Source organism: Nyctibius grandis, chromosome 16, assembly GCF_013368605.1.
Source record: "Nyctibius grandis isolate bNycGra1 chromosome 16, bNycGra1.pri, whole genome shotgun sequence".
NCBI lineage: Eukaryota > Metazoa > Chordata > Aves > Nyctibiiformes > Nyctibiidae > Nyctibius > Nyctibius grandis.
This window is the reverse complement of record NC_090673.1, coordinates 2,284,567-2,568,088: the sequence shown is the minus strand read 5'-3', so window position 1 is coordinate 2,568,088 and position 283,522 is coordinate 2,284,567. Positions and strand designations below refer to the sequence as shown.

At 46.2% G+C, this 283,522-nt stretch overlaps 11 protein-coding genes across 25 annotated transcripts in view; 5 read left to right on the top strand and 6 right to left on the bottom strand.

The window, feature by feature from the left end:
* Positions 1-7,659, top strand: part of UBAC1 (UBA domain containing 1) — a 22,701-nt gene extending 15,042 nt beyond the window's left edge. For both annotated transcript variants that reach the window (XM_068413697.1, XM_068413698.1), the window contains exon 10: positions 1,771-7,659. In XM_068413697.1, coding sequence (XP_068269798.1) covers positions 1,771-1,886 — 116 coding nt within the window. In that variant the 3' untranslated portion in view covers positions 1,887-7,659. The remainder of the gene's footprint in view (positions 1-1,770) is intronic.
* Positions 7,660-9,569: 1,910 nt separating this feature from the next.
* Positions 9,570-46,843, top strand: CAMSAP1 (calmodulin regulated spectrin associated protein 1). 5 transcript variants are annotated; one of them, XM_068413659.1, is made up of 18 exons: positions 9,570-9,596; positions 20,927-21,089; positions 29,679-29,941; positions 30,136-30,297; positions 31,133-31,213; positions 35,435-35,576; positions 36,536-36,675; positions 36,776-36,872; positions 37,322-37,499; positions 38,390-38,484; positions 39,281-39,365; positions 39,737-42,173; positions 43,018-43,154; positions 43,245-43,453; positions 43,540-43,642; positions 44,016-44,131; positions 44,245-44,363; positions 44,708-46,843. In XM_068413659.1, the coding sequence occupies exons 2-18, from the start codon at positions 20,927-20,929 to the stop codon at positions 45,008-45,010; spliced, it is 4,830 nt and encodes a 1,609-aa protein (XP_068269760.1). In that variant the 5' UTR covers positions 9,570-9,596; the 3' UTR covers positions 45,011-46,843. The 5 variants fall into 5 exon arrangements, with proteins under 5 accessions (XP_068269760.1, XP_068269762.1, XP_068269761.1 ...); XM_068413661.1 differs by lacking the exon at positions 9,570-9,596 and adding an exon at positions 12,142-12,356; XM_068413660.1 differs by lacking the exon at positions 9,570-9,596 and adding an exon at positions 20,014-20,108 and having other exon boundaries at positions 37,322-37,493.
* A 10,126-nt stretch (positions 46,844-56,969) lies between these two features.
* KCNT1 (potassium sodium-activated channel subfamily T member 1) lies at positions 56,970-115,939 on the bottom strand. Of its 5 annotated transcripts, none has more exons than XM_068413835.1 (31): positions 115,845-115,939; positions 78,052-78,131; positions 76,531-76,630; positions 75,919-75,975; positions 75,530-75,578; positions 74,934-74,993; positions 74,045-74,119; positions 73,644-73,727; positions 73,059-73,153; positions 72,677-72,857; positions 72,417-72,581; positions 72,047-72,183; positions 71,772-71,835; positions 71,240-71,348; positions 70,630-70,738; positions 69,726-69,875; positions 69,332-69,570; positions 67,253-67,469; positions 66,245-66,350; positions 65,993-66,165; positions 65,704-65,775; positions 65,284-65,418; positions 64,908-65,019; positions 64,585-64,686; positions 64,304-64,387; positions 63,782-63,910; positions 63,566-63,586; positions 62,780-63,083; positions 60,862-60,924; positions 57,981-58,065; positions 56,970-57,509 (listed from the first exon to the last, which is right to left on the bottom strand). In XM_068413835.1, exons 1-31 carry the CDS (start codon positions 115,937-115,939, stop codon positions 57,389-57,391), a joined length of 3,573 nt encoding a protein of 1,190 aa, XP_068269936.1. In that variant the 3' UTR covers positions 56,970-57,388. The 5 variants fall into 5 exon arrangements, with proteins under 5 accessions (XP_068269936.1, XP_068269938.1, XP_068269937.1 ...); XM_068413837.1 differs by having other exon boundaries at positions 62,780-63,077; XM_068413836.1 differs by having other exon boundaries at positions 67,253-67,463.
* A 21,431-nt stretch (positions 115,940-137,370) lies between these two features.
* On the top strand, positions 137,371-138,908 carry B3GALT9 (beta-1,3-galactosyltransferase 9). Its single transcript, XM_068414199.1, is given in 3 exon segments — positions 137,371-137,427; positions 137,429-137,560; positions 137,808-138,908. Coding segments are annotated over 3 exon segments (1,290 nt in total).
* Positions 138,909-140,040: 1,132 nt separating this feature from the next.
* On the bottom strand, positions 140,041-147,617 carry PSMD5 (proteasome 26S subunit, non-ATPase 5). The gene is made up of 9 exons (XM_068414211.1): positions 147,427-147,617; positions 146,990-147,248; positions 146,416-146,544; positions 145,543-145,652; positions 144,926-145,068; positions 144,252-144,443; positions 143,316-143,425; positions 142,527-142,667; positions 140,041-142,038 (listed from the first exon to the last, which is right to left on the bottom strand). The coding sequence occupies exons 1-9, from the start codon at positions 147,615-147,617 to the stop codon at positions 141,781-141,783; spliced, it is 1,533 nt and encodes a 510-aa protein (XP_068270312.1). The 3' UTR covers positions 140,041-141,780.
* A 1,380-nt stretch (positions 147,618-148,997) lies between these two features.
* LOC137670891 (protein CutA homolog) lies at positions 148,998-157,951 on the top strand. 2 transcript variants are annotated; one of them, XR_011049368.1, is made up of 7 exons: positions 148,998-149,110; positions 151,348-151,496; positions 154,752-154,811; positions 155,923-155,968; positions 156,325-156,374; positions 156,918-157,141; positions 157,225-157,951. XR_011049368.1 is itself a non-coding variant. In XM_068414045.1 (6 exons), exons 1-6 carry the CDS (start codon positions 149,030-149,032, stop codon positions 157,018-157,020), a joined length of 489 nt encoding a protein of 162 aa, XP_068270146.1. In that variant the 5' UTR covers positions 148,998-149,029; the 3' UTR covers positions 157,021-157,951. The 2 variants fall into 2 exon arrangements, 1 of the variants encoding a protein (XP_068270146.1); XM_068414045.1 differs by having other exon boundaries at positions 156,918-157,951.
* Positions 157,952-159,944: 1,993 nt separating this feature from the next.
* Positions 159,945-165,930, bottom strand: PHF19 (PHD finger protein 19). The gene is made up of 14 exons (XM_068414044.1): positions 165,739-165,930; positions 165,415-165,496; positions 165,218-165,313; positions 165,043-165,143; positions 164,793-164,941; positions 164,354-164,449; positions 164,057-164,125; positions 163,279-163,399; positions 162,690-162,757; positions 162,437-162,607; positions 162,247-162,334; positions 161,887-161,972; positions 161,644-161,739; positions 159,945-161,346 (listed from the first exon to the last, which is right to left on the bottom strand). The coding sequence occupies exons 1-14, from the start codon at positions 165,928-165,930 to the stop codon at positions 160,995-160,997; spliced, it is 1,767 nt and encodes a 588-aa protein (XP_068270145.1). The 3' UTR covers positions 159,945-160,994.
* A 6,860-nt stretch (positions 165,931-172,790) lies between these two features.
* On the bottom strand, positions 172,791-189,972 carry TRAF1 (TNF receptor associated factor 1). Its single transcript, XM_068414024.1, has 11 exons — positions 189,896-189,972; positions 188,171-188,392; positions 186,839-186,923; positions 183,216-183,314; positions 181,685-181,846; positions 178,800-178,871; positions 177,947-178,012; positions 176,786-177,223; positions 176,100-176,277; positions 175,606-175,754; positions 172,791-174,472 (listed from the first exon to the last, which is right to left on the bottom strand). Exons 2-11 carry the CDS (start codon positions 188,377-188,379, stop codon positions 174,257-174,259), a joined length of 1,674 nt encoding a protein of 557 aa, XP_068270125.1. The 5' UTR covers positions 188,380-188,392; positions 189,896-189,972; the 3' UTR covers positions 172,791-174,256.
* Positions 189,973-204,224: 14,252 nt separating this feature from the next.
* Positions 204,225-230,591, bottom strand: C5 (complement C5). 2 transcript variants are annotated; one of them, XM_068414256.1, is made up of 41 exons: positions 230,527-230,591; positions 229,802-229,994; positions 228,995-229,157; positions 228,438-228,508; positions 227,745-227,836; positions 225,989-226,071; positions 225,405-225,495; positions 224,980-225,085; positions 224,113-224,239; positions 223,659-223,774; positions 223,242-223,442; positions 222,434-222,637; positions 221,744-221,953; positions 221,418-221,567; positions 220,422-220,551; positions 220,056-220,121; positions 219,276-219,476; positions 218,555-218,645; positions 218,044-218,120; positions 217,256-217,395; positions 216,356-216,577; positions 215,714-215,774; positions 215,010-215,099; positions 214,530-214,742; positions 214,308-214,383; positions 213,293-213,452; positions 212,730-212,825; positions 212,286-212,457; positions 211,311-211,516; positions 210,987-211,139; positions 210,559-210,621; positions 209,647-209,735; positions 208,945-208,989; positions 208,238-208,340; positions 207,408-207,482; positions 207,207-207,312; positions 206,929-207,015; positions 206,486-206,575; positions 205,894-205,977; positions 204,963-205,101; positions 204,225-204,682 (listed from the first exon to the last, which is right to left on the bottom strand). In XM_068414256.1, exons 1-41 carry the CDS (start codon positions 230,589-230,591, stop codon positions 204,553-204,555), a joined length of 5,037 nt encoding a protein of 1,678 aa, XP_068270357.1. In that variant the 3' UTR covers positions 204,225-204,552. The 2 variants fall into 2 exon arrangements, with proteins under 2 accessions (XP_068270357.1, XP_068270356.1); XM_068414255.1 differs by having other exon boundaries at positions 208,945-208,996; positions 209,654-209,735.
* A 1,714-nt stretch (positions 230,592-232,305) lies between these two features.
* On the top strand, positions 232,306-265,228 carry CNTRL (centriolin). Of its 4 annotated transcripts, XM_068414254.1 has the most exons (45): positions 232,306-232,457; positions 233,895-234,150; positions 234,586-234,719; positions 235,231-235,361; positions 236,693-236,834; positions 237,447-237,633; positions 237,731-237,924; positions 238,785-238,841; positions 239,741-239,860; positions 240,715-240,940; positions 241,396-241,505; positions 242,225-242,410; positions 244,937-245,090; positions 246,058-246,278; positions 246,972-247,148; positions 247,668-247,802; positions 248,009-248,154; positions 248,614-248,794; positions 249,130-249,309; positions 249,613-249,792; positions 250,371-250,487; positions 250,900-251,044; positions 251,492-251,631; positions 252,117-252,303; positions 252,576-252,886; positions 253,207-253,415; positions 253,595-253,787; positions 254,163-254,293; positions 254,428-254,568; positions 254,683-254,809; positions 255,290-255,454; positions 256,217-256,376; positions 257,105-257,220; positions 257,771-257,988; positions 258,398-258,555; positions 258,804-258,877; positions 259,516-259,704; positions 260,660-260,885; positions 261,189-261,394; positions 261,726-261,866; positions 262,611-262,886; positions 262,996-263,058; positions 263,630-263,830; positions 264,146-264,232; positions 264,673-265,228. In XM_068414254.1, exons 2-44 carry the CDS (start codon positions 233,928-233,930, stop codon positions 264,221-264,223), a joined length of 7,056 nt encoding a protein of 2,351 aa, XP_068270355.1. In that variant the 5' UTR covers positions 232,306-232,457; positions 233,895-233,927; the 3' UTR covers positions 264,224-264,232; positions 264,673-265,228. The 4 variants fall into 4 exon arrangements, with proteins under 4 accessions (XP_068270355.1, XP_068270353.1, XP_068270352.1 ...); XM_068414252.1 differs by lacking the exon at positions 238,785-238,841 and having other exon boundaries at positions 264,725-265,228; XM_068414251.1 differs by lacking the exon at positions 238,785-238,841.
* A 905-nt stretch (positions 265,229-266,133) lies between these two features.
* RAB14 (RAB14, member RAS oncogene family) lies at positions 266,134-282,157 on the bottom strand. The gene is made up of 8 exons (XM_068414080.1): positions 281,948-282,157; positions 274,288-274,346; positions 272,915-272,968; positions 271,599-271,776; positions 270,392-270,458; positions 269,427-269,514; positions 269,076-269,106; positions 266,134-268,194 (listed from the first exon to the last, which is right to left on the bottom strand). The coding sequence occupies exons 2-8, from the start codon at positions 274,337-274,339 to the stop codon at positions 268,017-268,019; spliced, it is 648 nt and encodes a 215-aa protein (XP_068270181.1). The 5' UTR covers positions 274,340-274,346; positions 281,948-282,157; the 3' UTR covers positions 266,134-268,016.
* Between the last annotated feature and the right edge of the window lie 1,365 nt (positions 282,158-283,522).

Genomic DNA, 283,522 nt, shown 5'->3' with positions numbered 1-283,522 from the left:
ATACTACTTTAAATGTAATTAGGAGAGTTTGCAAGCCTTTAAATAATTCAAGAGCAGAACCTTCCCACTCTGATTTCTGAACAAATGGTCTCTTCATTTCCAACGAGGGTTCCACACTGCAGCTCAGAATATAAATAGAAAATGAAATGCCATTATATGCGCTTGTAAAGCTTGGATGAGCATCGGGGAAGGTATTCCTAATGATACATCTGCAAATTGCCTGTGTCACAGATTTTAATAATGAATATTTGCATTTAATTCGATGTTTGCAGAATGTTGATAAATCTTTAGTTTTAAGCTTTTGAGTCTGTGTAAAAGAATATAGTTAAAGTGGTGAAAGGTGAGATCTCTGCTTTATCCTGGGCTTTTCTGTAGGCACGCTGCCTGACCTTGAGCAAGGTATTAATGATGAGCCTTTCAGAGGTGCTGGGTACTTACAGCTCCCACTAATGTCAGTTGGAGCTTTGTACACTAACACTCCTGGGAAAATTAAGACACTGACCTTGGAGCTGGTCTGCCAGACTCTTACAGCACTGACATTTTGGTGACTTTTGAATAGGTCAGATGTGCAACTGCTTTTTTTGTCCTGTTCCTAATGACTGCTCCAAATGTCCAGTAGTCCAGCTCAGTGTCTGTCATAAGGCTGATAAATTATTGCCTGGACCATTCTTCTGCCAAATTTTCAGCGTGGCTCTTGCATTAACTGTCCAGTTCCCTCAACATAAGTAGAATGAAATTAGCATGTTTAAAAAGCAAACAAAACAACAAAGCTTATTGTAAAGACAGCTGTGTATAGGAAGCAAAAACTGCTCTTAAACATTTGGATTGCTGTCACTGTTCAGAAAGGGAGGTAATCGTTCTGCACAGACAGCGTTTCCCTCTCTGCCTGTGTCTGGGCAGGTGGAACTGGCTGCCTCCCTGACACCCTCTACTCTCCAGACACCAGGAAGGAGGAAGCACACGCTGCTCAGAGGGAAGACACTACTTCCCTTCTGGCTCCAGGGGCCTCTATGAAATGAGAGAGCTCTGAGATTTGGGGGCTCAAAGGGCCACACTTTTGCTGGCTCTGCTGCTCATTCCTGGGTAGCCTTTGGCATACCTGCTTCTTGTTTTGCTGGCTTAGTTTTCTCTTTAGAGCTGTTATGAGAGAGTAGCCATAGGACAACCAAAGTGCAGCAGAGGAAAGCAAAGGTAGCAGAGGCAAGGAGGTGACAGTGCTTTCTATGAACTGTCTTGGTTAAGGGAGGAAAAAGATACTGGTGCAAGAATTAGCCACTAAGAAATCTAGGCTGGGATGTGGAAAATCTTTGGTCAGAAGAGGGGGGTTGCAGAAGAGTCTTCCCATAGGAGTATTGGCAGCAAATGACCCGGTTCTATGGTGGGCATCCATAAATGGATGAATTGCATAGCATGTTCCCTGCTACTGCATGGAAATATTTGCTAAAGCTTTAGCTCTTCAAACCCATGTCCTTGAGGGTTTGTAAGATGGACTATAATCCAGGCTGAGTATTTAATCAGCCTCTGCCTGCAGTGAATTTAACACCGAGGAATGGGGAAAGCACAGCAGCCTGTCGCATCCCAGTCTGTGGAGACTTCAGAGTGCAAACAGTAAATGTGTGATGTGTATTCCCCAGCAGTTTTGGGTGGTGCTTGCCCACTCCTTTTGAGTTGTAGCTATTTCTAACTGTCCTTTTGTTGAAGCATCCCAAACGTGGAAGCCTTTGCTAACTAAAGGACTAACTGAGTGTTACAATGTCCATCTCTTGGCAGCCTTCGAGGATATGCTTGAAAACCCCTTGAACAGCACTCAGTGGATGAATGATCCAGAAACTGGGCCTGTCATGCTACAGATCTCTCGAATCTTCCAGACGCTGAATCGCACGTAGAGGGGAATGCCAGCCCACTGTGCCACTTCCTACTGTCCCTCGCTTCACCTCCTCCTCAACGGGAGGGGGTATGGGTTGTTTGGGGAGGGGGGTGGATGGAAGGAGGGGGGGAGATCCTGTCTGGGTGGGTCTCTCGCATGAGAGCTTATGTAGTTATGGCCAACTGAAGTTAATTGCCTTGTGGATTTAGTGTTAGTGGAAGAGGTTTGAAGACTTGTTTATGTTTTCAGGTATTAGGTTTAAAATAAAGTATATAAAAAATAGGAAAAGGTTTTGTGAAAACAATTAAGAATATGATTGATGGAAAGAAATACGATCATGCTTGTTAAAAAGGCCTGTGACAGTAGTTTTCTAGCCAGTTTTGCTAGCATCTGGCTAGTGTTTACAAAAGGTCACTGACCACTAGCATAGACTATTAATCATCTCCATACAGTATTAATTTATGGCTGTATCAAATTATAAAATGCTTTTTAAAATTGATTCTTAGGGAATGTTTTTTAAAAGTCCAAATATTGGGAGAGCAAGCACATTTCTATCCAAACTTGTTTATCTTGCATTATAATTTAAACAGAATAATTCAGAGATGGAACTCTTTTAATAAATAGCATTACTTTTTCCTATTTATTTTCTGCGTTAGTGTTGTTCCAGTCCCACAGTGGTTATATTTCTAGGAGATTCTCTGTCAGCTCCATTAAAGATGCAGTATCTTTCACGACAGAACTCGCTACACCAAGACTTGGATTCTCCAGTAGGCTGCAGCTCATCAGTCCATACTCTGCCATATCCTAGCGCAAGGAGAGACGTAGTCACCTAGTGGCTTTTTTTCTGTTCTTACATGCACGGTTTTGGAAAGGGAGACTTGTGGGTTTTGACTTTGTTTCAAACTGTTTACAAAAATGCAACTAATTTGCATGGGTTTGCCATTGGTGGTCTGTAAAGAAGCAGAACTGCTTAGGTTTTTATCTTGTTTAACGTATTTAAAAGCACGCTTGAAATTATTATCTTCTTTAAGATAGAAGTGGGTTTTCTTGACACTTATTTTTTACCTTGGAAATACCAAGACTGTCAGGCTGTGTCTTTCCTATTTCGTGTTATTTTTTTAACAGTGTCAACAAAAATGTGTTTTATTTTTGAGTTAGTGAAACATGATTGACATCTGTCATAATCCGTGCTATGTCTCATGTTTCACAGCCCTTTTTTGGAAAGGCAGGTGAGGCAAAACCTTCTGCCTTTCCAAAATGCAGAGTAACCAGATGGAGACCCTACCCTTAAATAGCACGAGGGTGTCCTGTCAGGGAGGTCCTGAATAGCTCTGCAAGTCACCTTTTTAAGTGGAGGTGGGGAGAGGGGTGGGTTGTGCGGTTGGGTTTTTTAAACAAAAATGCAACAAGATGCAACCTGAAATCCTACAACAAGTTTTGGCCTGAACTTGGCATCAAATCTCTGCTGTTACGCAGTCAAAGCACTGAAGTTGCCAATTTCACATAATTAATATAAAGGGTGGGGAAATCAGAAGAGCATGAGATTTTATCTTGACTTACTATCCCAGGTTGGTGGTTTTTTTTTTTTGTTACTTGTAATTTCATATTAAGCTTTACAGTTCATGACTGCCGAAATATTTATGTCTACATTTAGAAATTCCAAGCTTTATAGAGATGGTTCTTCTGTTCAAATTGGACAGTAAAACCATTTGCCTGGATTCTTGCGAAGAACAGATTGGCAGCACGACATTAAATTGTAACCTTGTCTTAGACTGTAAAAGCTAGGAACCTGATCCTGCAGCCCAGGGAGTTCAGTACAACTATTCAAGAGTAGTTCTGACTGCATGTGGTAGTGTTGTGAAAGGTTTTTATTATTTTGTCCATTTTTTTTTCTTACTCCCTGAAGCTTTTTGCCTGTAATAAGACCAGAAGAAATTATTACTTGAAGCTCTTAATGTTAGAGGCTCATGTCCTTCTCTACCAATCAGGATTCTTGTAAATATTCCTTTTAATGAGTGTTTTTAGAAGACAAAGCTGGGAAAAACTACCCTGTAGTGTGGTGGGGTTTTTTTGGCTTCTGAATGAATAAGGATAGGTTCAGACTTAATGAACAGATACTTTGGTAGCAGTCTTGGTCTTTGAAGTATGTGAAGGCTTGTTGAAATGCTGCTTTTTATTTCAGTAATACATGATCAGACTCTGGAGTGGCTGTAGAGCTTCCAGACAGACCAGGCAAAGATCATCTGTCAACTTTAGAGTCATCTAAAGGTTTGGCATCTGGTTTGCTGGCAGACCCTAGGTGACTAGCTGTATGGCAGGAGTGAGCAACCCATCTTGCCTCCACTGGCACTGCCAGGGCAATGTGGATGATGGACTTGAACCAGCTCCCCAACTTCTAGGGAGCTGCAGCTGGGTGCACTCCTGATGCGCAGTGTCTGACCTGCTTTGGAGGAGCAGAGGGGCTCGCTTCTAAGGGTAAAGGTTCTGCTACTTGTGTATCTCAGCATCAACCCCACAGCAACTGGATCAGAGTGTGATTCTGCTGGGACCTGCTAATGAACTGTGCATGTTCTTCAGTATCTGTTTGATCAGGGTGATAAAAGTTATCAGAGCTGCCTCCCTTGGTATGCCAGGACAGAGTCAGTGCCGCTGAACCTTTTATAAAGTGAGGGGGGAAAAGCATCAGTAAAACAAATCATGTGTATGTGATAGAAGAAGGTGAGAATGCCCAGGTTCACCAGCGTAACTGAATGTTGCAGCAGCAGTTAGAGACCTTAGGGATGAAGGAATACTGCATCTTTAAAATGCTTGAAGGCTTGAGAATATGTGGTTATTTCTGGATTTCGTTGTTCCAGAGCTCAACACTTACACAGCTGAAGCGTTGGAGATCCTGACCTGCCAATTTTTCCTACTTGGTATGGCTTTACCATAGCTCTGCTTGTCTTTCAAGAACTTAGTTTCCAGTGGCCAATAGCTGAAAGAGGCCATAATTCAGGAGGTGTGATGTTTGCAGCAAGGCATAGGAGTTGAATTAAAACAAACAAAAACTACCCTTAAGGTTAAAGGAACACTTGAGGAACTGATCAAGATAACAGTGGTGGTGTTAGGGGATGCGTTAGTAGCAGACAAGGGAGCTGTGTCCCCACCACACCTGGGTGTATTGTTACTTCATCACAGTAAATGAGGAGGGAGTTGAGGCCGCTCAAAGGCATCGATGAGCCCAGTTTTTCCAAAACCTGCAAAAAAATGAAAGATCACTGCTATTGAGTCAGAATGTGCAGGTGGGTCTCCAGGCATGAGGAGTGTGTGTAGTAGGAGCTTTGCCTGGTGATAAGCTGTCCTGTTCCGTGGCTGAAGGGTAGAGGACTGGTGGATCTGGTCTGTAAGCCAGTGAGATGTCCCTAAGTACAGGGAAATAGAAGGTTTTGGTTAAAAAACAAAGTTTTTATAAGGAAGAACTACTCCCAGGAGTAAGGATTTACAGGTTCAGGTCCCGTGCTTGCGTCTCTGGCGTTCAAGTTATAACTAGCAAAGACATGTCATAAGTGTCTCGTAACGTTGTCATGGGAGTATTTGGAAGCCTGTGAAATCAAGAAGTGAGGAAATGGGGTGGTAGGTGGCTGGTACAATATCTGTTTCTTACAGTTCTAGCTCTGCCCCATCAGCTGATAGAGACAATCTTCTGCCTTTTGATATTACATGACTCTTGAAAGCTAGCTAGCTATTTATTTAAATATGTATAACTTATAATTTTGTCATCAAAACACTGATATTTTTAATAGAAATGTGCTATGGAAGTTTGTTCTCAGGGCTTCATATTTATACTCTCTTTATAGGGGGTGCATTTAAGGGATGTATTTGGGAAAAATGCCAGCAGCCACTTTACAACTTGGACCTTGATTGTCTTGACCTGTGAGGCTGAGCTAGCGTGACTCCACTAATAAACCTCTAGTGTCTGGTCCAGTCCAAAGAATCTGCCATCCCCTCTCTCCCGGTGAGCAGTGACACGAGTCTCCCTCTCAGATCGCTGCATCACTGTGGAAATGGTCACACAAGGTTACCCAGCTGCTTCCCAGTTCGCTGGTCTTCACACCATTTCAAGGACGCTTCTGTTCTCTCCATGCAGCTGGAAAATTAACTTGCACGGTTTCCAGAGCAGTCATCAGTGCACTCCTGCTCTTCTGGGAGGGTGCAAGGTTCGCTCCTGCAAGAGCTCTGAAACCTCCAGCTGATTGTGGCTTTTTGGCTGCTCGCAGCCTGTCGCAGACGTGTCCCAGAACCTTGACCCCTATTTCTTTCCTCACTCTCCTGGAACCAAACTTGTCTTTTGGAGGTTGATCTTCATATCCAAGAAACTACTTAAATGGTTATTGAAATCCTTTCATTTGGGACTGCTGCTGTTATTTTTTTTAGGCATTGTGATTCGTGGGCTGAGGATCTTTTAATGTACTTTGAAAGTTGTTTAAATAGGCATTGCACCAAACGAATGTATGGTAACGCTGTCAGCAAGTGTTGCCTGTAGAGGAGACACGGGGGTTACCAGTGATCTCCACTTCAGTGGCAATTTTCCAGAAGTCACGTGCACAGGATAGTGAGCGTTTAATCCAAAGTAAATACCCTGTTTTTCTACTTTTAATAAATAGCAATTTTTATTAACTAGCAGAATAGCGGCGCTTGCAGCTGGGTGTTTCCATCCGATCGTGAGTCCTTGTGCTTTGAGCATAGGCAAAAAGTGTGTCCTCCTCTCTGGGCTGATGGTTTGTCTGAAGGGTTTGGGTTGGCTGTTGGCAGAGGTAGGACAGTGGGTGAGCTCGGCCGGGCTGGCGATCCCCGCGTTCATGCGGATCAGTGTATATTACATCGACGTGAATGTGCTCTCATGGTGGTGTTCTCACCTGCATCCTGACATCTAGGTCTAACAAAGGGGGTTTTAAGGACCTCCTGCCCTAGATTTGCAGATCTTTAACGCAGATCCTGTTTGCAGCATGTGAACTTCAATAACTGTAAATGCATTAAATTCTTACTGAATTTGGGTATAGTTTTATATCATGCTCTGGGGAGAGGGAAGAAATTGGATCGTGTTTTAACCTAAGCCCCACAAAACAAAGTGTCTTTGTTGCAGCAGGTGAGAGGCCTGGAGAGAGTTTTAATTTGCATATTTTTATCGTAGTTTAATGAACTGTACAAGAATGCGATTTGCTATCCAGCACTTACCACAAGGCAGCACCAGTAAAATTATATCGCAAGGTACTGACTTAACATTTTTCATTTCACCTGTGTATTAAATAATTAGGTACAGCATATGGTAATTTTTCTATGGCACTGGCGCGGGTGTGTGGCATGCACAGCTGTTTCTAGGATGTAACCTTACTTTTATGAAGCTTAACTGGGGCGGACGTCACTGAGCCTGTGGAATTCAGGGTTCATTCTGGTCGTGCTCGCGTGGGTCGCCGACCTCTCCCCGAGGGGGAGAACCAGGAGGGTTTGCTCCTGTGCAGAAGCCCTCCAGGCAAAGAGCAAGAACTGCTACTAATTCATTATCCTTTTGAGCAGTCGCTGTTGTCTGCTGAAACATATTCCTGGAAGTTAATCAAGGTCATTAGCAAAGCCAGACCTGTCCAGACTGAAACAATTGCGTACCTCTAGTGTGTGGAGAAGTCGTACCCACGAACGAGACTAGAATGAATGCTGAATCTTTAAACCTGCTCACACATACACACTGAAGACACTGACGTTATGTGTGTTGTAAATTTATAATATATCTTAAAAATAAAGTTTTTGATTTATTACAAGGTGTTCTGAAACATCATTTTCAGGAGCAGCAAAGGTTTATGAATACACATTGTTCAACGTTCAGACTGCTAGAATTGTTTCTCTGACAATAAGGTATTTCGATAGCTGGCCATCAAACCTATAACAAAATGTGCACAGAAAATCCTGGTTCAATCACTAGTTTGGCACCTGGAAGTTATTTCTCTCTTTTCCAGGAAAAGTTGTGTTGCTAAGATTCATTGCAAGGGCTACGTGAAACAAGCTTTGGTGATCTCCTGGGCTGGGCTGATGCCGTTGAAGAGGGATTTCTCCTGGTGGCTGTTGACTGATAAATTGGAAGCCTTTTCTTCCACAGCAAGGGAACCCTCATTAAGGAAAACAGCTCGAGCAAATAGCAACTGGCGGCGTGGTGGGACGCAGCAACTGGCACATGGCGAAACCAAAACGCCCTTCTCGCTCCTGGGGTGCCAGCGCTGCTGTTTGGCAACGAGCTGGGAAGCGCCTCCGAGCTTTGCCCACGTGTGCGTGGTTGCCTTGGAGGCAACTGATTAAGAGTGTAAATGCGTGAGGTTGTTTCTCTGAAGAAGAGGTGGGGTAATTTAGCATTTTCACACAATGTTCAGGGCAAGGGAGAGCACCTGGCAGCAGCCTGTTTGTTTAGCAGCTGGTGAGGAGTTCAAAGCAATTCTCATTGCATCCCGTGAAAGATGGAGGATTAGTGTGTCAGACATGGAACTGCTGGTTGTGCAGTGCTGGTTTTTGAATGTGATGGTGTTAAATTCAGGTATTCCCTTGGTGCCCATGGCCCCTAACTCAGATTGCCTTCAGTGCACAGATTAGGCTCCAGGACAGTTCAGAGGTCAAGGTCTCCAGTAGTTTAAAATTAAAACAAATAAACTTAGAGCAGCTTGTGGTGTATCATTAGATGATGGTACTTCTGAACCTGAACTGGCACAGCAGGTCTGGACAGAAATCCACACCTTAAAAATCAAGAAATGCTGCTGTCTGAGTGACAAGATGGGCTGATTGGTGCAGTGTTTTTCAGCTCTAGAGATGAGAAGCGCGCTTTCGGCACGGAGCCGTGTTGCTGGCGTTCCCCAGCAGCGATAAGGAGAGGCTGGCCGCTGCCTCGGCCCAGGAGCTGCCCCAGCCTCCACCAGAGCGACGTCCGTGCTGCAGAGGGTGGGGAAGGTGAGTACAGGTTGCACTTGGCTGTGAAAATGCAGCTTGGTGTTGGCAGGGTGAGGCATGACTAACAACACAAACGGTGTGGCAAGAGAGTCGTCCCCATCCCCTCAGCGGGTGGTTTGCCGGCGCCTCTCCCAGCCAGCCTCCAGCCATCGGGCTCTCTCCTCTTCTCCCAGGAATCAGAGGTCACCAGTTGCACTAACCCATAAAAAGGAGCAGAATATTGTACAAAACATTTGCTCTGTGCTTTATCGTGCTATTTTTTGTAATGGTGATTTTACTGTAAGAGAGGAATTAGCCAAAGGCAGCAGCAGCTCTGGAAGCTGCTGGGGATGCTTTGCTGTAGGGGAAGTGGGTTTGGGGCAGAATTAATGGAGCAAATTCTTTTGTGTCACTACTTGAAAGCCTTCACTTCAAATGGGAGACTTGCACTTAGGAACTGGGCTATCACCTGGTGGTTTGGTCCTGGAAAATGGCTTGAAAGCGAGCAGGTCTGCAGCGTACGTGTGCGAACAGCGTTGGCGCGACTGCCAGGGAGTGTGACCTGAGAAGGGACGGCAGTGCCCGAGCCAGTGTATCCAGTGTCACCAGGAATCCAGTCACTGGTGGAGCTGGGGGAGGGACATCAGTAACTCGAGATGTGCTGGACCAGACCACGCCGGACCAAAATAAACCTGGAGAGGTGACCGGCTCACTCAGACCCAAGGGTGTAAATCAGATGCCTGGCTGAGGAGCTGGTGCCCAAATAAAAGGGCTGAGTTCAGAGCCTGTAAGTGCCGGGGACTCACAGGGGCTGGTGCGCAGGGTGCTTGGCTGCACGTGGTTAACGCAGCAGCCAGGAGGGTGCAAACCCCGTGTCTGGGGTCCTGCGCAGATCCTGCACCCCAGGACGCAGCTGGGGCAACGCTTCCCTGCGGCTGCTGTAGGGGAGAGTTGCAGCTCTCACACGGGTTTCGTTAACGATGCCATCAGCAGTTGTGTAACGAGCTGGAGCAATCCCGCTCTGGGGAGCTGCTCGGGGAGCTGGTGGGGCTGGTTCCACGCCAGGGCTCTGCGTGCTCAGTGCTAGTGACGGCTTCGCGCTTCATTCTTGGTGAGAGCTGCCTGAGCGTCTCGGTGCTGCGCAGGTGTGAGCGGCTGCTGGTGCACCCTGGAAAAAAATTATTCATGGGAGACTTGTGGCACTTATGCATGATGTGGTTACTTGGCTTTTATGAGCTGGAGCTTGGGTATAAACCACATTGATGTTGCAGTGAACCTCTATTTGTCCTCTGAGGAAGGGCTGCTCCGCGGGGAATCTGTGCCCACGGGTCCTGTACCCACAGCAGCCTCCACACGCCCAGAGTGTGGTTGAATTATTTACTCCTGGACGCTGCTGTGCAGGGCAGCCCCCGGTGCCGCACTGAACCTTCTGCCTCCAGCCATGCACCCACCTCGACCCCTTCCCATTGCACGGGGACCGTGGCAGGTTTGGGATGTCTCTCTGGATTCCTTGGCACGTGGGATTAGACTTTGTGCTCTGGTCCTGCGTGGTCCCCGCAGCCGGGCAGCAGCCCAGACCCAGCTGGGGCGAGCCAGGCGCTGCGGGCTCCTGGACCCCCACACCCTGCACAGCTCCTCCGTGAAGCAAGAAAAGGAAAATAGTTCAGACCCCTCTAAACCATCCGTAAAAGGACACCAGCCGCCTCTTCCCGGGCGGTTGGCTCGGCGTTGCAGCAGCCCTCTTCCATCTGTGTTTTCCCCCACACAGGAGCTCGTTGCCAGGCTGCGTGCGATGAATCACGGGGTGCTCTCTGCATTTACCCCCATACGCCCGGCTGCCTCGCAGACCGGCGCCTTCCTCCCCTGCTCCCCCACGTGAACGCTCACCAAGGAAAGAAAAAATGTGCAATCCTCTGTGAAATCTGTGCTCTGGCCCCCAAGGGATCCTTCCCCATCCCTCCTCTCCCCTCTCCTGCCAGCGCAGGCAGAAGGCAGCAGCCCGCTCCTCCTGCCAGCCCCCTCTCCCCGCTTGCAGAAGCATCGTGCCCGGTGCAGCCGAGCCCGTGAGCGGTTTGAAGTGCCTTGTGTTTTCGTCCAGCCCTCGTGTCTGGAAGTGGGATGGTGCCTTTCCTGCCGGAGAGCCGGTGGTGCAGCACCAGCCGGGCAGCTCTGCCCACCGCCAGCTTCCCTGGTGCCATCACTTCCCGGGCCGAGCAGTCGCTCAGATTTCCACGGGTTACCGTGGGCTGTATTTATAGTTTCCTGTGCTAAAAATAAAAGCCCCAAGTGCTGAGCTCCCTGATCCCACCCTCATGTAAGGAGGGATGCCCAGAAGCCCCCAAGAGGGTGTCTGCTGGGGGGGGGTGAGCGATACCCCCGGGGCTGCTCCCATGGAGGGCTGAGAAAAGTTTATTTCTTGGAGATCGTGTAGCTGCTGCGTCACTGCCTGACCTGGCGCTGCTCGTTTCAGTGCGGAGCCTCGTGGAGGACTCTCATCCTACTAAAAATATTTCATTCTGCCTCATCGGGCTCGATCCAACGAGCCTGTGAGCGAGAGGGGACAGTGTCAGCGCTGCTGGCTGTGGCTATGTGATGGTGTGTAGCGGAGCCCTGCACAGCTACGAGCAAAGGTGCGACCAAAACACTCTGAAAATCGTCCGGACGTGGAGCATTTGCGTGTGGTGGTGCCTAAACCCCCCTGTGCCCGTGCCCAGCTAATGCTTCTCTCTCTTCTTGACTAGTTCCCAAGCAAGGCCACTTGTCAGGTCCCGTGGTGTAACCGGGAGCTGCGGGTGCCCCCCGGGCGCGGGCAGGGTCCCGTGGGGGTGATGCGCGGCGGGTGCAGCATCACCAAGGACAAGGAGCCCAACGCGTCCCCCTGAAGGTGACCTCTCCCTGTTGGTGTGCCCAGCACGAAGGTGAAGCCAGTCAAGGCAAGTGATTTCCAAACCCGTTTCCTTCCCCTGGTTGTGTTCTGCACAGAGCTGAGGCCAAGGGCAGCGCGGGGAAGCGGGGCCCCGGGGGGTCAGTGGGACCCCGGGGGGTCAGTGCTGCTCAGCCCCAGCCCTGCTGCCAGCACCGAGCACCTTCCAGAGCTGACCCACGGAGGGGCTCCGGCATCTCCTCCCCTCCCGGCTCCGGGGGTCTCCTGCACAACACCACCGGGACCCTGGCGAGACGCTGCCCTGCGGGGGCTGGATCTGGATGTTTTTCCCTGCACAAAACCTTCCAGCTTTAACCAGCAAAACTAAACTGGGAATATCTGCTCCCAGTGTCGCCCCCGGCCCCTCCAGCCCCCGGCCCCCTCCTCCGCATCTCTGATGTCACCCATAAATGAGCGTGAGTCGCTCGGCAGTTGCCGTGGTGACGCCAGCGAAGCTGGGGAGCGCAGCGCTGCCCCGCTCCCCCCAGCCCTTCCCGGGGAGCGGAGGGGACTGAGACCCCGGCGCTGAGCCCCCAGGACGTGCCATGGGCTCTCATGCCCCGGGCTGCTGCCCAGAGCCCCCTGCGACCCCTGGGGCTGCGAGGATGCTGGCGGCTGCCACTGGTAAGTCAGCGCTGTCGGGGATTTACCCGTCCGGGCGGCTTCTGCCAGGGGTCTTACGGCATCCGTGTGTCTTCCCTGGCAGGACAGGCAGCGGCACCCATACCCCAGCCCCATGGATATGGGTGTCCTTTGTAGCATTCCCTTCTCCGTGTGCTCCTGGCAGCCCCAGGGGTCTTGTCAGCCCAATTCCCAGGGCCAGTGGGGGGATCCTGGCTGCTCTCAGGCAGCTCTGAACCCCAGGGAGTGAGGGGAGCTCGGGGCAGAGCAGTGCCAGGCAGGCATCTGCCTCAGCACGCGTGGGGACCGGGGTGGTACGGCACTGCGCGGGGGGACTGGGCTGTACATCCCCACACATGTGGGTAGCATCCGTGCCTGATGGCCCGAGTCACCAGCACCATGCCCACTTCGACTGCGATGGCGGGGTTGCCCCCGTTGCAGCAGGATGGGACCCTGCCTGCCCCCCTGCCCACCCCCCTGCCTGCCCTGCCAGCCCCAGGCGTCTGCTCCGAGCTCCATCAGCCAGGGTTTGCTGCCGGTGCCTCGGAGGTGCTGGCGTGGTTTGTTTTCCTGCTCGGTGTTTTGCCATCAAGTTCTCGCTGTAAATAGGATCTGGACAAGCAGGACTGAGATGTTTCAGTTGCTCTAATTTGTACGTTGACATATTTCACTGGCTCCAGATTTAAGAGTGTTCAAGCGCAGTATGGGCAAGCTGGTGGGGACCCAAGGGGGTGAGGAAGGCAGGGTTTGTTCTGGCAGCTCTCGAGAGGCAGGGCGAGAGGGGCCGGGGCTGCCAGGTGAAGGGCTCGGCTGCGGCACGGAGCCGGCAGTGAGGTGAACCAGGAGCTGCGGCCCACTGGAATAGCGGGAGCTAAAAATACTGAAGGGGAATGAGCCGAAATGCAGTGGGAAGCCACCACCCTCCCCCCGCCAGACCCTGCTGTGGTGGAATTAGAGGAGCTTTAATTTGCTCTTAGGGCAGTTTCTGCTCTTTAGAAGCTCTCTGGATTGAAGCTTTGCACATCAAAATCACCTGGAGCGAGCTGCGGTGCTGTCCCCTCAGCCCAGGGCCGCGGGGTTTATATTTATGGAGGGGGAAGCCTTAAAATCCAGAAACAACAGCCCTTTCCTCAAAGCACCCCCTGTATCTCGAGACCGTAACACAAACCTGCCACAGGGAAAGGGAAACGCCTGGACCAGGGACCTCCCTCCCATGTCTGGGGTGGAGGAGGCGATTTTCCAGGACCCAGGAGGCAGCGTTTGCCTTTGTGCATCCCCTGGGGGACCTGGAACAAGGTGGCCCTGGTTTTGTTCCCACGCAAACACCTTCCCTCTGTGCCACGAATGTAAAACGTTTTGGCGAAATAATGATGATGTAGCACGTTTTTGGAAAAAGTTGGTTGGAGTCTGCTGTGGGGTCCCCAAGGTGACGCTCAGCAGTGGCTCAGGAGGTGGTTTTTGAGAATAACCTCTCACGGGGAGAGAGGAGGGTTACGTGTGGCTTTGCTGGAAGTCAGGTCATCGGGGCCCCAGGGCTTTGTACTGCTCTGGCCACAAACCCGACGGCGTTTATTGGGATGAAGATGCTGCGTCTGTTCAGTCTCACCTGCCTTTCAATTATTCATCGCTTTTCAATAATGTTTAAATAGTGGTAGAAATGTTGGAGATAAGTCGTTCTCTCTTTGCATTGTTCTACGTTTGTGGTAAATATAGTTTTACTTCCCAAAGTGTCCTTAGGATAAAAGTGCATTTTAAAAAGAAATCAGCTGGGTAAAGGAAATCAACAGTTCCCGTTGAAACTGATTTCTGTCTGAACGCTACCCAAATATGACTGCTAAAAAGGGTTTAATGACTATAAAGATACATGGAAATATAGAAAAAATCTCATTTGCTCATTAATTAGATCACGGCAACGCTCAAAACCCTTTCAGCACTCACCCAGCTCGTCCCTGGGGTCTCCCTGGTTGGGGCTGCTCAACCAAGGACAAGGCACAGGGAAGACAGCCGGGATCAGACCTCTTGGTATGAAAGTCTCTCTGGAAAACCTGGTGGGCTGTAAATGCTATTGACCCGTCACCCTCCTAAACATAGTCCGGGGACTTTAAAAATAAATAATCTTATAGATAAAAATATCTTACACGCTAAAACCCATCCTGTTATTAACGCAGGCACTCAAAGCCCACCGCCAGAGCTGGAATTGCTGCAGGTAACCGCGAGCCCCTGCTCCTCACAGCCGGCCAAGGAAGGTCCGGCTCCCAGCGAGGCAGCCAGGCAGGGCGAGCTGCCACCCCTCCCTCTGCCAGCTCTTCCCCCTGGCAATAACAGAGCCATTAATTACTGTTTGTACAGCACTTTGAAGATAAGTGCTGAAGAGGAGTATTATTTTAAACGCGATGGGGATCGCGAGCACCAGCGAGGGGAAGCCCCTCTCTGCACAGACCAGAGCTGCCGGGGTCCCTGCCCGGCTCATTTGCCCCCAGAGCCTGGTCCCTGGGTTTGGAGGGGCAGGAGCAGCCCCCCGGGCTGCCGGGGGAAGGCCAGGCAAGGCCCAAAGGGCAGGCGGAGGCGTGAAGCTTTACTTCCCCTGGCATCACCTGACACACACCAAAGGGGAAATAAAATAAATCTTAATAACCTGTTGCGCTCATCAGCGTGACAGCTGGGTTGCATGTTGCCTTTAAAATAATATGAATGCATGAATGAAATAGCATCCTACTATCTGTACTTAATTTGTTTTCTTTATTTACATGGAAAATATTGCTTGTTGCATGTGGTTCCCTGATGCACAAGGCCATGCCACTGCCTATTCCTCCTGAGTTACAGAACTGGATGTAAGCAATTACTGACAAGGGCATTATGCTGCAGAAACTGTTCCCGTGGTGTTGGTAATCGCACCGAAGCGACTGTTCTATTGCTAAGAGCAATATTCTGCTCTCTTCTCCTTAAAGCTGGCTACATGATGAACTGTCATAGGAAACTGGTTTGTACAAGGGAGAAAAATATATTTTGAAGCTGTCAGAGCAGCAACGGAATGAGGAGTGTGCCAGCCCCCCCTTTCACCCCCAGGCACCCCAGCTCCATTCATTCAGGCGGTATTTTAAATGTCTTTTTGACCACGTCTCTTTTTCCTTAGTGAATTTCTAGTAAGATGCAACTTTTTTTTGAACTTTGTGGTATGTGCTGGGGGATGCTAAAGCCCACCGGCACAGAGAAGAGACTTCTCCTCCTCCCAGCAGCCTGCAGCGGTGGTATCAGCGTCAGCCCCACGCAGTGACCTCCAGAAGAGCCCACGCTCTAAGTCGATCCCAGCTGGGGATATTAAGTGCTCAGCACCGGGGCAAACGAGGCCCTGCAGAACTAAGCACCGGGAAGCAGATACAGCAGTGTTCAAAATTAGTCCAGGGTTGAAAATAGAGCCGTAAGGAGAGGGCTGCAGGCAGCCTGGGCTGCGAGCGTGCGTGAGCCGCTCCTCAGTGCTCTGCCAGAGCTGCCCTCAGCACTTTTTGCATGGAAATTTTGCAAGGATAAGAGGAAAAAACCCTGTTGATTCATTTGACTCTCTCGCTGTTCCTGAGAGCACAGGCAGGAGCTGTTGAGCAAGACTGAAGGCAAAGAACCTCTTCCCAGCTAGAGCCACCCACCTTTACACGCTGCTGGAGAGAAGGGGTGGATCAGCAACGCTCCCCCAGCGATGCTGACAAGCGACACTGGCAGCAGGGAGCTCGGTCCCCAAGGATGTGTGTTACAAAGCAGCCAGAGAGAAGAGGAGCGCAGCATCACCAGACCAGACTGGGTTCTTCTTGTTCCCTCCATGGCGGTCCTGCCTGGAGCAAACCCACCTGTACAGGGTTGATGCTGTGGGACTGGCCTATGGGAAACCTTCCCTGATGGTGGGCAGAGTTTGAGGAGCTGGTGAAGGGAAAGGTGCTCTCTCCTGCTAATAACTGTTCTTTTCCTTGGGAGAGGAAGAAAGGAGGTGAAAGATGGGAAATCACCACTTTGGAAAGTCATCGTCAACTGCCACTGGAGGAAAGTAAACAAAGCAGAAATCATGCTACGCAGCGCACCAAAATTCCCAATTCATAGCCCCTTGCTCTGTTTTTCTTGCTGATTTTAGCACTAAGAGCATTATGTGAGGGGTAGAGACACCGCACGGAGTCCTCCCTCTCCATCAGTAGCTACAGGGAGATAGTGAAGCACGGGCTTTCACGCTGTCTCCGGCAGATACACGTTTTCCTTCACCTGAAGGTGCTTTTTGTGATGCTGAGGGAGAATCCCACCTCCCTGCTGGCCTTTCTAACTGGAAGGTGCCACCGACAGGTCAGCTCTCTCTTTCTCTACGTACACAGAAGGTATCTCCAACCTATAGAATCCCAGTGCACAGCACGTTTATATTTCTACAGACTATACATTATTTTACAATATAAATTAGATCTGATGTCCTTGGGATGTCACAGGACTGATATTCTTATTCTACAAGTATTCTCTCATATTGATAAGTGAAACATGGTGAAAGAAACCCAAATCCCAGGCATTCTTCCAGTACGGCAGAGAACAAGCACGTGGGTTCAGCTTTGTTACATGTAATAGGTGTCATGTTTGAATATGGTAATTTCTCCCAGGTATTACATGCTAGTAATTAATCTCAGAGTTCTGCTGGAAGACAGGTTGCGCAGTATTTGTCAGTTCACGTGTACACCCACTCTGAATGGTTAAGGAATCCAGGAGACTAATAGGAAAATTATTTCATATAGAAAAGCAACGTATTAACATTTTCCAGAAGAAACGCCTTGAAGCGTGTTTAGTAGCGCAGCACAGGAAAGAAACAAGTGGTGCGCAAATTAAAGATGAATTTGCTGCTACTGAATATGGGAGAGTCATTTATTTTCTCATGGAAAAAGCAAACACGTTTAGCAATCTGCTGGTGACCCTCCCATTTTAAATGCAGGCTTTTCATCTCCGGAACAATTTTGAGGACGCAGGTGTGGGATGGTGCCGAGTTCTTGACAAACCACTTCATCATCACTTGCTAAGTTTCCCAAAACATCAATTTCAGGTTCTGCTTGAGGACATGCAAATGCCCTAAGTAGCAGAGTTTCAGGGTATTACCATAGAGGAAGAAGCACGTCGGACTGGAAGACAGCGATACATGAACGCAGAGCTGGAGGATAGCCTGGATGAGTGAAAGGGGTAGAACAAGAGGTAATTCTAAGGCCAGGATCTAAGTGCAGCAGAAGCCTGTAAAAAGAGAGCATTCTCCTTGCCACTAGACTTCCCCCTACACTTTTTCTCCACAATGTTCTTTTTCTTGAGCCAAACTTTTCCACTTTTTTGTTCTGAGTGTTTCAGGGGTACAGGTAACACTGCGCTTGGCTTTGCCAAGTGATCCTGAGTGTTCCTAAGTGATCCTGATAACTTTAACAACTGGATCCACTCTTTACCTCTAGTAAAAATACGTCAGAGGAAAAGGCAGGTCAGTTTTCTCCCGGTTGCACCTTCGCCCTCACATACCGGTCACCTGCTCGAAGAGTCAGAGGGCCGTTCTCTTTCTGCAGTCCATTTAATGCCTGATCCGCCCCGAAAATGAAAACATTCTTCTTGAATTTAAGGGGATTTGGACTGGGCCTTAATGCTTAATCTAAAAACAAGAGCAGCTTGTTATAATGGTAACGTCACAAAACGACAGCCTGGAAAAACTGTATTGAAAACCGAACTCTTCGAACAGAGGTTATAAAACAACTAGCAAGTTGTTTGCAAAGGACATCCACTTTAATTGCATACAATCTCGCAATATGGAAGAGCGAGAGAGGCTGGAATAACCTTTGAACGCCAGATCGTATTTCCTGATGACACGAAACAGAATGCCCTCTGCTTGCACTTTGAAAAGATACAGTGAAATAAATGTTGAATCTTAAGACAGACCCAAATTAATCTTTAATGGTTTTGAAACATTTATGTAATCTACGAGTTACAAGCAGCAAAAAATAATTTATGAGAATCATAACGAAGAAAATGAGGTAGAATAAGGTCAGTCTGCTATCACTGTTGTGCAGCTAAACTTATAATCACATTTTCAGTAGCTGGATATTAAGATAATGCATCTATCCAGCACAGGCATTAAAGGCTCGAGCCTCTACTCATTTAATCATGTAGCTTCACTTTTCAGATGAGCTCCGAAACTCACTTGTCAAGCGAGTTAATCTGCAGGATCTCGCTGTGACGACAAAGGGGGTGGGCTGAGCCTGAGGCTCTCTGTCCAGCGGCAGGACCCTGGCCGCTGCACCGTGGCTGGCAGACACCAGGGTCTGATGCACCCAGCAGAACGGCCCCGAGGTGATTTTGATGGTCTAACTGCACCCAGCAAAGAACAACAATCAACACATCATACCTGTCAAACATTTCTTGCTGGTATCTATGGATCATGGCATAAACCAGGTGAAGAAATTCTCTATTTGCTCAGAAACACACCAGATGCATAAACCAGGCTTCTGCTTGAAAACCATCTTTGACGTCCTTTGATCACCAGCAGATATTAACACATCAAGTCTCGGGGGAAATGATTTGTAATAACCTGAAGAAAAGCATCGCTGATTATCAAACAAAGTTTTGTCAAGTGTGGCTGGCAGCAGAGAGGGAGGAATCATCCTTCACGTGATTAAGCAAACATCTGATTTTATTACAGTGGACTTCACTGTGTACCTAAAGGCTTCCACAGCTGGTGATTTACCATCAAAAGACAAAGTTTCTTGGGCATTTCTGGAATGGAAACTCAAACAGAAGCCCCAGCGGAGATGACAAGGGGCTGTGACAGCGCTGCGGAGAGGCACACCAGGCCGCCAGCGTGGGGACTGGAACACCGGGCTGGCGGTGGCTGAGCTCAGCCGCTCGCCGGTCACTGCGAACCCCCGATCCCGCGGCCCTGTCTGCGTGCTGGTTCCCCAAACCGGTGCGAACCCCACGGGTCTCCCGGGCTGCGGGTTCCCAGGCCCAGGACCCGCCTGGCAGAGCGGCTGTGCTGCACGGAGCGGGGAGCGGCTCACGCCACTCTCGTCGTTTACCCCTTTTAGCCAGAAAGGCTCCTTCGCCGTCACGACTCCCCCAGGGTGGGCCCCGGTGCTCGGTGGCGGCAGCCAGGGCCACGAACCACAGCACGGGGTCGCCACCGGGGGAGGCGGCTGGCCTCCCTCCCTCACAAGCGGGCCTGAGGCCTGGGGCCTCCGTGCCTCCGGCGGGCTGGGCGTGTGAGGGCTCACCTGGCCCGGCGCAGGGCCCCCGCGCCGCGGGGCTGAACCCTGCGCTGCCCGGGCCCGGGGCGGCCCGGCGGGCGGGGGAAGGAGGGCGCCGCGCGGGCCGGTCCCCGTTCCCACGGCAACGGTTGCCTAGCGAGGGCCGCGGGCGGCCGGGCCCCGCGCCTGCGCAGTGCTGCCCCCCGCCCTCAGCCGGCCCGGGCCTGGTGGCGCGCGCGGCAGCGGCCCCGCCTCCTTTCCCGCCGAGCGCGCGGTGCCCGGCCGGCCGGCAGAGCGGGGGGGGGAGAAGAGAGGGAGCGCGCGCGCGGCGGGCGCATGCGCGCGCGCGCGGCCCCGAGCGTTGGCAGCCGCGGCCCGGCGGCGGCTCCCGCCCGCCCTAGCTCCCGCCCGCACCGGCGCCGGTCCCGGCCCGCCGAGCCTTCCCCCCGCCTCTCGGCGCGCCGCCGGGGCCCCGGGCGCCGCGGCGAGCCCTCTCGCCTCGGGGATGAGGCAGCGGTAGCGCGGAAAGGTGAGGCGGCGGGGCCTGTAGGCCGCGGCGGGCGGGCGTGCGGGGGGAGCGGCGGCGGGGGCTCGGCGGCTGCCGTGCGCGGAGCAGCCTCCCGGCGCCGGGTGGGCTGCGCCCCTCTCCTTCCTCCTCCTCCTCCTCCTCCTCCTCCCTCTCCTCCTCCCGGGTGGGGGCGGGGATGCGGGCTGGGCCGCGGCGGGGAGGGGGAGCCGCCGGCCCCCTGCCCACCTCCGGCGCGGCTCCCCGCCGCCCCGCGGGGCGAGCGGTGCGGGGCGGCCCGGGGATGGGGGTGCGGGCGAGAAACCTCTGCTGCTTCTCCCGGGCGAGGCGAGGGAAGGAGCCCCAGGTGCTGCCCTGGGCTGGCTCCTGCCCCAGGCGCGGCCCCGCGGGGCGGGGGCGGTGTGGGCAGGGGCCGCGGTACCTGCGCGCATTGTTCGGTGCCGGGGGTGCGGGGGAGCGCCCCAGCCGTTCTTTATTCCCGCGGCCGGGCAGGTGACGGGGCTGCGCCTTTCTGTGGCCAACGCCAGCGCGGAGCCTTGGCCAAGGGCTCTCTGTGAGCGAATCTGCGGCTTGCAGAAAAAGGGGTGCTGGCCCTGGGCTCGGATGTCTTTTGATTGCCGAGTGGATTTTAAATCGCTAAATAAGCCCTTGTGATGGAAACCCTGAAGGATGCCGGGCCTGCGGTGCTGAGCCCGCCGTATTGTGCCTGGCACAAAGCGTGCCGGCCATCCATTCAGCCAGCTCCTCTCCTGCGCGGGTTTAAAAATGCAATGGGAGCGATTGCTCGTGTGAAAGTCCGCTGCCTTTTGTTTTTGTTTCAGATGGTGGATGTTGATGTTTGTACGGGTGGAGATAGTACCAGAAGAAAAATGGATGCCCTGACAGATAGTGCAGTTGAGATTGTCCCTTTGGAGCTCTATGATTCAGCCAGAGCAAAAATAGCTGCTAATCTACAATGGATCTGTGCTAAAGCCTACGGAATAGGTAAGATCCCTTTTATCAGGAAGTCATTGTTGGCTTTGTTCTTGCTTGGTCTGTCTCCTCTGCCATTCCAGAAGTAATTAAATTGGGCTTAAATCATCTTTGTTTTAAATATCAATAATATGATAGTCTATTCTCTTGTAATATATGTTTCCTGGTAGCTTTGACAGGAATAATGGAACTATGTGAGATGCTCTGGATCAGCACACCTAATGGTGAACGCTCACAGATGGTGCTTGTGAAGAATGCGTACCTCCAAATGTTATAATCCTCGTTTTAGCTAAGTGGGCTTACCTCCACAGAGCTGTATGTCACTGTTTGCAGGCCCCGAGTCCCGCCAGGCTGTGAAGGCTTTAGTGTGCTTCCTTGTCTAGTCGTCTCGGCCAACGGAGGCCAGGACCTTGGTACCCTTTGTATGCTCAGTTAGGACTGGTTTTTTTGTCCGATTGTGGCTTTCGTTTCAAAATGAAAATGAAAAAAAATGAAAGCAGTCCATTTATGATCAGCAACATTCTTTTATATAAAGGAAATACTGAATGAACAGGTACAGTTTGTCTGTGTTCTGTGACATTAAAGAGCAAGTTGTAGGTGACAGAGGAGTGCTGATCTCCTTTATGTTGTCATAAACCTTTGCAGTCAAACATGGAAAAATAGAGGTTCTTGGAGTATCATTTGTACAGTATTTTCCTGGTATCTATTGAAATTTGCTTGTTTGTTTTGAACTAGATCTATCTGTCTCTTCTGAATTATTGTTACTAGATACATGTTGAGTTTAAGTAGCTTCATGATGAAGAAATATGATGGAATACTTGTGTTTTTTTGTTTATCCAGAACAAAACATATAATAAAAACATGTGCAAAATCTTGTTTTGGAAAATGAGGTGGCCCTGTTAATCTAAGTCTAATTCGCCAAACTCATAATATGCTTAATGGATTAGCACTAGCTTACTTTGTGACAAGGCTGAAGAAAAGCAGTCCATTCCTGCAGTTAAATATTAATCCTTGTTGGAATATTTTTCGAAATTATTTTTCTTTTTTAATATTTCCAGCTCTGTCAGTGTTCTCATCATCTTAATGATTGTGGGGAAAACAGAAAATCATGGGTTTATAATGTTTAATGTTAGTCAAGGTATTTCATTAGAAATAACAAGAGACAAAGAAAAACCATTTATCAAATGACGTTTAAAAAATGTGGGAATTTTGGGAGGGTGTTAGTAAAACATTGATAACTTAAAAAGAACTGAACAGGCATTTCCTCATGTAAATATTTTTCAGTTGCTGGAATTGTTTGTAATGTTTCCTGGAGTTTTTTTAGTGATCAGAGATAAAATGGATATTTCAGGCATGGTGACGCACTATTTATATTATGACTTTGTTTCGAAAGAAAGCTAATCCTAAATTAGAATTGACTGGCATGGGTCCTACGCTGCAGAGAAAGCTTCATGGCCTCGTGTTTCTTGGTAGTGTCTTCTGGGGCTCCAGAACTGAGGCTTGTGTCTACATCTTGGACCAGTTAATGGGTTTGTTTATGCACTTGACAACGCGGACTTACGTTAAATAAGTATTGGGATTTCTTTTGACTAAAAGTTTCAGAAAAGAAACCCCCCTTTCCTAATGACAGTGATGTGATCTCTAGCATAGAGAAGGCTGTAGAAGCGTTTGCCAGGTTTTCTGCTTGTATTTAGGCTTGTTCAGATTATATTTTAATAGAAGTTATGTGCCATGAACAGCAGGAAAAATATTTTTCCTGGGGCTTTTGGTGTTGTGGTGTTGGTTAGCTCCAGTGAGTGAGGTGTTTTTTGTGTGTGTGTGTGTGTGTGTGTGTGTCTTCACAGGACCACGGCCTGTGGAAATCTGGTTTGATTTTTGAAATGGCTCCTGCAAGGCGTTGTCACGTAGTAATCATTGCTTCTGGAAGAGCATTGCAAAATACTTAGAAATGTATAAGCCTCTTTAATTCATAGAGAGATAGGTTTAAAAAGGTTTCCTGTGTGATTGTCATTTTGAATAATATTTGAACTTAGCCCTGGCAGATGACAAGTAATGTATTATGTTTTTGTTTTAAGATGTTGGGTGTTGTTCATTGACTCTTGGGCAGCTACCTAGCAATTGTGAATTTGTTATGTAAAGTCTCACTATGCAGATGAAAGTTTTTGGGGGCTTTTTTATTATTTTAGACTTGGTTCTGGTCAATTTGGTGAAAAAATGCTTCTTTGTTTATAATATTAAAACACTTATGTTCTGAAGTAATTCTTATCTGATAGGTTTTCCATAACTGCCTTCAGAAAAGCACTCTTTACTTAGCCTCTTGAAATGTTAGATTTGGAATTGACATCTATGAATTGGCATAATTTTGTGCCTTAATCTTTCAAATGCTGGTGTATATCCTGGATTTCATTTTCATCTAAGTAAGGCTAAGCTCATGCTTAAGTATGGGAATGGCCAAGAACAGGAATTTGAGTCTAGTGTAGACTGTCACTAAAAGTCATTCATCACTGCAGGTTTTACTTGAAACCATATTTTCTATTTGCTGTTACAGGATATTTCAATTCTCCACATCTGAGCTGGCATTTAGGTAGGGAAATTCTTCATCCTTTCTTTTTTCTTCTCAAGAACAAATTACTGAGAAGCATGCATGACAAATAATTTGGAGTTGAAGTCCCAGTTTGGGCTTTGTTTCATTTGATGATGCATTCCTCCTTTTTTCCCTTCTGGCCATGAAAAGAGAGAACTTTGGTAGCCAAACAACTGAGCACAGCTACCTCCTCTCTTCAACACAAATACTGCCAGTGAGACAACCCCTCTTCTTGCATAGGAGTTGGGCTGAATGGTTTGTTTCTGGAAGCCCGTAGCTCCTCTGGAGCCTGGTTGTCACAGATGGACTCCAGAGGGAGGTCTTAGAACTGTTTGTCCGAATTCCAGAAGACAGAGGGGAACGATGTTGTGAAGGAAAGTGTTTCTCCATTCGGTGTCATCCATCTCCCCAAATAAATCAGGGAGTGCTGTCATGGATCACCCTAAAAGTCTGTGCACAAACATCTGGCAACCTTCTATACACTTGAGAGATCATAAAGTCTGTTTAGCTGAGACAGTAGTTTGAGGGAATGGAATTTGATTAGAACAGAATTATTTTTTTTCATCAGCAAACTTTGATTAGAACCAAATGTGCACTTTAAGTAATTCTACTAGCAACGAGCAAATACAATTCGTAATGTTTCGGTGGCCAAGGAGCAAGGGTGCCACTGAGTGTGTGGAATTTTAGTTCACAGGAGGCGAGCGTGGGAGGTTTAGAGAGGCTTGGCAAGCTGTCCGTGGGAGAGATCCCTTTGTCACAGGCGGTGGAATGAACCAGATTGCCGAGCAGTGTCAGGGCCACGCGCTGCACACGGCTGAGCAGAGGGAGCTGGACCTGGTCCTTCAGCGCCACGGTCCCCTCGGGCCCTGAGCAGCAGCAGTCAGAATGAACACAACTAGTCTGTTTTCATTTGGTACAACTGGGGAAAACACACAATGACAAATCTTGATTTCTCAGCAGATACGGTTAGTACAGCATTAATTGATGTGTAGAAATTATGTTTTCCATCAGGCTATAATGTTAAAATCTAGACATGGAAGGAGCATATGGAAGTTTTTCAGTGTTGCAGCTTGCTGTGAGCAAGCTTGCTGAAGAATTCCATAATTAGTATTTTGTCTCTTCTGCTTCATCCAGGTTTGTGGCTTTATGCTTGATCAAAAGATGTGATGATGAGAGTGCGGTCCCTCTCACCAGCAGTATACAAAGTCTTTAGCTTGTTTTTTTTCTGCCCGTTGTGTGTAAATTTTCATGTGTAATATTATAGTTCACTTAAGGAGTTTATAATACAGTTCTGTAATGAGAACTGACAAAGAATATTATTATAATGCAGGTGGTCTTAGTTGCTGAGAAGGTTTAGCTTCTGCTCATGATCTGCAGCTTAGAGGACATCCATACAACACTGAATAATTCTGTGAACAGATACTGATATTAACGAAATCCGACTCAGAATTTGAATAAGCTTCGTTCTGTTTACCATGGTGCTTTGGCTCTCTTTCCATGTGAAACCAGTTCTTCGTGCTGCTGGAGGTAAAATAAGATCTGGGGTGTATCCGCTTCTCCAGTTCAGGGGATAAGTCAAATTTGTTCAGATTGCTGTATTTTTCTTTATCAAATCATGATCAGGTAATCGTCTTTGAAGAGGTTTTTGTAAGTGAGGTGGTAAAGAGATAGTCCCTGCCCTAAAGTGAGGCGAGTCTGGCAATAATTGTCTCTCTGATGGTTGTTACAAGTGAAGTTATTTTTGTAATCCCGTAAACTATGTTGTACAGAATGATTTATACTTGGAACTGACAGTTTTTTGAGAGAGTAGAACTCATTGATATGATGGAACAGACCAAAATAATTGCTTCATGAGAAATTATGGTGGTTTATTTTTTGAGTCCTTAATCTCTTACAAAAATAGCTGGTAGAGGTATCTCTCCACTAGGCTCAGTGGGGCAAGAACACTTGAGTTTATGCTGCTGAAACTTGGAAAAAATATGTTGTTACTGTGTTTTTATAAGTGTGGGAAACGGGAAAAATGAGCATTTTTGCTCTGTTACAAGCTGCATGCAACTAGGTAACATTGTATAAAATTCACATAAAATCCCTGTGTCAGAGATCCAGCCAACTGATATTGAGTGTAGCATGATAAATTCTTGACGATTCTTGGTAGAAACCTTAGGACAAACTGAATTAATAGTGTATGGCTTCTCAGATCTGATTATCAGGTTATGTGCCGTTGTTTTTAAGTTACTGTAAAAACGGGTAGTTTTTAAGCTTTATGTCTTTTGAACACCACGGTTTGTCTAAAACTGGCAACTGTAAAGCTTGCGTTGAGGTTGATGCTGACACTTTCCTGGGGTGACAACTCAGAAGGCACATTAGGAGAAACAGAAGGTGTTTGCAAGCTTTCCAAGAACATGCAATAGTAACATAAAAGTGACTTCCTTTTGGAATTAAGATGGTATTGGAGACCTTTTCATGAGCAAATAAAGGACATGTTTTAGTTGTTTTTTGTTTGCTTTGGTAGGATTTGTTAAAATGCTCGAGCAGAAGTTTTTGTAGCTGTAGCTTAAAGTTAATTGCTCAGAAGTTAATTTTTCATCTTGATTTTTTTCCAAATTCCAAAGCATAAATGTGTAAAAATATAAGATTTAATGAATTGAATTTTTCTAACATCTAAGTTCAGTTATAGGTCATGAAAGTAAGGTGTTGAAAAAGATGCTTATAGAAACTGGGACTTGGAAAGACTGGGACATTTTCTTCAAAAAGAGCATTGACACGTTCTGTAGTGAGGCAAGCAAAAAGCATGTGATGTGTTTGGAGTTTGCCCGATCCGTAAAAACAGTTTTTCCTGCCATTTATTTCTCACTTATTTGTGCCTGCCACGTGGATAGTATTATTATGTCCAGTATGGAATAAATTTGAATTAAATAGTAAAGTTAATATTACCGCTCTTGAGCTTTGATGTGGTTTTTATATCTTAAAATTTCCATGGCCTTTAGTCAGGACATCAAATTAGTTACAAAACTGTTCCTTTCTGTCACAGATAGGCAAATTTATGTAGCAGAAGTGTTGTGTACACTGATGTAAGAAACTAAAACTGGGCAAGTGTTTACAGTGAAATAAGTTGCACTTCTGGGAGGATGGATGTTTATGAATAACTTCTTATGATAGTATACAAATGATTAATCCTGGTGCTAGAAATTATTTCCGCCTGCTCCTGTGTCTTTAATCCTGGTCAATCCAAATCCATTCAGCCCTTAAGCAATGATATGGAGATCAGGAACATGAAGTTAGAGGGTTCTTCAATATAAAAGAAGAAGATTTCAGATCTCTTGATGTTCAGACTTGTGTTTTAATGATTTGTGTAAGGACCCCAGTGCAGTAGATTGTATCCCCTGTGGGTATGTTGGTGTTGAAGTGAATGCTTTTTGCTTTCTGTAGTTACAGTCTATAAAATAACCGCAGTCTGCCTTGTGGAAAAGGGACCTGAAGGAAACCCGAGGCGAGCTGCCTGTCCGCTGGCGGTGGTCTGCGTGGCTAGCTGGGCAGCTGGTGGGCTGGAGGAAGGTCGGGGCTTCTTTGTCCAGCATCACTCCCAGCGCGGTTTCAGACAGTCACCTCGGTTACCCTGCTCTGCGGTGGTCTGTGGGGCTGGTGGAGGGCAGATGTTCGTACTAAACCCCTCGTCTGAGTACTTCAGGTTTCAGACATTTTGAATTTGCATTTTTTTTCTTTAAAAAAGCCTTTAAGACTTGGAGTGGTGCTAATGCTCTTACCAGAAATGGACTTTTTCACGGGTATTTTATGAGCTAGTATTCCATTATTTCCTTTCACAAGTAATTTTAGTAAAAAGCAACACATCTTTGGTTGTTAAAGGTGTAGCTGCTCGTAATGAAGCTAAAATGTTGAATTATATGAGCTGCTTTATGTTTTGATTTTTGGATCTTGCCCCAGTCTTTTGAAATGGAAGTTCTTGTTCTCTTTCTGGAAATGGCAATGACCGTTACATGGAATTAGCTTTCAACAGCCTTTGGTTTTAGGTCAGGTTCACTAATTTTAAGAAGATGAAAAATATTTGAATTTTTATTTATTTCACTAAAAATGGACGCCCACATTAACAAATGCTACTTATGTAGTGCCAGTGGGGCTTTGTTGTGTCTCTTCCAACCATCTTCAGTATATAGTCTGTATATCACAGCATTCAATGTCACGTAAAGGAAAAATAGTGATCTTAATTTTTAAAAACTTGAAAAAGCTTTCCATTTTGAAAAACAGGGGCAGTACTGTGTAGCCTGAGTAGCTGTTAGAGCTGTTACAACAGTGGTTTATTACATATTTTTATTTAAGTGATGTGTACTTCTGGCTCGTGATTGATAACGTTCTGTCTCAGCTTCTCTTTATGAACATTAAGTGCTCTGCAGTATACAAATACTGTGTGGCTTATTTTGCAGTTCAAAGATACGCTTTGGGTAGGAGGTTTTTTTGAATGGGGAAATTTAATTATTCTGGAAATGAGCTGAATGAAAAGTAAGTATGCTGCCAAATTAGTAATTCTTTTAACTGTAAATGTACGTATTTAAAATTAACTGTTGAAGTGACTTCGGGGGAAGATCTTCAGAGCGAGTGGATAGCAAAAGATAGACTTTTATGTTTGAAAATTGTGAAATGTCAGGCTTCTACTAAGACAACACACTTGAGGCTAGAAAGTATTTTCCCTGGAGTTGAAGACTCTCATTATTACTGCTAGGCTATTATAAAGATCAATAGCTTCTAGTCTGATTACTGCGTATGAGTAGAAGTATTTATTTTGGGATATATCTATTTTTAACTTGTTTTCTGTCTTTTCAATAATCTCAAGAAACTATTGCTTACAACAGCATTTCCTTCCACTTTCAACTGTTGTAATGGGCTGACGTTTGCCTTGTGTTGTAGCGTTACAACCTTTAGCACTGGCGGTACTTCAGCTAGCAACGTATGGATTTGAAATGTCTGACACGGGTTTAGGGTGATCAGAATATTAGCTGTTGTCAGGGCCTTTCTTGCCAGCTCTGAAGCTGTGCTGATTCGTAGCAAAAGTGGAAGTCTTTATATGAGGGTTGGGAGCTGGTGGGGAAGAAGTGGTGTGTGGGGATGAAGGCTTCTCTGTTGTTAACTTTAACTTGTGTGTAAATTACTACACTCAGGATCTGTCTTTGGTTGGATAAAATCATAAGACAACTTGTGGAAGTTGTGACATTCCAAAAGAAGTTAATTTTAGACTTGGTTTAAAGTTCATGTCGAATCCAAATCCAAGTGGAATGGTTTTGCTTCATAGGCTTTGATTTTTATATAAAGGCTGAAAAGCTGCAGCAGTTTACTTCAATACTCTTGCCTCCAAAAACAGACAATCAGCTCAGTGGAGACTCAATTGTTTTGCAAACCATTTGTAAAATGCTCAAGGTTTTAGTCAGATATGTTGGTCTTTCTATGAACTCTGACAATTTAGAACCAAAAATAGGTGGCTTAGTTTTTCTTTTCAATTTGAGAATGTTTGACCGGCCCCTCTTAGTGACTGAGTGTTGCAGTTATTTAATTGCTGTGCACAAATATTTTGGGATATTGCTTGAAGTAGCTGTAAATTTTGCTTTGAAGATCTGTATACTTTGCTCATCTGATACACAAAGTGTTTTAGCCTGTGATTGAAGTAAATGATTTTTAATACAACTTTTGTCCACGTTGAAGTGCTTTCTTGAAAGGGACTCTAGTATCTTGAGAAAGCTAATGGTAACATATAGGATTTTTACTGAAGGATGTATGTGGAGGGAGCCAATTATATATGTTTTACATAATTAAAATATAAGCAGAAAGACCTATTGAAAACCATTTGCAATATGAAACTGCAGACTTAAAAAGCACAAAAAATACTGAATGTAATTTTATTGTTGTTCTTTCAGATGCTATCTTTCAATTAAAATAAAAATGTTTACTTTTGTTTCTAACTGGTGCCACTGACTGGTGCCACTTGTTGAAACTTTGCTTTGTTGTTTCAGATAATGTCCCAGAGGAGCTGAAGGACCCGTTTTACATAGATCAATATGAGCAGGAACATATTAAACCCCCCGTCATCAAGCTGCTGCTGTCCAGCGAGCTGTACTGCCGCGTCTGCAGCCTCATCCTGAAGGGGGATCAGGTGGCCACTCTGCAGGGACACCAGTCAGTGATCCAGGCTCTGTCTCGAAAAGGGATTTACGTCATGGAGAGTGATGATACACCTGTGTCTGAATCTGATCTGGGCTGTGCACCAATCAAAATGGTTAGCTTAATTAAATCCACCTAATGATCTTCCTTTTATTTAACACTATTTAGAATAGTTAATGGAATGAAGAGCTCTTCATTTCTAGGTCACTAACCTCAGGAATTTTTCATTTTAAATACAGTTAGAATATATAATATTTTTTTTTTCTTAAAGGATTTTATTTTTCAATTCTCATTGTTTTCTTCTTTTAGAGTTCTCATATGGCAATGATTGATGCTCTTATGATGGCCTATACTGTAGAAATGATCAGCATTGAAAAGGTGGTTGCTAGTGTCAAGCGTTTCTCTACATTCAGTGCCTCGAAAGAACTGCCCTATGATTTGGAGGATGCGATGGTTTTCTGGATTAACAAGGTAAAATTTACTTTGAGAAAGGCATGCCTCTTTCTTATTGTCATTTTTCAGATTTTTATAAAGGTCCTGATGAGTGTCTTCCTTCCATCTTACCTGTGCATTTCTATCATCTTTTCCACTTCAGATGAAGGGAACTGCTTTAATTACTGTGTTGTTACTTGTTACCCCAAGTCCAATGATAGTTGGGTATAATATCATCCTAGTACAGATTATTATTAATGATTTAAACAATTCCCTTATTACTGCAACATATTCTAATTTAATCTTCTTGCTTGGCTTCCCAAGGTTTCCATATGCATTGGGAAAGAATCAGACGAGCAGGGAAATGCAGTTTCGTTTTCTTAGGGATGCTATAATAAAGCTGGTAAATTTTTCAAGGTGAATTTTAAAACAAATAAGATAATTAAGAACTAAATTAGGAAAACTGTAGAAATCGAGTTTTTTATTTTCAGACAAGCTACTATGAGGGGTTTTTTTTGTGAAGCACTGTTTTGTTAAATAACAGGATAGACTTAATTCTGACTAGCTTGAATACAGTTAACAGAAATAGTGAAACTTTTCAAAGGGTAGAGGTTAACTTGCTGAAACCCTTTTGAGTAACAATACTGTCACATTCCAAAGAGAATGTCTCCTTTGCAAGCCCAGGATTCCCTTGTGATTAAGGGAGTCCTAATAAGAGAGTTGGTCCTGAAAACTGTTGTAACACTTTATTCTGTGAACTTTTTTTGTTTGTAGGATGGATTGACCATTAAGTAAGGGGAGGAAGAAGAAAACTTGACTTGTGGAAACACATTCAGATATTTTTTAATATCTTTTCTATGCTCTGCCCTTTTAGGTGAACCTTAAAATGAGAGAGATAACAGAGAAAGAGATTAAATTAAAACAGCAACTAATGGAAAGTCCAGGGCACCAAAAGGTAAAACAAATTTGTCTTCAGTTGTGATTTTGTGTATTGCTGATTAATGGATTTAAATATAAACATCTCGATATTTTCTCCGTCAGAGAAATGTGAGGCATCCAGTCCTTGAAACTCCTGAGATTTTGTGCATGCAGTTTGTTTTGTGTCTATCATTAGTGCCCTTCCTTACCTTTCAAGCTCACTGTTATCTTCTGACTTTCCATTAAGTTTCAGTTGGACTCCAATAACTTGTTTCAACTTAAAATAACTTGTATCAACTTTACGTCGGTAAATATGACTCAGCTTTCACAGCACAAAATATATATTTTGAAAGCTCTTGGGGCATATTCATTTTGCATGGGTTAATTGTCTAATGTATATTCAGAGGCTTATTCAGGTTCTATCTAGTAAGCCTACTCTTGGCATTCAAATGTTATATGTGTGTGTCTGTAGTTTTTTTCACCTTTTTCCCTTCAAATGATATCACAATGCACTAACATTGCAAAATATAGTACACTTTCATTTCTGGAGAAAGTAAAATAGCTCTTTCTCAAACATAGTGCATATCAGCTCTCTGAGCTCCCGGTTTATGATTTGATGAAGCCTTAAGAAAAACTGCCAAGTTCTTTCCTCAAATTGGCATTGCTGTGCAAAGGGGATAAAAGTGTGACATATGAACAAAGCACAATTGTTTAACTTTCATGTTAGTGGCAAAGGTTTTTAATGTGCTTTTTATGTAAAATAATATGCTTCAATGATAAGGGGCTAAAGAGCTGTTTAATTTACAAGTTGATGTATGGTCTGAAGGATCCCTTTAACTATTTGACTCTCTATTGACTTTTGTGTCTCATTTTAATATTTTAAAATCCAAATTTCTAGGCTACAACCCCTCTAAAATATGAAAGTGTTTATTGCTGAAGTGCATTTAAGTATTACTGCTTTTAACTTGCCTTGCTGATGTTCCTTTCCTATTCCTACGTTCCTTTCCTTGCTTCCTGAGCAGTCTCCCTCCAAATGGTATTGGAAATTAGTACCTGTAAGTGACCTGCTTTTACACCAGTTGTCATCCACAAAATCATGGCTTTTTAAATTTCTTCAGAGTGTTTGCTTCCATTACAATGCTTCTTAGACGGTCTTTGAAAAAAAAAAAACCAAACTGTGTAAGCTCTTGGGTCATCAGGCTTAGTTTTCATAACATCATTTTTGCATACTGTACAGCATATAGCATAATCACTTTACAGCATTTCAAAATTGTTTCCACAGTGCAGGAGTGAGGGATATGGAGTAGCAGCAAAAAAACAAGAAAATTACCAACAGTTGAAATGGTTGCATTTACTATTTTTGTTGTAAGGAGGGAATTGAGCACAGCGCTAAGGTGATATAAAAGCTGGTCGGTTTAAAGGGTTGCTTAATCTTTGAAACCATAATTAAGAAACCCAGGTATTTGCAGTAGTTCATTAAATAGTGCTCTTGCACCTGCTCTTGCACGGGTTTGTAAATCTGTCAAAACCAGAGCACCGTTATTCATTGAGATGGGGTTAGAAGATTTGACAAACCAGTTTGGACCTGTTATGACAGTTGCTGGAATTGTGTGGGGAATTAATGAGACTGAAGCTGGCTGAATGGGAGGAAAGGCAGAATTAACATTTTATATATCAGAACAAAATACTTATTTTCTTTATGGTGAAGTGTGAAAATGGAATATCACTTCCACCATATATAAAAAAATAGTAAAATTGTACTTCTAGTGTACAAGCCTGCTTCCTTTGGTTGAGTTTCCTGGTTTTATTTCAACTTGCAGGGATTTTTCTTTGTTCCTTTGCTTTCCTTAGCCTTGGTACCCTGCTCCTGCACTTGCTGGATTTGGTGTTTTTCATTTTCTCTCTGGGAAGATGAGAGCTGTTGTCTTGGTTGCAAATTCCAAAGAGCAGTGCACTTGAAAAGGCAGTCACCTGTCCCCACAATCTCTCTGCCTTTCCACAGAGAGCTCAGTCCCACTCCTCTGCCTCATGATCCTTTATTTGTTTGAACCAAATGTATGGACTGCAGTAAAAACTTTAAATATCTGAAATAAAGGAGATCGAGTGGGGACCTGCAGGCTAATAAAATCTGTGGCAGAGGCCTGTCTTCCAGCCTCATTTAATGACCTGCACCAGTACGTAATGAAGTATTGACCTAGTGCTTATCACTTACATTCTGATAGGCTTTCGAGGAAGTTGAGTAGGTTTATGTTTTGTTTAAAGAGACAACTGGGTGAGAGCAGAAGAAACTACAGGAATGGAATTGACTTGCAGGATATCATTGAGCAAGTTGGTGGTAAAGGAAGGAGTAGATAGAGGTTATCTCACTGCTAGTCCAGTACCACTTAGATTATACTGGTTTACTGACAGATTTTGCAATCTCCATAGTAGTTGTCACACTCTGTCACTTCTGTATTTCTTTTTACTTTGGTGATTTTTTTTTTTTTTAATATGGAGTTATCTCTATTTCAGTAGCACCCATTTCTGCACTTTAATGCATCCAACTGTCATTAATTGTATGCACGGGGGTGGGGAAACAAACCCCCAAACTCTTCTCAGAACATAAGAAAAAATTCAGAATTTTCAGTATAAAAGACTTGAATAGTTAAGAGAATAATAATTGAGCAAAAAATAAGGAATTACATTAAGCCCATAGAAACCCTCCTTGAGGATGAATTTGTGTTTTTTCACCAAAGCTAAAATAAAGAAGGAATTCTTATAGATTTTAGTTCTCAGTATTGACTGTAGTTGCTTTCAGTTCCATTTAAGCCTGTTGGAAGGGAAATATTTGTATCTACTTTAAATACAAGAGGAATTAAGGTTTAAAAAGAAATTTCTTTAATATGCTTAGTTTGACTAAGGGGATAGATGATGAACTGTTTAATCTAACCAGTTCACCTTAGCGTGCATACTTATTTTATCAGACTTAATGACCACATTTCCAGTGCATAATGGATGTTGCTAATGCATTTGATTTGTTTTGTGTTTGAATAATCACCGTCGTGTATCTCACTGTCTCTCTTTGTGTAAGCCTGATCTGATGCATGCCATATCGCACTGCATGCTGGAACCAGTGGAGTATGCTCGTGTGGTACAGTATGATTCCCATTCCATTACATGTTTGTGGAGTGCTCCAGGCTAATCCTAAACTGACACGTATGAGTATGTGTGTGTGTAGAGAGCTTTCCCAGGTTGTCTTGGAAAGTGAATGATGCCATTGGCAAAATCCAGCTTTCCTCTGATGATTAAATACATCCTCTGTATATCTGCATGTTAGACCAGCACATTAGTCAAGGTAGTTAGATACTAAGTGATATTACTGCACTGAAGTGTAAAAGGGATCTTCTTCCAGCACTGAAAGGTATTTCTGCTGGGCTCTGGAGTGTATTGTTCTGCTTGCCTGATCACTTTGCTGCTGAAACTTAGATACAGCCTTCTAGTCCAGCTAGCTCAGTAAATATCAACACTAAAACTTTTCTTGCAAAAATTGCAAGAAGCAATGCCAAGTTTTGTTCTGTAGTTGACTGGCTTTAGCTACTCTTCAGCTGTGCTCCAAACTGCGTGAGGGCTGGGGCGTGCTTTGCAGAAGAGTTTGATACTGATCTGTACTGAAATCGAGGAGAGTTTTGCCGTTGATTTAAGAGGCCTACCTGCTCCTCTTGCGGGCCGTTTCTGGAAAAGGCCGTGTTTTTTCTTTTGCATGACATTAGTATTGCGTCCTGGCTTGCTAGACATACGATGTTCTGAATCTCTCTGAGAGAACTTTGCTGTCTGTGGACATGATGGCAAGTCTGTGGATGTAGGTAACGTATGAGAAGTCACTAGCTCATCTGAATTATTTTTTGCTGTGTTGTGTTTTGTTTTTCCCAAGCTTTAAGTGTTTTCGTGTAGTTTTCTGTGTCTCTTTCTTTGGATCTGCTGCATTCATGCATCTGTGTGGAAGGATTTTGACTTAAATTGCTTGTAATGAGTTAAAATGTGTGAACGAAGCTAGGAATTCAGCACGGATTGCTTCCAGATATGAGAATGATTAAAAGGGAAGCGCCGTATTCTTCAGAATTGGCTTCCATTGAGAGAAAAGTATAACCTAGTAAATTGTTTTTGACTTAGAGCAGAATGCTATAAAGGATCCACTGTAAAGAGCTTTCAGTGCTTAAGAAAAATTCCCTTTTTTTTTGTTTTTGCTAGCATTATATGAACACTTGTTTTCTTTTGTTAGGTGCGTTACCGAAGAGACCATCTTTCAAGCAGGCAATTACCTTACTTTCCTTTGCTTGAAGATTTGATGAAGGATGGTAGCGATGGTGCTGCTCTTCTAGCTGTGATACACTATTATTGTCCAGAGCAAATGAAACTAGACGGTAGGTAATAAAGGTTTCTTAAAAAAAAAAAAATTCTTCAATCTTTGAAAGTTGAACTAGAAATACATTATCAAATAAAAATGCAACACATCTAATAGGAAGTGAACTACAGCAACTTAATAGTCAGGTCACATATGGAATCTGCATCTGTGTATTTAAAAAGTAATCTCTCTTTTGTTTTTTTGCTTACTATATTGAGAAGGCTCTGCTGAGCTACAAAATAATCCTTTCTTTATAGATCTAGATGATATGGCTTTCTTTGTTCAAATAACTGAGCTTGGTTTCAATAGACCATAAAAAAGGAATACATGTCCACTACTGTTAGCTGATAATTCTCATGTTCTTGTGTAGGACTTCATAATTTGACATTTTAAAATCCAGATTTTTAAATTAGTTTCTCCCAGTATTCAGCAATTGTCACTCTTCAGCATTGCAAACATGAGTTCTCTGTCCCAGAAAATGTTTTTCTTAATAAGTCAATGTCCTTGTTGCATTTAACTTCTACCAATCAACATTTTATATCGGTTTTTAAATTCTCAGATATGTTGTACGTTGCAGAGCTCCTGACTGGTTTCAGAACGAACCAGCACTGTGAATCCTAGGAGTAACCTTTTATTATTTGCAAATCAACATGTCTGGTTTTACTTGCTTTTGCATTTTGTCATTATGTGTGGTCTTTGTAGCCTGCTTACCTTTTCTGTTGCTGTGATAGACAGAATTCATATGGATTCTAAAATGAATACAAAATTGAAACTGTTTTATCTGTGTTTTTCTTCCTCCTTTTCCTATCCCTCTGGTATTTAACAGGTAGAGAAATGTCACTGGTAGCCAATAAATATTAAATGATGTTGTATAAGCAGTCTGTGAAGTTCCTGTATGTAGTGTTTCTGTTAGTTGTGGATGGAAGGTTAAGACATTGGAATAGTGTTGTAACTTACTCATCTTTCTCACTTTTCTAGATATTTGTTTGAAGGAGGTAACATCAATTGCAGACAGCCTCTATAATATTCAACTTTTGAGAGAATTCTCAAATGAATATCTAAACAAATGCTTTTACCTCACATTGGAGGACATGTTATATGCTCCTTTGGTTTTAAAGGTAAGAAACATAATGAAGGATGTATTTTTAAATGAAATGTGGGTAAATAATAAGTGTTTTGTTATTGTGAGATTTTTTTTTCCTTTTTTTTCCATTTTAGCCTAACATCATGGTATTCATCGCGGAACTCTTCTGGTGGTTTGAGAATGTCAAACCAGACTTTGTACAACCAAGAGATATTCAGGAAATAAAAGACGGTAAGTTTTTAACTCTTGGTAAGTGTTAGCATGTTATTTAAAGAATACTTGTGTTACAATGAAACTGTTGCACAACAGTGTTTCCTTTGGAGCTTTGTTTCTACCCAAACTTTCTGCTTGCTGGGGATCTTTGAAAGTGGTAAAAATGGAAGGAGAGTTAGTCCTAGATACTAGTTCTAAGTATGAGTTCTAATTGAGTAGAGTTCTAATTTTTTGAATGAGATAGGTATTTTTTTCCCTAAAACCATTAATTATTTACTTGTAACTTTCTTTCCATTGAGGTCACCATAAGATACATATTTTAAATAAAGACTAATACTTAAGGTTTCATTTTAGTGTTGTGTCCTAAAGCTTTCATTCTGATGTACTGCAATCTGAAAACTTTCTGCCCTGTTTTGTTATTTTAATGGCCAGTACAAGTTGTGTTAATGTTTTAAATATATACACAGTTAAAACAGTGTTGCAGCAGAAGAGCAGCCGTCCACCCGTTCCTATTTCCAATGCAACTAAGCGAAGTTTCATGGCTGGCCCTGCTAGTGCAAGTCCAGCAGAGCTGCCGCCCTCAGCTCAGACAGGCCCTGAAGCTTGCAACAGATACTACCTGCACCCTGAGGAGCCTGAGTACGTGTGAGTCTGTTTTCATGTTGCTTAGACTATCTTCTCTTCATGCTTCCATTTGGGTAACCTAGGAATTTCTTCACGGAAAGGGTTATCAAGCAGTGGAACAGGCTGCCCAGGGCAGTGGTGGAGTCACCATCCCTGGAGGTATTTAAAAGCCGAGTAGATGTGCTTAGGGATATTGTTTAGTGGTTGACTTGGTAGCATTAGGTTAATGGTTGGACTCATGATCTTAAAGGTCCTTTCCAGCCAAGATGATTCTGTGATTCTGTGTAAATGTACTGATTTTTCCACAAACTGAGTGAATTTGAGTCAGTCTCTAAAATATTCTCAAGTTCAAAGAAACACTTTGCACTGTTATGTTTGATCTTTGTTTGGCAAATGCCAATAACGGCCCCCCAGTAAATGTCACCATTGCATGACAGAAGAAGTTAGTCTAACTTCTAGTTTGAAAAAAATGTGAAATGTGAAAACTGTTCAAGCAGCTCATCTTTATTAGCCATGTTCTATAAATGGTGATATGAAAACAAACTTAAATAGGATCTAATGTACAAGAAGGTTAATGACAAGGTTTTTCAGCTGACCTAAGTTTGATGGCAACCAATAAGTTATTTCAGCCTTTACTTTGTCTCTAATATACTGCTTACATAGGCTACCTCTTAAATCTGTTGTGTTTAGAAACTTATTGATTTCAAGTAGTAGGTTTATTTTTGTATTGTTACATGTGAAAACCTTTTCTTGTCTTCAAGTAACTTCTTTTAACAATAAAATTAATGATACATTATTGTGTTTTAAAGATGACAGGGGTAACTATTACCAGTGTATCTTTGCAACTATATAATTTCTCTCATTATAGAAAAAAATTCTTGTAGTAATGAATTTTTGCTTTTCTGAATTAGTGGCAAAGGAGGAAGCCCTGCCTTTAGCCCTTCGCATCCACTGCTCCCTTTGAGGCAAAAGCAACAAAAATCTTTACAGGAAGAAGACAGCCCTGGTAAGTCTACAGGCAATGACCATCAACGTCAATACAGTAATGAATAAAAATATAAGTTCATATATGTGAATGATCTAAAATGGAATTAAACTGCAGTCAGCCAAGTGGTAAGCCTGTTTAGTTTGAGTAAATCATCTTTGTTTGCATTAAAAGATTTTAGAGATCTTTTAAGAAAGTTACTGGATTTTTAACTTTTTTTCCTCTCACAAATGAGCTTATTTCTCAGAATCTCAAGTGCAAGAAATTAAGACTAATAATGTCAATCCTGTGAAAAGAAAGGAAAAAGCCCCTTGTCAAATGTTCATAAGACTAGCAAAAGATTGTTATCCAGAACAACAAACTGACCCTAATACTTGACATATTTTGCCTAAATGTTTTTCTAACTACTGAAAACCTAGGTTTGATACGTACACAGAGATGCTCAGAATTTCTTTTCTTTTATCAGCTAAGGTACCAGCCAAACATTCCAACTGCTTAGGCTCTAACAACATGCAATGAGGACTTTTTAAAATTTTTTTTATTTTTTTTTTTTCTTTTGGAAGGTTGGGGGCTGACAGGAAAAACAAATTGAACAGTTTCATGTTTGGAAATCCAAAAGTCTAATGTGTAAATGTGGTCACTTTTCATTGTATTGTTTTTCAGTCTTTGACTGTCTGTCTGGGGTTAATATTTCAGCAGATCTATTTTCTGCTGCCATCTCTTGGCGAAAGAGTTTATTATGTTTGCTATTAAATAAAGTAGAAGTGATAGTTTAAAGACCATTTCTAAACCGTTAACAATTTAAAAAATATTTCAGGTCATCGACATCGTTCTAATTCTCTGACCCGTGTTGACGGGCAGCCACGAGGTTCAGTTCTTGCGTGGCCAGAGAGGAAACCCAGGTAACAGATGCACTTAGAGTATTACAGTACCATTTAATGAAAGGATGCTGTGACAATTTCATTGCAGTGATGTGGTATCACTTCCTTAGAACTGGACTGAGGATTGCTTACTTTTGTTTTCTTTTAATGTGCATTTTCAGAGATGAATGATTTTAGGGTTGCAACTGAAAATACTTTAAACACAATTGTCAGTAAGCATTGTTGAAAATTGAAGTATCTGAACTTGCTATTTAGTATTGTTGGTCACTTTTGATACAGGATACATTTTTCAAATGGAGCAAAAATTTTAGCTGTCTATATCATGGTCTTTAGTTCAACAAATTGTAACTTTTTATGCTTAAGCGTCAATAGACTGTTCTTATCTTTTCTAGGCCTCTGTCTCAGCCAACACCATTTGCTCTTCATCATTCTGCCAGTAGTGATGTGGACCCTTCATCTGGTGATAACATTAGTCTGGCTAGATCAATCAGCAAAGACAGTCTTGCTTCAAATATTGTTAATGTAACTCCAAAAAATCAGCCCCATCCTCCGTCAGTGAAAGCTAACGGGAAGAGCTTGCTGAACAATGTTGAAATTGAGGATGAAGACGAAGAGCTTATTGCAATAATCAGATCTGAAGAAAGACCAAACTGTGGTGATCTTGAATTGCAGAATGCATCAGCCAGGGTGCCCAGCGTAGCTGCAGCTGCATGGTTTCCAAAACCAAATAGCAAGACTTCAGAAAGCAAACCAGACAGTTTTTACTTGGAGCCTTTAATGCCTGCCGTTCTAAAACCAGCAAAGGAAAAACAGATAATCAATAAAGAGGATGAATGTGGGGAGGGGAAACAAAGGAGTTTTATATCAAAGAGATTAAATGAAGGACACTTGCCTTTGATCCGCAAGAAAACAAATAGCGGTCATGGTGAGCATGACCTCAATAGGACTTTTACTCCAATTTCTAGTTCTGATTTCACCCCAGTTGCAGATCCTAGTACTGCAGGTTCCATGGCACTGGTGGAGGCAAGCTTAGAAGCTTCCAGACCTTTGGCTAGTAGCAGTTTAGATCCTTCCACCCAGGAGCTATCCGCTGGAGGATTTTTTCTTCATGCTGCTAAATCTGATGATGACATAGCAAGTAAAGTCAACGTAAGTTATGTGAAAAGTCTCAATTCGCATGTTGCAGATACTACGTGGACTATGGTGAGACAGGACTCTGATTCAGATCTCTTAGACATAGAAGATGCTGAACAGGATTTGGTAGTCATAGGTGACCATCCTGTGGTGGCTAAATACATTGGCGAGGAAGAATCTGCAAAATTGCAAGAAGATATGAAAGTAAAAGAACATGAAGATAAGGATGATGCTAGTGGACGTTCCAGCCCATGTTTGAGTACAATTTCCCAAGTTAGCAGTGTGTCAATGACTAGTGGGAGTGTCCGAATGACCAGTTTTGCAGAACGAAAGCTTCAGAGACTTAATAGTTATGAAACAAAGTCCAGCACAAGTAGTTCACAAAAGACCACACCAGATGGATCAGAAAGCTGCCCAGCACCAATGACCACGTGGAAACAAAAGCGAGAACAAAGTCCCAACAGACAAAATAAAGATAACGTTAATCTTTTAGCTTCTGAATTGGTGCAGCTTCATATGCAGTTGGAAGAGAAACGAAGGGCAATAGAAGCTCAGAAGAAGAAGATGGAAGCCTTATCAGCAAGGCAGCGACTAAAATTGGGCAAGGCAGCTTTCTTACATGTTGTTAAAAAAGGGAAATCTCCTGATCTTCCACAACCTCTTAAACCAGAACATTTTGCAAAAGAATTTTCTCGGCACAATGGTGAAGACTTAGATGAAGTTTCTTTGGGTTCCAGATCTGAGGACTTTCTTGTGAAGGAGGAGGAGAGAGAAGAAATGCTTAATGATTCTCAAGAAGTAACAAAAGTAAAAATGCAAGAAAGCCTAACTTTTGCTGAGCAACATAAACCAAAAGACTCTGCTGCTATACATGATTTGGAAAAAAGTAAAATTATTTCCGTTGCCCTCCTAGAAGACAATGTTACTGAAGTGGATATAAATGAATGTGATCTTTCTATTGAAAAACTAAATGAAACAATCAGTACGCTTCAGCAGGCTATATTAAAGATTTCTCAGCAACAGGAACTACTTATGAAATCTCCAACAGTGCCATCACCAGGAACCAGAAGTAACTCTCAGGACCAAAAGGTAAAACCGTCAATTCATTTTGTTGAGCCTCTGTCTCCAACTGGAATGAACAGTCTTCGTAAACCACCTCGGTTTGGTCAAGGAAGGAGTCCTCGATCAGGAAGACCAGCTGATCTGAAAGTCGCTAAAGACAGACAACAAAACTCAGCACGTGTTAAAACCCCAACACAAACTCTAGACACCTTACCACATTTAAGACCATTCCCATCCAATAGCTTGTCAAAGACACCAACAGAAATCAGCTTGGAAAGTAGTCCTGATCTTGGAAGTGGTTCTCAAGAAAAGTGTTTCTTTGATACCTATAGACTTCACGATGAGAGCAATCAACGGGCGCTTGTTCTCTCCACCTCCAAAGATGCAAATATTATTTCTGAAATGAGCAAAGAGGTGAATAACAGCTTCAAGGAAACAGGGTTGAATTCTTCTGATGGCTCAGGAAAAGAAAATGTCCCAGTGGATGAGCCACTGAGAAGCAAGGCGAATCTCATTGAAGTAGACTTGTCTGACTTAAAAGCTCCGGATGAAGGAGAACTTGAAAACCAGGATAGCTCTACGGATGTAATTAGTGAAGGTGATCAGAAGTCTGGTGTGGGTTTTTTCTTCAAGGTAAATATATTATCTTTCTGTATTGGGTTATTGTTACACATTTGCCCGGCACTGGAACTGTTTTTGTCCATTATTCAGTCTCCTGATGGAACGCAGGGCATTTTGGTTGCAATATTAAGATTTTTTTAAAACTGCATTGGAAAAGAATTGCGTGTGGAGAAAATAATTTTGACTAATGTGTTAAATCTTGCTTCTTGTTAACTTTACTAGGAACTAGGATTAGCCTTGCTTTTCTTCTCTTTCCCCTAGGTTTTTTTTTTCTGTCTGAGATACAGACCAACATACCAACATGTTGTAAATACTTAGCACAGAATGCAACATTTAGTATCTTAATTTGTGCTTAGCAGTGATTATTGTAAATACCTCAAACATGCTGACATGACAATACCTTCTTTTTAAATTTCTCTTTCAAGAAAGTCGAGCCAGGCTGTCTCAATCTTGGTGAATTTAACTTGTGGTTTTATGTGGTGTGATTCATATTGACTGACTCAAAGGCTGTCGTTATGCTGGGGTTATTTGTGCTGGCCATCCTAGCCCACATGGTAGTTGCATTGTACTTTGCAGTTCTAGAAGGTTTTGTGATGATTAACAATACTTAAAAACAAGTCAGAGCAAGATGAGACCCTTTTTTTCTCCTCACAGACTTAAGGGAACGCTAAAACTGTCTCTTTAAATTTTTTTTTGACCAACAAAAAATTCAATACAGTTCTGATTTACGCTCATAAATTCTAAAAATACAAAGATTTCCAAAAGTAATAGCTTATGTTTTCCTAAAATCTTCCTGGAATACTCAGTAATCTTTTGATGTCCAGCTTAATGTGTTTTCTTCTATTCTTTAAAACAGGATGAACAGAAAGCAGAAGATGAGCTCGCAAAAAAACGTGCAGCATTCCTTTTGAAACAGCAGCGCAAAGCCGAGGAGGCTCGGATACGGAAACAGCAGTTGGAGGCTGAAGTTGAACAAAAAAGAGACGAAGCTCGGTAATAACCTGTGGAAAAGAATACTTCTTTTTATCTTTAAGGTGAGGAAAATTATTATATGTTGAATATAATGTTGTGGTTGCTTTTCAGTCGCAAAGCTGAGGAGGAACGAATACGGAAAGAAGAAGAGAAGGCTCGCAGAGAACTTATCAAGCAAGAATATCTAAGGAAAAAACAGCAGCAAATTTTGGAGGAGCAAGGGCTTGGAAAGCCCAAATCAAAGCCCAAAAAACCCAGGCCAAAGTCGGTCCATCGCGAAGAATCTTACAGTGATTCAGGGACAAAGTGTTCTTCCACACGTAAGAATTCTGATTTGTTTGCTCTCACTGAGTCTGTAACTCTGCTGTAACAAAACGTGTTTCACATTTTCTCTTTTATTTTGTAGCTGATAATTTGAGCAGCGCTCAGTCTGGTTCCAGTCTTTCTTTGGCCTCAGCAGCAACAACTGAACCTGAAAGCATACACTCTGGTGGCACGCCATCACAGAGGTAGAGAGATAGGCTTAATTTCGATATTTTAATTTTTTTACTATGTTATGAAATAGTGTTGGGATTCAGTGTTGTTTGCTTCAGTTCGCTGGCATAGAGGCACAACAGTAATGAGCGAATTCATCTTCTATTTTATGTGGCTGCCAACTCCGATGTTCTGTGCAAACTTGCGGTTTTGTTTTGTTTTCTCCCAAAGGAATAGTAGAATTTTGCTTTGATAATCTAGCAGGGAGAATCTGTCTGTTTTGCAGGAGGAAAGGGGACAATAGCCTGTGCCATTCAGGGCCAGCAACCAGTGAATTTATTTAAGATCGGAGGGGGAAAAAAAACCCAAATCTTGGCATATAATTTTTTTTTATCCCCCCCACCCCAGAGTTGAATCAATGGAGTCCTTACCAATACTGAGCAGAAATCCTAGCAGAAACACAGAGAGAGATTGGGAGAATGCTTCAACAGCATCTTCTATTGCTTCAGTGGCAGAATACACAGGTGACTATCTTGTTTTAGCATTTGTTATGAATAGCAGGTCATAAAAAGCTGTGGTATATTTGATGCGACACATTGTTATTTTAACAAGTAAAAATTATTTTTATCTTCCTTAGGTCCAAAATTATTTAAGGAACCCAGCAGCAAATCAAACAAACCTATTATTCACAATGCTATATCTCATTGCTGTCTGGCTGGAAAAGTGAACGAACCACATAAGAATTCGATATTAGAGGTAAACATTAAAATACATTTTATTGTGAGTGCATTAATAATTTTGTGTCTGTAATGCTCATTTCATAATCCCACTGATGCGTTGCAGTGAATGCCATTTCTAAAACGTGCCTGTGTTGAGAATCCTTTACTTCCCGTGACAGTATGGACTTGTGAAAACGTGATCCTGTGTTGAGTTCAACTCCAGTTCATAGAAGGGCTGAAGATCGTCGTTACTGATCTAGTGTTTCAAAAAGCTTTAACCACTTATTTAGCTATATGTGAAAGCTTAAAGCTTGGCATAATATGGGAATTTTCACTATGAACAATCTACGTATAATGTATGTTTGTTTATTTTTAATGCAGGAACTAGAAAAATGTGATGCCAACCACTACATCATTTTGTTCCGTGATGCTGGCTGCCAGTTCAGAGCACTTTATTGCTACTACCCTGACACTGAAGAAATCTACAAGCTGACTGGAACAGGGCCAAAGAGCATCACCAAGAAAATGATTGACAAACTTTATAAGTACAGTTCGGACAGAAAACAGTTTAACGTGATTCCAGCCAAAACCATGTCTGTCAGCGTGGATGCTCTTACTATTCACAACCACTTGTGGCAAGCCAAGCGACCTGCAGTGCCAAAGAAGACTCAGACTCGTAAATGACACTGAGATCTTGGGGAGGAGATTGCTGAATGGGGTTGCATTGAAAGAAGACGTGTTTACCGTTTTCCTCCAGTTTGGTATGAAATGTGCAGAACCATAAACATTTTTTAAGAAGCTTCTAAACAGAAAGTGTGGATGCGAGTTATTAATAATGAAGGAACATTGCCAGTGTTTTTTATGAATGATAAATCTGCTGTTACACCCAATGCTGACTACTGTGGCTTTCAACTGATGAGGGACTGTGCATGTAGCAAGATCTTTAATCAATGGGTTTCCTTTTACTTGAAGCTTTTCATCGGTACAAATTGGGAATAATTTAGTTCTGTTTCCTCTCCGCCTCATTCCCTCCTTTTTCCTGTCATTCTTAAAGTTGGCAAGCTCTGAACTTCAGTAAAAGGATTGAACAGATCTTGGGTGAAGTGTTTTGGGTTTGGTTTGGTTTTTTAAACGGTCTTTAGGGCAATCTTCCTTTCAGACTTTTTTGAGGAACTGTTTAATACATCATATTGTTGTACTGTATCTACTGCCAACGTAAGTCCAGCTCTCAGATTTCTGAAAAAAGCCCCAACTTGTGCTGCTCAGAACAGTTTACTTGCAGTATCTGTTTAGGATAAGCATTGCAAGGATTGCAAAAGCCAGTCTTTTTTTAAAAAAAAATTGTTTGCAAATTTAAAGATTTCTGGAATACAATCATGAAGAGGCATACAGGTGCTACTGGCTGGAACGTGCCTGGCTGAAACTTAAGGCAAGCTGAATGGAGCACAGTTATTACTGATATCAGTTTCAGGTAGTGACCTAAAGATTTGTTTGCTTTGATAAAGATGGATCCTGGTAGGTACAGAACATTTCCACTCTGAGCACGCTACTCCTGTATGATGGTGCACTTAATGATCACAAATTTTAATGTTTTTATTACATCATGAAATGTGATTCTACTTTCTTTGTCCTGTCTTTATTCTGAACAAGCAGCATGCTCTAAAATGAAGAGTGTGTTATGTTTTTTTTATTTTGGGTGATATATTAATATATATTGATTTGTTTTTCTCATTTAAAAGGAATTTTTAAACAGAGACATTTGCATTTGTTTCAAAAGCCCAAATAAGTCGAATGGCTTGGATTTCTTTTCATGTTGAAATATTAAATCTTGAGTTATGACCTTAAAAGTCTTTGTGTTTCAGCAGATTAAATTTTTGTCTGTGGTAACAGGGTACATTTGCAGTTCAGTTGCATTTTTTTAATACTCCCATTTCTCATTTTTGGCCCCGGCTAGACTTCCAAGTAGGTTTCTGCAGCTCTTACCGCGTTTCATCTGGTTTGACACTACTACCTGAGGGTCGTGTAGGCTTAAAACTTTGGTTTGCACATGTTTACTTTTATTTGAAGTGTTACTTGAATGTGTATCTCTTAAGTGCGAAAGGCACTACACCATCCTAGAGATGAACTGAGCTCTAAAATACAGTACAGTGTAATTATTAAACTTTGAGAATAATGGAAGCTACGAAGAGTTATGTACATAAGGGGAAAATAGGGTACGTAATAAAGTGCTGAGTAGATAGGGCGAAGAGAAGGTCTTCCATTGCGGTCTCTCCAGTTTTTTCCCCTTCCAGTACTCCTTGACTAGGCTGCTGCAACTTTGTAAATTATGTTAGATAGTTTGCTGCTTGTAAATAATTAAAGGCTTTATGGTTTCTAAAGTGCGAAGTATTAAACACCGTCATGAGTGTAACTTTTGTTACCATGCTTTTCATGCTTGTGCTTTATTTCTCACTGTTTGATATTATATACCATATTTATTTTATGAGACACTGAAATTTAATAAAAATCATTAACTGATTTCCTTTTTATTTCATGTGTACTTCTGTTGTGGTGACACTTCATCCCCTCAGAGAACTAATATGCTTTAAAGATGTGCTATTCTATGTTTCGTTGTGCTCTTAGAAAGCTTCACCTGTAAGTAGCTGTAATAACTTCACGACAAGAGCTTAGTTCTCCTGACCCTGATTGTATGTGCAAGAATTTGACTAAAAGGCTTTCAGAACAGTGGAAAGTCATTTAAGTCTCTTTAAGGATTTATTTCATCAGTCTTCAGACTCTTGAATCTGGCTAGTGGGTTTTCTTTGATCTGTGTATTCAGTTAGTGACAGAATTTCGGAAGCACCAAGAGAATTTCTTTTGTTGGGCTCTTCAGTATTAGCTTGCTTGTGATTTGTAAAGACAAGTTGCCTCTAGAATTTAGAAATGAGCTGGTTGTTTAAGCTTTGTAATGAATCCGTAGTGGTTACACAGAAGTGAAGTTTGCATTCTCAAAACTAAAGACTTTTCCAATGCAGAAATAATTTTCTGTGAGTGTACAATAGATTTTTCAAAGAAGACAGTCCTTGGTTGTAGAGATTTAAAAAATAATCAGTAATTCCAGTAATTTGTACTTTTCTGTATTTTGCTCAGGCTGAGGTATTGCTGCCCACAGAAAGGGCTGGACTAGAAGGTGGTGGCACCTTCGATGTCCTCCTGGATCTCATTGCACTAGACCAGGTCCTTATTGTTCCTGCTGCAGTGTGGCTTCATTTGCTGCTGGAAACAACAGGAGGTGACACCCATTTGGAGAGGGAGAGGAGGCCGGGAGTTCTTCTGTAGGCAGTGTGTAGTCCCAAGTCCCAGCTGATGATCATAGAGGAATAAATAATTTTTTAAGAGATTAACTTCTCTGAAAAGCTAATAGTCTTGAGTTTTAGTTATAAAAAACCCCCCGTTAATCTCAAATACCTTCACAAGGAATATGGTGTATTAATTTAGTCTGGAAAAGTAGTAGGAGAAGCTTGTTTGTAAAGAACAACATAGAATTCGTGGCTGAATGTGCAGAGGAAGGTAGGAGAACTGTAGATGTGTGTAGGCAAATGCAGACTGTTTTGTAGAGGGGAGAATAATTCATTTTCTTAAATAGGTTTTGTATAATCTGTGACCAAAAACATCAACTTAAACGTGTTCACTGCTTGGTGTCAGCCCAGGGTGAAATGTGCTTGTAGGACCATGACTGCTTATCTTTGTTAGCTTTATTTTATAGAATTCTGAATACATAGGATTTCTAACTGTGGTTTTAGTGACATCATTCTTAATGCTTCACTTCCAGTGACTGAGCATCCTTGTGTGTAGGAATAGCGAGGTGATCTGTACACTGATAACTGCCAGGGAAGAACAGTGCCAACATCTTAGTTGCTCATGTCACTTCTAAAAATCCCTGCTTACAAGATGAGGTTTTGTCCTTCCCACAGCCGCTCGAGAGTCCTGTGTGAACCCCCTTACAGCTGAAATGCGTGGAAGTTTATGGTTATTTCAGTAGTATGGTGCTGTGTTATATGGCTGGGTACTCCTGTAGGTAAATAGAAATAACGCCTAGACCTGCGGCTGAAGCTGTTTGCTTAGTTTGTTTTCCACCAGGATTAATTGGAGACAGGGTCATTCCCATAGCTGTGTCAAAGCAAGCAGCGCTGGCTTTGGCTAAAAAAATCTTCCAGCTGCTCACAAAGGTTCTTCTTGTGCTTCCTGGGGCTTTGGGCAGGAGGAGAGAGCGGGAGCTTCAGGTACAGCTGCAGTATCAGCATTTCCTACTGACTAGAAGGGAAATAAACTGTAATAGCTGTCTAAAAACAAGTGATTTTTTTTTTTTTTTCCCCACTGGATTTTCTGAAGATGTGCCTAAGCCGAACAATCTTCAAGCCTTTTGTAGTGCTCCCTGGAAAAGGACCACAGCGCTCTCGCTGCATTCGCTCTGAGCTAGAGAATTAGTTTCCCATAGAGAGTAGTATGAAAGTAGATCTGTCTTTGACCTCTCTTGATTTCTTACTAGTTTCTTACACATAATAAATACAAGAATGTACATCTTTAAAGTGCTTTTAAATGCAACTTTTTTTTCTCAAACTTTCATACGTCAGTCTGTTGTGTATTTACGCTGTTTACATTCATAATTAATGTGTCTTTGTCTCGTTTTCATCATGTTCTCTGGTAGGGTAAGAGTTCAAGCAAGAATAATCTGAGTTTTGAAAATACTGGCTTACTTTGAAAACCTCATCACAGTTCAACACCACATGCTGGGCTGCTGGAACGGTTGAGTGTGCAAGAAAAAGTCTGACTTTTCTCCCCAGTAGCCCAGAGAGGTGAGAGTGTAGAAACTGGTGGTCTCTGGAGTTTTCATTTCCTAAGGCCGATGGTTTGGGGCTGTAGTATGAAGTAAGAGAAACATGAATGAGTTCTCAGGACTTGAATTTTCCATTCCTTTTGCTTTTTTGCCCACAAGTCACAGAATCACAGAATCAACCAGGTTGGAAGAGCCCTCTGGGATCATCGAGTCCAACCGTTGCCCTGACACCACCATGGCAACTATACCATGGCACTAAGTGCCATGTCCAGGCTTTTCTTAAACCCCTCCAGAGAGGGTGACTCTACCACCTCCCTGGGCAGCCCGTTCCAATGTCTAATAACCCTTTCTAAAAAGAAATTCTTCCTAAAGTCCTCAGCACTGATCACTAGAGGCAGTGCCAGAACACTCAAACCCCCTCACTTTGTATTTTTTAAATACAGCAGTAACCAAGACGTGTCCCCGTCGCTCTGAGCTGACTGCCCTTGGAATTTGGTATCTGTCGGGCTTCCTGACAGGATCCCACCTGGGGTTTTCCTTCAGTCATGCGTTAGTATAGCCAGTTCATGGTTGTGTGGTAAGCTATGATCCATGCTATGCTTATCCAATTAAATAGCTTTCAGTTAATTAGGGTTTTACATTTAATTCGTTTCAAGCAGTTGAGTGAGATGCAGGTGGCAGATTCTGGTGTGACAGGACAGCAGTGGTGGGGACGAGTCACAGGGTAGGGTTTCACAGCGGGTTTTGTGGTTAGGGTGCCAAGCAGGAGCTGAATTCTAGGACTTCACATGAGGCTGGTTCTTCTGTGACACTCAGGACACCACTCCCAAAAGTGACATGCGAAGGTGTTTGAGAGATTGATTTTGTACCTGGTTTTACTGCTGTTACATATGCGGAACTGGAGAAATCTGTCAAGTATCTTGGGGGGGAGGTGTTTTGTGTGTGATTCTATATATAAAAACTTTTATATATAATCCTTCAGGACAGTTTGAAATTGAGATATTCATGTGGTTGACTTAAATATATTTTTTAGGTGTCTAAAATACATCTTTCAACACATTAAAGCCAAAAAAAATGCATTCTTGTCCTCACATTGATCAGATGTTCTGTTGTTTAATTATATAAATGAAGACTGAGTATTAAAAACGGGAGGAAAAAGTTTACTCCATCTTACCTCTGTAACTTTTCTTTGATGTTACTTGATATACTTAAAATTTCGGTGGATGGCGAGTCTGATCATGGCTTTAGCTTTAACACGTTGTTGCAGCAACCAAGGAACACTGATGTGATGCATCCTAAGAGATTCTCCACGGGTAATCATGAGCAGTCACAGCATAAAGGCATGTTTAGTCCGCCTCTGTCACAGGCTTCAGAAACTAAGGGAAGAAAACAGTGAATCTGGACTTGTTTTTTGACAAAAGGGTATGACGTGCATTGTTGTAGTCCTTTATCTAACACAAATTGTCAGGACAAATATACCAGAATCACAGGAGGAACTTCCACATCATGAAATGTAAGTATATTGCCCACATTGCATTTAAAACTTTGCAGTTAACTTGGGATCGCCGTGCAGACAATGGGCTGCTATTGTCATGTAGTAAGTAAAAAAGATTTAGTGGGTTTTTTAAAAATTTTGTTTGGATACACTATCAATATAAAATCATTATATAAGCAAAATATTTCCCTTATGGTTCTGAGCTTTCTGTTTGCAGGAATATTAAGGCTTGTTTTGGTTTTGAGGGTTTTGAAGATCTCAGGATTCCAGTGTGCACATGAAAAGGTATATTTTTGCTCTTCTGTTCCAAGTGGTAAGTTAAACTCTTATTTTAAACCAAACTTTTATCAAAAATGCCCTTCCTACCTACCACTTAAACTTTCTTAAATAGGAATATGTTGTTTGTTTGGTCCGTTAGGGTGACCATTAGTTATTTGTCATTAATTTGGGGATTTTTTTGTGTGTGCTTAAAAGACTTGAAGACTGTAACTACAGCGTTCTGCAGCATTAGCCTAGGTCCAAGTTCTTTGCAGCAGACTATATTAATCCATGTTAATATAACAGTATTTTAAAGACCTTTCTTATAGTTCTGGCCTATATTTAACCATTTGTTTAGTACTTATATTAGAATTGGGAAAATTTTGCTATTAAGAATAGAATGTCTTTAATAGTTTATCTTGTGACAAATTATGAGGAGATTAAATCTTGATTTATTAAAAGAAATAATCTGTCTGCATTCATGCAAACACTTCCTTGCCTCATTCCCTCGATTTCCTAGGGAGCCTGGCCTCTGTTCTTGCAGCCAAGGTTGGAGTTACCAACTGTACCATCCTCAGCAGCCAGTCACAGCCTCCCTCCAGCAAACAGCAGCAGCGTGAGAACTTGAACCTGGAGCCTTCTCTGCCGACAGAGCTCAGTCTGTACCAAAACAACTCCACCACAATTTCTGCTTCGTGGCTTTCCAAACTTGAATGGTCAGAAGATTGTTTGGTGCCTCAGGATGTCGCTCAGGAAATGAGACCCAGCGTGTTCCCCAGTGTCACTAACCTGACCGTGCTGAATCGAGCAGGCAATAAAATTAATAAGGTCACAAGTGAAAGTCTGAAACATTTATTAAAGCTAACTTTGATTTATCTGTCTGGTAATACCTACTTTATCAAGAAATGTGTTCAGTGCAACAGTGCAACTACAGTCCAAGGAACTGTCCGTGTCACCTTCAGTATTTGGGATTCTTTCTGCAAGATACTAAATAGGGCAAGTTCAGCTTTCTGAAATAAATAGGAAACACAAAGTAACTTCAGATAATGAAAATTCACGAAACGAGTTAAGCGCTGCTGTAAAATGTCCTGTATCTGAACAGTAAAGATTTGGGTATTATAGAGATTCTGACTTCATTTATAATTTCATATGTTAATGCCTTGTATCATTTTAAGTGATTTCTGATAATGTTACTGTGTATAGCACTGAGCATTAAAGATGGCAATATATTCTAGATACTGTAATAAAGATCTATATGAAGCAAGAGGACGATGTGACTGAGCTTACACAGTAAAAAGCACAGCAAAACCCCTGGTCCTTCTCTGTTGTTTTACATTGCCAGTTTCGCTGTTGCAAGTCCATAATATGAAGGCATCCAAAGAAGACTACTCTTGTAACTGTGGGTCTTCAGAGGAAGGGAATGGAATGTCCCTTCTGGATGAAGGTCAAATTAACTGAAGAGATTACCTCATTAAAGTGCTGCTTTTTTTTTCAGTTCATAAATGATCCCAAATCTTACGATTAGTTATTCTTGTCCCCCAGCCTGCAGGCAGAAAATTACCCAATGTTTGGATAGAATAAATAACAAAAGCTCATATTTCTGTAGTTGAACTGTATTAATACAGTCTGTATGGCAAAAGGATAAATTCCAGAAGCTGAAAGACTCATTATGACAGAAATATTAAATGAAAACTGAATTACCTTGAGCCTGTTCCCCGTTTACTTTGCAGGATGGATTCTTCCCATACACTTCCCATTGCAGGGCTGGGCTGTGTTAGGTATCTAAAGCATATTTAGGTATTTAAGCGATAGCTTTTTCTAGGGATACACTTTTTGGTTTCCCAGAGCTGCTGAACGCTTCCCTCCTAGAAAAGGCTCCAGCGGTAACACCTCGGAGCCCACCAGCAGTGACAGGAATGGCTCTTGGGAACACTGCTGCCTTTTCAGCTGTCCCCAGGGAGCTGCCACCCGCTTGGGCACGTCTCCTTGAAGCTTTAGTACATTTATTTCCAGTTGTGCTTTTCAAAACACATTTGTGACAGCAAGGACAGCTGGGGTGTTTTCTGCAGCTGCCTTTGTTCCCCAGCTTGCCTTCTCAGCGTAATGCTGGGGTGCACGATGAACGCTGAGCACAGGCACGGTTCTGTTGCAAAATTACAGGATGGATTTAGTTGCTTGTCTGTGCTAAATATAAATCTACTTTCAAATGACATCTTGGTACTGAAACACTGTCATAGTTTTATGATACATCCCTCTGAACTGGTTCAGAAATAACATGTTTATTATACGGGGCCGGGGCACTCTGGGGAAAGCTTCTTAAACTGATGTGTGCAGGAAGGATGATTAAATATTCAATATACAGCATTTGTTAAAATTCAAATAAGCCACTTGAAAGAGGGGTTTGAAGCATACAAAACTCCCAGAATTACCATGGTATTACACAGAAATCTTACTGAAGAAAAAGCTTATTTCTTTTCAATCTATGTCTTTCGGGGAATAGCTGTGAAAACTGAATTTACAGCAAAATAAAAAACCCTGCATGGTTTTGGTTTGGTTTTTGCTACCCAGCCACATCAATCCCATTCTTTTTTTCCTTCTAATGTATATTTTAGTGCTCTAGGTATTTCTCTTCTAAAAGTTTTCAGTGCTAGGAGCTAATTTTTCTCAACTGGGACAAAGTTTTAAATGAATTTTGGTTCATTGTGCAGCATTATTTCCTCCTCTCTTACTGCTGCTGTTGCTGTGGGAGGGGAAGCAAGATAAAAAGCAGATGCAACCAGGTGAAGAATGTACTGCTGAGAGCAGCGATGGAGTCCTCTTGGCGTGGTGACAGCAACTGAGAAACAGCATCTGGTGCCAGTGACACAAACCACAGGGAGGGCTGTTACTGGTGGGGTTGGAATTACCTTCTTTGGGTTGTAATCATTATAATTCAGCTGTACTGGAAAACTGGAAGGAATTTGTTCTCCGTGTACAGATTTGTCTTGTTTAAAGACAAAAATAGTTAAAAAGTAATTTTAACAGGGCCCTGGTTTCCTGCTGCCTTCCTTGACTTGGGTAAGTTTACAGCAAAATGATTTGATGGCTTCCAAATTTCTCACTAGAATTATCTATCTTCACTATTTAAGGTACATTGTTTGTGTCCTCCTGTAAGATTTTAAATAAATATATTATAATTTTTACAGTATTTTCTTAAAATGTCTATTTAACAATCTCCACTGTTTGCATTTGATCTCAAAGTTAAAATCATGTGTGTGTATTGTGCTCTAGAAATGGGTTCTCTTCCTGGAAATCTTGGGCTGTGGATGTGAACCACAGAGTCAGTGAAAACCTTTGAAGTGTTTAGAGGTAGAAGAAGGTGTACTGAATCCTGGCTCCACATCAGTTAAAAAAAAAAAAGTTCAATTAAATAGCCGCATAATTTAATGCATTTGTTGAATCATAGAAAATAAGGATTAAATAAATTAAATGACCTTTACATACAACGTTGGAGTTGTACTGTTACTGTAACACAACAGCACATCTAACATGGCCTTTCCCCAGTCATGCACAAAGAAAACTGAGGTTAAAAGAAGTTCTTGTGTCCCAGCATTGGAAGCGACGACTTCAAACACAGGCTCAGAACTCTGAAGCCTTCAGCACTCTAAAGCCACGTTTTGCCGTGGGTTTTAAAATTAAAATTTGCTCTCCCCAAAAAAATAAGACAGCAGGCTCTACTGTTGCTGCATGCAGCTCTTTTATTTCAATTTGTCTTTACAGAAATGTGAAGCATTTTCACACTAACGGTGCCCAAACACCCGCAGGGCCTGGCTGCGGTGCGTCCCAGCAGGCCGCTCACAAAAACAGGGCTCCGAGAGGAAAGACGGGAGGTTTGTCTGCCCTTGCTGATACAAATCCATGCACGAGCCGACCTTGAGAGATGACAGCTCTCTCGCTCAGGCGAAATAAAACTGGATTTAGTCCATATTTAGTATATGAAACCATTAGTGGACACGTAATGTGCGATGGAGCCGTTTGCTGGTAAACCTGAAAACACCGCAGCCGCCCTCGTCCCTGCCTCCCCCAGGGCCTGCCGTGTCTCGGCACTGAAACACAACTATTCCCTTTAGAAAATCCTATTTTTCTAAGTTTATTGTGGGCAGGTGGAAGCAATAGCAATTGTTTTCCTCTCCCCATGGGCAGTGCAGGACAGGGGTTGTACCAGGCCTTTTGATGCATCAACGCTTCCAGGACCATTACAAAAATAAAATACTTTTTTGTTTTTACATTAGTATTGTAACTGAGTCTAAAGAATTAGAAAAATTAAACGTTTGTTCTTAGAGTTGCATTGACCACAGGTAAGTATGTATCTACAGTATTTATTTCACCATCCCATTAGAATGTCCGCTATAAATTTACACCATAGAAAGAAGGTATGTAAAACATGGAGGGTTTATACACAGAGCCTGCTTTTTAAATACATATATTTATACATTAAACAAACAGAAGCATTGTCAAAATACAGTAATATTGAGGATTGTTTTTTAGTGGTATCACAAACCATGTATTGTCTGTACTTCTTTCAGTATGTGGGTTTCCTCTTGTGGTAATTATCGCCTTATTTAACCTGTAACAGCGCTTTGTTCCTCTCTCTTTTGAAAGCTAAATGGGGACTGGAAAAATCATCTGTCTAAAAAAAAAAAAAAATAATAAATCTAGAAAATTAAATATAGTAACCCTTGATGAGGCATTTCTGGAGATTTCTGAGCATCTCGAGGCTTTAAAGTGATGCAGACCCGACATGTGCTTTTGTACTGCAACTGCGCTCATTTTTTAGCCTGCAGGAACTTTCTTCTTTTATATTTTAAATGATATTTTTGGCACGCTAAGATACAAATGGAAATAAATAAAATATGTATCTATCTGCTTTAACCAAATAGATTAAAAAAAAAAAATTAATAATTTTTTTAAAACCCAAAACAGCATCAGAGACAGATCTGTTGGTGCCCTCCTCGAAGTGGGGCTGAAGGGCCGGGCTCGTTGCTTTTACCTGTGGTACCTCCCCGAGCCCGTGACGTCCCGTCAGCTGATGATGCCTGGTGCAGGTCACCCAGGGCCTCGTGGACACCACACCAGGAAAAAAATAACAAAAAAATTAAAAAACTACCAACCCCAAACCCCATCCAAGCACAGAAGGTCTTTGCCAACACCTTCTTGAGGTGATGCCAAGTCCATATGGGTTCCACCACCCCACCCCAGGCACCCTCCTTCCTCACACACATTTTTCTCACCTCTCTTGTAGGCAGGATGGGCAGCATGTCCCTGCGGCACAGGGCTGCCCCAGGGACGTCTCACCAACTGCTTAAAACTGCAATTTTAAACAGGTTTGGGTTGTTTTTTTTCTTGTAAACAACTTTTATTGGGGGTGTCATGGGGAATGAATGGCAAATGTGACTGGCAATAAATGGGTCAGTTGGCAGCGAGTCCAGGATGGCTGATGGGGTTTCACGGTGACATTGTGCTTTACAGGCTTGTTAAAAAAAAAAAAAATCACATTGAAGTTTTGCTATATGAATGTAAAGGTATGTAAAGTTAACAACTCGGTTATTCGCTTGGCAGTCAAATAAAACCTTTACACATCGATGCTGTAAAGTGTGCAAAAATAGACGGAAAATACATCTCGTGTTTCTGCTATTGACAGGTCTCCCTGGGTCACCGTGCAGCCCCGACATGGGCGGCCAGCGACACGGTGTCATGGCGTGGCGGGGGGGGTCACGCTGCACCGTACGGCCACGTGCCGCTGCTGGAGAGGGGGTTTGCTGCATTATGAAGCCACACGAGGACAGATGGAGCTGCTGTGGCCGTGGTGGGCACGGGGGGGCCGGGCAGAACCCACTGCCTTTAACGGTGTCCATCACCCCGTCCCATCCCATCCATCCCACGGCTGCCGGCGCATCCTTCCCTGCCTCCCGGCCAGCTCCCAGCGCTCCTCCCATCACCACCCGTCCCAGAAACCAACAGAGGATGAAAAACATGAGTTGGGTGAAAGAGCAGAAGTTTGGGTACCCCAGGGGATACCCAGCGAAGGAGGAGGGTTTTGGTGCAGTTTTGCTCATGTATTGACAAGCCCCATCAAATGCAATGGACCTGCATCATCTGGGGATTATTTTAAACACAGTCCTGCTCACACAGGGTCATTTGTTGTCCGGGTCTCAGCCATGTCCCACCAGCACCAGCAAAGACTTTCTCACTAGTTGCGGTATTTGTAGAAAAAGTTAAAAGCCGCGGGGTGCACAACCCTCCCCGCCGTTGGTCTGTCCGGCTGTCCCATCCCTCCCGTCCCTCCGGGCATCCCTTCACGGCGCAAAGCCAGGCTAGGCATCGCCTTCCCCCGGGGCGACAGGCACCCGCGGGCAGCAGCAGCCTTCCCCTTGGGCTGGCCGTCCTCTTCATCACTGCCTCTCCCTGGAGCCCACTGGCCCCCGGCAGCGGCGTGGGGCAGGGAGGGGGCTGCTCAGAGCTGGGTCTCGTCACGTGTTTCGGGGTTGCAGGGGCCCAGCTTGTTACTGCAGCTGCTCTTGCGGCTGTGGCCATCATTGGCCACGTGGGCCAGCGGGTCGGAGCGGATCAGGTACCTGCGGAGCAGAGCCTTGTTACACCACTGGGATGCCCCCCCCTCCCCCATGGCAGTGGGGAGCTGGGCAAACCCTAAAGTGGTATCTGGCCCATCTTTGGGGCTGGACATGTGGGGATGCCCCTTGGCGTGGCAGCCATTAAAATAATTAGGAGTTATCCATTAAAATAATTAGGAGTTATCTCTCCTGGTGCTGGACAGTGGCACAAGCCAAGGGAAAGGCTCCGCGCCGCTGGCCAGAGCAGCAATGAGCAAAGCCGGGGCTGGGGCCGTTTGGGCACCGCTCAGGAATGCAGGGAGGGGACTAGCAAAAACCACAGGTCGTTATGAGAACTCATGGAAAGCAACGCAATGGGGGCAGCCCACGGCATGGGGCAGGGCTAGGGGCATGGGGAGCGCTCCTGCCCGGGGGAAAGCCCAGCTGAGGGGCTCCGTGTCCCAGGGAACGCGGGCGGGCGGGGGCAGCACCTACACGATGTCGTTGAGCTCCAGCCGTGTGTCTGGGGGGGGATTGATCAGGACGTAGGACAACGTGTTCTGGTGGTCGTTCATCTCATCTGCGAGAGGAGGGGAAAGGGTTAGTGAGAGACACCCCAATGGACACCCCAATGGACACCCCGCTGGCCCTCGCTCCTGCAGCCCCGCCGCAGTGTCCCCAAGCACCTGGCTCTAAGGGTCACAGTTCATCCTCAAGGACCACAAATGGGTCCCTTCACTGGGCGAGGCCATGGGCAACAGCGTTGCCACCAGGAGAGCACCAACAGCATTGCTGCCACCTCCCTCCGTGCCTCCTCAGCCGCTCCCCCACCCTGCACAGCCCAGGGGACTGGCAGACGTAACTCTTCAAAATCCCCGCTCCCCCTCCCGAAGAAAGTACGGTGTCTTACCTTGGATCAGTGCAAAAAAGGGAAGAGGTTAGTCTTGCCACGTTAGGTACCGCACAACGACTCCAACCACCGGGGCAGGGCAGCTGAAGCCCCCCCGGGCCGCCCGAGCGCTCTGCCCAATTCTCCCCTTCGTGAATGACTTAATTTAGCGTCATCCAGCACCAGGATTTAGCTCAACGTTTGCTTCTTTCTCCAGCCCAAGGGAACCCACCTCCGTGGAGTTTCAGAGCCATCGATGCTGTTTGGGGACAGCTCTAAACTACGGTGACCTCCCAGGAGGGCTCAGGGCCACCGAGAGCTGCACCCATGGGTGCTGCGCAGGGCAAAGGGACGGCCTCGAGGCTGGGGGAGGCCCCCGCGCTTTCCGAAATAGCTGAGAACAAGATCATGGGTGAAATGAATGGGGGGTGCAAGGCTGCGGGCGGCCGGGGAGGGGGGGGGAGCGGCAACAAGTGACACCATTTACAGACAGAGTGACCGGGTGCGGATGGACAGGATGGGGGGACGGACAGACGGACATGAGGAGCAGCGTGATGAGCGCGGCGGGCCCCCAGCTCGCTGCAAGGCTTGGCACTGGGACGCCTCCCGGGTGGTCAGAAAGGCCCCTCTGAGCGGCATCAGGGCACACGAGCTGTTTGCTGATCTCGGACGGTCAGAGCTCGGTCTGGTGGGCAGCGGGGCCGGGGACCGGCCACTGGCACAGGCGGCAGGACACGCGCCAAGGCCCCCCCAAATAAATGCACCCGCAGATGCACAATAGCCCCAGGCACGGGGTGGGTGGCTAAGCCAGCCCATGGGTGAGGAGTACCACTGCTCTTCGGCCTCAGGAGGGGGATGAAACCTCCGAAGTGGGGCTTTTCTCCAGCCAGGAGATGAGCCACAGCAGCTCAAGCCACCGCAGCCGCCTGGCCTGGCACTCTGGACAGGGATGCACACAGGTCCCCCCCGGGCTGGGCTCACCGTTCACGTTCAGGGCATCCCCACGGCTGGACCACGCCGGTACCACGCACAGTGGTGCTCGCAGGGGGACACGAGACCCTTGTTTTGCTGCTCAGACACTTCCCTGGCACCGCAGCCAGCAGAGGACAGGGAGGTGCCGTGCTGGACCCCCCGACCCGTGCTGGGGTGCCCAGCCCCAGGCGCTGGCCGGTCCCTCAAGCCGCCAGAGAGCTTTGGCCGTCCCAGCGCTCAGCCTTACAGCGAGGCAGGGACAGGGGGTGGCAATGCTGGGGCACGGGTGGCACACGGACCCTGGGACGCGGCAGGAGACACGGGGTTTGCCATGACGGGGAGGCGGGGAAGGGCCGTGGCTGGCGGCAGGGTGCCCTGCTCCATGGAAGCCCCTTTTCCTGACCCCCGTGCAGCCCGGCCGGGCACTGCCAACCCCACCGGGTATATTGCCATCCCATCCCCACGGCACGGCTCGGCCCAGCACCACCCACCAGCGATGGATTTTGGGGGGAGCCCTGGCTGAGCTCCAGCTCCCGCCCCAGGCAGCCCCTGGCAGCGATGCCGCCGTGTTGGACGCTCCCCCATGGGGTCCCAGGGCTCAGCGGGCGCCTGGGGTGCAGCCACGGTGCCGGGTCCCTCTGCGGCAGGACACGGGTCCCTGCTCAGCCCCAGCTCTTCTGCGGGACAAGGAGATGCCAGCGGGGGCTGAGCTCTGCCCAGCACCCACAGGCCAGCTGGCAATATACTCGCTGGCCCAGGGCTTCCATGAGCCCCAGCTGGGGCTGCTGCTCTGATGAAGGACACACACAGTTTATAGGAAAACGCCAACTTTTCACCTTAAGCACGGGCTAGCAAAGCCTAAACCACAGCTAGGTCAGGCTACTGCTAACCTCGGGGCTGCTGCAGCAAAAAGGGGCCTTTCCAGAGCACTTTACACCCCTGCGTAAAGGTGTAAATGGGGTGATGACCCTGCAGCTCCAACGAGGTGCCCCGGGGTGTCCGCAGAATGCCCAGCCCAGCACCCCGGGTTAGAAACCAGGGGCTGTCCAGGGGCGCAAAGGGAGGCTGGCGAAGGGCTCCCCAAGGGCTGCCCTGCCCCACGCGTGGTGCAGGGACGAAGGGGCTGGTGCAGGAGCCCCAGCACCTCATGGCAGTACATGCCACGTCGTCCTCCACGACTCCCCTCCTCACATCACCGCTGGCTTTGCAGACCAAAACCCCCTTGCAGGGCGATGGAGGGAGGGTTTCTCTCAATGACAGCCCCAGGCTGCGATCTCCCTGTACAAACTCAACTAGAAAAGGGTTCCCTGAGGTTTATCTCCCTGACTCCTGCGTCTGCACCACCACCACAGGACAGTCTTTTGTTTTCCAACGTCCCCACAACAAACTGGTGCTTGAAAGGCTCAGGTATCTAAGGTGAAAACGGGCAAGGGGGTGGGTTGGGCTCAGCTGGCATGATCTTGTTGTACGCTGCACGCCGTGAGTCACGCAGGACTCCCAGGGAAAGGGAATTACCTTGCAAATATCCCAGGTTTACCCGATTCATCACATCACTGGCTGTTAAATTTGCTACATCCTCTACAGAACATACAGGGAAAGGCACAGACATAAACAGAGAGAGAGAGAGAGGTCAGCAAGCCATGGTTCGGCCAGTATCAGAGACGAGCTCCTGCGCTGCAGCAATAAAATGAGCAAAAGAAAAAGGGAAGAAGGCAGAGCAACGTGTTCTTCCAAAACGCCGGGGGTGTCCAGACGGTGACACATGGTGACAACACAGCCAGCCACAGAGCCCAGGGAGCTGCTGGTCCCCCCCTGTGCCCAACGCCCCGGTCCTGGCTGTGCCCACCCGCCCCAACGGGTCCTACACCCCTCGCTGCCTCTTCGCCCGCCGGACCCCCCTGGTTTGCTCCAGCCAAAATCTGCCGGATCGGCCGGGAGAAGGATGTGAGCTCTGACGCTAACCCAGCCAGGGGTGCCCCAGCACCCCGGGGGGCCCCTGGGGATGCTCAGCTGAGGCCATACAGATGGGGACAGGGCCTCCGTCCCCTGAGCCCTCCCTGCCACAGCTCCTGCTTTGGGGTGCGGGCTGTGCTTAGGGTGCACCCCATTTCCCACCTTCCCACGCCCAGCAGCTGCGTAACTCAGGTTGTTAGGGTGGTGAATGCCATCAGCTCTGCTCGGGGCTCTGCGACAGAGCTGCAGGGAGCTGGAGGTCCCCCCAAAACAGCACCAGAACCTTCTGGGGCTGGTAATGTAGGAAAACAGAGAGAGAGGGGGGGATACACCACTGCAAGCCCTCACCTGGCATGGGCCCCTCTGCCCTGCCACTAGCCGGGTCCCCTGCCCCCTCCCTGGGGAGTTGGCCGATGCCCCCCGCCAGCCCCTTCGCCCCCCACTCTAATCCCCCTCCTGCGCTGCATCACTTTGCATTTTCTCCTCCTCTTTCACATGCCTAAAGGGCTGCGAGGGAGAAGCCAAGATGGGAGAGGAGGAATCCTCCTTCTGCCTCCCGAAATGGGCTCCCATCCCTGCTGGGGCACGGTGCCAGCCTGCGTGTGGGCAGGGGCTGGCGCGGGGCGGATGGACGCTCTTGGAGGATGGAGCAAACAGGCAGCAGCACAGGATGGCTTAAAAGAAAGAAAAGGAAAAAAAGAAAACCAACCAAACCAACCAAGGAAGCTGTGGGCTACAGACTTTGTCGTAACCAAGGAATCACCTGGGGAGACACAGACGCCAGCACCGACGGGGGGGTGAGAAGCTTCACGAGAAACGCGGCTGCACAGAGGGACCCTGAGCGCTGCGGACGCCCCGGGGCCGGTGACACTAGTTTCACACGCGATGAAGCAAAACGCTCAGCCCTGTAGCTACCGAAATGTTTCCCGTGGAAGAGTTTTACGGAGGATTAAAGTCTATAACAAGAGGGGTTTGCGCCAGCTGATGGGGCTTCGCCTCTCCCTGCCGCACCAGAGGGGCTCTCGGGCAGAAGGGTTTGTGACTTGGGGTCAGCGTGTCCTGAACCACCGTCCCTGCAGGGCCAGAAAGCAGCGGGGCACGCGGGGCATCGCACGGCAGCGTGCAGTCCGGCTGCAGGCAAGAAGGGAGAGTTACTCTGCTGCTGTGAACTCCTGCCTGGACCCGTCCCAGGGCCTCGAAACGGGGGTAGCAGGCGAGGTGGGGGGCTCTGCGCTGCAGGACCCCAGCCTCGAACGCGCTCGTCTGCAGAAGCACAAGCAAGCCAGGGAATGAGGTGCTGCTCGGCGCGGGGCCTGGCAGCGCCTGCAGGGTTAGGCTTGGTGCAGGGTTAGGCTTGGCATAGGGATAGGCTTGGCAGGGGGACAGGCTCACCTTGGGGTTAGGCTCAGCACAGGGTTACCTGAGGAGCCCGCGAGCGGGATGCACCGCGGCAGAGAAGCGCAAACCGCACGGCACTTACCGTACCCGGTGGTGGGCAAGCCCAAGTGCTTCATACGGTTCTTGACGAGCTCGGAAAGCTCCTGCCTCTCGGAGCGGCGGTACAGGCTGAGGCGCTGCTGGTTGATCCACTCGGCCGTCTTGCCGGCGTGCTTGTTGCCCTTCCTGCTCAGCCTGCGCGCCCACTGCATGCTCTTGCGCCGCAGCAGCGGGTGCTCGGACTGGTCGCTGGAGCACGAGTTCCTGTGGTGGCTCGTCTTGATGCCCCAGTGCTCCTTGACGTCCTTCGTGTCCTCGCAGTCCTCGACGTTGATTGAGATCTGTGACTGGAAGCCCAGCAGGTCACGGGGGGGTACCAAAAAGAGCCTGTCCTATCCCTGATGGGGTGGGATCTCTCCCGGGGTGGGATCTCTACCTCCTTCCTCTGTCCCACACATCATCTCTGAGCTGCTAAAACCTCCCGTCCAGCAGCTTTGGGATAAGCGCTGTCAAGTGGGGTCTAATGGGCACCAGACACCTCTCACGTGGTTGTCTAAGGGACAGCCGTGCCCTCGTCTCCCTCTCTCCTCTCACAGCAGACGTGCTGCCACATCCCCGACACAGCAATCCCCACTGGCGAGCAGAAATTTATTAACGAAGCAGTTTAAAGCATCTCTAAGAAAGAGGCAGGTGGCGTTTAATTACACGGCACGTTTCAGCTCCCTGTAGCTGCTTCCCACCAAGCCACTTGCCCGCGGGCCAGCCTCTGGGTCGGGGGCAGCGCTGGCAGCCGGGGTGATGCCCAGTGGTGGGGTCCGGGGGCACTCACCTGTGCTCTGATGTCGTGGGGCTGCAGTGGGGGAAAAGGAAGGAAAAACACAGCGTCAGGCCAGCAAACGGGCAGCCCTGCAGTGCCACGTCCCCCCCCGCACCCCGGTGCCATGCGGCACTGCAGAGAACCCCCCCTGCCTGCCCGCAGAGACGGGCACACACACCCAGCCTACCCGCCTGGGCAACCAGGACACCGCCACCACCACGCCCCTACCTCGGAGGTAGCGAACATGTGCGACTCCGTCCTGTAAATCCCGATGGGAATCTCCGCGCTGGAGGAGCAGAGCTTCTGGAAGAGGCGGCCGTACGTCCGGATCCACAGGTCATCTTCAGTGATCTTCATCTGAGCAACAGAGGACAAACATCAAGCGCCCTGTGCTGTGCAGAGCCCGCTGAGGAGCACCTCGGGGCTGCTCCTGAGCTTCACCCAGCTCAGCCATGTCAGCCCCAAAAGCGTGATGGACTCCACAAAAAGACCAGGGGCAATTCCCGACCCCAGCCTTCAGAATGGGGACTTTGGTCCTTGGCAGTTCTTGGGCTTTTGGGCTCTTGGTAGTGCTGAGGTTCCCCACACACGATGCAGGGGAGCAATGACCTGGCATGTTCTGCCCAATGTTGTCTCCCCGACATTCCCTGGGAGAGGGGAACCCTCCACCCCCATGTGCAAGGTGACAGACCCCACCAGACCCACCATGACTTGGCCCAATGGTTTCACCCCACAGGGACTGGTACCTACCGCACAGAGGTAGCCGGAGCCAGGCGTCGTGTCGAGACCCAGCAGCAACCGCGTGATGGTGATCATGTAGTCCTTCACGAACGACTGGGGGGAGACATTTGGGCAGGAAGCCAGAGAAAAGGTTAGCTCGGTTAGTCACTGGGAGACGCAAAGGGGCGGCTGCACCTGCAGCATTGCATCACCCAGAGCCCCTTGGGGACACCCCCCAGGGTGCTCCAGCCCATGACAGCAGCCGCGGCCATGTGGGGGGCTCCCCGCAGCCCCTCGCCAAGAGCTCTCACCTGGTAGAGCAGCGTGTCCAGCATGCTGATGCTGAAGACCCTCCCGGCCGCGAAGGGCAGCCGGAACATGAAGGCCAGGTTGGAGCCGTTCTCTCGCTCTTTCTGGAAGAGGAAGGGGAGATGTCAGTGCCCGCAGGGTCTCGTTCACATCCTTGCAGGGCGCATGCACATGCGCCGGTGCCTGGTTCAGGTTTGCTGCAAGTTATCTCGGGTAGATGCACACTAACTGTGGCAGCTGCAGCATGCCGAAGAGCACAGGGCCTTGAGGAGTTCAAATGTAGTCACTCTCAGCACTGACTTCCCAAGAGAAGACCTTCACTTACCTTTTCTAGCTTGGAAAGGGCAAGAGAGTAACTGTCCTTTGCTCTGAACTGCATGAACCTCATGTTGGAGGGGTGGGTCAGCTCTGTGATAATGCTGAGGCTGGGGAAGAGCCTGCAATGGAAAGGGACCTGTTGTCCTGCAGCTCACTCAGAAGTGAGAGGACTCCCTGCATTTAAACCTGAGGAAGACCAAAACCATCCCTGTGCCTGTCTGAGGTCAGAAATAGCCAATTAGACACTGTCTCCTAGAGTAAGGCCGACTGCAGATGTGTCCCACCGCCCACAGCCACCACCCCAGCCACCAGCACCCTTCCCAGTCTTGTCTCTAGCAGAGGTAAGGGGCCATGACGGAGCCAGGGCAGCGGTCACCCCTCACCTGAACATGGTCTGGACGTTGACAATCGTCTTTGCATCCGCCATGTAGTCCTCCTCGGCGCTCATCGTGCTCTCCTTGTCCACAACCACCAGGTTGTCGGCGTAGATGATGCCACACTGCAGCAAGCTGTCCAGGCTGGGCAGTTCCCAAAGAGAAGAGCGCAGGGTCAGCCCTTGGAAACGACACAGGGAAGCAGCACGCTGCAACATGCAGCGCTAGAGCAAGCCCAGGCTGCTCCCAACCACCAGCTCTTCGCCTGCCCCCATCTACCGGGGGGGTTCGACAACCCGAGAAGCCAAGGGTGGGCTCAGCTCTACAGTACCAACCCTGGGGCTTCTCATGGGATGACCCAAAAGTCTTGGCTGGGGTAAATGCAACACATTTAGGCATCACTGTACAGCCACACGCGTAAACACCTACTTGTCGATCGTGCCCTCCATGTAGTAAACCATGGGAAAACAACAGATGGCTTCCAGAAAGTGGTGCTCGGGCCTGGAGGAAGAGCAACAGAGAGCAAGGTGGTTCAGCAAGCCCACGGGGCAAAGACAGACACAAAACCCACACAGGAGTCCCCAGGGCCAACATCAGCCGAGGTACCCAACAGCGGCACTGCCAGTCCCCCACGCTCCCATCCCCACGGCACGAGGTGCCCATGAAGCCACAGGGGAGGGCTCGGTGCGATGGCAAACATCCACAGAGAAGTACTTGCTTGTTGTCCAGCAGCAACACGATTGGGTTCAACTCTTTGCGGGACCGATAGTAGGCACGAAGGGGGACAATGAAGTTATAGAGTCCGTTCCCAGCCGTCTCCGCCGAAACGATAATCAGTTTGTTCTTGAACCCGTAGGCTTTGGCATCTTCAAAGCTGTTGTGCTTGCAGCCCTGCGCGGTGGGAGGCAGCGCAGGGACTCAGAGCGCGGCTCTCGGCCACCCCAGGCAGCCGCACGCAGCCCCATCGTACCTTGTCCAGCCTCAGGCAGCAGAAAGGGGCTTTCTCGGGTAAAAGGTGGCACAGAGTCGGGGAGCTGCCGATGTAGGGGGAGTTCGGTGGGTAGCCCTTCACGTACCTGCAGCAGAGAGAAGATCCAGCAGCGTGAAGACACGGGGAGAGCTTCCCCCACACACAACACCCAGATGCTGGGAAAAACGTTTAAAAGCAGCAGACCCGGGGCTCAAGCACATCACTGGGAAATGCTTTGCAAAACTCTCCTGCAGCAGCTGGAAATTTTCCAAAATACACATATTTAGGAACCATTTTTGCTGTGCAAAGGGTCATGAGATTACAAACAGGCAGCGTTCCCAGCACGGGTGGAGAAGGCAGCAGATAGGACCATTGAGTGCAGCTGAAGGGAGACAGGACAGTGGGCTCCAGGAGGGGAGGGCGATGCGGAGCCATATAAAGAAGCAAAAAAATCTCATGGTCCACTTTTACAGTTTGTTTTTGTGAACAGATGCTTTAAAAAAATCACCATTTGTATTTTTGATAGAAGCAGAAATTTCATTTAAAGGGCAGCTACAAGTGGACATGAATTAAAAGCCAATTAGTGTGTTTGCAGACACTCGGTAAACTCCCCACATCGCTGTGACAGCATCCAAACAGGGAACCAGTAAAGCAAGGGCTTATCTGGCCATCGTAAACTAACAGCTTTAAAGCTGGAGTAAATATTTATTTCACATTTTTTTATTTATGTGCAATGGAGAACAGGATCCTCTTCACATCGGTGAGTGAAGGGAGGCGAGAGGACCGAGGGAACAACCCTACCCATCCCCAGCAGGGGCTGGCTCAGTGCAACCTCTCTGATACCCAGAGGAATATCGTCATACCCCACGTTGCAGATGTTGGTGCACCCAGAAAAAGCCGAGAGAGGCTCAGCCTGAGCGTCCCTCAGGCACCACTGAACATCCATCATTTACAATGGTCCCCGTCTCTCTGACACAAGGGACAGCTCAAACAAAGGCAGCGACTCACTCCACAACCGCCGACCCCTCCTCGTCCGACTGCGTCATCTCGTCCTCCGACTGGTCGCTGAGCAGGTCGCAGGGCAGCAGGGCCGAGGTGTCGGCCAGCTCGAGGACGGGCGCGATGCTGGGCCGGCGGTTGCCCGAGCCGTTCTCCGCCGGCAGCGCCAGCTTGCTGCTGTTAGCGGGGCGGCACTCCGCGTTCTGCAGGTCCATGGCCACTGTACCTGGACACAGCGGGGAGGGAACAGCAAACACGCTATGAGGAGGTGAACGTCAGCAAAGCATCATGGAAAAGCATCCTGCCCCGGCGGTCCTGCACGGGGACGAGGTGGAGCACGCGGGACCGTGCATCGTGCCTGTTCAACACAACCCGTATGAAGCAAACCCGGTCATAGAATGGGAGGGGTTGGAAGGGACCTCTGGAGATCATCAAGTCCAACCCCCCTGCCAGAGCAGGGCCAATCTAGGGCAGGTTACACAGGAACGCATCCAGATGGGTCTTGAAAGTCTCCAGAGGAGACTCCACAACCTCTCTGGGGAGCCTGTTCCAGTGCTCTGTAACCCTTACAGTAAAGAAGTTTTTCCTCATGTTGAGGTTGAACTTCCTGTGCTCCAGCTTGCATCCATTGCCCCTTGTCCTATCACAGGGCACAAGCGAAAAGAGGTTGCCCCTTTCCTCTTGACACTCAGCCCTCATATTTATACACATTAATCAGATCCCCTCTCAGTCTTGTCTTCTCCAGACTAAAAAGCCCCAGGTCTCTCAACCTTTCCTCCTAAGGCAGGTGTTCCAGTCCCTTCATCATCCTCATAGCCCTCTGTTGGACTCTCTCCGGTAGATCTCTGTCCCTCTTGAACTGGGGAGCCCAGAACTGAACACAATACTCCAGGTGAGGTCTCATCAGGGTAGAGTAGAGGGGGAGGAGGACCTCCCTCGATCTGCTGGACACACTCTTCTTAATGCACCCCAGGATCCCATTGGCCTTCTTGGCCCCAAGGGCACATTGCTGTCCCATGGATAACTTGTTGTCCACCAGGACTCCAAGGTCCTTCTCCACGGAGCTGCTCTCTAGCAGATCGCCTCCTAACCTGCACTGGTGCATTTTATTACTCCTTCCCCAGTGCAGGACTCTGCGGTCACAGGCAGTGCTGGCACAGCACCCACCAGCTACCTCCACCTGGGCATCACCCCGTGGAGCATCGCCCCGGGCACAGCTCAGACTGCTCCCATGGCAGGTGCAGGCTGCTGGCCCCCAGGAGCATCCCCCTGCCTGTCCCCCCACCACGGCCACCTCCCGCTGAGGCTCTCAGCTGAGTCTTGACCAAACAGTGATTTTTAGATGCTCACGGACGCGGGGAGCTCCCCAGCAAGCACAGCCCGGGCGCTGGGCTCGCCGGGCACCGCTGCCCTGCTTGCACTCAGGCGATTTCTCTCCCTCTCGTTACTCTTTGCCAAAGGTCCCTCTGTGAACGAGCCACGGACCGAGAGCACTGACAAACGCTGCTCAGCAAAGTGCTTTGTGCCTTGCTGGGGGATAATCTATGCAAATCGCTGCTCCTGAGTACAAACGCATAAATTACTCGCCTGAAACACAATCTGCTCGTGTGGTGCAGCCTCTCCAGGCAGCCCCAAAACTCACTTTCCCCAGACACAAGCTGGAAGTAATGACTCGTGGTATTTTTTATTTGCAAAAATGCGCCGCTCGCTGCAGAGCAAACTACGCTCTTTGTCAGGCCGTGAGGCATAAACGTGATTTAGGATGCGGCCAACGACATCTATTCTCGCAGCCAAGGCTTGGGGGATTTATGCAAATACTGTTAATGATAATGGACATCACAAGCTTTAATAATTATGTCTGAGCTTGCTGAGAGCACCCAGGGTACAAGGAGAAGCGTGTTTTACTGGCGAGGTGACCAGGATGGGGAATGGAAAGGGATTTTCAGTGGCTCCCAGCAATAGCCAGGCGGGGGCATGGCAAGGAGTTTGCAAAATAAAACCAAACCTGGGGAAGGAGATGAAACCAAACCTGGGGAAGGATCCTGCCCTCCAGGGAGCCCCCCTGCCCCACCGAGCCCCCCGACTCACCCATGCTGGCGATGATGCTGTGCACAGGCAGGCGGGACGGGCCGTCGTAGGTGCCTCTCCTCGCAAAGCCCTTCTTCTTCTGCTTCTCCTCCTGCTTGAAGATGAAGGCGGAGTTCTCCTCCTTGGTGATGTTGATGTAGAAGCAGGTGTCGGATGCTGCCATGATGTGCCGTGGGCCGGGGTTCAGCAGGATGCTCTTGTTCTCCTCCCTCCGGATGCCGATCAGACAGACGCCGTACCTGTGCCGGGAGCACGGCGTGGGCATTCACAGCTGGAGAAACCCCTCTTGGGGCTTTGTCCCTGCACGAAGGACCTCGCAGCACCCTCCAGCCCCAGCCCCGCAGGGATGCAGACTGGCCGATACCCCCTGCCCATCGTTCCCCCCTGCCCTCACTTCTTGTGCGCGTGGAAGGCGGCGTAGGTGAAGCTCTTCCCCTCGTACTCCATGAAGAACTTGCTGTCGCCCATCCGGATGTGGTAGACCTCGTTGCCCGAGCAGCGCCCGTACATCCGCTGCCACTGCTCCGGGGACTCCTGGCCCTCCCTGCAACGACAGCACCAGTGTGGCGGGATGGGACCCCCCCAGTGCTGGGATGGGACCCCTCCAGTGCCAGGATGGGACCCCCCGACACCAGCCAGCTCCCGGGGCAGAGCTGCATGGCCCAAGTGCTCATAAGTGCTGAAGCTGCCATGTAGACCAGCAGCAGTGGGATTACAGCGATGCATCTCCACGAGCTGCTGGTGTTTGCTGGCTGAGGACGAGCTCATTTTCATTTTTAAGTGACTTTTTCTTTACCGAGGGTTCCCGGGGGGTGCAGAGGCAGGGTTCAGAGCCCGTGTCAGCAAACAGCTCTGAGCATGGGGCGAGAGTCACCTGGCAATGATGTGCCATAACTCTTCTGATGGCGCTTTACCCAAAATTCAGGCATTTCTGACTGGCCAAGGAGCGCAGGACCCACACCACCTCCTTACCGGGCTGGCGGAGCTCCTGCCAGCTGTGCTGTGCGTAAACCCACCAAACTGCCCGCAGGGTCCCGGTTTGCTCGGGCTGGGAACTAACCTTCCCACCAGTGGGACCACGCCAGTATAAAGAAGACATTTTTGTTCCCAGTCTCTGGAAGCTGGTGTTGGCCAGCCCAGCTGCACTGCTATGTTCCCCCTATGATATTGGCTTTTGCTCCTGGCCTGGCTGGGGGTCTCAGGTCCCACTGTGCTCCCCCAGACCCCCACCCTCTCCCCCTGGGCCCAGAGCCCCCGGTTCTGCTGTCCCTCCGTGCTTGGGCAGGGGGAGCACTCACTGCCCGCGGGAGGTGTGCACCAGCAGCGTGATGAGGGTGGAGGTGGCGGGGCAGACGCAGTTCAGCGCCAGCATGGCGTATTTGCACTCCTCTTCGCAGACGACGTGATCTGAAAGGCAGAGGGGACAGTCACAGGGGGACGGATGGGTTCCTCAGCCCCAGGGATGCCCGGGGATGCGGTAATTTTGGGGTGGTGTTGGGGGCTGGGTGCTTCCTCCTCCTCCTGCCAGTTCAGGAGGGCTTTCAGCCCATCAACAGCCCATGGGGAACACCATGCACGGGATTAATGCAGGCAGGAAAACAGGGATGCAGGCTGGAAACCAGCCAGGTGGACACCAGGCCACTGATGCTACTAGGTCCATGGGGACACACACCCAAGCACATATAGGACTGGTGTGTCCACACACAGCCCGTCCCGGGGCAGCCCGGAACCTGCTCTCCCCTATAATATCCTAAAATATCTTCCAGCAAACAGGAGGAGTCTCAGCACCAGATCACGGACTCCTCCAAGATGGAAACACCGCTGGAAACATCCGTGACAGCAGGAAAGACAGCCCAGGCCACCGAAGCGAGCAGTGCTGCCCGCCGCCGCGCGGCCCCTCCGACTCACCGGCAAACTTGACGTGAAACTTGTTTTCAGGCTTTAAGATCTGAACATAGAGAGGACAGTTCGGAGCAAAGTCTTTCACAGCCCAGGCTCTCAGGATGGTCTGGTGGTCCTAGCCGAGGAAAGAGCAAGAGCTACTTGTCTGATGGCTTATTTTCCCCAGCGCTTCTACACCCGGGATGAACTGCAAAGCACCCGGCCACCGTGGAGACGTACGGAGGCTCCAACACCCGCTGCTAACGGGTGATAACTGCCCTCCCCTGCTCCCCAAAACCCAGCACCGATGGGAAACGAACAGCAGAAGGAAGATGAGCCTGCAGGGGCTCAACCAGCAGCGTACTGCTGCGTGTTCCCGTGCCATCCCCGTGTTACTCCATGGTCACTCCCTGCCCACGGGGACCCTTGGGCAGCTTCGCCCCAGCTGCCTCCTGGCACGCTCCTGTGCTGGGCAGAGCCGAGACTCAACAATCACCCCAGTCCCTTTGGGCTGAGGAGTGAACAATCCCCAACCGTGCCACCCCCAGGCCTGGCTTACCGCCGCGGTGCGGTCCACCTCGTTCCGGCTGCTGAGAATGAAGCAGGCTTCACCGTTGTCCATCCTGCAGACAAAGAGCAGCGACCCCATGAATTGCCTGGGCCAGCAAGGGCACTGCCAGCCCCTCTCCAAATCCCAGCGAAGGCATGCAGGGATGCCCATCACCATGCATCTGGGCTGACACTACTGGAGACCCTCCTCCATGGCTCCAAGGCCTGCGGGCAGCTCAGCAGGACCCGCCTCGCCGTGGATGTGCAGCATGGCCCTCTGCTCACTTGGCTCTCATGAGGTCCTGGTCCTTCAGCGCGGAGCCCTGGAGGTAGATCACTCGCTGCGACCACAGAGGGATCTGCAGGACCCGCCGCACCTGGATATCCATCTCCGTTGGGCAAAGTATCACCACGTAGTAATCCTGGAAGAGAGACGCTCGTGTGGGTCGGCAGCTGGCGGTCCCCGCTTGTCACCTCTCCTTGACCTGCTTCCCTGTGCCGGGCTGGATGGCTTTTACCTCATTCTTTGCCACATCCCCTGTAGCTGGGCAGGGCGCTCACCACCAGCACTGAGCCGGCCGTGGCCAGCAAGGCTGCGAGCCCGGCAAGGGCAAGCGTTGACCGAGCACAACGCGCCAACACGCCTGGTCCTCACCTGCAGGCGTGGGTGGGCGTAAAACTCGTTGAGGAAGTCCATGAGGAGATCGATCTTGAGGGAACTGACACAAAGGACGACGTGTTTCTCCGTCTGGGCACGGTGACGGCTGTAGTTACCTCCTGACTTCTGCCGCTCCATCCACAGGTAGACGAGCTCCTCGAACTGCAAACGAAGGCAGAGAGCTGATGTCCCCATCGGCAGGGCTGCCCGGGTGCGGGCTCTGCATCCCTCTCCATCCTCGGCTGCGCAGGTCTAACCTGGAGCGGCAGCACGACCAGGGCGACGCAAATCATTATCACGACGAGGAGCTGTGACGGCCAGATCTTTGGTGTCACGTCTCCGTAACCCACGGTGGAAAAGGTGACGATGCAGAAATAGAAGGACTTGAAGAGGGAGAGCTTCTCACCTGCTCTTTCTAAATGCTGGATGCCACAGGTCCTGACGGGAGAAAGCACACGTGGCAGCGAGTGCTGCCCTGCCCACGACACAGGCAGGGCCCGCAGTGCCCTGGGAATGCCACCCCACCTCCCCCTCCTGTAAGCCCTGCGAGAGCCCAGCACCCCCAGTCCCCCCTGGACACGCAAAGCTGATTTCCTTGGATGAAGAAGGCGGCTTAGTGAAACGAAGAGCAACACTCACCCCGTGAAAACGAGACACAGGAGGGTGCAGATCAGAATGAGCACCTGGTTAAACATCGCAGACTGGGTCCTTTGTATGGCTCGGTGCAGGTCGTTCTGGGAAGAGAGGAGAAGACTCACCAGCTCAGGGAGGCTGAGGGTAAAGTGCTCCTCCAAGTACCAGCTTCTGGCTTGCTGGCCCCAGCAATGCCCTCGCAGATGGAGATCAGGCCAGAATTTGGCCCTTGAAAAGGGGTGTGCATTTCTGTGAGCAGGTCTGGGCTCTGCTGCCGGCAGAGACAGCTCAAGCGGGCACGTGGGAATGGCTGGAATATCTCATCCTGCTATAACACCATATCCCGGGGACAGCTGGAGGCCGTCCCTGTCAATACGCAGCCAACAGAGTCAACGTGGCTCAGACAGCGAAGGGCTCCTGCTCCGTGGCAGGTCACAGCCCAGCATCACCGGCTGGCAAAGCCTCCCCTCCCACCAGCCCCGGCACGGCTGCACGCACCGAGCACCGACAACCTGCCCGAGGGCTCCGCTCCCGGCATCCCCAGGGCAGAGGGACCAGGGCCAAAGGGGTGGGATGCGGCTGGTCACTCACGATCATGTTCTCCAGGGCGTACTTGGCCAGCCAGCAGTTCAGAAACACAGGAATGAACAAATTCCGCAAAGGAGGCCAGAATATCTACGAAAGCAAGAGTTACTCGCAGAAAAATCCATGCTCTTTATCAAAAAACGTTATAAACAGCCAATTCAAGCCCTGTTGGGGAAGATCCATCTCCAAACTAAGCACCTGCAGAGGCTGCCACCGACAGCAGGAGTAGCTGAAAAGGGAGAATGCTCCAGAGAAAGTCATTATGTTGAAAAATATTGACGAAAAAAAATTTCCTGCCAGCTTTAAATACTGCTTGGGCAGAAATCCATTTTTCTTTATTTCGCCACCACAACTACAGTACTTGTTAAACTTAAAGCTGCTTTAAAATGTCACTGGGAAACACTCACTGTGATAATAAATGGCACCGTGTTGATCATCTCAAGGATGAATGAAATGCGAAAAATCTGTTCCCAGATGTTCCCCTGAGGAATTAAAAGCAAATAATCATTAAATATGCTTTAAAATCTGCCAAATGGTAATTAGAAAGCTCCCACTCTGCCACAGACCCTGCTAGATGGGGGAAGTACGCCAGAGCAGCCAGAGATGCTCCGGTTTCCCTGTGGGACAGACGCGGTGCTGGTGGCAGCAGCACCTTCCCCAACTGCTCGGTCCTTTCCACAGCCATGACGTCCCTCTGTCCCCCACTGCTGCTGCCCAAAGCCAGGGGACAACAACGCCCTGTGCAAGGACAGGGAATGGGACGGCTAGCACTCAGCCCGGGCGGGTGACACAGGGTCCGAGCCTTTTCTGCCAACTGTCCCAGGGACCCCGAGGAGATGCCATTTGTTAAGGTCCCTTTTCTTGGCCGTTTTAAGGGGCTTTGATCCAAAGGAGCCAGCCTGTGCCTCTCCCCTCCGGCTCGGAGTAGTACCCGCTCCCTCCGGAGGCAGCAGACCTCGGCACGAGCAGGGGTCACGCCGCCCAGCTCAGCTCCAGGTCCTCAACCTCAGGAAACTCAGCGTGCGTCAATTTGGCCCCCTATAAAAGCAGCGACCCTCTGTAAACCAGGTCTGAATTTAAAGGCAGGTGGAAAAAAGAAGAGATCCCCCAGCTCTGCTCCGCCAAACGCTCATCCAGCGGCCCGAGGGGGAACGAGAAAGGAAAACAGCCGCAGCCAGCTGAGACGGCGCCGAGACAAACGTCCTCTCAGGACGCTTCAGGCTTCAGACAGCTCAAAGACAGAGCAATGAACCCACGCCAGGGGCCAGCCCCAGCCCGCCCGCCCCGGGCACCTACCTTGTAGCTGAGATAGATGAGCAGCATGGTCTCCAGAAAGCTGATCAACGCTATGCTGACCTGCAGGGACAGACAGGCAGAGGCTGCCGAGGGCTCGTCCCACACACCGCCGGTCAACCAAAACCCTTGCCGAGTTCCCCTGCCCCACCACGAGCAGCCCGGGGTACCACAGACCGTCCCGGCACCCGTCTGGGTCAGCCATGAGCATCTGCCCCGTGCCAGCAATGGGCACGCAGGCAGCACCGAGCAGGAGCCGATGGGCGCCCAACCCTCCTGTAAGCAATTCCCCAGGCAGCCGCCCAGCCTGAAACCAGCCCATTACCGGTACGGCTGCACCCCAGCTGGGGAGGAGCTGAGCCAGCCTCATGGTTTTATCTTCCTACAGCTTCTCCTCGCCTCTTGGCCCCCAGGATTTTCACTCAGGGCCACACGGCTGCTCCCAGCAGGAGCCCCAGCTCATTTTCTGCTCACCCCAGAGAGCCCGTTGCCCCTCGCTGTTGCAGGCAGAGGATGCCCAGAGACATGCTGGCAGCAGAGCTCAAACCCCAGCTCCTGCTGTGCTCCTGCACGACCATGCCCGAGGGCTGGGCACTCACCTGCACAGCCCACAGCGGCATTTTTCTATCCACCCAGAAGATGTGTGACCTGCAAAGAAAATTCAAAACGGATCTAAACTGCAGCCCAACTCACAGCACCTTTACCCGCCACCGAATGCAAACCCGAGGCCATCACTGATGCAGGATCCAGCACAGGACTCGTACTGGTGTTCCTTACTGCCCAGTTTGTTCAGGCAGCCTCTGCACTGGGAATAAGCCATTCCCAAGGGTGCAGCCAGAGGCACTTGTCAATTGCTTTGATCCTGGGATGTGGCTCCGCATCCCTCGAGCAGCCCCGTGACCAACAACTGGCCATGAGGGGCTGCCAGCACTAGCCACGTCCATCCCTGCAGAGCCAGAGCCCAGCACTGGAGCAACTCTTGACTCACCAGTTTATCTGCGTGGACTGGTTGAACGCCGTGTAATTCTGCTTTTCGCATTCCCAGCTAGAAGAGAAAGACAAAGCAGGGGAGAGCAGTCAGCGGGTGATTAATTCCCTTAGCTCTTGAAAAAAAAAACCCCACACTGTACGTGAGCTAAACAAAGCAAGGACATATTAAAAATAGGCTTATACTGAAACCCAGAGCAAAGCTGATGTATGTAATCATCTGCCACCTCGGGGATCTAAATGGCAAACCATATTTCCTTCCCAGACGCTTCAATGGGATTTAGCATAAGTGTCTTCAAGGGCGTCAGGATTCAGAAAGCACTGGCATAGTGATGCCCTGCAGTCGTGTGCCTGAGGCCACGTGTGCCCCTGACTCTTAGAGCCAGACACCGTTTGGAAATGAATGTGATGCTGAATTTTTCCACCTCCCCGTGTGCCATGCAGGGCCAGCGGATGCCCACACGCCTGTCCACGGGGTTTGAGCAGGGAGCAAAGCCCACCAGACTGGCAAGTGTGGCTAAATTACCAATTCAAAGAGCTGGAGTGGGAAAAACCACCCGTTGTGCATCCTCCCAGCAGCCACGCGTGGCTGCGCCCCGGCAGCAGCACTCACCAGCCTATGCCCTCCTCCGGGTTGTCGAGCAGGACGCGGACGATGTACAGGAGGCAGGTGAGCAGCTTCAGCGAGAAGTTGAAGAGCCGGATCCTCAGGCCTGTGGCAGAGGGGAGCATGGCGTGGGCCAGGCAGTGTGCCCTGGGCACCCCATGTGCCCTGTGCATCCCATGTGCCCTGTGCATCCCATGTGCCCTGGGCACCCCATGCATCCCATGTGCCCCATGCAACCTGTGCATCCCATGAGCCCCGGGCACCCCATGCACCCCATGTGTCTTGGGCACCCCATGTGCTTCCCATGTGCCCTGGGTACCACATGTGCCCTGTGCATCCCATGTGCCCGGGACACCCCATGCACCCTGTGCACCCCATGCACCCTGTGTATCCCATGTGTCCTGGGCACCCCATGTGCACCCATGTGCCCTGGGCACCCCATGTGCACCCCGAAACACAGCCTCTTTAGTTTCCCAGGAGCTTTGCAGGGCCCCTTGCACCGCAGGAGCCCGCTGAGCCCCAGGGGAGCTGCAGGAGCCCCAGCACAGCACACGAATGTTGCTCACGCTTTGCCCGAGGCTCTACGCGTCCTACCCAGTATCAAATACATAGGAGACTGATACAGAAATAAATAACGATGAGTCAGCTCCTTGCTGGCCCCAATAGATGTGACAGACAAACGCGGGAGCTGCTGGAGCACATCCCCCTCATCAGAGGGCATCCACTGAAAAGCAGCAGACAGGCAGGGCCAGGGCTCCGCTCGCTGTGCTGCAAACAGCTCGTGGGAGGAGGGACGGCGAGCAAAAGCTGCTGCTTCATCCGCTCTCCCTCCCCAACCAGTTCATTGGGTTATTACTCAAATTTCAAGTGAGAAATCCATCACATTTTCATTAAAAAACTTTCCCGTGGGCACCCTGTTGTGCTGCTCTCCAGCTTTTTAACAAGACGACAGGATGCAGGGAGGAAAAGAAAATGTGAATTTATATATTAACAAGCCGACTCCCTCCAGACAGCTAACGACATCTCGGAGAAAGAAAATAAAAACACCATTCGTCAAGTGGAGGCTAATCCGGCTGGCTGAAGCAGGAGGGGTAACTCACAGCCTGCCCCAGCTGTCCCCACAGCCGCTGACCTCCCTGCGGGCACGGGGAGCATCGTTGGCTCCGTGGTGGGGACATTTGCTCCCTGACCCCCCCAGGCAGCTCCTGGCACCCACTTTGCTCCCAGTCAATTCATCCCAACTGGTTCCCTTGCTGTGTTTGTCCCCAGCGAGCAAAGGTGGCAGGCAGCATCCCCTCCTCCCCGTGCAACCGCATCCCCCCAAACCACGTTGGCCAACACCCAACAGAAAGGCCAACGGGCAGCAGCAGCCCTTGGCTGGGCAGCCAGCGCGGGGGACACGTGGGGAAGCAGCCACCAGTGGATGGCAACGGCTCCTCATCCCGCAAGGACGGAGCATGGCTCTGGGTTGGGGCCGGGTTGGGTTTGTCCCAACAGGCACTTGGGCTCCACGCATGGAGCACTCACTCGATCGCTGGTTTTTGATGAAGAAGAGCTTCAGCCGCTCCTTGAAGGTGTTTTCATTCACGTAGAACTCGACCTGCACCCTGTGGGGAAAGCGCCCAGAGGAGCCCGTCAGTGGAGCGGGAGGTCAGACCCAGAGCCCCCCCCCAGAGCACTGTCCCCCCCATCCTGGCTGAGTGACCCCCCAGAGCAGCCCCTGGGCTCAGCCCTGGGGTCCCAACTGGACCAAATCCCTGGTACCACTAGCCATGAGCACCAAGACGTGGTGCACCGACAAACACCAAAGCAGCAGATGGGACCCATGGGGTCAGGTCTGTTTTGGGTTAAGGGCTTTGCTTTCATTCACATGCAACCAGCTGACACCACACTTGCAAACTTCTCCTTTCCCACACGCTTTGCAGTGCTCAAAGCCTCTCAGAAAAGCGGTGGCCTTGGAGCAGGCTCCCCCAGCAATGCTTCACTGCTCCAATCCTCTGTGGCTGCAGCAGAGCAGGAGCCAGCGAGGGTGACGTCCCGGGTACACCCATGCCCTGGCTCCGGGTAGGAGCAACGTTCAGCATCGAAGCTGTTAAAAAACAAATCTGATCTAAAAGGAGAAAATTTCCCTTTGTTGCTAAGATACCACATTCGGCCATTCCAGAAAAACCCAGGAGGTGCCAACCAACTCCGAGTGTCACTTGGCATTTGAAGCCACCGGTGGCTCGTGTCACCGGGACCAGGCGCCGTGGCAGGGAGCTGCCCGTGGGGGAACTCACAGAAACCAGCCCAGAGGAGCCGCAGGTGAAACCACAAACGCCCCGTCCACCCCTGCGACCACCATGGGCACTTCTCCATCTCCAGCTGCTCCCGTCGCATCAGTGACCCCCCGCCGCAGCCCTCCTGCGCCACGTGGGTGCCCACGACCACGCGGACGGGGCAAAGCCTCGCCGAGGCTGGAGGTGCCTCGCCACGGATGCCAGCGGGGTCTGGGATCAAGCACGCCTGGATTAAGGGTGTGAAGGCAAAACTGGTCCCTGCTCAGCTCATCTGCCACCCGCCTCTCCCGTTACCTTACAAGCGCCCGCAGCCCTTCGCAAACTCATTCACACCAGGCAGGGCCATAAATCACACTCCTGCCTGCTAAGAGCAGGCTAAAGGGATTGTTTCCTGATGCTGTAGACTCCGAGCAGGACAAAGTCTGTTCATTAGTGTTACAGCTGATGATGGAGTTAAGCGCAATGAATCAGCTGTTTCCCCTATTTCACTGTGTTCAACAAGTCTCTTAACTAAGTGCTACTATTATAACTATTTTTTTAACCACTTAGAAGAAGGTCATCAAGACCACGTTAATCAGGCATATTACCAAGCCAAGGCACAGACCAAGACTGTCACAATGACAGTCATTAAATCTACCACCCCATTTTATTTCGTCTGTGCGACCCCCATGCACGCGCGGAGCCAGCTCCAGCCGAGCATGAAGCCTGGCACACACCACCGGGACGTGATTTATTGGAAAGCAGCTGCTACTCGCTGACAACAGAGGGATAAACAAATATTTACAGAGCGTTAATGCCGAGCTGATCGGGTAGCAAATTAGGAAAAGGTTTCATGAGACCCTCAGTGCTCAGGAGTCCCTTGTCCTCCGACGCAGGCTGGTACCCACCGGCACCTGCTGGCATTTCAGAGCCAGCCTGACCGCTCGTGGGGAAACCACTTGGCATGTAAAAAGCATGGCACACCCTTGGGAGCTCCTCGGGGCTTCTCGTGGACTCCCTTATCAGGTTGAAAAGTCAGGTTTTTAATTTACAAGGCTCTTATGTACAAAAACCAAATGCACAGAGAGAAACCCATCACACCAGGCATGATAGCTGGGGTAAAACTTTACATGGGCTACCAAACTTTGCCTGCAGGGACATCTTGTCCCCATAGATGTAGCCAGAGAGGAAAGAAATCAGGAGCCTTAACTGGGAAGCAAACACAGAATCAGTAAGGTTGGCAGAGCCCTCTGGGATCATGGAGTCCAACCACTGCCCTGACACCACCATGTCAACTAGACCATGGCACTAAGTGCCATGTCCAGTCTTTTCTTAAACCCCTCCAGAGATGGTGACTCCACCACCTCCCTGGGCAGCCCCTTCCAATGGCTAATGACCCCTGCTGAGAAGAAATTCTTCCTAATGTCCAACCTGAACCTCCCCTGGTGAAGCTTGAGGCTGTGTCCTCTTGTCCTGTCGCTAGTTGCCTGGGAGAAGAGGCCGACTCCCACTTCACTACAACCTCCCTTCAGGTAGTTGTAGACTGCAATAGCAAACACACCTGAGGTGGCAGCAGCAGGGTGTCACCAAGAGCACACCTCACCCCAAATGTCCCCAGCTGACAGCAGCAGGGACCAGAGCTGAGCCTGTGTCTCCCCTGGGGCCCCGATGCTCACGGGGACCGGCCAGCCTAGGGGCAGGGAGGGCGGCCGGCGGGGCTTTGCACCGAACCTGGTGCGTGGTCACCAGCCACACCAGGCATGAGAAGGGAGCGGGGAGGTGGGTGGGTGACCACGGACCCTGCTGCGGGGACCACGAGGTGGGTGCTGGCTGCACAGACAGCGAGCAGGAGGATTGACGAGCACGATGCCTTAGGAGCAAGCAGCCATAAAGGCAGAGCTTCGTAAGCGCAGCTTTAACACGTGTTAAAATTAATCATTTCCAAAGCCAGACTTGGCAAAGAATTTATCTGTGTCAGGGCATAAATCAGCTGCCCCAGCTGCTCACAACGCTGCACACAGAAGCTAATTGCTCCTTCTCCTCATTAAAAATGCGCGGGAAATGGTAGGAACTGGCCATCAGCTCCGTCGCGAGCGCTGGGCACCCAATCCATCAGAGCCCCTGGGGATCAAGCGCTTCGAGGAGAGGGAGACCTCAGGGAGCATGATTCCTCTCCCAGACATTCGCTTCCGTACCAAAGAAACAAACAGCAATATAAATCTCTGTCGGCAGACAGATGGTTTGCTGATCTATAGCACTGCAGCCCACCGCGAGACTGTGGATATAAACGCTGACGGATAAAAGCACTGAATGATTAGAAGAGATCTAACTTTTAATGACAAAGTAGCCCCTGCATTCATCCATCATAACGGCTGCAGGAAGAAGAAACACTTGGAAAGCAACTGAAGCAGATCTTGGAGGGAGAAAAGGGTGTTTATCACTGCAAAGAGATGAAGGAATAAAGGCTCGTAGGAAGAACGTGTTCCCGTGGCAGACAACCTGCCCTCGCTGCTTTCTGGGCTGAGCCCCTGGGGCCATATGGGATCCTGGCGATGCCCCCCTGAGCCCCCGTGGGGTGACCGTCCCACGGGGCTTCTGTCTGGGGGAGGAGGGAGGGCAGAGGGAGGGCTCGGCGTGATGGGGACCAGGACAACCTCCTGTCCGACAGCCCGTGGCAGGCGCCAGCTCAGCCCAGCACCCCAGAGCCGACCCACGGCTGAGCGGGTGATGGTTTTTACCAGGCAGCAGCAACCACCAGAAAGTATCAAAGCTCCTACTCCACTTCCAGCTGAGGGAAGGAGATTATATCATCTAAAACATACCCTTTAATTTTGTTGTCAAGAAGTTAACTTCAAATAAAAAAATCAAGCTAAACTCCCGACCGCATTAACCGCCCCAAAACACACACCCCAGCAGGCTCTGCCTTCCCAGCAGCGCAGCCAAGCTGGGTCATTCAAACCACCCCCTCCCCAGTGCCATGGCCGGGCATCCCACCACCCCAGCATCCCACCACCCCAGTATCCCACCAGGCTGGGCAGCCCCGAGGGGCACAGGCAGCACATCGCTCCCCCGCCTCACCCCAGCCATGCAGATAATCATCACCGTACAAGTTTAGTTACAAGCCCTCTGCTTGGAACTATAATTACTGCTATTATGCACTTCATAATGTCTGAGCAATTTAATTTTCTTCGCTTGGTTATTTATTGTACTTCACTAATCTAAGATTAGAGGAGATGTGTTCTAAGATGACGAGCTCCTGTAAAAAGACCCAATAGTTTGTTGGGAAAAGTGCAGGATGCAAGAGCAGGATGAGCACAGCCCAGCTCACCGGCACGAAAATAGCCACTGAGGAGCCCAGCCCCAGCTCCATGCTTGTACCCTCCCCAGGAGCTGGCGATAAACACGCTCCACTTAAAGACAAAAACCCCACAACCCATCAGAACACACGGACAGCCCCTCACCAGGGCTCACCCGCAGCGCAGGCAGGGATGGGGGGACGGAGATGTACCCCCGAGCTCTGCGTCCCCCGGAGACTTACATGGGCACTTGGGCGCCGGTGGCTCCTCTCTGGTCCCTGCAGCATGTGACAGGCCCTGGGGAACAGCCTGAAAACTGAGACGGCTCCAAAATGCCCTGTCCAGCCAAGGGAGCGAGCTGCCACCCCTGCGCTGGGATGCTGCCAAAGCCTCCCCGCTGCCCTGCTGCTTCCCAGAAAAGGACTTACGTGCCCAGGGTGCTTCTGCTCTGTTTTATAAGAGAGACTTCTTGCTGTGAGAAGTGTGTCTTCAAATAAATATGGCTCTTGAAAGACAAGAAAACACCTTAGCATCTCTCTGCAGCTCCAGTCCCTGCTCTCACGCTCTGGCTGGGTGGGAAATGCCGTTCTTGTCCCAGGAAATGTCTCAAGAAACTTCCCCCATCACATAGTGGTGTCTCCATTCAGCCCCCACCAGGGCTAAACCATAACCAGCTGTTCTATCACACAAGACCCCTCCCCAGCTGAGAAAGGGAACTGGGAAAAGGAGGGAGACTCGGGGGTTGAAACAAACAGATTTAATAAAATAAGAAAACCAATATCAATGCTAACACAAAAGACACAAAGTTATACTCACCCCATAGAGTGGTGCCAAGTCCCTCCAGGGATCACAACCAGAGAGGAGAGCAGGGCAAAGAGCCCCCATCCCCCCCAGCTTCCCCATTTATGGTGACCCTGACGTTAATGTCCCAGCACACACCTGGGGCAGCCGCCCTGGGTTTAACTGCTCAAGGCCTTGATCACCAGCCCACAGCTGGGCACACACTGAAACAACATGGAACAGAAAAGTGATTCTGTAAATTTTATCCCCACAAAACCAGGACAAGCGGGATGCAAATGAGACTCTTCAGAGATTTTGGGGGGGTGAACAACAAAACCCCAGAAATCTCTGCAGTCTGGTGGCTGCCAACACCCACCTCTGCCCAAGTGAGACCCCGCTTCATCCCCCCGCTCCAGCTCAGACCCGAGGGCCATCAGGGGAAGCTGAGCAGAGGCCAAAGTCCTCCCCAAATAAACCACTGACCCAGCCTGAAGCTCAGATACCTGCTGATGGCAACCACATGAACTGCCCAGGCACACCTCCAGCCGCTGCCAGCCCTCCTGACGCCGTGTGGAGACACTCTTTCCCTTTTCCCACCGTTTTTTTGATGGTAACAGGCGTTCAGGTACAGCAAGATGACACCGAGTGAGCTTTGGTGCTGCCCACACCACCTCTGCGATCCACTCCTTTGCCACCCTCCATCTCTCCCGGGGCAGCTACGGCCCTTCCCACCAGAGCTCCTGGCTCACTGGCGCGACGAGCCGCTCCCAGCACACGGGTTTGGGATGGTAAGGGGGCACAGACATATGGCTGTGCACGTACAGAAACCCTGGGCGCCTGCCAAGGCACGGAACAGGGAACAGGCTGCCCCCGCACTCAATAAGCAGTAATTGAACAATTACTCAAAGGAGGAGGGCTGGGGGGTTCAACAAGGCTGTACGGGCTCAGCGCTTCGGCTTCGAAACCGCACGGGGCTGCACGGCTCCAGGGGAGCATCTCCTGCTGCAGCCCCGCTGTCCCCTGCAACCCGCTGTCCCCTGCATCCCTGCTGTCCCCTGCATCCCCGCTGGCCCCTGCAGCCCCACCAGCACCGTGCCAGGAGCTTCCCTCCGCGAGTATCTCACCTTCTCCAGGGGGTTAGCGATCAGCCCCTGACATCTCCTGCTGCAGCAGCTTCTGGCACGTTTTTAAACAAGAAAGCACAAAGCAACCAGAGAGGGATGGGGAGCTGGGGCATCGCCTGCCTCTCCCTGCTTTGGGGGGCAGAGCCACCCCAGCCAACACTGCCGACCCGCAGAGCGAAGGGGAGAGGGGAGACGTGTCTCAGGGCGAAGGGCTGGGACCAGGAGGGTGGGTTTCGGTGCCTGGGAGGTACCTGAGAGCACTTGGGAGACCAGCGGGTGAGTCTGCACGGTCCAAAAGGCAAAGCAGCGCAAACAGGGGAAATCTGCCCCTTTTCTACAAATCACTCTTGTCCCCCATCCCTTAGTAGGTGCAATACTGAAGCCGCTGTCCCCTTGCTCGGCAGAGCCCCAGCCGATCCCCACGGATCGTGGCACCGACCAGCCCCAGGCGCTCAGCACATCCCGCATCAACCATCGCAGCCACCCCGGCACCAAATGATCATCAGCAAAATCGAGTCCCACACCAACAGACACGCTGCACTGGGAACCACGATGCTGTGGCACACGTTGCCCCAGGACCAGCTCAAAAACTCGTTTGTTCAAGATTTCACCCATTTACCATGGGAATAGATCGGAAAAAAAAGCAGCTCCTGTTTATTATGGGGCGTGATTTTTGCCCAAGGCGAAGGACCGATATTGGCAACCACTCTGCAGCAAATTAAACACAGCGGGGTGCAGGTAATGGCATCCTGGCTCCAGCAGTAACACTGCAATTCTATTTTTTGGGGGCATGAAAAGCAAGCGCCAAGCAGCTGCTTCTGGAAAAACTCTGCCCAAGACCAAGGTTGGCTTCACCAAGGGCACAGGGGTCCCCCTGAGCCGGGACACCGGCGTTGGCCAGCCCTGACACATGCCGCAGGAAAGGCTCCATGGATCTGTAGTGATGAAAAAGAAATCTGCTGCTGGACTTCTTTTTCCTGTTTTTTTTTTTTATTATTATTATTAGGGAGGACATGGAAATGGAAACGGGATTTTTATCAATTCCCACCCAAGGTCTGGATGCAGAGAGCAGCCCCAGCCCTGGCCCCACGCTGCTCGCCGCTGGGCAGCGGCACCGCTTGCTCTTAATAAAATAATAATAATAAAAAAGAATAAAACCCAGAAAGAGAAGAAGCAACGGGATTACATGCTGTGTTTTGTTCGGCTGATGTGTTTTGCAACATTGGAGATTGACACTCATGAGTCTGCTCCTATAATTGCTTCTACTGATGAATCTGGATTGTTTAATTAGAGCCTGCGCGTGGAGCTCCTCGCTAATGGGTAATCACCCATTTGCTGCCAAGGGTATCACTTCTCCCCTGAGAAACTTTGTCTCTGAGCGCAGTTAGTCCTCCCCATGGTGGGAACCACGGCTCTTCCAGAAGGGTTTGCTGCTCCCGACCACAACTCCTTGGTGCCAAGAGCAGTAAAGGACCAACCTCGTGCTCAGCAGCTCCCTTAAAACCAGAATAATCTATCACCAACCTAAAGCCAAGGCTGACCACTGCTCTTGGCAGCAGGTATTGCCCCAAACGCTCGGCTCACAAGACACCACGCACACACACACCGCACAAGCACCCCAAATTACACGGGGGTTTTGCTCTCTGGAGAACGCAGTTGGCTTTTCCCGGTGGAAGAGTGACGGTCCCTGGGGCCGGCGGTGCCACAGCAGCCCCCGTCCCTCCCCGCAGCGCCGGCGCAGGGGCACTTACTGCGAGAAGGAGGAATCCCCGCTGAAGTCCTCGGCGTGGGGCCTACAGAGCGAGAGCATCACAGGAGGTGAGGGAAACGTCCAGCCGCCGGGCAGAGAGCAGGGCGGCAGCCGGAGCCGTGCCCGGAGCTGCGCCGCGCCGGGGACGTGACCCTGCCGAGGTCCCCAGGGTGGGGATGCTGGGGCCCGGTGATGCTCAGGTGGCTTTGCTGGTGTACTGCCCCTTTAAGAGCTCAGCTCCACAAATAAAAACAGTTTTTATGCTTTTTTTAAATTTTTTTTTTTTAATGAGTCTCACAAACTGCATCCCTGCTCTGTCTCAAATCAGTGTCACACTTTCTGCAGAGAAATTAGATTTTGAAAGATGCTGGTTGGGGTGTTCTTAGGAGGCTGGCATCTTGCTTCTCCTACACACACCTTCACAGAGCTGATTGTACAGACACCGGTGATGGCCAGAAAAGGGAAAACAAAACAAAAAATAAAAGAACAGAAAGGAACGATGTGGGTAACACGGTGGGTCATGGCAGGGGGGAAAGAAGAACATAAAGATGTATGAGAGTGGGTGGGAGGCGAAGGGACCGTGCTCGTGTACTGTACATCCCGCAGACAGACGGACAGACAGCAGCACAGGGCTAGGAAACAAAGCAACTGCACCTGCCAAGGAATAAATTCCATTCACAACGATGCTCTCTTTAAGGTACATCCATCCCCATCCCTGCGGACGGCCACGGGTCCCCATCACCGCCGGCGTTCGCTGAGCCTGCGCTGGAGCCCTTCCCTGCCCCCCAGCGCTGCCTCTGCCCGTCCCTTATTGAACAGTATCTGGGTAATTAACAATATCTGGGCAATTGAGAAATACAACAAAGCGAAGGGGGCAGCTGCAGCTCGTAAAGGTTTTTCTTCTCTTTTGCTTTGTGCTTTATGAGTCCACAGCACTCCAGCGTAATTCAAACCAAATAAAAACAATAAACTCCCATTTCAATTAAAAAGTGAGTGCAAAGGAAAGCTAATTCATCCCTCAACTACCAAGCACACAGAGCAGCCTCCCTGCCACACGGTTTAGTTTGCTACTACTCTTTTATTATCTGTGTGAAGGCTGCAAAGAGGAGCTCATCACCCCAGAGCCAAAACGCCCGCGGAGAGCACGGGCTGTGCCGACCGGAGCCGCCATCCCCAGTGACACCGACCGCGACGTCCCCCCACGTCAGACCCAGGAGACCCGTGGGAGATGCTCAACTTGGGAGAGATGCTCAACCTGGGAGAGATGCTCAACCTGGGAGAGATGCTCAACCCGGGAGAGATGCTCAACCCGGGAGAGATGCTCAACCCGGGAGAGATGCTCAACCCGGGAGAGATGCTCAACCCGGGAGAGACGCTCAGCCTGGGAGAGACGCTCAGCCTGGGAGAGACGCTCAGCCTGGGAGAGACGCTCAGCCTGGGAGAGACGCTCAGCCTGGGAGAGACGCTCAGCCTGGGAGAGATGCTCAACCCAGGAGAGATGCTGGGGGCCTTGAGGGGAGGGAGCCGGCACGGGGCTGAGAAGAGGCTCTGTCCAGACGAGCGGCTCCCACGCAGCCCCGCTTCCCACGAGCTGCTGGCTGCGTGACAAGCCTGGTCCCGAGCCCTCCACGGGGGCTGCCAGGGGGCCGCGGGACAGGAGGTGCTGGGAGCACCCTTGGGCTCCTCGGAGGCCAGGAGAGGTGGCAGAGGCTCAACTCCCGCAGGCAGCCCAGCACCCCCAGCCTGGTTTGTGCCCCTGGGGCTGCAGACCCAGCCTTGCCCATAAATAACCCAGCCACTGACCTGCCATCTTCCCCCCACCCCATCCTGCTAATTTTTAACTTGCCGGTGCAACGATCACGGAGCAGTAAGTGACTTCACACCCAACTGGTCTCTCGTGCCATCCCTCCCACACTAACAAGCCCCGGGGTGGGTGTATCAGCTACGCCATCCCTCAGAGCCACCCTGGCATTTATTAACAACAAACAACCCCGACCTTCTCCTGCAGCCCCGGGCAGGAGCCCTGCCAGCGCAGCCTCCCTCCTGCCAAACTGCATCATCCCACATCAGCAGCAGGGGCTGGTCAAGCCCCTCCACTTGCATTTGGTTTTGCACAGGAGCTTTTTATGCCTCGCAGACACGTTTATGGGAAAGAAACAGCAAATTATTTGGTTTTCTCTTAATATACTGCCAGCTGGCAACTGGGAAGACTGTACGAACAGGGGCTTGTTTCCACTGCAGCTCCCCAAGGCAGCAAAACGCTCCTGAAAACCAAACACCAACAGCACATTTCATCACAGAGCTCGGTGGGGTCCTGCAGACCCCGAAGGTCGGGTGTCACCGTGGGTCCCCGAGCACCAGGATTCCCAGGACACCTTCCCCAGCGAGGCAAGCCATGGGCTCGCCAGGTGAATAAACATCTCACCCACAGAAAGGCACCATGAATAAAAGGAGCTCCAAAGCAACAGACAGACCATACACCTCCCCAGCTGTGGCTTTGGCCACTCTGTGCCGTGGTTAAAGCACGTGCGATAAAATAGCAACAAAAAGGTGCTCTCGGCTGCCAAATGAATGAACTCCTTAATGCCAGTCACAAGGGGAGGAAGCGACCCTGAGATGCCACATGAAACACATGAAACTTCCCCTTCTTCCCACCAGGCACCGAAATTCTCATGAACAGTCTAATTGCTGAGAAAATATGGAAAATTTTATAAGAAAACTAAAAATCACTCCAATGCTCATCTGAAAAGCAGTTGTTTTCCAGAGCCCTAAAACTTTTTTAAAGTTTCATCTTGGAGAGTTTGGTCACCTGGCTCCAGTGAGCAGCCCCGCATCGGAGGGGTTGCACAGGCATCCCCCCTTGCTGCTCCTCACAAACTCCACCCCAGCCTTTGCGGACTCGTCTGCAGCATCACTCATCTGACGATTAATCCAGGTTAACTGCCAGAGGGGATTAGAGGAACGGCAGGAACCCTCTTGTGCACAGTCTCACTTGAAAGAGTAGATTTACAATATACATAAAATCACACCTTGACTTAAAGCCCCTGGAAGTTACAAAGACAGCAGCAATGAGCTGCCAACACCACGCTCGGCTTCAGGCTGCTTAATAACCACTTGCAAGGCTCAGAGGTGTTTCAAGACTGGGGGCTAAAGGGCACTAAATCTGAGAGCTCGCTGGAGGAGAGATCCGTCAGATTTAGTGCCCTTTGGCCCCTGGTCTCGAAACACCTCCAAGACAGGGGCAAGGCAGAGGAGTTAAGATGAACCAAGCAAGGTAACTGCTTAGGAAGGCTTCCCAAAGCAGTGTTCATCCTCTAAGACACAAGATGCACCATGGTTCCTACCATATTGACAGTGAGAAACTCAACCCCAAAAATAGCTTGATGTGAGAAGGACAGATGGGAGAAGACAAAAAAAGAAAGTAAAGAGGGGGAGAAGGAACGAGCAAGAGGAAGGGGACAGGGAGAGGAAGATGCACGCATCCTGCTCACACACGCGTGCGAGGGGAGGGCATGCTCAGCACCAGGGACGGGCAGCCCATGTCCCCAGCTGCGGGACGGAGCAGGGATGGCCCCAGGGAAGGGGCTCGAGCCCCCAGCACCCCTGGTCCGGAGGAGGCTCAGCAAGCTGTGCTTGCAGGCACCAGGCAAAGCCACCCCAACTGCTCTGGGCACACGCTGACAAGCGCCTGATGGCCGGAGAAATGCCACAGGCACAAACGCTCCTGCCACCGGCAGCAAAGCGTGCTGCGCAAGCGGGCAGGGTGCGGGCAGGGTGCGGGCAGGGTGCGGGCAGCTGCCTCCTCCCCACCGAGAAGCACCTCGAGGGGCTCTTGTTTAATCACAGAGGTAGTTTTTTGCTTGGCATTCCTCTGCAAAACCTACCTTGCAACTAAAATACATAAAGTTTAGGAACAAGCACGGCGCGGTGCCAAACCCGCAGCATCGCCCGCCGCAGCCAGACGAGCCTTCCTCCCCGCTGCCCGGCAGCTCCCGGCGCTGCCTGCATTTACCTTCCAGAGCATTTGGCTCTGCCAGAGGAACAGGCACTACCAGCCCTGGGCACCGGGCTCTGCCCACTGGCAAAGGCCCCACGGATGCTGAGGCTGCTCTAATGCACGTCTCTGCCTCTCTTAACGAGCTAACGAGTCTCTGCGGTCCCGCCAAGCCGTTGAGCCCCACGGAGGCAGGACTGTGCACAGGGTGTAGGTGGGCTGCGAGACGCTGCTCTGTTGCAGTCCTGCATGACCCCGAGGGCCGGGCTGGCAGCTGGTGCCCACTCAGAGGGATGGCCGTGCCCGGCATCCCGCTCTCACCACAGGCAGGAAAGCCTCCACTGGAGGAGGAGGAATGTGCCCATCCCCATGCCCTGGTGGGACCTGATGGGAATGAGGGACTTAAAATAAACAGAGCGAAAGCCCAAGTGCATGTTTCGAGTGTAGGTGCCTCGTCTGCGTGTCAGCGCCTATATAGGGCACCGAGATCTTCAGCAGTGCTGGCGTCTCACCAGCAGCCGTGGGAGGAGGGCTCAGTGCTTCCAGAGCTCAGCCTGGTCCCCTCAGATGCTGCCAGCTCGGGGATCAGCATCGCCCTGCGCCCGGGGTGCACGTGCTTTGCGCTGGAGTGTGCCTGGGGACAGGGACAGGGATTTGAGGGACGGGGACCACAAACGTGGGACCAGCCACTAAAGCACATCTGAAACCTGCAGGAGGGAGCTCGGAGATGAGCCCTGGCCAGGACACAGTGATGTGGGTCTTGTCCCCCCGCAGAGGAGTCTCCTGTTTTGACTGAGAACCCCTAAAGCTTTAAGATGCTGCAATGACTAAGAGACAGAGTAAGGAGGTAAATAAAGTAGGTGAGAATGGCTTCAGCCATCTAGAGAATTCATTTGCATCCCTGAGAACCTCCTGTAACAGCATCTTCTTCCACCATCGCCTGGTGATTTCACTCCCAACTCCCAGTGACAATTGTCGCTGCTAACTTGATAATGCTGCTTGTGTCTGGCTTTGGAGGAGACCAAGCATCTCAAACACACTATTCATCATTTCCGAAGCAATCTTCCTGCCTTTGTTGCTTGCATACGCAGCGAAAGAGAAGTGCTCACTTCATCTTCGTTGCCAACTCAGTTGTTGGGAAGCAGCACACAGAGCAGAAGGGAAGCCCAGCAGTCGGGAATCCAGACACTGCAAGCAGCAGCTCACAGGGCTCTGCCCACTGCCAGAGGAGTGTGAAAGTGTTGCCATCAACTTCTCTGCCTCTCAGCAGCATCAGTTCCTTACAAGCCTGCAGTGAAACACTTGAAATTCTGATGAAACCCAAGGAACTGGGTTATTTGCTAAAGCCCCAAAGCACCCTGCTGTGCTCTGCACACTCAGAAAGGTCCACTAACACACCGTAGCTATGCGATTTTTGGAACTGTTACCCCTGTTCCCCCCAGATCCAATGATGCCTTGCAGCATCCCTGCTTTGTGCCATGCTCCCCCCAAGAGACAAGGATGGTCAGCCCTGGGATGAAGGTTTGCCTTCCTGGTCCTGAGCAGGAACCCGCCAAGCCCCTGAGCGCAGGACAGGAGAAATCCGCCTTGGGTGTTTAATCACAGCTAGTTAGCGGTGGTTGGGATGAGTTTGTAGGAGTTCCCCAGTTGCAACTATGAGCCTTTTTCTAGCCCCAGTGCATCTGGATTGGAACACTGGCACTGCTATGAGGGGGACATCCACAGTACCTGAAACGGCACAGAGAGGAAGCAAGATCGCTCCAACGGCTTTGCCAACAGTAGCGTTCAGGACGTGCCTTCAGAGATGTAGGTACCCCCAGAACAGGTCAACCTTTGATGTCTCTTTGAAGCAATGAAAGCAAGACACAAACACCAGGACTCTGCCTACCAGACCTGGAGACTGAAGCAAGTGCCCAGCACAGCTCAGCACCGGGGGAATGACCACGCCAATGTCCCTGCCTTGCTCCCGCAACACGCACCTCCCTCCTCCGCTTCCCCAGTGGGGACCACATCTGCCAATGCTGGCTTGTTGCCATCTACCCCCAGCCCCTCAGTGAGATACACCAAGACACTGAAGCTGAGGGGTTAATTCCTTCCAATCTAAAGCCAAACAAGTGAATTCACCATGAGCAGAAGCTTTCCTACAGCGCTAATTGGCACTGGAAACCGGAGCTAGAAGCAGCACCAAATTACATCCTAGAAGATATACAGTACACAATCACAGAGGAGGCAATTTTTGCCAAGAAGGAAGACAGCATGGATGGGCTGAGAGGCTGAATAGATGGGGGAAAAAATGAAACAGAAAATGGAATGAACAGAACAAGAACTGAATTACTGACATATGCATCCTCATCATAACTAGGGGATCTGGCTGCTTCTGAAACACTGTAAATCAAGTGCCATGTAAAGCATTTTTATCCTCCTGAAAAACAGCTCATGTCTTTCTGTACCCATCAGCTGTGTGCTTGCAGAAAGAGGCTGCAGCTTTTTGTATGGCAGCTTTTATTTCTTTTTTGCAGTTGTAAGTAAATTATTCCTCAGATGAGGGATCGAGCATCTCTCCTTCCACACAAACATGGTGCTTATGTGCAGTGCATACTGTGGCGTTAGCAGTGCAAATAAGCTTCAGTCTCATACTGCACAGACAAGGCACAATGCAAGTTAACAGTGTTGTGTGGCAGCCTCCCAGTCTCAGGGCTGCCCGTGGCAGGGGGGTTGGAACTAGATGATTTTTAAGGTCCCTTCCAACGCAAACCATTCTGTGATTCTATGATTCAGACATGCTTTTGGCATATAAAAAAAGCAAGAAGCACTTATAAAAAATTTAAAGGAACTGGCTTTCTTCTGCTCCAGCTACCTATTTCATAATACAACTTTGGAGCTGGTGTGGCTCTTTAACACAGCTATCAGAAGGATTTGACCCACCACCCCTCCAGCCCGTGGAGGCACTAATCCTTTCCCTCTCATTTAAAGATAAAAGGTGCTGCCTCCCCCACCCACAAAGCCCCACGCACCACTGCAGTCCTGCAATACCTTTGTCCAACGTCGCTCCCCAAGGATGCCATCCTCCGAGCCGGTAACAAGGGGCTCACCCCATGGACATCATCTGTCGTCGCTGGTGGGACGGTTTTTACATGGGAATTGCTCTCTGAAGGGGAATTCTTCAGCTTGGCTCTCGCCATCCTGTGAGCCTCGGCTGCCTCTCTGACTTCCTCCTCTTTCCCCCCTGAACTCTCTCATACATAGCAATCCTCACCGCATTCAGTTTAGAGCTGTCGGCACATACCATCTCCTTCCTTCTTCTCTCTCCCCACTCACGGCTGCTCAGTGGAACAATCCTGCCCTGTACATTTATTTTGATAGTGAGGGGAGTCGAGACAAACTCTCTGGCCTTGCTGCTGCAATGAATTTGGTGCAAAATGACCGAGAAAAGATCCCAATGCAGAAATCTCTGAAATGGCTTTGTTTAGTAAATAATGTAACTGCCTTGGCTGCCTCCCTTAAAAAGATGATTGCATTGCTCTTATCACCACAAGCAGGGCAGGGGCTGAGGGATTATTTTTTCCCCATCACTGTTTTTCAGTAGCAACGTGAGGGGGAGGAAGCTATTTTATCTCATTCCTCTGTGTAAAGAGCAGTGTGTGGACTGCATGCCAGGGGATAGGCTCAGCGTGCTTGGCTCGCAGACACAAAGCAGCAGAGCAAGGTCCCCTCCTAAATGCACCCACATGAACCAAGCAGAGAGGAACTCGCTGCTGTTTCTCTCTGAGCTGCTGGTGGCCATGGGGCTCAATCACGGCTCACCCGTCCAGGCTAAAACAGGCCCTGGAGAGGTGCCCACTCCCTGCCCCAGAACAACCCAGCTTCCTCTCTGCAGGTGAGAACAGAAGCTGCTGCTCCTTGAACACACTTGGCATTGATTTCTCAAGATGTCAAACAGAAAAGGGAATTCACTGCAGCCAGGGGTGTCCTGAGCAGGAGCCAAACCCATGAGTCCCCCAGTGCGCAGGTGGGACTGGGAAGGGGGGTCCTGCACCCCGCCCTCTATCTGGGGATGCCACCAGTCCATAGCTGCCCCTGCTTGTGTCTGATGGCAGCCCTCAACACGGAGCATCTCCAAGGGGACCACAGCACACTGGGTCGGAGCCGCTCCCCGGGGCCCAGGGCTCAGCACCACGGACAGCGGCGGCTCCGCACCGCCCCACGGAGCGCCCCAGTGCCGCCCACCAGCACCGCCCCACGGCATGCCAACATTACCCCACTGCCTGCCAACACCACCCCATGGCATGCCAACACCACACCAAGGATGCCAACACCACCCCACTGCATATCAACACCATCCCATGACATGCCATCACCACCCCACAGCATGCCACCACCACACCAAGGATGCCAACACCACCCCACTGCATACCAAACCATCCCATGACATGCCATCACCACCCCACAGAATGCCACCACCACACCAAGAATGCCAACACTGCCCCCCTGCATACCAACACCGCCCCCCTGCATACCAATACCACCCCACAGCATGCCATCACCACCCCACAGCATGCCATCACCCCACTGCATGCCATCACCACACCAAGAATGCTCTGCTCGCTGTTCTTCCCCCTAAGATCAGTACCTAAAGGGGACTTACCCCTTGACACAAAGGCAGTCCCTGGCTGATCTGGGAAGAGAAACCAAGTCCCCGTTTCCTGTTAACCAAACCCTTGTTTCCCTACTCAGAGCATTATTTCTTAATGGGATTTCACCGTAAGATATACTTTATTCCAGCATTTTGAAATGTAAAATGGATAAAAACCCACAGCCCATTCACTAATGTGCCAGCTTTCAGCATACATTTAATTTCTCCTTTTGCCTCAAAATGGTTCATTAGCTCAATGCATTCATTTTCTAACAGAGTCATTCCTTTCTGCTTCATGGTTTGCTTGAGCCTATCTTCAACTTATTGCTCCACATCTGTTTACTGCAGGGTGCTGTTCTCAAGCCCTCTGGATTGGACTGTGCCCAGCTCAGGGCCTGATGAATCCTCCTGGGCAATGGGAGTCACTGGAACTGGGGCAATCAGGTCTCTTCTTTAGGGAGCTGTTTGCAAATTCTTCATTGTATTGTATTCCTAATTCCAGAAGAACATTAATTTCAGGATTGAGGTTTGATGTGAAAAGTGGCTTATGCTTAAATAATCATCTCAGCACTAATGCCATCAAGCAGCAGCACTGAACAGAAGAGATATTAGGGAAAGACCTGTGGAATTTTAACAGACAATGGAAACTCTCCTGGCATATTTTGCTGTATAGAATGTGACAAAAAACCACATCCAAGAACCCTTTGAGAAACTCAGTTCCCACCTGCAGGAGCCTCTATATGAAGACACCTTTTCTGTTAAGCACTTAACACAAACCAAGACACGAAAGTCAGAAGAGAGGGGAGAAATCCAACACAGGATCACAAGAAACTGCCAACAGGGCTGTGGGTTTGAATAGCCACTTCCCTTCCAAGGCAGAAAAGAAGTCGCCTGATGCTGAGGACAACCTCTCCGAGGCTGGATAATCCCACAGAGCTACTCAGACTGCTCAGAGCTGCGCTGGGTTGCTGAAGCAATTCCTTTGCTGTAGTTCTGTCAGAAAAATATTCCTCTCTCAGGCAAGATAATGTGTTCCACTCTTCACCTAACAACCTACAGCCCCGGCAGCATCTCTCCCCCCAGGCCACCTCCCAGACAGGCAGCGGCTGCTGTCGTGTCAGTAAGAGCAGCTGAAGGAGGAGGAGTAAGGCAGGAACTCGGAGCAAAGGCAGCCCAGAGCTGTCTGGGTCACCAGCAATGCAGCGAAAGGGCCCTGGTCCTCTCAGACGGGACATGGGAAGCCACAGCACTAATGAGAAAAAAGGAAAAAGAAAAGTACTTGAGTGCTGGGTTGTTGGTGGAGTATGGCGCTGGCTGTCAAAGGGTAAAGGAGCACACGGAATGGATGAAGCCATTTTCCTGTAACTCAGAAAGTGAAGGGCTGCTACTTAGGAAAAGAAAGACATTTGAGACTAATTGCAGGTCCCCTGTGCTGGTGATGCCCGTTCATGGCTGCTATATGCTTACCCAGAACTCAATGCAACAGGTAAAATGCATCCCTCAGTACATCCAGGATGCTCATTCCTGCTGGGAAACTGCATGTTCCTAGAAAGAGCCATGGCTGTGAAGGCAACCTGAGGTGCGGCTCGGTGAGCCTGCTCTGCGGGGACACAGCATCTGTGTTTCCACCCATGGCACACGAGGGTAAGCTACACACCAACCACCTTGTTTGTACAGCACATTCTCCAAGGGAATCCAGCAGTGAAAATCAACAAAACACAACCTCGGTAACATCAAAGTCCGAATAAGAATTCCTCTGGTCCAGAAACATTTACCCTGCTAACTGCATGCCAACCATCTGACCGTAAGCCAGGAAATCGATGTTTAATTTTAGTTTGAGAGCCCATTACAAAGTGCTGATTTCTCATTTCAACATCTGCATTACGCAGAGACCACTGCTGTGCTGGAGGCTGGAGAGGTGGCTGGGAACTGCTGAGCAGCAGCTGCAGTGGTAATAATATTTCTGAAAATAAGGTTTAGAAAGAAGCAGATTTTTCATTAGTCTTAATTGAATGCACAGCAACTGCACTATTAACTATTCTCCTTTTACCCAGGTAGCTTTCAGTCCCGACTGCCAAAACTCCTTGTATCCACCTATTTAACTTATTATTCATAAAGCATGACCTAGCCCATTATAACTAGCTGAGGAAACAGGAAGGGGTGGGTTTTTTCAAATTCTTCTGGCAAACCAACCTGTTACTTTGATATACAACCATCACTGTGCAGAGCTTTCTGTAAGTAAAACCGGTTTAATACCTTAAAAAAAAATCTTGAAAAGTCACCCTGAAAGGCATCGCCTATGTAAAGACACGGCCAACGACCACAGAAGGTAACTTTTGTAGGAGAGCACATCTTGCTAGAAAACGTCTGCGCTCATGACCACGTCAGCATCTCACGAGAGACTGGATCAGCCGCCGCAGAGCTGCTGCTCTACAGGAGGGGCTGCGTCCATACAAATACAGCAATACTTTGAGGGACCCTGAGCTGAAAAGTCATTAAGGCTCATTATCATCTCTCTAGCGAATCCCTGGCTCTATGGACCCTTTGGTGAGCTGCTCCAGGAAACCCACCTCACCATGGGGGCTGTCGCCCGGCTCCCGAGGAGCAGAGCCCTGCACGGCCCCTCCGGCTGCTCCTCGGCAGGTTGGTTTGTGTTTGTGCTCCCTTTGCAGGGCAGTCCTGACCTCCCTTCACTTAATAACACCGAGGAAAAGCAAGGTCTCATGCAATTTTATTACCGCCATAAACACTTCCTATATTTCAAGACCCCTACAAATGTATTAGCATGACATTAATGGCTTAATAAACTTCAGAGCACTACTAACACTTTGACAAACATTACAAACCTCTCCGGCCCAGCCACTTGCTGAAGTAACTCCTTCCTAACAAGACGGGTCCTTCTGCCCATATTTTTGACTATCGATCAGCAGGTGGAGTTGCAGTTAATGAGAGGGTTGAATCCAAAGAGTTTCAGTTCCTTTTCCAGTCAAAAATACGATACCAATACATTGATTACTTCAGATTGCAGAGATATTTTTAGAATATACAAGAGATGCTTGGGAGTCCTCTCTGGACAGCAAGGATATGTGTATTTATTAATAAAAGGGCTTAGAAAATACTGTTTATATTGATCCAGATTCAATTTAAAAACTTCTCTCCACTTTCGTTCCATTAGCCTGGAGAGGAAGGTCCCCTCTGGCACAAGGCCACCAGCGTGGGAGCAGGACCTCAGCACTCAGCTGCTGTGGAGAGCCAGCAGATCTTTCTCGGAGATGAGTTGTGCAACAAAAATGAGGGTTTAAAAGACACAGATGATCAAATCCTTCCTGAAGGGGCTGGGGGAAAACTAAGCATGGATGGTGACTCCTACCCACCGTTCACAGGGACGTGCAACCAGGTGACCTGGGGCTTCCCAGAGGCTGCTCCACAGAAGAGAGACGTGGATCCCCCCAAGAGAGACGTGGATCCCCCTGGGCTGCTCCAGCCAGGTTAGGGCCAGGCAAGTCCATCGCAGCACTTTGCAATTCGAAGTATTTTGCACCTCAGCTCCTGCAGCGCTCTGTATCTGATGGGTCACAGCTCCTGCCTTCACCTCTCCTGCGGCGCCTGCGAGCAGAGGCCCTCAGCAGCAGATTGCCAAAGATAATGGGAGGATTTCCCAGGACTTCAGGTTTCTTTGAGGTGAATCCACGTCTTGGCATCTCCACAAACAGAACCAGTAATGGGCTGTAAGCAGCAGGGCAGCGACACGAGAAAGCATCTCAATGACTCTCCCACCTGCGCAGAGACATTATTACCCACCATGTGCATTACTGTCACACCAAGGGGTCCCAGCCAAAGTGAGCCTCTATTTCACTAGGCTTGGCACAAGAACTCAGCCCTTTTCCCCTGCAAGCCTGAGGTCTAAAGAGGGCCAAGATGCAAGAGGGGGATGTAGAGCAGGACAGAGAAGGAGGAAAAAAAGCCTGGCTCTGCAGCGCCTGTTCACCAAGGTCTAGGGCACCAGCAAGCAAACGCCGTGCCCTGCCTTGCATTTATTGTCACTGGTTTCTGCTCCCTCCGCACGCTGCCTTGGCAGGGTTAATGCCTCTGCACCACAGGCACTGACGAGTTCCCTGAGAAGCCGTCAGATGGATCGACACCACTGCGAGCTCTCCTTTGTATCTGGGGCTCTTTCCCAACGTTTGTCTTTAAAAAGCAACGCCATTCATATGAAAAGTTGATTAATTCCACTCGTTATAATTATTCTCACAAATAAAATCCAGCTATTTCCCTGCCGTGAACACGGGGGATAATGGTCCTTACCCTTCTCAGTAAAGCATTTCAGTTCCAGGGGTGAGAAGCTCTGTACCAAGCGCTAAGTGTTATTATTAAACTGTCATTAAAAGCATTTCAGGAAAAGTTCACAAACGGCAGGGATTTCTGTCATCACAGCAGCTGGCTGGGACAGCAATCGGGCTGAGCAGTTACTGCCAAAACCACAACCATGCTGAGGACCTGTCTCCATCAGGAGTCTCCACTGGAGCACGTTTGCTGCAGGCAACGTCACCACCGCAGCCATGTCCACCTCTGGAAGGGCGTCACCTCCAAGGACCTCCCTGCTGCACCCTCCTGTGGGACCCTCTCCTACCATGGTGGGCTCAGGGGGGCTGCTCCATCCCCACTGTGCTTCTGGAGGGTGCTCAGCACCAAAGAAACCCAACAGGAGAGAGCCTGGAGCAGGGGAGCACCAATATTCACCCACACCATCACACAGCTGCAGAAAGCTTTGGCCAACCGATGCCACACCAGACACTTGAAGGCGCTGGAAAGATTTGCATGACACAGGCAGAAATTAACTGGCTGCGTTTTATTCCCTCGCTTCCCCTCTTTAGCCTTGGCAGCTGAATCGGGCAGCACAACTGAACGGCACCTGGCACCAGCTCCCTGCCTCGCCCAGCGCCAAATCAGCCACGTTTGGGAGGCTTCTCTCATAAACCAGAGCACTGGGAGTTTCAGGGAAGAAGGAACATTTTAGAAAACATGGAGGAGAGCATATTTAGCAGCAGTAGGAGAGCTGGAAACAGAAGGAAGCCTTTGAAGAGCTGGGCTGATGGAGAGAGAGATGGAAAAATTATGTAAAATAAGAAAATACATACAGAGCTTGCAGGCAGGCGGCAAGCCTGGAGGGGGACGGTGTGTCTGATAGGAAAAGAGCCTTTGATTTCTCTCCTCTTCCCCAAGTTCTCTGCTTTAAAATTTCAAATGTTAACGATATCAATATGTTAGTGTTTAGAAAAGGGGAGAGCATCCCCCTTACAGCCCCAGGCCTTCAGAAACCACCCAGCAATAGGCAGCGGTGCCCTGCGGCTTCCCCCTGCCCAGTGCACCCAGCAGTGCCCACGCCAGCCCCAGTCCCACGCTGCTCCGGCTGCCGGGGGGCTTGGCTGGTCCCCCCACAGCTACACCCCAGCCCCCGTGGATGGATGGTTGCAAGTCCCCTCCCGGCTGGCCCGGAGAAGGGACGGCAGGTCCCTTCGCCAAGTAACTCCCCGGAGAGCTGGCGAGAGCCATTACGCAACTGCGACGCAGGAGCCTCACGCTGAGTCCCAGAACTGTCATCGCAGCCTTTGCAAACCCATTTTTACCTCTCTAAGTGTGGCTCATCAGCGACGAACAGGAAAGCTGCAAACCTGCTATGTTAACTTGGGACTGCTTGGCGGGGAGAAGAAGAAATAGAGCAGACCCGAGCAGATGCTGAACAAATATCCCTACAAAGCCACGGCACCTCTGACAACAGCTTCCTATTTCTGTGGAGCATTTTACACGCTTACAAGCAGAGCAATGAGACCCTGAAGCTTCACAGTGACTCGTAATCTCTTCCCACTTCTCCTTAACAAAGCTGGTGACAGGTTAAAATGGCCGGAGGAAAAAGGGAAGGTACGTGTGTACCTGTCACAGCTGCTCAAGCCAGCGAGGAAATTAAAAGCCCTTGGGTAAAATCTAAATATATATCTGCAAGGGAAGCATGAAAAGTCTCCAGGCAGAGCACAGCAATCAGGCACGGCCGAGTCACTTTTCCAGGTGAGTACGTAACGGGGTCACTACCCGCTGCCCAAGATTTAATGAGACCGGTGCCGGGGTCCTCAGCAGGCAGAGCTGGCAGGGCCGGGCAGCGCCTTCCAGAGCATGAGCCAGCCTGGGCAAGCTTTGCACTATAAATGTTTATTACTCTAAGTGTTTGTGCAGTACTTTTCCCCCATAAATCTGAAAACACCTTGTAAACATCCCTCGGTGCCGCTCGCGATACCCGCAGGGGGAGCGGGGACGCAGAGGTCCCCGTGCCCATGCTGTCGCTCAGGAGGGTGTAAACCCACGTTGCGTGGTGGAGCAGCTCTGTACCTCCCCTCTAGCCTTCCCAAGGGTCCCAGCCCCCTGTGGCTCCCCTCTGAGGCCAGGACCTCCCCCTTGCTGCCCTCCTCCTGCAGGACCCGGAGAAAGGTGAGGGATGCTCTGGGCATCCTCAGCCAGCAGCTAAGGGCAGGACGGGCAGCAGCAGCACGCTCACCGCCAGCTCCTGCGGCACATCGTCCAGCAACGCTCCTCTCCGGGGACACCCCGCTCCCAGGGGCTCACCCCAGCTTTGCCCAGGGGATGTGACAGGCAGCAAGAGCTGAAAAGGCGCCTCGTGCCTCCCCGCACAGCCTCTCGCCAGACCTTCGAGCGTTCGTTTTGCCAGGAGCCGGTGACGCTCCGGATGGAGACACGCCACGGCGGTCAGTGAGCCGGGAGGCACCGGCAGCTCCCTCGCTGCTGCGAACACCTCGCAGAGCTCCCTGGCTGAGCTCGCCAGGAAGCAATTTCACAGAGACCTTCAAAATGCCAAAGCCATCCCTACTTTGCAGTTCTAAAGGACTCCGAGCCTTTTCTGTATGACATTTTCGCAGCAACTTTGTTACTAAACTATTAAAATCCTAATGAAACGCTCCATTAAACTGCAAAACTTATTAAATGGCTCTAAGAGTTTCTGCTTAAAATGTGGAGAACTTTAGTGACTAAAAACCTTCTCAAAACTTTTTTTCCCATGGTTTTGTTTTTTAAGAAGATGAATCTCCAAAGGACAAGCTTAGCCTTTGGGGCTCTCCGTCAGCTCTGCCAACTGTGTCACGGCAATAAAATTTTCTGTCCCTCTCCAGGGTCACTGGATCATGCTAGGTGCCATTTACCACACATTCCCCGTTTCTGACATCGTTCATTTCGTAATATATTATATAAGATAAAGAAAACGGCAAGTCTGTATAAAGAGAAGTTCACAGTGTGCTGCAGAAATGAGGCATGAGCTCCGCGGAGTCTATGACAGCCTCATCATGTGTGGGAAGGACTAGAACAAGGGGTTGTACCAGACCATTGATCTTCAAGTACGTTTCTTATTTTAACTTCAAAGAGAAAAAAAAAATTGCTTACCAAGCAATAGCGTGCTGCAGCTGAACGAGAGGAGTCCCTGCAGCCGGGTGATGTGCAACGTCCGAGTCCGAACTCCTGCAGCGCCCAGATGCCATCGGGGCTCTGACAAACAGGGTCTCCCTGTTTACACGCTCAGCCAAAAGCAGAGCTCAGAACCAAGACATTAAAAGGCAAAGAAAGGTTTCTGGTGTCCTACTCAGGCCATGCGAACCGCCGCCACGAACAGGGACCGTGTTCCTAAAAGCCTTAACGCAGCGGTTACGTGATGGCGAAGGGCTTTTACACCGTCGGGTAGCTACACACTGTGTGTACTCTGAAAGAAAGGAGCACAACATGCAGATGACTGCGTTAAACACCATGTCCCTGATGTAAGAGACCCCAGGGGCCTCTTCTGCACAAAAAAAGCCCTGAAATCCTCCCCCAAAGGGGATGAGCACTGCTGTACGCGTGCAAGAGCTGCGCTGCCTTCTGCTGAGCACGGCCGGTCGAGAGCAAAAGGTGAACTAAAGCCCCAGAAAAGGATTTTTAAGTCAGGTTATTACACTCCATTGGTCTTATCTGCTCATCAGCTTCTGGTTCAACTCCTATGACCAACTCATCTGTTGGCAAGGGGATATCCGCTCCAGGAGTCGCGCTGACAGCAGATGCTATTTCACGGGTGCCGGGTCTTGACCGCCTCGTATGTTTAAAGTAAAAAGCACACTTAAAAAAAGTCTTGGCCTGTTCTCATCTCTCATATAAAGACACATAAAAATAAAAGGGAATAGGCTCCAATTTTTTACAGTGTCTCCTTAAAGACTGAATGGCGAACACCGTCCTCTCCGTTTATATTCATTCTGGCCAGGCAGAAGCTTTTAGGAAGAAAAGAGTGTTTAATAAACAGACATTTATAACAAGTGTCTGATCTTGCAGCCTCATCATTTGGAAAAGAGTCCATTAAACCAAGTGAGAAACTCTCTGATCATTAAGGGTGTTTAATGGGTTCAAGATTAAATTATATCATGATTGTGTTAATATCTGCCCCAGCAGGTTCAGCTGTACTCCTTCTCTCCCTACAATCTGGTAGTGGGAAACAGGGCAGCTTAGAGGGGAAAAAGGCCTTTAAAGGTGTGATAATTGTTCCAACTCTCAAAAGTCGCTCAAGAAAAGCAGCCACAGGGGCCCAAAGCAGATCATTGCAGTGTGTACCAGCACAGGGCTTCCTTCAGCAGCACAGCCTTGCTACGCAAATGATGGCTTTGGATTTACTTAAATAAATTTTTGGGCTTAACCTGCACAGCTCTGCCAGCTGGGACTCCTCCACAAAGCCATACGAGGCATGGCCCTGGGTGCTGGAGAACAGGCTTGGGGGTCTGATAGCTGGGCTTTGCTCATTTTCATAGGTGTTGGGTGGGGTTTTTTTAACCGCACCGTTGGGAAGGCATCCATCCTTCGTACATGCGCAGTGTGTTTTGCTCACGTCTGTAAGCAGAAATACTTGTACTGCTGAACCCTGGAAGGCTGAACATTTGTTAGCCACAGAGCGCTGCATCCGGCATTAAAACGCGTTTATAAGTTCTTAGCAAGGAAGAAATATCTCCCATTAGAGGCCATAACAAGAGCTGACTAGAAATTGGTTTTCCACTCGGTTTTAGCACAATAGCTGCGGGCAATAAACCTCTCCATCAGCACTGGGCAGCTCTAAGTGCAGATACTGTGTGGGAAGAATCCAAACAAAGCGACAATATTGAGTTTTAAAAGCACTTTGGAGAAAGATGAAAAGGATCAATTGTTGAATGTCAGCCCTGGAAGAGGCTGATGAGATGTAATGGCTCTTGGTGTCACCATCTCCTCACCACGTAACACTTCCAGTGACCCGACAGATTACTAACTCCTGCAGCAGAACCTCCCAGCTGGTGGCAATCCCTGTACAACAGCTCTGAGATGGCAACTGGAGAGATCGCCACTCTGGGATGAGACTATAAAGTCTTTCTCCATATGGGAAAAACCTCGTGGTGCCGATTTACTGAGCTGGAACTGATGCCATGTGTACGGCTCTTGAGGAACTTCAGACAAGCGGGGATGAAAGGGTGTCTAGAGAAGATGAACGTCCCCTTTCTTGCTTGCACGCCGGCATGTGGGCGAGCACACTCAGGCACGTATGTGTGTGTGAGCGCCTCAGGAAGGGTATGTCCCTGTGCCAGGGAGGTGGAGCTGCTCCGGATGACTAGAAACACCAATCTCAAGTCATCCGAAGTGGGAACTGAAGTGTCAGAGGAGGCCTTCGCTCTCAGCAGCGTGGGTGTAATTGCATCAAACTGAAATGAAGCAAATCCATCTTCAAAATCCAAGCTCAGGAACAGTGACTAAATAGCTTCCTTGAGTAAATGCCTTTCTAGAGACCAGCTGTAACTTCTCACTGAGAAATACGGGCACCACCTAATACCCATTTCTCTGTCCTTGAACAAACACTGTGACTGCATTATAAATACCAAACTAAATTAGCACACTAGTGTGCATGCCAATTATTTCAATTAAACTCTCTTCTAATAACCAATTACTACCCATTTTATTAAATTAGAAATTTTTCAAATACTCCCATACTGAGCTATTAGCCCAGATGTAATTATGTGCTTCACACGTTGACACATGGACACTGGGCAAATGAGTTTCCTTCGGTCTCTGCAGCTCTCCCCACTCCCAGTCATGCAATCACATCCATAGCTGGTCTGAACAGAAAAGTTTTAGTGTTTCAGCTCTGAGAAACTGTATTTAGCACCCGTCTGCAGGAAATCTTTCTGCTTAAGCTTTTTTGCTCGCACACAAAATGGCATGCAGTAAGAAGGCCACTTTCAAATTAAATAGCTCCAGGAAATTGATTAAGGCATTCAGAAGTAACGCAGCATGGCTTGGCCAGACGCTTATCTCCTAACAGTAATAGCTACAAGACCAGCTCAGCCGAACCAGCAGAAGACTTGAGGCAATCTCTAAATCGAGAGCATTCGCTTCCCCCCGCCTGCAGCGGGGCACGAGCTGCCTGATCCCTCCGGTAAAAACAGCAATGCCACGTTGGGACCAGTGACAAAGGGCAGCGCTGGCCGAGCCCCCGCTACCCAGGCTCCATCAAAACCCGGGTTACACGAGGGCCAAGCCTCCCTCATCAGACAGGGGCATCTGCGTCTCGTCTGCCATCGCCCCTGCCTGGTCCCCGCTCAGTGCACAAGGGGAAGGAGGCGAGATCCCCCCGCAGAGCCAGGCAGGGGGAAGCTCAGAGGCTGCTTCTCGCTAAAACCCAGAGAGAAGCCAAGGGAGAAAAAAAAAAAACAACCAGGAGAGAAGGCAGGAGCAGGGATGAGCAGCGGCTGGCAGGCTTTGCCCAGGGGGACAGCGATGCCCTGCCCGCCGGTGACGACGGCTCCTGCCTTCAGCCTCTGCGTGCGCGGGAGCAGGATCCCCGAGGAGCCCTCGCTCCGTGAGCCGCAGGGGTGGGAAAACGCCTGCTTTTGGCAGAGGCCTGCCTTGCTCGTAAACACTGAGCTGGTGGGTTTTTTGCTCCTTTCTGACAGGATAACACATTTCTCAGCGATGTCACTCCTGCCCACGGGATGGCAAGGTCTCAAGCTGACATTTGCTAAACATCTTCACCACCCGCTCCCCAGAAACGCTCCTCTCTCCTAGACAGAGAAGACATTTTTCTTGACAGCTCCTGCCATCACGGAGCCAGCACGTACCCTGCCACCGAGCCACGGTGTTCGTGCCTCCTGCTCTACCTGCTGCTTGGTACCCCAGCAATGGGTGCTGACCCACAGCCAAGGCTCACAGAGGGCTGGCCAGGCCACAGCAGCAGCACGGCATTTGGAAAGTCCAATTCCTAAATAAAATCTCCTTGTATCGATCTGAAGTCAGAAACTTATTGCAGCAAAGCTCAACCAAAGCAATGGCTTTGCTAACAGTCACCATCAGTGTACCAGGAACCAGTACGAGACAGGCGGAAAGGCTTAATCACTCTACCCACAGCCCAAAAATTAATTGCTCCCTGCCTGGAGGTAGCTGCTAAATTTGCAGAGCAACACTCACCCCGGCTAAGCTGCTGTTGAAGGGGAGCACAAGGACTGCTGCCAGACAGGAGACATGGACATACCCCCTCCACACCCCCCCTTCCCCCACAGACAGCATCTCCCATGCCAACACACCACACCACACCATGCAAAGCTACAACCACAAGCTAGAAGACAGGTGACAGCGAAGAGTCCTGAAGAGAATAACAAAAATCACAATTTTGCCCTGGGTTTGGGGAGCTTTGTTGGACAGGAGCCATGTTTGTGCTGTCCTCAAGAGGGCTCTGCCACAGTACTGTGAAAAGCAGCCGCAAAAATCATCTGTGACAAAGAAACTCTTGACAACAGGAGACATGAAATCCAGCTCAGTGCCCAACTTTGCAAGCAGCAGCCGCACGCTGAGCCAAAGCAGGTTATTGCTGAACCAACACATCCAGGTACAAGACCAGCCCTTGCTCTGGTTTTCAGCTCACATCAGGCAGGACTTTAATACCTCAAACCAGTAACCCTGCAAAGGGAAGAGGGGAATGAACCTCCTGGCTTCACCGAGGCGACACCTCGCTGCACGCATGCCCTGCCTCGCCACACTTCAGGCTTTTGCCCTTAAGCAAATCACTTATCTCACCCAATTAAATCATTGCCATTTCACTAATTACATTACCTCGCTGACCCCACAAGCTACCCACCTAATGGGGTAGCTCATTAGCCAGGCTAATGGGCTCGCTCAGCGTACGCTGGCAGCCTCAGCCTTCAGCACAATTCCTCCTTCCTTCCTCCCTTCCTTCCTTCCCTCCTGCTGCGCCCACGTCCTGGCCCAGCTCTGAACCCTTAAAAGCTGTGGTCGTGGCTACTTGTACATCATGCTACGTGTACACCCACACAACTGCTGCAAAAAAGCCGTCAGGAAAAAACAATGATGGCATCGAACTGGAGAGAGCGTGAGCAAGCTGCACCCTCTGCACTGCGAGAGGGATGCCATTCAATGGGGAAAAAATCATAGAAAAGACATGGGGGAAACCACACCTGTGTACAGGTACCCTCCCACACAGCGAGTACCATCTGACCGCAGAAACTTTCCTTCCCGAAAGAAGGCTTGCAGCCAGCACGTTGGAACTGACCACAGAGCGATTGCTCTGGAGATGTCACCACCCCAACGTGATTCACCTGTCTGCAGACTTGGCTTTACAGCTTCCACTCACAAAACACGGCTTCTGGGTCCTGCTTGACTGTCAGCAAACAGCACGGCCCCAGACCATCTCTTGAAGGAAGACGATCAGAAAAGAACCAGATGGTCTATCTTCACGAAGAAGACATAAGCAAGACCATGCAATGGTAGCCCTGGTGCAAGTTCAAAGAGACAAAGCCGACTCCAAGCTCCTGGAGCTCTTCCAGAAAGCTGTGCATGGCCCTTGCAGAGCACACCTGCCCCTGCAACAAATGTCTGATGTAGCTTTAGAACAGAAAATAACTCCTTAAAACGCTTGCAAGTTGATGTAACTGTTGCAAAGCATTGCTTCACCCACGGCTACAGGCTTCCTGCTTGAAGGGACAAGTTTTATGAGTTTGAGAGATTTGAAAAGCACGCTTTTTTTTTTATTTTAATCTGCTAGTAAGGTGCTAACGTCCACAACCTATCTGTCCCACCAAGACTTAAGTCCTGTATTTCAACTCTCTCGCCATGAACTCCTTCATTATCAATCATTTATTGTCTAGAATAATCGAAGGGGTGATGCTGAAGCCTACCCAGGGAACCCACAACCCTGGAAACCTCCTCCCAGCCCTCTGGCTATGCAGGGGAGGTTTTAAGACACCCACAATGAGGCTGGAGGGACAGGACAAGAGAGCAGAGACTGCCGCCTCCCCACAGACCTTCACCCCCAAGGACCTGTGTTCTCCAGCACGTTGGACTTTGATCATCTCCCTGCAGTAAAACAGCCAACTGTGAATTTGCTCAAATGGCAACTGAATGCTCCACAAAGAAAGGAAATAAGGTCACGATGGCAGATGAAATTCAACATTAGCATTTTATACAAAGCATGACGTAGCAATGCAATCTAAACTCTGAACTCCTCGAGAGAAAAGAAAGAATGGAAGATAGAATTATTTTTATCACAGCAATGCAGCAAATGAATAGACTGATAATAAAAGAAGTCTCCAGATTCGGGGACTTGGAGGCTGGTGCTGCTTAGACTTGCACTGCCCAGCAGCCTGCACTGCCAACCCTTCGTGGGCAAGCTGCGGCCAGCACCGTTCTGTGGGCAGCTGGCAAGAGCTTTGTACAGTGCCTACATGACCCATTCACTGAGCTGTCAGTCAGGAGGAACATGAGGTATTTTCTTTGCAAATTAATACCTACATCTTTGCTACAGATCCAAGCAAGTGCCAGTGGAGCAGAGGCAAATGCAGCATGGCAAGGAAATCTGCACTAGCTGCAGGGCTTCAGCAGGCCATGTGTTCACATCTCTTTTGATAAGCAGAGCTGAAAATAGACAACAAAGAATTAATCCTCTCTATTGGTAGAACTTCTCAGAAACATAAATGTTTTTATTCAAATTTCAGACATTTTATTCCTCTCTAAACCCCTCTGCTGCATAGTCCACCACAAAATGAAGACTGAGATGCTATGCCTTCTGGGAGAATGTATGGGGGGGATTTACTAACCAATTTATTTAAGCTCTGCTTGTGATCTATTTTACCATGACCACACAGGGGTCTATGGGAGCAGCTCACGCCCAAACGGAGCCAGCATTAGGACGCTGCTGGCTGCAGAAGGCAGCGATGGCGTGGCAGGAGTGGAGCCCCTGTCTCCCCCGAGAGCTCCGATGCTCCCTACACACAGTCAGTCACTGAACAGGTTGTGCAGAGGAAAAGGAATGAGCACCACCTTCAGAACGGCACTAAATTATTTCCCTCGGGAACAAAGATGCAACTGCGATGAGATAAAGCGCTGGGAAAACACAGCAGAAGAATTTAATGCATTCTCTGCAATTACAGCTACAGCTGCCAAGTTGTTTCTCATACTGTCACTACAGCAGCGGTGACAGCTTCGGTCTCAGCCTGACCTTCCACCCTCGCCCAAGCCAACGGCAACACTCCCATTGATTTCTGCAGACACGGGGTTTTGCTGCGATGACAAATATCACCAGCTCTGTAGACACAGACCCACATTCATGATACTTCCCTGGTGCAAAAGGGGAGCACCTTTCCCTTGTCCCTTGCAGATCTGTGCCAAGATCTTACATGCAACCAAGCTGCTTCCACTGGCTCGCTTGTGGTTTCTGTTCTCTGCTCTTAACCGACAAGTTTAAGCAGCCGTCCATCCGAGCACGGGAGCTCCGAGAAGCCCAAGCAGAAAGGTGCACCAGGCCCATGCGCAGCTGGAGCGATCAGCAATGTCCCCACTGGGCTTCAATCTCACACCAAGAACACGTGGAAGGAGATTTGCCCTCGTTAACCATGGTAGGACCCAAGACTCCAACATTTTTCATGCCAGTCTGCACTCCCTTTCTTCAGTTTCACCGCAGGAAACTTTTCAGTTAGGACTTTCTGCACGTCCTGTACAACTGGTCGAGGTGAGTAAAAAAATGTTCATTTTGCCAATGTGTTTCATTTTCCTTCAGTAAGGCCAATGTCAGCCCCCCAGGAGCTCCCCTGACAGCGTGCCCACCTCGCAGAGCGCCTGGAGAGCGAGTGCTCGCTGCTGTCACTCCTCCCTGCCCTTCCCCTTTGCTCTTACACACAGCAAGAGCTGAAAACCAGCTCCTCAGCTGGCAAGTCTCTGCTGGGACTACACCCCCCCGCTCTCATCGGGGACGTGGCCCTCTGCCACCCTTGCTCATGCTTTCCCCTTCACTTGGGCACGTACTCCCAGGTAACCTGAAACACAACATGTTCCCTTTCAAGCCCAGCTTCCCAATAAAAGGAAGAGAAACCAAAGTGAAAGTAAATAAACCGAGCAAATACACCAGGGACAGATGGAAATTTGAGCCCATAGTGTTAAATTGCGCTAAATAACTGAAAATCAATGTTGTTCTTCCTTTTCATCAGGGCACAGCTGTACGTACTGCAGCACTCCAGGGACACCTCCACTCATTCCACCAGACTGCTACGGGCACTTACTTTTATTACTAGCCAGGGTCCGTTACTGACAGTAAAAGCAATATCCCTGCAAAAATAATGACATTTTTTATTATAAAATTATAGGTATAATTATAAGAGAAGTGCATTTCTTCTATTACTTTCATAACTTTTCTAATATTCCTGCTGATGTCCAGGGTTGCCTGCCTTAAGACGAATACTCAAAGGCACACCAATAGCCACAAGGAAATATCCATTTAAAAAACTCCAAACAGCACTTCAATTAAGACACGGTGTTAGCAATCATCACTGCAGCCTTTCAGAACGACTGAAAAAACAAACCACGATTAAGGATGCTATGTGGCATTAAAAGAAGCCATCTACAAACACAAGAAAACCCATACCCTGTTTATAAAGCTGTCCCAACACGCTCTTCACCCCAGTGTACCCCATCCAGAGCTGAGCTGAGGAAGGCAGTGGCGACACATGTTGATTTTGTCTGTGTTAAGGGAGAGGACCTGCTGCAGCACCCTCGCTGGAGAGGACCCAGCCACCCAGGACTGCAGGCTTCTTGTTTACTCTTCCATGCAAGGTGGTGAATGGGACTGGCAGCACATTTAAGTACGCCAACGCCCTGCCCCAGGTGCTTTTTCCAAACATCGCTCTAAGCTCTGCTAGTCTAGACCTAAGGCACCGTGCTTCAGAGCCATGCCTGGTGGCCTGGGATGCCCCTGCCCACTCATTCAGAGAGCAGGAACAAGCCCCATTGGAGGACTGCTGTGCCCACTCTCCCCCCAAGAAAGCTCTGGCAGCTTCTCCAACAACTTAGATGGCACCTGGGGACTCAATTTGGTCTTGTCCAGAGCCTTGGCTGACACAGCGGAGCTGTAGGCATCTACTTTTGAAAGAGCTACAGCAATAGGTGTCACCTACCTGACTCGCCGTGCTGCCTGGCTCAGGAGCAGGAGCCCACGCAGAGCAGCCATCGCTCCAGCCGGGAGCAGGGTTACTGCCACAGGCTGGCTGAGCGTTCAGGAGTAGATGCTTGTGTACTGTCAGGCAGAAACTTTCTGACAAAGCGTTGACTCAGGAAAACAGCCTAATCCAATTAACAAATGTTATGATTTTGCTTTGCCAGGTGGCAAGAGCAGAGCAGAAGCAATTCAATTCAAGTGGTCACACAGGCACTTCCAAGCTTCTGTTTTGGATCCCACCACCTTCACCAGTGTTATTTATTACTTGGTTTGGAGCTGGGCTGAGGCATCGCAGCTGAGACTGAGCCACCCCTTGAGAGATTCGGCACACAGGGCTGGTGGGAGACTGGGTCTTAACACTCGTATTGAGGGAATGGGTATTAGACAATAAATACCTTCATTCTGCTTTCACAAGCAAGTTATCAAACTGGGAGATGAAGAGCCTTCACCAGAGGAATTTTGTGGCACACAGGCATCTGAGTTGGATCTCCTAAACCCAGGTACAAACCTTCACAAGCACAGATGGTACAGCCTGAGCAGACACCGCAGTCCAGAAGCTAAAATATTGGCCATTACCTCACCATCATAGAAATAAATGTCTTTAACTTCTGGATACAAACTGGAATTTTCAAATTAGCATCTGCATCTCCCAAATAAAATGAGAGAAATTGCTCATTAAATCAAATGGCAATGAAGTGGGGATTCAGCCGCAGACATATTCAAGGAACCTGACAGAGGGACACAAAACTGCTCAGATCCATTAATGTAATGATGCATTTGATGAGCAAGTCACTTGGGACATGTTAGCATGAAAACTGCAAGGATAAGCTCCTACAAGCCTGATATTTCAGCACTCCAGTTTGCTTGTGCCAAGTATAATCCAACCCATGATTCAGAGCCACCACTTAGTGACAAATTCAAGAGACAAAGACCCAATGTCAGTTAACAGACAAAGAAGTTTTCAAAACCTATCTAACCTGGAAGCAGAAACTTGAAAGAATTTGCCCCAGTTGTTAAAAGTCTCTCTTCTCTTGGTTATGTAACATCCGAAAAATCTTTGATTTGAAACAGGAGATGTTAAAATTTTTATAGAGATGTTATTGAATTCTTCTGCACAAGTAGCTTTTCCAAACATCCTCATCCATCAAAATGATTCTTTGCTGATAATTAGCCTCAGAAAAATGCACTTAATCAAAGTGACATCCATTACTTCTTGCTACTGTAAATAGGACTGTGGCTTCTGACAACAACTTTCTGGAAAGTATTCAGACTATTTAAATTAGGCTTCTAATGGCATTTCTCTGAGATACAGTTTAATTTTATTTACAGGCTTTTTTTATACATGCCCCAACCCAGTTGTCAGCATTGCCCAAGAAAAGAGAATGCAGGAGATCAAAAACTGCTGTAGTCAGGACAGCAAAGATCAAAGGGATGCCACAGCTTGTGGTATAAAACAATATTTATCAGCTCAGCAGATGTGCTTTCTCAGCTGCCTTTAATCAGCAAATACCCACATCACTTCAGAACAGAAGCCTTCCTCACAGAGGCCAAACTTGCAGCACTGATGGGAGCTACATTCAGCTCCTTCTCCCTTCCAGCAGCACCCCTTGGCCTGGCTCCTACACACACAGGTACCACTGCACAGAGGATTCCCATAACTGGAGACAGACAACTGAGGCAACTTCAATGTTCCCAAAAAGAACCTTCCCTCCCCAAAGGAGAAATTACCTCCTGGTCCCCATTAGTCAGATTTATGCCCTAGGACAGCAGTTTGTATCCTCTGGAAATTTAGAGCTGAATGACAGTTAATCCTGTTTCTGTAACCTCAAGACCTGCCTTGCAAAAATGTCAAGCATGGTATTTAAACACAGTTTCACTGCTTTCAAATACAGGTAAGCCCAAAGTCTTCCAGATGCCTCGTGGTAGTGAGTTCCAAAGATGAAGGAGATGATGATGGAAGGAGCACTTCCATTTGACAACTCTAGATTTGCTTGTCAGTAGGCTTTTCTCTCGCTGTTGCACAAATCCATTTACCTCCCCCATTCCTCTTCCAGCCAGTCTTTTCCTATTTGCTTCCTGGCTGGTTTATTACCATCCTCCACACAACATTCAAAGTATTACTTTAATTCTCATGTCAATCAGTCTACCTGCCAAAGAGTAAGCCTTACTCAGTTAGACTGATTGTCTTCACCTTTCACATTCCAAAAAGAAAAGGAAAATAGGAGCAGCCTGTTTTACTTATTCCACCTCATATTCACTGATTAGTTCTTTCAATTCCGTGGGTTATCTGGACATGCTCTCTCCTCCTGCCATACCACAGCTCTCTAATTATCTACTTGTTCCAGCAAGCTCTCGTCTCCTCAAGCTCCAGCATTACCTCATTCTCTTACCTCAGGCCAGTGTTGGTGTCTCCTCAGCATCCTCTGTGGCGAGGATGGACTAAAACATCTCTAATAGAAGCAGTTCTAATTTGCCAGAAGCAGCAAAACCTGGATTCCTTTACGGCCTCCCATCCTTTCAGTCTCCTGCTGACCCCAGAAACCTCCTCACTTTCATCAGCACACTATCATTCTAGGGGAGTTTTTCAAAAGCAGATATTGAGATGCTAATGTTTTTAGCATTGCTTTTATAAATAAATGAGATATTTAGCGCTATGGGTGTTTTCCTTCAGTGTTACATCTGTAAGTCCAATGAGCTCTATTTTACCATTCACAGTTCCCATACTGTTTACTTGAGGGAATTTTCCTCAGCAGTGAGATACCACATTCCTGTCAGTGCTGTAACAAAGCTCTTCAAAGCACATCTCTGAGCTGCTTAGTATTTATACGGACAGCAAAGCCTAAAAGGCTTTCTGCTTTTCTCCTGCTAGCCTAAATCAGCTCCTTATTCAGTTGGCTTGGAACAGACTAATCTACTAGTCATAATTACTCCAGGGAGCTTGCTTCATCTGTAAGGTCCCGGTATCATTAATGACTTGGACTGAAACTGAGGCCTAATAGCAACATTTCCAAAAGCCTACGGCAGTGGCTCATCTCAACTCCCAGTGAAGCCAAGAGGACTACATGTGAATAGCAAACGTGTGCTCATAGATTTGCATTCCTAAACACACTGTGAAGTCTTCAATATTTTCTACTTGGAGAGGAAAGTCAAACAACTAAAGGTAGAAGCATATAAAGCCAGTGAAACAAAGATAACTTGAGAAATAAGGCTAATTAATTTACCAAAATAATCCAGAGTATCTCCACACTAAAATTAAAGAGAGATTCTGAATCAGAAACACTCTTATCTAGATGAAAATTAAGACTAAAGAGTAATACCAGTGACATGCAGAAAAAACACACAATCTGCAATTGTCATCTTCTGTATTTCAGATCCATCCAAATACTTAAATACAAAAATTATTAAAAGTCTAAAGGCCAAACTTATCCAAATAAGCCATATAACCATTCTGAAATCAAGACATTTTCTGCATTGGAATTTCCAATCAGCCTTCCACCTGATGCCATAAAACTATATTAATGTTTAAGTACCTGTTAAGGAAATTGGGGCTTTAATATCTTGAGGATCACAGACTCATTTTCGAGAAAGACCAATTCTTATGCAGCTATAAAAGTTAGGAACTCTTATTTAGAACATTTGTAAATCCCACATTCTCAAACCCAAATTCACTTTTTTTTTGTATGACACTTGTACACATAAAAAAAAAATGAAACTACCTTTTAATACAGATACACAAAAGCCTTGATGCAGGTATACCAAATACACAGCAGCAACACAAAGGCTAACTCACCAGCAATTGAAGGTTTTTTTTTTCAACAAGAGTTACAGCTCTCTCTGTTTACATCATGCAACTAATTGGTGGGAAAAGATGACAAACTTATTGACTCTCCATTAGCACTGTAGCTCCTTGATTTTTATGATATGAACAGAGCTGAAGGGAGGGTTGTTCTTGTTCCTCTCCATTTAACTGCTCTGCTCATGGAATTCACTTGCCACTCATTGCATTCTTCCTTTTGCTTTAGCTCACTCAACCTGGTAATAAATCCCTGCCAGGCAGCCAGGAATAGCAGGCTTGGCGCTCACCCCATAAAGGCCATTTCTCTAGACAGCCCAAGAAAGGGGGAGTTGTGCCACATCCACAGCAGCTCTTTAGAGTCACTCTGCTCCCATCAGCATTCCCCGCTGCAAAAACAGCCTCTGAGAACAGGATGGATGAGCCTTACCTCTTAAAGAAATGTATGCGCTCAGCCCAAACTCAGCATACGTCTTAGCAGGGAGTTTCACCAGCCCCTCACCTCACCAATTGTATCCCACGCATCTCCCAGACAGTGGTTTCTTTTCCTCCTTGCCACCCCTTGATGGGACTCCCAGACAGAGCAAGCTGCCCAGCATTCCCACACATCTCGATGTCTGCTGGCCCAGTATACCCACAACTCCCAGTGCTCAGCATCTACGGCATGGCCACCAGCCCTGGAACACCCACGCGTTCCTGGCTCCTACTATCCAAAGCATCCCAGTGGCCTCCATCCCCAGTATCCCCACACACATCCCAGTGCCCCCTCGTCCCGGCTTGACCACTGGTTCCTGTGAACACATCGCAACGCCCGCGGACTCCGACTACTCCCGCACCCCAACGCCCGCCAGCCGTACCCGTACCCCGCCCACCGAGGCAGCCGCGCCGTCAGCACCGCGGAGAGCTCCGCACCGGGCGCGCTTCAGCACCGCGGAGAGCTCCGTGTCCCCCCGCTCCACACACACCCCCGCGCTGCGCGAGTGTCCCACCCGGAGGGGGGGAATCCGCTTGTGTCCCATGTTTGTGTCCCCAACCCCAGGTGCGTGTCCCCATCCCCAGGGAGTGTGTGTCCCCGGGTATGTGTCCCTCTCCCTACCCCCCTCCCGGGGTCTCTGTGTCCCCGTGCCCCCCCACCCGCTGTCCCCCCGGTACGCCCCGAACCTGTCGTCGCTCTGGAAGGACTGGTCCCCCAGCAGCAGATCGCGGAAGCGGTACCGGGGCGGCAGGGGCAGCACCTCAGACTCCAGCTCCGTCATCTTCAGGGCGGCGATGTCCAGAATGACCCCGCTCTTGCGGCTCCCGCCGCCGTTCCCGCCGCCGCAGCCGCCGGGCGACGAGAGCCTGCGGGAGAGAAAGGGGCAGCGGCAATGGGGGGGAGCGCCCTGCCTTGCCCTGCCCGCCCCCGCCCCCTCCCCGGCACCTCCTCCCGGGCCGGCCCCGCGCAACCCGCACCCCGCCGGCAGCAATTACATTGCGGGGCAGGCGGCGATGCCCCCCCTGCAGAGCGCTCCCCCCGGGGGCATGGGTGGCGAGGGGCTCTGCCGGCCTCAGGCGAGGGGCCGGCGGGGTGGGCTCGGCACGGAGCGCGGTCCCCCAGAGCGCCCCGCAGCCCGCTGCGCAGGGCAGCGCTGTGCACAGGACATTTGCTCCTCAGCAGGCGGACAACAGAGAGCAAGAGGAGCCAATGGAAAAGCCCAATCGTCAGGAGGAAATAAAACCGCTCACAAGATAGATCTCCAGCTGACAACCAAACCCAGATCCACCCCCAGCCTCCCCCCGCAAGGAAAAGTATGGATGGGAGGCACACAACGCGACGGCTCCACGAGCGTGCTGGAAGCAGAAGCACAACCTCCTCTCTGGACTGCTGGCACTTAAATCATCTGAACAGCCCCAGTATTAAATGAGAAACCGCAAACACTGATGAGTCAGTCATCTGTCCAGCTGCCAAGTGTCGTGGCCGGGAGGATATATCACCCATCCCTCGGCACGCTGATGTCTCTGATCAAGGGATGGGGGGATCGTGGTGCCTGGGAGAGACCCAAGGTGATTGCTCAAAGACAGCTGTGTACGGCCAGCTACATGCAGTCTGCCCTGCCACACACAGAAGAGATGAAACTCAACCAGCTCTCAAACATTTCAGGGGGTTAAGGGCTTGTCTTTGCTCTCCTTTTTCAAACCACATTTACCAACCAGAACACGGGTACTATGCTGCTCCCCATGTCAGCGAGAGCTACTAATTATAACAGATCGGGGTTAAGCTGAAACTTCCCTTCACAAGGCAACAAAGCCATTCAATGCTGTAAAGCCAGCACACAGACACACACAGCAAGACCACAGGTCCTGATCCTTTGCATTCTGGCTTCATCAGTGAAATCTGTTTGTGCCATAACAGTAACTCCAATTTCACAGACCCTTTGTGGAAAGTGGGAAGGACAGGGAGAGCTTGGAAGAGGAGACGCGGTGCCTCTGCAGCGAGCTGATTCTTTGTCCCTCACATGTTAACTTTGGAGTGTGAAAGGCTCCTACTCCTGCCAGATGTACTTCCAAGGGTCTCACCCAAAGCCTCTCCAGCCCACTCCTACCACCTTCCCACAGCGTTGCCTCCAGTGCGTACTGCATAAGCTATATACAGGCAAAAGAGCTTCAAACAGCTGAATACTAAACTGGCAACAAGCAGACATCTAGGGTTTTTGCTGCTGGCTGCAGAGATGTGATCTGAGGCTCCCCAGACTGTCTTGTACTGTTAACAAACAACTCAAACCCCTGTAAATAAGCTCCCAGCTGACCAGGTTCCAAAGTCCTATTCAGCTGCTGTTCCCAAGTTTCTGAGAGAGCAACCAGCATGCGAAATTCCTGCTGAACACAGCCCCAGAAGATAACAGAGCTCACTCTCAGAGCTTTGGATGATTTTCACTGATGTTATTTGCCACTTAATTCTCTACCCCCAGAGCTTTTCAATTCCTTTTAGCTGCCACATGCACACTGCAGCCGAGGCTCTGCACTGCGTAACGCATCTGTGCAGGGCCTTGGGCATCAGGGAGGTTATTCTATGATAAACATTGATCCAAAACCTGGTCTTTAAGGGAAATCAAGCCAAACTACTGTCAAGGACTCCCTCTGGATCGACTGATAAAAGCACAGAAGTTAGCTGAGCATCTCGAGCTCACATTGTAAAGGAGGACCTAACATTAATCTAATCACAGAAGAGCCACAATTAAGTCTTTTCTCTTAGAGCTTAACTATGATAAATTATGCCAGGAGCATACTCTCACCAGGCCACCTCCAGCAAAGTTCTAGCCAAAGTGAGTTTCTTTATCTCTGTGAGGCCAGGACAGCATCCTGAAACTGGACTTCCAGGGAGAGAAAAAATAAATTTTAAAAATCATCCACTCTCTTATTATAAAGCACACTTTAAAGCAGGGAGCCAGGTGCCTAAGTCCAAATGTGAGCAATTATAATTGCATTTGAAGGAGACTGTCACCCACAGTAACCTCCATCGATTATTAAGGGCCTCTTTAAAGGAGCTATACACAACCATCCTCTTCAAATGTCAGACACTTGTGGTTTGGGGTTTGGGTGGAGTTTTTTTTAAACTCCGCAGGATTCTTTTCAATCCCAATTAATCCATCTCTCTTGGCCTCAGATCATGCGTCAGATTCATGAAACAAAGCAAATATTTACCCCTGTCCTTCATTAGTGGTACGAAATCGTAGTAAAGTCCAATTGTATCAGTATCTCTGGAAACACAATTTCTGCTCCATATTTGCATCTGAGTTTCTTCTCCCATCTGGAGCAGCAGCTACGTTTTGAATATATTCTCTTATTCTAGCCCATTAAATAATTCAGAATTTTAAAAATTTGGCATATTTGTTTATTCTGGATGAAGGTTCAGTAAGACAAATACTGCATGCACTATTAAAGATATCTCCATCAATTACACAGTGACTTTAAGATATGTTGCATATTGGTGTCTTAGAAACTGCACACAGACCTCCTGACATGGGCACAGAGAATTTGCAACCCTCCTCTGCACCTCATAGGGATTCTGAGCTACAGACATGCCACAGCAACCCAGCTACCTCTTCAAAGCAGTAGTGGTATAAAATAAAACACTCATGAACAAGCTTGTTTATTGCATAGCCTTCAAATACTACTGAAAAAAAATATCCTGAAGCGGTTTACAGCTAAATACAGGACTGCAGCTTTATTTTTATCTTCCCTTTCCTTCCTTCCTCCAGAACCACGTACCACTAAAAACGCACGCTGTGAACAGCATATGGAAACCTCAACACTCTTCCACTTTCTCGCTACGACACCGCCTCTCCCCCAGCTTGGCCAGCTCCCCGGCAGCGACGGGCACGCTGGGAGGGGACACCAGACTGCTCAGCCTCTTGGGAACACGGGAGCTGGGATCAAGCTGAGTGTGATCCAAACCAGATCTCCCCGCTGATCTCTCCTGCTGTTAAACTACAGATAGACACAACCACCGTCCCAGTTTAGCTCACACAGCTGCCCCTTGGAGCACGCTCTAGCAGGAGCCTCAGAGCTGCGCCAACCTTGGGTCTCTTCAATAAGCTTTGTCATGCATGGGCTGGTCGCAATCGCGTTTTTCCCTTGCTGTATTTCCACCCGGGGCACACAGGAAAGCGACGCTGCTGCCAGCACCATCCCCTGAGACTGGAAACGCAGGCAGAAAACCAGTGACAGCCCAGACATCTGCTTGTGCCAGCCAGGGCTGCGCCTGGCCACGGGGGTTCTGCAACGTGTGTGCCCTGGGGAGCTCATCAGAGGCTGTCCAGGTTCCCAGCACTCAAGTGGCAGCTTTGCCTCAGAGGAAATGCCCTCAGAGGAACCCAAGTTCCTCTACTGCTTCCTTGCATGCTACACACCACAGAAAGCACCAAGTAACCTCCTGCTTCCCACCATGAACCAATCCCACACCGCCCAGGGTCATCAACAGATCCACAACCCTACGTTCTGGTACCCACATGATGTAACTGCCCCAACCTGCCAGGCACCATCAGGAGCTCCCAGTGCCACCCACTCCATCCTTTCCCTGGTGTTAGTCCAGGAGTCTGGATGTGTAGGCAGGAAAGCAGGTACCTCGTGTCCAAGCTCAACATCCTCCACCCAGGCAAAGCCACTTTTCCTCAAGCTTCAGCACCCAGCACACACTGCAACACGGCAGCCAGCTGTTGCTGTGCCTCCCATCACCTCTGCAGGGATGGGAAGGACAACCCCTGGCTGACAGCAATGGTGGAGCGAGAGTCATGCTCAGGGTCTGGCCCTTCTCTTGGTGTCAGCAGAGACGTGGGGCTGGGGCACAAGCTGGTGTTAGAGAGGCAAAGCCAGCCTGGCCGTCACTGCGGCCAGGCTAAATCCAGCCTTTGGGGCAGCAAATGAGCCCTGGTGGGGCAGGAGCCTCCAGCTGCTCTTTGCTGGCCCAGACCCATCAGAGGGCAACGGTGTCTAGACTGCACTCAAGGGATGGGACGCTTCTCACGAGGGCTCTCGGAACCAGGCTGCCCCAGGGCAGCAAGGACCCTGCCATGTCCTCTCCTCCCTGCCACAGTGTTTCACCAGCCGTGGCTGCAGAGTCTGGCCCTGCATCCCTGCTCCATCGGTGAAGGCAAGCTCAGCAACCACCAGGCTCCAAGAGCCTCTCTGACGAACAAAGCCATACAGGAAATTCTGCCCTTTCTTTTTCTATATTTATTAAAATATATACAATCATCTTCTATTTGCTTCTCCTCCCACAGCTCTTATGGTTACCAGGTTACAGTTGTTCCCCCCTCTCTTTTTGTTTTGTTTTGTTTTTTTTTTGCTTCTGAGTGACATCCCTGTGGGGTCTCCTAATGGCCCCAGCGCGTGGGGAGACGCATGCTCGGTCTCCAGAGCCAGGCTGGAGGCAGGACCCCCCCCTTCCCACGCCAGCTCCTGGCAAGGAGAGGCAGCGAGCTGGCACGGCAGCATGACACAGCCCAGCCAGAGGAGAGGGCAAAGACCACGCAGGGAGGGAAAGCAGCAGATCTGCACACGCGTGGGCAAAGACGCGTGCAGGCCGGGTCCCATGACAGGCGTGCCTCGCACACCGCTCAGCATCGCCCTGCCCCGGACACCAACCTCAGCAGCTTCCACGGCAGGATCTCCCTGCAGGGACGTCCCCATGGAAGAGTTGGGGTGCTCATCGCAGGCACAGAGCTGCTTTCTCTGCCACCGCCTCAGCAGCGGCACGTGTTCCTTATCTCCCTGTGAGCACCAGCGAACGTCACTGTCAGTTATGTCCCAGCTTGTCGGAGCAAGAGGCTCAGATTCTTATCACACCATCCCCTCTCCCTCCCTGAAGGTCATATTGATGCCCTTCATAGAGATCAGCAGTCCTGGAACCCAGACGACATGTCCAGAGCCATGGGAAGATCTTCTACACCAAGGAATGGCCTGAACAGCCTTGAGAAGGGCCATGCTGGGGAGGAGCACACACGCAGGCCAAGTGCCAGGGTTCCTTCTCCTCAAGACACAACATTAAAAACACCTCTTCCATTCTCTAAGCACAAGTCCCATGACCAAGCGATAAGCCATTGCAATCAGAATGACTCCCAGCTTTAAAGATAATCAATAAGAAGCACAAACACTGCATGAGCAGAGCCTGCCCCTGCCACATCTACGTGGAACAACCATGTGAAAGGAGCATTTATTGCAGGCAGCCCCCCAGATCAAACCACGGGGACAGGAAGGATGAACTAATGAACTTGCAAAGTTACTCTCTGATGATGTATGAAAAAGAGCTAAAAAGACCAATGCTGAAGCTGCAGGCACTGACGCCCTGAGCTTGACACAGAAAAGGGGAAACACTGAAAGATGGGGAGGGTCTATTTCCTTTAATAAGGTCATTTTCTCTACTTCACAAACACTTCTGTGTCCTCAAACAACTGCCTTCCATTTCATTTAATGGTTTTGTCAGCTTTGGCCATGGATTTTATACCTTTTTCATTCAAAGAGCTCAAAGTGCTCCAAGGGAGGTGAGCAGGCCCACAATAACATCCAAGTCAGGATTTCCAGATACTCTGGAAAGCGAAAGCTTTCGCCCAAGTCGTGCTTTGTGGGTACAACAAATTTGCACCTCCATGGACAGTTGGACTCGCCACGTCAGGGGCTGCTGTTGCTCAAAACTTCTACAGAACTGCTGGGCCCTGTGACAAATCCATCCATCGCTTCGCTTGCCACGGGCGGAGGCAATTTAGCACCACAGGCCTCCCAGAAAAATTAGCATTTTTTTGTATTTCACGTTGAAAATGAACAGGAAGCATGAGTCAGTGCAAAGCTCCACGAGCCTTCCCCCCACTGGCAATGCTATTTTCTAGAAGATAAAAGTAGAAATTGTACCTTCCAGGGCCAGAGCCATTTTTCTTATTAGACAACCCCATATTAGCAATTCAGCCCCACGTCTCCCCGCTCCCGTCTGGCCTGATGCACACGTACACTTTGTACAACAGGGCAAAGAGCAGGGAAAGCAAAGCCCTGCCGAGAAGTCTTCTCACCCTTCTTTGATCCCCACAGCACATGGAGCACACGAGTGGCACAGGCAGCCTCCTCAAGAGCATCCTGCAGGGAGGGCCTGGGTGGTGCTGGGGTGTTGCCAGCAGAAGCAAAGGTAAACAAGTCACGCTGATGTCCCTGGTGACTGCAAAGTCCAGACAACACCGGGAGGAAGAAGGGAAGGGAAGCGCATCCTACACACCCTTGACATGGTTCCTGGCAGGTGAGGGGACCGGCTCCCTCTCCTCAAGCCAGGGCTGGGGCTGCCACACCGGCGAAGCGAGACAGTGGCACATGGACAGGATTCATCTCGTGACGTGCATCTCATCCTGCAGGGCACTGACTTGATCCCAGCGCCTTCCCAGCATCTCGGCCATGAACAGCCTCGGAAGGAGGGGCAAATCCAAAACACACTCAGTCTGCTGAGCCACGGTCACTAACCCTGCCGGGAAATTCCTGACCCAGCAGTCTCCAGGGCTATTTATGGATTACAACATTAAACTATATCTTCCTTGCAGCAGCTATATGCTGAGGAGAAGGTTTCCCAGAGTACCCAGCCCTGCCTCAGCAATGACACGACCCTTTTTTTTTCCTTATCAGGGTATTGGGTTCGCAAGGTGGCCTGGGAGCACATGCAAGTTCATTTAAAAGCAGAATCACCCCCGATGCTCAAGAAATCAAGCAACAAGGACTCACACTGCTGGAAGTAAGAAATGTTCCCTGACTGCAGGGCCCCATCAGTCCCACTGGGGAGTCCGGAGGCCGGGGACACCAGGCTCCCCCGGGAAATCACCCGGCCTTTAATGACGGGGGGCTGTTGCACACAGGGATAACACCAGGCTCATGACTCATGCCAACCAACCACAAAAAATCTTAAACCTAAACAGATTATTAAACTAAAAAGAGAGCAATTCACTTGTCACATCCTCCGGCTCTGTTCCTGGAGCCAGCAGCCAACCCTCTACTGCTACCTGCTTAAGAAGGGGAACAGAATTCCTACCAACACCACAGCAAGTCTCTAGTCACAACCATTAGGTATCGCTCATCCCAGCGCAGCTACGCTCACCGCCCAGACTTACCCCTCGGCTGCCCCGCAGGTCCCTGCTCCAGCAGCTGGCACCGCAAGGAAGGGAGAAACCCGAGTGGGTCTTGGCCAGTTATAATCTCCCATGAGGACCCTTCTTGGTCCCCACAAATCCTATCGCTCCATCAGCCTCGCTCCTGCCAGTGCACCCTTCTGCAGGCAACGGCAGCTGCCTTCCTCCAGCCTGGAGACAGGAGAGCTCACCTCCAGCTGAAGAGAGGCTTAGCAGTCCTTTGCCCTCTTGCTGTTGCCCAATCCATTTTTTTCCTGGGCTTCCCCTCCCACACGGAGCTTACCTGGGACCAGTGTCACCCTCTCCACCTTGGGAACCAGCCAAACCCCTCATCTTGGTAGATGACCGGTTGCAAGCAGGGCAACGCTATCTGTTGCCAGCTCTCATCAGGATGAGCAAGGAGATGCTCTCAAGGCAGAGCTCGTTACTCTCCAGAATCATTATTCACAGGAGTGTATCCAGTATCCCACGGCACACCATCCTGGCAGTGTCTCACTCCCCCTCACCCCAAGCTGTTATACCCTCTACCAAATTTGCCAGTGCCCAGTATTTTTCAGGCTCACATCAAAAAAAAAAAAAAACGCTGCAAGATCAGGAAAGTGCTAATTCTTGCTAATGATCTGCTGGGAAAATTCTGCCTTCTGCACAGCCCCAGACTGCTATAAGCAGCTAGGGATGAAGCATGGAGAGGAAACTTCTCGGCGCTCCAGACCCCTGCAGCACACTGCCTTCTATTGAAAACAGAAAATAATAGAGAGACGTGGGAGGAGGAAGAGTCTTTTTGTGTTCAAGGATACAAAGACTTATAGAACTAAACCCCGAGAGGCAGGCTTGTCAACCCACCTGCCAGACCAGGATGCGACGGGACGGAGCGGGGGATGTCTCCTGGATTAGAAGACAGGAGACAAACAGAAGGGGAACACTGAAGCAAACATCTTCTGCAGGGTCCCACAAGGCTCTCTGCTGTTCCAGGGATTCAGAAGTGATGGTGATGACTGCAAATTACCCAGTCAAACCTAAACCTGACTGTAAACAGTTGCGGGAGGATCTTGCAGCACTGACTGACCCAATGATAAAATGTCAGACAAAAATTAGCATCAATAAATGCCAATTAATCCAAAGGGGCAGGGGGGGATCACCTTCCTGCACAGGCACTAGAAGGTCAGCAAATTAGCACTCAGAAAAGAGCCGAAGTCACAGCAGACAATACCACAAAGCCCACAGCTGACTGTCGGTGGTGGTCAAACCCCAAAACGTTGGGAGAGGCCGTGACACTGCAGCTAAACCCACCACGGAGCCACACACAGTGCTGGCTCCCCTCCCCAGAGGTGATACGGCACAGAGAGGGGCAACAGAGAGAGCTGCAGATCTGTGCTGTAGGGACACAAAGCATTTTGTTCAAGGAGAGACTAAATAGATCAGGAGGAGCCTTTAGCCTGGAAAGAGCCGTGATGAAAGGCAGGTGAAATCAGAGCAGACGACCAGGGAGCAAAAGCACATCACAGGAGCTGCAGGAACCCGGGGAAATCCCAGGGCAGCAGGCTCAAAGGAAAAGCAGCACGTTTTCCCAAAGAGCAGCTGCACCACAGCAGTCACATCCTCTTGCGGAGGCAGAAAGAACCAGTGGGTTCAAGAGGGACCAGGCAAAGCCCAGGGGAGGCATCCACATGTCTTGCAAGCCCAACCTCTGGGTACAACTTCCAGCTCAGGATCCCGACCCGACAGGCTGCAGCAGCGCAGCCCCGGGAAGGGCTGCTCCGTACCTGCCCTCTGTCCCTGTCACCGGCCGCTGTCGAAGGGCACCAGGCCAGAGGCACCTGTGCCCAGACCCAGTGTGGCTCTTTGCCTGTTTTTATTCATAAGAAGGATGAATGAGATGTTCCACACTCCAGCACAGTTTGGCATGGGTGCAAGAGAAACGCCAACAGGCTCCAAAACAAATTGCGTGCAGCACTTGGGGACCAGGCGTGGGGGTCAGGAAGGGGCCGCGGATGGAGAATTGGGAGGATTCAAAGAGATGGTGTAAATATTTTTGCAGAGCAGAAAGAGCCTTGAGCACAGGCAATGACCTACTTTGCTGTTCTCCAGCGAAGGGCAACACAGCCGTGCCAGAATCCAGTGGTAGTTTCTAAGGAGGACATTCAGCATGTCGGGGGCCCTTCATTACATGGAATAGCAGGGGGGGCCCGAAACCCCTTCCCACTGCCCCAGGTGTGCTGGCGGGTGCTCTCCTGGGGCAGTTTTTGCAGCACGACCTGCTGACAGCCCTGTTGAGCCCCGGATTTCAGACTCCTGCCAGAGCCGCACGCTTCCCTTCCCTAAACAGCTGAGGAAAACAAGAGCAGAATTCCTTATCTCTGCTACACAAACACTCTGAAAATACAGGGGGTTTGGCCCTGTAGTTTTATAGCTCCCTATTGCAATTTCTCCTAGAACAGTGAGGCCATAATCCCCACAGGCAGCCAGAGCAACAGTTGTTGCAATCCACAAGGCTGACTTTTTGGAAGCCGATAAATGTCTAAGCTAGTAATCCTGCCTGGAGGAACCAGTTATTAATTAGCTACAGAGTCTGGTTCAGTGCGAGCTCTGCCAAAGAAGCATCTTCCCATTCATTTCCAGAAAATGGAAAACAGGAGACAGCAACAGGCTCTCAGCTGCAGGGACCATCCTTGTGCTAAACTGAGACAGCCCATCTGACACATCTGAAGTGCAGCAGAAGAAGCCATGGGAAAATCAACCCAAGCCTGGATGAGAGTGTTCACACTGAGCGAGAATCCAGTTTAATCAATGCTTTTTTCTTTTTCATTTGGTTTATTCTTTTGCATTCATATCCTTCATGGTTTCAGATCAACTTTCCCAAGCTCTCTTAGAGACCCAGCCCTGGGAACGCACCGATCACCTGGGGTTCAGCGAGGACAGCAGGCAAACACCCAGCTTTGGACTCACACGGAGGCTTTGAGCAGAGCAGCAGAAGGTGCCTACAGGTATTTTCTACCTTACTGCCACTGCTCCAAATCTTGCTGTGATTTCTAAGGCCAGAAAGTACGATCTGTCCTGGCTGCCCACTCTTGGGGGACTGAGGACAGACCCCGCCATAGCACAGCCCCTCGCAAGCCAAGCCCTCTCTAGCCAGTACGTCCAGAGCTGCCACGCCTGCGGTGCCCACAGGTCTCTCTGGCTGCTGCTCTCCAGCTGGGACCCACCTTCCCTCCACGTCCTGCTCCCAGATCCATGGCAAGGCACCCGAACCCGCCCCGCTTGGCACGGGACATCTGCTGCTTACTCCGAGTGTAAACAGCAGCGCTGAACCGAAGCAGAGCGGTGCAGTACAGCAGACAGACAGATCTCCTGGAAGAGACACTATAAAAACAGACATGAGAAAAGCCACATACGTCTAACGCAAAGACGTGATCTTCCTAAACAGCTTCTCCAGGTATCATCACTCATGCCTTCTTCCTTCACCTTTTTCTTCTTAAATAAGCCACGGCAGCGGGAGGTAGCGGATGGAAAAACCAAGTCTCCTCTCGCACGTCCCTGCTTCTCCAGCAAGCCCCCTTCCTTGTGCAGGATATTTTTACATGAGTCCTTTCATATGGCTGCTCATCCATCACTGCTTCTCCCCAGAGTGCCCTTACATGGGCAAGGCAGAGGAAGCAGAGCTGCTGGCCGGAGGAAATCCTGTATGCCCCTAAATGACAGACAAGCTCCTTGTACAAACATTGACCCAGATTTCCCATGAGGTAGGAAAGTAAAATTTAGGCTGTTTGTACCCTCTGGGTGCCAGAAATGTGTATTTGCTCTCCAAACATACTTTCAAGTGCTTTTACAGTTAACCTCTTGCTTTCCGACTAGAAGGGACTTTCAGGACCATTGTCCTCTTATAAAGAGGGCCAGGAGAAAGCACACAGACACACACACTCCTCCTCACTCAGGCAACTGAGAAGATGGAATTTCTCTTCCACAGCTTTTAAGCCATCTCTAGGTTTGCTAAGCAAGGGGATAGTTGAGGCTTCCGTTCACTTTAACGGGGCCAGCCCAGCTGAAGCCCCCTTGAACATTTAGCAGGAGGTACACTGAACGTGTTACACATCTTTGCTGCTCAGATATATTCTGGCTCTCACGTCCTTCGCACACACCTCTGGTGACAGGGCTGCTTGTCTGCCATCACACCTACAGCTACGAGTAAACGCCTGGAAGCACGGAGCGGGGACAAGCCGAGGAGCCTGCGTGGGAGTCCCGAGCCCTGGTCTCCCCTGGGGACTGTGCACCCGTCAGACACAAAGCCCACATCAGACATGGGCAGGGTGCTGCCTTCATGCCCTTTCAGCTGAGCAGAGGTAAAACCCAGGGGAGGTGAGGAAGAAACGCTTGTGCCAGGCAGAGGCTGAGTGACAGCAGGTTGTTAAATGTGGGCGATCACCCACTGAAAGGGGATGCTGCAGTCCAAGAGGAAACCAAACAGCAGATCAAGCCAGTGAGCCCCTGGGATCATCTAACGGGGGAGATGGTGCCCTTTGCTCTGCCTGCTCCTGCACATTTCTCTTCAGGCATTTTACAACAATCATTTTCTGCTTCTTCACCTGAAAAAGTACATTAAGAGATCCAGGCTGCTCCGAGCTGGAGCTGGGGGAAGCAGGCAGCTACGCATAAAGCTGCCGAGTCCTGAGGGCCCCAACCAGCTTGTTCAAAACCTCTGGAAGGGCAGCAAAGGGGCTGCACGCAGAGGCAGGCAAGGCAAGCCACGGAAAGCAACGGCATTTCAACCTCTCCAGAGCCAGAGGGGGTTAGAAACACATTGAGCTGTATAATAATAATTAGAAAACAAAGCTCTTCTATTCAGATTGAAAGAGACAGAGGGGAAGACCTTTGGACAAGGATTTTGTTGTTGTGCATTAGATGAGGATAAATGACCCCGAGCAGTACTGCATGTAAGTAAGAAGGAGCAATAACTGCTGTCTGAGCGGAGCAACATCGTTTTCCCGTAACGTTGGAGTCCGAACCCTCTGCAAGCTGCCATCTCTAGCCTGATCCCTCATCTCTCCCCCAACACAGACGCGTTCGATAACCTCCTCAAGGAGGTCATTTCTGCAAACACACCGAGTACAGCTGCAAAATGAGGAAATCGGATTTGGTGAAGGCCCTGTGGCTCCGCAGCCACCCTGGCGTGCCCAAGGCAAGAGGAGTCAGGTGGTCCTGGTTCCCGAGGCACCACGGTGCCTTGGCCGCAGAGGACATTGCTGTCCTCTCTGTCAGAAGCACAGAGGGAAATGATGAGGGACTTAATCCCAAGAACCAATATCCAAGGATTTTACCAACCACCCAGTCAGTGGCAACATACTGAAAGTTACAGTTCACTGAATACACTGTTCCTTCTTTTCCATCCAGGCTTTTAGGAATACAAGACGCTCTCCCTAACCACAGCGAGCAGATGTCAACATAAAAAAACCCAGCTGAGCAGCCCAGGGCACAAACCCAGCCAAGGTCCTTATCTGCCAAGAATGAATTGATACACACATTAATTTGCTCATTTAAGCTGACATTTGATGAGTGTGACAGTCAGAAGAGCCACGCTAGTAAATATAATCAATGATAATATAAAGGAGTTCTCAGGAAAAGCTGGGATACTTCAGCAACGAGCATTTGTCCCCTTGCAAGACATGTCTGTTGCTGCCTGGGCACAAGAGGACAGTGGCATCATGTCCCTTTGATCCCCTTTGAGCACCTCTTCATTTCTACACCGCAGCCCCTCCCTCCTACTGGACATTATAACTTCAGCATAAAACCAGCCCAAAGCTGGAGCGCGGGCTGCCACGCACCTATGGAAATGGAGCCTTTTAGCCTACGTGCATTTTAGTCCTCTGGCTTTGGGGTGGCTTCAGGGCTCAGCCAAAGCAGCTCCTCCACAGCACTGCCCGACCTGCACACCACGGAGCACATCCTCAGCCCGCGGGGCAGCATCGTCCCTTTTCCCACGAAGGACACGACCGGGAACAACTCGGGGGTCTCCGAGCACCCCCTGCCCCCAGGCACCCTCTAACCACTCCACTCCCAAGGCGATGTTGCCCAGAGGGGTGTTCGCAGGGGACCCCAGCCAGGCCTGGAAGTGTCGAGAAACTTTCTCCCAGGCTCGGGGCAGGGGAAGGGCGGTGGGAATGGGGGCAGAGGGTCCTGCCGGGCCCAGCCCGGCTCCCCCCCGAGGGGTCCCGGCAGCGGCGCGGCTTCCCCGGGCACGGGCGGCGGGGAGGGAAGGGGCTCCCCTGGGCCCTGCGCGGGGGGCTCCGCGCTCCCCCAGCCCCGCGGCTCCACCCGACGGCAGCACAGGCAGCCCCGGGGGACCCCCCACGGACCCCCCCGACACCTACGGACCGACCCCCGCCCGCAGCCCACGTCCCCCGGCGGGTACCTGTGGGCGCTGCCATCGTCGTAGAGGAAGGAGCGGTTGGTGTAGCACTCGGTGCAGCCGCCCGCCCCGCCGGCCGCCCGGCCCTCCGCCGGCTTGTAGATCCCCTGCAAGCTCCGCTCCTCGCCCGAGAAAGGCATCAGCGCAGCGGCGCGGGCGCCCGGCGAGCCGAGGCGGAGCAGAGCATGGGCGCCCCGCCGGGGGGTGCCGGCCGCGGGCACAGCCACCGCCGCCGTCCCGCTCCCGGCCGCCCATCACGGCGCGCCCCGCCGCCGCCGCAGCAGCCCGCGGGCCGGCCGGGCGCTCCGCATGCCGGCGGCGAGGCGGCCGCCGCGGGGGAGCCCGGCGGGGCGCGGGCAGCAACAGGTGCCGGGGAGTTGCGGAGCACCGGGCGGGGCGGGGCCGTGGGGGGGGTCCTGCCCTACGCGCACCGGCGGGGCGGCGCCGCAGCGGCCCCGCTGCCCTCCTCCCCGTGCCCCCCGCGGCTGCGGCGCTGCCCGCCGCGGCAGCCCATGGCGCGGAGAGGCCGGGCCGGACCCGCCGCCTCGCTGCTCCCTCCGCCGCCGCCGCCGCCCGGAGCCGCCCGGGGCCGCCCCCCGCCGCCGCTGCACCACGGCGCCCCCTGCTGCCCGCGCCGGGCACTGCCGCCGCCCCCCGCACCGGCCCCGCGCCAGGAGCCCCTCGGCCCGGCCTCTGCCCGCACCCCTCCCCCGGGGGGGGGCTTCGCGTGCTGCTTTTTTTCTTTTTTTAATTTTTTTTTATTATTATTTATTTTAATTTTCTTCTCGCCGTATCAATATTTGCGCTGAGCGCTGCTGCGCCCCGGGCTCGAGCCGAGAGCAAACAACCCCGCCGAGCCCCGGCCTGCGGGGGAGTTCCTGCGCCGTGCTGCGCGGCCGGGCCGGGGAGCGTTGATCTTCCAGGGGGGCCCCGCTGCAACAACACGGCCCCGCTGCGGGCACGGCCCCGCCCCGGGGACAGCAGCGAGGGCAGCCTGGAAACGAGCCGGCCGCCTCCAGGAACGGGTTAACGGGATGGACTCCAAGGTGCCTTCCCTCCCCTCGAAGTTCAGCCCTGAGGATGCTACACGCCAGGAGTCAGGAGGTGCCATCTGTAATGACGTGGCCAAGCCCCAAAGTGCCCCAAAGGTGCTGCCACCCAAGCTGTGTCCCCCCTCGGGGGCTGGATGCGAGCCGCTGCAAACCGAGCAGCCTCCTCGCAGGCTCCCACTGTGCACCCACGACCCACGCTGGCCCGGGGCCACGGGGAGCCTGAGCTGGCCCCATGGCAGGGGCAGCTGTGCAGCCCATGCAGCACAGAGCCCCGAGGGAGCGGTCCTGCCCCAGCGCTGGCACACTCCTCTCCTTTTTGACTTCTTTTATTTTTCAGAGAGCACGCTGTCGCACAGGCGCCGGGGAGTTCCCATGGTGCCAATCCGTGGGATCCCGGGGCTGCGCGGGGGAGCAGAGATCCCCAACGAGACCCGTTTATTACAAAGGAAACTCTCCCACAGCAACACGGTGGCCAGACGCTCCTCTGCCACCTCGGTCACCCAACGCACCAAAGCCCCAGGGGAGGGTGATGCCATCCGGGCCAGGAGCTCAGCGGTGGTTTCTCTCCGACAGCTCCAGGCAGCCCCTGCCCCCCCCGGGCTGCCCCCCGCCCTCCCCAGCCGGTGCTCCCGGGAGCCCCGGCCCTCCCTCGCGCGATGCATCGGCACATGGTGCCCGTTGGCTGCCGCAGCCTCCGGCTCCGGAGGGAAGTGCCCACTCAGACGCGCTGGGGTTTACGCTTCTCTCTAGGACCGGAGCCTTTGTTTCTCCCGCAGCATCTCTTCCTCCTCCTCTCTCTCCATATGGGCTCTCCTACACTAGGAGTCATTTGAGAGAAAAGCAATTAATACTCCCCGTGCAATCCAACCGTGTGATGCTTCCCGACCCATCATGCTTTTAAGTAGGAAAGTTATTCTTCATTCACTAATTGCCTCACATTATGGGGTGCAAAATGTTAACGTGCAGCTCTGCGGGGAGAGGGGTGGGTGGCACAGCAGCGTATTGACATGCTAGGTGACAACACGGGCGTGGAGGAGGAATTATTTAAAACCGTTATGGTGGGGGTGGGGACAGTGAGAAAAGAGAAATGAAAAATGGAAGAGCCAGAAGAAGAGAACTTCTCCATCCAAACACTGCAGCTCGAGCAGCGAGGTTGGCCCGGTCCCACCCGCCCTCCGCCCTGGCACTGCCACCGACGATGGACCGGCCACGGAGCTGTGCCTGGAAGGGTGCTGGTGCCTCTCTGGTCCCACCGCGGGGCAGGGGGGATGCCGAGGCAGAGGCTGCTGGGCACAGGGACAAGCTGTCCTGGTGATGGCACTTGGTGGGATCCCACCTGAGAACGGAGAGCCCCTGCCTGGGCACCGCTCCCAGCTCTGGCACGGATCAGCCACGCTGGACTTGCAGGAGCCCAGACGATGTATTTGGGTGCTGGGTGCCTTTGGGAAAGGTGGGCGTTCAGGGCAGGGTCCGTGTTGGAGTTCTACTCCCTCCTGGTGCCGCGCAAGATGGTTTCACACCCTCCCTGTCAGAGGACTCTGGCTGTGCCGGAGCCCGGAGGGGTCGATCCCATCCTCTCGTCCCTTCCCTGGCATGTGGAGGGAGCAGGGCACGCTGACATCACCACATCTCCCTCCCTTGGTACTTCTTTCCTGTGGCTTCCCCGCACGCCGCCTCGCTCGTTAGTCAGCCGCACCCCCTCCTCCTAACGAGGATGCGTTGTCTGACTGCAGTTCCCAGCAGGGCCCAGCCTGCCTCTTCCCACTAGATCCAGTCTGCTTTCATCTGCATTTTCTCCCCATGAAAACATTTTGCAACACAAAACACCTCTTCCTTTTCTTCATGAAAAGCGAGGCAAGCCGAGTGCTCTCCCTCCTCCCCAAGGCATTTTCTCCAGCCTTGAGGTGATTTTGGGGGCTCTCTTCACGCTCTCCCCTTTCCACCTGCTCATCTGAGCACCCACCAGAGATGCTGCCCGTCCCCTCTACTCTTCCAAGATCAACAGCAGTACAATTCACTTCCCTTTGGAAGGGCAGGGAGCGTGCAGCGCCGGGGAACGGGGCCGTGCAGGGATGCTGAGTGCCATTTGCACGGCCACGTGCTCTACGTGCACACGCAGGAGCTTCCCGTAGCAGAGCCAGGCTGGGGGAGTGGCGCGGGGGGCTTGTGTGGGGCTCCTGGGAAAGGTCTGCGACCCCCCGAGGGGTCTGGTGCGGGGCACAGAGACTCAGCTCGGCTGTCTCTGTGTCTGGGAGAGCAATAAATAAATGTGTGGGAGGCAAAGGTGGGATGAGTCAGAGGCAAGAGGGAGAGAAAGTCGTCGTCTGAGGAATCCGTTACCCAAGTCCAGCACGCCACGGTGCTCTGGAGCCAAGCGAGGATTCACATCAGAGGGTGTCCTTGTCCTGCTCGAGCTCCCTGATACCCCCCTGCCAGGAGGGCAACGGGGGACGGCCCCACTGGCATGAGCCTTGGCCACGGCTGGGGCTGCAGCCCTCTCCCCATCCCCAGGGCATCCCCAGGTCCATGCAGCTGGAGCACGGCTGGATCCATCCAGCACCGTGGGACCCGGAGAGGGTGGGCTGGGGCATTGTACAAACTCCTGTTTCCCCCCACACCCTTGGGCAGGCTTTGCACTTTTGGGTACATCACACAGACACACACACGCACCCCCAGGGCACGGAGCTCCCCAGGAGAAACGCCCCAGCATCGCTGCAGCCACGGAGTGGCCGTGGAGCCAGGCACCGCAGCGCCCGACCTGCTCCCTGCTGCACATATTGCCAAAGCACGGGCTGAATTCAATCGAAGCGGAGCTTGATTCAAGGCTCAAACGCTTCAGATGTTGGGCGTGCCAAATGAATTTCGTGTGAAATCTAGATTTGCCAGGCACAGCTCATGTTTAACTTGGCGTTTCGGGGGCTGAGCGCAGCGCTCACAGAATGCACAGAGGGTTTAAGCTCTCTTTATCAAGGAATAGAGTGGTAGTTAGTTGTCAAAGCTGTCACCAAACTCAAAAAGTAATAATCAAACATACCCATACAAAAAGATAGAGCTCTGTAACTCGAGACTGATGTATGCAAAGGAAAAATGAATGCTAGGAACGTGGCTATAAAAACATGTTTTTAACCCAGTCAGCTGAGCCGTTAAATAGGAAGAGAAGACATCCTCACCGGTGTACGGGGAGGGCTCATCTGTTTGCCTCGTGTTCCAGCACTCGGGTTTGTCGGCCTGTTTTTAAGTTTTCCACTTATGTTTAACGTCCAAAGGGATGTTAAATATCAAAACCCAACTGAAATCCACACCGTGTAACCCTTACAAAGCCTCCTCTTCCATCATCTCCCAAGCCTCATGGAGAACTTAAGGTGAAGAATTGCCTGCAAGAGCTGAATCACATCTTTAAGCAAAAACATTGCTATTAGGTGACTAAGGCCAGAACAATTGTCTCCCTTTATTTATTACAATTGATGTTGCCATTAAAATCCAGACGAGTCCCTTCCCAGCACTGTTGGGTCTGCGTGTGCTGGTGAAACGCTGCGAAAGCAGGTTGTAAATAGCAGGGACCCTTTGGGCAGGGTCCAAAACACCGGGAGGTGCTTTGTGCTCCCAGGAGCATCCAGGCTGGGGGCCTGGCACACAGATGCCCAGGGCAGGCAGAGCTCAGGATTTTATATTTGAGCAAGTTTATATTGGAAAAACCAATTTTAACTGGTTTTCCCCAATAAACCCCATCTGCCCGCCCTCGCCCACGCCGTCGCCCGAGAACAGAGCATCATCCAAAGCCTCCGCATCTTCATGAAGTGGAGCTGAGCAGAAACAAGCCGGGCTCTGCTCCCCCCCTTCCAAATGTTCATGGTGTTGGGAGGGAAGCCAGGAGACTTTAAAAGATGTTTTAAGAAGCTGTGGGTACGGCTGCTCCCCTGCAGCGCCAGCCCTGGGCTCGTCCTGCTCACCAGCATCTCCCCCTGCCCTGGGGCATCTCTGCGTTTATCTTTGGGTACCACAGCAGTTCAGGGCCCTGTCCTCTCTGAAAAGTCACACCCAAACCCCAAACACCCTTCAGTCTAAACACTCACTGTTCATATGGTAGGTCAAGTTGTCTACAGAATTATTGGTACATCGCTGCTCCTGCTACGAGGTTTGCTTGGATGCAAAATTAAAGGAAAACATTAAAACTTCTTACAGAAAATAAATTATAGCCCCGTGGCTCAGGAGAACCCCCTTTCCTGGTTGTGTCCCTAATTTACACCCACAAGAATTTTCAGGGTCTAAGTGAAGCTGTAGGAACAGCACTCCCTTCCCCAGACTGACCTGACTTCAGCCACTCCGAGGATCCTGAATTCACTCTTCTTCTGGAAACTCTTGGATCCCACTGGGAGTGAGGTTTTCCCTGAACGTGTTTGACTTTACCCCTCTGAAAAGCGAGATGAGGTCATACACAAGCTGCTGTGAGCTGCCTGGGTTTCTAACAGCGATGGAGGGATCACCCCCAGGCAAACTCCCTGGAGCCGAGGGGGTTGGGGACACTCCAGATCAGTTATCTTACCCCTCAGCCGTCATTTCATGTCTATTCCTGCTGCCACCACAACGCAGTGCTGAAGAAATGACTCCAGAAGTGCTACGAGCACCACGCTGTGCGTAACTGCGACGGGGACGATACACATGTGGGTTTTATTATTATTCTAAAACGCCACAATTGGGAAAGCCAATATTTTTAATGGAAGTGGTTTCAAACGCTAGTATTTATTTGCTTATTAAATGGTTGAGCTGGAGACAGAGCATCTTCAAAGCAGGAATTTTTTTCCCAGAATGGGTATCTGGGGCTATAGTGCTGTATTATTGTACACAAAAAAAAAATATTTCCTCATTAGCTTTTTATTTCAGAGAACACATTTAACTGCCACTTCCCATGCTGACAGCTTGCCAAGCTTCAAAGCACAATGCCTGCAAGGATTACAATGATGGTGGGGCTGGTCCAGACGAAGCTGCAGCCCAGCTGACGCGCAAGCTCCGTGAAAGGAGTTTTTCCAGTTTTTGGAGAGCCTAAAGCCGAGCTCCACTCCGGGACGTGCACGCTGTGCATGTTTGGGCTGTCTTTCGGGGGACCATGATGCACTTCCAAGCTGTGACCACAGTTTAGGACCCAGTTTCTTCTGTAATTCGAGCCACTTCCTACAGCGATGCAGATTTCCCAACACGTGCAGGAAAGATGTCCCCACACCACCGCAGAGCAGGGGCAGGCACTGGGAGAGATGAGGGGCCCAGTCAGAGCTGGGGGATTAACCCTTGGTCATCTCCAGCCAGAATCCAACACTCCTCTCCCTGGGACATTCAGCTGACACAGGGTCCCCAAAGGATGCTTGAGGGAGGACTGAAATGGTCAGAGCATCACACTCCGAGCCCTCGCAAGGCACATGGCTAAGGGAAATCACAGCAATGCCGCATCCTCCTCGCACCCTTTCACCCAAGGATGCAGTAACAGAAATAGACTCTTACCTACAAAAAAAAACACTTTTAAAAAAAATATCACAGTCTTTCTGCTCTCACACAGAGGCTGGGGTTCCCACACTTGTGCTGATGAAGGCTCACCCCTCCTGCCACAATTTGCCCAAACAGCATCGGTGCTGCCATCCACCCCCCCTCCCCGGGGGCTGCTGGGGACCCACAAGCCCCTCTCCCGCCTCAGTGCTCCGCAGGCCCCGTGGCTTGCAGACCTGCTGCCAGTCCCAACTCTCACCCCTGCTGACAGCTCCATCCTGTTTGTGGTGTCTTTGGCACTTCCCCCTCCAGCACTTCCAGTCCCCCGCGGCTCCCCAGCCCAGTGAGCTCCAGCGCAGCCCACGGCTGAGCCAATATTAACATGTGGAAGCTCCAGCACAGCCGAGGCCACCGCAGCCTGTCCAGGGGTGAATCACCACAGCTCTGCACCAGGACATGCACCCACCACAAAAACATAAATCCTTATAGTCATTTAAAACCACAGAATGACGTTGTTGTGTGGACAGAAAGCAAAGGACCATCCAACACAGCTCGTTAGGGTTCACAACCCCACTTCGGTAAATGGATGCTGGAGGGGCAAGAGGTGGGGCCCACTGAAAACATGCCTGGTACCAAATGATGCTCTGGGCTTCCTCAGCTCCAGGAGCAACCAGAAGAGCCAAGCGAGGCGCCTTGCCTGGAGCAGGGTCACAGCTCCCACCCCAGCACAGGGAAAGCCTCTTTGTACCCCTCTCCCTGCTCAGTCTGCTCCCCGTGTGCCAGAGACTGCCTGGCCCAGCAGTGCCCACAGCCTTAGGGTGCCCTCCATGTCCGTGGGGACCCCACACAAGGCAAAGCCACAAGTTCACCCACCAAACCTCCATCTCAGGAGATGCAGAGTGCTCAGCACAGAGGTCAGCTGCCCTGGACAGGGGAACCAACACTAAAATTGCACAGCCCTAAAAAAAACAAACCAGCAGCCCTATCACAGCTTCACAAGGGTGTGAGGGGACCCCTTCCACCACGTCAGCCCTCGCAGTTGCTTGATTTCATTATTTCTGAGAGACCCAGTCCCAAGTGTCAGAAATGACTAAAGGGAAAGGCTGGAGTTTTGCTGGCTTTGTTTTATGCAGCTGTAACACGATCGTCCCCTGGGATCGTCTTTCCTCGCCGCAGGCAGGTGGGGTGGAAGCCATCGTCTCCGGGTATCGGGCAGTAACTCAATCCCACAGCCCCAGATCCAGCCTCTGCCGGGGAGAAACTGCGCCCGCCGTGAACGCAGACCCTGCTGTGGGGAGAACTCCCACCACCATGCAGGTAAGCATGGATGCACAGAAGGAAGCCTTCTAAACTACAGCATGGCCATGTCCTTCTCAGGTTGGGATCTCGCTGTGCCACAAGTAGGGTTGCTCAGGTTTCCAGGAGGAAAAGAGCCTTACACTAACAACACAAAGATCACAGTCTAAAAGTCATGATTGTTTTGCATGAATATATTATAAAATGAAGGAAAGCCTTTCTGTTCTAGTAGCAGGAGAATTCAGTGTCTATGTTGTCTCTTCCCCAGCTGACACTCTGCAGGCTCCGAACTCACCAGTGGTGCTTCATTCTCTTTAACATCTTGCTTTTCCACATCCTGCTTTTTGGAGCAGATTTACTCGAGGAATACTTCCTGCGGTCATTGCCTCTTTCTTACACCGACGCGAAGACTCTCGAAATCAGGGAGAGGGCCAGGAAGTTAGATATGGATCCTCTGAAGGCCAATCTCTCTTACACTGTCAGCAGTGCAGCAACATGCTCCCATCAAGAGATATTTTTGCTCGTTCTTGTCTGCAGTAGCCCAGAAAACAGGACAAGGCGCAACGTGATCAGACAGACATGGGGCAACGTGACAGACGCCAGAGGTTATGCTGTCCTTACTCTGTTTGCATTAGGAAAGCCAGCTTCAGTAACCACCCAGCTAGAGATCAATGAGGAGTCTCAAAAGCACAGAGACATTATTGAAGGCAGTTTCATCGATTCTCCCGAGACACAGACACACAAGATGTTGATGAGCGTGGAGTGGACCGTGACTTTCTGTCCCCATGCAAGGTATATTCTTAAAACAGATGAAGACCTGTTTGTTGGTATTCCAAGTCTGGCTGCATACTTGCTTAGCTTAACACAGCTAGAAGACATCTACATCGGGAGGGTCGTTCACCAAGGAGTGCCCAACAGAGACCCCGAAAGCCCTGGCTTTGTTCCCTTCCATCAATACTCAGAGGAGCTTTACCCAGATTACTGCCATGGCAGCGCTTTCGTCATGTCCCAGGACGTTGCCCGCAAGGTGTACGTGGCCGCCGAGGAGGTGCCAGTTTCGGTGCCCCCCGATGTCTTTGTTGGAATCTGTGCTAAAAAAGCTGGCATCACTCCCATTCACAGCTCTCGATTTTCTGGGGGAAAGCACATAAGCTACAATCGATGCTGCTATAAATTCATTTTCACCTCTTCCAACATGAAAAAGGACGAGCTGTTTAAAGACTGGAAGGAAACAAGCGATGGGAAGGATTGCTCACTACTGGAAACTTACTACGGTCTGGTGTCCTGCAAGGTTTTGACCTATATTGATAAGTTCAAACAGTTTAACTTAGATAGAATTAAAAATGAGGTTCTTCATTTCACAGATTAACTTCTGTCAAGTTTGAATTTCCTTTTACCAGCTGTTTTATCCTGTTAACATTCAGTACCAGCGATCTCCTCTCAGCGTTGTCTCTCTTCCCTTCAACAGCAAATGAATTCCAATGCCAGTGGTACAGGAGCAATAGAACTGGCTGTACTCCAGCTACGTAAGTACCTACAAGTGCATGCATACAAGTAAAAAAGAGTGTTCCAAGAAACTGTATCCTGTGTTTTCCAGATTTCTGAAGTCCCCTACCTTATGCCAAAACTCCTTCTGCATGTTTTACCCGAGCGAGGCATCACCTACTTCCAAAGTATTTTGTAACAAAGGGGAATCTTTCTGTCCACAAAAGGGAGCTACTTCCCAGCAGCCTGTTTTACAGCACCAGTGACACTACGGAACAGCTTGGAGTGGGAACAGACACCAAACCATCATGGGGATCGCTTAGGTAAACAGCACGGGGAGATTCGAGGCAAGAAATCCAACTTACCTGGCAAAGAATCTTGGTTTCTGTCCCTCATGGCATCAGAGAAACACTGACAGCAGCAGTGCTGGAGAACAGCATCAGCGGCGAACTCAGAACAAACTCACCAGCGTGCTGGGAACACCAACCTTATTCAAAGTGTGACAATTCCCCAACTTAGGAACCAGGCACAGAGCACAACCCACCTGTGCCTGCATCCTCCAGATTAACTCCCCTGTATCAGCTCTTCCAGCAGCAGAAGGACTAGCTGGACAGGTTGGTTCTACAACTGTGACAGGCACACGTGTGCTTGGGGACACACATGTGATAGGAATAATACCTTAAATTTTTCCATTGTGTATAAGATAGAGCAGCAGCAGCATGTAAACCATATAGCAATATACAGGGTAGGGAACTACATGTGAATAATAAGGGGTAAGGGTCTGATCAACTAATTGGAATGTTGAGCTCAAAGCTCAACAAAATAAAGCATATGTGCATAGATAAAAAGTCCCTTGTTTGGCATCTCTGTGTATTCTAAAATATTGTATTTGGCAAATGTACCATGCAAAGCAGATGCTAAAGACTCAGCACACATAGTGGCCTTCAAAAGCAACAGCTGAAAACACACATGGAAGAGACTCATGAATTGCAGAGAAGGTTTATATATTGATTTCTTTTACTGAGATTTTAGTATACGGCGCAGAGCTAACAGTGCACAAAGCCATCTAAAATAACAAAGCTGAACTGTCCCATACGAGTGCAAACCAAGGACTTCTATCCTCTTTTCATTTCCTTTTTAGTGCTTTTGTGTTTTTTTCTGGGTGCAGGATTCATGAAGCTTCTGCACTCTCTGTTCACAAACGAGACGCTGTGTACTGCATTTCTCACTAGCAGATGTTTATTATGCACATCTAGGATGAAAGCAGCAGCAGTACAATGTTGGATGACAACTTTTATACATATTAGATCATCAGCAACACGGCAGATCACCTGCATTCAGATAGCTTATTAAACATTAAGGGATCTTCCCCAGCTACCCTGCTCCTCTGAGCCCACTTTGACTCCTTGCCAGCAAGTTTTGGCAGGCAATACCATCACCTCTGCTGCAGCTCAAAGCTACTACAAGCACAAAAAGAGTTACATGACTAGATCATTCTGCTTCACTTGGCAGAGTGGGGACACAGGGTGAGTACTTTCCTTAGAGGTATGCTTGACCTGACACACTACTAAAATAAGCCCAAAAGTAGTAATTTCATGTTTTATTATGCTTGCCCCAGCTACTCCCCAGATTTTTTTCTTATGTCCTCAACAAAAATAATGTAAACCTTTTGTATAAAATACATTGTGGTCTCTGTTTATGGACAAAGACACACCCCACGTCACTAGAGTCACTAGAGTGTCCAGCCAGTCTTGCTTCTCATCTGCAGGTAGCTGACCAATCTTCAAAAGATGATTACAGCTTTGTAAGGTACTATATTTCCATACTCCTAACTCAGTCCATGCCCTTAAACGTGAAAGCTTTATGGCAACTAAAATCATACATTTGTTCAAATAACAAAATTTAAAAAAATTATCTCTGTTAAAAAATAGTGTAAACAATTTAAGATTTGGTTCTGAAAGAGACTTGTAGTGCTATAGCTCGTGCTCCTTTTGAGCAAGTAACCGAGCTGCCACACAAAGCTGCAGTCAACAAGGGAGACAAAGCACCCAATTTGGTTTTATACACTACACCATGCATGTTTTTAAGAGGGCTAAAATTTTTTTCTCATCCTCAGCATAAACTGTAAACAATATTTAGGATTATTTATTCAAGCAAGACTTACATCCAGCAAGTTGAAAATAGAATAGAATCCAGTTTGTACTTCCTCATGTGGACAGAATGTCACTGGCTTACTTATCAACAGGGTTTCTGACAGAACATGACTGGCTAAAAGAGTGTGTTCCATGTGAGTGCCAACTTCAGCAGATATAAAAAAATTTAAAAAGAGAGAAACTATGGCAGCATTTGAGGTTACAAACCTCAAGGCGTTTTGGTGTTTGTTTTTGTTTTGTTTTGTTTTTTAATTAAACTGTGATCTACTGAGAAAACACAACAGGAACTCCAAACCCAAGAACAGTTTAACTAAACACTGATTAATTTCTGCAGAGTCAAACACAGTCAGCAGCTGACAGAGTGCTCACCTTGGTTACTTGTCTCATGACAGTACACAGAGAACTTCTGCCACGGGGAATTAATGCTGTGCCCTATAGGTTTTGATTTGCTCTCATGACTCTCATTTCAAATAGAGTCAAAGTGCTTCACATTCCTGTGAGACAATTCAAAGAGACTCCAGTGTGGGGAGCCTTTACACTTACATCTTAACACCTGTTTCAGTAACGTGGTTTGCAAGAAGGGGAACCAAGACATCAATGACATTATTCAGCTCCTTCCACGGCTGTAGTAGAAACTGCCTTAACATAATAAGGGCCTTCACGCAAGTAAGCCCTAAGCCTCAGGTAATACTGATTCCCAAAGATTTCTGCAATTGTTTTAGAGTTTACAAGGGCCTTAACCAGTTTGTATTTGGCGTCCTTCGAAGCTTTGTCAGGCTCCACAGATCTGTCTACAATGTACTCCACAAACCCTGGACTGTCAAGCATCAACTTCTGGGCCCACGGTTGGTTTGCAATAGCCTAAACACAAAGACAAAAGAGGAGGGAGGGGGAAACACCACATTTTAAAAACCCCAGGAACCGTTACACAGTACGCTGTTACACAAATAGCCAAGGAACAGGAAAAAAAGAAATGGGATACTCATTCTACACAGTAAACAACCACCACTCAAATCAAGCAGCAGGGTTTAACACTGGGAAATAAGCACAGCTCAGTGCTTATCCTTCAAGTTTTAAGTGAATTATCACAGAAGTGCCTCTGATATCGAAGAGGCACCCTATAGCATAGCTGTTGCCTTTTTTTTTTCCAATTTATAAGAAAACAAGCATTATAGACATGACATTGCTGCATTATTTAAATGGTGAATGCAAGTGGGGCACAATGAAAAAGGCCTTATTTCTGACCACTTCAGGGTTTCAACAAGAAGTTTGTGACATTCACTTAAAAATATTGAGACTGAATGGCAATACAGTTCACTACCTGACCTTTAAAAACAAAAAGCACTTACCGTAAATACCCGCAAAGCCCCACAGTGGAGATCAGGGAATGGCTGAGTACTGATGCTCCTGAAGAGTTCCAAGGGCTGGCTAGACAAGGCTGTGAACCACGATTCAGTCATTCTTAAAAGGTCTTCTGTCTGCTGCTCTGGCTACACGCATCATGTACAAGAATGAAAGAGTCTGATTAGCATTATGAAAAGCTTTCAAATTTGAGTATATGTTCAATAGTTAAGGAAGTTATTTAAAACAAACCACCAGCAGATTAAACTGAAATAGTTTAAATTTTCAACTTATTTTCATGCATGAAGAACTGGCCATCTGTATTTCATTTAGCTTGAAGGACAGATTTAAATAAATTGATTTTGATACATAAGTGCTGTCCTGCAAGGCAAATGGAAATAGCTTTCTCGCTCATTTAGAGCTACACGATTAAAACCAGATCACTGGACCTAAAGCACACACACAGGGATTAGAGCAGTTTGCCACTATCCCTTTAAAGCACAAAAACACTAAACTGTTTACCCTCATTCCCTTGCCAATGCTGCCTTGACTTCATGTTTTATAAACAAATTTCAGAACACCGGCTTTTTACAAATAAACAAGCTTTAAGCAAACAAATAAATCAGGGAATTTCAAAACAGTAAAATTAATGACTCAGAATACTAGAAAGCTACCACTTCTGCCTAAACCAGATGCTTCAAGAGGTCTTCACACAGTTAGTCAGATGCACAATAATTTAATTCTTGTAGATTTAAAAAAAAAAAAAAGAATACAAACAAACCAAACCACAAACTTACAGGCAAGTAAAGAAGAGATGCAATTGCATCCAAGCATCGAAGGCGTAACTCCGTGGGGGCATTCTTTGCCTGGTGCCCTATTCTGTTCAACAGATTTTGAAATCTATTTCCTTTGAAAAGAAAAACAAAGTGCTTTTAATTAATTCAGATAGACCTCTACAAGAGTACAGAGTTACCTGTCAGTCACATTATACTACATTAACCTGTAGAACTAGTGGTGTACATTAAACCTGAGAAAGGCAACTTCTTGATTTACTCTAAAAAAAGCAGTGTAAGATTCTCTTTGCTTCATATGGATCTAAGACAGACAAATCCAAAACTTTTATGTTAATTCTCCAGACTACCCAAACGTTTCAAAAAAGGAAGTTATGTGTCACAGATAATTGAGTTGTCTTGGGAAGTGTGGAGCCTAGTACATCTTCAATCCCATTCTACAATGCTCCAATAGCTATCTGCTAATATGGATTTTCACTTAAAAAGCAAAGTTCAGACTAGCAGCAAGAAGTCCAGCACCTACTTTGAATCCTTTGACCAGTTTTATATTAAGAGAAACAATGCAGTCTTTACAGAAAGCATCATTACGTGATAGTTCATGTTTTTTTGATCCTGGTGAGAAGGTCATGATATCAGTAGAAACAGGGGAATCTAAAATAACATAACTACTGACGATTCATATTGTGCAGCTCACTAGAAAAGTATCATTTTAATCATGCTTGCCATACCAGAATTCTAGCTGCTGGGCACTTCACACTGCCATGCTTGGCAAGACAGTTAAAAACCACTTTATTTGCTATAGCACAGCTATTCAGACACCCTTGATTATTAAATAAATAAATACATTTGTCAATTTCTTTCTCTATTACACCAAACCAATTCACTCTTGTATATTATGACATACTGATAAAGTTTTATTAAAGAAAAAATAATGACACTAACTAGTTTTCTGTAAAACCTGTTTGCCTTCCACATTTGATCCCAGGATTCCCAGCGTGTCCACAGCCACTCCAATCATGGTCGGATCGTGACTTTCTGCCATTTCAAAGACTTTTTCCATAAAGACAGGGTATCGTTCACAGATCTGCTGTGGACTGTCTACAACAGCCAGATTCCCAAAAAATTTAACAAATCCTGAGAGAACAGACAAAAAAAAAGCATTCAGAGTGGAGGAATAATAACTTTAGCAATGCCAAAATTAAACATACCTTCACGTAAGATTGTTTCACTGCCAAACTAGTGTTATGAAACCTGAATACTGTTTGTGAAAGGCATCAGAATAAGGACAGAACTACGGAATAAGCCAGTATTTTGGAAGTTACTTCATTCATGATGCAACAGCTGTCTTGAATTCATAAAGAGAAAGGCTGCAACAACACAAACTTCAAATATGTAGTACACTCTTTCCAGATCTCACCTGTGCTACCACTGCTAATGAGTAATATGATTCATGTGTTAGACTGTGCTTCAGTGTTTTTTGTATACATCCAACATACCTGTTCTAATATTCAAAAATTCATATGAGCTGTCAAAACAGAGGCTTAATAGTCATCTCAATTTAACTCACTAACAAAAGCAAGCAGTAAACACTGGGAACAAGAAATGCATGGTGCAACCTGGCAAATAGAAGCCTGAGAAAGGATCAGACTCTGCACCAACGATGATGTTCGAAATTTTGTCAATAATTCCTTGTTGAGCAAGATACTGACGTCCATGTGGAGTATGGGCCAGCGAGGTCACCATCTCTATACAGGTAGCTCTGTAACAGACAAACAGTTATTTTGGCCTATTTCAGATGGGGGTTTGAAATACTCAGTGATTAAGAAAAAAAAAAACAACAGGTTTTCTACCTTTAAGACAAAATTCAAACAAACAAACAACTACAATAACAAAAAAACCCCCACCAAACTACCCCAACTGTCAAACACTCCTCCAAGCTCACTCAGCTATCTTACTTTAGGGGTTTAGTTGGAAAGAATTCTAAAGTGTTTATATGGCAGCCCAGCATTACAATTACCACAGCATACCAGGGAAAATTCATCCTGGTTCTCAAATTTAAGTATAGAGTATTTTATACTCAAGGCTGTTTAAGAAGAGGCAGATAAAAGTATTTTCCTGAAAAGGCTTTCATGAGAAACACACACAGATGTGTTTAGAGGGTGTTATTTTAAGACTGAACATCAGAGTTTTAACAATGGGGGAAATCTCATTGGCAAACTCACTACCAACATACCTGACCAGCACGTCATCTCCAGTCAGCTCTCCAATTAACTCTGATATTAATCCACTGTTTGCACAGTAATTTAGTGAATCTGCTGACACCGAAGAAATCTCAACAATTAACTAAATAAAAGCACAGGGAAAAAAAAAAAAGGATGGTTTATAAAAACATTATAATGATAACAACTCACAGTAATGGCCAAATATGTTATAATGCTGACTAACCCCATATATATTAAATATAGAATTTCATGACGTTTTCATAATTAACCTAAATGTTTGCTTGAAACAAGTTCATAAGGAGTTCCAAGTATACAGCACGTGCATTTGATTTCTAATCACAGTCATCTTTTCTTCAGAGGATCATCATTTTTATCCCCATTAAGCTCTAGAATGGCTAAACTGTATTATTTTTCCTTTGCCATATATATCCAGACTAACACACTTTGCCTCTCTCTCGGTCTCTTCCCCCCTGCAGAAGTTTCAATAGCACATCACATCCAAATGTTGAGAGACTACAGCAGCTATTAATTATTATTATTGCTTTAAGAGAAGCAAATGTTTTATTATATCTTTAGTAACTGTGTAGCCCTTCCAATGCCCCAAGCACCACAAGTTAGAAAATAAAAGATGTAAACAGCACTTCACACTTTTGTACTATGAACTGAGAAAGAGAAGCTATGACATGATTTGAGGGCCAACACTGCTCTACTCTTCCTACTCCTTTCTCGTCTTGTCAAAATGTAGACATGGAGAAAAGTTTGTAAAGCAGTAATGAATACTAATTTAAAAGCAAGCCATAAAATCCAGGTTGTAATTCAGAACTCCAGTCCAAGAGAACTGGAGTATCATGCCATTCAAATGCTAACACTGATCACACCCCTACCTCATATACTCTGTATCGAACAACACCACTTGTGGCCATGACATTTTTCAAGTCACTCAACAAACTGCTCACGAATAAAGCCTCTAAGCCATCTTGTGTCTGTGCTATTCTTGAGAGAGATTTGATTGCCTGGAAGCAAAAACAGGAGCTTAGTATTAAGCAAACAAACAAAACCACAGAGAGAATAAAACCCACAATGATCAGAATTAGTTTCAGTGTTCTTTACTAACATATTAAATCAAGTTATACATATAAAATTTTAATTGTGATTTACTTTTCTTTGACGGGAGCTAGTTATAGTTACTGTGATCCAAGTCTCTGGCATCAAATTCAGATCTATGAGTTCATTTTGACATCAATAGCTACTGGAAGATAACAGTTGGAGTTAAATTTTTTATCACAGGTAAGTAATTTCTGGGCTCAAGGCACCTACATGCTTATAACATCTTTCAAGCAACATAAGCTCTCTTTTCTTCAAAGAGCAGAGGCTGTCATCTCAGACACAGGAGAAAAGGTGTTCTGTGCAGTGTCTACATCGGTTTGTAGAGCAAGAAAAAGGGAAAGCAGCGCTTACCTCTTTAGCCACTGCTATTTTCTCTCCACCAATGCAATTTATTATTTGCTGTAGTAGCTCAGGACTATTGAGAATTTCTGTAATAGCATCTGAGTTGTCAACAATCCTCCCAACCTGAGATATGGTGAGGATTTTCACGGAGTCATCAGGATGGAAAAGCCCTTTCTGAAGCTCTTCTCTGAAGTTCTGGATCACATAGAGCGGGTCCAGGGCCTGCAGGAGCCTCTCCAGGATGGAAACACACGCAGACACCTGCTCCCTGGGCGGGACAGAGACAAAGCCAAGCCCTTCAGGAGGGGGGCGCCGCCGGATGCTCCCAGAGCCTCAGCTGTGCCAGCCCCCGCCCTGAAGGAGCTCAGGGAAGGGGACGGGGTAGCAGCAGGAGCCACCATGCCCCGGGGGAAAGGGAGAGGGGAGGCGGCTGGGCCGCCGCTTACCGGTCATTGACGCTGAGGAGGGCGAAGAGCCCTCCCAGGTGGTCGTCGCTGAGGCGGGCGCGGAGGGCCGCGGGCGGCACGGCCTGCACCGCGAGCCGCAGGGCCCGCAGCTCCTCCAGCGGCGCCTCCCGCCGGGCCGCCCGCTCCAGCAGCTCCACCACCGCCTCCACGTCCACCTCCGCCTCCGCCATCTTGGCGCCGCCGCAAAGCATCGCGGGAGCGCGCCGCCCTTAGCAACCGCCGCGCCGTCGCCAGGGGCCCCTTTCGCGTCCGCCACGCCGTCAACAAAATGGCGGTCGCGCCCCGCCCCCTCTTGTCTCCTCCCCCCCTCGCGCTCTGATTGGACAGGCGCGCGAGGGGGGCGGTGCTAGAGAGGGGTGGGGCCGGCGCGGGGCGTGGCCCCGGCTGAGGCGGGACGGGCGGGTGCGGGGGGGCGGCAGGCCCGGCGGGACGGAGGTGGCCTGTGTGTGACATGGGGCCGTGGCTGTCCAGCCTGGAGAGCCTGAGGTGGCAGAGCAGCACCCCGGGGGGGGGGTTCCGCTGTCTGGGAGGGGGCTGCAGTGCCGGGACCCCCGTGCTGCCTCTCGTCCCTGCTCGTGGCAATGGGGACAGCTCGGCCACTTCACGGTGGGCTGCGCCACGAGAGAACACGGGGTTTGCTTCACGCCAGCAGAATAAAACGTCATTTTTTCAGCCCATGGACAACAGGGGAGACGACTGCGTGTAGCTAACATGGCTGTCACCGTACTGCGGAGCGCGGGGGTGTTTCACGCCTCCCCGAGGCCTCCGAGCAGGCAGCACGTCTTCGTACAGAGGTGCAGCCATCAGGCTCTTGCCCAAACCCAGGCGTGCTGTGCTCCGTGGGCTGGCAATGAACGTGTGTTCCTCATAGCTTACGAGAACTGACAGTAATGTAATAAAGTGACAGCGTGAGACAGGCTGGAGCTCTGCTCCTCTGCACTGGGTTGCTTACAGCAGCGTTTGAGGCCCAAACACCACAACAGGACTTACCGGCTTTCTAGTAGTTTCTATGCAAAGAGCACAGAGCCCCAACAATATTACATCTGAGAAAATAACTGCTTTATAGATGGGAAAATTAAAGCAAAAGTGCCAAATGGTATCAGCAAGTGCCTCAGAGCACCACCTGTCCTCCCAGTGCATCCCAGTGCTGACGCTGGAAGGAGAGGTTTTTCCAGCAGCTGTTGGTGCAGACAGTTTTGGTGACCACACCGATGCTGCTGGCAGCGTGTGTTTGCCCTCACTCATGGCCTTGACCCTGCTTCTGGGGGTGCCATGTCCCAGCATCTATCCACCCCGGCTCGGCTCGGAGCTGCCTGCAGGCAGGCGGGCTGGCTGCTCGGGCTCAGCGTGGCAGGGTCTGTGGGGAGGCAGGAGCGCGGCGGGGACGCCGTGGGCCCATGGGGCCATGCCCAAGCCCCGCAGTGGGGCAGGCAGGCGGGTACCAGCCCGCAGGCAGCCGGGGAGGACGAGGAGGAGGAGGAGTTAGTGCTGGCTGCGGGCAGCCTTCCCGGGCAGCCTGCCCAGCTCAGGGCAGAGCAGGTGGAGGGCTGGAGGGGACGCAGCCTCTCGCCCAGCCGGGGCCATGGAGTGGCTGAGCCAGCGCTGCCCAGGGCTGCCCGCTGCCCAGGGCTGCCCGCGCCCGGGCCGTGGCACCTTGCTGCTGGTAAGTGGGAGCCCTGCGGCGCTGCCAGGGCTGGGGGGACGCGGGTGACCCACTGGGGAGAGTGGCGGGTGCGAACCCAGGCAGCCGTGGAAATGCCTCTGTCCATACCTTTATAAGGGAACCTCTGCATTAAAAGGGACAAAAAAGCTCATGCAGGAGGAATGTATTCTCAGCCCCTGCAGAGAGCAAAGCAGATTTCTTACGAGGTTTTTTTTCCACTTGCGCTGAGGAAGCTCACAGCATACTCAAGATTGCCACAAGTTGTGTTTGGGGTTGGTTTGGTGGGGGTTTTTTTGTACAGAACTCATCAAAACTAAGCAAAAAGTCCTAACATGGTAATTTTAAACCCTAAAGCTGTTTTTAGTTCACCAAAGCCAAAATAAATCTTGCAGAAATCTTAGTCTCTCTAAACTCATCTATCATTTTGCTGGTCAGTGCTTTTTGGTGAAACACTTAAAATCTCACAGCAGGTTTGTCGGTTTTGTTTACTTCAACATTTTGGCAATCATGAGTTTATTCTGTTTATCAGATAGGAATGCTGAAGTTTCACTCCTTCACTTTTGCACCATCCTTTGGCAAATACGATTATTCTGAAAAAAAAAAAAAAAAGAAAAAGGGGAGCTTTTATCTTTATTTTCAGGAAAAAAAAAAAAGGAAAAAACCCCCAAAACTAAGAGGGTGGTCACTGCTGTACTAATATTCAGTCACGAATGTTCAAGGGGATTTCCTCATCACATGCATATATATCTTCTAAGAAGATTAATGATCACCATGCTGAACAGGTCAGATTTTTTTTTCTTCCTGAGCAGGGAGCATGATTACATTCTAATCTGGAAAAAATAGATACACCAGCATAGCTCTGTTTGGCTTGTAACTCTCTGAGTAGCTTCTGGGATTTGTTGCATAATATTTGTTAAATGGCTTAGTGGAAAGAAGAGCACAAAAGAAGCTCTAAAAATTATTATGAGAAACCTTGTGATAACAAAGAGTATTTCCTCAAATGGATTGGAAAAGAGGAGACAACCAATATAGCACATCAGCCATCTTCCAAACGGAAAAGAGCTCCCGGGTTTGTGGTGACAAGTGAGATTTTTTTAAATTTGATCTTTAAAAAAAAAAAAACGAACCCCTCTGACATTGGCCCTGTAATGGGAGGTTTTTCAGAGAACAAAGGAGGGTGGAAATAAGGGAGAAAAAGGAATATATTCTTGGTCTTATAAGGATTGTTTTATCACTGTAGTTGAATAAGGGCCAGATGCTGTTTATTTCAAAAACAAGACAAAAGACAAAGGGCAGAGCAGCTGTGCAGAGGCAGCGAATGCTGCGCCCTGGGTACGGGCACCATCCTTCAGCTATTACTCAGCACAGGAAATTAACCTGGCTATTCCAGCAACGTCCCTGCTGAGATAATTCTATATTGTTAAGTGATGGTGTTTATGGCACGTGAGTACCCAGAGCAGCTCAGGGGCTGGCCAGGAACAGCATCTCACGTACAGCAAAACCAACTTGTTGCCACTGCGCTGCCAGGCCCTGGAGAGCACGTTGCTGTTTTCTGCAGCCCAGTCGGACAGAGACAGCCCTACAGACCTGGGCTGTGTCCATTAGGATTTCTGTGCCCAAAAGGATCCAATTTCAGTGTCCTATTAGTATCACATAATTAAGATTAAATGAAAGTAAAACCTCCATTTAAGTCTTATCCCCCCTTGCCTGCTATGCGAGTCTGTATCATAGCCTGGGTGGGCTGCAAAGCATCTGTCAGCAGAAAACAGTCATCGTCCCAGGCTGGCAGGGCAGGATGAAAGCTCTCCAGGTCCCAGCATTGACTATATCACCCCAGGCTTCCCGTGGCTCCAGTCCCGCATCAGGCTCCAGCCTAAATCTCTTTCGCATGGCCAGATCCCTACCCCTACCCAAAATACTGCTCCCCTCCTTTCCACGTCCCCGGGGAAGCAGAAGGTCCCGTGCCCACCGTTTCCCAGAGGGGTGGACATGCATCACCCTGGGCACAAAGCCAAAGGATGGCGGCAGGATGTGTCCTCAGCAGGAAAGAAGTACTAGATTGGCCCCATTGGAGAGGAATGAATCTCCCCATGAGCATGTTTTCACTTAAATTGCAACTGGTGTTACCGGGATGTTGAAAGAAAGGAGACTGGAGGCTTCCCTTGAGCCACAGATGCTTAGTTCCACACAATGCAGTATGTCACCTAACATCATCGCTCGTGTATTTTTAATTTCAGGTGGTGACTCTGTCTTTGCTGATGTACCCGGTGCTGAGGAGTCTCGCTCTCCAGCTGCACTCTGCCGTCACCGGGAGCTACGTCCCTGGGACCCACTCCATTGCCTTCATCAACTGTCTCAACGAGCAGATTGCCAAGGATATTGCAAGGTACAGAGACACTTCCCCTGCTTGAATTGTTCAAAGCAGCCTCCTGTGGAAGAAAGCTCCTGTCCCTCGGAGGAGCTGTACTTCTCTGCACTTTGCACTTCTGCCACCACCGTGCTCCTTTTCTCTTACACTCTTTTTCTCTGTACCACATACCCACCTACCAAGAGCTGTGCTTTCTAAAAGAGAGCTGACCATTGCCTCTGAAGTCAGTGCCACAGTAACATCAAACCAATTCTCAGTTTATTCCACTGCTTTTCCTTTTCAAGACCCTTTTTAAAGCCATGGCCCTAAATTTCTGGGTCCTCAAGTTCCCAGCCCCATGTTCTCTGATCTGCCACAGTCTTTCTTCTCTAGAACAACACAGATAACAAATTCCAGGCGAGGTGTTTATGAGAGGGACAAAGCACAGTACACTGCCATGAAAATAAATAGGAGACTGAAGTGGTCCACAGCAAACCCAGAACAGGCCCTTGTGAGGTACCACCTGGAAGGCTGCACTCTGCTCACCAGCCAAACTTCAGGGAAGGAGGGCTTTACCTTTAATTTTCCCCCCCTCTCTTTTAATGTATGAGATACTTTGCATGATATTTTGCATGCAGAGGTTTCTTTCACATACCCGTCAGTCCCTGACTCAATAGATGGTTTGTTCAAAGTACTGAAGCTGTGTTGACTAAGGAAATGTTTATGATGGACCATTAAGTTTCCTGCAACACCTCTTGTGCCGTTTTCACTGCTGCTTGCCAAAAACTCTCCATCTTCTGTAAACTGTTCCCAAACAGTCCTTCAGGAACCGACCGGCTACTGAAAGGGATTTTGTGTCACCTTAAATACTGCAACTGTATTAAGAAATTCGAATAGAATAATATCTGCACCGCTTGATGTCTTCTGAAAAAAGGGGTAACTGTGCATGGCTGGTGAAAAGAGCCCTCAGTTCCTGAACATGCTTCATCTTAACAGCTCTGCAAATGTTTTCCACTCTTTGTTCCTTATCTTGCAGGGAAGGGAGAGGAAATAAATCACTCCCCATTGCTGAGATGTGTGTACTTTGGTTGCATTTTTACTGGTGGAGTAATTATTCCTTTGCTATGGAATTTGGATGAATGAGACATGGTTGTAAAGCACAACACAGGGCTTCTACACTTATTTTCCCACCCAGCATTTTCCTGGTGCTGTCCTGTTTATTCTTCCTTTACATTGCTCAGTGGTCAAACTGAAATTTTCTACTGTTTTTAAGGAAGAGGAGTTGAGTGTTTGTGAAAGCAGATTAGCTGCAGGCAGAATTCAGCATCTGGCTTGTTCATTGCATCAGTTCTAACCCAGTTTATCTGAATTACTATTAACCTAAAATCCTCAAGAGAAATCCTGAGTCCACACTGGAGATCTAGTCTCTCCCCTGCGCCTGCTGTGAGAAGTTGACCCCTTTGGGCTGGATGGTGTGGCCATTGCACCTCCCATAACTTAGCTAACACCCGAGCAGCCTGTCAGCCTCCAGTTCTGCCTTAGATTTGCACGTATCATTTTCTTTGCTTTTCTGCTTATTAATTTTTCATCTGTCTCAATGCAGATCCTATTGTGAGGCAGGGACAAAGAAACACACATTAAGCACCCAACCCAAAGATATCATGTATTATGCAGATGTTTTTCCACAGATCACGTTCACCTCTTATGTTTCCCACTCCCATGGTGGCTGCTCGTTTCTGCTCAGCTTGCTAGCACAAAGTTCAGCATCTCAGTTCAGATCACAGCGTAGTGGGACAGAGCAGAAGCAATTAGAAGGTACTCACCCAAATCAAAACGTTCCTGCGCTGAAGTGACTTGGAAGTTGCAGGCAGCAAAAACAAAATGATTTGTGCCATGTGTTCGACATGATAAACGCAGCAGGGGTATCTCTGCTCATGCTGCTGCAGTTTGTTGGTCCACAGATTAACTCAAGATGCTTTACAAGCATTAAATGCCTAGAACTGGCTACACGTGGTGAGAGCAAACAAGCCAGAGCCTCCTCGGATGGCTGTCCTCTCAGGCAGCAGCTCCTCCAAGCCATCGGCAGCAACAAGTCCATCTCAGTCGCCTTGCTGTGTTTAAACACTGCACCCATGAGTTACCTGGGCCCAGGAGCTGGTTCTCCAGTGCACTGCTGGAGTGGCAAGACGCTGTAGGATCATCAGGAAGGGCTGCTCCTGATTCCTCCCTGCCCTGCAGCAGCCCCACGAGGGCACCTTTGCCTCACGCTCGTAGTTGCAAGGTATAAACGTCTACAGCCAGACAGAGAATTTAACAGAAGTTAATCAGAATGGTTTTAATACTTTAGCTCACTAAGGGTTAATTTTTACAGGTTGTTGTATCTAACAACTGCCTTCTCTGCAGTTCAAGGTCATCTAGAGGTTAAATGTTTGCATAGTCAAAGCACTTGGGTGCAAAGTAATGCCCGGTGAGGCCAGTGTTAAAGAAAACTGAAGGTGAAGGCACTAGTGCAGCGCCTTTCGCAGAGCTGCCTGTGAGAGGGACGCAGCTGCCACCCCTGTGAGAAGGGCCCAGACATTGCTGTGGTCAGAAAACACATCATTTGACCTCTCTCTCTTCTAAAAATCCACCCTGAGATTGCTTCGGTGCTCTTTAATCACTCAGATATCACTTCTGCTGGCAGACCCAAGCAGCTCTGCAATAACAAATCAGCCCACAACTAAAGGAGGCAGCCAGAGGGAAGGAATTTATTTGGGCTTCAGATTTCTAGGACGTTTTGGGTAGAAAAACCTCGATGTTGTTAATTTAACAAGATCCACATTTAGTCTGCTGTGCGAGGAAGAGGCACAGTTTGACAGCATAAATACATGACTGGGAGACAAACCCCCTGGCATCCATCCCAGCCCCGCTTCTCGCAGCCCCGCAGCTCAGCCCCTGCCCTGGTGTCCCCACAGCGAGGTGGGCACAGGGCTGACGCCGGGCAGGGTCTTTGCACCGTGTGAGGCACAGGTCCCGCGTGCTGCTCCGAGCCAGGAGCACCACCAAGGTGGGGGGGACAGTGGGGACGGTCCCAGGGCCGTGCCAGAAGGACCTGAGCTGAAGCAGCTCCAGCTGGAGGTCACCTTTGCCTCTGCTTTCCCTGAGTAATAATTAACCCCAACTCCCCCTGCTCCAATGTCAAAGCTGGTGCTGGCGGTCAGGGGCAGCACAAGGGAATGTCCCCGTGGCTGGGGGTGAGCACTGAGCCGCAGCGAGCTGGGGACAGGCACTAACTCCCCGTCCTGTCTCACCCAGGGCCATCATGGATAAGAAGCTGGCTGCCTACGTGACCATCCTGCCGAAGAGCTTGGCCTTGTAAGTTGGGCTGAATATTGCCCAGCGGAGCAGGCGAGCCCGGGCTCCCAGGGGGGGAAGGAGGAGATGGACACCCCACAGCCCCAGGGAGAGGAGGCAGCTTCCAGAAGGCTGCTGGGTCTGTTTGTTGTTGCTAGAGCTGATCCTCACCCGTGCAAAGTGCACTGAGCTTATTAAGGAGGGCAGATGCTCCGACTGCCGGTGGGGACCACTTATTTATTGGTTACTGAGCTACACGGAGACCTAGCAAAGAACACAGTGATTTATGGTCTTGAGGACATAGTGCCATTTTTTAGAGGATCTAAAAAGAAGCTAAGATAGGGACCAGAAAAGGCCTGTGCAATATAAAGCAGCGCTTTCAGCAAGGAAGAACAGTGTCTTTGACCTTGAGATACACAAGAGGGGCTCCTCACAGGGCTCCTCACAGGGCACCCCCCAGGCTCTCTGAGGCTGCTGAGATATGGCAAACCCACTAACCCCTGTCTTCCCCCTACGTTTGGTTCCCTACGAGCCCCAAGGGCCAGAGCAGAGTTGCTCACGCACAGCCCTGCCTGCTCCAGCTGGTTCCTCCTCCGTGCCCCCGCTCAGGAGACCCCACGACGCCTCCGGATGCCTCCTCGCGCAGGAACCCGGCGCGCAGATGAGATCACGATGGCCTCCTGTCAACATAAATGTTTTGAAAGGTCATATCTGACTCAGGAGAAGTACATCTCCTCTCCTGCAGGGAAAGAGAGGAAAAAAGCATGACGTTGCCTCCAGCTGCAGCCACGCCACCATCCCTGCAGGCACCATCCCCTGACTGCTGCTTGGAGCGGGGCCACCACCACACAGTCCCCCGTGGCCACCCCAGTCCCACTTCCTTTGCCCTGCTGTCCCCCCTGGGCAGCTCTCTTGAGGCTAGCACAGCCAAAGAGGCTCTGGTCTGTAAATCCAGGGTGCTCAGTCATGTGCACAGCAGACTTTGGGGGCCAGTGATGCTTCCTGAGCACCACTTTGTAAAGGAACGGCCAGGTGTGGAAAGCACCGAGCAGGGAAACTAAACCACCCAGGGGAATCAGCGTGGCTGCACCCAGAACTGTATTTGCTGATGCTTCTTTTCTTTTAAATCTAGGTATTTCTGGAAAGGGGAACTGGAAGAATCCACTGAAATACTGCTGGTAAGTGACAATTCCTCATGTCACAAAAATCCCCGTCCCAGACAGCCCCAGCCAAAAGGGGCCGCAGGGTGGTCTGGGGAGGGTGGCACCAACCTGCGTGAGATTTGGGACAGTACCCAGGGACCCCGAGCACCCACCTGCAGGCATGGCAGTGGTGGCTGGGGGTGGCAGTGCCCCTCATCCTGCCACCACGTGGGACATCTCCAAGCAAAGAGCCCGGGAAGGGCTCCTATCGCACTGCTGGGCGCCAGCCGTGCTGGATGGGTGCGGTGGCACTGTGCATGCAGGATTGCTCCCTCCCCTTTACTTCTCCCCTGGTTTTTGCTTTGTTTTGTTTTGTTTTTTTCTCTCCACAGTTAGTGAAAACAAGGACATCCAAAATAGACGAACTGTCCGACTACGTCAGGTGAGGCTCTGGCTCTGCGGGAGCACTCGGTTCCCTATCCAAGGTACGCTGCATGCTCAGGCTTTGGGAGTCAGGTTCCTTCAGCCCATTCCCACCCAGGGAGGGTTTAAGTGCTCCTGCTGTACCTTGTGAGCCAGAAAAAAACAGAGATGGCATCAGCAAAAAAAAAAAAGGCTGGCAGGTATATCAACTGTTGGGCTTCAACCAGCCCCTCCGTACTGGGTACAAGGAGGGATTCTCCCTCTCCCAACACAGGTTATTCCCTGGCTGCCTCCTGGCAGGATTTCCTGCGTTTCCCAAGCAGCGAGTGGTGAGCACAGCCAGCGTTGGGCCGGGGCCCCTGGCAGTCAGCTGCTGGCTGTGGTAAACCCCAAACTCAAAGCAAAATTCTCACGTGGCCAAAAGAAGATGCGGGTACTTTGAAGTCAGCGGAGAGCGTGGGGCAGGGCTGGGGCGCACCCCTGGGAGCGGGGCCCTCGGCTTCCTGCGCCTGCGAGCGGGGCGGTTGGTGACACTGTTCCTCTGCGCCTGTTTCCACTTTAGATCCATCCATCCCTTCGAAATTCCTGAAATCATCAGCCTGCCTATTGACCAAGGAAACCCTCTCTACCTCAAATGGATAGAGGAAAGCGTCCCACGGGACTGACTGAAAAGCACAGAAAGCACCTCGCTTGCGGGGAGACCAGGGGAGACGTGCTGAGCCACGCTGGCCTCCCTGCGCAGGCAGGAGCTACGCACACGCAGGGAGGCAGCTTCTATCTTCACAGGTTTGCTATGACACAGAAGCTCGGGATTGGGAATTTCATTTGCACTCCAACCACCCCCTCCTCAGCCTGACCCTGTGCTCCAGGGAGCACCGAGCAGCCCGGAGGTGGTGGAGGCTGAAGCGGGGAAGGGCTACATGCACCAAGGGCTGTTGCAGCATTGCAGCTGAGGACGCGCAGAGATGCTCGTGTCAGGACACTGCAGCACTTGGGGGCTGTCTCAGGCCCCCAGCAGCAAGTGCCAGCTGGTAGCCATGGCCTGGCAGCCCCCGGCAGCCCTCCCGTGTGTCCCCACAGCCAGCGCCTGAAACCCCGCCTGGCCCCCCTGCTCCCCGCAGCATCCTGCCCCGCTCTGCCTCCTGCTTCCCCAGCCCGGAGGCAGCAGGATGTGGCCGGGCACCCCGCGATGCGCCTGCTCACACCCTCTGCGCCTGCTCACACCCTCTGCGCCTGCTCACACCCTCTCCTGCTGTCACGCAACGTACGAAATCCAAGGGAACAGCAAACTGGAGCAGACACTGCAAGCATTTACCAGAGGCCGCTGCACCGATGCTGCCCTACCCACCGAGCTGGGGAGAGCCGGGCTGAGCTGGGCAACAGCCACGGCCAGTTCAGGGAAATCGTGTGCCAGGAGGACCAGGGCATCGCCCGGCCGCGGGGCCGCACAGCCCCAGCCCTGCGTCCCCTCCCCACGCCTGACCGGTGGCTTTCTACCCGCGCCACGTTTAACCTCGTAAAAAGATGCTCATGTTAATAGTATAATAGGACATAACTTATGGAATAATATTATTTATGTGACTGGGAAGGGAATAAAGAGGAGTGTTTCTTACCTGGGCAGGCTCCCGTGTTGTGGCAGTTTGCGGGCGCAGCGAGCAGGGCAGGAGGAAGGGCTCGTGGTGGGTTTGCAGCGGCTCTCTCCAGCCTGACGCTGAGTGATGCTCCGCTGGCTCCCACTGGCTCGTCTCGTGCTCGTGGATAGGTGGTACAGGGCGTTTTGCAGGTACTGAGCTGTGCCTGTGAGCTTGTGTGGCCCCATCAGCCATCAGAGTTAACGTGGGGAAGGCTCGCAGGCACAGGAGAGAGAAGATGAGGGAAAATAGTCTGAGCTCTGAGAGCAGGAAACTTTTCAGTGCTAAATCCCAAGAAACAGGGACCCAAAGCTCAGCTCTGTTTAGCCCTGTCAGGGGTACGTTGCACCACGTGCAAGTTTTAGGCTAAGATTAAGCAGATGGGGCGATTTGGGACCTCACCCATCAGGAGGACTGCGAGTGAGGGCAGCCCCTCTTGGCAAAACCCATCACTGCAAGGGGTGTCCCTGTCCCCCGCTGTCCCCACACCCCACTGGGCTGCGCCCACGCTCACCCCTTCGCATCCTTCTGCCACTCTCATGCTCCACAGCAGCATCTCTCCAGGCGAGGGCACACCTCACCCTGGCACAGGGCACGAGCCGGCGGCACCAGCTGTGTCATGGTGGGCACTGGGCACCTGCCCAGGAGCACACACTGACCCCCTGCGCCCAGACTCGATAATCCTGATACTACAAAGAACCAGTGATGTTAGAAAAAAAAGACTTTTTAATTGTACATCAGACATATTAATTACAACTTGGGTATAACAAGAGTTGCTCATTACAAGCAGCAACCAGAACTCATAGATCTTCAGAAGGTGCACGGAGTCGTTATAACATCTATCACAGCTAACGCAAAATATACTCTGCAACAAAAATATTTTTGAAGGCTCCACATTCAGTTCTCTGCAAGAGGCCAGGAGGAGAGGAGATGGAGAAGAGAGGGAGAGGAGGGCACCCGGGGCCACGCGTCGTGGGTGCTCCCGCGAGTGCAACATCCGTTGGTGCATCCCGCAGGAATAACCCCGGTTTGGGGTTAATAACCCCAGGCAGCAACTCGGACAGCAACAAGGGCTTCGTAGGCACTCGTGAAAGACTTTAGGCAATGCTTTGGTGACAAGGTGGGACGGGGAGTGACCCAGCTGGCTGCAGGAGCACCCATCCCTGCCAGGATGCTGGGACCCAGCAGCACATCTCCCAGGGTCCCTCCGGAGACGCTCCCCTCCGGGTGAGCCCAGATGCAGACCCCGAGGGTGCCAAGCACCTCTCCCCAAGGCACGTCTGACCCCGCTCAGCTCAAACCATCTCATGGCTGGAGCTGGACAGAGCCTCCTCTCCCAGACCTTGCACCTCACAAGCGGCCAACAACGTCTCCACCGAGCCCACCACCGGCTGCACGATCCCAGGAACTCGGCAGAAAGGAGTGAAAATGCTTTTACCTGCTGAGCCAAATATTCCAGCTCCTCGTATGGGCACCGAAGCAGCTCACGCCCAGCCCGAACCACGCGGGCACATCCCGGGGCTGCAGAGAAGCTGCTGCTCTGCACCACGGCCCCACGAGGCATCACCACCGGCATCGTCACCTCGCAGCCACGCACAGGGCTGGCGCCTGCTATGAATTAAAACAACGGGCAAACCCCTCCTTCACACCAATCACACCAACAAATTTTAAGCCCTTGTTCAACAAAGCAGCTCCTCAGGTCACCCTCGGGTCGGCAGCTCCCGCCAGCGCACGTACAAACGATGGGGCTCCAGGGACAGGGGGTGTGATGGACCAGGACCACGCAGCCCCCCTGGCATCACCCACCCTCTGTCCCCACCCTGGGACAGCCACGGCAGTGAGGGGGGAGAGACAAGGAGGACAACATTAAAAATATAGATCTTTCTCTTTTAGGAAAAAAAAAATAAATCTAACAAATGTCTGATGATATTAGAATTTTTTTTTAAAAAGACGACGGCTTTGCTCCTGAACAACCCGGCAGTATTGCTTTAGTTACAGAAGGGGGCTGCCCTTCTCTTCTGCAGACAAACTGACCCCATGCGCTCACAAAAATCAACGTTACCCCAATAACAGAAAGCATAGCTGCCCTCCAGCGAGGCACAGCCACGAGGCCACGGGGATGGTCGCGGGGACCCCAGTACAACCCCCTCCCCATGCCCCTACTGTCCTCTCCAGCCTTTTTTTGGTCTGTCTGCTTGTTTGGCACATTCAGGACGAGGATTCCTGTGGGAATAAAGGCCTCGGGCTCCAGTCTGTGAGGTGCCCGCGGTGGTTTTAAGGCAAGGGCGTATCTTTTGGCTGATCTCTTCCAGACCGTGATTGTCAGAACAGGGAACCGAAGCTGGTGCATCATCACACGCCGTCCAGGCCGCGGGACGAGAGCAACCACGTACATCTGCCCCGTGGCTGCGAAAGCTGGCCATGTGTGGGCTGGTTATGGGGCTTTTTCCCCCCATTTAAAACAAACCACATTCCTTTAATGAACGGATTTCTGAGGAGGAGGAAAACCCCGAACACCGGCTCTGTAAGGCTTAGACGTGGGGATGAGTCCGGGTGTGCTGGGGACTGGCATGATGTCTGTCTGCGTGAGCAAGTTGTGGGGTGCCCCCAAAGGGGCTTCCCCGGGGTGCCCGGCCATGCCGGGGGGACCCTTCTGGAAGGGCCAGACCCGCTCGCTGCTCTCACCACCACCGTGACGGTGCCTCGGGCTCGGCCAGAGGCTCCATCGGGAACACGCGGCTGGGCCACGCTCTTTGCATATACACAGCCAATAAAATAACAACGGTTAAAATAAAAACCCCACCGCGGCAAGGCTGGGGGGTCACCCCCGGGCAGCTCTGCTGCCGGCGCCGGCTCGGGCGCTGCCTCCACCCGTGGTGGTTCCCAGGGAGCTGGCCCCGGCCGGGACCCCCAGCGCGGAGGGTCCCTCCTCTGCTTCACGGCGAGGGGCTTCCCCGTCACCCCCATCTCTGGTTTGGCTCTGGGAGAGGCGCGGGGGCTGGCAGGGCTCAGTACGGGGTCGTGCCTTCCCACTCCACCAGGTACTGCACCTTCCCCTCCAGCGTCACCCGCCGCGCCAGCACCTGGTACTTCTCGCCGCAGACCAGCCTGCCCGCCGCCCCGAAGTAGCTGCTGATGGAGGACTTGAGGTGGGAGAGCGAGGAGTCGTCCTCGCTGATGCTCTCCAAGGTGTGGCTGTCGATGCCGTCGTCCGGCCGGTCGGGGCCGCAGGTCACGTCGCTGCCCTCGGGGGTGCCCCCGGCCGGGCGCCCGCCCGCCTCCCCGCCTCTCCTCTTCGCCCCCGCCGAGGCGTAGGCTGGGGTTGCCAGCTTGCGCTTGCGGCTGCCCACGGTCCTCTGGCTGCCAGGGAGGGGACAGAGGAGGGGTGAGGTGACCCACACTGCGCTGGCCGTGCTCGCCGCCCCACGAGCCTCAAGGGAGCACGCCGGGAATTCGGGCGAGCCCACGCGCCCAGCGAGGCAACCCCGCTTTGGGACCACCAGCCCGTTTTGCGAGGCAAGGAGGAAAGGGTCCCTGATGTGGGACATCCCTGTGCCAGGACACGAGGGTGCTGTGGGAGGGAGAGGGGCAACCCCTTGCCCCCCTGGCCATGCCACCAGGACCCCTCTGGAAGGGGGCGAGGGGCACAGCCCTCACCTGGACTCGTAGGAGAGGCTTGTGGTGGCCGAGCCCGAGGTGCTGGCGGCGTCCGTGGAGTCCACGTCCGATAGGAAAGTCTGTCCCGAGCTGGCACTGGGGACGGGATGGAGCATTGGCCCCGGCCTGGCCCAAGGGGCACCGCGGCCCCCCACCACCTCCCCAGCCCTGCCTTCGCCCTTGGGCGTTTAAACCCCCCCCCCCCCCCTTGCCGCCCACACCCCCGGGCGCAGCCGCACGGACCTTTTCAAGCTCTGGATTTCATCCAGCGTGAAGTCGAAGATGCTGGCCAGGTGGTGGTTGGTGCTCCAGGCAGAGGTGAAGTCACTCTGTGCCACAAAAACAAGGTCACCCGTCACTGCAGAGCTGCCCACAGCCCTGGCAGCGGCCCCCCCTGCCCCAGGACCACCGCACCCCCTCCCACAGTCCCCGGGTCGCGGGCTGGGCACAGCGCGTTTGCAAACCCCAGGGCGAGGGACGGGGGCTCTCCCTGCCCGCAGGAGCGGGGCAGCCTTGTGGGGACCCCCAGGGATGGGGCCGAGGGGTCCCAGCCGCCTGCTGAGGCCCGGGGGGGACACGCAGAGGAGGGGGTGAAGGACTCACGCTGGGAATGGCGTCCTCCAGCAGGAACTTGGCCCTCTTGCGCCGCGCCGCTCGCCGCTTCTGCTGCTGGAGCTGCCGCGGCAGGAGGCTGCGGGGCGAGGAGGGGGGTGAGGCTGCCGGGGCACCCCAGGGCAGCGCGGGCACGGGGCGCTGCAGCCGGGGGGGTGCCCGGGCCAATCTGGCCGCTCACCTGTCCTTGTGGCTGTATTTGCTTTTTCCCCTCTTCTTCAGGTCGCAGGAGCCGCTCTCGGCCGCGCCGGGGGCCTTCTCTGGCAGCACCTTGCTGGGGGGGTTCGGCGGGACACGGATCCGCAGGCGAAAGATGCATTTCTTCTTTTTGATTTCCTTCCCGCACAGAAACCTGGCGGGGAGGATGCAGCCCTCAGCCGGGGGGGCCGCAGGAGCACCCCGCATCCCGCCCCGTCCCCGAGGCAGGGGCTCACCTGCTTTTATAGCTGTTGAGCGCGTTGAGGAGGTGGGGGCCCCGCTCGGAGACCGGGGTGCCCGTCAGCTGCAGAGAGACGGCACGTCCCTGTCCACCCTTCACCCCCCGCCCGCCCCAGCCGTGCCCCAGCCCCAGGAAAGGTCCCTCGGCTCTGCCCAGGGGCCATCCCGGGGTGGGTGACCAGCACACAGCAGCTGCCACGTGTTCCCAGCGGGTGCAAACGCCCCGAGCCGGGCGCTCCTGCCCACCCAGAGAAACCAGGCAGGTCTTTGAAAGCTCCTTCTGAGGACCAGCCAGCTCGGCCACGGGGAGCAGCACGCCCAAAGCTCCGACCCGTTCCCAACAGGCAACACACAAACACACCGCGGGGTCGGTGGCTGCTACGAGGGGAGGGCAACCCACCCGCGGGGCAGAGCTCACTGCCCCACCGCCTCACCACCAGCACCCCCCTTTGCCAGTCGGGGAAGGAGGATCTGGCCCCTCCAAGCCGAGGCGTCGGGGACAACTGTCTGTGACTGACGTCCCCGGTGGCACCGCTCCCTCCCCACGGTTGCTCTCCAGCCCGAGCCTGGGCTGCGCGTTTTTACCTTCCCGAGCTGCAGCGGATCCCAGTGGTGGTTCACGAAGGCCAAGATCTCCTCAAAGTCGAAGTACTTCTTCTTGCTCTGCACGCCCAGGTTGTAGAGGGCGAGATGGACGACATCCACCCTGCGGGAGCAGAGGACAAGAGGGTGAGCAGCCCCCCTCTCCCTGGCAGGATGGTGCCCACCATGATGCTCCGCTCCGCCAGCGCTGCCCGAGCGCAGCCCCAGCACGACCCTCCCAAAACCTTCTCGTTGGAAGCCGGGACCATTCCCACACCCCACGGGGAAGCAAGCCTGGCCTGGACACGCATCCCAGGGGATGCCACCATGGCCAGGACGGCATCCCCCGAGCTTTGGGGAGGGGTGGGACACTGCCCACAGCCAGGAGGAACCCCAAACGCCGAGAGCCCCGAGCCCGCGAGCTGGAGGACGTGCTGCTCCCAGGAGGAACGCCCGGCTTCCCAGCTTTTTAACGAGCCCCAGCCCTGTGCTCTGGCTGCAGTGAGGGACAGGAGCTGGACAGCTCTTACCCACGTGAAAACACACTGTCTTGTAACAACCCAGTCTGTGCTGGGGGGTTTTTACACGTGCCGGGTCATGGAGATGTGAGCGGCTGGAGGCTCCGCTGCCCACCCTGAGCTTTGCACCCACACTGGGATCAGTGGGAGATGCTCTCGCAACACCGAAACCCGGCTCTGGGGCTGGCCCCAAGGCAAGGGCTCAGCAGCACCCGGCACCAGCCAGCCCAGCACGTCCCAAAGGAGCCAGGGCCGTTCCTTACCACCTCAAGGGCAGGCGCTTGATGTATTCGGGTCCCTGGTTGCATACGGAGCAGAAAAACACGTAGAACCTGGAAAACAGCGGGGAGCGGAGTGCTGGGGGTGGGGGTCATCCCCACAGCCCTGCGGGGCCTGGGGACGGGTCAGGGTGAGGACAGTGCTCCGGGGGCGGCTGGTCTGCACCAGTGCCACAGCCAGGTTGCGGAGACACAGACTGGGGACGTGTCTGTGCACGAGACCCCCTAGGAAGCCAGCTCGGACGTCCAGCACCTGCCCAGCGCAGTCTGGAAGGGACATACCGGTCTCCGAACATCATGGGGTCGTTGAGGCACTGGGTGCAGGCTTCGTGGAACCACTGCCGGCAGCGGCAGCACTGCAGCATCTTCAGGTACCACCTGGGGAGGGAGAGGAGGTGGGTGATGGCGAGGGCAGTGTGCAGCAGCCACCGCCCCGGCCCCCTCCCAGGCACAGACCCCCCAGCCAGGGAGGGACAGCCTGGCCCTAACTTGCATTTTCTGCAGCCACTGAAGTGGGTGCAAACGGCACCTCCGGGAGCGAGCAGAGAGGGAGGGCAGAGGCAGCGTGGGCAGCAATGCTGCCAGCCCCAGGGCAATGCCCCGCAAGCTGAGGACTTCCCTCTTGGTGGGGAAAACTTCCCAGCCTGCTCCCACCTGCCTTTGCAAATGCTTTTCCCCACAGAACCCAACACGACAGCCCTCCCAGCAGGCGGGGGCTTACTCGCCGGGGCCCCCGCAGTAGCAGTAGCATTGCTGCTGGTTGGTGCGGTGCGGGGAGTCCCACTCCAGCAGGTCGGGGTTGTAGGACAGCACCATCTTGACGGCTTGCAGCGTCTTGGCGATGGCTCCCTTCTTCAGGGCACCCCCCTTCTGCAGGACCGAGCGGGATGGGGTCAGCACAGCCGCTCGGTGGGGGGACACATCCTGCACCCCTGCACCAAGGGCTGGTCGCCCCAGGCAGCCCCACTCACCCGCACGGCCAGGGCAAATATGCAGCGGCGGCAGAACCACGGCGTCCCCAGCGGGCCCTCGCCACCGCTCGCCACGGGGATGTGGCACTGCTGGTGATAACCTGCGGGAGGGCTCGGCGTTAGCGCTGCCGGGCTGGCCAGACCCTCGCCCCCGCGGCGCCGCGCCCGCACTCACCCAGCCCGCACTTCCCACAGATGAGGATTTCGTTCATGGGGCCCGACGTCTTTCCCAGGCAGACGTTGCACTTGGGCTCCTCCCCGGGGACGCCGGCTGGGAGACGGGGATGGCAGAGTCAGAGACGTGCGAGGCACAGCGGCACCGGGAAGGACCCCCGGCACGGCGGTGGGAAGGGAGGATGGGGCAGCACTCACCATGCTGGATGTCCTTCCAGAGGACCCAGTACTTGGAGTTGTCCTCAAACGTGACGAGGCAGCTCTGCTTGGAGCCGCTCACCTGCGGGGAGAACCGCCGGGTGTCAGCTCCCGTTCCCAGCACCTCCCCGTGACCGCTCGGGGCTGCGGGAAGGCGGGTTTGGGGTGTGATACCCAGGGGCAGGACATCAACCCAAAGTGCCCTGATGACCAAAGATGCATTGCAGCCCAGGCCCAGGACCCCTGTGAGCCAGGAGCCGACCCAGGGAACAGCGCTAGCTACACTTTGGGTGCCCACGTTACCCTTTTGGGTGCCCACCTTACCCTTTTGATCTTCCCGAGGTAATAGAGCCCGTCAGTCCAGCGGCACAGCACGTACTGCCCCTCCGTCAGCTTGACCATGAGCTCTCGGCAGCTGCTGCCCCTCCGCGCCGCGGCGGCGGCCGGTGCTTGCTGGACACGGCCAGCGGCCGCGTAGACATCCCGGATGATGGGGTTGAGCTTGGCGGTCTCCATCAGCAGAGCCTGGAGGGGACGCACACGCTGTCACCCCGCCATCGCGCCGCGACACAACGCACCCATCGGCCGAACGCGGCATCCTGGAGGGTTCTGCAGGGAGCACCGAGCTCGGGGCTGGTTCAGCCTCACCAGAGGGTGCTCAGGACCCACAAAACGAGCATGGATGAGGCAGGTTCGTCCACGGGTCACTTAGGTGAAACCAGAGGGAGCAGCCACAATCTTTGCTGCTCTTGAGCAAGAGTGAATTAACCCCCCGACTACCTCGGCTCCCGCGGCACGGAGCCACCCTGCCACGGGGCGCAGGGACACGGCACAGGCCTGCACAGGCTCAGCCTCGGGAAGGGCCACGTGAGGGGTAACAGCTTTAAACTTAATGTGGTTTTTAATTCACAATTTCCTGGCAGTTCCACGAGCTCCCAACCCAACGGGACCACCGCACGAGCGGGCAAACGGCAGCGCCACGCGCAGCGAGCGAGACCGAGCAGCCGAGTTTCGCTGCCGTGAAGTTTGGGGTGCACAAGGTGGCCGGACCGCGCTCACGGGCAGCACCGGCCCCGCAGCCATCCCGGACGGGCAGCACTAACACAACCCAAAAGTCACTTTTTCCCCCTTCGCGCTCCCGTCACGGCCACACGCGTGAATCCTCCCCGTGCCCTAAGCTCAGCCCGGACCGGGCTGTGGCCAACCCGCCCGTTCCCGAGCGCAGCCTGGACGGGCAGAGCCGATCAAACTTACGGTAAACCGGCTGCGACCGAAAAAAACCCGCGAGCTGCTGCGGGAGCGGGGCCGGCGGGAGCGGCCGCAGCGAGCTGCGACATGTCCCCGGCGCCGCGCACCCGGCAGCGGCTGCGAAACCGGCGGCAGCTCCGCGCCCACCCAGCGCCGCGGGGCCGGGGGCTGCGGGACCGGGGAGGGGGACACACACACGGCTCCCGCCGCGCCCCGCCGCCCCGGGCGGGACCTCCCGCGCCGCTCCCGAGCCGGGCAAGCGGCGGCGGGGGGCAGCGAGCCGCCCCCGGCAGCCCCCCCGGGGGGAGCGGCGGGTCCGGCAGCACCTGCCGGGCGGGAGCAGCCCCGGGAGCGGCGGCCGCGGGCCCCGCCGCCATTGGCTCATTCAAAGGCGCTGCGGCCCGGCCCGCCCGGCCCCGGCCCCGGCCCCGCCGCCCCGGGCGCCTCCCGCCGGGCTGCGCGCCCGCCGCCCCCGCCCCGGGCTCCCCCGGCGCTGCCCTTACCGCTGGCGCCGCCGCCGCCGCTCCGGCGCCGCCGGGCCGGGTCAGCGGCCGCCCGGCCGGGGCCCGCGGCGGGGAGCGGGGCGCGGCGGGGGCAGGGCGCGGGGCGCCATCTTCCCGCGCTTCCCCCCGCGCCTCCCGCGGGCATTGACGTCCCGCTTATGCAATTAGCGCGGGGCCGCCCCCGCCGCCTCCCACGGCATCGGCCTGGCACGGCGCGGCGCGGCCCCGGGGCGCAGCGCAGAGCCGGCCCCGGCGCCCCCGGGGCACCCCCCCGGTGCGAGGGCAGAGCGTGGGGGACCTGCCGCGGCCCCGCACGGGCACCGCCGCACCCCAGAGCCCCTCCGGGCCCCCCCCCCCCCCCCCGATCCCTGCCTGCACCCACACACCTGGGGGTCCGCGGGGGCACCCAGGGCCACCCACGCACCCACCGCCCGTGGGGAGGGCACCGGCACCCTGTGCCACACAGGGAGTGGTGGCTGCAGCCGGGAAAGGGCATCCCCGGGTCCCCCAGGGTGGGTGCGGGCAGGGGGTGCCCTGTGCGCAGCGTTGGGAACAACCTGTGCTCGTCGGGATTCCTGGAAGCGGGGGCTGCCTTTCTCTGAATCGCAACAGAGCAAATCAATCCCTGCAGAAACGCTTTGCTCGGTGCCAGGAAGAAATCTTGAGGATTTTGCTGTTTGTTGGAAAGCGCTGCCAAAAAAAGAAATGTTTTCAGGCAGCAGAGAAGCCGATTCCTGGCGTAGGGTCCGGGCCAAGCGCAAGCAGCGTCGATACAGATTTAATTGCTGTAATCGATGAGCTCTGCGCAGCACCCCGGGGCGGCTTCCCCCAGGCTGGGGCTCGGAGCCCACCCACAAAAAGCCTGCGCTGCGAGTGAGCGGCTCCCTGGGCATCAGCAATGACCAGCACAGCGCTGAGATGCCTTTAAACGCCTGTGTGTCATCCTGTCATCTTAGAAATACTTTTTTTTGATCAAACTTTCCCGTAAAGCGCCGGTGTGTGAGCATTCCTCGCGCCGCGCCTGTGAACGCGGTGGGAAATGGGGCTCCCCACACCACGGACACCGCAAGGCCCTTTGCAGCTCTCGGGGTGTAAGGCAAAGCCCAGCGCAACGTGAAGAGGGTGCTGTGCCGTGCCATGCTATGCCAAGCCGTGCCATGCTGTGCCTACGCCCAGCTGCCGAGCCCGTGTTTAGGCAGCTGAAAAAATGGCAGCTCATTCCGCGGCGTGAAACACCGTCCTTCACCTCCACGGGGAACCTGACGCATCTTCGAAACAGCCAAACGACCAAACTCTGCGGTGAGTCACGACGTGTGAGCCCTGAGTCACCGCCGGGTTAAAATAGCTCTTGCACCATAACTGTCGCCCCGCTGGCGGGGCCGGGGGTGACCAGAGCGAGTCGTTGGCTGCGCTTGGCAGAGCAGTGACCGGCGACGCTCTCACACCCTCCTCCCCAGTCGCCGTGGTTTGTGTTTGCAGCATCTGGGTCATTCGCCATGGGAATGCAGACGATGTGACACGTAAATCAAATATCAGGTCAAGTTCACCACGGGTGTAAGCAGGGGTAACCTCACCGAAAACCCTCCGGCAGAGAGAGGGCACCCCAAACCCAGCACTTGCCAGTGGAAAGAGCACAGTAACATTGCTCTGGGACAGAAGTCCCAAACAAAAAGGAAAAAAAAAAAGGAATTTGAGATGCATCCTCTATTTCCTAACACAAACGAAGCCACGCAATCACATTTAACTCTGGTTTCTTTGCAGGTGCTCCTGCCACTCCATCCCCATCGAGCCTGGCCCCAGCTCCTGCTGTGGTGAGCTACTGGGTGCTGCCCTCCTCCTCCACACACCCACCCAGCTTTTCCTGCACACCCTTGGGGAGCCACTGGAGATCCTGTTTCTTTGTCACCGTGCCAAGGCTCATGGCCCCTGGCAGACGCTGGCATGGGGCTGCCGGCAGCTCCTGGAGTGGGCGCAGTGGTCAGACACAGCTGAGCGACTGGTTTCGCACTGGTGGGGCTCCAGGGACCTTGGTGGGACGACGCCTGACACACTGTGCCAGGGAAGGAGCACCCACCTGGGCCCACGCCGGTGTCAGTATCGCCGTGCCCCAGCTGAAGAGCCCCGGGTGCCCCGGAGTGCAGAGCCGGCAGGAGATGCTGACGGGCTCCCCGGGCAAGGAAGCCCCCGTTGAAATGAAGCCGTTAGAAGCAGACTGGTCTGTAAGTAAATGAACAAAAACGAGTGAGACCCCAAGTGACCGTGCAAAGCTGAGTGCCAGTGATCCTCCACCCTCCTCAGCCAGGGAGCGGGGCCAGCGTGGGCTCCCAGGGCAGGTCCCAACGGCTCCTTCCCCACTATTGAATTTCCAAACAAAACCAGCATTTGCAAAGCTCTTTGAATGGAGCCTCGGGTAGTTAATTACTCTGACAGTTGCATTTTGTCCTTAAAAACTTTTCGTTGCTCCTCCACACCCTGCGCTTGCAGAGGGGGGAAGGCGCTTCCCTGCTCGCACAAGGACGGAGCCCCCCGGGAACCGCGGCTCAGCCCGGCTGGGAGCCCCGGCTGGAGCAGAGCCTGCGGCGTGCACGGGGCGAGGAGCTCCCAGCGCTGCCTTTCTTCTGCTTTGAAAACTGCCCAGAAAGCGAGTAGCTTCTTTTCACAGTGTTTTTCTTTCTTTGAAAACAGGAGTGGGAGGAGGGGTTGTATGTTGGCTTGTAGTCTTGGAAACCAAAGCCGAGGAATAGTGAATGGAAACCCAAACACGAAGCTGCCTGTGAGCTCCAGGCCTGATGGGGAGATAGGATCTGCGCTGGCTGCAGCCGCCCGGGAGCCTCCCGCGGCCGAGCGACACGGGGCTGCGGCACAGAGACCACTCGGACGCTGCTCAAAACAACTCGCAAGTGCTGTTTCCACCTGGAGACCCAGCTGGTAAAATATGACACATCCACGCCAAAAAAAAGTAGCTACAACCGAAGCAGCTCGAGGCTATCGGTGTAATTACCTCTCCCTCTGCCAACGCTTCCCTCTGCTCCGTGGGTCTCAATAACCTCAATAACTGACCGACACAACCAAGTTAAGCTCAAAGCAACTGTGTGCAAGGTTCCGAGTTCTTTTTCTGTCCTGAAGAAGGGCTTATAAGTCTAAAAGTTTGTCTGTTTTTTTTCAGCTGTATTAGTCAATTAAAAAAAATTACTGTATTTCCCTACAAACCTTGTCCTTGGTTATTTTAGACTATCGTAGCTACAGAAGCACTATTACTCTTTGCCAACCTAGCCATTAAACACGGAGCAACCACTCACTAAAACTTTCTTTGATTTTTCTGCGTCATTTGATTTGGTCCAGACCAAAAAAATGTCACTTTGGCTGCTCATTTCCGCAACAGAAGTGATCTGCTGGATTAGTAAAGTCTTGGTATTGCTCCGATTTCAGCTTCTTTCCCGGTGAGTGTCATCCGTTTCCTTATCAAGACGGTTTTGTGGCTTGGAGATGAAAATGAGGAGCCTGTTCCAGGCACACCGGAGCCCGGAGCAGAGCCCCGTGTTTGGGAAGCCCCGCGGCTCGGTGCAGACGCCGTGATGCTCCCGCGGTGCCGTGGCACGGGGGGACGTGGCTCTTGTTTGAGCCCTCCCAGAGACGAGTGATCCACCAAAGGGCACGTTCGAACAAAGGTGTGGTTGTTATTAGAATCAGAGCACGTTAAATGTGACATTCAGCTGGTTTATGCCAGCTGTGCCTTTAAGAGGAAGAGCATTTAGGCATTGGGTTTCATGTCTTTTTATTGTTTATTTAGCATGGATTTAATCCATATCCTTTTTTTCCTTTAACTTAACTTTCTTTGCATGCTTCTCTGCAATTGCATAAGACGTGAAGGGTTTGTAAGTGTTCTTACAGCTGTGCAAGTTTTATGTTAATGGAGCCCTTACATAATTTTGACGCAGAGATGTTATGTACACATCTGCCGTTCCTGAGCACGGCTCAGAAAAGGCATCCCCCCTAAAAAGAAAGGAAGAAAGAAAGAAAAGCCTGTTTTGTTCCTGGGGAAAAGTGAAAAATGGAGAGTGAAGATCTGTATTTACAGGGGGGGTGTTTGCACTGCTTACCCAGCTACAAAGCTGCAGTAAGCAAGTGCCTCTTACCTGCTCTGAATGAGCAACGCTTCGTCCACGTCCCGCCCCGGGGATGGTTTTACACTGACGCGCTGCCGGCCCCACGAGCACAGCTGGTAACGAATCTCCTCCCTGTGCAGACATTCGCCATCCAGGCCTGAGTCACCCCAAAAGCTGGCTCTGGGCGATGCCCCTCCGGTGATCTCACAGCGAAGCAGTCAGAGGTGCCTCTGCCCCGGCCCTGCGCTGCGGGATGATGAGCGCAGGGTCCTGCAGACACGGCAGCCTTACAGCTTTCCTCCCAGGGAAAATTCCCCACAGGGAATCTCTGGCTAGAAAGAAAACTGGAACTAAAAGGGCTTCCAATAAACTTTTAAAATTGCTTTTTACCATGTGGGTCCCTTCTTCCACCGTCAGCCCTGTCCTCTTCTGCTTCTGCTTCCCTGCTGCTGCTGTGAGATCTGACCTCCCGCCTGCAGCGACGCCGGGCTCCTGCCATCAGGGACATCCTGCCTGTGCCTGGGGTTGGAAGTAAATCAGTGGAATTGTTCCTGCTAGAATCCCACTAGAGAAAAGCACGGAGGCATCGGGTCATTCACTCTCCGCTGGATCTCTCTCTCAACCTGCTCGTGCCCATACGCACACACAGACATTTTTGCTTCCCTCGATGCAGACACAGACACATAAATATTCTCTCACACACACACATATTCACATCTCCTCTCCCACACACTTTCTCTCTTCCCCCAGCTCTCACCCACACACGGTTTTTCTCATTTCCCCCACCTTCTCTCTCTCTGTCTCTCACACACAAGGAAAACCCTCCTAATCATTTTTAAGAAATAACAGCTCTGTGTGGAAAGGGATTTTACACAAAAAAGTAACAGTGGAGCAAAGAGGCAGCCAAGCCACCCTGGGAAGTCAATGCCCACAACGACAAAAGCAGCTAATTAAAACCCCAGCGGAAAAGCAGCTCCAGGGCCCTTTATTCCATTTTCCAGGTCAAATCCCCATCATACATCGGGTTGTACGATGACCAACTTCCAGAGGCAAAGAGAAGGTGACCCTATCATTATGGCACCCACACCAGAGATGCTTCAGGGTTCATTCCCCAGATTTCTACCCATCTCCTGCAGGACCACAGGCCAGGCACTTCCTCCCAGGCGCCTCGGTTGACTGTTGGCATCATCAGCTCTCCAGGACAGGGGCTGGTTATCTCCGGGTCAGCGGCCACAGCACGGCTGGGCCCTGCGGCGGGTGAACCTGCTCGGTGCTACTACAGCAGAAACCAGTGAGTTTTGCAGCACTGCTCAGCTGTTTCTATAGCAAACCGCTGTCACCGTGTCTCCAAGTCACTCCATTCCCTATTTTACAGTGAAAATAACACACAAACCTTTTTTTAAGCCAGCAAGCTTTATTTAGGAAATAAATAAAATCGTAAGAAAATATGAATGATTGTAATAAATACAGCACTTGTCAAAATGACACAGCCACGAAAAGCATAGTATTTTTAGGCATATTATTCCAGTGTGGTTACAGGGTCTGGCACATTACTGGGAAAATAACTTTCTGTCCCTGAAAGAACATTTTAAGCACAGAAGAGGAAAAAAAAGGACAGACAGAGAGAGAGACTGTGTGTGTGATGGCAAAGAATAGCCAGTTCCTTCCCAAACAAGCTTTGACAGATATTTGTTTATAGGGTGGGTTTTTTTTGAAATTTGATGCTTCATCACAACTAATTATTTTAAAGGATGCTGTCAAGATAGAGAGATTTGCAAAATCTCTTCCTCTGCCGGCAGCCAGGCTGGAGGTTACTCACAGCACATGACATTTCACCAGCTCTGCTAGCGGCTGCAGTTTCCATGGTTTGCAAAATATAAGTGGACAAACAGTTTCTCCTCTCCCTTCTCACACAGCAGGGACAATATTGTCTGTTGGCTTCGTGTTTTCAGCTGAGACGTGGGAAATATTGCAAAGGGAAAAGGAATAAAGTCATTGCATAAAGGCTTTTCACTTACACACACCTGCCTCTGTGCGCAAGATCAGGGCTTGGCTTTGGGCACTGCAGTCCCCTCTGGCCCGCGGAACGGCTCACGGTCCTGGACGAGCTGTACTGGGGTGTGAGTTTGCTGGAGGTTCAGGAACTGCTGCACCAAAACCCAGCTCAACTCCACTGATTCTGTCACACAGCTGGTAAGCAGGGGATGAGGTGTAGCATTCAAACTTTGCGCACATCCAGACATTTCCAAGCTTGATTTGCTTATAAAAAAAAATTATTCCTTACATCTATTTAAAAAAAAAAAAGGACAAAAACATTTCTAGTAGTTACTTCTATTTTAGTGTGTGGAAAGACTTAAACATCAGAGCACATACCAAGAATTAAGCAAGAAAAGAAAGATCAATACTTTCTAATAAGTCGCTTGCCTTGAAGGTTCACGAAGCAACTGAACACTTTAAAAGGAAGCTACTGAGGGGTCCTTCCCACTGCTTGGACTGGCAGCTCTGGACCTCCCAGCGGTTAACAACCCTCAGAGCTCCATGACAGAAATGGGAAAGTCAAATGACTCCTGTGGAAATACAAGAGGTAACTTCCCCAAGGAAACTTCTGATGCAATAGAACATCTCACGGAATCACAGAATCAACCAGGTTGGAAGAGACCTCAGGGATCATCAAGTCCAACCGTTGCCCTGACACCACCCTGTCAACTAGACCAGGATACTAAGTGCCATGTCCAGTCTTTTTTTTTAAACCCCTCCAGAGATGGTGACTCCACCACCTCCCTGAGCAGCCCATTCCAATGTCTAATAACCCTTTCTGAAAAGAAATTCTTCCTAATCTCTGTACTGAGCACATAAATACAGGTCTAAAATAAATAGCAAGAAATAAATCATCTGGTATCAGGAATTCAAGCTACAAATGCTATCCCACAACTCACTGCTTTCAAGGTCATCAATAAGCACAAACTGAGACACACGATCAATTCACTAATTTGTTTCTATAATGCATTTAAGGAAAAGGGTGTCTTCTTTCACATAGGCATATTTAGGTGACTGTAGTTTGGACAAAGGGAGGAACATGGGACAGCCACTTGCAACATTCATATCATTCACTGGTCTCTGGAATGAAGCAGAAGTCAGGTCCGGGCGAAATGCATCAATAATATGTTCCCTGTTACTTTGGTCAAGCAACATAAATGTAACCTGAAAGACAGAATGTGGCAATGATGAGTTACTGAACTGAAAAAAACCAGAAAGTATCAGAGACAGAAGGGCAAACATGCTGCAAAAGCAGCTGGATGCTCTATCAATAATTACATACAAATTATAATGAACGTTTTGCAACCCGCAAGGTCAGCTAATGCGAACAAGGGAGATTGTAACAGTTCCCAGATGAAGTGTTTAAAACTTTGCCACCCGTAGAATAAAATTAAATAAAGTGAGGAATTATTTCTTGGTAGAGAACTGCAGAGTCCAAAGACTTTTTTTCCTCTCTCTATACTGACAACTTAAATAAACCCCGCGTTTGGTTACAGTCATTACATTCATTCTGTTATTGTGGTTTGGAATCAAAAGAAACAGCTCAGTGGTTGAATGCAAATATGTAAAAAACACAACCTAAATATCAGTATAGAACCTCCCCACCTCATTACCACTTTTATTAACTCACTGCTCTTTAAATGTGAAATCTGTCTAACAAGTTTTTAACACAGTCAGGACTGGGAACTTTGATTTCTATTTTTTTTTGGCCGCTAAATGGTAGTATGGCTATTTATGTGAAAGGCTTATGGAATTATTACCACACAAGGGCAAGTGCTAGAACAGAGATCAGAACCCCTGGGCGTACTTCCACTGCTTTAACCATTGCTGCCATTATCAGATTGCACTTATAAAATGAGAAAAAAACAGATCAGGATCATGTAAGACATCTACGGCACGTTTGTAAGTAGAACTCTAACCTCACATTTCTAACGCCTCTGCTTCAGGCAGGGAATCATGATTCCCTCATAAACTGATAGTATCTACGTACAGCAAGAGCCAGGAAAAACTGTGTCTCTGGCTTTAGCCCAGGTGGACACAGGTTGGGATACATCAAACACCAGTATTCTGGTGTCTGAAAATCCTACAAGGGAAAGTACGGAAGCTTTCCCTGCGTGTAAATCACTCCATTCAGAGACAAATTATTACCCAAGATTAGAGTATGGCTAATAGCCATCAGGGAGGAAAATGGGAAAATGCTCCAAATTCCACTAAACTGAGAAAAAGTCCCCTTGTGTTCACTGGGAGAAGTAGTGGGTTTGTGCTAGGATCAGATATGAAAAGGTTGCCCTTCTTACCTTGTGTCGGAAAGGCCATGGGAGCAGAGCATCGTAGTCTCCTTTCATGACAACGAAGAACAGGGACACGTGGGTTCCTTTTCCTGTCCCATCCCCGTTCAGATAAACCCTCAGACAGACCTTGTAGCCATACTTCGCAGTGTAGAAAGCTGAAAATTGGAATTCTTCATTAGTAAAGCCTTAAAAAAGACATAATGAGTGTTCTGGCATATGGGAAAAGATAGTGTATGACTTGTTTTGCTATCACAGAGATGAGAACAGACAAATCCGTACACCCTACAGATTATAAGCAATGAAAATCCAGTGGTTGGAATCTTCTAGTGCCTCATGCCCTGGTGAAAATCACCTGTTATTAGCCACACAAGCGTATTCTACCTAATCAAATTACTTCTCACATGAGAGATAACTGCTGCAGAAAGCACTGTTCTAGAGAAATCAGTGGGTTTTCTAAAGGCCTGGGTTTTGCTAACGCACGTGTACGTGCTGTGTTTTACCTGGTGAATACAAACTGACAGTTCTTCCAGTCACAGAGTCTTGTAACTTCCTGCCAACATCTGTTATTTTCCACAGAAAGACTCCATCGTAGGAAGCTTGCTCAGAGAACAGAAGACTCTTATGAAGACTACTCAGGCCTGCATCCTTCTGCACCAGGCACCGGTGCAACTCTGCAATCTAGAAAAAGCAAGTCAGTTCTTAGTCAATGCACCTCTCCAGGCTGTTGTGCTGCAGAAGTAGCAGAATCATTCTGGAGTCCTCATGTTGTGGAGGGTCTCCTTTGAGTTCTTATTAAGTGGCAGTTATGTGTCAACACACAGGGCAAACAACCGGATAGATGGTTGTTTGGTCTTCCAGGCATAATGCTGCTTTAAGAGGATCAGTCAGTTCAACAACTGTCTTGCTTGCTCACAGTCTGAGCATGGCAAATTCTGAACAGTCAAAACACTCAGGAATACCTAGGTACCTAAACACGGATTTAGATAACAAATATTAGAGATCCTCATTTGAAAAATTATCCCAAACACCAAAAAGATCCTGTAGATGTGTCCAGAACTTAGCACTTCACAGCTCATATTCCTGTGCCCATCCCTGCCCTGATCTCTACACCACCTCTCACTGATATATGTAAATATTTGTTATCTATGGAACAAGCACACAGACAATGCTTATCGTAACTATTTACCTTCAGCTCAAGGCCTCGTATTATATTTTGATCAAGTTCACTTTGTCTCCGAAAGGCCGTGATTTCCAAGTTAGAGGTCTCGACCTCTTTATTGAGCACTGCCACAATATTCTCAAACACATGTAGCTTATTTTCGAGCTCAGAAATCACTTTCTCCCTCACAAGTTGTTGCAGAAGAGATGCATCTTCAGAAACAGAAGATCCAGGAACACAGTCTACTTCTAGATCCCCGTTGATTTCCAGCCCCGTGGGGATCTGCAGATCAGAGATGCTTTTTCCTGCACCATTCCCATTCAGCTCTGACTGTGGGATGAAACCATGTGCAGCTTTGACAGCAGTGCACAAGCTTGCCTTCAGCTGCTTTATGTGCTGCAGCAGAAGCAGCATGTGGGCCCCAACTGCACTTTTTTCATGCTCCTTTATCTTCTCTTTGCTTCCCTGTAAGAAGAAGACACTGTAAATACACTCCCTGTACAACTACCATAACTGGCCAGGGGCCAAATCAATCAATTCAGCTTCTTGGGAGAGACAGAGATGGAAAAACCACAAGATACAGGTCCAGCTACATAGCAGCCAACTGAGAGGAGACGTGGAGAGAGGAAAACCAACAAGCCCTCCAGTGATCAGTTCAGGCTATGTGTTCACATGTGTACACGTGCTACATAAAAAGAAAACAATTGTCTACAATTTCTGTATTAAACAGGATGCCAGGCAGAGTCCCAGCAAGATTCTCAAATAAGCCAATATTTAATACATATACTGGGCACAAAAGATGAGACAAGGCAACAGATGCCACCTAAATTCAAAGAAGACCCGATACTGTCTTAAGAGGCATTGCCCTGAAGGGAATATCCACAACAGAGTAGAACAGCGTATCTGACAAGCCAGCAGAATCGTAATAAACTTCTATTTTTATCTGAAGTGGCTGCACAGTGCAGGATACAGTATCACAGGCTGAACTGCACCTTACACACACTGTGTAACCATGGCAATTCCAGCATCACCTCTGCTGGTCTACTAAAAGTGGGTAGACTTTCTCTCTTTTCTTAAAGATATATTTAAATCAAGGCCTGCTACCTCGAACACAAAGGCTGGCTAGCCCAACGGCACAGTGCTGAGCTGGACACTTGAGACCTTCCTGAAGGCAGCAGTTTCACTCACCCGGAATGAACAGCCCACTTCAGAAAAACGACATCCATCCTTGTTGATTAAGGGTGTAGAGTGGTTCTGTTGAAAAAAAAAAGAAATAAAATAATCAACTACCAATTGAAAGGGATTCTTTTATTCACCTACAAACAACTAGGCCACAATCCCAGCAGCTATAAATCAGGTTCATACAAGTCAAGGCATTACTGCAGCTTATTGTATCCAACCAGCTTTGAAAATTGATTGGTAAATCAACCAAGAGTGTGGCTGATTGCAAGCTTCTTGCATGCAGCCTGGCAGTTAGGTGTCCATCTAACAGACCCCATAATGATATAACATAATTTAACAAACCACAGTGATCCCCTAGTAACAACTTCTCATGAATAAGATGCCAGTGAGCAAAGTGGCCCAGCACAGTGGGTAACACCATGCACACAGCCACGCCAACCCTCTTCCTGCACAGAAGAGCTGTGTCGTGCAGCACGTCCTGGGAATGAACGGATCTATCAGACCAAAAGCTGTGACTTACATTCAGATTTAGTCTCCTTCCCAACCAGAAGCCTGTCTCTTTAAATATGCTGCTATACAGCATACTCTTCTTTTGCTCATGTGGCTCTCCCTGAGTATTTGAAAGGAAACAAACTTTTCCCCATTTTTGTAAGGCTAATTAGGAAGATAATTTAATAAAGTTAATTGTGGGAGCAGGGAAGAGAAGGTAGTCAGCAGAGCTATGTTGGGATGTAAAAAGTGCCCAGATACAACTGCCATATCTGAAGATGTTCTCAGATATTCATTAAATCTAAATGAACAAGTGATCCTTTTATGAATTTAAATAAAGCTGTATTGCATTCACTCATCTTTTACCTACCTTTTCCTTTGATGCTGCTTCTGTTTGCACACGTTTTGGTTCCTTACATAAATTGCCTTCACATGAATGTTCCTGTCATTAAAACAAGAAGAAAAGAATTCAGTGTGTTACAAAAATCATTGAGCATCGTTATTTAGGAGTCTTTGAAACAAAGCTTGTGTTTGGGAATGCTATTCCCATTTTACAGAAGCTTGGGGATTTGAGAGGCTTTTCTGCAAGAAATTCTGTGTTACGGAAGAAAAAGTTTACAATAAGTTTCTTGCTTTCTTCCTGGAAGGTGTGGATTGAAGGAAGAGTAAAGGAAGGAAGGGTAACTTCCCCAGGAGCACTGGGAGCTCCACAACACGTGGTGCAAAATCCTGTACCCCTGTCCAGAGGGGGCCCACTCTGGACCTCATCACGCACTAGGCTGCAGAGTCCTCTGCCTTCTTTTTAGGGGAAGTAACATTCAGAAATGTGGGACTAAAGCACATCTGCTACAAGCGGGTGCTGCTGGCCCCTGTACAATGTGTTGCAGGCTTGGAGGTTTCTCAAGCTAAGCCTCCAGGCTGATTACTCCTCTTCTCAGCCTAGCAGGCGTGTTCAGCCGTGGATCTCCAGATGCAATACCTGTTAAGTGAAAGTACAAAGTGTGATCTTTCGCTTATGGGGCCCAGAGCTTTTGGAAACTACTTACAGATGCTTTGCAAGGTCACCCTGGGAAATCTGATACAAGATTGGCAAGGTACAAGTCTTGCCCAGTTCAAACCACAGTTATGTGCACACAAACACACACACATATGTACACACATATATACATGCAATGACATGCAGGTGGATTACAGAATAGAAAGCAAATATACAGGAAACCCAGCTATAAACTCTTCTTGCACTGACTTCATATAGTTTGCTTAATGTGCAGACCTTGCATCCTGCTTATTAACAGTTTGAAGGCTGGAATCCAAATTTTCCATCATGATGTGCTAATGCAAAATGTATTACCACTAACGTGAGACTTCCTGCCATTTCTGGCTCCAAGAAGGGTACAGTAATCCTCCTGCCATCAGTAATCCTCCTGCCATTGGCTCATACAACTGTAATACGTGTATTTAACACAGCAACTGACAGCTTTCAGTTCATACTGTTCAGGGGGGCTGTCTTTAATCTTTATAAACGCCTTTGCATGCCAGTACATTTCCTATATCAGTCTAAAAATTTTTTTATAAAGCCATTCCAGCAACCTTCAAGTCTCCCCTGCAAAGAGTCCTGAGGTTTCTCTTTTGATCCTCAGAAATACAGCATGGGTATTTCTCACTCTCTGACTCATTTATTAACACTCTACAGCTGAGCTGTTGCACAAAGTATGCCTTTATTTTCTTCCTTTCTGCTATTTGCCTCCTTCAGATCGCTGATTTCTTGAGGGGGAGAGAGGCTGGTGAGAAGTTTCTTTAAAATATGGAAATGCAAAAATCACAAGACCGATAACTGATCGGCTAAGATGGAGAAAGTAAGAGCAGTGCCCAAAACTTACTGTTTGCTCCCAGGGGATTGTAGATATATGGAATAGACACAAATAATCAAAATTCATATGTCATGTAACTGCAAGTTTAATAAAGCAGATCATGTAACCAGCAAAATTCCAATTTTACAAATACTAACTAAGGCAGGCAGAGAAAAATCAACATCTCAAGGCCAATCCCCTGCTTGGTTGCCAAGGTTTCCTGACCAAAAAATTAATTAGATGATAGCTAACCGGAATGAGTGGGAGGAAAACAGTTCTTCACTGCAGGAAAATGAAGCCAGCTGAGGTGGATCTGCGGTATCACAGACCTCTGAAAAGAGCAAGGCGCTCAGGGAACACTCACAGCTCAGGTTTCCTCCTCCTGCCTGCCTACTGCTCTTACAGAGGCTGAAAGGGATTAAGTGTTGCCACCTTCTGGTATCGACGGTCCCTCTGAAACAGACACTGGATTTAGCTCTGGTAAAATGTGCCTGGGTCCAGATATTCTTCTCTCTCTGTAAGAGTTACTCAGATATGAAAAGCACATGCAAAAGTTTCCCAAGAAGGCTATTTTAGCAAGAGCACCTTACTCTTACCCCAGAGGGACTGTTACTCCCATGTTGAGTGAATCTCAAACTCAGTATTTGGAAAGGCATAAGTCTGTGAGTTATGACATGCAAAACCATCCACTCCTGCTTACTTCAGGCTACATTTTTGAGATACTCACAACAAAAAGGTTGTTTTAAAGAGGATTTTGAGCAAATGCTGGGAACAGACTACTGTTACTCTGTGCATATATATATATAGGGTATATACACACACATTTTGCAAGTCCCTGTCAAAACAGTGGGAAACACAAGTTAAACATATAAAATATAAAAATATATTAAAAATATAAAACAAATATGTTTAAATAGTCACTGAGAAATTTGTGTCAGATCCCGAGTACGCTCTTCCTGGTCTATATGGACACTGCTGCTAATTTGGAGAGTTATACCTGATCACATCTAATAGAAATACCATCTGACAAAAGCCTTTCTCACAAACTTGTGGGCAGTTTTAGTTTGAATAATACTCCGGCCACTTTCAAGATCTCTTCCCTGCCACCATCTGTGTTCTTCTGCTTCTCACCTACCTCATACTGGAACACATGGTTTGAGACAGGAGCTGCCCAAGCCCTGGATGGGCTCACAGATATTCCTCTCTCTGTTGTAACATCACAAGCAGACTATCAAATACAGCTCATTTTTTCCCTCCAACACATGCATGGAAAAATAGCAAACTCAGGAAAATTAAATATTCTCCAAGTGCAATAGCATTCATGAAATCAGGATGAAAAATGTCACGATAGATTATTCAAGCTGTTAATATAAAGCCCTCAATTGAAACACAGAAATGCTCTTACTTGGTATTCACTACTGGATAAGCTCCGCTTACACTTCTGACACATGGTCACATTATTAACACATCCATTTTCCAAATGATCTGCAAGTTTCTTTCTCATCACCATGTGTCCACAACCAGTGTGACAAGGGATTAAAGCATATTCACATAAGCTCTGATGCTCCTGGAAGTAAAAAGTTATAAATCAAAATGTAAACCGCAGATACACATTTATCTATTAATAGTCTCCATGCTGCCAGTCTCAATCTTTGCTTTGCATTTCTTCTAAGCTTGGGTAAAGTCCCACTCCACGATGTTACCAAGATTACTGGTGAAAAATTCACCAACTTTACTGGGGCTTTTTTGTTAATTCTTAACTTAAAAAAAAACCCCAACAAACAACAAGCACCATTTGATAAATCAAACATAAGATCTCCCTTGAAGTGTCTCTCTCTAGTGCTTTTGTTTGAAAACATGATCCTGGTCCCAGCTTTTTTTCCTTGTCTTAGAGGATCCCTAAATTTTAGCCTGGGGTTTTTTGGGGAGGTTTTGTGGTTTTGATATTTTCTGGGGTTTAGGGTTTTTTTTGAGCACTGAGACCATTCTGCTCTGGCTGGTAGGATGAATGTGGTTAGCCTGCTGACATCTCTGCTTAGCATAAAAGAATGGACATCTGACATCTTCCATGCAAGAATTAGGACACAACCCTTCCCCATATTAAAAATAACTTATAAAACGTTTCCTTTTCACTATTTGAATCCTCTCATCTCAACAAGGAAAAATATCAGCATTACTTCTTTCATAACTACATCCAACAGGTCTACTTTCAGATTCTTAAAAACACGGTATTTCAATAACAACTGTTTACTCTGACCTCTTTTACTGAAGCTTCTGTAGGCGCTGTGTCACAACTGATTTTGTCTGTAAAGGGAGATGGCTGTCCCCTACGGAACAGGCTCAGAAATGCCAATTTCAATCACACGCCCAACTCTCAAATCAATTTTGCCAGGTATTCACGCTGAGAGCGGCTCCAATTCTCAAAACTATGGTGCTAAGCAAACTGGGTAGGTTTTTTCCTTAAAGAGGAATACACTCAAATAGAAAATTGGTGCAAAATTAGCAAAGAAAAGGCAGCAGCACCTCAAATGCTTATCAGATACACAGTCATACAAGGTACACAGCAGACTCCCTGTTACAAATGCAGAAAGACCCTCTGTTCCTACACCAGTGGACCAAAACAGAGCTGCTTTAGTATCAGAATTATCTGCATTTTTTCATCATTCTAATTTGCATGGCAGATTCACAGATCATAGTGGATGTAAATTCGTGCAACATTAATTTCAGAATCATTCAGGATGCTCTGGACTGGGTCCAAGCCCTACTAAAGTTAACAGCATGTTTTTAGATACTCTGTTGCTATAAATCATGATCCTTTTGCTGATCCTAATGAAGTTACATTAATTTGTGTTTGCTGAGAACCTAGTTTCATTGTCTTTCTGTCCCCATTCAAGTAAGAGTGCATGTTAATCTAAATAAACTGCCTTTAAACGTACTTCAAAATTTTTCATGATGCCAGACCAACTGCATCCAAGGGTCACACAGTGTACTTTGAGTTCAGAAATCTCCTTATTAATGGCAGCATCACCAAAAGCCTGGAAAGTAAACACAGTAAGGACAAAAACACTGGTCAGAAAGTACTCCAGCATGCATTTTTGACAGAGGAATAAGGTGACTGTGTCAAAATTTCAGATCTTGATAAAACCCTTATTTTTTTTAAATTTACTGCACTGCCATAAGACTCTCTAACCTAGCAAGTTAATCTTAGTGTAGTAGAAGCCCAAATAACTATTAAATAATTTCTTTCGTATGGTTCAAAAATAAACTACTTGATGTGATATAAATTTACTGAAAATAAGCCCAGCCAATTACAGCTATTATTTTAAGTTTCTTTTCACAGAAGCCTGAAATATGTCACATGCAATGAATGTGCTGACAGGACCCTAACTACAGGGTGCTGCCATGTGCCAGTCCTAATGAATGCATTTCATTACTGGGGTCATTAACACCTCCTAAACGTGCTGCAGAGAGGACTTGAGACTGTTCTGCAGCGAGAGTGCATTTCTCAGACCATGGCTGTTTTCATTTAGTATGGCACTGTGTGCTAAAGAAATGTAAACCATATGGGAGTGGGGTTTTTTCGCACTACGTAGATTTTTTTATGATGTTAACCATGAAAAAATGTACAATTATTATGCAAATTATGAAACACTACACACTTTTAATATTACATCTTGCACAATCAAAATAGGTACACTGACACAAGAAGAAGCCCTACTAAAGTTAATGGCATGGTTTTAGAGACTCTGGTGGTAAGTACACAACACAGAGGACTGCAGATTTCCCATGTAACGTAACACAGAGCAAGGCAAGAGCTGGTTGGGGGGAAGCTTTACAAACAGAGGGGGGAACGTATTTACAAATGATGCCCACATTTCAATAAAGGTACTGAAATTCTACACAACGAGCTAAAAAAAAATAAGCAACCAAAACGATCAGAATCAACATTCCTAATCGTTTTTTTTTAATCTAGATACGAGATGTTTGCACTTACCTGCATTTGTCATATTAAATCACACAAAAGCAGCACAGCCAATGCTACTAATGGTAACAAGGAGATAACATTCTATATGTGGGGTCTCCTAGAAACTCCTTTCCTAATCTCAACCTGCAAGTAAAGTCCACCCCAGGAGAACTTTGCACACAAATTGCAAACAACTCCACAAACAAGGAATTTAAGAAAATCATGTAGGTTGTACAAACACATGTATGGCTCCGTGTGCATATATGCAAAAGTTTACGTAATAAGCTGGCAATCAATGCACAATTAGTAAAAGCATACCAGCCCCATCCTCTAAAACATTCTAGCCTAATTTATGAGCAAAATCAAAGAAAAGAAATTCAAGTTATCAGGCACATGGTGGCTTTTTCCCTGTGTCATAAGAGAAAAACTCAAGGAATTTCCTGACATTACAAACCAGATCATTTAAAATATATTTAACTACAGGGACAGCCCCAGCAGCGCATGCGTTTCTTACTACTACGTGCATTCCCTGTGCTTTTTGTTTCACGCTTGTAGTTGCTAAATCATTATGGACACTACTCAGGTCAAAACCAAGGCAGGAAATCCTCATCTCTTCTTTTACCTGCACAGGTCACTGCTTCAAAATATTCATCTGAACCTGTGCCCTTGTATCTGGGAACCTAAGTTTGCACAGAACTTCTTTAAGGACCTGAGTCAGACCCTCATACAGTAAATGAGATGACTCCCACTGACAGAAAAGTGCTCTAGGTCAAACAGAAGGAAACGGAAAATATTTCTCTCTGATTCGATGTATTGTAGTTGCCCATCTGCCCTCTTTCATTTCAGCTATTTCAAAGGAAGATGTTGGTGCAGGTGCTGCTGCTGTTGATCATGGGTGGCTGTCGTGGCACACACACCTGCGCAGACCTGCCTGTCCCAGAGCTGGCTGTGACACAAGTGGAGGTCCCCTGCCATGTCCCATCCAAGAACCGCTGCCAGACACACTACTCCTTGGTGCTCTGACCCCCATGATGGGTATCTTATGGCTTCTAGCTAAGGGAGGACTCTGGTCTACAGATCATGTGGTCAGGATGATCAGTAACTGATACTGATGAACAGCACCATGATGAGACTTGAAGTAGATGTTGCATAGGAAGGGATCATAAATTGAAAGTGTACCAGGGAAGGGATGGGAGTTACCACAGAAACAGATCGTGGGATAAACTAGGGCAAATACACATCCTGATAGGGTCTGTCTTTTCCTTGTGTAGGTATCTTATTTAAAATATAAACACATAAACAGATAGCATAGGAAATAAACATCAAGCAAAACCACAGCAAAGGTAAAGCAGAGATTATCAGGCACAGATAAGAAGAATAAACTTGCTAAATGATCTTCATTGTTTGCGTTGTTTACAAACTCCAACCATTTGTTGTAAGTTGATCTATACGGGCAGATCCTCATGCCTTCATGGTGGTTGACTTCATCTGGACTCTCAACAGGCATAAGAATCTGCCCAGGCAGATCAGCTTGCAAGAGTGGGGCCCTGTTTACAACAACCCACACACAGATTTTGAGAAAGTCCCAGCAGACTTAGTGATAATCCCACAGAAGAGAAATCCCAAAGTAATAAGAGAACTGACAGTTTTACATAGAGTAAGAAGTTCATAAGGGTTTAGCTGTACCTATTTGTGGTTAAATGATGCATGAAATTCTGTTACTGGGAAATTTATTGTGGAATTGAGGATTTTTTTCTGAGATATTACCAAGTTCAGCATCAACTGCAGATTCACTGTTTTGCTGGAGCCACTTCCTAAACTTTGTCTTTCACCTCACTGCCAGCTGCCTATCAGGTTTCATTTTTCCCTAAAAAAATTAGACAGAATGTGCACCTCTTGGTATCCCTGCACGTAACCACAACGGAGGGAAAAAGACAAGCTGGGACTGAGCCCTGTGGCCCGGTTTGTATTCAGGATACAGAATAGTGCAGCGACCTGCCTGGAAAATCACACAACAGCAAAAGAGATCTGCGCCATGAAATTAGAGATGAAACATTTGGCACTGTATAGTTTTTATCAATTATTACGTTCAGCTTTATGTTTTCCACTATTTCCTCCAGATACTCTGGCTGTCGCAATACTTTCTAGGCAATTCAGCTGGCTAGCTGACACTCTAGCTTTTTTTCTTAGGGATGCTCCACCTGTAAGTTTGGTAACGTGTTTGAAGGGTACAGAGAACCATGAGATTGGAAAATCCACCAGGATACTTACTAAGGATAGCAAGTAACAGGTAAGACATATTATTACAAGTAGGAAAGCACCGCTTACTTTGAAACAATAAATTAATTATATGGAAGAGTGAGGGATTTTATGTTGCAGAACCTGACAGACTTGGAAAGTCCTAAGGCTGCCATTATATTTTTTAAATCAAAAACTGTGGGAAATCCAAATGACTAAAGCATAAGTTAACATGTGTGACTATCAGTTGCTATCACATTTTATATTATTCCTTCCTAAACTGTAGTCCAGTGATGACTATAGAGTAGCCTGGAGAATGGTTAATGATAAATTAATGAACTGTGAACTACAACTCACCCTTTCTTCTGCCAACATGCTTCCCTCACTTAAAGTGCTGGGATCTTCCTCTTTACATTTCTGGCAAATGGCATTTTTATTGTTTCTGGCAAAAAGAAAGAAGAATGAAATAACAATCAGCTGGTGTACTGTAGTTTAGGAGGTCTTTCTACAGACACTGACACAAATAGAAACATGGAAATTGCAATTTCCACTCAGAATCCATAGTCCTTGTTCATTAAAGGGCCAATTCTTGAACACACTGACATCAAAAAATCCCTGCTGTTCTATTCCTCGAGACTAGGACCAGGACCACAAATCTTATCTGTATTTCAGCAACATAAGATAAAACAATTTGGGTTATGTTCTGCTGACAGTTTTCTGAATTTACAGTTTACCTTGCTTCATTAAGGGGCTTTGTTCTAGATTTACAGTAATGGATTTATGTAAGTTGGTCAAATACATTAATTTCAATACATTTTTACATTATTATACATTGATCTTCAAATCACAAGTGGCCAGTGCATTGACTCAGCTTTTCAGCTGCCCCACACTGTGATCTGAGCTGGGACTGCATGAACTGGCATACACAAACTGGCTTACTAATACCATCCATGAGGAAGCGCAGTAGCAGGCTTTGGACTTACTTAGCCAGTACTAAAGCCCAGTCACTGAATCTTGACAGCTGCTGTTTTCCAAAACATCAAAGCTAAAGTCAGCTCATATTCATGGAATTATACTGCAATTCCACCTCCCCGCTGCAGGACACACATACCCTTTCCCAAAGGCTCTGGACCAAGGCATAATTATCGAAAGAAAGGCAGGAGAGAAGTGGCTAATCAATCAAAGCAAATTCCCACCTAGCCCCTGGTTTTCAGGTTCTCCAGGACAAGGGCTGTCACTGGCACTAATGGCAGCAGCACCTTAACATGAAGTGACCCAGCTGAGTTATTAAAAATAAAACTCTAAGATAATGTTCATTAAAATCCCCTAACATCACTTACCAAAGGACTATAAAGTCCCGTGCAGGTATTAAGTCAGCCTTGCACTAGTTCTTCAAGGTTAAATCAGTATCATTATCTCACACTTACACCCAGACAAACTGCCATGTGCCAAGCGCAGTAACCCAGCCTTCCCCACCCTGCAGGCTTTCACACTGGAAACAAGAAGCAGGTAGAGAGCAGCCTGCAGTCCACCACGGGCAAGTACTTCAGATAGGAAAGTGACTGTGAGCCAGTGGGCCAGGTAGCCACAGGCTCATCTGCTGAGCACAGTGGCACAAAGCAGCTCTCAGGAGCACTTACAGCCACAGAAGCTGCCCCGGCGGTGTGACCCTGCGTCGCGAGGACCTACCGGACAATCCAGAACAGGCAGGCTGAGCAGTACCTATGGCCGCAGAGCGTTTGCAGGGCTTTCTTCAGAACGTTATTGCAGTTGCTGCACAGGTACTTCTGATCGGGCACATCCTCACAAATGTTAGTGGGATATCCGAAAGGAAATTCGTTTTCATCAGGAGAAGAGCCAGGAACATCCTGCGGGCCGCTGGTTGTTTTCTCAGCCATCTGAAGTAAACTACTGTCAGAGATAAGGAAAAAAAAAATAGTGCTCAAACAAGCAGACACACGCTCGCTTTGATGTGAGAGAATATATCAGGCATCAAAGTCCACGAGCAGCTCCAAACCTGTGCAGCAATCTAGTGAGCTGTTTAATTGAGTCTGTAGCTCACATGCGTGACTAAATGTCACAGTGGGGTTTGACTAGGTACCAGCAGGAAATTACTGCACAGAATTAAAATTTCCCTCAAACACAACATGAAAATGGACAACATATTAAAAAGGAAGGGTTGTGGTTTTCTTTCCAGAGTTTTTTAGCTTGTAGAAAGATGAAGTAAATATTGCCATCATCTTAGAGCTACAATCCCACGGGTCCACATCACACAGAATTCTTTCCTGTTGAGTAAATCCCCAACCACCTTCAATTCCCAGCAGCCAAAATTCGTGATTCCACTCCATAGATGCAGAAACAGAGCAACCGATGTGTTTACAGTGACCTTCCTGGAGTCATAAAACTAGCGGCAAAATGAAAAGGGAAATGTCAAGTCCACAGAAAGCTTAACGCCTGTGCTCTAACCAGATACACCTTGAGCCACACGTGCCAAGATGTCCTGCATGTTCAGTATTGGTTTTGGTTAACACGAGCTGTGCAGTTGAATATTTTTAGAAATGCAACCAAAACTGATTCTGGTGTCTCCACAGTTGCTTGGAAAGGTCAAGAGAAGTTTTCACGCAGGGACCTAGAGCAGTTTGATCATAACAATGCCTTTAGAAATCTTTTTTTTTTCCCGTAACAGTACTGACACACAATAACCTGTCTCAGTATTATCACAAGTAACACTGACTAACGAGTCTCTAAATAATGAAGCCAGGCTGCCTGGGCCAGGCCAGGCGAAGGAGCAGCGGTGGGGAGGGCATCCCCGGGATTTCAAACACTCCTCTCTGAACAAACAGCATCTTCTCTTGCCTGGCCCAGGCAGTTCACTTGGCCTCTCCAGGCATTTGATGGGGAGTTTAGCGACAAACGCAGGGGCTGCCCAACCTGCCGAGAACCATAAATTAAAACCGGCAACACCGAATGTGCACCCGCGAGGTCACGAAGCGGGGTCAGAGCTGTGGGCTGGTACTGGGTGAGGACGGGGCAGGTGACACCTTCGGCGCTCACGCTGGAAACCGCCCACGGGCCGTGTAACAGAGCCCGGCGGTGTCGGGGGGCTGGAAGCCCACCCCCGCGGGGGTTTTACATCGATAACGCCCTGGCACCCTCCATCCGCGGGGCGGAGGGCCGGCACCTTCGTGGGCAGCAGGAAGCAGCGGGGGCGGCCAGGATCCCCGGGGCACGTCGGGGGCCGGGCAGTCCCCCCTGCCCTCCGGGTGCTCCCTGGGGCGCGCTGCGGGAACCGGGCCCGTGCGCCCGGGGGAGGCAGAGGGGCCGCGGCCGGTTCCCCGTCAGCGGGGCCGGGAGGCGCTCAGGCCGCGGGCGGCTGAGGCGGGGCCCGCTCTCCCTCCCTCCCGCTCCCCTTACCTGAGCCCGCTGCCCCCGGAGGGGCCCAGGCCGCGCCGGGCCCCGCAGCGCGGGGGGAGCGGGAGCCCCGCGGGGCGGTGCCGGCCCCGGTGCTTACCGCGGTCGGGCCGGCCGTGCCGCAGGCAGAGGAAATGCAGCCGGGCGGCTCGGCTGAGTGTCGGCGGCTGCTGCCTCGCTGAGGCCGGGAGGAGCGGGAAACCCGAACTGCGGCTCCGGGGCCGGGAGGAGCGGGCCGTGCCCTGGCCGGGGGAGGGCAGCCCGGCCCCGGGCGGGAGCGAGCGGTACCCCGGCCTGGCGAAGGGCTCTCTCCGGCACCGACCCGCGGGGACGGGGAATTGACTAAGGAAAGGCCCGAGGGAGCCAATAGCCCCCAGGACAGCTGAAACGGAGAATCGGCTCGTTCCTGAAACTGCCGTGATCACGGCTGACACGGTGACCCGGGCCTGGAGCTCAGACACAAACTCCTGCCTGCCCAGAGCGCGATGACAGTGAGAGATGCCCGCTCCACACCTCTGCCTGCTCGGGGGAAACCGCCGCCCCGAGTAAAGGAGCTGGAGACGTGAATTGCCTTTTGAACCTCCTGGGAAACCTCCAGCGAGCCTCGCTGTGCCTCGCCCTCCCCCTGCTCTAATGCAGACAGTATTGACAACACGAGGCAAGTGAAGTAATGTATGCAAATCCTTTTAAGATGCTCACAGCGCAGTAAAGGTTTCTACAAAGAAAAGTTTCACTAGCAGAAGAAGGTTCTCTTTTCCCCTGACACAGTTCACTATGAAATGACATGCAACCCTATCTACTAGGATTCGGTCAGAAAAGAGAAAGTTGCAGATGCAAAGGTGTTAGCTCTTCCTTGTGAAAGAAACTTGGGGAATACCACTGGGGGTGAGTCCTAGCTGAAAATTAAAAATAAAAAGCGGGGGTGGCTCTCCAGATGCTTCACTTGGCTTGTTACTCTGCGGCATTTACAACAGTGTTCACATCCAGGTACCTTGTGACTGTGTGAAAGGTGATGAGATGATTATTTATCGGTGAGTGTCTACCTGAAGTCTGACACCTTTCTGTGTGGTGTGTGTGCACAGATAATAGTTCCACATCTGGAACAGCTGCCCTGGGTGACCAGCCTCCCAACATGATTACAGATTACCAAATACAATACCAAACTGACTACAGCTATATTTACTTTCTCTTGAATTAGACAGGCTTTGGACAAGTGACATGATTTTTTTCTGAAGGCTTTAACAGTTTAAAAATGATGACGCAAAGGAAAGTGTCGTTATAGAGGGAAGTAAACACAAGCCTGGTGGAGCCAATTGCAGTCAGTTTTGGGGTATCCATGTGGCTTAGTGCCATACATCACTGGAGTGTTGTTGGATAAACCACTAGCCTGGTAAACACTTCCACCTTCCTCTGTAAAGAGGGAATCCCATGTGCTTCCTTTTGTGAAACACTTAGATCTCACCAGACGAAAAGCATCATGTGCAGTTCAGTAATGCTGTCAGAGCACAAGAAAATGACTAATTGAGCAAGGTGGGTGTGCAATTATCTGTGGTACCTGCACGTGTAACGTATTTTAAAAGCCAGGATGTTAAAAAGATTTGACAATGAAATTGTGGAAGAGGAAAATGAAGTCAGTTTTATTAAAGTTATTTTTAAGGCTTCCAGTTTAAATGTCAACATCCACCTATGTGAGTAGGAAGACTTTCCCTACTAATACTTGCAGAATCCCTTGTAACGTCTCTTCATTTCTACTTCCTTCTCTCTACTTCTCTGTGCTGTAAACGTATTTGTAGATGCTCTAAGTGCAGAGTTATCAGGACCACATATTAACTAAAGTTAAAAGTCTACAGGGAAAATGTGATACAGTCTTAGTGATCCTTATGACCTGAAACATTTGCTTTCATTGTTTTATGATTAGGGTTGTTAAAGTCATGGCAAGTTAATTTGGCACAGGCAGTTTCTGCCAGGGTGTGAGTTAGTTTCTGAAAAAGTTTTAAAAATATTTCTGGATGTGGAATTTTTAAGCTCTCAGAATATAAAGAGGCGTGAGTTAATTTCAGAAAGATCAATGTTACACCAGTGGGTCAGTTTGTTTCGGGATAAAGGGGCACCCATCTGCCTCCTTTTGGTGCTGTTATCTTGCTCCTTTTCTTTTGCCTTGAGACTTCTCGAAAATATTACACCTCTGTCTTAAAAGGTGCCGAATTACACAAAGAAACTAAAGATAAGTTTTTGGTACTTTCCAAACTAGAGATATTTCCTCTGGTAAATTTCCCCCATATGAGATCAGTTAACCGAAAACAGGATGTGGCTCAGAGAGAGATTAAAATTTGAAGCTTAACTTCATTGTAGAGTCATTCCACCAGTGCTTAGCATTGCAGGGCACTGTGTTACTATTTAAGGTGAATGATCATTTTTTTACATCCAAGAAAAAAAGCTCATAAGGGAATATATTTAATTTGAGTATTATTTTTTTAAAATAATTGAAAGTCTTGAGATTTTTAATGAAACAGATTTTTTAGTACATTTAAAAATGCAATTTAGGTTCAGATGCTAAGTGTTTTAAAGATTGTAGTCAAAGTGCAAATAGTATTTCCAGAGCTAAGGACCTCATTTCAGAGAGATGCTTGAGATAGGGATGCCTCATTCTATGAAAACATAATTTTCAGCTAGTATAAACTATCTGGAAATGTGCACATGTTCTAGGAAACCCTGAAAAATTGGTAAAACACAGGAAGGAAAACTTGTTCGTAAAAGAAGACCCAGTCCCCAGGAGATGCAGTACTTCTAGGAACTGGAGCTGAATGCTCCAAGTCAAGATTCCTGCCTGTTCATAGCTCTGATATTAAGTAGTTCTTTAACGTCTGTGCTATTACTTCTTTTCTGACTTAAGCTACCCATGAAATAGGAGTACAACAGAGTAGCTGTGAGATTTCATCAATTCATCTCCAAGATGAAAAAAAAACCCAAACATGAAGAATCATGACATTTGATATATTGCCATCCTCAGCAAACTTGACAGCTTTGCCACAGTTCAATCTTTTGTCTACAATAAAATCTTTTAAAATGTTTGTTATATCTGCCTGTGCCTACTACCAATTGTAGCTCTGCTTTGTTACAGTGATATCCTGACAGCCCAGACCAACTCATATTACAGGAGATGGAAAGTTTCCCACTAATTTCCATAAGAGCTGGACTACAATCCTCAAAGAGACACCAGGAATCAATTTTTTTCCCTTTATCCTTGCTCTGCCTCAAGATTTTTCCAGATCATATTATCTGTAACATAGTATTATCCTCAGCTTCCTAGTAATTTTTTAATTTCTTTTTAAAAAATAGATGTCCTAGAGCACCTCTTCAGCATTTGTCAGAAAAAAAGCACCCATAAAATGGACACTATATACCATTTATCTTATTTCAGTCCCTCACTAAAGCAGTTTCCACAATACTACAAGCCAAGGCATCACCCTGAAGAGAAGAGGCTAGAGAAAACTAGTGTTTCTCTCTGTCACAGTGGCCTTGATAGTTTCCTATAAGCAACACTACTTTAGAGTAAAACATCCTTCAGAGATTACTGAGCCTGCCTCTGATTTTAGGCAACCTAAACAGGCAGACCTTCTTTACGTTAAGCAGCTTCTTGGTGGTATATCTGTCTCGGTCACTATGTCTCTGTATCAGGACAAACACGGGGTACAGACGTGTGAAGCTGGCATGGACCAGTTTAGGACAGTTTCACCAGATTAAGCTCTGCTTTCTCTTGCAGTCTGTCTACATTAAGGGCTTATGCTGGTATTTGTGGTTATGCTTCTGTTTCTCTTAACGTATACAGAGCCAGATCTAAACTGGAAAATTCTTAGCTGCTTATTTCCATTCTTAATGCTTTGGAGAGAACTCTGGGAATGGGAGCTGTGCCCACCAGGAAGCCTGCCAAAGCACTCTTCCAAAGCTCTGGATGTAACATGAAAAAAAAACAGTGAAGATTCAGCAACTTTTGACTATAAAACAGCTGGCAAAATATGGATAGTCTATCGATAGCTCAGGTCACTTGTACAGTGTGCTATAGAAACGTACACAATTATCAGAAAACTCAGTATATTTGAGTAGGACTAATTAGTGGAAATAGAAAAAGGAAACAACAGGTTTCTTTAGTAATGTCTTCATTAATTCTCATTAATGGCAAGAATTGAAGGGAGAGTGAAGGCTATGGTACATCTCCCCTAACCCTTTCAGAAGTTACTCATTTTGCTAATAAGAGCAAACAAAGGGGATGTTTAGAAGATGATCTGTTTACATGTGATAGCAGAAAGAGACTGACTATGCACTAACTTAATCTCTCTTCCAGAGACCATAATTTACTTTGCTATTGTAGAGTGACTAACAGCACTGGGCTTATCTTTCCAATAGTATTTTTCAGCATGGTTCATAAACCTGACTGATTTCCCCAATACCACTGACAATGGCTATTTGTCTCTCTATTTTATGGGCAAGAAACCCAGGGAACACAGAAATTCCAAGTGTTATCCAAGGTTTCACAGCAGGAAAATGATATTGTAAAGAGAACCAAAGCCCCCATCAGAACATTGCTACAGGAAGAAAACTCCTGAGTGTTCACAAACCAGGATGTTTTAAAGGAGAAAGGAAAATAGATTTTTTAGACATAGGAGAAGACTGAATGAAAAAATAAAGTTGGAAGTGAGAGAAAGCAGGCATAGAGAAAAACAGGTCTATATTCTGAACAGAGGCAAGCAGACTTAGTGTTTAAATTCCTGAATAGAAAGAGTCCTCTCATGAGGTCAAGTATCTTGGCAACTTTGCCAGTGATGGGACTCCAAAAGCACATCATCACATCCAAGTTCCCAGCAGCGTCCTTGGAATTCAGCCAAGAAAACAAACCTTGTAACTCCACGTCGAACATCTGCATCGCAAACTGGATGTCGAAACCCCAGAGCAAGTGAATGTGGCACAAAGTGCTTAGGAAATGAATGCTCCCATCTGCTCAGGTTCAGGAACAATGGGTCATCCTGGAAGAAATCAAAATACAGATTGGCTTCATAGTGCAACAGTTCAGAATTGTGGCAAGTTTTCACAAGCTAAGGTCGTATTTTCTTTGTGGCAAGATATGAGCAGGAAGGAAATTCAGCATTTTTTACTCTGGTTATCTAAAATCACATCTAACGCTTTTTCTTATCAGGACTATTTTGCTTCAAAGCCCAGGAGCTGGCAGGCAGGGCCCTGGGAAGCATTTCTGGGCTGGGTTGCCCTCTGCTGGGACTTGCCCCAGAGCTGTTCAGGACTGGGCATGGAGATCGGCAGGACCACTGCGGACATGGGGCCAGGGGACACAGACAGGGGATACACAGGACCGCGGCTTTCTAAGAATTTGCTTTGAACTCATCTGGGTTTAGATACGTCCCCCCAATTTCTCGTATAAATCCATGGAATGCTGTTAAATTACGTCACAGATTAATTTGACCCCTCATGTTTCCATGGGAAGTTTTTGATTTTAGCTTGTTTTTGAGACGCCTGACCAAAACAGAAGCTTAGCTGATCCTGCCAGGCTTCTTCAGTGTCATATGGAAACTGTGAAATGGTGAAGTTATTTAGCTTTGATAGGAAGCCACAAATGACACCAGGGACATAAAGAAGATTCCCCTGACAGCCTGGGTTGAGTAATGGTGCACAACCACAAGCTGGGCAAGTTTCATGGAGTTTGAAGTTTTACCATGAAAATACATCTCCGACTATGTGTAGCTACTTGGTACAGAAAAAAACCCGTGTGCTGCCTTTTCATTCACTATGTACAAAGAGATTCATCCCAGGAACTGAAATCTCTGCCACAGATATATCTCCAAACTTCTCTTGTCAATGGGAGTACAGGCCTTTACAAGAGTCCCTGCACCCTGTTCTAAATTTCACCAAGCTAATGCTTTTCATTCCAAACTTTTGGAATTACACTAATGGTGGAAACTAATACCTATTTCTACCTAGCTGTCAGAGGCTGGGGATGAATATTCTCTAGGACCTTACAGCAGTAGGCTTTTATGGAAAATTTAATGATTTGGGCAGTGAAAATGATGTTTTTATAGCATATTGCTTTTTATAAATAATGAAGGAAAACTGGCTAATCAGATTCTGGCAGAGACAGACAACGCAGCCTCGTAGTAAGTGCGAGTCTTCAGTTACAGCTGCAGTTTACACCCAGTCTGTCACCAGCACTAGCGTTTATGTCTCTATATTGTAAATCACATTTCAGCAGGTATAAACTCCTCGTGTGTGCATGTGCGAGATGTTTATAAAATATTTTCTCTTTGGAAAGAAATTTTCACATTTTTTGTGATTCAATTAAAGAAATACTGTATTATCTACAGCCCTAGACATCAAGTATAAAAAGTATAGCTCCTCCAGAGTAATTGCAACAGCACTGCATTAGCTGAGGATGTGCTCCACAGCCTCACAGTATAAACTGCAGAGAACATGTAATAGCCAGTGGAAAGAACGTGCTGTTGAGGTTACTCTTGTAAAGCCAAATTAGACAATGAAAGTCCATGACAGGGCTCCTTGAAACCAGCTTGCAGTGTACTAAACCCAGACTGAACCTCTCTCTGTTTCTTTTGGAGTACTTTTAACTGGCGCCAGTGGGGCTGCTGTCATTAAGAGAAAATTGATTTTCCATTGTAAACCCCAATTTTTGTGGTTTAATATCTCAGCTGATTCGAAGTGCATCAAATGTAACTTTTTGTTTGCTTTACTTGCAACAGAAATTGCCATTTTAGCTGTCAAGTAGCAAATAAAGGAAATACAGTCTGAACCATGGCACCTTAGGAATAATCTGCATTTTGTGACTTCTAGCTACGAATATGGGTAAATATAACTATTTTATAAATAACCACCTGTGTGTAACAAATATTTCCTGGGATAGAAAAGAAAGGGTTGAATATAGCAATCTTTACTCAAGATTTCTCTGCTATTGTTTTCTAAATTTGAATGTTCTTTTTATGACAGTTGTGGTGTTTAATTCAGTTTAGTATTTTCCAGGAAATCAGTTGCTGCTTAAATATGTATCCAAATTCCAAGTTCATTCAGAACTTGAAAAGCAAAATTTAACACGAGGAATGGAATTTTGTAATGACCCAGCAATTGGCAAAACCAAACTCTTAGTTCCCAGGAGAATGAAAGAGCCAAATCCAGATATTTCTCCTAATTAGAGGTGAAAACATTATTAAATATCTTAAAAATTGAAAGCATATGTTAACTCCTATAAGGTGGTTTTTTACTGGAAAATAACTGATGGCCATGCCAAATTTCAGTGTGTGCTGATGTAAGAATTCAGCAGGAGATTAAGAACACATTTTGCTAGGAGACATGCATAAACATTAACATTTACATAGACTGAAAATAAGCCTCTGTAGGTAGGGTCAAGTGAGACAATTTATGATGGACGAACACCAAATTGGCAGCTCTCAGAGACAGTGATTTTTTTAAAATTACAAAATAATATTCGCTCAAAAGAAAAAATGGATTTTCTTAGTATGTTTTCACTCATCTCTTCCACGCCCCTACTACAAATGAGTCTACTGACCCCTGTCAATAGATTCCACAACTCTTTGTGGAAATGGGAGTTTGAGATTATTTACGAAAAAACATTTTTGAACTTGAAAGAAATCTTACTAAGGATTCAATTCTAGGATTTTGTATTGCTCGACCCAATGCAGGATCCCACCTGCTGACTCAGAAGAGAGGCTGTGCCTATATTGAACATTTTCATTGCTCTTCAAATGTAGAAAATAATTTCGGTGTGATATTCTGGCTTTACGTTGCCCAAATACACTAAATAACTCAGTGTGATGAAGTAAATATTTCTCCTCTTCCAGATCATAACAAAATAAAATGATGTGGTAACTTGGACTTGCATCCTATTAGCTCAGGTAAGCAATTTTCTCTTTCACCTGGTATTTAATATGATATATTTTCAGGTCAGCCAAGAAAGAATTGTGACAGTCACTTCGAGGTATTGAGCTATTAAAAGCAAGAATATTAACCTGCTACAGGGATTTAGCATTCCTCTTCTAAAATTGTAGGGTATTCCTAATTCCAAAACATTTTTGACAGAGCACTTGTCTGGCTAAGGCTACTTAGACCTTGTGGCATATCCTGAAAGATTATATACACAAAATCATTTCTGCACTGCTAGTAAAGCCGTGGCCAGAGAATGGCACCGTTTGGCACTCTTCCTAAATCAGTCACAGCAGTTGGACGCAGCACAGCAGCTTCCATGACCAGACCAAAAGAGTGCAAGTTTCATGTGTCACTGTGCATAATAGGGTGGAATTTGGTCTATTCAAGTCACTTACTAGCTTGGATCAATTAGATTAATTTCTGGTTGCAATGAAGTGAAGAGAGAAATCAGTTCATTTTGTGACACTTAGCTAGCTAAAAATCAGTAAAATACCAATGGAAACTTAGAGAAATATATATTTTTTAAAAGAGCTAAAAGGCTTACAGAGTATTAACCCTTAGGATTGTTGTTATCTCAGGAATTCAACCAATTCAGGTCTTGCATATATGCCAAGAGTATTCAGGGAGAATCACATTAGAATGGCATCTGGTGAATTTTCTTATTCAAAGGCTGATCTGGGAAATATATTAAAAAGGAATAAAAGTATAATGACAAAACTCAATTAAATGACTTTAGTGGGTCCTGCTTTCAGAGATTATCGGTGTATATCCCTACAAGCACCTCTGAAGTTCATGTTGGAGGCTAGGTTGACTACGATGTGCTATTAATTATGTCAATAAATGACAATAAAAATCCTGCTTCTACATGGCCCTTGGCATCTTGCCAGAACTGACAGATGAGACCAGTCATCTCTGTTCTAGGAGATGTGAGAATAAATTTGGACTAAAGTACACAGCTTTCTGGGCAAGTGCATTAATATGTAGGCAGACCAGTAATCCCACATACAGAGGCTGGCTGGCCTTTGGGTAGACTACAAAAGCGTAGCAGTCGAATGCCTGTTTTTCTGGGACCACTAAAGCTATCAGCCAGTGATTCAAAGCCTGCAACGTTTGGAGGCTTGCACGCCAGGTATATGAACAACCAAGGAACAGAAAAACACTGTGTACAATTCAGATATAAAAGGGCCTTTCTGATGTCCAGAATCCCCAGTAAGCATGGAAGTACAGAACCTGTTTTTGAAATTATTTCCATTTCATAATACAGATGAGTCATCTAAGCAGTGATTATTCCCAGAATTTCCATTTTTGCTGGGATTAATCCTGTGAGTTGCTTAGTAGCTCAGAACTCTCTGACTACAAGTCACTAAGGTTAGCATGGCAGTAGATTCTAAAATCAATCTCATGTCTTTTCCATATTCTCTTGTCTTACTAACTATCTGCCAACATAATTTGCATGTGTGAAACAGATGAAGACAGATACACCTTTCCCCCGACGTGGTTTTCATATGAAAGTCATGCCATGTCACAGGAGGAAGGTAAATCTTCCTACGTTGATATATGTGATATATATGTGATTCAGTGAAATTAATTACTTATAACCCATACATATTAAATATTATTTCTTAAATTTTCCTTCTAGATGTTAACTATGACTTACCTTACATGGATCTGATTGACCCAAATGAAGAAAATTCTTGTTCATACCCTTGGCAATAATTCTTTCAATCTCTTTTCTCTTGGTTTCATCTGGTTTTATCTAGCACACAGTGTGAATACAAAATTGGTAAACAGATTGATACAAATCTCGTAAACACTAGTAATCACAAGCCAGAGCAAAGGTATATTAATGATATAGGTAGAGTTTAAATTAAAGCTCTTAAAGGCCATCTTAGCTATTCCATGCAATAAGAATGGGAATTATTTTAACTAACTGATATCTTAGTAGTGTGACCCATGGTTATGACATCTGAATGTAATCTGATCTTTTTCATACAATGACATCACTGTACTTTAAAGAAATCTTCAGGTTTCACCTTAGCAGGGATAGTTGAGTCAATATCTGTGTGTTTTCAATTGGATGTGAGAAACAGGAGTTAGTGAGAAGATGTATCACTCTTGAGGGGTAACTATGTCTCATAATACACAGTTACCCTCACAACAATATTGTACAGTTCAGAAGTAGGAATGTTTACAGGTGGACTGCCCAGGCAACCTCACTAAGCATTTAAGTGTACTTCTCTCTGCAATTTGAGTTTATATCCAGTTATTATTGGACACAGGGTTATCTTCTTATGCTTCTTAGAAAAGTTTGGAGGATTAAAAACAATTAAAATACTCACAGAGCCAAAATTTAAAATGTCATCATCTGTGACTATCTTCTTTCCACATATTAAACACTCTGGATCAAGGATATTCCTAAGAGAGAGAGGGAAAACAGTAATTTTGAAGTTCTTGGGCGTGCTGCATTTGGGCAACTATTCAATAAAAATAAAAATGTGTGCAACTGTACTTTATATCAAACTCTCTCCTCAGTTTTACTGGGAAACAAGCTGATTTGTGCCAGGAGCTGTAAGAAGGAAATTTGGCCCTTCATCTGCCACTTTCCTGGAGGCAAGGCAAGCTTTTCAACTATCAAATTCAGTCATCAAATGCCAAAGTAACATTTGTTGTAAATCTACCTGAGTTACAGTAGTCATTGATTCAGTCTACTGTGTCTTAAAATACAAATAATGAATGGTGTGCAGATTATTAAGGAACTTTATTTTTAAAAAAAAACAAGAAAGCAGAGAATAAAAATAGCATCAGTTAGTGTCAGGGATGGAAATGCAGGAATTAAAAAAAGAGTACAAAAGGAAAACTTAGGGAATAAAATAGTTTCTTTCACAGTGAGCATATGAAGTGGCTGCATATATTTACAAAGCTGTACAAACATAATTTTGTACCAGCAGGCAAAGATTATCCACACTAGCAGCAGAGCAAGACTTTCTCCATAGCTGTTTAACTTCCAGCTCCTCCACCAGGCCTGAGCATAAGGTGGCCACTGCATGCAGAATAGCCACTAGCCATTAGGTTAGAGTCCCCTTCAACAAGGCGAGTTTTACAAATATTGTGTAAACGTCCCACTTGGCACAGTACAGTTTTGTTTGCAGTGACTGATGAATACTGAAAATATTTAATCTCATTGTTTTGTATGATAGAATTACCTTAATAACCAGATGACACAGGGCATGCAGTAACTGTGCCCACATGGTATCTGTGCTGGCTTCTGCAGAAACATTTTGCACAGAGGACAAATGTACATGGCAGAAGCATTATTTGTGTACTTTTCCATAGGTTCTTCATGTGAGCTACTCATGGCTTATGCACTGATGCTTGACACCAGATATTCCAAACACAGAGGTGCTGTAGTATGTTCTCTTATGAAGAGAAACGGAAAATTTTAGTCTAAAGCCATCCCTGTTTTTTGCTGTTACACTTGTAGTTAAACTGCAGACATTAAGATAATCCTGAAGAAAAAATTAAAAAAGAAGAAAAAGATTTATCATTGGGCATACGCTAAAATAAACTGCCAGTCAATCAACATGCACTAATACTTAGATCAAATATTTAAGAACTGCGGTAAGAATTTACCTAACCAAACCAATGAGAAGGCTGGAAAAATAATGACCCGTTCATCCCCAAACCATACAAATTTGAATTGTGAAGACACGAACCAAATCAAGAGGAAAGACGAAAAAAGCAGTAATTGGTGCTGTCTAATAGGCATCATTCCATATGTTGCCGGAAAAATAGAGCCTCAGGGGAGCTGTCTCAGAAATCTTTTTCTGGTAAATCCTCCTCCAGTGCTACAGGTTTAACAGGAGAAGCAGAGATTTCAAGACAGAAGAGACAGGCTGAAGGAGTGTAAGAGTGAATAAACAGCACTGCAAACCAAAGACTGCTATGGTTAGCTCTTCTGAATTTAGAAACAGGTTGCCCTTCTATGGTCCTAGGTTTTGTTTTATTGTTTTTCATTTCCCTAATTTCTGTTCCTCATATCTATTTCATGCAGGTTTTATGAGTTTACATGTCGTTTCTCTGGGTGCTACTGCACATATTTTGCTCCCAATACTTTTTAGTGTTACAAGATTTCTTCATGCAAAGGAATTACATTAAGCATCCCTACTTATGCTTCTAGATCAGTGTCCTTTACTGCAAGACTAACGATCTTGAGAAACTAACAATGTCATTATGAGCACAATGTGCACAGTGGTAAGAAGCTTTTGAAGTGAGCTGACTGTATAAAATTAAACCACTGAGTAACCTAGTCTGCTGAAATATCAAGTGTCCATGCTAAAATGACTAACTCCAGGAAATTCTAAAATGAAAACATCTTCTGTTTCATATAACATGTTTTAACTTGCGGCTTAAGCGTCACTCACTACATGCTACCAGGTACGTGCATTTGCCAGAAAATACCCAGGTTAATTCAAGAAAAAGAGGACTTTGTTAGGCTGAATTTCCTTATTTCTGTGGTTTTAAGCTGCATTTAGAGTTCATTAGCTCTGTAAAAGGCAGGAAGCAGCACTAAAGTACATTTCCCATTCTGAGTTCTCAAATATCACATTTCTCCATGGGCAGAAATGGGGTAATTATGCAATTCCTAAAATGAGTACTGCACCCTGACCTGTTGGCTGTATTGCTGCTTGCAGCCTCTCAAGTTTAGAGCTCCAGACTGAGCAGAAAGGACTTTGCATCCTCTGCCCATACTTTATCACACAGCCCTGACTATGATACCATCTCTGGTAAATCTAAAATTTGTCCAAGAATCTCAGCGATTGTGGGGTGGTTAGTGTCTTGCAGGCGAATTTCTTTGACAAGTAATTTGGGTTATATGAAGAAAAAATTTTGCCAGCAGACATGAAATGAATATTATGGCACTACACATGAAAATACATATTTTTTTCCATCCACTAGGAAATGAGTGCAGCATTTTCAGAAGCTGAACTTTTGAAAAATGGCTTTTAAAAGTAGCTTGGGGTTTTTTGGGGGGTGTGGGGAGTAAAGTACTAATATTTATAGGACCTATATGAAAATGATGTTCTTGTGCTCCCTCTGCTGTTTCTGTCACAGTAGAAAACTGGGAGTGTTTCACGAGCTGTATATTCCTTCATATACAGTAAGAAACACTCATGCCTAAATAAAAAGGAGAGTCATTTCTCCTGGCAAAAGAATTTTCAAAAATAAAGAAGCATGGTGTAAAAATTAAGGATAAACAGCATTATCTATCTGGAAAGCAAGCTTTTATACACGCTACAATGCCATTCCATTAAGGATACTAACAAAATATAATTCCACATGAGTTCTGAATATTATTGTAATTTAAGTTATGCTATTGTTATTTACTATCACAACTGTTCACACAATTTTTGCTAAGACTGCAGGGGTAACATCCAAAATATGGTCTTTCCAAAATACAAGCAGTGAGAAACATACTACTGGTTTTAAAATAGTCTATTTTCTCTACACGGATGACATGACATACCAACACTGTCTATCAGAAGAAACACCAAATGCAAGAACATCAAAAGTATTTCAAATTGGTGTAAATATCTCATATAACAAATAATAATTAATAATGTCTGGAAAGAGGACTTACCAAACTGGTTAACGACTGAAATTCTGAGCATATCATCAGCAAGGGGAAACACTAGATTTAATCTCTCTCAACGTGGGATTCCCCTGTATCACATGCTTGTTTTTTCATTGTAGTAGCATGACTATTTTCTTTTTAGTACTTGGTTTAACACTGCCTTCTTTTAACCTTAGACTAACAACATTTATATTAGTGTAAGGGGATTTTTCTCATATTATTAAGAGACTGAATCAGCTGCAAGAGGGCATAAGTTCTACTTTTGAAATCTAAAAATCAAGAAAAGACAAAATTGTCTTGATAAAGGTTTTGCAGAGAAATACATCACAGGCAGTTCCACCTTTGTGAACATGCAAATTGCAAAATAGTTATTGTAATCTGAATATTGGTATTAATTACAAATACCTCTTATAAAGCAGAAGCATATTAATTTTTTTCATCATAACAGACCCGATTTGAAGACAACATATAAGCAAAACAATTAGCAGTCTTCTATCTAACATAAGCAAGGAAGACAAGGTAGCAGACTGCCCAACTTGTTTTAACATACTTAACAGACTTTGCAAAAAAAAATCTTAAGTACACCAACACACCCCTTAAGATCTTCCCAAGTTAGAGATGAGTGGAAGGTTATTGTGTGACTTCCTTATTTTTTTTTAATTTGCTTGGAAATTAAACTTATGAACAAAATTATTTGATAAACAATTTTATTTTTCTTTTTTTTTTTATGAAGGAAGGGTTATGTTTTAATAAGACATCAGATTTTAATGCTTCTAAGTGTTATTCTGGCACAAGACAATACTTTACGTGTTTGCTTTTACAGTTGATCCACTTCATCTGACTTCAAATGTCTTTGCAGTATTCTGCATTATTCTCCCATCCAGGCTTAAAAATTGTACTTTGATCATTACTATGTTATAAGAACGTGGCTATGAATTACAAGCAAAGACCATTTTTCAAGATGAACTATTAATGAGTGTTAAGTTCGGAGAAGAATTACTAAGCAAGTGAGGATTTTTTTTTTTATATGAGGTTTGATCTATAGTTTTAATTTAAAATCTCTCCAAGTAAATCAACAGCCACTAATGATGAGATCTTCGGCAAAATCTTCCATTGTATTTAAAAACTCCTGACAAAATGTACATGCTGTATTTGAAGGCCACCACTCAATCCAAGTGCTGGAGTCCAAAGGGTACTGGAATCTGAGAAGACAACAGAAAATGATAATTTGCTGCTAAGATTTGGGGAGGAAAATGTCAAACAGAAAAAAAAAATTACAATGTGAAATTGCTTGCTTTGTGTTCATAGTCCTGTTTTAAATGTACACATCTGAAAACACATTGTGTAACTATTTGTCAAGCTAATATTTAAAAAATTAAATCAATTACATATTCATATACGAATTATTACATACAAACACTTGCCACTTCACAGCATGCTTTAAGATTAAATCTCTGCATATTCTGATGGTAAATTACTTACTTGAAATTGTAACCAATGCTTATCTTTAAGGCTTCTTTTCCCATGATCAAATACTGCTCTCCTGGGCTCAATTCAACATCTGTACAGGTCTTCTTTTTAACAAAGGTTATTTCGTTATTTTTTTGAGCAAAGGCCTGTCCTGAAGTAGAGTGTCAAGAATTGGACAATTTCACAAAGAGAATTTCCATTAACTCATATATTAGAAAACACCAAAATGTTCTGCAGTACAGCACAGCACAGCCAAGGGATCTATTTGCCACAAGTTATGTAACAGGAAAATTTGATGATATGTTTCTTGTAAATGATTTTTTAAGTTAAATCTGAATGGTAAATAAGCCTCGTGCACATTAAATAATTTTATATTATAGTAATTATAAGGACATATTGGGTGCTTAAACCCGGAGGAAAAATGAGTGAATATCAGTTTCAGTTCCACAGGGCCTCCGAGCAGCTGCCTCTCCCAAAGGCAAGACAGTGAGTGCCTAAGAACATTCTCAAGTCCTTTCTCCCAGAAGCAGAAACATGCCCAGCCTACAAAAATCTGAGAAAAGCTAAGGCAGGGCATATCCTTGCACTACCCCACTTCAATCATTTTATAGACAGTAAGGGAAGGCGTGTGAGACATTTAAACAACAGCTCACAGCTGTATTGATTATGGAATATGTTCACCTTGTTTTGTCACATTTAACTGATTATAGTTCAGGTTTGTTAACAACAGCTATAATACAGAAAAGCTGTTTAAAAACATCAAACAAAGAGTGCCCTTCTCGGCACAAAAGAATTCTCAAAGGCTGTATTTGAGACTATGGTTTTCTACTCCCATGAAATGACTAGGTTTGACTGATGATTTTTGTCAGCTGTTTCAGTGGTCTCAACCAGACAGCTTTTACTCTAAATAAATTGTTAAAGAGATTAAGAACAGGACACTCACCTCTTTTATAGAGGTCCAGAACAGCTGCAGAATACTTTACAAAATAACCTTCTTCACTGCGAGATAAGATGTTTACTTTATAAACTGCAGAACAACACAAAACACACTTTTTATTATTCCTTGTTCCTGCAACACATACTAAATGTCTTGCAGATGCTCAGATGGAGAATATAATGTCCCTTTATAGTCCTAATTTCTGGGAAAACAAGGGCTAAGAAAGATTAACAAGTTCTACCCATGCTCTAACTTGATGGAAGCTCTATCCATGCTCTCACCTGATGCCCCACAACGTTCTCTGACCCCAAAGCCACATGACCATGTTCAAATGGTACCAAGACAAACACAGTGCTTATTAGCAGAACTCATCAGATCAGGCTCACTGGTTATGCAACTTTTATTCAGCAGAGGGTATGGACAGCACTTACTCTTCTCTGCTCCAGCACGTCACCTTCATATACTGTATGCCACTGTCCAGCCTACTGAATTTTAATCACTAAAGATCTAATTGCAACAAAATGTTTTGCAGCAGTAGGAAACAAGTAAACATTTCAGCCAGAGCACATGAAATAGGTAACGACAATGCAAATATTACCATATGCAACATCATTCTGGCATGCAGCTTTTCTCCTCGTATCAGCAGTTATTGACCGATCTAGTCTCTCTTGTACTTTACTACACTCAGCTACATGGAGAAAGAAAAAAGCCAGTGTTAAGACAATGTCATCACATGTCCTCAAATAAAACATCCTGAACCTTTACCTCTTTGGGATAATCTACTGTAACTGAGAAGCACCATAATTATGGGATTGAATGCTGGAACAATGAATATTTAAAATACAAAATAACACCCTCAACCACCTGGACTTAATCCAGCCAGACATCCATGATCATACTGCACACATTTTTTAAATTTTTTTTTAAATGACAGCTGTGTTCTTACGAGGATTTTTTTCCTGTTTAGTGTGGTTTTGTCCAAAGCACTACACTGCATTTTCCCACCAAGTGGAATGGGAAAACATCTTAAAAAAAGTTTACCTTCCATGCATTTGCACTCATCTCCTTCACACAATCTCACAAGTTTTTCATTTCCATAGGGGTTATAAAATATAGTGCACCTTTTATCTAGAAGATCCAAAAAGAAATAATAAATACATACAGAAAATCAAAGTCCAAGAAGTCATCACTGAAACTCTGTGAGTCAAAAGTTACCTGAGCTTAAAATAACAAGGATTAAAAAGCTGTTGAAGAAAGAAAAATGTAGAGGAATAAAGAGTTAAAAGAGAAACATGAATTTGAAGACACGGAACACATACCTGGTGCGTGATATTCATATACGGTGAATGTGGCAGGATTTAGCATCCCAACCTGGAAAAGCTCACTTATTCGGAACCCAACACAGAGAAATTTATTAGCTGGCACCTGTTTGAAAGACACATGAATTAAGGAGCTCTAGAGGAAACAAAATTATTCCAAAGAGTTAAAGTAGTGCTTCAGTTATGAAAAGGGTAACATACAGAGTCTATCTGCAGAATAACATGCCCGTCTTTTATCTCATAATCTGCTATCAACTGATCAACTCCACTTGCAAGCTGTAGGGGAGAAAAACAGAGAAAAATCTTTTATACAAGTTAAAACATTTTTGGATGATCTTGAAGGTTTTGTAATCAGTAGCTTTAACATAATTCTGAGATGTAAAAACCCCTTATAAAGAGGCAACGCTAAAATAATGCTCACACTCTCATTTGTGTTTTTTTTTTGTTTTCTTTTAAGGAAATTATCCTTTTACTCAGTACATGAAGATAATAAGGAATTAAAAAGCTAATTATCCTTAAAAGAATACTTGACTCCATGTATACTATCCTATTTAAATCCTATAACTCTTAACTCTGATTGCCTTTAACTAAAACTCGCATGCTTGTCAATAGGAGCTGGATGAACAGAAGCACTACAGTTAAGATTCAGTTCACAAACTTAAGCCAACTAATAGGTGTGTATACTAACAGTGTTCCCTGTACAGTTACCACAGACAGCATCTCCAGAGGCTGAGGCACACTACCCTAACACAGGTGAGAACTACTCACTCTCTGCTCTTGTCTTTCCACTAACAGCAGAGGGAGCCTAGATGTCAAACTTTAACTAGTTGTCTAGCTTCTGACTCTATCAAAAGTCCATAATCTAGACTTAAGTAGATTATTCTCATTAGTCTTAGAAGTATTTAGAAGCATTGAGGATATAACGATATAAGTTTGCACTACTACTCTAACAGAAAAAGGTGAAGAACAGTAAATCTTACAGTTCTGTCAAAAAAACTTCAGTAAAAAAAAAAAAGTTCTCTAATACTAACAGTAGATAAGTCTTCTGGATTGGCTTCCAATCCGCTAACCAAACCTATGTCCATCACGGCATGAGCAGACCCTGACTGTGGCTCTCTCATGCTGGGCCTGTACCTAAAATAGATTAAAAATTGTATTAGTTAAACATAACTGAAATTAAAAAGAAATCTTCAAATGTGATCCCAGAAAAACCTAAGGAAAATTCTACCAACATTTAGATCATAGTAAACCCATAATGAAGCAAAACAGTCCAGATGAATCATTTCAGATTTATGCAAATATCATGCAGAAAGAAGCTTTTCTTAATACTTATGTTCCAGGAGAACCCATGTATAAATGAAACAAAAACTCCCTCCCAAAGAAATCATGACCTTGGCTCTAATTCTGTTTACACACATACATAAAAGTGAAGAAACAGGAAGAAAAAGATATCAGAAGACCAGGTAAAATTATTAACAAACAAAACCATTTTAATCTCTTAAAAAATAAAAGAAAATTAATATAAATATTTCTGTTAATATAATATTAAAACAATTCCTTAACATGTCAGCTGGGAATTCCACCTTTGCAAGGACACGTGCTGAATGTTAGGAAATCCAGGACATTGAGAACCAGCATTTAGTTAAATGAAACCTTTAAATGCAAAACATTGGCTCAATCACTGTGGAAAGAAAAAAAACCCAACCAACCAAATAAAAACCCCATCCACTATACTTACTTTGCACAAGCCTCTAAGCGCCCAAGTGGCTCCCCATCTTCTTTTCTGTTACCTTTTCATATCAAGTAGAGTCAAATAAGTAATTTTATAACTCTTCAGAAGTAGCAATCCAAAATTCTCATAAAGCATTTTCATAATGGAAAGATAATTCTTTAAATTCTTTTGGTGGCTATTTTTATAGGAACTCATTGTCTAGCCACAAACAAGTAACATTATACTTCTTTTATAATTCGGGTGAAATTGCTTTATGCTTTAATGCTTAATGTACTTTATTGTGTACTTATGTTATTAAAACTACTTCATGGCAAAAGCTCAGAATGTGGTTATATATCCTGTTGTAACTGGACTAGAACTCTCAGTACTTTGTAGAACTCACTCTAACCCCTCCCCATCCTCCATCATCTTTCTTTCTTCTGCTAGAAGTTTGTATTTCTCAGCCCTCCAACTGCAAAAACTCTTCCATAAATGAGTAAAAATGCACCTAACAAATACATTAAAAATTAATTCTATTCACAAAATGGCAATAGTTTCAAGAAGGGCTAAAAAGGCTTCTAGCAATTTCTTTTCCAATTTTGCAATTAGAAAGTGGCAGAATTTATGACAGTTTCATTCTTAATAAGAAACACTTTGTTAAACAAAGTAAGTTTTTTTTTCCTCCCTCCCTTGCACTGACCATATAGTAATATTTAAAACCATATTAACCCTTTACCATCATCTCTCTTTGGAACAATCTTCAATTCAAAGTTACATGACTCTTCAGAAGTACCGATTGTATTATAGACTGTCCTCACCTACACACGGACAAATAAATTAGAGAAAACAGAAGCAGTAAACAATCCTCAAAACTGGCACAGAACTGTGAAAACTCATAATACGGAGAATATAATACCAGTCAAAACAAGTCTGTACAGCATGATTAGTTTTGATGGACACAAAGCAGAGTAAAATAAATGATCAGCACAGAAAGAAATGGGGAATTCTTAGGCAAAAGCACACCACTCTTGCTTGTCGTATTTACAAGACTAAAAATATTATCCAAACAACTCCTGACATTTTATGACTATAAATACTAGTACAAAAGAATATATACATTTCAGATGTTACTACGTTTGATGCTAGAAGAGGCTATGAAAGATTAGAAGAAAATATATCATGGCAACAGCTTAATATTTAGGCACACAGAAATTATTCCTTTAAATATTGCAAGCAAACAGTTTCTCAGTGACATTGCTTAATAAACTAAGAGCAAACACCAGAACAACAGAGAATTGAGCAATTTCTCAAAATCCATCACTAAGTTGGGTATTCCTGTTTAGCTCTCTAAGCAGAGACAGTAACAACTGATGAGCATTAAACTAAGTTGAGCATCTATTTAGATTTATGGAGCAGAAAACCTCTGATGAAGAGGAAGAAACTTCACAACTTCTCTCTCTTTAGCCATAAGTCATACAATGGCTTGTACTTAATCTAAAATAGAGCCCTAATGACATCCACCACTTCAGTCTGAAGGTAAGGGCAACAAATGGAACAGTTTATGAGAAATTTCAGTTTCTTTTTCAGTGTTGATATTAACAAAGCAGAGATTTCATTTTAAAAAATTGGTTGCATGCTTACATTTACTGTGGCTATGCCAGTGCTGCTTCCAGTGCTTACATATATGTCATCATCCAAAGGTACCTAAAGGATTGATGTTACACAAAAAGTTATAAGTTAATAATAAAGATAGTGCTATTAGCAACAATTCAGGTCAGACGATCTTCTTGTCTTTTCTACATTTTAAATACATATTAAGGCCTGATGCTACAATCAGATTCTACAAATAAAACTTCACAGCAACAAGCAGGGATACTAAATTTAAATGAATATTCAAATGCATTAAATTTAGCAGATAAACAAAATCCTTAAACATCTGCTATACCAAATTACTACCAGTTTATTGAAAGAAAAAGCTACTTTAGTAGCAATTTCAAAGTTCAAATAATTATTTAACAAGTTGCTAAGAATTCCTCTTTCACTTTTCAAAAGCAATACTATTCACTCACTGTCATAGTTCTTCCCACGAAAGTATCTTCTGTCAGTTTAAATAAATGAAGGTCTCCTTGGTTTTTGTATGCTACCTTAACGTTCATGTCCAAATGAAGCCGTTTGACAAGAAGGGAATATTCAGTCAGGGCCTCAAGGGCATTAATTGTGTCCTGCCAGAAATCAATTATAAAGAATTAATTCTGGAAATTACAAAGAAGTGAAAATGTATTACATACATAGGACACTGAAGTTGTCTGTGTGGTCTTCTAATGACATTACCCTCTTAAGATGTCTCAGATTTTGGTACTTGAAGAATGAGAACAAAATATTTAAAAGCTCACCTGAGTTGAATAAAATCCTCCACCATATCTTTGCTCTTCAGACAACCATCTGATGATTGGACTAGCATAGTTTTTGTCCCCTCTTAGCAAAGTAGTAAGCAAGGCATATGCTGTCGTTTCGACCATTTCTGCAGTAACAGAGCTGGGAGTGTGTTGGTCTAGTGTTTTGAAAGTATCTTTCCAAAAACGATACATAGGAGGGTCACCTACAAAAGTATAAAAGGAAGGTTTCAGATTGAAACATACCAACAGCTCTCTCCAGACTACACAAGGTGAACTATTGCCTACTCAGGTCAAGGAGGAGGAACTCACGCTGCATTTAACAGAGGATGAAGATATACTTCTCTTACACTAGTAAGTCTGATGTTTATACTAGAAACTGATTTTAAATTTATTTTTTTAAAGCCACTTTCAACAGGCAGGACAAAGCTTTTCTATTCCAGTAGAAACCGTTACTTGGCAGAGAACAGTCTGAGTCCCTTGCCTGTGATAGAACGCACTAAAAAGGAACAGCATTCACAAGAGACTACGAAGTCCTTCATCAACTAGTGAGAAATTAAGAAGAAAACCCAACACAACGAAAGTGAGGGCAGTGGCAGGTATTGTGAAAAATTCCACTCGGAGCCAAGGAAGAGAGTGGACACATCATAAGGATGAGGAGGCAGACAAAAGTAATCCACTATGGACACCTGCAGAAAAGGAAAGCCTATAGATAGAACAAACGTGGTACCATGGGGAATGACAGATGCCTCGCTGACTTGCATACTGTTAATGAAATTGCACTGTTGAAAAGCAGGATTCAATCTAGCAAAAATACTTGGCCACCCAAGACTAAAAATTCACTCATGCCAAAGCAAGCATCACTGAACTTCACTCTTCATGTAGTGCCACCACATTAGAGAATTTAAGAATACTAAAAGAACAGCCTACCTAAGAGCCAACTACAGTACAGACTCTGAGAGAATTTAATAATACCTATGACAGATGCTTCCTTCTTCAGTGCAGAGAAGGCCGAGCGTGCAGAGTGATGGTTCAAATCCACAAGAGCTAAAGCATATGAAGTTATTGCCATAGTAAAGGGGCTTTGAGCAGACTGCACATTTTTCATCAAATAATCTCCTGCTTTATTCTTAGCATCATGGATTTTCTGCAAAGATGAACAAGCTACAGCTAACATCTATTAAAGAAATACATCTAGGTATATACAGTATCTTCTACACTGTATCTTATAATAAAACAATCCAGAATTTCATTGTTGTTCTTTTACCGATTTTGAAAGACAAAAACTAACAAAGCAAATAAGTCCTAATCTTTGAAATTGAAAAAAGCCTCTTGATTTCTTAGAACAAATGTTAAAGAAAATGGAGGAAATTAGAATCTCAGAACATGATCGCTGGCAGAAATAAAAATATTATTTACCTGAGTAGGACAGATTTTAATTGACTTTTCAATTCCAATAACAGAAAATGCAGTGAGATACAGAGTTTTTTCTTTAGCTTCTCTAGGTAATTTGCCCTACAAAATCAAATATATAATTAAATAGAAACAACAGTTAATTTAAATAAATAGAACTTTTTACAGTTTAGGTGAGGAAACAAATAGAAATTCCTGTAAGAAATATCAGTTTGGTTTAACTTGAAAATACGTTGACTCTTTTGAAGGTAATAGCTTATTGTAAAAAAGAAAACAAAATATGTAAAGTTATTGGCAAGCCAAGACTATTGTATTGTAAAATCAACCTACATAATTTTTTCCTAAATATTAAGAAGTGGCAAGCAGCTACTTTTAGTGGGAAAACAGAACGGTTTAGAAGATTGTGCTGTTTTTGCAATGCATTTAGAAAAAGGCATATTTAGCAAAATTGTCTTAAATAGCTGTTCTGGTGAAATGCAGCCTAAAATATCTTGCATTCCTTAAACACATTACCTCCTGGGGACTTCAGCTTTTACTGTATACGCACAGAAAACGTTTGGTTTTCATACCTGTAGTTTCACTGGTTGGTAATTTGAAAATTCACTGAACGACCCATCTGGCATTTGACAGTTATCAATCAACCACAGAAGTGAATTACAAACAGAAATTTGATCAAGATTTATATATTGATTAACTTCTCCAAGAATCCTTAAAGCAAAAGCTGTCAACCTGCCAAGGAAATCAAACAGATCGTATTTGTTTTGATTAGCAGATATTACCAGATTGCTAGAGGCTAGACACAAATTTGCACTATTTATGATTTAGGTATGCTACATACTCCCACAGTTCACAGAAATGCTGCAGATGAATTTTGAATTTAAATTAACAATTGGGCAATGATTACTCAATTTTAAACTAGGATCAAATTCCATGTTTCAGGATATGAACTCTTTACATCTCCAAAAGACTCCAAAATTTTCTTATGCACAGAACTTTAGGAAGATGCTTTTGATGTATCTTATTCCTTCCCTCTATAAGCCAACTGCATTTGCCATTGTGAAAGGCAAGACAGTGACTATGTATTTTGCCTAAATATTACCCCTCCTGTTTGATAGCCTTTAAATACCATATTCGTGTGAACAAAAGGTATGACTCTTCTGCCCTTGCTCATGTCCCTGTATTTAGCTTTCCCTCTTCAAAGCTGGGGTGCAACCTTTGCCTGAGCTTATGATTCTGCAGGGAACCAAGGTCTACACAGTCCTTTTGTAAAATTCCAAGTCCAAAGAAGAGGTTTCAGTACTGAGCAAAATCCTACAAATTATCTCAGTTAAGTCTACTCCTAACCCTTGGCCCAACTTGGTCGTAATGGTGTGAACTACAGACACAAATAAAAGATTTAGAAAGTGAAAACAAGGAATCAAAAGATACTATTCAAAGTTGCAAGCACCATTTAAATCTACCATCAAGTTCACCTCTCATGCTTACTAGAAATTATTGCCCTTTAAAAATTAGTTATAATATGAAAGCAAAGGAGCGAAACAAGCCTCTTCCATCCGTTCTAATAAAAAGACCTTTTTAACTCACCACGTGCTAGCTTGCCCATTCTTCCACATGCTATATGAGAAGTCAGAATTTCTGAATGACAAGATGCTTACAATTCCTAAGGGTATATCAGGCAGAAAATAAATCATGAAAAGAGATTTATATTAAAATTGTGTTTGCTCACTCAGATATATTATCTTTCTCATTCAGCAAAGTTTATGCCCCTACAACTCTGAAGCAAGAGAAGGAGCTATATTTTTCTACCTTCTTTCATCTTTCTCCTCATTTGAGTTCTTGAAGTTAGGGTTTCAGGACCCAGTAAATGCCAATTATTTGACTCTTCCAAGTAGCGAAACACGTAAAATACTGGGGCAATACTCATAAACTCCGCCTCTGCACTGCCCTTTGGCAGATTAGTAAGAGTACTAAGACCACTAGGACTGAGGACTGCGGCAATCACTTCACCCATAAGATGTCCTGTGGAGAGAAAAAAACAAAATTTATTTAAATGAGAGATCACGAAAGTGAATCCAAGGGCAGAATCTGACGGATACTTTAAGCACCATTCTATATGAAGTATTTAAAATTCTACACAAAAAGGTGATCTGCAAAGCCTCTTCTCAAAAAAAGGAGAACCTAAAAATAAATTTAGACAAATTAAACAAAGTAATATAAAATAGGAGAAAAAGAAAATGTATACAGAAAGTACATATGCAGTAGAATAAAAGTTTCAATTCAGTTTACCTTTTACACTGACACTTCTGTCAATTTTTGTTTTAGGGACCAGATTTAGTGGGATTTTGTATCGAAATTCTTGTCGTCTCTTGATTGAACCTATAATTGAAAATGTATATATATATATATCTCATACTGCACAATCTAAATCAACAGATGAATCAGACGTAATAGCCAGATTTGAAGATCACAACTATCTGAGAAGTCAGTAACAAAAATATCTGTGATAAGATGGAAATGAGAAATATGCCCAAATGCACACACAAACAATATCAACCTTTGAAAAAGAACAGATGCAACAATTTAATCTTTCTTTTGCCTTTTTTGTTAGGAAAAAAAAATCTGATCTGGACCTAAACTTCGTGGTTTCAGATTCATCTCTGGTTAAATGAGAACATATTCTGTTTTCATTAATAAAGCACCTGCTAACTGGTTTTCAAGCACACTGAGAAAAGCTTAGTATTGTATCGCAGTAAAAGATACATATAAAGGTTCTTTTAAGAAATGAATCCAAGTATTTTTTTGAAAGACTAGCTATTTTGAGATGGATTTATTAGTCAATGAAAAGACAGGAAATCCTTGGAAAGGACATATGAAGAATATTTCAGGAAGGAGAAATGCCATTTTTTTCACATTACAGAAAACTTCATCATCATGAATTAGGAATATGAAAAAATAAACAAAGTAAAGACATATATGATCAATTCTCTTACCATAAACACCCTGTGGATCCAAAGTGAAACCTGTGTGAAGTTCTCTCTTAATGCCTTCTGGCTGAAACCGTTAAGAGGAAAGAAGTAGAAAATGAAAACACTTTTCCTTAATCAAATATATTAGCTGAAACAGTTTAAAACTGTAGTATTTTTGCCTTCTACATCCTTCTCTGTAGTTGAGTTTCACTTAACTTAACATTTATTCTATATACATTTAAGCTAGTGTTCTATCTCCCAAAATCCTTGAGAAAATTTAACAAAAGATTTAAATAAAAGCTCAGGAAGGTATAAAATTACAAAAAATTGTCTTTCAACAAAGCATGCCTAAGCAGTTGAAAATACAAATCAAGTAACTTAGAACACAGTATTCTCCTTGCTTACTAAGTTATAATCTTTCTGTCGATCTAATCTTTCTGACAATTCTTATATACAAGGTTTAAAAATGTGCGTACTCAAATACTCAGTCATGCATTTTACCTCTGCATACACCTCAGTGAATTCAATGATATCACGTGATATTTTGGATTATTATAATATTAAAATAAAGCAATACTCATATATTGATTTAATATATTTTTATTTCTTGTGACTGAATCAATACAAAATTCAAAACCACTACAAATATTTTGATTTTTTTCTTACCATTACACGTAATGTTTTAACTACAGTTTCACTCTTCCTGGCTGTCAGCAATGTAAAGTTGATAGTGTGAAGACCTAATTCCAGAGGAAGTATTCTGAAGGTAACTGGTGACAAAGAACCACTGTCGAGATTCTTAAAATTACAACTGCGTATCCTCGATCCAGTAGTTGCAGAATCTCCAAAAGAACAGATTCCATCTCCAGCTGCTATTTTAACACAGAACTGAAATGTTGCAAGATTTTAAATGTTTCACCTCCATGACAGGTACAACACCAGACAAATATTAAAGCCACTGAGATACTGTACTGAGCATTCTATCTGTAATACTACTTTTCCTTTTACAACAAGCAAGTGTTACTAACTTTGGAATTACTATTACTTGTACTAGAGACACTAACAAATGTTCATTAGCAACACCAGGCAACCACTATACTAAGCTTCATACACATATCTGCTTCATACGCACACCTTTGCATACTATACTAAAATTTTTTCAATAATAATTTTGCACTTCTGTTTGAATGTGTTGCCTTAAAATGAGTCCTTTTATATTAAATCCCTAGACAATGTAATGTGAGCCCTGGAGCAGGTCATTCAAAAAGTCCCATCACTTTTTGACACTGTGTCCAAACAATTGGAATAGAAAAAACTGTATTTTAACTTTCAGGAGGCAAAGTTGCTAGGCAAGAGCATGACAACATTGTAATCAGTGGAATGGCTCAAAATGACACAATGATTGGATTTCATTGTTACATAGTTATGTAGAGCAGACATAACACTAGCTGAAGGACTGGAGAAATCTGATCCAAGGATCTGTTTATACTGGATACTCGCAGGGGAAAGGCTTTTTTAGTTTGTTATGTTAATCTTTCTGTAGAACTCACTAAAACCACAAATTACCTTAATTGCAGAAGCTCCATGGTTATAAACTGATCCTTTTAACTCAATTTGTTCTCCCCGCACCACAGAATAAGGAACATAAACGCTCATGAAGATATCTTTTACAACTTGCACTTCCAATGGCGCAGCAACACATATACCTAAGAAAATTAAAAACATAAAAGCAGATTATCTTACCCACCCTTCTGATAAACAAGCTTGAAAAGTCTCCACATACTTGCCACCTTTACTGATGACTTGTCATTTTTCAATATGTACTTTGAAATGGTCCAAGCTTTTTTAAAAGTGACCAGGCTCTTGCTTCCTGTTCCAAGTTGCTGTCTCCCACTCTTCACACATACAGCTGACATATCAGTCCTTTGGGCTTCTAATCCTTCTTCCCAAAGTGAGAAACAAATTTTCTGTTTGGACTACCATATTTATCAGAAAATTTGTTTCTTCCTCTCCTCAAGTCCCTGAGGTGTTTATAGCAGGACACTGTAAAGTTGTGCCAGGGAAGAGTCACTCACTATTTGTTCTTGTATTCTTAGTCATTTATTATACTCCACTGCCAAAGGCAAGACACACTAGACAGACCTTTGTTTTCCCAGCCACTTAAATCCATAACAAGAAACGAAGTAACTTCCTTTCCCTAAAATATATGTTTTGATGCTTTCTTTTTCTGTTTATCAACCAGAAAATTAACATTTTAGAACATACGTGTCAACTGCAACGAGAGGTTCTGCAAAATCCAGACAGAAAAGCTCCTTAATTCTTTAGCTACGATCTAATTAGGTTGCAGTACCTACCTTTATCAGAAATGCCAACACCTTGTACTTCCCAGGTAGTCAGCGAATCAGGCAAGGTGATAGAGAGAGTTTTTGACCTGTGTTTAGAAGTGTTAGTACATTTATACATTAGCAATAGCCACCTGTTAACACCAACAGCTCATCAACACAAAGACAGTACGTGCCCAGAGCAGCTCCTGTATCTAAGAGAGACTTGGGTAGGACAAGGTATGAGAGCATATTTAGAAAACAGGACTTCTGGATCTTTGAATAAACTTGGTTTTAGCCGACTCTGCAGAAGCAGGTGTTTAGCAAGGTTGAAAGTGAAAGGAAAAGTGACCTAGAAATCTGAGCACCAGACAGCATATCCTGCACGGAGGAAACCATGGCAGGAATAGTTTGTATAAGACTGCGTTTTAGCACACATCTCAGGTACAACTAAGGGTACCCAGCTTACAGAAAGTAAGTGCTAAAATTGAGGTAAAACGATGACTAAGTCAAATGTTGGTAACTGATTTGAGAAAAGTAGTACCTTGGAGAAACTTGGTGAACTTCCCACAACCAGCTTTCAGGGAAGTAGCTACGAACTTCTGCCTCATCCAGTTCCAAGATATCCTCAAAATCTGAAGAACATAAATAAAGCAAATTAAGAAAAAAAAACAAACCACCTGCCAACAGCCTTCCACCAAAGGCTTCAAAAGCATTATCTTTTTTGTGTGATACTGTATTCTGCTTACTTGCTTCGAGTTAGTCCTAATACAAGCAAAAAGGTATCTGAATACCCTCAATCAAAAGTCTGCGTTAATCCCACCTCATCTATTTACACATGTGAATACCCGTCCAATATCCAGACAGAGTAACTTGTTAACAAGCAGTTATAGGGAGAGAATGGGAGACAAGAAATGTCACACTCCCACTGATCTTTCCTGAGATGTTACCCATTGGCTGTTTTGGGCCTGGGCAAAGGATTCAAGTTTAGCATTACCTTCACAGGCAGTTATGCTCTTTTATTGCAGTTCTGCTTGTTCTAAATATGGGTGAAGAGAATATAGCTCTTAACAGAATAAAGAATGGCTCTTTACAGGTATACAACCAACGCCTTTGGAGACTGGTAAAATTCTTTCTGGAATAACCCTCACAGGTAATAGGGAGGGGTTAATAGATTAACAAAACTATAACCTCTATATTTACCCATATCCTGCTGGAAGCGTTTCACCACGTGTCCACAGGAGAGGTAAAGCTCTCGTACTTACGCATTCTCGCCAATATTAGAAGCTTATTAGGCTCTTCCTCCCGCAGTCTGTTTGCAAACTCACAGCAATCTCTGAATGCAGAAACACACTTTTCATTACTCCGAATTCGCTGAGCTCTGTCACTGCAAGTCTCAGTGACTGGATATGCTTTCACACCAGCCATGCAGCATTTTCGAATTTCTGGATGTGCGTATTTGGATGCTGAAATAATAAAATAATTCCCTTCCTTGAGATGAAGTTTTTATTTTCAAACGCATCTGAACGTATTTTTAAAACTTGCAGAATTTCAGTGAAGGTACAGATTTGAGGATGAACATAAACTTGTCATTACTCAAAAGCTAGTGACACATACTTAATCACTACTATTCTGAATTAAAAATATAAATTAGATAAGAGGAATTTTGTTACATTTATAGATTTTAACAGTCAAAGGTTCTTCTGACAGGTTTGGTCCCTGGCAGGTGGTCACTGGGAAAGACTGCCATATGGCAGTACTGTGAGTTTTCAGGCTATGCCTCTTCAGAAAAAGAAAAGATCTTACAACATACGCTGTACTTTCAATGTGTACTTAAACCTGGCTGACTTCAAATTCCACATACGGCTAGGAGGCTTTATAAATGGGGTCCTCTCTAAAGTAATCTGCCGTATTTGTCAGTCTCTCTCCACTATATTAAGTTAATAACAATAATTAAAAGCTGTAAGCAAACACTCAGATTCTCGATTTCTAATGGATGTGATTTTTTTTCTGTAATTATATATGTTAAAAGAATTTTTTAACACCTTTGTTGAGTATCTGCTCCTCGAAGTTGGACCGTTTGGTTCTTAAAACTTCATTGCAAGTTTCACCTGTTCAAAAAATAAATAAATAAGTACAAAACACATGACCTTTTTGTAATAGCATAGCCCACTTAAAAATAATTCCATAAAATAACATACAAAATTTGGGAGACTTTTCCTGTTTACTATTTTAATTACATAGAAGTATTTTAATTTCAGTTACAATAACTGATCCACAGTCATGTTTTCCTCCCTCAAAAATCATTAGTATATTAATTTAATGAAGTTCCAACATAATAACTGAGAGTCGCAATAGAATATTTCAGAAAAGAAAATCCACAATTTCATGCTTAACGCCAAGGAATATACCTGCTTCATTTGAATCATCAGCATTTGCATTAGTTAAAAATGTGAGCCCAGCCATTCGGAATACATCAACGTTGTTCCGTCCTCCTCCAGCACCACACCCAAGGTCGCTCTTTTCCAAATCTAGCATTATCTGAGGAAAAACCATATCGACAGCTATGCAGAAAGGCCACTTTAGCCTGGAAGATGTCTTCACAGCACACTGACGAATACCCTTCAGCGATATTGGAGCTAATTCAAGCACCAGCACTAACCCAGCCACTTTCCTGTAGCCCCCGTCAGAATTAGAGAGTCATGCAGATGAATCCAGGTGGAATGCTTCACTAACGTGTTTGTAACAGTCCTGATACTCAGACTAGCTTGTTTAAAACCAATTCAATAGTGCTATAAACCAGATACAAACGATTCAAGGTTGGTGCAAAAGTGTTCTCCTGTTCGTCTCCTATGTATTTTGTATCTGACTGTTCTGAAGCACTAAAAATACACCGTGTTTTATCATAGGAATGGAATTCTTTCCATGACAGATGATCTGTAGGTTTCACTTCCATACATACGAGTCTAAAATTCTACAAGGACTGAAAACCTCTATAACCCACTGAATATAATAGCATCTGCCGTATCATTCTACCAGTATACCTTAAAAATGTAACCTGAAAAGATTATAGGAAGAACTAAGTAGGAGAATGTAGTCTCCATGCCTCTTTGATCAAGGAGCTCTCTAACACTGCAACGTATTTTTGGCCAAGTCTGAAGGGTTCTGATGAGACAGTTCAGGTCTGCCTTTAAAACCACAATTTACTTTTACTGGAAATCAAAATATTGTAAACTAATTCTTTGTATAATTTTGAACTGTCAGATTTAAACCAGCAACTTTTATTCTGGACTGAACTGCTCTTCTGCATATTTTCAGGCTTACTGAATGCATGACATGTAATAGCTATCTAAACATGAACATGAAACAAAGAGCAACTTGTTTTTCTTTTGTGGCTACTACTTAACTTTTTCCATGGCTCTCTTTCCTCTTCCTGTGACTCCATACACTGCCTTGTCAATAGATGACAAAGCAACAAAGGAATTGAACTGTGTTTTCATGTTAAGCGATACAACTTCTGCTGGATTCAGTATCTTTTTGCTTGATTGCAGCTTAATCTATAAATTGAAAATAAATATTGGTAATTTTAAAAGCACATTGTTCCAAAATAAATGCATCTGAAGGCAGACACTTCAATCAAGGAAGTGTTAAAGAACTTGTGTAATTCCATGTTAAAATCTGACCATTAAATGAATGTACATTCACAAATTTTAGTGGCTATTTTGCTACTCACATCAAGGCTATTCCCACACTTCTGTTCCACGTTCAGCCAAACTGAATCAGCTACTAACTCCGCAGTTTCTTCTCCCATTACTATGTAGTAAACAACAAGACGTGCTGAAGGAACCATTTCTTGGGTTATCTGAAAAGTTAGATGTTCGTATTCCAAATCCTTAATTCTCTTCTGAGTTCCAAAACTTATTATCTTCCCTTTTGACATGATCTATAATAGAAAAATGACGGAGAATAAAAAAGTCAAAATTTATATTTAATGTTTCTTACATGGAATAATTACTTGCATTTAGATATAATTGAACACGCACAAAAATGGATTTGGGACCAGTGGGTCTAGCTCGAGGGAAGGTAGCTGTCTCCCTCATCCCCTAAAAAGAAGTGCTGTCTCTGCACATCTTTCTCTTCCTCTCTATTTCAACTCCTGGAATAGTTCTTGAGACTAGCATCACCTGTTCCTAATCCCAGTCTATGTCTGATGAAAATTCAAAACAATGGAAACTATATAATTTAAACATGATACTGTTAAAAATTTTTTAATGTAAGACTGATGGATTGTATATGGAAGGAGCAGTTGTCTGAGCTGCACGTATTCTATGCTGAGGATAGTTCTTGATTGCTGAGGGTTTTCATCTAGGACCACATATTAAACCACAATTCAGTATTTTATGTGGAAACATCTGTTACTTACCAAATAGCTGTAGTGATGTATGTTATGAATATACCGACTGTGTGGATATACATTAATATTTATGAAATCCCCTACTTGTAGTATTTTGTGGTTTGAAGCCCAGTCAATATATAGATAACTCTGACTTAATGATGAATAAGCTTTGGCTTCATAGGTTTTACTTGCTTGGTTTTCATCTAAAAGATGCGGATCTGCAGTTTTTACCTGAAAAGATAATAAAACGTCTGAAAAAATTTTTAGTAAAGGAGGAAACAAAAACTGTGTGTCCTGACTTCTGAATAGTTTAAGTACAGAATTATACTTAATAAAACAAATAATTACAATATTAAAAGCATTCTGTAACATATTTTTCAGAGGGATTAATAAAATGAAAGCCAACTCAAGACTTTCATGTTTTCTTTAGTAAAAAGAACTATAAATATCAAGTGAAATATAAAATGGTAGTGTAGAAGCACATAAATAAACAGAGCAGAAAAGATTAATGATATGCCTCCCTGCATAGTGAGGGAAGCACTCTCAGAGATTTGTTTGCACACAATTCGCTTAGATTTTTTTATTTAATAATTATTATGAAATAAATATGTGACAAATTAGGATATTTTGTTTCAGAACAATCTAATATAGAATTTAGTAGAGAAGTAATGTTTCATTATAGCACTTACATTTCATAACTGATTATTTGTAACAGTCTCTAAGTTTATAAACTATTAACTTTTGAGTGTAAAAATCTTCCCATCAGTGTTGTACATTCACAAAAGTACAGAATTAAACCCTCGAAGAAATAAATTAATGGAACGATTTAACTCACTTGAAACTCCAACATTTTGCTATCAGATGGGACATTAGCCACAAACAAAGCAGTTCCATCATTCATGCTTGTTTTTCTTCTCCCAGATTCTGAACCCTCTGATATCAACTCAGTCTCATCCATTTGCTCACTAAAAGATTTTGCAGCGACAGTTACAGGGACATTTCCAACAAAGTGATCTACTGTATCTTTCACCTGCACCTGTTCATCAGAACAGAGAACATTTCTTATATGAATGGTGACATTTTTCAAGGGGAAAACTTTCAAGCTGCTAAGCTTCCTCTACAACAGCAAGTTAAAAAATGTAGAAGGTCAAAGCATGTTAAGACCTACAATAATATATACAAAAAAGAATAAGGCTTCTGCATTATGGGTTTTATGTTGTAATGTGCAACAATACTGCTTATGTTAACTAACCTTAATGAAGAAGGGAAGTCCAGGCTTCACAAAGAGAGGAGTAGCAACCAAACTCAATTTGTAAGGAGAGACTGCAAATCTGACTCCAGCAAATTCTGCTTCACCACTGAGGCCACCTAACAAAACATTATGTCCCTTTTAATAATCACATCCTAGAGCCTGTGTTTTCTCCACTTTCCTTCAAAGGTCAGCACAACCTGTCTGTTATAGTGAAGTCCTGGCATCTAAAGAGTCAACTCCTAGCACTGTTGTGAAAACAAATAGCCAAAAAAAAGTTTAATCCCTAAACATTTTTACAGTGACAGATGGGCTGTTCTTCCTTATAAATTTTTGGAAGGATTTCTGAATACTAAAGAAAGTCTGATACTAGGGAAGTTATCCATATAATTTTGTTTTCTAGTTCTGTTTACATTTGCAGGTATATTTAAAAACAATTGATCAAAAAGCACCTTACCTGTAGACTCCAACACTGATGCCACGATATATAAATATGACCCATCCAATTCTTCTAGACTTTGAAATCCTATAAAACTCACTGCTTCCTTACTGTTAAAATTGATCTCAGCAACTCCATTTTCAATCTAGAAATGAGATATAAATCATTACTTAATAGTCAATAATTTAGAAATAATATATAGATACACTACAGGCAAATTCTAACTTCAACATGTTTCTGTTCATTGTCTGTTTTCAGAGGAAATCAAAGGTGGCAATGTTCTAATGAAGAATTCTTTATTCCATAAAATTATTGATAACTAATCAACCAATGGCATATATTGCAAAGTCTGCATACAGGCCCAACTAGGTAGAAATAACACATATATCTTCACTAAATGAGGACAGATAATGCCTTTTATCATTCCTCAATGACTAGATCAAAAAGGCCAGACTAAATGAGGGAGAGATAATTGGTGGAGAACAGACTCCCCATAATATATCAATATAATTTTGATCTGTTTGTCTCCCATCGTGATTTGGTATTACTACATCGATCCTGTATTTTCTTTCTTTCATTTACTCTGTAACAGATAGCATAAAAGTTATTTCATAGAAATTTCAACCACACAGTTTGCTCATGAGTAACTGAACCAGACTTGAAATTACTTTGTCTCAGACGCTGCCTCTGAGTTTCATTTTGAAGTGCATTTCTGTGGCCCCGATGATAGGATTACACAGGAAGAGTTGACACTGAATAGCTGTCAGTGCAAACTAGGAGTTGGAACTCATTCTCATCGAATTTAATGGGAAAACTTCAGTGGAATTGGATCAGTCCTGAACTAAGCATGTGAAATCTACACAAACTAGGCTTGCATCTTCTTACCCTAGTTACATGCATTGCACGAGGCATCATTCTTTTTTCAGTTTCTTCAATTATTCCAAAACGAAGAAAAACATCACCACTTGCAAGCCTTTTATTATAAAAATAGCTGAGAATAAAACAATACAAATGTTTTTAAGATTGCTTTAATGGCTGCAACAAAGCATTTTTTTTGAAGCACACTAATTTCCTAGGCAAGAGATAGAAAGCAAATGTCCATGTAGCTTTAAACACTTCTGTTGAAAAATAATCACTTTGTAAGGATTTTAAAAAGGGTCACTTAGTTCTCTTACAGAGCAGAAAGGATTGAGATGATAGGGCTTCTTGAGGAAGTAAAAGAGGAAACCCCTGGACACAGGAGAATCATTCTTCAGGTAAAAGAAGAAGAGATACACACATATTTAGAAATGGAAGCCAAATTTCCTTACCTAGCTTTCACAACAATCCTGAAGTTCTCAAATTTATCAGAACTAATAAAGTTACTTTCTGGTTCTATGATGATGGAAAAACTTGGCATTGCTGAAAATTAAGTAGAAAAGGAAGCCACTTAGATGTGTTTTTATACAGTAAACCACAGGAACTCAGAAAGACGCCTCTGTGTAGCCATCAAAGAGTCACGTTAGTTTCAAGTGATTTGAATTACAATATTATAGCTCCAAAATACAGCTGTCAGCTTGTCCACAGTGAAACACAAGTTATAAAGCCCTAAGTTATTTACAGTTGCCCTGGCTCCACATTTTGCATCAGTGCAACCATGTCAAGATGACCCAGTATACTAAAGAATAACTCTATTTAGAGGCAAGTTGTATTAATACAGTCTGATACCGATGTGACCGATTACCTTGAACTGACATTGCCACTGGGCATTACACTGCATCCCACTGCTGTGTATAAGAGGTCAATGTTACCTCAGGCATTTCTGCATTTTCTTCCTCTGTGTTGTATAACTGTCCTCTTTACATTTCACTGAAATCATATAAAAATGAAGGTTCACAGTATGGGCACACATTACCATATTCCTTAACTTCAAACTTGGCAACAGCTGAGGTTATGAAATTCTTCTTATACTTGGCTTCAATCTTCCAAATTCCATACCTAAGAAATGCCAACAATCAAACATTTTTTAAGATGACAATTAATATTGAAGACAAAAATTAATATTACTGCTTAACAATATTTCATGTTGATAATTATTTGGAGAGAAAAATTCTGCACCAAGTTTTTGCATGTTCAACAGCTACTTTGAGAAGATTCTGCTTTGATATTTTATTATTTGAAACTTTTTAAAGCATTGAAATAAATTGGAAAAGAATATGCCGTTATTTATATGACAACTATCATCAGAATTTTGTGTGTTATGATCACAAGCAGAGACACATTTTGAAGACTGCAAATGTAACCATGGTCATTAGGACGTTATTTGCTACCTTCTTTCACTTGCCAATTATCACCCCTGAGGTTAGATAAATGCCTGTTTGTGGCTACAAGTCTGTTTCAATGCAGTCAGCAGGATTAGTATGTATCACCTACCCGATTTATCATAATTTGGATGATTTTTCTTTGCCACTAGATGCACTCAAAAGGCATTTGCTTCATTTCAAATTGCTTTACTTAAACCCACGAACTGCTATGGGCAGAGCATATCTAAATGTATATATCTTCCTATCTTACCATTCAAAGAAATGGATGAGTCCTTCAGTGCATCACCATCTTAAATGATGTCAAACAAACCAACAAAGCTCAACTACAAAACTTTGTATTATGGCCAAAAGCAAGTGGTTCACAGTGACTGGATCTATCAGAAAGGTCATCTTGAATGAAAACCACGTTAATCTACAAGCAATCAGATCTCGACTGAGAATAGGTACATGTATCTACACTGAAAAATGTACTTGTAAGATGTATTAGCCAAGAAAATGCTCCAAAGGACTCATGCAGACTTCTGTTAAGGTCCTCTCTCTGACTAGAGCACTGAGGCACAACTGCAATTCACATAATAATGTAAGGAAAAACCGTTCCTACAATCTTTCGTCTGTATAGCACCACGATAAAAATTATGCAAGTCTACTGTTAACAGATACTCAGTTTCAAGAAGGATACAAGATTAATTTTTACTCAGACTGAATTATTGCTTATTTCCTAATGAAAAGTAAATCAGTCAAAAATCATTTTTCAAGCACCTGCTAGCACCCTTCTGCCAACTCAGTGAATCTTCAGCACCCTCTCAAGACTAAAAGGAGAACTGACGAGATATTTATTTTGTATGCTGCTGCTACTGGAAAAATGATGGTGATTTGTATGAGTGTATGTATGAAATATGAATGTTTCCCCTCCTTGAAATCAATACATCTTTGACACTGTTTCTACAGTAGAAAATTTTAGTTTTTATTAACCTTCCTTTTCAATTGAGCATGACAAACCTACTTCTAAGTGTTCTTTAATTTCAGTTTTATCACCAGTAATGTCACTCACTACATCTCGTCACTTTCTCTCGTTACAGTGAGCATATGCCATCTATTTGAAAATGCAGAGGGTAAGCTTCCCACTTGGCTTTAGGAGACAAATGTTAGCTTGGAAGTCAACTGAAAAGGAGAATACTTGGTCATAAGTTCCTCACTTATACCACGGTTACACACTGCGTGAAATGTTAGAAGTCTCCAAGTTTAAAGTCATGTACACTCTGTGTATCAAGGAAAAGACACACTGACAGTCTTTAAGAAGAGGCAGTATTACGTTAATAATTCTCAAAAAGCATTAAATAAATCTACTTAGGATTAGGAGGAATCTTGAAGTCAGGAAAAGAAACTATTCCAGTATAATCTTCTTCTTCTATAATATCCACTTTTACTCCTTCGGGATCCTTTAAATTATAACAGGAAAGAATCAGCAGTTACAGATCATTCTTATCAAAAGGAAAATCTTCATTCAGTAATTTCAATGGGAGCTTGGACATAACGTATTTTTCTAAGAGTTTTGCCCATTTCACAGCATGAAAACACATTTTTACAAACAACTCAGACTGAAATTCTGATAAAACATTTTACTGTGATTCCAACAACTAAAAGCTGTTACTACACAATGCTTAAAATTGCTAAAAAGTTACTGTAATGACAAGCCTGTTGTTCAAGGCTAAAAAATATAGTATAGTAGAAACCGATTATTTTTATATCTTAAATAACAGTATGAAAACCATATATTATTAAAATTCCCTCAAAAATCCTTTCCCCAGATATTAAAGATAATTATTTTTTTCCATTCCGTAACAACCTCTTATCTGGGACTTGAAAACCTCTGTCCAACTATGAAAAGTCATTTTTAGATCTTTTAAAAGATGTCTGGCTACCTGCAAAAACATCTAACAGTTTTATTAAATATTGACTGCAATACTGATTTACCATCTAACTACATTTATTGTTTTTGTGATCTACAGAATATTAATATTAAATTAAATTACAACTTACCACGAAAGTCAGGACAGTTTCTCGCCGAGCTGGTCGCAGTTCTTCATTCAAAGAATAAACCCTGACTTTCACTGTAAGAATTATTACAATAAATCTCAAAGTCAAACGGTATTTATTCATACTAGCAACAAGAGACCCTGCACCACCACTCTTTCACATGGAATCATCACAGTGCAATATAATTTTTTACATCACAAACCTAGCATATCACTTTTGTAGGAAAAGAGCTCAATCTACATGAAACAAATGATTCAGTCATCATTTCTTCACAAATATTTTTAACATATTCCCAGGAAAAACTTTCATTCTTTGTGCCACAGATGATTAGTCAATTAGTTGTAGAGGGCACGGACCAAGAGGATATTGGGAGAAGTGATTAATTTCTACAGTATGATCAAATAGTTCAAAATATTAGTCTGCTGATTAAAAAATTAAATAGCACCAGATGGCAATACAACATTTCCAAGAGTTTAAAGGACATTTAAATCCTAATTCCTTGGCAAAGTCAACAGACTTTAAAAATTAAATAACAGCCAAGACAAATAAGCATTATTTACCTGACTGATCAGGAGTATAAATTGGTTTGTCTGTATGAATAAAAAGAAACCCATTCTCATAGGAAACAGGAATCTTTTTTAATCTTGTAAAATGTGAAGAAACAGCTTCCAAATACACATACTGGACTGAATTCTCTGTTCTTGGCAAATCTGTTGGCAGAAGCTGGGAGAGATGAAATAAAGATTTTTAAAGAGTATTAAAACATTTTTCACATATTTTTTCCTACAGTATTTTTTGTTGAGAAAGGTATCTGAATAGCAATTACTCTCCTGTTGTAAATGATATTAAATAAAAACGTTGACACCCATAAGCGTTTATTCATAGATGATGGTCTGGAGTATTAAGCTACAAAGAGATATTTTGAAATTTTGCATTTTATTTATGTCCAGAACTAAAATAGCAAAGTGCAAAGCCCAGTGAAGAGGTTACAAGAGTTCAAATGATCAGACTTCCACTCATACACATGATTAATCTTGGCCACCCCAAAGCTGCTGTTGTGGTTGGTAGTTTGGTGAAATAGCTATTTTGGCTGAGAAGGAAAACTGGGCGAGAAGCACCTCCTGAGAGGCAGCAGCCCAAGTAAAACCTTCTTGTAAAGGGTGTCATCCCTTTACACTAATTTTATCCAATATAATTTCAATTTCAGACAAACTAAAACAAAATAAACTACATGTGGCAAACTGAGAAATCAGAGCGCTAGGCTTCCCTTCCCAGTTTAAATAACTGAAAACTTACCATAATCTTTTTTCACACTTACAACTAAATGTGACAATAAAAACACTGCAAGTAAAGTCTGAATTCCTTACTGTTAAAGTTACAGCATCTTGGAATTTGTTGGCTGGAGTTAAAGAAATACGGCCAGAAGAATAAACAGCAAGTTTATCTGGAAAGCTTCTTATGGCAATATTGACTGGAAATTCCTTCTCATAACCAAAAGCTTGAACGACGACTTTTTCAGATGCCCCAACACGGAAGATCTTTGGTGCTGTAATGACATATCTGTATGTGGAATATGAAACAATTAAAGGGTAATGGAACTATATTTCTTTCTAATCTCTTACTTCCGTTTGTAATTCACTTATGTACACACCATTAAATGCCAGAAGCACTTAGGTTGGCTGCTTTCTATATACCATTGTTAACAGATAGAAGAATCAAGAAAGCACTGCCAAGCACAACTGTAAAATACACTAAATAAAAGCTTTCATCAAACCTGTAGCAAAGTCTCTGTCTTCAGGCACTACAGAAAAGCTAATGAGCACCAGTTTATTTCTTAACTTTTTTGCATGTTTGTCTTGTGGCATGTAAGGAGATGACTCTACTTCTTTCTTTGGCAGCAAATACAGTAATTCCAGAACCATCGGTAGCATTTCCAGCATTAGTCCCACAGACACTAGTGAGAATTCTGCTTGTGAAAACACATCAATTTGGATAATTCCTTTTGCATTGGCTCTACTTAAATTTTGTATCTATTTACCTAAAATAGCAGACAACAATGACGTAACATTTCTAGTAAATTTGCTTTACTTACGTTTTCTCTTGGCTAGAAGTTGTTCCAGAAAATAGCAAAACAAAAAAATATATTAAAATAGCCATAGTGTGTATGACAACAAACAACAAACCATAGATGCTAACGATTCTGGATTACACTGTGTTTGGCTTCTGCAGTAGATGAACAGAAATACCACCGACACATTTCACTCAGTTAATTATTAATTGCAGATCAGGTTTTACTAAAACATTTCCCCCTCCCAAGGAAGCCAGAAGAGCTAAACTTAGGAATTTTTAAATTTAGGATTTCAATTTTTGAATATGTCCAGAGCAATCCTACGCCAGTCCTAACTTTGATAGCTACACTAAAAAAAAAAATTTTCAGAGGTAGCAAAAAACCCACAACAAACAAAAAATTAGATTCAGTTTGTCCTTCAGAAAATAATTTTTATTTAAATCAAAATGATTTTAAATTTGTGTCTGAAGAAAAAAAAGCATTTGAATTATATAAAATATAATGTGCTGATATGTTTAGACTATAAGTTTTCATTTTTTTTGTTTTGAAATAACTCTTCACTTGCAAATTTATTTTAGCCATTTGTATTCCTGATCATGCCAACTTTCTGAGTACCTCCATTAGAAATAAAACTGCAATATGAAAATATTAGGGCACAATACATCTACAACATGCTCTATTTTAAACAGCACTTGTAAAACAACCACTGGTGACAAAACCTTTGCATGCCTGATATCTAAGCATAGGCCCTCAACAAATAAGTCCATGAAAAGTTAAACTAAAGTTGTGCAAGACTTCTCCAGTTTAAACAAATACCATAGTCAACCTTTACGGGAAAGACATTTCCAAAACTATTTCTGATCAATAGAAAATTAAATTACACAAAGGCCAACTTGGGCTTCTCAACAGATGCAATAAACTACAAGGGAAGTAACAATACAGAGAATAAAATTGTACAAAATGTAAGGTGCTTAGTATTATTAAAAATAATGGCCCAAAGACTGATTATTGAATACCAAACAGCGAGAATTCATACAGTAAGTTTACATGGGTGCTATGTAAACCAGAAGGAGCAAACAGTAAAGAACACCAGAATACACTTTAAAAGTTTAACAATATTCTGAAGTAATGTCTTTTAAATCTAGTCCTGTCCCTTCCCTACATTCTTCTTCAGATACGGCCTACTGATTTTTCAACCCTAGATTTCACACCTAGTTGTACAGATTCCAAACTAACACAGCCAGAAACTGTTACAAGAGATTTATTTAAACACCTCTGTGGCAATTTAGGCCTACTGCAACGAGTTTATCGCGATCATATGTAGTATATATTTCCAATGCTACATACAATAGTCCAGAGAAAAACCCATCTACGCACCATTTTACACTGATACGCTACTATGTGATACAGATATATAAAGCACGGATTAAAAAACAAAACAAAACAAAACACAACTATCACCAGAACAGGCTTTGTAGTTTATACAGTGACTTGAGCTTTAATTAGAACAAAACCTCTCGGCATCTCCCCTCACGCAGCTGCGGCCCGGGCACAGCAGAGGCGGCCGCCCCTGCGGCACAGCGGCCATTAGCGGCGGGAACAGGGGAGCGCGCAGCGCACGCGCCGGAGGGGCCATCAGCGGCGGGAAAGCTGCGCTGGGAGGGGCGTGGCCTCGCGAGGGGCTGCCCCGCCCCTTCCCCGGACCCCTCGCCCCGTCGCCCGCCAACAACCAGACAAAATGGCGTCGGCTCGGGTCCTCACGCCGGGCTCTTAAAGGAGCCGCAGCAGCTCGGGCCTGGTGGCCGGTGGAGACCACGAACGGTCAGCGGAGGAAAGGAGGCGGGAGAGAGGTTCGTGGAGAGGCAGCGCCTTCACTCGAGGTCGCCCAGAGGCCGCCCTGCCTGCCTCCGCCCCGGCGGCGGCGAGCGGCGAAAGGCGTTACCATGTCAACGCAGGTAATCAAAGCGGAGGCCTGAGGGGAACCGCCCGCGGCGGGAACCGGGATCCCCCGTCAGCGAGCATCGCCGCTCCCGGGCCGCCTCACTGCGCTGCCCCGCAGCCCGGCCCCGCGGAGGGGAGCTCTGCCCGGGGCTCTGCGGCAGCGCCGTGCCGCGCTGCGTGGTCGCCATCCTGTCAGGTGCGGGCCCGCCGTGGCGGGCGGGCGGGGAGAGGCCGGTGGCTCGGCTGCGGCCGCCCGCCGGGAGGGAGGTGAGGGAGGGAGGTGGCCGCACCGAGGGCCCGTCAGCTCCCCGCCGGGGCGCGGGGTACGCCCCGGGCACACCTCCGCGGCCAGGTCAGCCTAACACTCCCCCCTTCCCCGCCTGTCCTACCGTGAGAGTTTTGTCGTGGTTTTCATGGCAAGAGCACAATGTGTTCTCAAGAAACCGCATTCAAATGTCTCGCTGCTCTCCTTAAAACATGAAGGAACTTCCCAAAGTAGCTTCTCACTCGCTCACCACCACCTTTCCCTCTCTCCTGCCCCTTCCAGTCTGAGTTTCCAGGCTCTGAATGAGTCGTGCCTCCAAGTACTAGAAAGGAGCCACTCTCTTCTATCCTTCTTTTTGAAGATTGTGGAAAAAAAATCCATTTTAATGAAGAAAACCTTCTCAAGACACAATGTGATCACTCATATAGCTCAACGTTCCCTTAAAAGCATACGTTTCTATCTTAAAGAATATCTTAAAATGTGCTTTTTGTTTACTACGTCTAGGTTTTGGTAAAAATCTGTCCCTTGAAGATGGTCACTACAAGGGCTTTCATGCACAGAACGCGTGCATGACTGCTTCTGCCCTTACCCCTGGGGAATTACATTTGTCACTGGGGGAAGTTTCTGTTAACATTCTCTGGAATTTCCCAGGCAGTCATGGAATAACTTGTTTGCAGAAAGGGGAACACTGAAGGAATGGCAGTGCTAGGCTGTTATTTTTTTTTTCCTCTGTTGCCTTTTTTTTTACTTGTATTTGCTCTTCTAGCTGTAAAGTGGGTGATTTCTAGCTTTGGTAGAAACAATTGGGATCCTAGTCTTCTCCTTCTGTCCTCTACCAACTACGTTAGTCTGAGTTGATAGTATCTCCAGACCTGACAGACTTCGTATAAGCCATAAATTGCAGGACAGTTACCAAGATGAGTTGCAAAACAGAAAACAGCTCAGCCAGTTCCTGGTGTTGTGCTGTAGAATGGTGTAAGTGAGCAGGTACATCATTCCTCCGAGTATGTGTTAGCCCATGAAAACTGGAAGCTGTCACCCATTGGAGAACTGGCTTAGATGTGGTTTTTTGGCACCATATCATTGCTGGAAATATTTTCTTATGCTAAAAAGACAATTTTGTTGGCATGCAAACCATTCAGATTTAGATTTATGTACAGACTGATGTTTATTTCTGTTCTTCCAGATATTGGTCATATGATATTCTGTGGTTTTGGCAATGAAGAAAGGCTCGGTAAGAAAAGCATTATATAGGAAAGCACGGCTGGCAGCTTCTCGGACACCTAGTCCAATGTCTCCTGTCAGTTCAAGTACCAGATCGCCATCTCCTCTTGGCCAACAGACAACTCCATCTGCTTGCAAAAGCACAGAGCGGGGGCACCAGCGACTTGATGTTACAGCAGAAAATGTAGAAGCTGCTTTTGAGTATAAGTTTCATAAAGGTATTGTATGAATAACTGCTGGTATAAAAGTACATGCTAAAAGCATAAAAAGCCAATGTTCTGTGAACTGTATGATTAATGATGTATGATCTGTTAGAAAGAACCCAGAAAAATTTGCTTTCATCTTTTGGCACTCAAATGTGGAAGTGATAGAAATGAAAGCTGTGTAGAATAAAGAGACTTTTACTCCTTATAGTCTGTGCCAGGGGAAAGACTGGTGAAGGGAGATGCGTACTGTGCCTTTTTCAAAGGGCTATACCCGCTCACTCTAACATGTCATTTTCTGTAAGTGCTTCTGGTGTCTGTTTCTTCTCATCCTCTGTGGGGGGAGGAATAATTTTCAATGTTTTCCCAGTATTCAGTGTGAAGTAAAAGACTAAAATAAAAACCACCAGTTCTTTCACTACTGAAGGTAGTTTCTCTGTTTAATTTCAGATGAAAATGGTGTTAGTCCAGGAGTTAGGTACATTACCGAGCCCCTTCTAAAAGGTCTGTCAAAACAGGAAAATTTGGCATGTATAAGCTCACTGAATCTTTCTTCCCCAAAGGATGGGGACAAGAAATTTAAGGTAAGTTATTGAAAATAACAGGTAATTAAATAGAGTTAAAAAATAATTTTGATTTATTTTTTAGTAAAGGTCTAATTTTAAGTGGATGTAAACAGCTGTATTCTAATTATGATAGCCTAGTTCTCCAAGCAGCTTCTGTTTAAAAAATGTCAATTTTGGATCAGTTAGGAGGAAGTTTAGAACACCATCCATTTGTGTGATTTTTTTTTTTTTTTTTAACTTTTGGATTGTGCTGGGTTTTGTTTGGGTGGGTTTTTTTAATGGCAATTTCCCTTTTGTGTAGATGAGACTGGTCCACTGTAAATTTAAAATCTAGTTTTCTTCTTCCAATACTATGGAAGACTGTACCTAAAGCAGGGTTTTAGAATGCAACAGTGAAACTGTGATTAATAAAATGTTAGAATACTTTGTATTTCTTAATGATTAGGTGGCTGTTAGAAATCTGCCTTTGTCTTTAAAAATAAAAATTAATAAAGCTACAATGCTCATGGATTAATTTTCTGTTCTATAGTACATAGAAAACTTGGAAAAGTGCTCTAAACTACAGACACTAAATCTTAGTAACAACCAAATAGAGAAGATTGAGAAGTTGGATAAACTGATGAAGTTGCGTGAACTCAATTTGTCTTGCAACAGAATCAGGTAAGCAGAAACACTGATGGTTTTGGTGAGCCCAGAAAGGATAAAGCTGACATTCTCTTATTGTTTAAGTAAGTTATCTCACAGGTGTGAGCAGTTAAGGTGAATTTCCCATCAGTTGTATATCAAGACTATGGTGAGATCTTAAAAAGCACAAGCTTTTAGTTATTAGAAGGATAAATTCTTCTGGGAGGCACTGTTAGTGTACCATAGCTGCAGTTAAACTTGTTTTCCTAGGAAACCTAGCCAGAAATGCAAGCTGCCAGATACCATAATGAATAGTGTACAATAAGCCAATTAAATGGATTAAAAAATTAATTAAACTTTTACTGCTTATTATTACAGGTAAATACAAGAAGTTTTCTTTTAGGAGAGGAAGCTGAATGGGCTTGACCAGGCAGGCTGGAAACTCACTAAATTGCCTTTTCACTTTCACTGTTTTGAGAGTCTGATTTCTGGGTGGTATAAAAATGTTGAAGGGTAATAGCTCAAGCAACAGCAAAATTCTTTGTTTCCTTCAATTTTTCTGTTAGTGAATTATGATCTTTACATGAGACTGACTTTGCAGTAAAGAAGCTGCGATTTCAGTAGAGAAGTTCACAATAGGAAGTGAGACCCTGGCGTTTCTACGCATTGCATTCGTGCAACTTCCTCTCTCAACAGGAATTGAAAAGGTCAGAGTAGCTTTTAGCTACTGCTGTATCTTTTCAGACTTTAGTTATATACAGTTGGTTCCTACTCAAAAAATACTACAGTCGCAAGAGCACATTCTTCTGCACTTTGTTATAATACTCATAAATTTAGATAAATGCCCAAGTAAACTAAAACCTAGTATGTTTTCCTCATTATCTATTTAGTGTTTTAATGAAAACACTTAAAAAATGTAGTTCTGCATGGTGTCAGTTTACAGTTGATTCTTCCTTTCTATGATAAAAAAAAAAACAGAGCATCTTTATTTTGGTTCATCGGTGTCCTGTAATGTTCTCAGGAGAAAAAAAAACAAATTTTGCATATTAAAATGGAATTACCACACATTAAAATAATTTTAATATTAAAATGAAGATTGTAAGAGTAAGGGTTTTGCCAGAGTGAGCAAGAAAGTCTTCTGTGAATTACTTTTTTTTTTTTTTTTTTTTAATTAATGTAGTCCTTGGAAGTAAGCTGGTATAATTTAACTTGAATTGTGAGTCCATGGCAGTAAATGACTCTTTTTGCTAATCTCTTGGATGATAATTCTTTGAGACAGATTTTGCTGCAGTTTATCCATAATGCCTCAGTTACACTGTAAATTTGCTGTGCCTCATGATAAATTATGTTTTTCTTCTTATTTTCAGTAAAATTGAAGGTATAGAACATATGCAGAATCTACAGAAGCTGAACCTTGCAGGGAATGAGATTGAGCATATTCCTGTGTGGGTAGGGAAGAAACTGAGATCCCTGCGTGTCCTTAATTTGAATCAGAATACAGTATCATCAGTAAGTGATTATAGTTAGGAACAATAATTGTTCAGAATCTTTTCATGAAGTGAACTGGTGTATTTACATTGATTGACTTACTCTGAATAATTGCTGAGTGTCTTTCCACGAAGTCTGTTGTGAAATACAGCCGTTGTGAGCCTCATAAAGTTGTTTAGCAGAAAAACTCTCCTCTTGTGCCAGGTGTTCAAAGCATAAACCTGTATTATGTTGTTCAGGAAATTGTAAGTTTTTGGAAACTTAGGAAAAACTTGGTGAAAATGTGAAGACTTTTGCGTGTTATTGGTGGTATCCCTTATGATAAGTATATTATATGGTTTTGGAGACCTGTAAATAATCTATTTGCTTATAGTTTATGTTTAGGAAATGATGAAATTTGCCCTCTTTGCAGTGGTATTTTTTCATACAAGAAACAATTTGATTTTAGGAAGTTACTTGTAATATGGTGTATTTTGGTAGGTTTTAAGAGATTCTACTTTAGCAAAAATTTTAAAATAGATCCTTTGAGATGGACCTGACATAAAACATTCTGTACAATAAGGAATTCAGTAATGGGGGTTTAATTGTTCTTGGAAGGATGTCTAAGCATTGTTCCATTTGTCTTTGATTTAGCTCCATGATATAGCTAAACTAAAGCCTCTACAAGATCTGACTTCTCTATTCCTCGCTGATAATCCAGTTGTAAGTCTGCCTCACTACCGCCTGTACACCATATTCCACTTGCGAGCACTGGAAAACTTGGATGGACAGCCAGTGACAAACCATGACAGGCAGGAAGCTCTAGAGAGGTTTAATTTAGGTAATAGTGATATGTTACAACTACAGTGAATGACATCAAATTTAAGTTTAGATGGAAAAGATTTCCATTTGAACGTGTCTGTTACTTTGTTTTTCAGAAGAGATAGAAAAATTAGAAAGAGAGTTGGAAAACACAGTAAAGGAGATGGAGAACCTTAAACTTAACCAGTCCAAAGTGCTTGAGCAACTTCAGCATCAAGATGAGGTGAACAAATCATTAAAAGAAAAGACTTTGCAACAGAAACAAAGCTATGAAGACCTACAAAGGGACCTGGATACCAAAAATGAATTGGTAAGATAATCACTTGCACTAAGTAAATGCTTGGAATAGTTTTGTTGTCAGAAACAGTTGTCAATGTGAGAGTTCAAATGGCTGGAGATTTATGTTTAAAATTGAGAGAGACAAAACTTAGACACTTCAACTTTTTGGAGAGTGATTATTCCTTGACGAGTAGTTCTTCAATATTTCTGTGGGAAAAGTAAGTATATTGAACCAGCAATTTGTATCACTCTGATAATTTATGATTTACAGTAACTTATTTGTTTGTCTCTAGTAATTTTTGTTGTTGTTTAAAATTTTGTCAGTTGATGAAAGGTTAAGTATTCCCTAGCTGCTAAATTGCCGATGTACTGAATCTCCTGCGTTGTTCAGACTTTAAAGTGCTGCTGCAATAAGGGAAAAGATCAAATGCTTTTACAAAAACAAAGTGTGCATACAAGTTGTATGTCAGTAATACCCTTTGATTATTATTTCAGGTAATGTCCATTAGTTTACTTGTACGTTATTCACATCATCCTGAAATCTTATGTTTGACAAGTATCTTTCATTGGTAGCTATAAAATGGAAGATTTTTACAGTGGCCCTGGAGAAAGTCTTAGTCATTGAGAGTGCTTGGTTGTGAATGACCTGCTGGGAACTTAATATATGGCTTTTATCTTACTTGTTAGACTTGTCCTCTAAAATTTTATCCTTCACAACCTCTATAGCTCATACTTCTATAGCTGTTTCTTCTGTGAACACCCACACTAACCAGCAGTCTATTTCTAAAAAGGTAGTTTTCAGTATAGTGAGATTTAGCAGCATATATTTTGCAACTTAACCCATTCTTATCCTTTGGATGACAAACTTTGCTTGCTTCTTTCTTCCTTTAGCTGGTGTATTGGTTTGTCACAGTTCCCTTTCCGCAGAGCCTTTATTCCTCACTAAAGGTAGCCCCACTGTGCTCCTGGGTTGCATGGTTATTTTTATTTCTAGGATTTATTTGCATGTTCACTAAAGTAGGAAGACTTTAATATAAAGTGTTCCAGTGAGACTTCATATTCACTGTGGGTTTTGGATACAATTTTCTTGATTTTTCTTTTTTTTTATTTTCTCTGAAACACAGTTAAGTTTTGCATGATGTATATTGTTTTTAAAAATCTTTCTTTAAGCCTTTCCTTTATTCCAGTCTGTTCTATTTCTTTTCCTCCATTAGTCCTGCTTTCCACTGTCTATTGGAGTTTTGCTGCATGTTCTTCCTCAGGTACTCAGTGTGAAAAGTTGATTTAAACAGAAATCACATGATGGACCTTTATTTAAAAACAAAACAAAACCAAAAACAACAACAAAAAAAAACCTACAAAAACACTCAAAACCTAACTAGCACAAGGTTAAGCTAAAATGAAATGCATAGGCTCTACTAGACAATTGAGATGTTTCTTTTCCAGACAATGAGTGTTCATAGTTCTCCCTGCTCATTAGTAGCAGTAAATACATTTGTTATTTGGCATAGCTTTTGCTGAAGGATTGTACCCAAGTTATTTTTTATCCTAAGTTAGTGACAAATTTATTTTCAAACCTTTGATGCATGTAAACTTAAAAGGCCTTTCATGTGATCATTTGTGTTATATTAATTGTGAGGTTCTTGTCTATTTAGTCATCATATTTTATCTTATCATAAAGTTGCACTTTGTGATACTCTTGATCCAAAATACACCATCTTAACTTTTTCTGATGTGAGCTTTGTTTCAAAGTTAGTATCTCTGCCCTGCTCTCTGCTGAATTGAAATGTATGTGACAATGATAACACTTGAATGAATGAAACTTACTTTGTTTACTGGGTTATTAGTTAAAGCAGAAGACCATGGAGCTAACCCGAGCTTGCCAGAAGCAGTATGAATTGGAGCAGGAACTGGTGTTTTATAAGATTGATGCAAAATTTGAGCCATTAAATTATTTTCCATCAGAGGTAATTAATTTTAAAATAAATGGATCTTTTCATTGCTGTTTCTCTTGCTTTTCAACTTGGAAAACAGAAAACTCAGTAGTTTTTCTATAATTCTAATAGATATTGCTTTATTAAGAGTTATTAGTTATGAAATATAAAAATTTCTTTTTAAAATCATAAGTTACAAGATTTGAACTAAACTGAATCTGAGCAACATTTAATGTGTTGAATATTAGTATACATACCTATATGCATATGTTTTAGTTAAGTGGAGTCCATGAACAAACATTTAATTCTTATTATTAACCAAATGATAGTCCTTTCTTATGGCTTAATTTTAGAGGCCCTTTCACTTGGAGAAATTCCACAAGCCAGAATGTTCTTGAGTTAGATGGTATTAGCATTTCTGTCCTTTTTCTGTTGTTTTTTTCCTCCTAGTAGAGCTAACCTCTGTCATACTTGCAAAAAAAATGTAGAGATGCCTGAATGAAAAGAGTCAGCACAAGAAATGTAAAGATCAGTAATCATTAACTATGAATGATTTTTTAAAGTTCTGTTTGAGTAAGTTTAATTGCAAGAATGTAATGGACTAAGTATAATCTATATTACTATTAGGTCTAAAATATTAAGAAAAATTCCTCCAGTTAAATATCCACTTGCATTACCCATTTGCAACAAACTGATCATACCTTAATTGGGTTGGTTTGTTTTTAATTCTGTTATAACAAGAATGTTCAAGGCCAGACAAGTCAAGTGTAGCCTGTTTTCTTCTAATTATTCTAATTTCAGATTGATTTTTCCTTTATATGCTTGTTAAGAGAGTTAAATGTATATTATGAGTTAGATATAAATACATACTGCTTCATACATTTCAGGATGTTGAACTTGATAATGTTCCTGGTGAAAGCCCATACATTGGTAAGGCCAGGTATAAAAGAAACATGTTTATAAAAGAAGGCTACATTGCTAACAAAGCGCAGCAGATGGAGGTTGGAAAAATGCAACTAGATGAAGGTGACTTCTGTACGAAACCCCAGCTGAAATCGCAGCTCCAAACTCTAGATGAACTACTAGAGGGTAAAGAAAAAAAGATTCAGTCAGGTAAAATCTTAATTTGTATTAAATAAAAATGAAAATATGTATATCAGTGTAGTTTATGCTACTGATTAAATGCTTGACACATATTTGACATAAGAATAACAATAGTGTGTCAAAGGCTATAAGTGCTGTAATTTCTAAACACTGAACTTGATGCGTTTTGGGCCAAAACTGTTACAATTTCTTTTTGCTATTATTTCAGGATGAAAGGATTAAATATTATTGAAAAGAAAATACTAGGGAGGCTTAATTTGATGCATTTATTTAATTGTGTAAGACTCATTAAAAGAACTTTAGACATACTTTTTGAGAAACCAGAATGTATTAGCTTTGATTATCACTGTTTTAAGGAAATGCATTCTGATTAATGTTTTAACAGAAAACACACGTATCAATGTTATACAGAATATTATAATGTGTGGGGGTTTTTTTTGTGTTTTTTTTTTTTTTGTCTGCAGCACAGAGAAGATTAGAAGAACTGCAAAGTGCAATAGGAAATGCAGAGCAACAAGTTTTGAAAGTAACAGAGGAACTGCAACAACTGGAGGATGTTCTGGCTCAGAAAAAAGTATGCAAAAAAGTTGCTATTGGACATATGTAAATTTTATTTGTCATGCATCAGAAAAATCTTACAGGTTTTAGATGGCTTATTTATAAATAAGCTGTCAGAGTTGCAGTGCAATTAATTGCATCTAAACATGTTCCATGTGATGATGATTGCTAACTTTCCCCGAAAGCTTTGGGAGAACGTAAATATAGATGTGAGTACTGCAGTAAGTGGACGGTTAGGGGTCACTGCATTACACAGCAGGAGGCTTTGGTTTGGAATTTGAACATATCTTCTTGATTCCAATAACCATAAGCTTATAGCTCCTAAAGGCTTAGTAGACAGAACAGAAAGTAAGAGAGTACTGGCACATCATCATAAGCAGTGCTGGTGACAGGACATACATGTTCATGAGAAAGTTACGTTTTACCTGAACCTTTCAATATAATTTTATGGATTGAATATATTCTGATTTATCAGAAAAGGCCTTTCAGGAAGGACTATAACTGTGTAGGTTTAGTTGTGCAGCTAATAATAAGCAATGTAGCTACATAACTGGCAGCAAGAATTAATTTAAAAACATTAATCAGCATTAAACTAAAATTCTATCCTTTTGATATCATTACCTGTTAGGCTAAACTATCACTCTGATTTAACTTTAAAAAATGTTCTTTATCAGCTGTGTATTTCCAATTAAACTATTTCACCTGACCCCATAATGCTATCTCCGGATATCACAGGCCAGCAAGGAAGGTCTTGAACAGCTGTTGAGTGAAAAGATACAAATCCTGCATCAGCTACACAAGGAAGCTTTAGAACTGGAAAAACAAATGGAGAAACAGAGAAGAGAAATAGGGAAAAAGCAGAAAGAGCTTGAAGACTTGCAGAGTGCTCTTGCCTCTGTAAATCCTGAAGATCCCAGACATGTAAGTAAAGCTGAAATCTTAAATTGTTATGTACTGCATATAGTCATGTACTGAGAAATGTAGTAAGGGCTACTTTAACAGATTACCATTCAGTTGTGCCTGTTTCATGAATTACATATTCTGTTGCTATTTATCAATTTCTTTAGCTGTTATCATTTGAAGAACATACAACTCCTCACAATTTTAAAAAAAACCAAAACCCAAACAAAATAAAACAAACAACCAAAACCCAACTTTGCTAAAACGCTTGGGCAACTAATTTTCAATGCGGTTGCTGTACAGCACGTTAAGAAGTAGATCTTTATGCTTTGCAAAATCATGCTGTGCAGATCCGTGGAGAGAATTTCTGTGTAAGAAATCCTTAAAGCATCTTTTTGTAGAATCTGGCTTTAAAGATTTATAAATGTCTGTGTAACTGCTACAGGCCTATAGCTGAAGTCCTGCTTTGTCAGAGAGCTCTTGCATTGGCTCAAAAGTCTGTCTGCAAGAGGTGTGCCTTTAAAAATTGTCTGGAGTAGCAGATGGAGCTGACCTGGCGAAGTGGTGATGGCTTAGATTAATTTTCCAGGCTGTGCACTACAGACAGCTGAAGGCAGCAGCAGCTTTGGCTTTACACAGTAGTCCAGCATCCTAAAACTAGAATCAATTTTCAATAGATAGTTCTAATTCTGGAAAGATTTATACTGCCTTCTTGGTGGGCACTAATGCCCTTTCTGTGCTGTCACATCCAGTCCCGTCATTACTGATAGATTCAAGGAGGTCTCAGAGGTGCGTGTTACAGGGTTGGGGCAAAGCTGGACGCACCAAGAGCTCTAGCTTGATAGTCCTATTTTTTTTGATCTCCAGGGAAGCAAGGCTTGATTTCTGAGTTGCTGTGTTCAGGTACAGCAACCATCTATAGAAATTTTAAATGAAATGGAATTACTTTTCTTAATAGCGTTTAAAAAAGGCTTATGTATGTCTTTTTGGGTGAGAGCTTTTCAGGCCAGCTTGATGCTTTTAAGTATGCAAAGAGAATTTTTACACTTGGTTGCTGTTCTCAGCAGAGGCCTGCAAGTTTTAAAAAATGCATTTTTTAAAAAAAAAGTATTTTTTTCCCTCAGCAGTTGGGTAGCAGCAGGGCTGTGTGCGTTCGGGCAGGATCCCCGCGCTCAGGGCCAGGCCTCTCGCCGGGAGCGGGCCCGGCCCTTCCCGCAGGCCGCCCCTCGCTTCAAATCACAACACAGGAAGCGCTGGCCGGGGCCAACGGCGCCGGGCGGGAGCGGCCCGGCACGGCCCCGCCGGGGCTGGGGGCACCACAACCGTTTGAGGGAGATGGGAGACTGCTTAACCACTTTCTAAGCTGAAGATACCGGTTCTTTAGTCAAATGAATTCTAGATCAGGGGTGGGGCGTTTTGCTTGTCACATCGGCGGAAGAAAAGACAAAGGCAAAGCTGTAAGTCTTGGGGTTTGGTTTTTTTTAAACCGCGCTCAGTGATATGCAGCAGCTGCAGCAAAATGACTCAGCAGCAACACCTCTGCTTGGTTTTTCACTTGTTGAAATTTCACTTTTGAAAGCAGAACGGCAGCTTGTCTTTAACAAGGTGATAAGTTGAATTGTACTAATGTGAATGTTAAAAATAACTTCAGGTTTAATACATTAAAAATACAGAAAGCCGTGGTTTTACCCGTTACTTTTGTTATAGAAGCAACTTTTTAAGTGATTTTTTTGAGAACTTGTATTTAAAATTTCTACTGCTAACTCGACTTATTTTTTTGAGTAGGAAGAAAAAGGTGCTGTTTATCATGACAGGGTAATTCTGTGTCTTTCCAAGTTTTCTGGCATTTGAGTTGTTTGTGAGTAATTTCATACAGCTGAGAAACAGCACTATATTGTGTTGATAACCTAGTTTTGTACACAGCTGAAACTATCAGCTAAATTCATACTAAATGCATGAAGTCCTGATCAAAATCTGTGTGAGCTGCGGGTACAGTGTCTTTCGCAGAAATATTTTAAAAAAATAAATTAATAATTTTAAAAAATCTTCTTTAAGTAAATCTTTGCTATAAAGTTGGCCTGACTTGCTGGTTGTTCAGAGTATTTTCCTTCGGGTGGTGACCTGACATGTTCTGAAGCATCATCTGCTGTGAAGGCAGTGCAGGATGACAGGACTAAAGCTTCTGGAGGGAATCACGTTTGTTCTTGACTGAAAGAGGAAATAGTATAACAAAAAATAAAGGCAGGAAGAAAGGTAGTAGCCATGAGTAATAATTTATAAATGCAGGCCTTATTCATCGTGCCTGGGCAAGGGGGAGACTACTAAGAATGCTGTTAGTCACACAGAGTGCTTGTCTCTGTGGGATTCTTTGTGGGGCAATAATAAGGAAGAATAACCCAAAAACCCCCCAAGCACCACAAGACATGCTGCACTTGTGACTTTTACTGCTGGTAGCGAGACACTGCAGAACTGACCTAAAATACTGATGTGACATTTTTAATCTGTATTGATGTTGTCCCACTTACCTTTCTGACTGTTAAATTACAGGCACACATGAAAGCTCAAAGAGCAAGTAAAGAACAGCAGTTTGATGTAATGAACAAACATTACAAACAGCTGGAGAGCCGCCTGGATGAGATGCTCTCTAGGATTGCTAAGGAGACTGAGGAAATCAAGGACTTGGAGCAACAGCTCACTGATGGTGAATTTTTCTTTTTGTCTTACAGTATTTCTTGTATCGAGGATAATATCACAATTGAGGATTCAGTTTTGTTCATCTTTGCTTAAATTAAATACAGAATGTGCAGGAAGAGATTGAAAACGATTCTTAACTGATCTAAAAGGAGACTTTGTGTATTTTTTTTTTAGTATATTCACCTCACCTGTATGTGGTTGGGGGAGGGCACTTTAAAGGATTTTTCTTCTTTTTTTTTCTTTTTTTTTTTCTTAAGGTGGTGGGGAAGCAAACAACTGCTTTGACTAAGTGACTGATTTGTTGCTCTGGGGTTCAGGTTCAAAATGTCAAGGCAGAAAGGCCCTTGATCAAGTCTGAGCTGAGTGGTTTGTTTGTTACTTAACATAACCTTGTGATCTGCAATTTTGTTGTCACAGCAGAAGAAAGGATTAATCTGCTTTTAATTGTATGGGTGAAATATTGATAGTTCAATACCCTTATGATGTTCGTCTTTACATTTCTACTTCAGATAATAGTCTAAAACATGTTACATAGCTAGTACTCGAGCTGACTGAGATTCATTCATACAATTGTAGCCTCTACAGAAGTGTCTTATGTTCTGTGCATCAGTTTGATCCTCTGAGTTTGGAAACTGACTGAATAAAGTCAATGAACTAAACTTTTATGTATATATTTACTGTATACCTACTCTATGTGAAAGTAAATATCCCAGAAGGAATATGGGGGGGTGGGAATGCCCAAAGAAATTCAGTTTCTTTTTAACTCTTGCAGTGGTCAGGTTAATATGATAATTTGGGAACTCCTGGCCTTTAAAATATAGCACAGGCATTTCCTGGTTGAGTTCTAGTTGCTTGTTATTACTACGTATTTCAGTAGGTGAACATCTTAAAGAAGATTAAAAAAGGCAGTTTTGTTTGTTTCATAAGTCAGTGTGGTTTCTTAAGTATCTCAAATTCGTTTTGCATTTCTGCAGGTCAAATAGCAACAAATGAAGCACTGAAAAGGGATTTGGAAAGTATCATCATTGGATTACAGGAATACCTGGAAAGCGTTAAGACTCAGGCAAAACAGGCCAATGATGAGTGTAAGGAGTTGCATAAGGATAAAGAATCTTTGCTACAGAGATTGGCAGATCTGGAGGAGGAAAGAGACAACCTGGAAATAGTTGCCATGGATGCAGAAAATATGAGAAAAGTAAGGCTTAATACTATGTTTCTTCCCAAATTCAGATACCTAAGAATAAACTGGAAAAAAGTAAGCAAATGACCAAATTGGGAACAGCAAAGCACAGTTCCTTGGACAAATGGGTTTTTTTTGATATGGTAACTTCAGTTGGATGTGCCCATGCGTACTAAGAACAGAATTTGGCCCTTAAAACCAGTTGCAAGAGACATACAATAAATCTGTAGTTTATGGAAGATGTCTCAGAAATGCAGGCATTGCCTTTCAGATGTTACTAAAAATGGATTTGCAGTTGATAGTGAATTGCATTAGCAAAACCAGTCTGACACTAGCCAAGGATGTGTGTAGTGTTAGCTCGTGTCTGTCCCATCAGCCCATTACTTACAGAGCTGTCTTAGTATCCTGGTAAGTTTTATGTAAACCTTAATACCAGGGACAAATGTGTATCACTGTAGGCTGTATCTTTCTAACTTGAGTGTAGAATTTTGTACTGTCACAGTTGTATCATTGACCTGACCTTTGTAGGTAGTAGTGTCACCTAGCTTTAAGGTTTAATATTTAGTGGTTAGGTTTAGTGCTCTATTTTTATCTATCTACTGTCCCATTGATCATGAGTTCCTGAGTAACAGAGGAAGAGAGGCAGTGCACTCTAAGAAATCCTGGCTCTCCCGTGTACATATTTCTAAAATTAATGTAAAATTCCAGGAAATAGCAATGCTAGAGAGTGCACTCCAAGAGCAGCGAGAAATAAATGAATCGCTGAAAGATGCACAAGGGGACATCAGTGCCTATGAGGCTGAACTGGAAGCCCAGCTAAGAGACAGAGACACTGAAGCCAGTCAGCAAAAAGAAGAACTGGAAAGACTGAAACAACTTAGCCAGGTAAGAACAGAGCTCTTGGCTGCCAAAAGTAGTAGAAATTGAGTTTTATAGCAAATCTCTTTATTTTGTAATATATTATAAAGTAATAGCTTTCTGCTGGGGAAGAACAATGTATGCTTTAATTTGTGTAGCCCCATTTGATCTTACTGTTGGGGATCCTCGTTTGTATTCGTGTATGGTGATGATGATGTACAATGATGATGTCAGGAAAAACTTGGAAGGTCTCTGTAGAACACTGATAAAATGTAAATCTGTCAGTTACCTCGTGGGTAGGACGTGCTCATGCTGGGTCTAGATTAGAATCTACAGTACCAGTCGTGATGGTGAAGAGGATGTTTTAGGAAATACACTTGTTCCATATATATGGTGATGGGTTAATTTGGGATGGTTGAGTTTGTTTTGTTCATTTTATTAAGAGGTGTTGTCATATTGTTATGGTTTTACGAAATACAGCTGTTGTGTATTTGGGTGACAGGTTGGGGTTGTGGACATTAATCTGAAGGTTTTCTGTGTTTGCAGATGGAAGTGTCAGCCCTGCAAGCTGAGCTTGAAAAAGAAAGGCAAGCGTTAGAGAATGCTCTGACGAAAGCACAACTAGCAGAAGAGAAGGAACAACAAAATCATAAGCTCCTTTCTCAGTTCAAACAATTGCAGGTGAAGTATTTGTTGCCTTTAAAAAGTTACCTGATATACAGTAAGTTTCCCCACTCCCCCAAGGGGAAAGTGATAAGAATTTTAAACCCAACAACAACAACGAAAACCCCAAAACACTTCTAGGTATTAAACATTCTAGCTTTTATTGCTTGTGTGTTTATTTACTTATGGTTGTGTGGATGTTTTTTGTGTTTTTGGTTTTTTAGGGAGACAATAATTTCCTGAAACAGCAGCTTAAAGACCTTCAGAATCAGCTAAACCATGTGGTTGGTAACTTAATTCATCCTGAGGAAGTATTAGCTCGTATAAATGAACTCAAGCAAAAGCTTCAGACAGGAGTTGGAGAGATTAAGTGAGTAAAATAAAAGTACAAACAGTGTTGATTTGTGCATGTGAAAGTACATGAGAGCAACAAGGTACATGTGCTGCATCCTACTGAGTGCAACTTGGGGTAGTTCAAACATGAACTTCAGCACCCCGTGGTTGGTAGGAGAACATCAGCTCAGTAAATTATATTACTGAGGGAAATATGCAGTTCTCTTGGGTATCACTGTAAGGGACAGGGCGAACTTTTTTCCCTTCTTTGACCCCAGCAACAAAGAATGGTAATTAACAAAGACAAAATGGAATGAATAGAGCCAGGGTGGAGGCCTGTCTGTGCAGCGTAACGTATTCAGTGCTGCACATGAATTCATTGACATTGGATGTCTTAAACTTGTACTTTTCTATTAGGCTTCGTTATTTCAGTAGCTGGTATCTCAATTTAAAATCACTATTTTCTGTCTTGGAACCTGAATTGTTTCTCTTTCAGATGTCAGAATTCAGCTGATGTTTTAGGGAAAAGCCTTGCAAATCTGCAGAAAGAATTTAACGATACCCTTGCTGATGCTCAGAGGAAAAAAGAGAAAGCATGGGCTAGACAGAGACAATTGCAGGAAGAAATGGTATCCCAGCAGGAAAAACTGGAAGAAGTACAGGAGAAATATAGACAGGCACGTATCAAAACAACAAAAGCAAAAGTAATTGAATTAGCATTTCGACTCGATATATCTTGGAGGCAATAAAAAATTTAATAATAGGTAGAAAAACGTAGCCATTAACCTTCTTGAAAGCTCACTGTACATACCACCACCAAAATAACGGGGGGCTCTTTTAAAATGTAATAGCTACAGTGGCAAAGCAGGTCTTTTCCCTTTCTCTTCTGGTACAAAGTATGCTGGTAACTGCACTTCCCAAAAAACTATTTCTGTAAATCATTAAAATAGTGTGGCTTTTGGTTGGAAAAACTATGTTTCTGGCTGCTTATTCTGACTTATTTCACTTATAGGTTAAAGCTGAAAACAGGCAGAATAAGAACAAGGTCCATCAGTTAGAGAATGAAATTCAACATTTACATGAAAAAATAAAGAGCATGGAAGAAATGCAGGGCCTTGCTGATCAACAGCTCCAAGAGGCAGATGAAGAGAAGGAGACTATTCTTGCTCAACTGGAAGATTTAGAGAAAAGGGTAGGAATGAGTAAGGACAAGTCCATGCACTGTGTTTGCTCACAAAAAGATTCAAACACTTCTGAATTATTTTGCTTTCTAAGATAGATCAAATACAGGAAGGAGCACGGGGGTTAAATACAACATCTTTCTTTTCCTTAAATTTTATTGATTGTCCTTGCTTTAGGTTTTTTTCTGTTACTTCTATGCACACAATACAAAATGGGATATGTGGGGGGGAAAAAAGTCATACCAACAGAAAGCCTTTCTTCCATGCTGCTTTTTCCTTAACACTTATGAAAGCTATTGTTTTCCTGGTTTCAGAAAAAAATAGAAGATGCCAGGGCACAAATGCAGTTTGTCAGTCTTGATAAAGAACTGAAGGAATTAAAGAGAGCAATAATCACTTCAGATAAACAGGCAGCCACAGAGCTCTCCATGGCTAAAAATCAGCTAAAGGCTCTTCATGGGACTGTTCTCAGAATTAATCAGGAGCGAGCTGAGGTAAATAAACATTGATAATTAATTGCTTGTATATAAGTAGTGCTTTCTAATGCCCATCGTAATGGGAGCACTCCTGGTGATGTCTTCTAAATTCAGTTTCAAAGCTTTATTCTGAATTGTCCTGCTGCACAGAAGCTCTTGCTTCGGACAGAGTCTCATCTGGGAATACAGTAGAGGAATGCCTGAGTAAATCTGGGTAGGGACAGGCGTTCTTGGAGTTTGTTAGAAGGTGAGGGAGTGGCAAGGTTAATCTCTTACTAATTGAAAGTCAAACAATAGATAATACATTGTTACGTAAGATAGAAAAGCAAAAGAAGGGACTATGGAAACTTGTTCTTAGACTTCAGGTTTTTAAAATGGAGCCACTTTTGGCTGCATACTGTCATCTTCTCTGTAGAACTACTGTAAAGTTAAAGGAGAAACATTATTTTACATAAACTCTGCCAGTTTCTGGAACTTCAGAACAGACAAGTGCTGATGCTTCCTATTAGTCAGCTTTTCACAAAGCTGCATGAAGCATCTGCGAGCTTGTGAAGTATTCTTGCAAACGAAAGCTCAAACTAAAATTTCAATTTTAGGAGACTGAGGAAGTCAAAGAGTTCTGTGCTGAGGCAGCTCGTGCAGCTCAGGATCTTGCCAGAGCGGAAGCAGAAATAGAATTGTTACAACAGCTCCTCAAAGACAAGGAAGAACAAGTAGGTTGCAGTGATGTTTGCTCTATATTATATGAGGAGGATAAAATACTTGGATTTATTGGTTTGGTGAGTTTCTGAAAATGCCGTATTTAGAGGTGTCTGCCCCACCCTTTTTCCTCAAGTTTTCCCAAGTCACAATGTTCTTCCCTGCCATCTGCCAAAGAACAAAATGAAAACCTCACTGACCAGAGTAGCTGACGTTTAAGGAAGACTGTCACCTGTTCACCTCAGTGTCTTTATGTGGCTCTGTCTGTGAGCCTTGGTCATATGAGGGGATGGGAAGAACAATTTTGTTGCATCGAAGTGGTACATGTGTTTTTGTACAGATGCATGGGCATGTTTAAAAAAGTTTTAGCACAATCTAATTTAAACTGAAGTGCTTTGCTTTGATTTAAACTTATATTTTAAATAGTTTCAGCATGAAATGGAGAAAGCTGGTGAGAAGACTGCTGCATCAAGCACTCAGAAGTTTGAAATTGATAAATTAAATGAAGCTATGGAGCAACAAAAAGCAGAAATTGACCGTTTAAGGTGGTTGTTGGATAATATTGGGACAGGTAATCTCTCTTTTCTTTCCACTTCTTGCAGATGAGCATGGAGGCAGACTTCACTTTCTCTATTTCTTGCTGTTTGATCTGGGAAGCTGTATTAACAACACTTTTTACAGCTATTTAGAAAGCACTAATTGTGTTATGCATTCAGTTTATACTGCTCTGGAACATTGTCAGAGATCTATATATAAGGAGAAATGAGCATCAGTTACCTGGATATGACCTTGTATTTCTACAATCTTAAAATGACAAACTTGCAAGGGCCAGTGTATATCTACATCACTATATAATAACGTTTGTTTCCCTTGGCAATTAATTTTTTAATATTGTTTCAGATTAACAAGATAACAATGAGGGAAAAGCTTTAAACTGTTACTTTAATTAAATCTGAATGCAGTATTTATGACTTAATTATTTGCCTTATATGCCTGTAAAGCTGTGATGAATTTACAGGTAACAAAGATGAAATTTACAACTTACAAGATGAAATTGCAGCACTCAAAAATGTGCTTTCGTACCAGAATGATTACATCACCAGTATGGCAGATCCACTGAAAAGAAGGGGCTACTGGTATTACATGCCATCATCGCAGGTCAGAAATAAAAATCCTATTCTGTGGAAAGTGATTTGATATGGGGAAAGTCCATTATGAACTTGCTAGGTCTGGGAGGAACTTAAGAAAAAAAATTCTCTGGCTTATAAAAGAAACACTGAAATAACACATATACAAATGTTCCCTGATAAAGCTGATTACTTTGTGTGTAATAGGAATCTAATATACATAAAATTTTGAGACAACTATTCAAAATGCAGGACTGTAAATTCATTTAGGTAAATTTTTAGAAGGGGACATTGCAGACAAACACTTCTTGCAAAACAGCATTTGTCTGATTTAAGAGAAATATGGTTAAAATATATTTAGTGCTTTCTTTAAAGCAGCATCATGCTTGGAAGTGGGAGGAAGCAGAGTATGTATAGCCTGTTCTTGAAAAGTCAGTGCTTCAGAATGTCTACAACATTCTGAATAATTTATATGTTTTGTTATTTCTAGATTAACACATTGTTTTTTTTCTTCAGGCTTCAACTCCTGCTTCCAGCAGCACAAAAGATTCTGGAGTTTGTTTATGGTGCTGTGGCACATCCCCACCCAGAAGAGCATGTGGTGAGGACAGGCAGTGCAGGAAGCCAGACTTGCCCAGTCAAGGAGGATGTTGGGTTTATTCACCAGTCAGAAATAGGTTGTACAAAACAAATTCTGGTAAAGGTAAGTCAGTCTCATGGTCTCAGAATCTTTGGGAGCATACTAAAGATGGAGTTGCTTAGAGTTCATAGGGATTTATTTTTTTAATGTGCATAAGTGAATTATAAATATTTATTACTGTTGAACTCATTCTTCAGTTTAAGCAGTGTTTATTACACTTTTGTACATTATATAGAATGTTTATTATTTTAAAATGTGCCTCTGAAGAATATCTTTCACTGGAAAAGTGAATAAAACTAACTTTTTTCGTTTTTTCTTCCTTTCTTTTGGTAAAGACAGGAGAGTGAAAGAAGATAGTGAAGGAAATGAAGAAACTCGTGTTCCTAAAGACCCTCCCTTTGTACCACCACCTGGTACAGTTATTTACACAGTCCTTCCAGATGGTGCCCCTGTGCCTCAGGGAACTGTGGTTTATGGCCCTCCTCCTGCAGCAGCAAGTGGAGATTCAGTTGCTCCTGGATCTGTCATCTATGGCCCACCTCCTGTGGGAGCCCAGGTTGTATATGGCCCTCTTCCTCCAAACTTCTCCGTCCCACTCGTTCCTGTTGGAGTGCTTCACTGCAACGTGCCTGAACATCATGATTTGGTAAGACACAGAGCTGTAAGCTGCAGGTTTAGCCAGAGGCAACTGACTTAGGAGTGGATTAGGAGCATCTTTTAACATAGGCTTGCTCAAGAAAAAATGCAAAACCCAAAACCTCATTTTCACAGATCAGATTGGTCCAGTTTTTCAAAATAAAAAAGTCTCTGCTAGGAAGGTTCTGGATCCGAGGGAACTTGCTGATAAGAATGCTCTGTCTTCAGTGCTAACAGTCCAGTCTTTGCTATCTGTAGCTGCTCCTGTGTCTCAGGAGGACTGAAATAGAAAACCAGTCTTGATTTTGTTGCTCTGTTTCCTGTATGTAGGAGAGTGAAGTCTCAAGGCTAGAAGACGCTGTGTATTATTTAAAGTCTCAGAAATACAAAGATAAATGGTCAGAGGCAGCTGAGCATAAATGCAAAAAAGAGGTGGAAAAATTGCATCAAAACATTGAAGAACTTGTGCACGAAAGAGACGAGTTGGAACATGAAGTAGCAGAGCTACGAAGAGCAGCTCAAAAACATAACAAATGCAAGTAAGAATATTGCACTAGAATGCATTTAAAGTAAGCATGTGGAAATACCTCAACTTTTCTCCAATAAAAGTCAACTTTAACTCGTTTACAGTTAATGTAAATGGACTGGAACTTCAGGAGGCTCCGGGCCTCAGGCATTTTGTATTTTAATTCCATATCTTTCTTCCTGACCCTTTTAGGGACTTCATTGAAGGGTACACTGACAGCCTTATTGCAGAATTGCAGTTGGAAAAGTCTCTTAAACATCATGAAGATATCGCAGATGAAATTGAATGTATAGAGAAGACTCTTCTGAAACGACGAGCAGAGCTTAGAGAGGCAGACAGGCTACTTTCAGAAGCTGAAGTGGAACTTGAGAGCACACGGGGGAAAGTAAGTAAAGCCATAACTCTTAAGTGCAGAAGGATTTATGTATTGTGTTAAGATTGTTTTAAGCAGAGGGTTTTTGTCTAAGCAGCTAATTTTTGCTTGGATAACCTGAAGCCTCTTAAAGTGCTTCTATTTGAAAATAAGTTGTGGGATAACCTGTGCTAAAAGAAAATGTTTCTGTCCTTGCCAAAGAGGAGGAAGCTTTTCTGGACAAGAGAGGAGAAAAGGTTCTACTTCATGGTATACAAAGGGAGAAAGCTCAGGTGAAATGTTCAGGCCAGCAGGAGGTCATCTTTAGACAGCTAACCTGCAGGGTATGGACGTGGACAGCATAAGATGGGAATGTGTTGTCTCAATAATCTTCAATTTTTGCTCTAGACTAAAGACACTATTCAAAAGTACAATCATGCCAAACAGCATTTGTCCCGTACTGAAACTGAGGGAAAGGAGCTAGAGCGGAGGGCTCAGGAAATGGCCGTGAAACTCGTGAAAGCAGATCAGCAATTAAGGTACACTGTTCTTGTGAATTTGTATCAAACGGGGGTGAGGAGAAGAACAAGCTTCTTTCAAATATCAAGAGAGTGCTTTTGGAGAGGGAGAGCTGTTACAGTGTTCATATGAAAAGGCATAAATGCTTCTTTAGGTTATTACAGGCAGATACAAGGGATTTAGAACAGCGTAAGAGGGAACAAGAAGGTATTTTGAAGGAAATCAACAAAATGGTGGCTGTAAGAGACTCTGAGTTCCAGTCGTTAAACCAGAAGATAGAAATGCTAACTGAAAGGTAAGTATTTTTAATTTACCGTAAACTCTATTAGATAAATAAAGATATCCTCCTCCAATAAGTTACTGCCTCAGGTATTCTTGTTTCTTCTGAGTCATGTTTTTATCCTGTCAGTCTTCAGAAGCTTCAAGGAGATATTAAAGTTGCAGAAGGTAATGAAGAACATCACCTCCGAATCCTTAGAGAAGCTGAAAACCTTCTTCAAGGCAAGAAAACTGAACTGGAAAGATCAAAAGATCAGGTAAGGCTCATCTTATTAACTCTGGGCTGTCAGTTTTGTTGTTTCGGATGTACCTGAAAGCTGAGAAGAGTCTTAAGTTCTGAACTGCCTTGTCTGAAGAATTTAATTCTTAAGTTTATTTTAATGTTGGTAATTTGAATTCTTGTTTTGTCTCATAAGTATGATCCCAGTCTTGCTGGTGTTTCTGCATAATAAATGTTACTGCAGAGTTCTCTATGGCAATTCTTATTGCATTTCAGAATAAGAAACTTAACTCTGTGGAACAGGACTGCACTGTGCAGATCACAACTTAGTCTTTAGTAGTGGTTTTATTATACAGGTGTAGCAAATGAAGCTCATTGCTCTGAGGGGATCCCTTTGTGTTATGCAATTCAAACCTCTCTGGCAGGCAGCAGTGTACTGCACTTATTCTCATGCATGTGTGTAGCTACTGAAATAAAAGCCTTCAGGTGCTTCTTCTGTTGAACTTCTACATTGTAGATTACTGCTCAGCAACAAGAGCTCTTACTTCTGGAGCAACAGTTATATCAAAGAAAAGAAGAGCTCCACGTCGTTCAAGACTGTATTTCTCAAAGGAAAGGTGACCTCAGAGAAGCTCTTCGAGATGGAGAGACTGAAGCAAATCAAAAACTACGCCAAATAAGGGTAACTTTTCCAAATGAGTTTTCAATTCATTGTATCTGAAGAACAGCAAAAGAATTAGAAATATCAAAAACATCCCATAAAGTTTCCACAAAATCAGTTTTGCTTTCTACGACCTCCCAAAACCCACTGAAAAAACAGAACAAGCAAGTTTACAGTTTTGTGTGAGCTTGGTCCACGTGCACAAATAAGAAGTAGAACTCCTTAGTTCCAGTAATACTTACAGAATTGGTCCCTTGAGAGCTAAATTATATTAAATAGAAGTCTCTGAGTGACTTACTGTTGTGAGACAAGCAGCTTCTGAAGCAAATCAGTCTGATCACTGTGTGTAAAACACACCAAAGCTGGCGTAAGTCAGCTCTCTGGCTCTATCCCCATTTACTTAGAAAGGATTCTGTACTTCCTTTCTTTCTGAAATAAAAACAAAGTATCAAGGTTAATTATATTTTGTGGAGACTTTTTGTCTGACTTTCTGTTTTAAGGCCTACCTATTTTTCACATGAATGACAGTGTTATGGTCAGACTTGTAGACCAAAATCGTTGCAAGATTACTGCTTTAAATTGTCAACAAGCAAGACTTTAACCTAAATATTACATCTTTTTTGTTTGTTTACACAACTAACTCTAAACTCTGGAATTAAATTGACTAGAATATTGTTGACAGACTTTTTAAATTTTATAAATATTTAGAACTTCTACTTAAAGCAAAACTTTTATTTAAAATGGCAAATAATGGCATTCCTTGTAACACTGATACTTCCACAGGAAATAAAACTACTTCTGGAAGAGCTTAATGTTGAGAGGAAAAAACTGGATCTCCAGATTAATGAGAAAAGAGCACAGCTTTCCTTCATAAAGAAGGATATTGGAAAAGAGGAAGAAAATCTTCAAGGAATACTTGGGCAAATTACCAGGCATAAGACAGGTATGTCCCTGACTTCTCTAGATGGTATTTTGTGCGGATTGGGAAGAAATACACCCTGAGCTCTCAGTTGTACACTGCTGCAGTGTTCTGTTTCTCACTCCTTTTTAAATACTGTGAATGACTGCAGAGAAGGAGTTCCTGTAATTCTCATATCTTATACAGAGCTGACAGATACCCTTTGCTTAAGTTGAGGCAGTGCTTTGTGCTGCTTTGTATTTAGGATGGGAATTTTTCATGCCAGAGAGAAATGTGGACAAATCCGTTGTCAGGACGGATCAGTTAAGTTCACGCTCAAGCACCGTGGGGTTAGGAGACATTAACTAATTGTGCTGCATTCACAGAAGAAGAATTAAACATCAGGATGGGTGGGGAAATGGAGGAGTCTCCTTCCAAGCAGTTACATCCTGTCAGATGGTGGGAAGTACAGCAGTGGCAGTTTGTAACTTTTGTACTCTTTCTGAAAGACTTTCATTGTTTATCAGTCAGATACTCTGTCCCCGACTAACTCCCTAGGGAGCAGGAAGAGCAGGAGACCTGGGGACCTGCATCTTGCTGGTAGAACACAGGTAGAATACCTGGTGTCTGACACAGCAACTGAAAACGTGAAGAGTTTATACAGGGATGGTATCAGTGTGGTGCCTCTTTAATTTTCCCTTGGTGCCTTTTTTTGCAGGTAGAATGTATTTGATGTGCTTGTAATAACCTTTTTATTCCTTTCATCTTACTAGAACTGAAACATGTTCTGGAAATGCTGGAGCTTGAAAATAATGAACTTCAAGGTTTGAAACTACAACATGATGAAAAGGTCAATGAGCTAGAAAAGACTCAGCTTGCAATTCTAGAGGTAAGTATTTCTTCTGTAGCTAATACAGTGACTGGAAGAAGAGATCTGCATAGTGTGTGGTTCTCTTAAGATTTGGGTAAGAGAGTCCCTACACTTGTAAAGCTGAAATCAAACTAGTAACTGTCTGATTATCACAGAGAAGTCTGCTTAGGCCCTGTAAAATAATGGGATTTTTTTGGTGTGTGTGAGGGAGAGAGGGCAAAAGGACCAGGCGGCTCTTCTGTGGCTGTAGAACGATGAATGCTGTGTTCTTAATGTTAGCTTCCAGAGTCTTTATCTGGATTCTGTGTCCTCACTTGCAAAGAGTAAGTATGGAAGACAGTTTACTAACTCAGCTGGATGATCTTCTCCACCATTAAAAAGGTATTTTTACCTTAATCTGGCACTCCAGGCAGTTATCCCTGTTCTCATGCGGTAGTTACAGAGGGCACTCCAGCCTGCACGTGATCTCTGTGAATGAAAGAGTTGAAACTGCTGCAGCTAAAGTGTTAATAACTCATTTTACTCCTTGACCATATAACTGTGTTGTTCACAATGGCTTCTTTTATAGGAGAAGTTAAAATTGGAGAATATTCAGAGATTATTTCAGTGTCAGCAAGGGGAAGTAGATTGGCAGGAACAACTACTTGAGAAAGACCGTCAGGAAAACGAACATCTGGTTTCTCAAATGCGCACTCTGCAAAATACTCTTGAGTCTTTGAATAAAGAAAAGGAAAAGCTTGAAGAAGACTGTCAGAGTTTGGAAAAGAAGCTGTCACAAACCAGAAGGTGGGGGGGAATATTTTTTTCTGCGATCAGAAGTGATGGGAAGTGCCTTGAATGTCTGTTTATCATAACTAAAAATGTAGCTATAACTTTGAGGTGCCCAGTTATGCAGAATGTGCTGTTTCTTGTACCCTGTGGAGGTTTCCTTTTAAGCATGTCTACAGCAGACTTGTAGAAAATATTCAGCAATGAAGCTGGTGAATGCAACAGCATCTGTTATATCGCGGCAGTGTGATCAGAAACGGTATGAAAAGCAAATGGTTAAGTCTTGGAACAGGACAGCTGTCTTGCTCTCATGACTACTAGGTGGCATCCCCTTGAGCTGAGAAAACTTTTACTGAGATGCAGCTGATTTTGAGAGTCCTCACCAAGAACTTCCAACAAACCGAGAATCCGTATTCACGTTTTACAGAGACTTAACTGCTACTGAAGACAGCAGCAGAACTGCGTTGTCCAATGTAGAAAGAATGGAATTGGATGTTAAAAACCTGCAGCAGGAGGTAGATCTACTGAACAAACAAAAAAAATCACTGCATGGAGACATTATTGTTGTACAGAAGGACCTTCAAGGTAAAGATCAATTTTTGGTTTTAAGCTGCAATATATTTTAAGAGCGATTACATTAAAAGATGCACTGTATGATATTAAATACCCAACATGCTCAGATATCTACAGGCAGAAAGTATTTAACATGGCAAAAAGATGGAAATTTTAGAAACTCTTTCTATGTTTAGTCTTCATTTATGAAAAGAGATGATTTATTTGTATAGATATTTCAAATTGATGATTCAAAAATCTGTCACCAAATATTTTTCCAGGAAAAAAGGAAGAACTAGAAACACTGAAAGGACAATTAAATGATTCCAGGCAACAGCTTCAACAGGTAGAACAGGTTAGTCGTGGTGAAATGTGTACTTATTTTCACGTAGTGAGTGGATGGCTGTACAGAAGTGAGGGGTGTCACCTCACAACTGACAGCCCATCACCTGTTTTTCACCTAGGCACACGAGCTCAAAATCAGACACAGAGCTAACAAACAAGGGCTAGTTCATTGCCTTGTTCTTGCTGAGTTTGGAGTGGTTTGGACTGCAGCAGGTACCAAACCAAACGAGGCTTCTGGTTTGTGTTTTCTATTTAAGTGGCAACTGTGACAACTCTCCTGGTCAGGTTGTTATTACCAAGTCAGAGTGTGTGGCTTTTTTTGGTTTTGTTTTTGGGTTGTTTGGTTTGGTGGGGGTTATGGGGTTCTTTTGTGGGTTTGTTTGGTTTTGAATTTATCTTCTTTATAGAAGACAATCCAGATACAGGGCAAAAGCATCCTGGTTTATTGTTTTTTTAGGAAAAAGATATTTTTCTTTAAATAAAAAATAGCATCTTCTAGCTTTTTATCTGGTGGTTCCTATTGTGTTAATTCACTCAGTGTCTGGTTTAAATGGAAGGTAATGTTCTTTCACATGCAAGCCTTTCAACCAGAGAACTGTTACTCTTGCCAGCTAGTTATGTCACTTGATTTTATGTTTTCTATTGCAGGATTTGAAAAATAATACAAGGCATCAGGATGAGTTGCTTAGAGAGCAGGCAACCCTGAAAGAAGATATCCTAGGGTATTTAAAGAAACGTAAGGCTTGCCAAGAGAGACAGAAAAAGAGGGAGAACCAACTGCAGCAGCTCCAGAAAGAGATCGGAGAGAAAGAAACAGAACTGGCCCAACAAGAAGCGGTAATGAGCCTGCTGACTTGCCTCACTGCTGCCTGACCCCTAAAAATAAGACAGGCCAAAAGGTTTTGGGTGCAAGTTTACAAATAATACACCAGGGCTTTAAGAAACATGAAGCCTCATTTTTAGCAGAATAGCAGTAAACAAAAAGCTTCAACATCCAGTTATGTTTTAGTGAGAACTAGTGGGTCACAACGAAGGACTGGGTCTCCCTTGTTGGCCGGGTCATATACTGAGGTGATAACAAAAGTGCTGTAAAATCAGCACTGACCCCTGAGCCCAAGGGCTGGTGTAGTGGGACACACCACGCAGGGTGGTGTGGCTGGTAGGGGTGAGGAGATGGACTAGTAGAGATTATTCTCTATAATTCTGTTTTGTCAGCTGCCAAGATAGAGCAGCTGGGTATAGTTCAGAGAACATCTTCCCATGCTGTTGCTTTCTTTTGGGAGATGAGCAAACCATGTAGGGTACCTAAAATGATACAGTGGATTTCAAGTGAAACTGATCAAAACTTAACTCCAGCTGCATTCCAAAACCAAGCAGAAAAAATTCCAGGGCTCGCTGATCCTGAAGTTTCCTTTTGATTTGGAGTGGATCGCTATTGGCACCTAGCTTTTGTTCTCTACCACGGTATTTCTGTGCAAAGCCTATCAGCTGTTCATGAAAATTAGAGCTTAATCATACATTCCTGTAGTAAAATTAACTTACGTTGGCTGAGCAGTTTCAAGAAAGTGTTAACCAAAAGAAAAACTGAGGGAGCTGTACTGAAAATCAGAGGCAAGAAAAATTGATAAACTTATTTTGTCAGGAATGAGTATTAGACTACAGATCTTTCCAATTTATGCTGCTTTACCTTCTCTCGTGTCTTTTGGTGATGGTATTTGTTCTCATTGGGTTGGTACTAGTTAAAGCTTGAAGTGTTTGGTTTATTTTTGTGGAGTTTGTTTTTTTTTGGCAGATTCTTCATCACCTCAAGGAAAACTCAGAGCATGAAAGAAAAAAACTGGAAGAATGTACTGCTGAAGTGAAAGATCGGAAACTAATATTGGAAAAGGAACTAACGGAGCAACAAAAGAAACTGGAACAGGCAGTAGCAAAAGTAAGGCTGGCAGAAGAAAACCTCAGGAAGCTGGAACAGGAGGAGTCCCAATGCGCAGCACTTGAAGAAACTGTCAGAAAAAGCAGTAAGATTCATTGCACAAATAAATTGTTGCCATCTGTGGGTTCTAAGTCTAAAGAAACCAACACATATCTCTGTTAATCTCACTTGGTTTCTAATGCAGCACCTGGATTGACTCTCAATCCTTAAATTGACTTGCTCAAAGAACTGAAATTCTAAAGCCAGCTGGTGTTCTGTCCCCTCTCACCTCGTGTCAGTGTGTTTACAAACCACTGATGTGTTTGAAAAATATCTGATGTTTATGAAATGTGCCAAGATACTTACACTTCTGCTAATCAGGATTGTTTTAAAAAAATGTTAATTACAGAACATCAGCTCTCAGAAAAAGAATTACAGTTACAACAAAAAAATACAGAAATACAATATCTTCAAAAAGAACTGGAAGTCTCCAAGTCTGAGCTGAACCATCTCCAAGATCTGATAGCATCACAGAGCAGAAAAGCAGAAAAACAAATCTTGAGTCTGAAAGAAGCACTGAAAATGCAAAGGAGGCAGCTTGAAAGAAAACTGCATGTAAGTCCTGGCTGAGGGGAGAATGTTTGGGGATTTGGGTTATTTTTAAACAGCAAAATGACAGAACACCCATTTTTGTCATAGGAGGAGTAAAGTAATTCATTAACTTCACGACTAGACAGAACTTGAGGCAACCAAACTGGTGTTTCTAGACTGTGTTGCAGAACAGCTCTCTAGTTACTCCTGTTCAGTGCTGTTTCTGCCTTTTAACTTGAAGAAAGTGTGTTACCTGGCTTCTCTTATAGAATCATTGAGGTTGGAAAAGACCTCTGGATTCATTTCTCTGCAATGGATGCTCACAGTAAAAGGCAATCTTTCTGCATTTTCCTAGGAACAAAACCATGAAAATAACTGTTTGCAGAGTGAGACAGCACCTGCTGAACAGGTAGCACCCAACAACCACGAACAAGCCAAGAGCCTCACTAAGGACCTTGACCAAATCCAACAGGACTACCTGGATCTCCAACCCCAGGTATAACTGGGTGGCCCAATGCAGGCAGGTCTGAGGGAAAGCAGGGTCTTCCAGACAAGTGTATATCGTACTGGTCGTGAGAGTTGGGTGCTCCCAAGATCACAGCAAATGCACCAGAACATTTGCTGCCAGCTCAGTTTAGGCAATGCTTCAGTCAAGAATTAGGACTCTGGCTCCTGTTTACATTAAGGTTTGGTAATAGGAACTTGGCATAACTAGAGTCATAATTTATGCAAACCACTAAATGTTATCAATGTTCGAAGCTACTCAGTAGGCACTTCACAACTTGTTAGTGCCAACCTGGGCCAGCATTTTCTTCTTTTGATACTAACTTTAAATTAAAAGGTGATTCCACATTGGCTGACTCCTTCTAGTCCTTTAATAAATCCTTTATAAATTGTTTCCAAGTCATTTAAAAACAGGGTCCTTCAGAGAAGAATGTTGTTAGCAACTAGAACACATTCAAGGAAGACTATGCAAGACCAGAGTATGAACAGGTTTAAGGTAACAAGTTGTGTCTTGGTAACTTCAGTTGCCTCTATCACTATCTGAGGGGCTTCATAGGCAAAGCCACTGTCAGAATTAGGGCTGCATCTGACCAGAGTTGTTGTGATTTCTGATTGCAATAGTCCAAATACAAACACTTCTGAAACAAGCCTTGTTCAGTTAGACAGGAAAATCCCTCTGGACTGATGCTGCATTTGTAACATGACAGCAAAATGGTGGGACTGTTCTATGATGCAGGTTAAAACTCAGGAAGACCTGGAAGAGAGACAAAGGGAAATACAGAATGCAGCAACGTTGCTTAAACTGGAGGTTGAAGATGAAATTAGGACGGGGTTTAGATCTTCAAGCCCATCTTCTCTGGAACCGCTGGAAGATCTGGAAGCATCTTGGGAAGCCAAGGGAAGTCTGCAGTGTGAATCTGAGAACTTGGAGGAGACTGATCCGTTTGCTGCTGCTGACAAAAGGCTCCTCTCGTTGGAAGAAAAGCTGAATTTTTCTAACATGTTCTTACTGGTAAAATGCTTTCCAAAAGCAGCTGCTGCTCGTGGTGCAGCTGAGTGTGTTGGTATTGGTACCTTCAGCTGTAACGTGCTGTTGCTGAATGTGCTTTTGTTTCCAAAAGGATGAACAGTGGCGTGGAGAGGCTCTGCGAGAAAAACTGCAGCATCACGAAGATTGGCTGAAGGTGGCACTTCTCCTTCCCCTCGCACTAATATGGCACCGGGTCCCTTCTAAAAATAACCTAAACCCAGGAGCGGGGGATCCTCCTCCGGCTCTGGCCTCTCCGCTCTAATGATGAGCTACAGAGTGTCTTTGGGTGGGAGCAGCAGAACAAAGCCTAGCAACTGCATGCTGTATCAAGATGAGTAATACTAATTAACAGCTAATTGGATTTTTGAGTATTCCAACAAGATTCCCTCATTCACATCATACTGTGGTATATTAGCAACATAAATTGCAGTTCAGGAGCGCCCCTGATCACTTCAGGTACGGGTGCTGGCCGAGTTCAGTTAGCGCAGATCTGTTGCTCTCTCTTCAAGCAGTTCAGGGTAAAGCCCATAAAAAATTGAGCTTATTTCTGACGTGGGTGGAGGTGAACTATGTAAAGATAATTCATGAACCCATTGCCATCTGCTTGTGGTTTGAGGCTCCTAACATCACCTCCCTGATGGCCTGACTTTAAGGTCATCAGACTTTTTAAATACAGCCTTGAAAATGACGCTAGCTGGGTAAAAATGAACTAACGCTGTCTCTAGGCGCAGCTCCGGCACTGCATGTCCAAGCAAGTGGAAGTGTTGATCAGAGGCAAGCGGCAGACGGAAGGAACCCTGCACAGCCTGAAGCGGCAGGTGGATGCGCTGGATGACCTGGTCAGCAGCACTTCAGATTCACTGTTCCTAGCCCAAAGCTCCAGTCTGGTAGCTCTTCGTGGTGCTCTGAATTTACCCAAAACACAGGTAATGCTCTTTGTACAGGAACTCCGGTTTGGGGTAGTTTGTTTTTTTTTAAATAATTTTTAGGTCACTGGTAGTCTATTACAGCCATATGCTCACCATCGTAGAGGCACAGCAGGGGTTTTCTGAAGGTGGGGTAAGGGTACGGTATGCTTAGTTACTCGGGCTTTTTCCCAGAAGGTGGTGATTCTTTTTTTTTTACCTTTGTCTTTTATACTTTAAAATCCAGGTTTTTCTTTGTTTTTTAAAGATCAGTATGACTCTGCAAGTTGAAGACGTTAACTTATTATTCAGACGTACTTTTACTGCTTTTCCTAGGCTGCTCTGACCAGGCTGGCAGGAGCTTTGGGGATGTCGCAGACGCTGCGTTCCTGCTCACGAGAGGTTTCGCAGTGAAGCCCAGAGGTGAGTTGTGACTTCAGCCCACTTCAGGCTTTGTGCAGAGTCACGAGCCCCCGGCAGGCTGGGCTGGGTGGGCTGTAGGTGGTGGTAGCCCAGGGGTGGGCGTGGGTTGCATGGCTGTCCTCAGGGCATGCTGTCCCTTCCCTGTGAAGGCATTCCTCTGGCTGGTGTCCTTGTGCTTGGTGCAGGTTTGGCTCTTAGATGGGTATTTGCAATGAAATTGTTGGTGGGAGCTGCTTGTAAGCTCTCATGTGACACAGAAATTACTGCTCTTGACCAACTTAAATGTTAAGCCACTGCCACCCTTTACCTTCCCATAACTCGTCTGGGTTTAGTACGTGTCTAGCCTAGCATCTGAATTTCACTTACAGCTACTTACAATACTGGTCTGGCACTTAAGTGTTCTTTTGTAATATATTTTTAACTTAAATCATGACTTGAAGAGCTGCCACACACTGGAAGAAAGCCTTTAAGCACAGGTGCCGCTGTTCCCAGGAAGCTGCCAGCCAGCAGGAGGTCGGTGTGCCAGGACAGGCAGTGGCTGCACCCCGGACCTGCCCTCGGCCCGCGGCAGAGCCGCTCCCGGCTGCTCTCTTCCAGGCACGGCCTGAGCCGCACGCACGGCTCCTCAGACATGTGCCATGGGCTACCACCTTCGAAGGCTGCTACCTCACTATTCTGTGAGCCTTTTCTAAAGAGGCACTTGCCACCACTAACCACGAGCTGGCTCAGGGCCTGCTCTGTACTGTGAAGTTTTTGTACGATTAAGTAACTGAGCTTTATGTATATAAGTTTTTTTAAAACCCCTTTTTTAACTGTGGATTTAGATGTGTCCAGAACTACTTTATTTAAGTGCAGGTATTTGTCAGTTTCCACTTTAAAGAAAACTTGTAACAAGGCCCGAGTTGTCCATTTACCAGCTGTCAAATGCATGGATGTTTTACATACAATTATTTTTGAGTACTTCCTTAAAATAAACTTCCCTGACTGATGCTTTTAGCCATGGTGGTTGTTTTGTTGTTTGTTCTAAAGTTGGTCTTGAGGAGCCGCCGTCCTGGCTGAGGACAGCAGCAGAACTGACCCCTGTGGCTCCTTTTTGCAGAAGTAAAACTTGTCCCACACAGGTATGGAGGCAGTTGTAACTCTGTCCAGCTGCCCACCCTTCTCTGAAGGCTTCCCTGTGTCGCTGTTCTGAAGCATGGGGTGAGAGTGGTTCTGTAACAAAGTTCCAGGCACCCTGCTCTTAACTGGTAGTGGAAAAACCACCTTGTAAAGCCTTCAGGCAGCACAAGGCACCACAGAATACAGGACATACTCCCACACAGACCACCGCCTCCTAAAGAACACCTCTTCACCCCCCAGCAGGAACATTGCAGAGTGAATCAGTCTCAATCTTGTCCCTTCTCATCCACATTATCAACAGAAACCTTCTCTATGCAGCATCCTCCAGCAATGCTGCCCCTCTTACTGGGGTTAAACACCACTACCCCACTCTGGCCCTTCGTTCTGGGCTCAGCACTGGCCTGTTACATCTTAAGGAGCAGTTTTGGGCCCTAGCAGCAACTGTCTGGCTCCTCTCGTGAAAAGCCACTGAAGTTTTTACCACTTAAGGTCCATTGTAAGGGTTAATAAAGGTTAAACACCACCAGTTAAAGCACAGATACCATCACTACCAGGAATTCTTGTGTAACCTGGGCTAGTGCTGCATTCCTCTCCCACCAGTGGGCTGAGATGCTTTTCCCAAGACGCACAGCCCTGACTGCAGACAAGCAGAAGCACCTGCTGGGCAGCTTTGCAAGGCAGCTGCTGTGGTGGAGGGAAAACAGCCTCAGAGCTGAGGTGGGGAAATGGCAGCAGCCCCTGTGCCACAGCTCCACCAGAGCAAATAACACAAGGCACTGCAGTTTATCTAGATACAGGTACTTTATTTACAAATATTTAGATTAATAGCATCGTTACATCAAATGAGGAGTACAGCAGTCCAAACAGATCCTTTCTGTGACAGAAACAATAAGACCTACTGTAACTTACTCCGGGAGTACAGGTATTGCACCTCAACAAGCTGTAGTCATTAGAACATCTACTTCACATCAGCAGCAGGTCATGGTCCCTGGGCAAACCCTTTGTGGTGCAACCTCAGTTTAAGCAGGATGCATGAGCTGTAGATCTTGAACATACCCATCTATTTAAGAATATTAGTTAAAAAAAGGACTAACCAGACAAAACAAAGGGACAGTGCACAAGTTACCCAAATCCTATTGTCTGCACATTCCAGTTTTGGCTTTTATGTAACATTGACTGTACAATACTCTGGTACCACTGTTTACTTACAAGTCTGAACATTGGATAGTTTTAGTGTCTAGAGAGGGATTTTAAGACTACTTTGTATTTTAAATGCCACAGTAAGACTAAAGTTGGACATTTGATCACGGTTAAGCCCTTACCCCCTTCCATTGTTAAGCCCTATGTGATGCTTCCCAAGTGAAGCACAGTACTACTGCACGTAGAGACACACTCCAGCCTGACACCGCAGCAAACCCCCCTGGAGCTCAGTAACAGCCACCTCTGCACGGTCACCACTGGCAATCTCCCCTTTATACAAGCACTACAGGTTGTGTCAGCCCATGAAGGATGTACTCAAAGTCTCAACAAAAAAAAAGGCCAAGTCTTAAAAGAAACCCTCACACGGGACTGTTAAAAAATACAACAGTAGTTAAAAATCCCTAGAGAGCACACGCCTCGTTCCGAACACCCAGTTCAGCCTCTGCCCACTCCAAAAGTTAAAGTATAAAAGCGCAAGATGTGCACGAGACCCAGCGCCCGAGGCAGGTGATGAGCCCAAGAATGCAGAACGCTTACAGAAGAGAGAAGCAGGTTAGCGCAGCGCCAACGGCACAGAACAGGGTTAATACAACGGCGCAGGAACACCACAGTGCAAAGATGAGCGACAGATTCCACTAGTGTTAATTTCTGCACGGGGGTTAGAGCTCCCCCAGCACAACGTCTGCTGGCCACCCCGAGGAGTCGGTGACCTGCAGGCACAGCCGGTGCTGTGCTGAGGGGTGATGTGGGCACACAGAGGTCAGACTGTACAAACTGGTATTTTCTTACATACTGTGCTAATGCCAGTAATCATTTTCTTCATTAAAATCATATACACAGGATGTATTTAACCGTTAGCTCAGTTCCTTCAAATTTTATACATATTTACGTTCGGTTAAAGGATAAAAGTGGCAAAAAAAATGACGTAAAGCTACGAGCACATGAATGGATTGTTTCCCTGCGCCAGCCCGCCCCGAGCCCACCACACCCCGCAGGGAAATCTTTCAACAAAAGCACATGGTTACGGAGCCCCTCGCTACCCTCAGCGGTCATTTCACAGCAAAAACTTACCCTTTACTACGGACAGCTCTAAACAGAGGTGGGAAGAAAGGCCAAAGAACCATAAAATGAAACCGTACAAGACAAAAGCCCTGCGAAAGTGTAAAATCATGAGTCCAGCATCGGTGCTCAGTTTAAATTAGGTATCGGTGACACTATCACAAGGACAATCAAGGAAAAAAAAAACTTCTAGATTTACCATGCAGGAGAGGTTTTATTACTCTACTTGCCTTTGATAACCTGATTACATCTAAAGTTGTTTAGCAGTTTAGTACTGTGTTAAACTTGTCTCAGAGTTTAATTAAACCCAGTAAGATGTACAGAAGAAGACAGGGAAGCAGTCAAAAGCACCGCTTCCAGCAGACAGAGGTGAAGGGTCAGAAATGGAGCCGTGGAACAGAGGTCACTAGCAGCCACAGCCTTCTCTCTGGGGCTGGGGTTCACTGGTTAGCCGCCCGCCCTGCGGTGCTGACGGTTTGTGCTGTACGCCTGACTCTGCAGCGTTCAGATCCAGGCTTCCGTCTTGGATATTCTGGTAGATTTTCTTGGCAGCCTCCAGGAACGCATCCTCAACGTTCTCCCCGCTAGGAAGAGAGCAGCAGGAGTTACTTGGGCTACACCTCAGCAGAGCCGTGCCGGTTACGGAGGCAGCTGGCAGACACCCTCGTGGGATTTGAGGGGGCACCAAGTGGAAGCAGTTGCTACCCTGCCCTCGTACATGCAAGAGGAGCTGACAGCACTTAAAGCAGACGTATCACCAGGTTTGATACCCTCTCCTCAGCACAGCCTCTGGCAGGACAATCCGCTCCCTAGCCATTAAACCCATTAGCACTAGCCAGAATAAAAACATGCCAAAACACCAAGCAGCAAAAATGAGCTGAGGCGTTGAGCCACATGCACAGAGCGGTTCTGACAGAGGCCAGAAGACAGGGGAGCTACTGGTAATCATAACATTTTTGTTAAAAAGCTCTGTTAGGACAGGTGCCATTGGACCCACGTTCACCAGCACCGCTGGAGATCTGATCCCTTGCCTTTGAGCAGCTCCCCAGCCAACACAGCCTACCACAGCGACTGGAGGGACTGGCTGTTCACTACAGCACTCGCTTACACCTCAGAACACCCGAGGGAAGGAACGTCCGACTGTGAACCACTCTGCCCCACACGTACACATCCTACACTCTAATAAAGATCTTAAAACCAAATCAGTTCATTTGAATTCAACAAGCCTTTGCCTGAAATGTAGCAAGAGGTCTAATTTCCAAGTCACCTTCAAGTCAAAGCTGACATGATTAAAACTGCTCTACAGGCCTTACCCTCCACGAGGACTCAAAAATATTCTGTGGAGTTTTTTTGCACTTGTAAAACCCTCCTGTACCTGAACCCTATGGCTGTACTTAGTCATAACCAATATATTCCTCTTTAACAGGTCACATCTGAATCATTACTCCAGAGAAAAGTAACTTACGTTTTTGCACTTGCTTCAAGGAACAATAAACCTGTTCAGAAACAGAGGTTTAACAGTCAATGCACAATATACTTCAAACAGCCCCAAGTCAGTCACATTATGCCCTTCAGATTACATGCAAGACACTATTTTAGTACAAACAGTATTTTATGACTAAGTTAAGGCATCAACACACAAGCTGATTTCCAGAACTACGCACAGTTAACAGTTAAACCAGACTGAGTTACAGTAGAAGCTTGTACATATAATTACGTTAATTTGGAAGTGCAAGCTTGCAGCTATCAATGCTGAGGATTCACTTTAACATCGCTATCTTGTAGGAAATACAACAGCTCAAGAGAAAAAACACACCATTTTCTTCAGCAAATTGTTTGGCTTCTTCATATGTAACATCCCTCTGTGCTTCCAGATCTGCTTTATTTCCTATAAGGATTATCACCTAGTTCAGAAGAGAGAAAATTAGTCTGGGAAAAATCTTATTAGCTTTTTCACTACCACCCTCATTATTAGTAAGCCAAAAAACCCAAAAGGAAATATGCAGAGAAGTTCAACTGCAAAAGCCACACATCTTGAGGAGAACACTGCTGTAAAGTCAGGAACAGCGTCTCCAGCCCTCCCTTTCCAATGCTTCAGGCTGTTCTCATGAGGTGAGGTCCTAAAAAGCAGTAGGCCTACTCTTTATTCATGAGTTGTACTCTGAACCACTTCTTGTATTTGTTTAATCCTCTGCTAATCCAGCCAGAATCTTTAGAAGTTTTCTTTCATCACAGCAGAGTCTTCCCGTGAGCTTGGTGCTGAAGTATTTTAGGGGCATTCAGAAAAAGACTGAAGGACAGCAGTTTTGTGGTGTGGTCAAAGAGACACAGAAGAACCTGCTTCCCCCATCCCTCTAGAAGATGTGGGCAGCTTTTGCTGAAGATCCAATTTATATTCAGTCAAAGATGAGTTAACATTCACCTCATTACTACCACAAAACAAGAAGTAGTAACAAAAGTTAAGGCTTGTCCAGAGTTAATCACAATTTTGTCTCCAACTGCTGAAAACAGGCCCCTGAAAAGCGAGTAGCACAACAAGACTTTTAGAACCCACTGCCTTCCTGCACAGGAGCCTACGGTTCTCCTCCAGCTGCAGTAAGGGAAGAGTCACTGGTACACTGCAAAATGGGGACATAAGGGTAACTTGGAGCCAAGCAGGTGAGAAAACACAGGCAGCTTATTTAAGAGAACTCTACCACTGCAGATGCTTTGGCCTAAGCCTTCCACCTCTTGCTTACAGATAAGCAATCTTGCTTTCAAGCTAAATAAAGTCCAACTTACAGTATTTGGATTGGTGAGGTTCCTTGCATCTGTCAGCCAGCTGCTTAAGTGATTATACGTACTTCTTCTGCAAAGAATCAAGCGAGTACAGTTTTAGCTACAGTATTTTTTACAATACCAAAGTGCCAACAGCACAGTCAGCATCCACTAAACACGCCGAGATCCGTCATCCCTGTTCTTCTCCCCAGCCTCAAGAAAGAAAAAGCAGCAGCATCTTGTTTGGACTCGGACCAAGATTTCAACAGTCAACTTTAAACCCACAGAGCAACTCTTACAACAGAGGTGGAGATACAGACCAGTTCACACTTCCAGGGTATGGCAGTTTTACTGCCTTCACAAGGACAACGTTTATATTGTGTTGTCTAGAACACGTTAAAGGACTTCCTGCCAAATACTCTTACTACTCTTACAGTAGAGCAGCACCTCGGCAGCAAACAGTGCATGAGATTATTTATGTTCTACTCAAGATTTAAGCAAACAGGAGATATATATGCAGACAAAAAGAGGTGCGTAAAGAGTATCAAGAACAGCCCCACAGGAAGATGGGAAACGTGTCAAAGCAAAAGTATTTCATGTTGCACATCTGATTAATTATTCTTTTAGCAGCATCTTTAGTTTTCACCTATAAAAGGAAGACAGGAGAGCTTCTATGCAGTCTTGTTTTGTTGGAGGACGAGCCCATGAAGAGGCCCAGAAGTCAGACTTCAACGCTGTCATCTATCCAGAGTCTGTTAAGCACGTTTACACAGCCCACTGCAACAGAGGTAATATTCTGTCCTGTGCCTACTCTAAGAGTATTCCTGCCAGGTAAGCAGCAGTATCCATTGCCTCTCAGGGAGAGAAAAATCCATGTACTGAAGAGCAGATTTTAAGGACAAAGCCAACTCCTTAAACAATTCCCAACACAGGCAGTCAAGGCCTGAAATGGTAAGATCCTCAGGTCTGTTGGCTGGGAAGTTTTCCAAAAAGCAGCTCACATAATTTCCTATCTTTCATTTTCAGCTCTTTAAATACTTAAAGTATTTCAATAAAGAAGTGTGGTAAGCTTCACACACCAGGATACAAACCCATCCATCCAGAGACAGAGTCCTTTAAAAGTAAGTCAAGGGGACAGACAAGACAGTACATGTAAGGCTGTGGGACCCAAACAGCTTGTCAAGCACACACAGAGCTACCACACAAGATGCACCAGTCAGCAGCACCTTACCTGGTGATGTCGTAGACCATAAGAGCTCCTGCTGCTCCTCTGTAGTAGCTTCGTGTGACAGCCCTGAATCTCTCTTGTCCTGCCGTATCCCAAATCTGTAGTTTAATTTTTTGGCCACTAACTTCAATTATTCTTGTGCCAAATTCAACACCAATTGTGTGGGGACAGTCCGCCATAACTGTCACGAAAAACAAGAGCAAAGATCAGATCTTTCTAGTACAAGGTCTCCTCGCTACAAAGACATTACTATCACCAGTTTGCAGTTATCTTTACTAGATTTTCAGTCTCTAAGAAAGCATTCTTACAGCTACAGTACCCAGGCTGTATCACTTAACCAGAAATGAAATGAAGTATTTCCTAAACTGCTGTTAGTTTTAAAAACAGTTATAAAATTCCTTGCCTTCTCTGATGCATGTACACTGATGCTGCTTGGCCATATATATCAGAAGGTATCAAGTCAGTTGATTCTCAGTCTATCCTTGCAGAAACGGTTAACTATTTTAATGCAGCAGGAAAAGATAACTTTTAGGGAATTACCAAGATACAGTTAAAATCTGTAGCATTTAAACAATTGGCTGATACGGGATTTTAATTAAAAGCAACACTTAAAAAAAATCCTATTTCTACCAGAAAACAAATGTTTTAAACTGTAGCTCCTACCCACTTATCGCCACATCTCAAGTAGCGCACAGTAAAGACTAACTCTGTACTAATAAATACCGGACTTATCTACTGAGTGTGAGCTTCATGGAAAGTCCTAAGAGATGATAGCTGCTGCAAACTCCAATGCAACACACATTATTAAGAAGAATTGAAGCTAATTCTTAATTAGTCACGATAGCATACATGAGAAAACATTACAGTTCAGAGAGATTGCAGTAAGCCTTAAACACCATCACACAGGGTGGTCCAAGTGTCATGAGTCACAGCAGCTACAGAGAATGACAGTGCTACTTATGTCTGCAAACAAAGAGTCAAAGAAAAATGAATCCTTTTTTTCTTTTTGAGGTCCTGAAAAGCACTAAAATACTCCAACTGCTTGTGTTCAAGCTGCACCAATATTGAAATCATGCAAATTTCAGACGAGAAATTTCACTTTGTTCCATATCAAAATTCCCTGGGAATTTGCCATTACTACACCAACATTTTATTTCTACATCTGCAGGAGGCAAAACAAAAACCTGCCTAAGTACAATACAAACCCATACAGGTTAAGACAGACACCACACCAAGCTCATGCATGATGGAAGTAAAAAGGCAGGAAAGAGAGATGAAGCAAACCAGTTAGAATAAATATTGTGAACTGAAATACTCACACTTCTTTTCTGTAAATTGATGAAGCAAACAGGACTTCCCTACACCCATGTCCCCTGTTACAGAAAGAATAGTTAAGGCTGACACCACATCATTGTTGCAACAAGCACATTTTTTCATCCCACAAACAAACTGTACAGAGAGAGGCAATGGTCTAGACCTGGCTACAGTCTTCAAATGTATCAACTTTGGCACTATAGCTTTGGTCACAGCTACAGGGTTGCAAGCAAGGGCAGAGCAGAAAACTTGAAAGAGAAGTTGATCTGTATTACTGATTTTACAGCTGTCTTTTGGAAGGTTATGAGAAGCAGACCTTTAAGAAACTGAAATGTAAAAATACACCTTTAGAGTGTTTGTCCTGCTCCTGTCTTACTTGCAATTGCTGGTAAGGACATCAAAAATACTGACAACCAACCACAACACACCAAGAAATTGCTTCATTTCCACCAATCCACTTACACAATGCTAATAGTGCGAAATAGCAAGATCTTTTAAGAACCACCTTTGCCACAGGCTGAGGCTGTCACAGCAGCCTGACTTACAAACCATTACAATAAGACTGCGTATCACTTACACCTACACAAGATCATTAAGAATTAAACAATTAACAGCAAGACTAGTTCTTCCAGGATAGTAATAAATGCAATCAAGTCCCTGACTCTAAACAGGCAAGGAAGCTGCAGCTAAAAAGCAGCATTTAAACACAAAAATACAGCCTGACAGAAGTTTGTAAGCCTGTCTAAAGCAATGGATTCCCATTAGTACTTGTGGCTTCAACACAGATTCTAAAACCTTTGCCACTAACAATGCAGAGGCAAAGTGCCACAGCAAACCTGAATCAGCACAGCACCCCATTTGTGTTGATTCCCATCACAGTATTTCCCCATTTCCAATGGATTCAGCAATTTTCTAAATATAAAACTGATTCAGGGAGAAAAGGGCCACATGCACACATATTCAGAATGCCTTTTTTTTCTAGCGCTGTGCAGAGGGCTAAGCATTATGGCCCTAACAGTGAAGATACTCAAGAATACTGAAGTATGTATGTCAAGAAGAACAGTTATTTTTAACAGTAACTCAGCAATAAAGTGAACTCAATCCAGGCACTAGTACTTGCCCCCACTCCGAGTTCACCTGCCACCAATCACACAGCTCTAATTCTGTGGCACACAAAGGCATTTGCCTTTGTATTGGCAGCTGCTAAAGCTTTAGACCACGTGTGGTGATCTGTGAGGGACTGAGGCTGGACAAGAATCACTCCTATATAGCAAGTAGCACACAACAGAAGTCAATACTACTACAGCCACGGGGTTGTAGGCAGGCTGTCATGCATGTACACACTGACATAAACAGGTATGTGCCCAGTGGTACTTACCAATAATGATGTACTTAAAGATGTAGGAATAGTTGTAAGGTGCAGTTGCCATTGTGGCACTAAAACAAAAAATAGAACACATCAGAACTGCTACTTGTTCACCGAATTCAATCCAATTCATCCATTTTACTTCATATAAGCAAATAAAAACCCCTTCCCCTTCCTCTCCCCCCCACCTACCCTTTCATTCACAGTTCAAGTTGGTGTACTTCCCCACAGCCACTGAATCAGTGCCAGAGACATTCAGCAAAACTCCCATATCATTTGCTCTGAACCTCTGTCAGTAAGGCCTCTAAGCAGAAACATGCTCTGCATAGTATTGATACTCATCCATTTTATCCAGAAAGACTTAAAGCTGTTGAAAAGCTCCAGTAGCTTCTTGCTTTGTACAGAGTCACTGAGTGGACCAGCACTCGCTATCCTAATACCCGATATACAAACTGAAAAAATCTGACTCCAAAAGAAAAAATGTGAAGAGGTTTAACAAAACCAGCAATTCAGAACTATTACCTCACACTTTTGAGACTTGCAACAGGAACAAAGGAAGCAGTGCAGCTTGCATCAAACTGCTACGAATTACTTAAAAAGACAGCACAAGAATGCTGTAGTAGCCATAACTGGGGTCTGGACTGCTCCATGCCCATGTTAGAAAAGCGGTACAAGCCACAAATCAGATGTTCAGGAAGTTAGTTAACATCTCTGTGGCTTTGTCAGCACAGTAGCATTGCAGAAAAGTTTATCAGGGTTTGTTTTTTTTTTTCCTTAAACACACCTCACTGATCTGATAAGATTTACTCACTAATCTATGCTCTATAGTGGATTTAGGTGATAGGCAAAATTAGATTGGGGTAAGTACTTGCAATATTCCAGAGTTTTCTTATGCTTTCCTGGCTTCAGCTGTGTAAACCTGCAAGGAGCAATAGCTGACTTACCAACTAATATGTCAGTTAACCAGGACTACAAGTCTATACAGACCAGATACTGCCAGTTAACATAAAGGGTGCAAAATGCCTGCTTTTGTCCCGGGTTTTAAGTTAAACTAGATACAGTGTGATCAGTTAAGCAAGTGGAACATTTCTACTAGGAATTCACCATTTCCTTTCCTGCTTCTGCATGGCAGATGGCCAGGCGTTAGAAAAACATGGTACTTTTTATAAAAAAGAACATTGCTTTAGCCTAGAAAGATTTTCATTCAGTCATGTGTCATCCACATGACAAATGAAACCAGTACTGTAAAGAAATAAAAACACAGCACAGCTTACAAGCCTGTGACTTTTTCAAAAGCAAAGTACTGTTTCCTCAACCACAATTAATCCGTAACAGCGAACTGCAGTCATAAGAAAGGTGACTGACAACAAATCTCATTCACAGCACACAGCCAACAGCCACTGCTTCACACAGCAGAGATTTAAAGCAAACACTCTTATCTAGACCTTGGAGGGGGAACAACTCCACCAGGCAGTTCAGAAGGGTTTACTGTGTGCCAGTCGCTGATCTGCACCTTGCCTTTCCTTCACGCTTGGCTCACGATATGGAAACTCTCCAGTCCTATCCCAGGCAGTATGCAAAGCATCTACGCTAAGTCCTATATATACACACACACACTGTTCTACTGAACCAAGTTTAATCCAAGATAGTAAACAAAAGACAATTTTGGACAGTAATTCTTGTGTGTGTTGGCAAGACAGAGTTCCACACCACGTGCTGCACAGATTCCAAGAACAGTCATTTCAATCAAGTACTTCAGGAAGACAGCATGATCTGTACTACTTTCCACAGCAAACAGGTGGGTGCTACAGCCACAACAGAGAAAGAAAGGTAAAGACACTGAGAGCACTAATACACATCTAGTTTGAAAGATCTGTGGTGTGTTCTGAGGATGGCAGCACCTAGTAACTTACACTTCTTTTAAAAAAATTCAGCATCGTAAACTCCAAGACAGGGAACCACGTGTGTGGCTATGAAATCTGCCCCGCAGAAACCCAGGTGACCCTCTCTTCCTTCACAATACCACTTGGCTAAAGAATGCCAAGTACTCAGAAATGCTCAAGGAAGTTTCATGTGTCTGAGCACCTGACTTTACAGTATTGCTGTACACAACAAGTGAGGGGAACACGTCTCACTGTCCAAGCTTGTAAGCAGCATCACTGGAAGGGGAGGAAAACTTTTTTTTTTAAAAAAACAATGGACAAACTGGGAACTCTGTGCAGGCTGTATCACAAACTGAATTTGAAGTGAGCCTCTTAACTAGAATCTTTACTGCTAAATATACATCTCCGTTTATTTGATAGAGACATGCTTGCTAAGATACGTCAATTTTCATTATACTCTTTAATTAAAGAAGTCTATGCTATTTCAATATAAAAAGAAACCATCACTGCTTTGCAACATATGCATCAAAATCAGTTCCCACTTCAAAGTGAGTTAGAAAACCAAATTCTGTGCTTGGCAACAGTCCGCTAAGAAATGGGTGGGAAGGGAGGACTAACTTCAAGCCATGTCTCATTGCTAAAACTTCACCCTAATTCCTACTGTGACATTAGGCCCCTAAAGGAGGTGAGAGATACCACACACCCCACCGTGTACAGCCAGACCTAGTGCGTGCTCTCCACATCTTAAAGAAACAGATTATTAACAGCAATACCGGTAGAGAAATTCACTCATATGATGAGTCTAGACCTCCTCTCAACTCCCGGAGAGTTGCTGGAGAAGTTATTGTGGCTGACAGACGTATGTACTGAAACAGATATTAAGTTTAAACACAATTTCTGGAGTTAAAAATAAAGCAACACTTTGGTATTACATTTATTCCAAGGGTCATGTTACAGAAAAGATTCTGAAATACTCCAAATTATTAGTAAAGGTCAGGAATCTCTTCTGGAGAACAGATTACTTCTTAAAAGGAAACCAAACAACCAACCAAATAGCAAACTTTTAAACATTCAAATTCCCATAAGGATAAGCAGGAATCCAAACTGTACCCAGATCTTGAAATAAAACTGATATTCCAGAAGAACCCTGTGCTGAAGGGGAAAAATAAATGCAACAAACTAAACACAGAAGCCATGGTGAGAATTCAGCCTTAGAAAACTTACAATCTCAGCATTTACTACAATGAAAAAAGGAAGTCTAGACAAGAATAGTGCACAACAGGATTCAGTAAACACAAAAATATTAGTTACATGTTAATGCAAGAGGTTAATATATGTTGACAGCATCAGCCATCTGTAGAAACTGGAGTTCTACCTCCACTTCACAGCCCCCTCTTCCAGACACGTGAATCTTAATAATCCCAGTATGGGGGTCTGGGGTTTTCCTCTTGGGAGAGCAGGGAGGCAAGAACTGCAGGACTGAGAAAGTTGCACATAAGTATAAGCAACTTACCTTTAGCCACTGCTGACATTATACAGTATGACATCAAAGTTAACCAACTGTGAATTTACTGTTAACAAAACGTAAAAGAAGTTTAGTCTGGAAGCTTGGTCTATCTGCCATCTTTCTTCCAGGAAAGTCTGCCAACTTAGAACAAATTTTGGCTTCCCTTTCAGAGGTAACACTTCCCCAGACTTCAGAGCATTATTTCAGGATGGCAACTAGCCAGAGGATACATACACAGGTATGCATCCTAGCTTCACTATACACAGGTTTCTACTAGTTTCAAAGCCTGTACAATCAATTTCTGTATTATAATTAGGACTAGAAATTTTTACAGTGAAGAGTGTCACCATAATCCATTTTCCATGTATCAACTTCTCCCTTAGAGGTGTTTTTATTATTTATAAAAACTTAAAGATGACCTTAATGAGATACTAGTGACACCTACATTTGCTCCCCTAATCAACAAGCACTACACAAGTATTTTTGACATCTCACTGAAGCCTTATTTCCAGTATCAGCACACATCTATGCACACTGAGATAAGGTTGTTCCAGGTGCACTGCCGTAACATTCTTTATCAGAATAACATAACTGTAAATATCATATCCATACCAGCTTTCGTGAGACCCATGCAGTCCCTTGTAGCTCAACTCAAGGACAAAGTCAATTTTAACTCTTCACTGGATATCATTTGCATAGAGGAATTGCATAGCTTTATGCTTAGCAAGAAGCAGGTATGTTATGAGAAGAGACTAGAACCTGTATGCACAGGTTTTATCAGACACTGCATGTGGTTAATACCATCAGCTGGTCAATCCACACAGAGATGATGCCTCTGGAAAGAGCTATCAGCTTCAAACTCAGGACTATCTGATTATTACAAGTTCCCCTTAAAAACATACCACTCTGTAGCCAGAGGACCGCTGTTTAGTTAGCGTGAAGCAAGAGGCATTTTGTATTTCATCTGGTCATCCAGGTGTTCTTTCGGTCATTCCCTAAGAATATGCAACAGGAAAGGATCTCACAGTTGAAATCCAGTTCCCTCCTATAAAAGGTAATGCCATCATACCATTCCTTTCATAAATTGAAATAACTTTTGAAGAGCTGTTAGTTTTTTCACTTGGAAGAAAATATTAGTTGCATACAATGGGAACTGTATGCAACCAATAATTATTATTGAGAAGAGCTTCTAAATCTCTACACAGAACGAATAGGTTCACAGAACCTCTTTCCCAGCACATAATCTTCCTTCTCTTCCCTGTATATTTACTTAGATGTTAATTAACAGTGAACACTGAGAAGAGATCAATAAGGAGGGAAGAACTGGGAGAGGTAGAATTGTTTCAATTCATAATTGCACTATTCCCCTGATGAAGACTTTTGTCAAGCACACAAAACAACACAGTCTAACTGGTACCTTACTTTTGAAGGCTGCTAGAAATACAGTCTGTAATTGCTTTAATTGTGGTCTTCTGTAAAAATCACACCATGCTGCAAGGTAATAACAGTTGTGTTATCAGTTAATACACCCAGGCGGTGAATCCCCATTAGTCTGTTGTCCATAGCAAGCTATGAGGTGTATGACAAATTTCATTGTGGTTCTATGACTTCCACACTCCAAGCATATTCAGGTCTTCCTAAACTTGTAAACATCTCGGCCCCCTTTAATATGATGGCCCCACAGCCTCCCTGGTCTGTTTGTTTATTTTTGCAGGCTTGTCTTTAAGAAGCCCTCTTCTGAGACTGATCCCTGAGGAGTCTCATTAGCAGCCTGCTAGCAGCCCAGTACCTTCTCTTTCACATTTTTCTGGCATCATTACTTGTTGCTGGCCAGTTCCTCACTCATTCTTCAGCTCTTCCAGAGTCGCCCTCTCCAGCTTTCCCCATCTGGATTTCATCAAAGCATCTGATTAGCACAAGACAGTAAATCTGGCTGAACTGATCTTTGATCAGACAGCAACCCAGCAAGCTTCTTATGATCTGCTGCTGAAGATCACTTTGCATTTCCTTATTATTTCCATGTCCAGTTATTCTTTCTCTGAAAGCAAATGAGGCATGCACACTACTGGGCTCAGACTAACAAGCCTCAGCTATGCAGTTTCAAGCTGTTCTTGAAGAAATGCATTTGCTATATTCTTTAATCACGTAAAACATCTTAACTCAGCCTGAGGCCTAGTAAATATTTCTAAAGACTTCACAGGCCTTCGCTTCTCTTCCATGAGAGCTCTGACTTTATTTTTAAATCAAGACTATGTATCATACTATCTTCACTTTTTTATTTTCCTCAACAGCTATCCAGTCATGCACACGTTGGGTTGGTTATCCTTTTACTGGTTTCACATCCTGCTCCATTAAGTTCCTCCATTTTGTCTCCTGAACTTCCTGCATTTACATGCACACTCCTCATTTCTTACTGACCACACCCTAGCACCACAGCTAAATTAACATTGCATACCTGTCCTCATCAGTAAGAGCACTTTCTCTGATGTCCATTCTCTCAGCCATAGTTCTTTATCTGTTTGCACATCCTCACTTATCCTATTTTCCTTTTCCTATAAAAGAGTCTAACCTGTAGCACATGTCTGCGTTCGTAGCAGGAGAACCCAGTTCCAGAGATATCAGATAAGTTTAGGGACACTATATACAGAAACCAGAAGAGTTTTACTGTTGGTCTAACAAATCAGAACGTGTAACTGTCTGGAGTAATCGCCCTGGAAAACACAAGTAGTCACAAACGTATTTTAAAACAAAATTAAGTAAGGTCTATCTACCTCCCTTGTTTCAGAAAGATACAGCAAAACAAGAACCAATCATAAGCTGGTTCAATTAGATGCACAGGAGTAAGCAAGTAATTTTAAAAGACCTATTTACATTTTAAATCCTAGTACCTCCAGTATAACAGGTTTGTTTTCAAACTGCTGTCCTCCACAATGACTTTTTTTTTTGTTATTCTCCTTTTCCATTTATGAATAGGAGCTTCTTCCTTCCAGTCAGATCTACAACATTTTCAAATCCCTACGGGAAGCTAGCAAATTCCTTTTTAATCCATATTAAACTATGTGATATATAGCTATTAAGTCCCCCAGTGTTGGGATTTTCTTCCCACCCCTGAGTACTGCCCAAGCACAACAGGCCCTCAATCCAAACCATGATAGAAATCAATCCCCAAACCAATGCATTCCATCTAATAACATCTGGCTACTGGAAAGTTAAGACTTCTGACTTGGGGTTTGAAATGATTTAGGATATAGCCAACCTGAGTAAATCTTGTTCACAAAGGGGTACTTCTACCTCTGTGAAAAAGGGTCACACAGTAACATAGATCCACTCTCTTTCAGAGGTGTGAAAAGCAAAGTCCACATCAAGTAACCTTCAGAGCAGTAAGGCTGCTGCTAGAGAGACCCCAATGCAGACAGACACATTTTCCTGGCTTCGCTCCAAAGATAATTGGGTGCAATTTTAATTCAAGACAAAGCTATCCACAGATATCATAGAAACCTTAAGAGTGCACTGCAAACAGGCAATAACTAGGTGAAAGAACAGATCTTCATTCTTCTGTTTAGCCTGAATAACCGTTGACAAAAGAAAACATGTCTAGAATACTTTTATTGCTTTCTCGGATAGGAAGTGGCATTCCCCGCAGCCCTCATGGAAGTTGTTTTTCTCTCGAAGTTCATGACAGCACAGGTCAACGTAAGAATCAAAAGTAGAGGTAACAGTGCACATCAGCCACATACACAGTATAATATATACATCCAGTGATCACCCTATGTGCAACTGCACGACTGGTAAGGGGCACATATATGTGATTATATATATCCCGCATGTGCACGAGTAGTTGATGGTGGCGTGTTACACAGGGGGTGTGCAGCGCAGAGCAGGAACGGGAGGCGGTGGCGACAAACAGCGGCCTAGCTCCTGCCAGCCAGCCTCACCCTCCCCAGCCCCAGACCGACTAGCGGCCCCCTCCCCTTTCTGCCGCCGCCGGGAGCGAGGGCGGCCAGACCCGCCAAGGCCGGGAGCCAGCCCGCACCGCCCTGGGAGGTGGGCAGCGGCACACTGACGGGGAGGGCGGCCCCAACTAGGCCTCGGCGCCGGGCAGCAGCTGTAGGAGGAAGTGTCGCCACCCGGGCTGGGTGGCGGCCAGGAGCCTGCCCCGGCCTGCCGGCGACAGCGCGGCGCGCCCGCCCGAGCGGAGCCCGCGGCAACCGGGCACCGGCGCGGGGCCTACTGCTCTAGGCCCGGCCGGGCGGAGGAGCGCCCCTCCCCGGCTCCCCCGTACCTGGGCTCGGGGAGCGGGTGGCTGTGCAGCGTGGCTCTGTCGGCGGCAGCCCGGTCCCCCCTGCGGGCACTGCAGCGCTCGGCTTCAGGCTGGGCAGCGGCCGGGCCGGGTCTCCGCCTCTCCCGGGGCTCCCTCAGGCGCGGCTCCGCTGGCTCCACTGCGCCCCCATCACCCCCCTTATCCAAGATGGCGGCGCCCCTCGCACGGGGTTTCCCCTCCCACTCTCGACGGGCGCCGGGGCTGCACAAAGGTGGGCGCGAGAGGCCGCGCCGGAACCAATCGCGAAGGCCGCGCGCCGGAGACACCCCGCCTCCCGCCGGCGTGCGGGGCGGGGCCGAGCGGGGCGGGGAAGGGCGCGAGGCGGCCGCGCGACCGCACCGCTCCCCGTGCCCGTGCGCGCGCCGAGGGGCGGGCGGGAAAGCGGCGGGCGCGCGCCCCCTCAGGCGGCGCCTCCCGCGCGGGTGCGCGCTCCTCAGGGCGGCCCCAGAGGCACCGCGGGCGGCCGGGCCCGCAGCGCCGGGCGGTACCCGCGGGCGAACGCGTTAGCGCGGAAGGGAATCTCGGCTGTCCCAGCTTTTCGTGGCGGAAGAGCGGAGTGATCCGTTCAGAAGCCCCAGCCCGCCAGAAAACTGTACTGGCCTGCGGTGTTCCCGCTTCTGAAGTCACCACTGCAGCTGCCTCCAAATTGTTATTATTATCTTCCAGTTTCTATTTTTAGATAATCTCTAGACCCAAGAACATTAATAAAGTTTAAAAACAAAGACTCCCAAGATATTTCACACGCTATCTAGAACGATTACGTCCATGTTTCCTGTCCTGCCTCAGAATCCCGGCAAAGCCAGTATTGTTTGAACGACGAAATCTCCCTCATCATCTCTGAGGTGCGGTTATCTGTTCTGGGGAAGATACAAACAGGAATCGCGTGATAAGGTACAGGCACACAGGACATTAATGCTCCAGCATAGTCCAATATCCAGAATCTCTTAAGGAACTGTAGAGAACTCTGCTTCTGTTTCCAGTAAAATTAATATTTTATCTCGTTTCTTGTACAATGTCCTCTGAAACGCTCTAACCAGTTTGTTAATTTTGGCTTTGATTTTTTTTACATAGGCTTTTTAAATACTTGTGGCAGGCGATACTAAAGACCTAAAAATGCAAGATGCTGCACAAATCTCATAGCTCATAGGATTAAGAAAAAATTCAGTGGTTAGGGAGATGAAAAAAATGTAATAAAAGTAACATTATCAAGGATTCTATGTATCTCCTACTCAATAAACTTACCCAGATTCTCAGCTCAACATACAAACTTCCCTTACATGAACACAGAAATCACACAAACAGTTAATGAGTTTGGACATTCAAAATTAAGACTCCTGGTATTCCAGATTAATATTCAGATTCTCAGTTTTACATTGTGTTTACCCGAAACTCCTTTGAGATGTTTTTTCTTTTGGAAAGCTTTAGGGCCTACAAACCTGTTACAGGTAGTTACATCTCTGTCTAAACAGCAATTACCACAGGAGCTGCTAGAGGGCAGGCACACAGCGCCTGTTCGGGGGATGATTTATGCTTTTG

Bases quoted from the DNA above. Each gene is read 5' to 3' on its own strand.
- CAMSAP1 (XM_068413661.1), top strand. From the start codon at position 12,288: ATGCCCCGGGCTGCTGCCCAGAGCCCCCTGCGACCCCTGGGGCTGCGA. The intron at 35,577-36,535 runs GTAGGTAATAAA...TCACTTTTCTAG, and splicing joins AGAGCAAATGAAACTAGACG to ATATTTGTTTGAAGGAGGTA. The intron at 37,500-38,389 runs GTGAGTCTGTTT...TTTCTGAATTAG, and splicing joins CCTGAGGAGCCTGAGTACGT to TGGCAAAGGAGGAAGCCCTG.
- KCNT1 (XM_068413835.1), bottom strand. From the start codon at position 115,939: ATGACGGAGCTGGAGTCTGAGGTGCTGCCCCTGCCGCCCCGGTACCGC. The intron at 64,687-64,907 runs GTAAGTGAAGGT...TTCCTCTTCCAG, and splicing joins CCCTTTCCAAGCTAGAAAAG to AAAGAGCGAGAGAACGGCTC. The intron at 64,388-64,584 runs GTGAGAGCTCTT...GTCTCCCCCCAG, and splicing joins TGGACACGCTGCTCTACCAG to TCGTTCGTGAAGGACTACAT.
- PSMD5 (XM_068414211.1), bottom strand. From the start codon at position 147,617: ATGGCGGAGGCGGAGGTGGACGTGGAGGCGGTGGTGGAGCTGCTGGAG. The intron at 144,444-144,925 runs GTTGCACCATGC...CTGTTCTCTCAG, and splicing joins CTCAGGCTTCTATTTGCCAG to GATTTGTTAAATTTTTTGGG. The intron at 142,039-142,526 runs GTAAGTGCTTTT...CTTTGTGTTTAG, and splicing joins GGGCTTTGCGGGTATTTACG to GCTATTGCAAACCAACCGTG.
- LOC137670891 (XM_068414045.1), top strand. From the start codon at position 149,030: ATGGAGTGGCTGAGCCAGCGCTGCCCAGGGCTGCCCGCTGCCCAGGGC. The intron at 151,497-154,751 runs GTACAGAGACAC...TGTCTCACCCAG, and splicing joins ATTGCCAAGGATATTGCAAG to GGCCATCATGGATAAGAAGC. The intron at 155,969-156,324 runs GTAAGTGACAAT...TTCTCTCCACAG, and splicing joins AATCCACTGAAATACTGCTG to TTAGTGAAAACAAGGACATC.
- PHF19 (XM_068414044.1), bottom strand. From the start codon at position 165,930: ATGGAGACCGCCAAGCTCAACCCCATCATCCGGGATGTCTACGCGGCC. The intron at 164,126-164,353 runs GTATGTCCCTTC...GCTGTTTTCCAG, and splicing joins CCCATGATGTTCGGAGACCG to GTTCTACGTGTTTTTCTGCT. The intron at 162,335-162,436 runs GTGAGCGGCCAG...CTCGCCCCGCAG, and splicing joins AAATACAGCCACAAGGACAG to CCTCCTGCCGCGGCAGCTCC.
- TRAF1 (XM_068414024.1), bottom strand. From the start codon at position 188,379: ATGGCTGAGAAAACAACCAGCGGCCCGCAGGATGTTCCTGGCTCTTCT. The intron at 181,847-183,215 runs GTACGTTTAAAG...TTTTACTTCCAG, and splicing joins GCATCATGAAAAATTTTGAA to GAGCATCAGAGCTTATGTGA. The intron at 174,473-175,605 runs GTAAGAAGGGCA...TCTGTCTTTCAG, and splicing joins CATGGCCTTTCCGACACAAG to GTTACATTTATGTTGCTTGA.
- C5 (XM_068414256.1), bottom strand. From the start codon at position 230,591: ATGGCTATTTTAATATATTTTTTTGTTTTGCTATTTTCTGGAACAACT. The intron at 216,578-217,255 runs GTAATTTGTGGT...GCAACATTTCAG, and splicing joins ATGGAGCTTCTGCAATTAAG to TTCTGTGTTAAAATAGCAGC. The intron at 210,622-210,986 runs GTGAGTGAATAG...TCAATCCTTTAG, and splicing joins TCGTGGGAAGAACTATGACA to GTACCTTTGGATGATGACAT.
- CNTRL (XM_068414254.1), top strand. From the start codon at position 233,928: ATGAAGAAAGGCTCGGTAAGAAAAGCATTATATAGGAAAGCACGGCTG. The intron at 254,810-255,289 runs GTAAGGCTCATC...TCTACATTGTAG, and splicing joins TGGAAAGATCAAAAGATCAG to ATTACTGCTCAGCAACAAGA. The intron at 259,705-260,659 runs GTAATGAGCCTG...TTTTTTTGGCAG, and splicing joins AACTGGCCCAACAAGAAGCG to ATTCTTCATCACCTCAAGGA.
- RAB14 (XM_068414080.1), bottom strand. From the start codon at position 274,339: ATGGCAACTGCACCTTACAACTATTCCTACATCTTTAAGTACATCATT. The intron at 271,777-272,914 runs GTGAGTATTTCA...TTTTCGTGACAG, and splicing joins TCAATTTACAGAAAAGAAGT to TTATGGCGGACTGTCCCCAC. The intron at 270,459-271,598 runs GTAAGGTGCTGC...GATTCTTTGCAG, and splicing joins ATGGTCTACGACATCACCAG to AAGAAGTACGTATAATCACT.